The 280,972-nt window shown below is 38.4% G+C and overlaps 8 protein-coding genes, 1 long non-coding RNA gene and 1 pseudogene across 12 annotated transcripts; 8 read left to right on the plus strand and 2 right to left on the minus strand.

Moving 5' to 3' along the window:
* Positions 1-7,751: 7,751 nt before the first annotated feature.
* Positions 7,752-11,543, minus strand: LOC130432113 (uncharacterized). The gene is made up of 4 exons (XR_008908421.1): positions 11,148-11,543; positions 10,685-10,778; positions 10,467-10,553; positions 7,752-7,890 (listed from the first exon to the last, which is right to left on the minus strand). It is a non-coding gene; the product is annotated as an uncharacterized LOC130432113 (long non-coding RNA).
* Positions 11,544-22,563: 11,020 nt separating this feature from the next.
* On the plus strand, positions 22,564-195,286 carry eys (eyes shut homolog). Its single transcript, XM_056760459.1, has 46 exons — positions 22,564-23,326; positions 25,053-25,169; positions 29,803-30,005; positions 45,788-45,903; positions 48,747-48,861; positions 50,960-51,119; positions 53,238-53,342; positions 55,493-55,632; positions 56,047-56,210; positions 56,760-57,013; positions 58,977-59,081; positions 76,499-76,732; positions 76,855-76,977; positions 77,231-77,344; positions 78,098-78,211; positions 78,952-79,065; positions 80,778-80,975; positions 86,452-86,573; positions 93,789-93,910; positions 96,590-96,849; positions 109,181-109,277; positions 110,902-111,009; positions 112,447-112,592; positions 116,609-116,780; positions 117,919-117,997; positions 122,437-122,636; positions 124,701-124,825; positions 125,512-125,636; positions 127,484-127,709; positions 137,224-137,414; positions 137,546-137,637; positions 139,766-139,916; positions 141,760-141,872; positions 145,172-145,398; positions 157,225-157,392; positions 163,599-163,749; positions 176,092-176,200; positions 177,899-178,119; positions 184,891-185,063; positions 189,043-189,225; positions 190,801-190,967; positions 191,128-191,272; positions 192,320-192,494; positions 192,584-192,756; positions 192,856-193,017; positions 193,711-195,286. Exons 1-46 carry the CDS (start codon positions 22,564-22,566, stop codon positions 194,904-194,906), a joined length of 8,718 nt encoding a protein of 2,905 aa, XP_056616437.1. The 3' UTR covers positions 194,907-195,286.
* A 234-nt stretch (positions 195,287-195,520) lies between these two features.
* On the minus strand, positions 195,521-205,402 carry phf3 (PHD finger protein 3). The gene is made up of 16 exons (XM_056760460.1): positions 205,177-205,402; positions 203,795-204,060; positions 203,578-203,700; positions 202,150-203,401; positions 201,386-201,629; positions 200,394-200,439; positions 200,191-200,311; positions 199,934-200,090; positions 199,710-199,826; positions 199,374-199,511; positions 199,121-199,268; positions 198,852-199,038; positions 198,616-198,763; positions 198,443-198,532; positions 197,754-197,949; positions 195,521-197,663 (listed from the first exon to the last, which is right to left on the minus strand). The coding sequence occupies exons 2-16, from the start codon at positions 204,033-204,035 to the stop codon at positions 196,006-196,008; spliced, it is 4,866 nt and encodes a 1,621-aa protein (XP_056616438.1). The 5' UTR covers positions 204,036-204,060; positions 205,177-205,402; the 3' UTR covers positions 195,521-196,005.
* A 1,835-nt stretch (positions 205,403-207,237) lies between these two features.
* On the plus strand, positions 207,238-208,554 carry LOC130431427 (interferon alpha-inducible protein 27-like protein 2A). Its single transcript, XM_056760450.1, has 4 exons — positions 207,238-207,434; positions 207,524-207,562; positions 207,646-207,807; positions 208,051-208,554. The coding sequence occupies exons 1-4, from the start codon at positions 207,425-207,427 to the stop codon at positions 208,158-208,160; spliced, it is 321 nt and encodes a 106-aa protein (XP_056616428.1). The 5' UTR covers positions 207,238-207,424; the 3' UTR covers positions 208,161-208,554.
* Positions 208,555-209,157: 603 nt separating this feature from the next.
* Positions 209,158-215,757, plus strand: LOC130431426 (interferon alpha-inducible protein 27-like protein 2A). Of its 2 annotated transcripts, XM_056760449.1 has the most exons (5): positions 209,158-209,289; positions 210,797-210,832; positions 211,012-211,173; positions 214,114-214,200; positions 214,322-215,489. In XM_056760449.1, the coding sequence occupies exons 1-5, from the start codon at positions 209,280-209,282 to the stop codon at positions 214,417-214,419; spliced, it is 393 nt and encodes a 130-aa protein (XP_056616427.1). In that variant the 5' UTR covers positions 209,158-209,279; the 3' UTR covers positions 214,420-215,489. The 2 variants fall into 2 exon arrangements, with proteins under 2 accessions (XP_056616427.1, XP_056616426.1); XM_056760448.1 differs by lacking the exons at positions 214,114-214,200; positions 214,322-215,489 and adding an exon at positions 215,498-215,757 and having other exon boundaries at positions 209,160-209,289.
* A 2,079-nt stretch (positions 215,758-217,836) lies between these two features.
* Positions 217,837-219,206, plus strand: LOC130431428 (interferon alpha-inducible protein 27-like protein 2A). Its single transcript, XM_056760451.1, has 4 exons — positions 217,837-217,947; positions 218,050-218,079; positions 218,187-218,348; positions 218,829-219,206. Exons 1-4 carry the CDS (start codon positions 217,938-217,940, stop codon positions 218,924-218,926), a joined length of 300 nt encoding a protein of 99 aa, XP_056616429.1. The 5' UTR covers positions 217,837-217,937; the 3' UTR covers positions 218,927-219,206.
* Positions 219,207-240,768: 21,562 nt separating this feature from the next.
* On the plus strand, positions 240,769-244,595 carry LOC130431999 (snRNA-activating protein complex subunit 1-like; annotated as a pseudogene).
* Positions 244,596-255,355: 10,760 nt separating this feature from the next.
* LOC130431918 (interferon alpha-inducible protein 27-like protein 2A) lies at positions 255,356-257,927 on the plus strand. The gene is made up of 5 exons (XM_056761138.1): positions 255,356-255,465; positions 255,549-255,590; positions 255,753-255,853; positions 257,355-257,415; positions 257,626-257,927. Exons 1-5 carry the CDS (start codon positions 255,357-255,359, stop codon positions 257,712-257,714), a joined length of 402 nt encoding a protein of 133 aa, XP_056617116.1. The 5' UTR covers position 255,356; the 3' UTR covers positions 257,715-257,927.
* Positions 257,928-260,432: 2,505 nt separating this feature from the next.
* LOC130431806 (snRNA-activating protein complex subunit 1-like) lies at positions 260,433-264,532 on the plus strand. Of its 2 annotated transcripts, none has more exons than XM_056761005.1 (10): positions 260,433-260,686; positions 260,894-261,053; positions 261,180-261,320; positions 262,687-262,794; positions 262,903-263,052; positions 263,140-263,184; positions 263,285-263,347; positions 263,484-263,619; positions 263,925-263,999; positions 264,082-264,532. In XM_056761005.1, exons 1-10 carry the CDS (start codon positions 260,556-260,558, stop codon positions 264,132-264,134), a joined length of 1,062 nt encoding a protein of 353 aa, XP_056616983.1. In that variant the 5' UTR covers positions 260,433-260,555; the 3' UTR covers positions 264,135-264,532. The 2 variants fall into 2 exon arrangements, with proteins under 2 accessions (XP_056616983.1, XP_056616982.1); XM_056761004.1 differs by having other exon boundaries at positions 262,903-263,055; positions 264,082-264,529.
* Positions 264,533-265,150: 618 nt separating this feature from the next.
* Positions 265,151-277,449, plus strand: LOC130431389 (synaptotagmin-16-like). 2 transcript variants are annotated; one of them, XM_056760378.1, is made up of 7 exons: positions 265,151-265,360; positions 268,909-269,085; positions 272,406-272,618; positions 274,014-274,324; positions 274,612-275,049; positions 275,727-275,910; positions 276,539-277,449. In XM_056760378.1, exons 1-7 carry the CDS (start codon positions 265,348-265,350, stop codon positions 276,850-276,852), a joined length of 1,650 nt encoding a protein of 549 aa, XP_056616356.1. In that variant the 5' UTR covers positions 265,151-265,347; the 3' UTR covers positions 276,853-277,449. The 2 variants fall into 2 exon arrangements, with proteins under 2 accessions (XP_056616356.1, XP_056616357.1); XM_056760379.1 differs by lacking the exons at positions 265,151-265,360; positions 268,909-269,085 and adding an exon at positions 270,731-271,841.
* The last annotated feature ends 3,523 nt before the right edge of the window (positions 277,450-280,972 follow it).

Consider the following 280,972-nt stretch of genomic DNA (forward strand, 5'->3'; position numbering starts at 1 on the left):
ATTATCTTTAGAGCTTTAATGCTATCACTCAACTTAAATTATAAAGCACTTTTTACAATTTTCATTCTTACAAAGCAGCTGTAAATTATTTATATTGACTATAAGCAAAACATTAAAGTTGTACATTTAAAAATAATGTCTCAGCAAACAGAAAACAGACATGCACACAGGTTCATACCCGCATGCAAAACACAGACAACTCCACTTACACAGAACACAAAATACACACTTACCAACACACACGCACACACAGAGTACTGTTCTACACTCTTTGATGCAACAAGTACATCAGTTGTTGGAAGTGTTCCTGGTTCAGGTTGATCTTACTATTGCAGCCTTAACCCTTAGAGGATTTGTATTATGGAAGTGTAATGTTTGCACATTTGAAAAGATGCATCTTTAGTCTAGATTTAAACTCACAATGAGTGTCTGCCTTCCGGACAGTGCAAGGAAGACTGTTTCAAAGTTTAGGCGCTAGATAGGAAAGGACCACCACAAGCACAGCATGAATAATGTCCTGAAAACCCGGTCAAGGTAACACTTCACTGCAGCTTTCCCCTCGAGTTTGCTTTAGAAACCCTAAATGAAGAGAGACCATTGTTGATTACCCATGATAGAGATCCTTGAGTCGTTCTCGGGGTTGTAAAGCAAAATTCACTTTGAAAACAAGCTTGATTCAGCACTGAAGGTGACATAGAATAACAACAATTCAACACATTACTTGCAATTTAATAAAAACAAACAATTGATTCATATTCTGGTGCCTGGTTTGGAAAGAGCTATTATTTAGAACCACCTTTTATTGGATCTTCTGATTTTTTGTTTAGGTCACTTTTCATATTTTGACCGAATGATCACCTTTTCTGATGTAACCTGGTGATGTTACCCACTTTTGCCTCACGGACCTCTTGCACCAACCCATTCAACACCCTCTTACCTTCACTAAACCCTTCTCATCATCAGAACCCTTTTATATGAACATCATTTTCCCTCTGGACACTTCAATCCCTTTTTGAACATTTGTTTGAATAAAGCACTTTTGAATGGCTCTCTTTTTTTAGATTGATTTATACCTGCATTATAACATTGCCCTATCCGCTGTGTCACCCTTGTTACCCACAAAATAAATCCTCATCAAATATTTCACATAATGCGTTTGGTTGCAAATCTGGACAAATATGAAATAATCTGTTGTACCTGCAGTGAGACAAAAACCAGAAGTCGTCATGATCTCTGACACAGCAGGTTTTTGATGGCTCTGTAAAAATGGAACATCATTGCTTTCGGCAAGGTGACGGATCTACTCATCTGCCATAATTCACATTTAATATCTTAATCCCACAGGTCCACAGTGGCGCGTGATGTGTGTCCTTGCTGTGTATCCTCTTCTCTTCACTTACCGGTAAGCACTGGCTATGCTCTGTTTCCCAACATGATGAAACACAAATGAAGCTAACACCACAAGAAAATTATTTAATTTATTCATATAAAATTGGAATATATGTATGAAGTTTACAAACCCCCAAGCAGAATCTGTAGATGTTTCGATTTAAAATAAGGTCATTAAAATATACAAGACAGTCTACTAGATAAGTATTGCCCTAAATAACAGATCTTAAAGCATATCCCACAAGACAAAATTACTAAATTAGACAAATTATACCGCTCAAGAATGTACATATCCATCTGTTTTATATTGTGTAAGCTTCGATGAATGCTTGGAGCATTTTAAACACCTTGTGTATAAGTCTCTGAACTAAATTAGTGGCAAAACCAATGATATCAATATTAACAAGATGCACCATGCACTGCTGTTACATTGAATTCAATTCATTTATACAGTGCTTTTCACAATGTGCATTGTTCCAAAGCATCCTTACAGGAGAAAATAAGAAAAAACAGAAAAACACAGAAAAGATAAAACACAGCACAGTGAATGGTGTATATAGAACAAGCAAGATCATTCATTCTAATAAATTATATCTAAAAAAAGCAGTTGCCCAGTGAGCAAGCCAACACGGCCCAATCATAAATAAATGGAAAAAAAACTTGGGAGAAACCAGTCTCCGTCGGGAGGGCCAGGTGCCCTCTGACGTGTCACAGCTGCACACTGTGACTTTGATTAAAAGTTACTGAGTAAATGTTTATGGAAAACAGGGAGAGTTTATTAATTGTGATTTAGGAAATGTTATTATTGAAACTGTCTAATATTGTCTTATTTTCCTGCCTTCCAGTAAAACGAGCCAATCGTCAATCAAAGACTGACTATTCTCTGGGGCGAGCCTCTCATGATGTGCTTGCCAGCCTGTGCCCCAGCGCAGAAGATGAGTCGATATCTTAAATGGTGATTACAGCAATTAAAGCTTAGGAAACCAAAGTTATGATGCAGTTCATGTCATTGTTTATAATTGATCGGAAATATGCTGTTTAATTGTGATTCAAAAAATATATGCATTCCCCTATTCAAGTGGATAGGACTGTGGACTTGCTATGACGTAAATACCTGCCCAGAGGCTTTGCAAACAAGGCCGCCGAGTGCCACGACTTCTGTAAACGGACTTTGGCAAAACTGGATGTCCACATCACATACAGTTAATGCTCTGAAGAGGAACTCAAACCTGAAGAGAATGCTAGGAAACCAAGAAATTTACAAAACGAGCAGGAGTCCTGTGTCAAAAACAGCAGTTGTCTCTGCACTTCTCTGAACAAAACAAGAACGCAAATGGATCACAAAAGGCGGCAAAAATTCATTGAAGCTTCAAGCATTACTATTAATACAGATATATTTGAATTGTTTTTGAAAATGACCAAAGACAGGTGCAGAGGGTGTGGCATCAGACCTCTATAAGGGAAGTTTAAACATTAAATCCTAAAACCTAAATAATTATTTTTTGTTGATTTTAAGTGTCTTTAGGATAGAAATGGCCAAATAAAGGGAGTGTAGTATCCTCGAGGTGAGAAACGGCTCTGTGATGAATGGTTTTGTGTTTCACATACGATAGATTTTGATTAAGGAAAGCAAACCATCCCCAACACTTTCCAATGCTTCTCTGGAAAGTGCTTTGTGTTTAACTGACTTGTGATTGGTCAACTAAAATGACGACAATATTTTTTACGTGTGTGATTTGCTTCTTCATGGCATCATGCCAGCCAAAGATGCTGCTTACTGCAATGCTGTGAAAGGTCAGACAACACGTGGACAGAATAACGCTGGTGATTAAATGGCTTTATGTTTTTATGTTTATGTGTAGATTTATGTTTTGTGAGAGCATTTTTTGAATATCCAACGTTGATCAAATTTGTGCCATCATGTTTATATATACTTTACCCCATTTATCAAAAAAGTATAGGGCAGTCAAACGATTGATGTGATCAATCGCATCCAGAAAATAAAGTTTGTGTTTACATAATATATATACAAAAAAATAACAAACATTTACATATCATAAAAATTATTGGTAAATATTAAATACATGTTTATACTTACTAAATATGTATACATGTATGTGTATGCATTTATAAATACAAAATTATTATGCACAGTATACAGATATTATGTAAACACAAACTTTTATTCTGGATGCGATTAATCTTGCTTAATCGTTGATAGGCTGACAAAAAATATGATAAGATAATGACAAGAAGGCCGGATAGATGCTATATAATTCTTTAGAAAACAAGAGCTATGAATGAATTAATGAAATGATGGTTCTTTTGCTGTTTGTCATCCTACTGGAAACCAGTTTGCTTTGCGCTTTCACTTTGAAAATGACACTCGATAAAAACCAAGTGTAGCGTTAACAAATCCATCATACACGTTTTCCATTACTGAGCTCATTACTGTTCGAGTGTCATATCTCCCAACAACGTAATTATATCTGTTCGTGGGATATTTCTCTCAGGACCCTGCGGATGAAACTGTGAGAACAACTTCCATTAAGATGATGTTTAGTCAGCAAACATCAGTGTCCTCTAAGTTTAAATCCTCTCAAATATCATCCCCTAAAATAATAAAGCACTCATAACTTTGTTTATTTACTCTCAGACGAAGGAGAATCAAATAATTAAAGGCCCTCGATGGGTCATGGGGAGGCTTTACATACATATTTATTTGTTTATTTTTCATTTTTCAACACCGAAACATTTATTATGGGGATTTTATTGTTTAAATTGGTTGAGGATTATTGTCCCACCCTCGCAGTATACCACATCCTGTAAATGCCCAATAAACCTTCATCATAAACGCAGCGTTGCATTGAAATCGTTCAGTTCGTAGTATATTTCTTGCATTCACTGCCACTCATAACAATCTCAATTTCTGACATCATCAGCTGTGAATGCTTCACGCAAGACAGGGGTTTGAAGAAAATTGACAGCGTATTCTCTGAGGTTCTGTCATCGGCGCTGAAATGATACAGTCAGGCTGTGCTTGATAAATATTTCACGCCTTCTTTACCCCAAGGGTTCCTCTGTGTCTTTCTGTGACAGGTATAGGAGCTCACAAGAGATGCATTGATGAAATACTCTATCTTTCTCGCCACATTTGATCTTTTACTCTTATGCACAATGCATTTTCACACCTGCTAAAAAAGATAGAAAATTTGCTATTGTTTAAAAATGTGCTGATTCGAGGATTCTTTAACATATAAAAGGGAAATATGACACAGCTGAAACAAATATTATCATTTGTTTTTTGATGTAATGCAATGTGTATACACGATGTTATGTTCAAAAACGCTGTATTTTCCACACACCGTGCATGTTTGTATCACCTCTTTCCCCCGCCTCTCTGAAACGTGCAGATTTTTTACAAAGCTCATCTTTCTGAAAAGTGAAGTGTACTATGATTGGCCAATTAACAAGTGCGTAGTGATTGGTTGAATACTGCAAGCCTGTGATGGAAATGTAACGCTTCTTACCATATTTGGAACATCAGGTTCCAAAGCAATTGTACTGACAGGTATGCTAACCTAACTTGCGTATACATATTAGTGCGGTCTTTTCGAATCATGCATGAACTGACGTAGATTTGAGGGGGTGTGGTTACATGAGGTGTTTCAGGCAGATCTGGGTGGGCATTCGGTTTTAGATAGAATCCATCTTTTGTTCCGACACTTAAATTTTTGCAATTTTACGTGTCTAATACATGCATGGGCAACTTATAACACACCAAAGAGACAGAAAAAGTCGTCATCGCGCCATACAACCCCTTTAAATATGTTATTAAACTAGAAACACATTTTCTGATTTTAGATTTGTTTTTGTAGCAACTTTCTTTTAATCTTCTTTTCTGGTGGTTAAAGGAGCAATGTGGAGATTTAGTGGCATCTAGCGGTGACATTGTTAATTGCAAACAATGGCTGCACCTACGGTGGCTGACACAGGACTAAGATGTTGTCACGTTTGAGCTTCTTTGCCAAATGAGATTACGTAAACACGCTCTATTGAGCAGTTTGTCCATTTAGGGCTACTGTATGTAGAATTTCATGTAAGGGGACCCGCGGTGTATAAAAATAGAAATAACTCATTCTAAGGTAATAAAAACCGAACGCCTCATTATGTAAGGTCTTTATACACCTCTGAAGACATAGTTATGTATATTATTTTGCAATTCTGTCCAAACATCCTGTCAAAAAACTACACACTGGACCTTTAAATACAACTTTGACACCCAACTGTGTTTTGGCAAACTGGGATGGTTGTTAGTCCTTTGAATACTTTTTTTCATATAAATGTGCTTTTTAATTTAAATTGTAAAACAAATCAAACATATTATTAGAGGGGTTTTAAGGATGATCAAATCTTTTCCAGTTGATCACGATCTGGCCTCTAAGAATTATCATGTATGGATTGGGTTGGACAGATGGTCATTTCGTTCTCTCAGGAAACACGGATCAAGCCACAATGAAGTAATTCCATTAGCATTAATGTAGTCAAGCCACGGCATGTTGTGTTTAACATTCTGCCACTGATCGCCATGCGAGTTGACAACATAATATTAAACTTAGCATTAGACTAATTATGAGTTATATAAAAGGGTCAGTAGAGTGTGTAATGTCTAATATCATAAATAGTCCCATTCTAGAAAGAAAAGCGTTCACACAAAACATTTTATTGCTAGGATGTAACTGCTAATTTTTTATGGGTTGATTGCACACCATAATGCAATTAGATCAATCATTATTTCCCCTGACGGAAACTTCTGCGTAACTGCGTTCTGCATTCAGATTTATTTGGCCACCATGACCAACGCATTAAGTCTTCCAAGAATATTAAACTGACACTATTCTGCATGTGGGAGGTACAGTGATGAATTCAGTTTGCTTTATCAAGTTTAACCCTAGAGTATAGTACTTCTTCTTGGCATCATATTTTTCATTAAATGTCTTTACGTTTGTCGATATTTGTTTTGCATTATATGCTGCATGTGGGTTGGATATTTAGACAAAAAATTACAAATGTATGAACATTATCGTGTCACAGTGGAATAAAGAGAATGTGTGGCAATTTGAGTCATTTATTAGTTGAGACGCACTCTAAAAAAAATCAGACTTCAACACCAAATTATCTAGGGACCTCAGTTTTTTTTCACTTTAAATTATTGTCAATTATAACTTGTGTCAACAATCTGTTTCCTACATTTACTTTGCTCAAACTGAGGCAAATGAAAAAGTCACTTTAGAGAGTTCTGACATTTCGTTTACTTTGTAAAGCATGTCCCCAATGGCAGTTTGTAGAGTTTGCCATCATGCCGTTTTATTTCTGTCATATAGAATGTGAAGCTGACGTCATGCCCTATGTTGCATGTTGCATTGGCGCCGCCATCTTGGGAGGATAATACTCCACTACTATTAGTGTTTTGAATTGTACCGTTGCTTGTTTTGTTTGATATATGGTGAAAGTGAAAGAACAATAGGCTTTTCCTGAACGACTCTGCTTAATGCTATTGCAGTTTTTAACACAGCAAGACCAACCTACCATAGTTAGAATTTCCTTATCCAACAAGAAAATCAAAAAACTGCATTGAACGCACTATAGCAATTCTTCCAAGATGGAACAACTTTCAACGCAGTGTGATATCGATTAACAAGCTCTATTTGAGCTTTTGTGTGCCACACAATGGTTCAAACAATGTTTACAAATAATGAAATAACATTAGTGCATTTTTACCAGTCATGTACTAATAAAACATAGTAGAGAGAAAACTACACAGACTTGGCTAGTAAACGATGAGTATCACTCTCAGTAGGATTGTAGATCATTCCAACATCAGCTCATTTACATGTTGACATTATTATTATTATTAATTGAATTGATAATGCAACAACCAGAAATTCCCCAGATGCCACCTACCATGAAAAAGCATGGAAAAACAAGAGCTTTCGAGATGCTTTGGGTGCACTTGATTGAACGAATGAATTGAAAGATTGACCGCTTGATTCATTAAAAGCCTGTCTCTCAAAGGGATTGGCATCGCAGCTGCTGGCAAAACAAAACGCAGAGACGATTCTGTTATTTTCTTAATTCTGCGTTCAAAAAAAAAGAAAACAACTCACACAAACAGTTATAGCTTTGTGCTTCCCAGCCTCCCTGATGGACCCAGCATTCTTTTGCCAGAATATGCATCACAGTCTGTTTTTTAAAGTGATAATAAACGGCGCGTTTGAACACAAGCTCGAATATTTGAATATGTTTGGCATTAATTAAAGCTGTAAACAAAAAAAACCCTAATTGCTTTGTGAAATATTTAATCGGTTTCATGCTGAATTGTTGTCTTCGTTTAATGTCCACATGCTGTATTGTAGTGAAACCTGCTTGAGAAAACAAGCATCATCCTTCCTGGCCTGACATTTACTGTAGCGTGCGCCTCCATCCTCGCAAAGCTGGACCCTGATACGACAAAAAAGGTGGTAAGAGGCATTTTAAGGAGCAAATGATGGTGCTAGTTTGAGGAGTCACATGGATAAATGTTTACTTTACAGCGTTATACATTCTCATAAAGACACTTGAAGGTCAATATTTCTCCCTCTAATGAAGATTCCCCATGCCGCTGGGATTAGAAATATGGGTAACGTTCAAAGCAAAAGGGCAACTCGTTAATCTAGACTAAAACTCGAGGAAAACCCAAGTCGAGCGTTGCCAAGTGCCCTAGAAATAAAGTTATATATTTTTTTGCTTGTAAAGCGGACCCCTCCCCCACGTGCTTAGAGAAATGTTTACCCCAGTGCTCCAATAAACAAACAAATGCGTACATGACTGCAAATAACACGATCAAATAGAATGCGTAAACGCAATTTGTTCAAAAGCAAATATTTACATCATAAACCCGGAGATTACGTGTTTTCAAGTCGCAGAGGAATCAACCGAGTTACATTAAATTAATTGCCCAGTCACTGACTGAATAAATTTGACACACTTAACGTGTCGATTTATCTGTTTCTTTCATCCGTGCGTGAATATCAGACATATTTCAAGATGTAAAATTTTTTGAGGTGGCCCCAAATGTGCAGTAGAGCTTGTAATCACACAGAATAACAAATTGATGCCTGTCGGCTGTGATGGTCCATTGGCTGGCTCTAAATGCTCTGTTGCTCTATTGTGTGTGCATGTGGAATCTCATCCGACTGGATTCGAAGGGTGTTTGTGAATTATCTGTGTATTTACGCAATTACAAGAGTAACAGTGGGTTTGTGGGTGACCAACGGTATAAGATCAAATGAAACTACATTACGCAATTTGCAAAAAAGACAGGACATTTGTCTTAATAAACAATAAAGAATGTTCTGTTATGTAGCAATTGGGAAAAACAAGTAGTAATAAAAACAGTAAAATGTGGTCATTTGTAATGGTAAATGCTAATTCAATAAGTGGAGGAAAACCGAGAAGCTGAATGCAATCTGTGAAATGGAGTCTTGCTGTTTATGTTGTTGAATATTCTTGGTTTTAGTGTGCTGAAATCTTCGACCAGACAGCCTGGCTCACAGGGGTCCCAAATGACGGCACAGACTTTCTAACAACAGCTGTGATGGAAGTTTTCAGTGCGGGGATCCCACTAAACAATAATTTAATGGGTGAAGGGACAACATTTAAGGGCAGTCCCCCTCTCCCCAATGTTCAATGAGTATTACTGCAGAGGACCATCAGTAAACCCCTCTCATCACAGGTTTCCAACAGACATGCTCATACATCTTATCATTTGATCTTCACAGGTATGTCAATAACCTGACACGGATAGGTAGGTAGTTGTGCACAAAGAGATGATCTCAGTATTCAAGTCAGAGCAGGACTGTGAAACAGCTCATTGATATTGATTGGTGCTTTACTCACTGAAGCGTGCGCGATTTCTCACGTCTCTCTAGTTTTTAACATTCAGGAATAGGTTGTTGCAGAGTCCATGTTCAATCAAATCCTTCACAATGATTCTGTATGAAGCTTAATTATTTTCAGTCCACTCACATTGAACGTTAATGCAATTATGCAGTTACTGTTGTAATTGGTTGAACCGTCACATGTGTACAGCAACTGCCGTCTGGAGCGTTCGTAGTCAGTGCTAAGGATAGTTTGTTCTTCACAGGTCTGCTTGTTAGCGAGTCCAGAAGAGTTGTTCAGCTCAAGATGCCCCCGTGTGTGGATCAGCTTGACAGGGTAACAACACTGTACCTCTTGACAGTGAGAGTAACAGACTCATTTTAGTTGCCTTGGATTTAGACCTCTTGTCAGCCCAAGAGATAATGTTCAGAGACACATAGATCTTTCTTGATATGTCATTATATACACCGAAAAATGTGTACCTGACTTTTTTGCATTTAAATCTTATGAGTTGTAGTAAATTGTGTTTAAACATACTGTATGTCGCCATATTTGAAGGCAATTTTAAAGGGTTCATATTTAGAATCATGTTAAAAGTGTATTTAGGCTATTTAAAATCGGGTAAATACAAAAAATGATGGCATTAATTATTGTTATTGTGTCAAAAGGTTATCTACTCTTTTTTAAGATAGGCCTATAAGACGCAAATAGAATACACATATACTGTATATCTCAACCTTACAGACTGAATAAAGGTCTACAATAAAGATCCATTCCATTCCATTTTCTACCGCTTATCCGAACTACCTCGGGTCACGGGGAGCCTGCGCCTATCTCAGGAGTCATCGGGCATCAAGGCAGGATACACCCTGGATGGAGTGCCAACCCATCGCAGGGCACACTCACTCATTCACTCACGCACTTACAATAAAGATAATATAGAGAAATTTTTAGGACATGACCTCAGTTAATGCAGTTTCACTGTATGATGTAATCATCATCAGGCTTAAGGTACCATGAAGGTGACCGTTCAGAAGAACTGAGAACAGAGACTGGCACAGATCTGGGCAAATCCTATTACATTCTGGACATGTCAGACCTGATAAACTAAGAATTTTCACAAGAATATTAGAAGTGCTAATAAAATGAAATCTTACTGCAAGCAGAAGGAATAATCAAGGCAAGGCTCTTGCTGTGCATTTTGATTGCCACTATTCAGTCACTATTTAATGCAGAAACAATTTCTGAAAGGAAATAGAATAATACATGTCCTGAGTTTGAATGTCACTGCATGCACTCGAAACAGTGTTGAAAATCATAAGAATGTAAACTTACATAACAAGTCTTTCATAAAATGTATTAAAAAGTAGGCTACCATCAATGAGATTGATTTCGATTTGGTTTTTACGAGTTGCTCCTTTGCTGATTCAAGTTTTTCTGCAAAAATGTGCCAGCTTCTTTCTGTATTTCTGTAAAATAAAAGCCAAAAATAACATATACATTCTTTATTTAATTCAATATTTTTTGGGGCTGTATCTGAAATCGTGTACAACATTGCATTCAGAAATAATTTACTCAGATATACTCAGAACTATTTAATTTGGGAAATACATTTTTCCCAATACATACAGTATATTTATTACGCTAGGAAACCATCACCAGCTGTCCAGTATTCTGGTTTCTACTTTTTTATTCGACTGCTCATGGCTTTAAAAATCCGGGTATTTATCAACTACACAGAATTGGAAATAGGCTACTAACCATTTCGCGTAACGTAACACAAGTAGCTAAATTGACATTTTTGATTGATGTTTATCGTTTTCTAGCAAATCTCACACCTGATTCCTTCGCATCCTTTCCTGTTGCTGTCCAAACAGATAGTCCTTCGCTACACTAAACTTAACTTCAACGACGACAAAGTCACTTTAATCCGTTAAGAAAAATAACAAGTAGGCCTATTGATGTATTGCTCGTTTGTCAGACTTGAGAAAGTCATTCATCCGCTTCCCTGAAAACGGAAGCTGGGTTGTCTCTTTTGTGTGACGTCACGCCAGTTTGTTTTTATACATCTTTGGAGTTGCAGCCAGCATTTGCACTTCACAACAAACAGACATTAAAGCGCGCGTCCTCTCATGCACGCATCCATGGAAAGCTACTAGCAGATGCGTCCTCCGGCGTCCGGTAACCATAGAAACAGATGACATTTCGCTGCCGATGCTGCAAAACATCCTCCCACGCCGCAGCATCTTAATAAACGCTCCAGTTTGTTGTAAAACAATTTGCATAAAACGTCTGCGTAAATGTATTAACCTCTTTATGTCGGCCATTGATCTGCAGCACTTGTCGTTGTGCGAACAGACAGTAATGAACAGATGGTCGCTTCAGTAGTCAGATTAAGCACACAAAGCCGTGACGGGACTGTGACAGTCGAGGAAACATCTTAAACGAGTTTCAGTGCTTTAAATTCACCTGGCGACCCGTGCTATACGCCTCAAGACTGGAAGTTTGTGAGTTATTGGTTTTCTATGACGTGTGTGTGTTTGTTTGTTTGCGAAACGCATCACCCGAATAGAAGGTTGATAGATAAGATGCGGCTCACATTTCCTTAGTTTAAAAGGTTATCTATCATCTTTTTGCATTTTATGGAGTGCAGGGGATTTGCTGATATCATGTATCATATTTAAATACTGCCTGAAAGAGCTGATGTGCTCTGTGTTGGGAAGATATTAACTCGTATTTCTGGCCTGGACGTTTCTAAAACGCATTTCATGTGCAGGATTAAATTCTTTGCTCGGGCTGTGCTATTAGTGCTGTAATTTCTTTAAAGCAAAGAATCGCAAGGACCGGCATCTTAAAGCATATGCTTACGTTGTACATTAGCCTACTGTGAACGCTGTTAATTGGAGTGGAGTGTGAAGGCGCACAATAAATCCGGAACTTTTGAGTGCTTTAAGAAATGATTGACCATATATAGAAGCATTTGGATAATTGGATTGATTCAAAAATCAATAGCGTGATCATATGAATATCCATTATCTGCTACTTCATCATGTTCTCGTCTTTGCCTTTGTAACCTGAAATCTCTGGCCCGGGTACCAATCTGCTGATTCAGTCTCTTGAGGATGTGGGCTGAAGCAATATTTTTCCGCATGCTAATGTGGGATGTGATTTTATGCTGGCAAAATGTGATTATCACAGCTTAGTTGAGCATCAGGTGGTGAAAGAGAGGCTAAATATTGAACTGTTGCTAGCAATAAATTTATTGCAATTTATAATCTGTCAGTCAAGATCCATGTTAGTTTGTTACAAATATTAAGCACAGTTATCCAGTTGGTCTAATTATTTTAATACATTTGTTTTGTTTATGAAAAATCATTTATGTGTTTAAAATCGCCCACATAAAATAACTGCACACTGCAGTGATACACTTTCTCTCAATGTGTCAGAAACACTAGTCATGACACAATCTCTTGTCAAAAGGTTACTACGGAGTTCTTCAGAGGGGCTTAGACTCTGAAGTGCTGCCAGGCTGCTCAAATAGCAGGTTAATCGTGATTTATCTCTTAGACTTTTGTGGCATCGATTCTCTTTGACTTTCCGAGGCTTTTCTTTCTGGTTTGATCATTGGATGTAAATGGGAGCGCTGAGAACTATTCAGAGCAGAGAAACGAGAATTGAATTTAAACAGCGATGTGCTGGCGAGCTCCTGTTGTAAATGTATTTATGTTTTATGGTTAACTGATGAAGGTGTGACAGACCTGGTTCATGCCAGCCAGATTTGCTTCGTGGTTGCATAATTTAAACAAGAGTGAGTTAAAACTATAGAGGTTAGGTTAATATTCTGGTATGGTTTAAGCGATGACCTGAAATGAATGTATAATAAATAATGGCAGGTGATTTATGATTTATGCAGATCAAATCCAGAGCTAACTAGAAAAGGAAATTTGGTCTTTTTATGTGTAAAGCTTTTTAAAACTTTAATGTTGACTTGCCAAATTATTACCTACAAATAATGTTAAAAAGTAAAACGGATTACATTATTTTTATAATTCTATCTAGGCATGTACCTATATTGGAGTGATAATATTTTGAATTCTCCAAGATCTACATGACCTTGATCCAGATGGAAAGATGAACAAAATACGACACTTTTGCAGTGTGCAAATATAAACGTTTTGTTGGAGTACAGTTTGACAAAACAAGGGATGTTGCGCAGATTGGTATAGAAACTTGTTGAACTTGAATTGTTCGTTTTAGCTGAGTAATACATTCAAAGCAAAGCCAAAGTGTGTGGACATCACCGGCGTGAAGCGACACGACACACCGCTTGTTCCGAAGGGATTGTTGCATTGTGCATTGCCACTTCCAGTGTGGACAAAATTTGAAACTGTAATTGGTTCTAATCAGGGATGGATAACTGACCGGGCCAATGGGGCCAGTGCCCAGGGCCCCTTGACTACCATGAGCCTGAGGGAGCATTGGGCTTCAAGAAAAAACAATGAAAACAAATGTTTAATACATATGCCCCATAGCCTTTACAAGGCCCCTGTCTATTCCCTGTAAAAATGAAATTATCAACAAATCATGGCAAAATATGTTTTTATGTTATCGTTATTAACTTGTTAAATTTAACTATTCATTCAATTACAGCACATTTAAATCGTGTTTTCAGAATTTTTAGCGAAGCCCAAGCATTTAACGCAGAATATTCATAATATTCATTATCATATTAACTTTCACATTCTTCAACTGTGAGTGCGCCTCTCAGGGAAAGTACCGAAAAATTGTTGGAGGAGGGCCCTTGCAGGTAACTGGCCCCGGGGCCCTTTGAAGTCATAATCCCTCCCTGGTTCTAATGCGTTCTATTGTGTTTTGACGCGTCACACCGCGTCCAGTGTAGACACGGTCAAAGGTTTTGTGCTAAACATCATGTGGTTGCCTATGAGAGAAACCTCTGTGCTTAATTTTTTTAATATTTTGTATGTATCATTAAAGTAACTTGGGCACAGGTAAAAAGCTGCTTTTAAGAATTAAGAGCTTTAGGAGTGTATTAATGTACAGTAAGTTTTTGGATGTGATCTTAGACCACAAAATTAGATGTAACCTCAAATAAAACATGTTAAAGCAAATTTGGCAACGATCATAGCAATATTAAATAGGTCAAGACATATTTGAATAATAAGTCAATGTATGTCTTGTATAATATCAGCCCATTCACACCAATTGCGTATAAATAACACGCGCTGTGCATTATCGTATAATACGGACGCCAAATTGCGATTTTGCGTGCATAAATACGCCTATTTTTGCGTGCATATGATACGCCAATTAGCGTGTTTGCATATTAAACAGCAAATTGTCTCATTGCCCTGTCCCTAACCCTAACCCAAACCCTTAACCTAATGTTAGCGTCCGTGCATATTATAACCTCTACCCTAACCCTAACCTTAACCTAACAATATTATTTTAATTATTTCAGTGTTTCCTCTTCATGTACGTTTTAAAATGGCCTCTCTTCACCCAGGTACTAGCAAACATTGGTGTATCATATGCACGCAAAATCGCAATTTGGAGTACATATTAGACAATAATCCAACAGCGTGTTATTTATACGGAATTGGTGCGACCAGGTTGATAATATACTCATGTTACCTTATCTCAGATACTGTGTAGAAATTTGGGGAAATATAAAACTAAGTTGCAATATGGATATTGCAAAAGAGAGCATTAGAATTGTTAATAATGCAGGATATTTGAATCATACAAATTTATTATTTTTGAAGTCATATATATTAGGGCTGCAACAACGAATCGATAAAATCGATAAAAATCGATTAGTAAAAAAGTTGTCAACGAATTTCATTATCGATTCGTTGTGTCGCGCGACGCGGAGACGTTTGGTTATTAAAAAAAAACTTTATTTGAGCGCGGAGCGAAGTAAACACACTCGGTCTCTCGCGCACTGATGCTAGCAGAGTTCGGCGCCTCATATACAGGGCGGAGCAAAAAAAAAAAAACGAGCGGAGGAAAGATACATGACGGAGGCAGAGAAATCAGCGCGACCCAAGTCATCATAGGTGCGGGAGCATTTCACACTAAATAAACAGAAAAACTGTGTTAACTACAAAATATGCAAACGCGACATGGCGGGAGCAACGCGGCAATGATCCAGCACCTGAAACTCAAACATGTTTGAGTCTGTGATGAGGAGGAAGGGAGTTCAACAGCAGGTTAAGTCACTACAGAATCATACTTTTGTTCCGTTTCGAAGTGAAGAACGTAATGTCCGTGGTGCTGGTGTTTACTCGTTATCCAGATTGACAAGCATCACAAGTTAGCATTAGCTCGTTAATAACAGTATAATCAGGGGTGGTGTAGTTACTTTGCGCTTTGCATTGTAAGACTAAAAACACGTTTTTATTCACTCGCCTTTTTTGGACCATTCATTTATCAATCTGTTGTCATGTATAGCTACACTGCAAAACTTCCTTAGTAATTTTGTCTAATTTCCAGTCCAAATATCTAAAAAATCTTAAATCAAGATTACTAGACAAGAAAATTAATTGATGCTTAAAAGTTCTGTTGGAAATTATATCTCATTAAGATTATTTTTCGTACCCCATTGGCAGATTATTTTTCTTGCTTTAAGCAAAAAATCACTTAATTTGAGGTGTTTTTTCAGAAAACAAGACATAATTTCTTATGCTTTTTCATGTGTCTAGTACATGTTTCTTGATATAAGATTTTTTTTTTTAATTTGGACTGACATTAGGACAAAACTACTAAGTTAGAAAAGCAATTTTTGCAGTGTATATTCTGTGCTTTCTCCCATATAGGTTATTATTGACAAATATATTTGTGTGTGTTGTACTTTTTAATTTAATTTTAAAGTTCTTTTATAGCTCTTGGTCATCTTAAGCTTTGTTAAAATGTGGTGTATAAATGAAGCTTGCACTTACTACAATGATGGTAGTAATTGAATGAATAAGCTTCAAGTGAATTTGAGAGAGCGAGTGTGTGTGTGTCAGTGTTTGTCAGTGTGTGCGTCTGCAAAAGTGTGTGCGTCTGCGAGTGTGTGCATCTGCGAGTGTAGTGTAGAGAACAAGTTCTTACATTCAAACAAATCCTGTTAAGTTTTCTGATTTGTATTGTTCTTTAGATTTTATAAATTATTTATTGTTCTGGCAGCTCAGGTGGCACTTTTATTTAAAAAAAATCTATATATTTGGCAGATGTAAAGCATACATGTGTATGTTTTTTGTGTTAGTCCATTTTTATTTGATTTTATTATTTTTCTAACAGCTCAGGGATGTTCAAGGAGCAACTGCTTGTGCACTTTCTAAAGATTTTAGTTCTGTTTTTGAATAAAGGGTTGGAAATGAATGCTTTTCTTGGTTTTTGTTTTTATCCGATTCATCGATTAATCGAAAAAATTATTTACAGATTAATCGATTATTAAAATAATCGTTAGTTGCAGCCCTAATATATATTGAAGTTCATGGATTTGGTGAAAATTAAGACATCACAAGTTATGTTTAAAGCGAGACATAATCTACTCCCGGAAAATGTACTATATATTTTTAAGGAAAGGCAGTGTGGGTGTAACTTGAGAGAAGGATTAAACTTTAAATATTTAAAATAAGAACAACTTTAAAAGGTATGTGTATTTCCATTTGTGGTGTAAGGTTGTGGAATGGTTTGGAGCAGGTGTTAAAACAGTGCTCAAACAATGAAAGGATTAAATGGTTGTATAGAATGTATTTATTTGAAATATATATAAGAATATAGAGGTGAATGTGAAATGTTGATGTTATTGTGTGATTAGAATGTAGGCGATGTTGCATAACCATATATTTGTTGTTGTTTTGTTTTGTTGGTTTTATTTTTTGAGAATTTTTGTATAGACTCAGGGTATTGGAACTATGTGGATTTGTAAAATGGGGCATGAAATTAATAAGCTTTTGCCTCATCCTGGTCCGTTTCGGACGTACTTAAATTTTGTTGAAGATTCCTGTGATAGGTTTTATGTATTTTGATTTTGTTAAACGGCAACATAGACTACGTGTTTGTTTGTTATATATAAATTTTGTTTGAAATACATAAATATGTTGATGATGATGAGGATCATGCTGACTCATTCCTCTACTGAACACTATTTTCATTTGATTGACTCATGCTAACTTAATCCACCAAAATTAGTTGAACTGAATTAAGCAGAGGCTATACGCTAAATTTTATTGGCAATTAGTTAACACTTAATGGTTAAATTCACTCTTTGGGCCACATTAGGTGAACCTAATGACATAAGTTTTAAGAGACAAAATTTCTTAATTTGTTTCTGGACCATGGCTTCTCAAAAATGCCTTAATGTTTGTTTAGGTTTTTGGAGTAAACTCATCTTGAGTTTTACAGCGATGGTGGACAGAATTTTGATTGTTCTTTAAAAATGTCTTACAGTGATAGTTTATCATTCATCAGTTGCTTTACATTTACGTTTATTCATTTGGCAGACGCTTTTATCCAAAGTGACTTACATGTAGGAGAACATATAAACATTTTGTCAACTTTAGGCTACCTTCTCGTTTCAATCCTGTGTGACATTTTTTTATTCTGCAGAACACAAAAGAAGATTTTGAAGAATGTTGGTAACCGAACAACCCATTGACTGTTACTGTGTTCATAAAATAGAAGTGAATGGGTACTGCCTTTGATCGGTTACCAACATTCTTCAAAATTTCTGCAGAATAAAGTCATACAGGTTTGAAATGGCAGGACGGTGAGTACATGGACTCAATTTTCATTTTTGGGTCAACTATCACGTTATGTTCCCAAAAGCAACATATCAAAATAAAATATTTTAAATGCTTCTTATGCAAAACCAGTAATCAGTTTTGCTTTTAGCCCGGGTATTACGATGTGCTTCAGGTGATTAAATCACAAGTCAGTCGAGGCACATTTTCGTTTACACCAGGTCTCAGAAATGCATCTCCTGTGACCACTTGTCTTTTTTTATGGATCTTCTATTATTTTCTTTTAACGTGTCCTTTGTATGTAACCTCAACCGCAGACACAAAGAAAGCCCTATTGTAAGCCAGTGGTCTTAACACAGTGTTGAGATTAACCATTTAAGACCTAAATTTAATTACTATTAAATGGCCTTGTAGGTGATAGGGGTCACTGAACACAGTCTAGATGCATCTATTGATTTGATGTCTGTTTTGTGTACGTGCGAAACGCAGAAGAGGCATCGCTGGCCAATCTGCCGGCAAGTACTTGCGTAAGACCATTAGGTACCGTGATTAGACCTCTTGCTAGCCCACCTCTAACAAAACCCCAGCCTCAATCCATCAGGTTTCATACACTTAAGAGCCAAAAATAAGTGTCCTTTTGCATTTAGCCTTTCCGTGTCAAGCAACACTTCACTCTTTTGGCACAAAGTCTCCTTTGGTTCCTCGGAGCAGATGTAATTAGCTTCTGATTGTGCTATGATTAACATCCCAACCTCTTAAGCGACTGGCCCATGCTTCACAGCAACAATATGCTTCCTGTACAGTGAGATCAAATCTGTCCAAACGTATTAAAGATGCGTTTGGACACTTTTTAACCGAAGACCCTCTACTCTAATTAAAGTCACATAGTTTGGCAGGAGATGACTTATTTGCATAATTACGTTACACAGCCGCGGCTCTTAATATCCGATATGCTTTGAAACGTCGATGTCTGAAGGCACAAGTTGCCTGGGTTCTTTCAATGTCTTCTTTGTTCTTTATAGTCTCGGTTTGGTGTGTTTCCAGCACCACTGGCACTTTTTGAGTTTAATCATAAGGTCATGGTTCCGTCTATCAGTGTTTGGGGCATCTTGGCTTTGAACCGATGAATCCAAGCCTCCACTTCTCCCGGTTGCTTCCATCTGCCAGTAGAAAGCGCGATGATGGTGCGGTCTTGCCTCTGGCCGCGCATAGGGAAGACTCTCAGGTCTTGGTGTCTGTCAGCTTTCGAACTACATCTTTTGATCACACGGCTTCGAGATAGAAATGGGTTCTCTGTCCAGGGGACAAGCAGCTTCATGATTGGTATGAAAAGTGTTGGAGGTTGAATGCAGGGGTGCGAGAGGGGTTTGGACGTGCAGAATGCTTGAGCAATGACAGCTAGGGTTTCAATATACATTTATCAAAGTTAATTTTATGTATTTTGACATCTCTGCTCATCAGCAAGCCGGTTTACTTTTGCTATTTGTGAAAAACGTTTTAAACTACTATAAAAGCATTATAACAATTTGCATTTCTGTTTAACTTTAGGCGACAATGTTATGTATGTTACATTTTCATTTATCTCATTTGTACGTTTTAGCTCAACCCGCTTGTTCTTAAAGGTCTAGCAGTGTGTGATTTCTTCTTTTTTTTGGAGGAGGAGGATCTTTACAGAAATGCAATATAATATACATAACTATCCCTTCAGAATTGTATAAAGACCTTACATAATGAAGTGTTATGTTTTTATAACCATAGAATGAACTGTTTCTATCTACACACACCAGGGGGTCCCCTTACCTGGAATTTGCCTTGTTGTTTCTACAGTAGCCCTAAACGGACAAACTGCTATACAGACCATGTTTCGAAAATACGTTAACACTTTTGGGAAAGAGGTGAAAACGAGACGACATCTTGGTCCTGTGTCAGCTGCCGTAGTGCTTTGAAAGTGGGGGTGGAATGAGCCGCTCATGGCAATTCGCAAACCCGACCGCTGGATGCCACTAAATTTCAAACAATGGTTTACGTAATCTTTAGGTTTACGGATGTCCTTTTCATTCTTGCTTTTTTCTAGTAATCATGTGTTTTGTACTATTTACATTGTAAAAATTCATACAAATTCACCACCTCATAATTTTTATTCTCTTGAGATCAGGTTGGTAGTGCAGACAAAATTATAGAAATAAGAATTTATTTCCATCCAAAAGTATTAAATATTTTGCAGACACGGGTACAATAGTAAAACTGAATATTTCCATATAACACAACTGCAAATGCTCAAGGTTTGTGAAGTAGTAAAAATGATAAAGTATTCCATATTGAAGATTCAATTCCAGAAGCACAGTTTTGCCGTCAATCACAGCCCTCTCTCCTCTTATATTTATTCAGCTCATCCAGTGAGAACATGTCGCCATAGAGTCATGGTTATCCGTTATTCTTACTATCATTCACATATGAAGACATGGGAATTTTGAAGGCGTGGAGATATCTGCATTCTTTTATCTACTTTACATGTCTTGTTGGGACCAGGGTGAGAGACAGAGTCGGTCTGACTTAACTACTCTTTGTGGTGATATGGAGAGATCAGGTTGCAGAGAATGTGTATGTGAGACAGAGGGAATATTTTATTTAGCGCTGACACTTGCTGTGTCTACATTAGGGAAACTCTGACTATGCTAACATCACATGTGGTAAGATGTGAGATAAATGTACTATGCAAGCAGAGCACAAGAAGGATAAAAAAACTTCGGCTGACTGGGTGAAATGCTGTATAGTTATGTTTTCCGATGTAGTTTAAAATGATCTTGTATTTTCACATACCTGTATATTTAGTTTTAATTTGATTTATTTTTATATATAGATATGTATTTCATTGCATTTTTCCTAATTTCCAAATTGCATTTGCTGTATATTTAGTTTTTATTTTATTTTATATTGGTTTTCATGTTTCATTGCGTCTTCCAATCAACGAACAGCTTATTTTTAGCAATTTGGTTTAAAGTAATGTGCCTTTTTCATTTGATAATTTATTTGCTTATTTATATGTTGCTGTATGAGGTTTATTTATTTATTTTAGTTTAGTTTTTTTATACATTTATTAGGATTTATTTTTATCAGTGCATTATAAAATTACAGGGAATTCTTGCACATATTTACAGGCAAAAATAATTTGTATATGATAAGTATATAATAAAGTGTAGCAGTGTAACATATAAACAAACAGTATAACGTAAAAATGACATAACATGAGACCAAACGATTGGGAAAAATGGGTCTACAAAGTTATAGAAAAAAAGGCTGTGCCACATCTGACGGGAACCTCAGTTATTGTGACAAGTGGAGCAGGCAGTTTCTGCCCTCTTTGCTACTCGTGGTACGAGATTTGAGGGCAATGTTTCTTCCAGGCAAGCAGCTGAAGATTGAGAGCACACCGGAAAGGAGAGTCAAAAGTGACTGCTCATTAGTTTGACTAGCTTCATGCAGGCAGGTAGAGCAGTGAGCTGGCTGTTTCGCTCCCCGGGGGCGCAGTCGTGCCAGGCTGGGTGAGAAATCCATGGGTTCGTGAAGGAGCCCTGAAACCATGTCTAAAGCTCAATGTACGCCAGGAGGTTTTCTCATTTGTATGCTATGCACAAGTTTATCTTATTTACCCAGTTCCACAGCTAATCCACTCGTATTTATTGCTCTAAATGAGCTCTAACTACAAGTGAATGCAAGAAAATTTGCCTAAAATGTTACTTAGAGATAACTTCTGTTTTACTAATTACTTTTTTAAGGCTGTAATTTAAGAAATGTTGATATTTTGGGTCATCCCTGCTGAGAAGACCAGCGTCTGGTTTGACTGCATGTGGTTGTATCAGGTTTTTAAAGGGATAGTTCACCAAAAATGAGAATTCTTGCATTATTTACTCACCTTCGTGTCATTCCATTCGTGTCTCTAGGACTTTCTTCTACAGAACACAAAAGAAGATCTTTTGAAAAAAATTGGCAATTGAACAGCATTGGAGCCCCTAGACTGTCATTGTTTGGACTCAAAACCGCTGAGCCATTTCTCAAAATATCTAAATTTTGCGTTCCACAGTAAGTCATAGTGGTTTGAAATGACATAAAAGTGAGTAAATGATGCAATGATTTCAATTCTTAGCTGAATTATCCCTTTAATAGCTTTACCACGATGGGATGTATATTCTATTTTTGTTGAACACCATGGCTATAGGCTATATTACAGTACCTTCTTGATCAGCAGCGAATCATGAATATATAAAACATTTGCTAAAATAAATCCTGTGCTTGTATTTTCAGCAGGGATGTTGCATTATAGAAATGTACATACAGTATTTGCTTTCTGCATATTTACCGACATATTTGAACATCTTTGCTTACAGAAATCTACATGCCTACTTGCTTATCGAGATTTGCAATTCAAAGTTCCCGAAAATCTGACGACTGCAGAAAGTGTTAAATGGCTAAATAAAGACACAGCAAAGCGTCGTGAAAGATGAACATGAGGAATCCAGAGCTGCTTATCGCTGCCGTCCTGTTAAGCTGTTTCATGGGTGGCACCGTCTACAGCCAGGCGACCTGCCGCAGGGCCGCGTCTCGTGCCTGGATCACCCTGCCAGAGAACATCAGTGTGAGGTGGACCCTCACTGAGAACACCTGCAGCAGCTCAATCCAGTGCTGGAACGGACGATCCGAGACGGACAGGTTGTGGTGGACAACTGGGTCACACCGCTTTCCTCAGCTGTGCCCACTGGAGCTTCAACTCGGAGATGTGATGTTCGTGTCTCTTGACAGAATGCTAGAACAATACGGTGTTTATTTGATCAATGTGTCCAAAGAGGAGTTTGACAGTTGCTTGGTAGTAAAGCCACGGAAGGACCAGGTAGTGTTTGTCAAAAGTATGATCGGTACTATGGAGCTGGATCCAAAATGGCTGAGGTCAGGTATGAATTACTTCACAGTTGTGGGCAGAGGAAACGGTAATTTGTGCCGGCTCGGCCTGCGTGTTGCGGTTCTGGTAAAACCTCAGTGTTGCCGAAGCTCGCCTCTTCTTCGCCTTTGTTCGGGAAACGGTAAATGCAGAGCCACATTCAAAGATGATGCATATAGCTGTCTGTGCCACGAACGTTTTTCAGGACGTTATTGCGAGAACTTTGATGGATGCTATGAACAGCCGTGCTTAAATGGAGGCACCTGCTTGAGCAGAAGGACTGCCTACACAAATCTCCCTCCTTATGAATGTCTTTGTCCTACTCAATTCACAGGTGAGGAAGTATTGTTTGCTGTCAAGTGAACATTTGTTTGTTGTTCATGATATATAGTTTTAAGATGTAGTTCACACAACAATTTAAATTTTACATTATGTTTTTGTTCTGATTTTGTATTGTTTATGCAAAGTGTTTAATGTAAGCTTCTGTTTCCCATAGAATGTGAATTGTGATATCCTGGCGACCTTCAAAATGCACCATAAAAGTAGTCCATTCATTTCTATGCCGTATGATAGATTGGTGCGAGCTGCGAGAAATATAAACAGCTCTCAAAACCTATTTGTGCTTATGTAATGTTAAAAAAATAGATGCATTGTGCCAGATTTAACATTCGTGTTACATCATTGCTTAAAAAATCAGTAGAACACTGTCCCAAACACAATTGAAAATGTAAAGGATTAAACGGGATTTGTATTGGTTTTAATGGAAACTAGAATGGTGCTTACTGGTATGTGGTGGATTCTATTGGTAAGATGTTGTAAGGCAGGTGGCAACCATTAAATCCTATTGGAATGATGTCCAAAACACACTACAAAAAGGAATTTTGTAATTGTTTTAATTTTAATTTTAATGGAAACCATTTAAATTTAGCCGATGATTTTTTATTTATGGTCGAATTGAACCCGTAGTGTTAAGAGTCCATTATATTTCCATAAAGCATCTTCAGTCATCATGGATGGGAAGAGGTTTAATGGGTGTCCACCCACCTAAAAAGAACAACTCGGTTTCTTCCAAGACACGTATTTATTATTTATCTGTCATAATTGCAGACGCTCCACATTTAGCACAGCGAAATTACTTCATAACCAGCTCTCCCATGGGCCATTTATTTGAATAGCACTTTTTAAGATCATTTTTTCCCCACTCTCACTGCCCATCTCTTTCCCTCCCTAATCATGATAATTATTCTTGAATGTTTTTTGTTGCACCTGAAAGCATTCCTAATTGCTCGATACTTTACCGTTTTCCTCCTCCAACCATTTAATTCTGATTTCAATTTTCTTCTCCCTGACCTGCTTGTCAATAAAATCGTCATCCAAAAGTTGTTTAAACGCTGGTCTCTCGGTGATCACCAAAGAGAGTCCAGAATGGTGTAATGTTGTCATACGAGCTAATGTGGTTTGTTTTTATGTCTGATGAATAATTCATTGTGCTTCTGTTGGAAGCTCTGGAGGCGGTTCCTTGGAGACCGCCGGGTATCGTGTTATCATAACTAGGCCAGAGCGATCCCAGTCAGACTTGGGAGAGGATGGAAGTTGATCACGAATGCAAGAACAAGTAATTCAAGAGTGTCTTAAAAGGCATAGTTCACCCAAAAAATGGAAATACTGTCATCATTTACTCACCCTCTTTTCAATTCAAACCTGTATGACTTACCTTCTTCTGCAGAATACAAAAGAAGATATTTTGAACAATGTTGGTAACTGAAGAATGGTGGTACCCATTGACTCGCATTGGTTTTGTGTCCATACAATAGAATTGAATGGGTTGTTAAGTTATTCATTTATAAATGAATTATGGCCAGGATACTTTATTGACCATTAGCAGAAACTCAATATGTTTACATTATTGCTAGTAATGAAGCATAATGCATTGTGGGATTGCTATCTTTGCAAAGGAGGCATTCGATGCTGACTCAGAACTTTAGCAAAAAAAGTTCCTTAAATGCATTTGTACTATTTGATGTATGAAAACTGATAATATCTAGATTTTCTTACCATAGGCATCAACTGCTCTGAAATCATTGGCCAACAAAACTGCAGCAAAAGATGCAAGAAAGGAACGTGCCAACAAATCTCTTCGACCTTCTACAGATGCGAATGTCTGACAGGATACACAGGTACCTAGATTCAAATGTTTGGAAAGCTTTCATGAATTATGCGCTCCTCAAAAGAATGATATGTCTTTCCATTAATGGATGTTTAATTCTTCTACTGTTTAGCTTCATTTGACTCATTATGTTTTGATAATAAGTCCTGTGATTAATAGCGGGTCACTTTGGGGGCCTTCACAATGGAAGCGCAATTATGCAAACCCACATCTGAGCGAGGCTTTTTCATATCTCTCCTCACATTAAGCTGTCTTTTCTAAGTGCCTGTGAAAAGGCAGATTTGAAAAATGAAACAATTGAAGCCTTTATCCATAAAAGTCTCCGAAAGATTCATGATGCGTAAATGGACAATTATTGAATAAAGCATTTAGCCGGATCTTTATTTGAATGATGTGCTAAGGTTGATAAAACGCACCAATGCTGTCTTTCCTGTAGTAAACAGATATAACAGAAATAAACTATTTGCCCGGCCTGTTTGTAAGACTCGCTTTTGGAAAGTAATGACTCTCATTTGCTTCTGTTAAATCATTGCAGGGCTAATGAGCATCTCACCCACCACGTGAGAAAAAAGTTTCATCGTCCCTTGGGTGTTACTGATAATAACATCATGATAGAGTTTGCAGACTGAAGTCCAGGTGGCCTCTGCTTGTTGATTAATTGGCTTTCTTGTAGCGGCGATTTGTTCCTGCAGATAGCAGCCTCTAATGTCATGCTTACGGCTTTTACGTCGCCGAAGAAAAATTTATATCTGGTCTGACGCAGATTTAGCATTGTCCCGAACTATGATGAATTTCCACTGGAGATTTGCCGCTCGAGGGATGCCGGCTGGGCTGCTCGTGTGGTTTCGTGGAAAACGTCATTTGAGGAAACGGTCCGCCTGGGAACAATCACTAGGTTTTTATGGATTTCCGAGGGTTTCTTTTTGCACGAATCAATTTTTCAGACGTTATTGTAGACCGGTACTCAAGCCCACCTTTGCAGTGGTTTAAAGGTCAGATGGTGTCGTCATTGACACTGAGGTTTAAAAACACACATTTTGCAGGCATATGGGAAGGACGATGATTGTAAGGTTTATAAAATAAAATTTTCGGATTTGCCTTCAGCGCAACCTAACGATTAAACTCACCGCAAGGCTTGAAAAACTGTTGCACCACGATGTGTGTATTTCATCTCTCATTCAATATTCTAGGAGCACCTTGCACAGAACTGAAAGTAACCGGTCTCCAGTTCTGCTCTGTTTTGGCCCCCTGTGGGGCCAGCAGCTGATTCTGACTTTACCCAAACTGTCACCCCATTAATCATAGCGAAGTTAATGTCTGGCACGGGTACCGGCTGCCCTTACAGAACAGCGCCCTATACACATATAATAATGAACCCCACTCGTGGGACTCTTCAAATGAGATTTTCTTTTGATTCGGCTCTCCTGTGTACCTCATTCAGACTGCCAGAGGTGTTTGTATCCGCATGTTACAGATTTAATAGGATCTGCCCAATTGGATGCACTGTTAATTTCGCTATTCTGTTGAAATCAGAATTGTGCTGTTGGCTTTTGATGGTGAATTGGCTTTTGATTTGGACGGTTGATTTTCTAAGACAAATAAAAAATACAGCCGCGGGAAAATAAATGAAGGGACCATTCCAAATTTTCATTTAATCAGAATTTCTAGATCCTTTGTGTCCATTCCAGTCCAGTGTCTGTAAAATTTAAACAAAATCAGACCTCGGGAGAGACAAAGTCATCCAACAGTAATGTGTCGGAATGACAAGACGATGAAAATTGTGATAACAATTTTGATACTTTTTGGGGGACTTGTCCTAAATACTTGTAGACATATAAGTGTTGTATTGCTAAAAAGTGAATATGAACTTGTTTTCTTTGCAGTATATGAGGTCTGCAAAAATACAAAGCATATTTTCTGTTATTTTATCCAGTTTTCATTCAAATACATGCAAATATAAACATTTTCCTTTGAAATTTGGGAGAAATGTTGTTTGTAGTTCCCAAAATGAAACAAGAGCAAATATTTTACCTTAACGCATAAATGAAAATTAAGAAATGCTATCTTAATTTTTTCGGTGGCTGTAAATCACCAAAAATGATTGTGATACTGTATTTTATTTTTATAAACGCCTCCTGTGAGCACAATCAGCGGTAGTTGCTAAAAAGGAAAATGTTAAGCTTCAAGCTGTATTACGTCAAGAGCTTTTCATATTCAATTTCCTGCTGTGGATCCCCAAGAAACATTGCAGATAGACGTACGCCCGCTCCAACGCCCAGTGGCGTGTCCTCAAAAGCAGTCGGGGCCCTGTTGGGAGCGGTGACCTTTGCATCATCTGGTGAACTTAACTCACCAAAATGTGGTTTAAAAACTGAACGACAAAAGGAAAGCAAAACGCAGTGACAAGGAAGATAAATGAGTTCGCTCGTGCTGAGGAACATGAGGGGGGAAAAGAAAAGCAAACAGCTTACCACAAGGGAATAAAATCAAATCATGTTCACCTTGAACTTACAGTGCTGCATAGTCAAGTCTAAATTTAACCTGCGGAATCCGGATTCATGGATGCTGGAGAGGAATGCAGAACCTGGATGTTCTGGTTCAGAACCTTCCTTGAGTCAGTACGATGGGGGTTGTTTGGTTTAAAAGAGTTGAGGATTTAATTTGGTCTCTTGAACCTCGACGTTAACAAAGCGTAGTTAAAGACTGTTGAAGGGTGAATGTGTTTCACGCTTTATGTTCTCATTTTTCATCCGACCAAATGAGAACCAAGGGATGGCACGCTGAGTCTTGTACTGTTGATATGCTGGAGTAATTGTCCAGTGTCATTACAGTCATAAAGTTTGAACGTTTGTTCTCGCTAAGCAGCCAGGATTTTATAGCTATTATGAAGATGATTTGGAAGCTAAACATAAGCTGCTGTCCTAAAATGAGATCATTAATGTATTTCAATACAATTTAAACATTTCATAAAAATCTTACAGTTCATAATCATTCACGATAATGGTTAAAGTGGCCATTCTGTCTTTAAATGGCCTGCTTCAAGACATTATTTTATTGTAAGAACGGGTTGATAATAAGCTGATACTGTATGGTTACATTCATCGGAATTAAAAGCCACAAAGATCCTTATTCACATTTGGAAGTCACTCCTTGGTTTAATTGAATCGCAAAATATCAAACCAAAAAACATTTTAAATGGGGACAAGTGCAGATTCCAACCAAAACAGTTCTCAAAAAAAATTCTGTTTTTTGTAGTTCTGAGAAAATGTTTGTTTGATTGCAGTAGGGATGAAACGATTATTGGTTTAATGGTTTACTGTGATAATAATAACGACCAACGGTTAGTATTACCGTGTCGTATTTTAATAACAGTTATACCACGGGGCTGTTGAATGCTTCAACCTGATTGGTTGACAAAGGTTCTATGGGTTTTCATTAACTTTCAGTAAAATATACACCTATGAAGGTGTTCCAGGTCTGCTGACTGCATTACAGTTCCATATCACTTCCCCAAGTTTAAACTTTCGACTAATTGAACGGCCCATCGTCAATTATTCCTTACTTAAACCGTTCCAGTGTTACGGATTGAAAAACCCTGTCCAGCATCAAACAAAGTTATCAGGGGTATGATGTAGAGGCAACTTGAAACGTCGGTTTTGTTCATTTATGTCAGGAGAGTAAATCAGTAGTCAGGAGTAGACAGGAGCAGATGACAATGCTTCACTTATTTTAAGACTTTAATCCGAAAATGTGCACATTTTGTGGAAATTTTGATTTACTGACACACGTTTACTTCATATTCCCTTTACAGACTCATCATTTATATAATTTTTTAATTAAAATTAAGTGATATGACGAGTTTGAAACTCCGTTCAGCTTGTTTCTTCTGCTATAGGTGCTATTATGAGAGTAAATGTCATGTGCTTTCTCCTGGGTCATAAAGTACACACATTTTTCACAACACGCGCAGACAGATGATTTAGTGAATTGTGTTGCGTTTCTATGGAAATCTGATTTATTCACTTAAGGTTGTTTAAGCTGAACTAGGAAATTTTAACCTCACGGCCCCAATGTGCCATGACTAATATTAATGCTATTGGTAATATTAATGTTATGGTTTTCATTCCCAGAACATGTTAATAAAACCATAACAATATTGATAATCTTGATAATTTTGTTCACTAAACCGTGATCTGAAATTTTCATATTGTTACAACTCTAGTTTGCAGATGCCCCGTGCTCTAATTTTTTTCTGCCTAATGCAATACATTCAGACGTTTTGCAAAGAACATCAAAGCAATCATAAGTAACTGCAGGTTACAATGTTTTCCTCCGAAATATTCCAGTGTAACAGAAAAATAACAAGAAATCCTACATAGGCTTTCTAAAAATCTTTGTAAGCCTTTAATGATGGCAGTTAAGGATATTGTGCCGTAAAAATAAGAACATGTTAATGTGCAGTTAAACCTCTGTAACAGGAAAATCAATTAATTCAGCCGTTTAATATCATTGACATGTGAGGTCAATTGAATTTACATTGTCTAAATCAAAAACAATTTGACGGATGTGTTTTCACTCATTGTAATTTATGGTCATTGACTCATTTGGTATTAATTTATTCTCCATATATGCTCTCATTGCAGGTGCCTACTGTGAGCGAAAGAGTCGTCTCTGCGATTCAAACCCGTGCAGGAATGGTGGCATGTGTGAGGAGACTGTTAATGGATACGTTTGCAAATGCCTCAGGGGGTTCACAGGCCTCAGCTGCGAGACCACCACTGAGGTTGACAGCTACTGCAAGTCTAACGGATGTCAATTGGATGAAGTCTGTGCCGCGGACAAACCTGTGAGGCCATTTTATTTATTTATTTATTCATTCATTATTTTGGCTTCCTTCTTCCTAATGCCAGTTTCTGCTCAGGAGAATGAGATTCGTTTGAAATGCCAACATGCAAATTTGTGTAGCGCTCCTCAAGCGGTTCTGTGTGTGTTTTGTTGGGGGTTACAATAATAATTAATAATTGTTTTGATAGCAGAATGGGTCTGGCATATGTAACAAACTTTTGAGTGAACTTGGGCAGGCTGTTGCATATTCACCAAGTGGCAGTGTTGACAAAGGCTGTCATGATCGCTCAGGGCGCGTCTCAGTCATATATCTTGTTTAGCTGTCAGTACATTGCTTAGTACGTCATTTTTAGGACAACAATTGCACTTAAACATTGGATGCTTCTTAATTCCTATTTGAGACCCTGATTCACAAAACCAGTCATCAGTAGCACACGTATATTTGTAGCCATAGCCAACAATACACTATACAGGTCAAATTATACATTTTTCTTTTATGCCAAAAACGTCAGGATATTAAGGAAATATTTATGTTCTGTGAAGATATTTTTAAATTTCCTACCGTAGGTAAATCAAAACTTTATTTTTGTAAGTGGATGCAGCAAAATCCTGAACAAAAATGGGCGGAAACATGCCTACAAACTTCTCTCGCTGATGCCCGCTCGTGGAATTACCCACTCAAATTTGGTGTCTATATGTAAAGTTTATAATTTCTGTTTTTGGGTTCATCTACTCTCCACAATGTCAAAACAGCGATAAGCCAATACAGAGCATTAAAACAAACCTGTTTCTTCTTAGAAACGGCCTTCTACAGCGCCTCTGTTGAACAACTTTAAAGGTGATTTTCTAAATATTTTGATTTTTTTGCACCCTCAGATTCCAGATTTTCAAACAGTTGTATCTTGGCCAAAAAATCCTAACAATACTAATACATCTCAGAAAATTAACCCTTATGACTGATTTGGTGGACCAGGGTGCGTCCTTGCCTCCTTTCCTTGTGTCTTAGCACCGCCCCTTCAGGATGCAAGAAAAGGATGCCAGAAACAGGGCGTGAAAGTGATGATGATTCTAAGTGCCCTCGTTTTTGGGGGCCCTCCATTAACAAATCAGGGGTGAGATTTAGTTTAGATTAAGAGATTTGAGATTAATTTAGTCAGCTAGAGCGTACCTGCCAGGAAAAGAAGTTAGGGCAGACGAATCCAAGCAAGTTAAATTATGATTTTACACAGCTGGACTTTGCTCATTAGAATGAATTATAATTAAATACATACTTTGTAAAGTTAAATAAATACTTAACAGTATGTAGAGTTCATAGCCCTACTATATTAAAATTAAGTTAAACATATTGAAAATGTTTGTGGTGTATTTCAATTATATGTTATACAAATACTGTCTGACGTGAGTCTACGTTTACGTTTACATAGTGAGGACTTTCATGCTTTTTTGTGTACGATTTGAAGAAATGCCGATATGAAGAGGAAGGAGAATTTATATCTGCTTCATGTTTAATTAATAAAAACTTTCTCCTCACTCCTCTTTTCTTAAATCCTTTGCATGATGCAATCATGTTATTGAGATGTCCTTCAAGATGCCTGAAATTGATCCGCTTCTGGGTTTCAGGCTGGAGGACAGAGGTGAGAGGGAAGAGCAAGAAACAGTTTGAGTAATGAGAAGCACCTATACGTGTCTTTAAAACCTTTACGAAAATGATCCATGGTTTAAAACAAAAATAAATCATGGTTTTGTTACAGTTAAAAACAAAAAGCTCATGGTTTCTGTAGTTGACAAAATAACGTCTTGGTTACGTATGTAACCTCAGTTCCCTGATGGAGGGAACGAGACGTTGTGTCGAGAAAGACAGATGGGGTTCGCCCTTGAGAACCAATCAACTCTGACTACTATAGAAAAGGCCAATGAAATTTGGCGAATGCAATTTGCATGCCGGGCTCCGCCCCCGGAAATCCGGTATAAAAGGAGGCCGGCGTGCAGCATTCACTTACCTTTGTTCTGAAGAGCCTGAGACCTCTCAAACTGCAGCAGAATACGATACGTGTTCGTGGCATAAGGGACACAACGTCTCGTTCCCTCCATCAGGGAACTGAGGTTACATACGTAACCAAGACGTTCCCTTTCTGTCGGTCTCTCGACGTTGTGTCGAGAACGACAGATGGGGTTGCCTATGGAAAACGCCACAACGCTGTATCGCGTCACAATCTCTAGCGAAGCGACGGTAACAAGCCTGGGCGTGTCATCTCGAAGCTTTCGTGAGACTGTAACCTTCCAGTGTGGTGGTCGGGGGGTTCCAGAGCTTTCTTGGAGAAAGATGGGTACAGCCCTGACCGGTAACTTTCACGGACGGGGCCTTAGCTCTCTATAGGCGAGAGGCCGTCCAGATCAGTTTACACCGGGTAAGCGCGACTCTTAATCAGAGAAGCGCTACAGAGGCCACCTCCTACCCGTGGGGAGGAATATGGTGGATATAGGTATGGTCTCGTCCTTGGAGGAGAACGCATGGAACGTGCGGACTGAGTAGTTAACCGCGAGGTGGAGGCCCACCTGGGGAAGCTCATGGGTTACCAGGAGTGGGAACCATTCTCATGAGGATACATCAGACGGAACAGCCCACGGAGGGGGTGTTACAGACGTCCGGTAGCACTAGGTCCGGTTAGAGCTATCTGTGATAGCTCACATGGTATCCCGGCCTAAGGGGGAAGGCTGCTCTGCCCAGCCAGCCCCCAGGGGGTGCTTGTTTGGTGATGGATGGAATGCCTATTCTTAACCAGTGTCTGGGTAAGAAGGGAGGCTGGTGAGGTACCAGTTCCCTTTCTGTCGGTCTCTCGACGTTGTGTCGAGAACGACAGATGGGGTTCGCCCTTGAGAACCAATCAACTCTGACTACTATAGAAAAGGCCAATGAAATTTGGCGAATGCAATTTGCATGCGGGACTCCGCCCCCGGAAATCCGGTATAAAAGGAGGCCGGCGTGCAGCATTCACTTACCTTTTGTTCTTCAGAGCCATCGCTCATGATTACATCTCAGGATTCTCAAATCCTCTTCAAACTTCACTACCGGATCTTCGACGTGTTGCAGCGGATCGTCCCTCCTGCAGCGACCTTCCCCTGGGCGTCTCGGTGGTTCCAGTGGTGTCAGAGCTATTTCCAAAAAGTCCTTTTCAGGACTCGGCACTCTACAGCGCGGCATGTCCCGCTGTTCTCTTGGGTGCGGTACCCTCATCGAGGAGGGGGATGGACACGATCGCTGTGTTAGGTGTCTGGGCGTCCAGCACGCTGAAGCAGCGTTCGTTGACACATCTTGCCCGCACTGCGGGCAGATTGTCATGCAGAAGTTGCGGTCACGGTTGGCTGTCTTCCTCCGGGAACCAGCCAACATTTCGTCTGCTACCAGGGTTGTGGCATCTGTGGCTACGGCCCCGATGTCCTCTCGTGTTAGCAGCGTTAGTGATTCGGGGGCTACTGTGAGCGTCAACCCGCCAGCCAAGCGCTCACGGGCCGTTCACACCCCAGCACGCTCTTCTGACCGTTCCCCAACCGGCGGTGGCATACCGTCCGGATCCTCATCCACGCACTCGGAAACGGGGCGTGGCGAAGATGAGATGTCTATCGCAGCATCGGAGGGAGATCTGCTGGCATCCGACAATGACGAATCCGAGCTTCCCCCTACGGGGGGCCAAGCTCTGGAGGAAGCAGACGTTGAGATGTCGGCCATGCTAACCCGGGCTGCCGCGAGCATTGGGTTGCAGTGTACGGCACTGCCTCTACCCCAACGCTCGCGGTTGGACACATGGTTTCTGGGGTCGGATCGTGGTGTCAAGCCACGCCCACCCCCGGTTCCATTCTTCCCGGAGGTGCATGAGGAGCTGTGTCGGACATGGAGCGCCCCACTCACGGCTCGCTCCTCTCAGTCCAGCTCCGCCTCCCTCACCTCCCTCGATGGTGGGGCGGCCAAGGGCTACGTCGACGTCCCCCAGGTGGAACGGGCGATTGCGGTGCACCTGTGCCCGCAGACGGCCGCCACCTGGAGGACCCGGCCTCGCCTTCCGTCCAAAGCCTGTAAGACTTCGGCATCCCTGGTGGCGAAGGCTTACAGTGCTGCGGGCCAGGCCGCCTCCTCTCTCCACGCCATGGCCATCCTGCAGGTCCACCAGGCTAAGGCGTTGAGAGAGCTCCACGAGGGCAGGGCCGACCCAGGTGTTATGCAGGAACTCCGTGCCGCCACTGACCTCGCTCTACGGGCGACTAAGGTGACGGCGCGGGCCCTGGGTCGGACGATGTCCACTCTGGTGGTCCAGGAGAGACACCTCTGGCTCAACCTTGCGAGAATGAGTGACGCCGAGAAAGTCCGCTTTCTCGACGCACCCATCTCGCAGGGTGGGCTGTTTGGTGACACCGTCGAGAGCTTCGCACAGCAGTTCTCGGCGGTGAAGGAGCAGACGGAGGCTATAAGCCATATCTTACCGCGTCGCGACTCGGCCGCCCCCAGGCCTCCGAGTTCCCGCGCACCACCTGCTCCCCGACAGCCCCGGACCCCTTCGAGCTCTGCACCGGCTCAAGTGCACCCCCGTGCTGCACCCCGGAAAAAGAGCCCGAAGGGAAGACCTCCTCCTCGTCAACAGCCTTCTAGGAAGAAGCGGCCCTGACGAGAAGACACCGGAGGAAGCAACATCTGGCCCGACCCTCACAGTACCATCTCTGACCGGTCGGTATGGGACGATCCCTGCCTCGTCTCCACAGCCAGGCCCTTTTCAGGGCCTGGCGCCCACTTACTCACAAAGAGAGTTGCTTTCCCCGGGCGTTCATTCCAGCCGATCGCACACTCCACCGGACTGTGCTCGGCGAACCGACCTCACACCCTGGCGAGGTGTGAGGCCGTACACATGCGACAACTGTCACCACTCTCAAACCGACAGTGCGTGCCGTTGTCCCGCCAGGCAGGCAAAAAGGCGGAGTCAACCATCCCTCCGGGGAAACCTCCGCGACATGCGATTGGCTCTGCCTGCCAACGAACCACCCTCGGTCGGAATGATGAAGCAGGCCGTCCCCTTGGTCCCCCTGTCACAGTCCATGGGAGCTTGGCAAAAGTTGCCCACACTGTCTCGGTGGCTAATGCGGACGGTCCGTCTCGGCTACTCGATCCAGTTCGCCAGGGCCCCTCCCAAGTTCCGGGGCATCATCTCCCCCTCTCTCAGAGGCAGAGACGCCTCCGTGCTTCGGGCAGAGGTCTCCACCCTCCTGGCAAAACAGGCGATCGAGTCCGTCCCACAAGCCGAGATGTACAGCGGGTTTTACAGCCCGTACTTCATCGTTCCAAAGAAAGACGGAGGGTTGCGTCCCATTCTGGACTTACGTACCCTGAACAGGCACCTTCACAAGCTGCCTTTCAGGATGCTAACCCAGAGGCGCATCCTGACATCTATCAGGTGTCAGGATTGGTTTGTGGCAATCGACCTGAAGGACGCTTACTTTCATGTCTCGATTCTTCCTCGACACCGACCGTTCCTACGGTTCGCTTTCGAGGGTCGGGCATATCAGTACAGAGTCCTCCCCTTCGGTCTGTCCCTGTCTCCACGAGTCTTTACGAAGATCGTGGAAGCCGCCCTTTCTCCTCTCCGGGAGAAGGGCGTGCGAATACTCAACTATCTCGACGACTGGCTTATCTTGGCGCACTCGCGAGATCTGTTGTGTACGCAGAGGGACATGGTGCTCCGGCACCTAGATCGATTGGGCTTTCAGGTCAACCGAGAAAAGAGCAAACTCTCCCCAGTGCAGAGCATCCTCTTTCTCGGTATGGAACTCAACTCTGTCACCATGACGGCGCAGCTGTCCGCAGCACGCGCCCAGTCAATGTTGAACTGCCTGGAACACTTCAGGCAGTCGGCGGTCCCCCTGAAACAATTTCAGAGGCTCCTGGGACACATGGCGTCTTCCGCGGGGGTAATACCCCTCGGATTGATGCACATGCGACCGCTTCAGCATTGGCTACAGAGTCGAGTTCCGAGGACGGCGTGGCACACCGGCAACAGGCGTATGGTGGTAACTCCTGTCTGCCGACGCACTCTAAACCCATGGTCTTCCATGACCTTTCTCCGAGCGGGAGTTCCCCTCGGGCAGATTACGAGGCACGTTGTGGTGACAACAGATGCCTCGCTGCAGGGTTGGGGTGCAGTGTGCAACGGGCACGCAGTAGCGGGGCGCTGGACGGGCCCCCGGCTGCGCTGGCATATCAATTGCCTAGAGTTGTGGGCGGTGCTGCTTGCACTGAGAAGGCTCCGGCCTCTGGTGCAGGGCCAGCACGTACTGGTCCGCCTGGACAGTACGGCAGCCGTAGCGTATATCAATCGCCAGGGTGGCGTACGCTCTCGGCAGCTAACACAACTTGCCCGACGCCTCCTCCTCTGGAGTCAGCAGGTGATCCGCTCCCTGCGGGCCACACACATCCCAGGCGTACTAAACGAGACAGCCGACGCGCTCTCTCGCCAGTACACGCCCTGCGGAGAGTGGCGACTCCACCCCCGCGCAGTTCAGCTCATTTGGGTACAGTTCGGCCAGGCACAGATAGATCTCTTTGCCTCCCGGGACAACACCCATTGTCCGCTTTGGTACGCCCTGACCGAGGCCCCCCTCGGCACGGATGCCCTTGCGCACAGCTGGCCGCGGGACAAGCGGAAGTACGCCTTCCCCCCAGTGAGCCTCCTTGCACACACACTGTGCAAGGTCAGGGAAGAGGAGCAACAAGTGTTAATGGTTGCGCCGTACTGGCCCAACCGCACTTGGTTCTCGGAGCTGATGCTCTTGACAACAGCTCCCCCCTGGCCCATTCCCCTGACAGAGGACCTGCTCTCTCAGGGGATGGGCACGTTATGGCATCCCAGACCAGACCTCTGGAACCTCCATGTCTGGTCTCTGGACGGGACGAGGAGATCCTGAGCAGGTTACACCCCGCTGTGGCTGAAACCATTGCACAGGCCAGAGCGCCATCCACTAGGCGGTTATACGCTTACAAATGGCGCCTCTTCTCATCCTGGTGTCTCTCCCAAGGAGCAGACCCACAGAGATGCTCGATCGGTATCGTGTTGTCCTTCCTACAAGAGAAATTGGAGACTAACATCTCCCCTTCCACGCTGAAAGTGTATGTAGCCGCAATTGCCTCTCATCACGACTCAGTAGATGGAAGGTCTCTAGGACAACACGACCTGATCACCAGGTTCCTAAGGGGCGCGAGAAGGCGGAACCCGCCTCGTCTCCGCTCCGTACCCTCTTGGGACCTTAACGTGGTCCTGGGGGGCCTATCCAGGCCTCCCTTCGAGCCCCTTGAAGCTTCCGATCTTCCTCACCTGACGAGTAAGACGGCCCTTCTGTTGGCGCTCGCCTCCTTCAAGAGGGTAGGGGACCTCCAAGCATTCTCTGTGTCCCCGGATTGCCTTGAATTCGGGCCTGGTAACTCTCACGTTGTCCTGAGACCCAGGCTCGGATACGTGCCCAAAGTTCCCACTACTCCCTTTCGGGACCAAGTGGTGAACTTGCAGGCGCTCCCCATCGGGGAGGAAGACCCAACCCGGTCCGTGTTGTGTCCAGTACGCGCACTGCGCCTCTACTTAGACCGCACACAGAGCTTCCGCAGCTCTGACCAGCTCTTTGTTTGTTTTGGAGGACAGCAGAAGGGGAAGGCTGTCTCCAAGCAGAGATTAGCGCACTGGATCGTAGATGCCGTTACGACGGCATACCGATCACAGAATCTCCCATGCCCACTGTCGGTTACGGCTCACTCCACACGGGGTCTGGCCTCCTCATGGGCATTGGCCAGAGGCGCGTCTCTAGCAGACATTTGTAGAGCTGCGGGTTGGGCTACGCCCACCACCTTCGCAAGGTTTTACAATCTTCGCGTAAACCCGGTGTCAGCCCACGTCCTACGTGGCGACATGTAGGACTGGCATCCGGGAGGGCGTATGCCTGCGAAAGCACCATCCCACCCTCTAGCAGGTTGGGTCAGTGTGCTATATATACCTTTTCTTCTTACCCTATCACATGGCTAAGGAAATCGGTACTTCACCAGCCTCCCTTCTTACCCAGACTCTGGTTAAGAACAGGCATTCCATCCATCACTAAGCAAAGCACCCCCTGCGGATTGGTTGGGCAGAGCAACCTTTCCCTTAGGCCGGGATACCATATGACCTATCACAGATAGTTCTAACCGGCCTGGTGCTGTCAGACGCATCAACACCCCCACCGTGGGTTGTTCCGTCTGCTATACTCTCATGACTATGGTTCCCACACATGGTAACCCATGAACTTCCCCAGGTGGACCTCCACCTCGCGGTTAACTACCCAGTCCGCACATTCCATGCGTTCTCCTCCAAGGACGAGACCATACTTTTATCCACCATATTCCTCCCCACGGGTAGGAGGTGGCCTCTGTAGCGCTTCTCTGATTAAGAGTCGCGCTTACCCGGTGTAAACTGATCCGGACGGCCTCTCGCCTATAGAGAGCTAAGGCCCCGTCCGTGAAAGTTACCGGTCAGGGCTGTACCCATCTTTCTCCAAGAAAGCTCTGGAACCCCCCGACCACCACACTGGAAGGTTACAGTCTCACGAAAGCTTCGAGATGACACGCCCAGGCTTGTTACCGTCGCTTCGCTAGAGATTGTGACGCGATACAGCGTTGTGGCGTTTTCCATAGGCAACCCCATCTGTCGTTCTCGACACAACGTCGAGAGACCGACAGAAAGGGAACGTCTTGGTTACGTATGTAACCTCAGTTCCCTGATGGAGGGAACGAGACGTTGTGTCCCTTATGCCACGAACACGTATCGGATTCTGCTGCAGTTTGAGAGGTCTCAGGCTCTTCAGAACAAAGGTAAGTGAATGCTGCACGCCGGCCTCCTTTTATACCGGATTTCCGGGGGCGGAGTCCCGCATGCAAATTGCATTCGCCAAATTTCATTGGCCTTTTCTATAGTAGTCAGAGTTGATTGGTTCTCAAGGGCGAACCCCATCTGTCGTTCTCGACACAACGTCTCGTTCCCTCCATCAGGGAACTGAGGTTACATACGTAACCAAGACGTTTCTTAGCGATGTGTTCGGGTAAGAAGAAAAGGTAAATAGCACACTGACCCAACCTGTTAGAGGGTGGAAAGGTGCTTTCGCAGGCATACGCCCCCCCGGATGCCAGTCCTACATGTCGCCACGCAGGACGTGGGCTGACACCGGGTTTACGCGAAGGTTGTTAACCCTTGCGAAGGTGTTTGTGCATAGCCCAACCCGCAGCTCTACAGATGTCTGCTAGAGAGGCGCTTCTGCCAGTGTCCAGGAGGTGGCTAAACTCCGTGTGGAGTGAGCCCTCACTGCCAATGGGCATGGGAGATTCTGAGATCGGAATGCCGTCGTAACGGCGTCCACGACCCAGTGCGCCAGCCTCTGTTTGGAGACAGCCTTCCCCTTCTGCTGTCCTCCAACAGACACGGAGCTGGTCAGAGCTTCAGAGCTCTGCGTGCGGTCCAGTACGTACTGGACACAACACTAATCGGGTTGGGTCTTCCTCCCCTATGGGGAGCGCCTGCAAGTTTACCACTTGGCCCCGGAGGGAGTAATGGGAACTTCTTGGGCACGCATCCGGGCCTGGGTCTCAAGATAACGTGAGAGTTTCCAGGGCCGAGTTTAAGGCAATCCAGGGACACGGAGGATGCTCGGTGGTCCCCTACCCTCTTGAAGGAAGTGAGCGCCGTCAGGAGGGCCGTCTTACTCTATGAGGAAGATCGGAACCTCCGAGGGGCTCTTTGGGGGGCCCTGAGGCTCCCCAGGACCACTTAGGGTCCCAAGAGGGTATGGAGCGGAGATGAGGCGGATTCCGCCCTCTCGCTGCTTAGGAACCTGGTGACCAGGTCGTGTTGCCCTAGAAACTTTCCACCGACTGAGTCGTGATGAGTGGCAATAGCGACTACATACACTTTCAGTGTGGAAGGGAGATGTTAGTCTCCAGTCTCGTGAGGAGGGGAACACAATCCTGATCAAGCACCTCAGTGGGTCTTTCTCGTTGAGAAAGACACCAGGACGAGAAGAGGCACCGTCTAGAGGCGTGTAACCGCCTAGTAGATGGGGCCCTAGCCTGGGTGATGGTCTCAGCCGTATAGGGGGAGTAGCCATCTTAGGATCTTCTCGTCCCGTCTAGAGACCAGACATGGGTGTTCCAGAGGTCTGATCTGGGATGCCAGAACGTGTCCTTCCCCTGAGAGAGCAGGTCCTCTGTCAGGGGAATGGTTCAGGGGGAGTCGCTGTCCAGAGCATCGGCTCTGAGGCCAAGTGCGGTTAGACCGGTGTGGTGTAACCAATAACACTTGGTACTCCTGCTCCCTGACCTTGCACAGAGTCTGTACAAGAAGGCTCCTGGGGGGGGGAAGGTGTGCTTCCGCCCATCCCGCGGCCAGCTGTGCGCAAGGATATCCGTGCCGAGGGCAGGGACTATCAAGCGGGCAAATGGTGGTGTTACGGGAGGTGAACAGGTTTTACCTGGGCCTACCCGAACAGCCTCCAAATGAGCTGGACTGCACGGGGGTGGAGTCGCCACTCTCCACGAGGCATAAACTGGCGAGAAAGCACGTCGGCTGTCTAGTTCAGTTTGCCCGGGGTGTGTGGCCTGCAGGGAACGAGTCACCTGTTGACTCCACCGGAGGAGGCGTCGAGCAAGTTGTGTTTAGCTGCTGTGTGCGAACGCCACCCTGACGATCTGTATTCGCTACAGCTATAGTGCTGTCCTCGGAACAGCACGTGCATGTCTCGCACGAGAGGCCGTAGCCTGCTCAGTGCAAGTAGCATAGCCCACAACTCTTGGCAATTGATATGCCAGCGCAGGCGGGGGTTCGTCCAACACCCCACCTGCGTGCCCGTTGCACACTACACCGCACCCCTGCAGGGAGACTTCAGTCGTCACCACGACCTGCCTCATAACCTGCTCAAAGGGACCTGAGTCCGTCGAAAAAGTCATAAAGACTAGGGGTTATGGTGCGTCGGCAGCAGGGCGGCATCACCATGCGCCTGCTGCCGGTGTGCCACGCTCTCCTCGGAACTCGACTCTGAAACCAGTGTTGGAGCGGTGTCATGTGCATCAACTCGAGGGGTATTAACCCGCGAGGACGCCATGTGTCCCAGGAGCCTCTGAATTGTTTCAGGGGGACCGCTGTCTGCCTAAAATGTTCATTTCAGACAGTTCAACACTGGTTGGGCACAACTGCGGACAGGTGTGCCGACATGGTGACAGAGCTGAGTTCCATACCGAGAAAGAGGATGCTCTGCACTGGGGAGAGCTTGCCCCTCTCTTGGTTGACCTGGAGTCCCAATCGACCTAGGTGCCGGAGCACCAGGTCCCTTTGTGTACATAACAGATCTCGCGAGTGTGCCAAGATAGGCCAGTCGCTGAGATAGTTTAGTACCCGCTCGCCTTCCTCCTCTCAGGGAGAAAGGGCGGTCAGGGACAGACCGAAAGGGAGGACTCTGTACTGATATGCCCGCCTCTCGCACGCGAACCGTGGGAACGGCCGGTGTCGAGGAGGATCGAGACATGAAAGTAAGCGTCCTTCAGGTCGATTGCCACGAACCAATCCTGACACCTCATAGATGTCAGGACGCGCCTCTGTGTGAGCACCCTGAATGGCAGCTTGTGAAGGTGCTCTGTTCAGGGTACGCAGCCTTTGGGGGCAACCCGCCGTCTTTCTTGGGAACGATGAAGTGCGGGTGGTGACCCACTGAACATCTTGGTTTTGAGGGACGAACTCGATGCCTGTTTTGCCAGAAGGGTGGTGACCTCTACCCGAAGTACGGAGGCGTCCCTGCCTCTGACAGAGGGAGAGATGATGCCCCGAAACTTGGGTGAGTCTCTGGCGAACTGGATCGAGTAACCAAGACGGACCGCCCTCATTAGCCAGCGAGACAGTGTGGGCAGCTCTCGAGCTCCCAGGGACTGTGACAGGGTGACCAAGGGGACGGTCTGCTTCATCATTCCCACGGGGGGTGGTTCGTCGGCTGGCGGAGCTAACCATGTCGCGGGGAGTCCCCGGAGGGAAGGTTTTTGCTCCACCTGCTTACCTGCCTGGCGGGACAACGGCACGCACTGTCGGTTTGAGAGTGGTGACGGCTGTCGTATGTGTACGACCTCACGCCTCGCCAGGGTGTGAGGTCGGTTCGCCGAGCACAGTCCAGTGGAGTGTGCGATCGGCTGCAAGTAAACCCGGGGAGAACAGAAAACTCAGTGAGTAAGTGGGCGCCAAGCCCTAACAAGGGCCCGGCTTTGGTGACGAGGCAGGAGTCGTCCCGTACCGACCGATCAGAGCCGTGGCTGTGAAGGTTCGGGCCCGATGTTGTTCTCCCTGGGGTCTTCCCGTCAGTGTCCCTTCTCGCGAGGAGGTTGCTGACGGGGTGGAGGTTTCCCCCTCGACCTCTGCTTCCGGGGTGCCGCCTGTGGGGGCACAGGAACCGGAGCCGATGTCGAAAGGGTCCTGGGTTGCAGGGAAGCAGACGTCACGTGAGATCTCGGAGGCCTGTAGGCGGCCGAGTCGCGGCGTGAAAAAAATGTGGTTAATTGCCACTGTCTGCTTCGCCGTCAAAAAACTGCTGAGCGCAGTCCTCGACGGTGTTACCAACAACCCACCCTGCGAGATGAGTGCATCAAGAAAGCGGACTTCCTTGCTGTCACTCTTCTGCACAAGGTATAGCCGGGGGTGTCTCTCCTGGACCACTACCGTGGACATCGTCCGACCCAGGGCCCGTGCCGCCGCCTTAGTCGCCCGTAGAGCGCTGTCAGCGGTGGCACGGAGATCCTGCATTCTACCCGGGTCGGCCTTACCCTCGTGGAGCCCTCTCAACGCCCTGGCCTGGCGGACCTGCAGGATGGCCAAGGCATAGAGAGAGGAGGCAGCCTGGCCCGCAACATCGCAAGCTTTCGACACCAGTGATGCCGAAGTCTTACGTGCTTTGGACGGTAGGAGTGGTCGATCCCCCCCCAGGTGGTAGCCGTCCGCGGCACAGGTGCACCGCAGGCGGACGTTCCACCCGGGGGATCTCGACGCAGTCCTTGGCTGCCTCACCATCGAGGGAAGTAAGGGAGCCGGAGCTGGTTTCACTGGAACGGTCCGTGAGTGGAGCGTTCCAAGTTTTACACAGCTCCTCATGCACCTCCGGGAAAAACATGGCACCCGGGGTGGGCGCGGTTTGCACCGCGCACCGACCTCGGGAACCACGTATCCCCGGGTTAGCACGGATGACATCACTTCTGCTTCCTCCTGAACTCGACCGCTGGGGGTGGAGTTTGGATTCAGCAGAGTCGGATGCCAGTCTCCCTCCGATGCTGCGAGCGACATCTCATCTACGTCACACATCGTTTCCGAGTGTGTGCGTGAGGATCCGGACGGTATGCCACCGCCGGTTGGGGAACGTTCAGAAGAGCGAATCGGGGTGCGATCGGCCCGTGAGCACTTGGCTGGCGGGTTTACGTTCGCAGAGTTCCCCGTATCACTAACGCTGCTAACGTGGGTGGTCATCAGGGCCGTAGCCACAGATGTCACAGCCCGGGTAGCAGACGAAATGGTGGCTGGTTCCCGTAGGAAGACAGCCACCCGTGACCGCAACTTCTGAATGACAATCTGCCCGCAGTGCAGGCAGATGTGTCAACGAACGCTGCTTCAGTGTGCTGGACGCCCAGACACCTAATGCAGCGATCGTGTCCATCCCCCTCCTCGATGAGGGTGCCGCACCCAAGAGAACAGCGGGACATGCCGCGCTGGAGAATGCTCAGTCAGTCCTGAAAAGGACTTTTAGAAAAAATCTCTAACACCTCCGGAACCGCCGAGACGCCCAGGGGAAGGTCGCTGCAGGAAGGGACGATCCGCTGTAACACGTCGTAGCACCAGCGTGTAGTTGTAGAGGATTGAATCCTGAGTTGTACTCATGAGCGATGGCTCTGAAGAACAAAAGGTAAGTGAATGCTGCACGCCGGCCTCCTTTTATACCGGATTTCCGGGGGCGGAGCCCGGCATGCAAATTGCATTCGCCAAATTTCATTGGCCTTTTCTATAGTAGTCAGAGTTGATTGGTTCTCAAGGGCGAACCCCATCTGTCGTTCTCGACACAACGTCGAGAGACCGACAGAAAGGGAACCATGTTTTTCAAAAAGCATATACTTAATCATGGCTACTGCAGTAAAACCATGATTTTTCCAATAATCAATACAACAGAAAACCATGGTTATTAACTTTTTACCACAAAAAAAACAATGCTACTCCAACAATGTAAAATCCAATAAACATTGGTTACACAATATACTGTTTTGCTGTATCATTAACAGTCCTGCAGGTAATCCGAGGATAGGTGTGAATGTAAACATATTACAAACAATGCCTTTTCTGTTTAAAAGAAATAGATATTTGGTTTGTAACCCTTTATCTTAATGTGCATGAAATATTAACAATCATGCGAATCTTAATGTTTAATACAGGATTAATTATTGTTTAATACTAAACTTTCTCGTTTATGAAGTTTCTACTATTTTATTAGATCAGCCTGTATTTGTTTGATGGCTTAGTGCCATTATATATGCACGTTATTGTTTTGCCTTATAAAAGATGCAGGACAAGTGCATACAGTTTTTTTATAATGACGCTTTACCGAGCAGCTTCAACAATGGCGTGTTATAAAGGAATGTTGTTGATAAATACCAGCTCTGTTTTAATGTGTGGCCTTGTAATCATGTCACAGGTAATTGAATCATTAGCGTCCTGATTTTTAGGGTATCGAGGACCTTGCTAGTGCACAAATGAGAGTATATTTCATAGTAATTCATGACGTAGGCAACTAAAGAGGCAGCTACACAGCTCGCTATTCACGAACCATTAATCGCCTTTCCCATTATATGTGTGTAGACGAATTTGTGGGGAAAAAAATGTGGGCCAATGGCAGAATAATTATCTTGTTTGACCTTCATTGAGCGAAATTCGACACATGGTCCCGACCAAAGCGGATTCTCACAAGATTTGTCGTTTGAGAGCACGGACTGTAAAGATAGACTCCAATCTCTCCTTCACACACACACGAACCCACGCTGTCAGACACGTTAAATTGATTTGTTTGACATTGATTTGGTGTGTCTGAGACATCTTCCTAAGAGAGCTCATCTGTATGAAAATGAAATAATCCTTCACGCCCGCTCCAGAACCGCACCAGTGCTAATATCAGTGGGAGTCTCTGTCTTTCTTTCATCTGGGATTGTTCTCGGTTACTATTACTCATCTTTGAATGACTGAGTCTGAAAAAATTATTGATGTCGGGATCAGTTAGTGGAAGTGGGAGTGCAGGATCGGCTAATGACTTGTCTCTTGTTTTGCTCTTTCAGCTCTCATGCTATGGATGCTCTCATGCTGCTTGTTTACCACAGTAGTTCGGCTCCAAAACTTTTCTTCTTGAGGTTGCTAATTTCGATTGTCCGTAAGAAGTTGCTCAAGGTTATCCACGCTTTCACAGTGACGGAATCTGGTGCCAATTCTGGGCACGTTCTGAATGTTTTGGTCCGATAAATGTGAACATCCATGTGATGTTCCCAATCTCATAACTAGATTATGCAATTTTACCTTGGTCATAGTACACAAGTAACTTAATAGGTGTATATTGCTTTAAATGATATATTATAAATCAGATTTCAAGAGAGCACTCACGTTTTTATTTCATTATAATAATTGTGTTATTTTGCAATTTTTTTAAGTATTTTCTTTCTGTGTGTTTCCACAGAATTCCTCATGCGTTTGTGTGGGCCTGGAGTGCAGTGAGCAGCCGGATGTGTGTGGCACGCTTCCTTGTCTCAACGGCGGCACCTGTGTGGCTCTGAATGGCCAGTTTCAGTGCAGGTAAGAATGTAAGAAGTCTGCTGTGAAAAGAGGTTTACAATTCAGGCCAATGGGATAACTGTTTCTGGTCAACACATTTTAATTATCATTTTTATGGCTCAGAGCTATTGGCCGAACATTAGAGGTGTTTAGAAGTTCTGTTTAATGAAAAACTTTTAGAAATGCTAATATTTCATAGTGTCTGTAATCAAATGCATTTTCTGACATGCTCAAAATAACAAATTGCCGTGTGATGAAACTGACATTTTGAAACATTTGGGAATTCAGTAAGAATGAACTGCACCCGCTGATAGTCTCGTTATCTGTGCGAGATTGGCTAATGGAATTATGCAAATCAGCCGACAGCGCAAACACACAAAATAAGTGCTGAACAAATTCAGCATGGTGCAGTTCTTCCTCTGGCAGGTCAGTTCTGAGTTCAAGAATGTGGAGTATGGATGTTTCTATTGCTCCTCTTTTTTGAGTTCCATTTTTGCAGGTTAGTTCTGAGTTCTTAGAAGTGAAGTATGCATGCTTTCAGTATTGACATTTGTAAGGTCTCCATCTTGCAGTTCAGTTTTGAGGTTTGGGTTGTGGAGTGTGCAGGGTTGACTTTTGTGAGTTTCCCGTCTCGCATATCAGTTCTGAATTCTAGCATCTGATAAAGCATTGGCTTTTATGAGTAGTGAGTTATAGGGTGTGGAGTATGCATGCCTCCAGCCTAGACTCTTAAATTCTCAATCTTGCAAATCTCTGATTGCTAAGGTGCTGTACGTCTTTCTGGGATGTGAAATATAATTTGTGGTTTTGTGAGTTTCCTATCTTGCAAATCTCTTCTAATTTCTAGGGTGTGGTGTGTCTTTGTGGGATGTATAGATATAAAGTAAAGTATGCATGATTCTAGTGCTTTTGTGAGTTATCCATAATACAAATCTGAGCTCAAGAGTGTGGACTATGCATCCCTCCAGCATTGACTTTTATCAGTTGTGAGTTATAGGAAGTAGAGTATGCATGCTTCGAACATAGACTCCATCTTGCAAATCACGTCTAAGTTTTAGGGTTTGTGTTTTCATACTTGCATTGTTGACTTGTGAGTTGCCCATCTTACAGTGAAGTTCTGAGATTTAAAGGGGTGGAGTATGCATGCTTTTAGATTGGACTCTTGTCAGTTTCCCCATCTTGCACATCAGTTCTGTGTTCTAGGGTGTGGAGTGTGCATTCTTCTGGCACTAACATTTTGGAGTCCCCCTCTTGCAAATCAGTTCCGAGTTCTAGGGTGTGGAGAATGCATGCTTCCAGTGTTTGATTGTCAATTCTGAGGTCTAGGAAGTGGAGTATGTATACGTCTAGCACTGACTCCTTTTGTAGGTCAGTTCAGGGTAGTAGGATGTGAAGTGTGCTTCCAGCCTTGACTCTTGTGAGTACCCCAATTTATGCTGCGGTCAGATTAAACTTTGAGACTGTGAAATTCATTCAGATATTACTGCGAAAATAGGTTTCTGGAGTATTGAGTATGCATGCTTTTAGTGTTGACCCTTGTCCATTTTCGATCTTGCACGTCAGTTCTGAGTTCTATGGTGTGGAGTATGCATGCTTCCAGCATTGACTTTTGTGAGTTTCCCATCTTACACTTCAGTTCCGAGTTCTAGGAAGTGAAGTATGCATGCCTCCAGCATTGACTCTTCCTGCAATTCCCTTCTGAGTTTTAGGGTGTGGTGTGTGCCTGCTTCAAGTTTTGACTCTTGTATTGTTCTGTCATGCAACAGTGAGTTTCCCATCTCACAGTGTAGTTCTGAGTTCTAGGGTGTGGTGTATGCATGCTTCCAGCATGTGAGTAAGATGAAATCTTAATTAAAAAAACTTACGTGCAGTTAGAAAATAAGAGTATTGTGTTTGTGCTAAAATTATCATTAAAGATGAATTAGTTTCCATAAGCATTGTAGATTGCTACAGTCAGTGCACTAATAGGCTATAGCACTTCACAAAGTAGAATCGCGGTCGGTTGGTGAACAGGTAACATGTGTTGTGTATTTCAGACAATTTCTTAGTATATAATTGTTAAAAACACAGCTTCCGACAGTTTACAGTAAAGCGTTCATTAAATTTCTAGTTGTTAGGTCAACACACACCCTGAGACTGCTTTTGAACTTCTTCCTGCCGATAATGAGAGAATGCGCGCAGTCTCGCCTGCCTTAGCTTTATGATTTCCTGCAGTCAGTCTTAGGAGGGGTTCACAAACTATGGTTTCTGGTTCTGGTGTTCATCTTCCCAGTTTTATTAGCAAATATCTCTTAAATCAATACATTTGATGGCCCCTCTGACTAAATGACAAACGGCAGATAAGATAACGATTGAAAGGGAAAAAATTAATTAAAATTTGAGGGAGAAAAATGACTAGAGCATGATAATAATGTGCGTGTGTGGTATTGTGTGAACGTGTGTGTGTGTGTACTAGGAAGTGCAGAAAAAAGCAACAGCGCTTGGTCTCGTGGGAGCTTGTGTTAATAATTGAGTGTTCTTGCCTTTGTGTGGCAGAATAATATCAATGAAGTCTTATCAGAGCAGAAGGAAGTGAAAGATCTGATGGAGGCGTAAGAAAAAAGAGAATATTATTTATTTCTCAAGCAGATGTGCCAGAGGTTTACCTTTTAACAGTCATTTCTCATTAATTTACTTAACAAAAGATCTTTTAATATTACAGTGATGTCTCAGAGGAACGGTTTTCATTCAAGTGAGGTCTAAATAAAGCTGTGAGGTTGCTGAATTACATCATACCTTTATTGACATTTTCTCTGGGTTCTTACAAGTCTATTTTTGGACTCTTTATACAGTATGTGAGGGCTAATGCTAATGTCTCTTTGTAGATGCCGACCAGGTTTTTCCGGAAAGAACTGTGAGGAGATAATTGACTTCTGCAAGCAGCTCGGTATTAGCTGCCTGAATGAGGGATTGTGTCTTAACTTAGTTGGAGCATATAATGTAAGTAACCTGAATTGATCAATAATAAATGGCTGTTCAGTGAAACATATGAAAAAGAAATGTCAGATAACATACATTCATTATATAAGTGCAGGTTAATTGACAAAACATGTTCCCATAAATTAGAAGAAATGTAGAAGATATTTGCTGTGCTGTTACATGACATGGAGAATGATGGGTGTAAATCTACGTATTCGTGGCTGCTTAAACTGCGTATGAGAGGAAAGTATAGTATTTTGAGTTTATTTAGAAATCGTTCTGTGTTATTATTCAATGAGTAAGTATTGTTTAATGGACAGGGTTCAGGAGCAAAAGTAGAAGATTTGCTGGCGTTAAGTAAGAATCAGGGTATATTCTGTCAGAATGACATTGAAAAGGCCACAGTCAGATTACTCTTACATTTCATAAAAAGGGCATTGCTAGCAGGATTCCTGTTTTAAATGTCTAATAAGATTTGATCCTATAGGTCTGAATGCACTGTAGTTACTTTGGATAAAAAGGGTCTTTCAAACCATTAAATAGAAAATGAGGATTTTACAATAATGTATCTATCCCATGGTGCACTACTTCCTAGTTTTTCATGAAACCTCAAATGACCAGGTTTTAACATTGTGCCAAAACTTATTTTTCATGTCACTCACACCTCCGGCTCATATAATTATGTAATTGACACAGTGGGTTCTCGTGGCATCCGTTCAGCCTTGACGTGACAAGTATGAATATCCTACCAAAAATTGCGCCTCAACCCGAATGGCCAATATTCATTTATTCATTTTTAAGAGATCTTAGCCTCACAGGCACATTATAACAGCGGTGATTTATGCTCGTGTCTCAAGGTTTCAGCCGTCCTCCGCCATTTCAATATCATCTTTCTGTCACTCCAATCCACAGATCTGCTGTTTGAGCGATGTCATGTTTCACACAGTCAATTGATGCACTTGCATCTGTTTTTGTTATGAAGCGCAATATAATGTGCACTTCACATGCATTGATTTCCATCAAGTGCAATTTGTTAAACTATCAGAACGGGTTGTTCATATGTGCTTCATCTGCCACAGCGTTTGCGTACACGTAGTGTGAATGTGTGTGTGGGGGGGTATTATATAATAACAATAAAGGTCTGCTTTATTTATATTCCAGTAAGCTGTCTATTAATGGTATAATGTGTTTTTTAGGACTTAAAGGTAGAGAAGGGAGTTCCTTAGTGGTTAGCAGCTCCACTTACAAAAATGTCGCGTTATATTTAGTACTGCCAATCGCTATTTTATTTTATTTTTTTAAATATACTTACACATTTAATCTCCAAATGAATGAAGAATTAACAGATTTCTTTAACAACATCATTTTATGAATGAAATCTGCAAATTCAGCGTTATATACACCTTTTGTATAACATTCCTCATCGAAAAGCAATGAACAAACAAACAAACACAGCTGATCTTTGCGAACGAAGGAGCACATTTGGACATTTTCATGTAGGGGTGTACTCACCCCTGAGTGTTGCCAGCGGTTTAGACATTAATGTGTTGAGTTATTTTGAGGGGACAGCAAATTTACAATGTGATATAAACTGCACACTCACTACTTTCCATTGTAGCAAAGTTTCATTTATTCAGTGTTGTCCCATGAAAATATATAACAAAATATTTACAAAAATGTGAGGCGCGTACTCTCTTCTGTGAGATACTGTTTGTAAACATTAGTTATTATAAGAGGTGATCTGGAATTGATGGTGAGCATGATGCTCACAGACATAATCTGGTTTACTTTCTAATCAGCGTCAGGCATATTTAAACTTTGACATTGTCCAGAAAACAGACACACCATTGCTATTTCTTCATTTGTAAATTGGTCTAATGTTTGTTTAGTTTGTCATGTCAGAGATGCTGTATGATTGTAATTTTGAGAGCAAATGACTCATAAAGCAAAGGATTTAATTATACATGTTTTTTTGATTAAAGAGAATGAGCAAAACTTTACTTTGTAGCCAACGATATAAAAATCTAAGCTATATGAGATGAAACTTGTGGTGTGGTGCTGCCTTATTGAATTTCTATTAATTAATGTCACTCATGACGTCATCATTTTTTCCACACAGTGTCTCTGTGCACCAGGATGGACGGGGGAGTTTTGTCAGTACTTGGATAACGCGTGCTCAGCCTACCCAAACAGATGCTTGAACGGAGCTACATGCATCAGTATGAGTCAACCAAGCGCTCCCCCACACTATATGTGCACCTGTCTCCCTGGCTACACAGGTTAAAAGAAAACTACATCAACAGTCCTCCATGTGCTGTACTGATTTAAGTTGCTCAAGTTTGCAATAAGTTTGCCTGTGACAGCTTTATAGAGACAAACTAGGATTCAGATTTTTTTTAGCGGAGAAGATGATCATTGTCAGGTTTTCCCTCAGTGCAAATATGATCTTTTACAAAAACAAGAACCTTGTGGGTTAACGGATAGGAGTACAAATATATTTTTACATTTCTATTGAATCTGAAGGTAGCAAATGGGATGTACAATTATAAGAATTTAATTTGGGGAGATGAAGAAATAAAATGGTATAATATTCAAAGGAACTCATATAAAGTGTATAAAGTTTTCTTATTTCATTTTCCAGTATGAATGATTTGGTTTGGCGAATTCAGTTCAAACTCGAGCTCATAAAGTGAAAAGGTGTCAGTTCTTAAATTCTGCCCTTACACGGAGCTGACACACTTTTCATATCTTTGTCATCCATCAGAGTGTGTATTCCAGCGAGACGAGTCCCGTCGGCCTGGGGCATCTTTTTACCGTAACTCATCTTTGCACATTGCCCTCCTAACTGGATTATTCCATAATTTGTTTCATCGTGCCTGCTAAATGAAGGGCAAATGGAGGTTAGAGAACACTTAATCGGAAAATCTAACTGGGAAAATTAGATCTTTCATTAGTTTGGCCACCAATTTATGAGCACAGGAGGAAGTGTTTGCTTAAACAAAACGAAAACATACAAACTAACGAGACAATTGGTTTACTGGATTTCCTCTTTTGTAGTGTGTTAATCTTGTTAACTACATCATGCTTTGATGGCACAGAAAATGCAAACATGGCTTTTGTATGCGCTTTACATACGACACCCGTAAACTAAAAATGTATTTAGCTATGTGATATCTATATTTTGGTTGCTTCTATCGGATCATAGATGCATTTATGTCCTTGTTTACTTGCCAGCAACAAGATGTCTCTCTGGTTATATAATGGATTAGAACTGCAAACGTGTCACAGCTCAATCCTCAATGTTTTATTTAGATGATGCAAACGATATCTTCATCGATTAATGACCCCAGAGAGGTACAAATGACCGGCCTTGTCCCATTTTTCACCGCGATTTTGCCAGAAGGCTAGTGTGAAATGTCAAGTGATTTCATTACGATCGGCTTCAAGTCACATGACACGTTGAGCCTCAGCATGTGTCTTCTCCCACATCATAGAGAATAGGTAGGAGTAGCAGATCTTTCTCAGGATAAGTCTTTAGTGTCTTTTTATACAGCTTACCAATTACCAATCTATGTTATGTTAATTGTATCATGAAACAGAAGTCACACATTTGGACCCACGATTTGGATCTGTCAAGCTGGTTAAGGGACCTTCAGAGATGTTGAATTGTTGATGATCACAAACTGCTAAACATACAAACTATGAATTTTACATGCGATGTCATATGACAAATATTTTCCATGAGGTCCTTTTTTAACGTAACTGTGCACGTTCCACAAACTTGTGTAAGATTGGTACATATTACTCGCGCTTCTTAAAGGGGTCATATGGTGAGAATACGTGTTTTTCTGTTTCTTTGGAGTGTTATAAGTTGCTCATGCATGTTTTAGACAGTTTCGGAACAAAATATGCATTCTATCTAAAAGCAAATGCTCATCCAGACCCACCCAGATCGGTTTTGCAATGGTAGTCAATGGGGACAATTTTGTTCTTCAAAATGTTTTGTATCTCATGTTTCCATCTCATCCTCTTTTTGTGCCTAAAAAGGGCTCTCTTCTTTCCCATTCCTGTTAAATCTTTTGTTATGATTCTCATCAGTCGCACCGTCTGCAGAATGGATGGTCGCGTCATGCATCATTTCGCTTACTGTCTCTCCGCGTTAACTGTCCCAACTGTGCCTCAATAAATGTCTCTTTAAACGGCGTATTGCTAGATTAGTTTCTTTGTGGAATGTAATACACAATTCAGTCTCTCTTCTCTGCGACCTGCACTGTGGGCCGTGAGGGGAGAAAAGCTAAAGTTGCCAAATTTGCTCCGAATCCCAGATGTCAAACGTGAAGTCGATATCTTCAGAGAAGCCTAACCAACGCTCCATTCACACCCCTGTCTTCCTGCAGGAGGCCACTGCGAGGGTGAAATAAATGAGTGTGACTTCAGCCTGTGTCAGCATCAGGGAACGTGCATCGACTTGGTGGGATCCTACAAATGCTCCTGTCCTTCAGGTATGACTTCGTCTTACTCATGAGAACAAGCTTTTGACACGTTCCTTTGATTGTGCCACGATTCCCACCGTGCCAGGACCAGACTCAGTGACTGACAGCTGAGCAAATCACCCCGTCCTCTCACTGCCAGAGCTCATTAGTGCTGCAGAATTGTGTCAATATTGTGTTATGAAATGCTCTTCCCTTTTGAGGCCACTGCATTGATATGGTTCCCTCCCGTAATTGTTAGTTCTGTTCACTCTTTCCCGAAGCTCGATTTGCATTCACTGATGGAACCTGATGGCTCACCCCGGAGACGGGCAACTCACTGGCAGGGTTACAAGCTGCGCTTCTCTGCCAGCTGCTCCCTTCCGCTCGATGAGTAGAGGACCCAGAGTCCCAGACGCCCCCTCCCTAAAGCTGCCCACGCACGCTCGCCGCTCCGTGAGAGAGATACAAAAGGGAGAATCATTCGAATGACTTCCTCATAAAAGATTTGACCGCGCTATTTTTCTCAGTTTTTTTACTTTGAGATGTACAAAAGCTCGGCAAGGTCATTGTTAAAGAGTGTACATCATTTAGCCAAGGGTATTGACTCTGAATACGGGGAAAGGGATTGAAGTGGAGCTATTAAATATTAATTTACCATGAATTTAAAGAAATCTTCAAAACAGTGGCATGCGGTTCACCTCTGCCGAGGTATGCGAGTTATGGGGTTCGGTCGAACGCTGAGATGATGCTCTAGACAGTGTATCTACACTCTTTAAAAAAACAAGGCTGTTTTTGGCTGAATAGTTCTATAAAGAACCTTCAACATCCGGAGAACATTCGTTTCACAAAGAGTTCTTTGTAGTTAAGCAAGTTTGTTTAGATTATAAACAAGTTCAAAAGTAGTGGTTCTTTTAAGAGCTTTTGAATAAATGATACTTTTGGGGATTCTGTGATGAACCGTTTGAAGCACCAAACCCAGGGTTCACCAAACTCACATTACTGTACTTGTTTTTTATTTCCATTGTTTTTTAATTCCATGTTTGTTTGTATAGGGTGATAGTGCCTAGTGAAGGTATAAAGTCAACTTTAACTTTGTGATTTGTATTTTTTTAAATAAAAACAGGTAAACTTATATATTTTACAGGTAAATACTTTGTTCAAAATGGTCTTTTTACCTTTTCCCGGACTCACGACTTTAGTTCACCTTGATAATAATACGTGAGCCCTGTCTGTGAAAACCAGGCTAAAGTTTCAAAATCTTTTCACGAGATACAGCGATGAGCATCAAAGTTTGATTTCAACCATTAATTTCATTATAATTTCAATCTTTGACACGGCATGTTTAGTCAGTATATTAAAGATTTCAAGGTAAAATTTTCACAGAATGTTCATTATGAGGGATGATTTTATAGACAATATCATTTGACTCCAAACCACAATACAAGTAAGCTGCAATTTTATCAACCAAAGATGGAGTTAGAGATTCAAACATTACAGGTTGCAGCATAATTTTAGCCAAAGCTTTACGTCTACATGTGTAAATAGTCCAACAATCAAACAGCATTTAGAGTACCTGTCTTCAATTTAATGTTGAAGGAATTATTACTTGAGCTGTCTTTTTAAAAATGATGAATTTAGATTTTAAGAAAATTTAGGAGCACTCCAGCAGTGAATGTTAGCATGTTAAAGCGCCGGTGTGTTAAAACCCCTCAAAAACAAAGCTTTGTACACCCATGCTTCTCATAAGAGCCCCTCTACTGCTTAAATCCTCATATAAATCCGTTTTCAAGTTATTGCTTTCCATTATGTAAACAAACCTGATTTTCTTTTCTCTGAAATTCCTTCAACAAACTATCCTGACCTCTTTCTAACCTCTACAGTTCTGTGCTTTTTGCTAGGGCTGACTAGCGTTTGGCAAACACGTGGCTTTTGAATTGGCTTAATTGTCTTTCTTGTTGCTGTTTTTCTATTCTACCTCTTTTCTACACAAAAAAAGCAATGTGATTTCAGCACGCTTTGTGTTTATTGATTGACCTTATTGATCGAGGTATAGTGATGCCAGCAAATATATGCAGTTCATTCCCAGAGGCATTAACAATAGCATTTACATCTGGTTTAATCTTTAACATTCTGGTTTTTCACATTATAAACTTTTTCAGATGTTTCTCGCCCTTCAACAGGATTCACCGGTGTTGACTGTGAGATTGACATAGACGCCTGCTCCCAACCCAACATCACTTGTCCTCCTGGGACATTCTGTGTGGATTTTCCTGGTGACCAGCTCTATGTGTGTCACACTTCATGCCCTCGCTACCTTCAGGTGGGTCAGAGGGTGTTAGCTCCTCACACTTTCTTTCAAATGGGTAAATGTGATTGGCTGAGCTTGAGAAGGTATTGCGATCCCTTTTGTTGCAGTTCTCTTTCGTTTTACACGTTATGGCAGAACAGTAGGCTTTTGAAGACGCTTTTTACATGCATTGTCACTCAACTGCATCAAAAAGGGCAAATTGCATCCCCTTTTCCATATGCTGGATCATTTGGGTTTGTTTCACATGTGTTAGTAATCAGCGCTAGGATAAATGGCAATTGAAATTCATTAGCTTTCCGTCCCTATCCTGCATGTTTTATTTAACGCATGGACCAAACAGGTCTGTTTACAAAAGAGCAGAATTACCTTGACACACATATTTAAATGAAGGATTGTTCGGGTGATGTTTGGTTTTCGTTTTGACAGCCATGTGCCAATGGAGGACATTGTGTTCTTAACAACATCACCGGTTACAGTTGTGTCTGCCCACCTGGATGGACCGGGCCGACCTGCTTGGTTAACGTAAATGAGTGTGTCCAGCACAAGTGTCTGAACGGAGGCACCTGCGTCGATGAGGTCGGTGGGTACAGGTGAGTTTGGATGAGAAACACAGTGGTAATATATTTTTTTAATGTCTTGGTTTGAAACGTGCTTTAAAATATTCAGATTTGATCGTATAAAACTTTTGATGCCAACAACATTGGCCCCCATTGACTTCAATTGTGTGGGCACAACACTACCAAGACTTTTCTCAAAAATATATATGTTTTGTGTGTTTCACATAGTCAGATACATGTTTTGAATGACATGGTAAATAATTTGTATTTCTGTGTAAACTATCCTGGGTGAGTAGCCAATGTCAGTAAACAGTATTGGAGACATGAAGACAATTCATCTTAAACAGAAAGCTTCTCCTGGTGTCTAATTAAAATTGAAATTCTGTTCAGCTTCAGCGACTGTCCGCAGTCTCATTCTGGGGTTAAACCACCCATAACTGCTAAAACAAATAGCATGTTTCTGTGATAAAAAGCAAAGCAAATTACATTGTCCTCCCCCATGACTCACCCATTTATTTCGCTACTATGTCCAGCTGCTTTTGTTGCGATTCCATTAAGAGATACTGTTTTATGCATCCCAAGATGCCTTTGCGGTTACGGATACACTGGAGTCCACTGCGAGCTTGACATTGACTTCTGCTTCGGACATCGGTGTTCAGAACATGCCGTCTGTTTGGGCCAACATCACAACTACACCTGTCACTGCATGCTGGGATACGAGGGAACGTTCTGTGAGCTCGAGATGGACGAATGCAGAAGTTCTCCCTGCGCCAACGGTGCAACTTGCATTGACTTGGTGGCAGGTTACCAATGCCTGTGTGCACCGGGATTTATGGGTAAGATGAATGTTATCCTCAATCCGATTAGTGGGACGGGAAACAACTGTGACACAGATTTTTCTTCTTTGTCGTTGAGTAGCACTCCCATGGGAAAGAAAGAAACCTCAGAACTGATCTCTTGAGTATTTTAAACGTTTTCCTAGACAATGACATTAAGCGAAGAGCAAATGGAGATTTTGCTCAAGTGCGTAGGTTTTAAATTAGAGTTTTAGAAGAAATCTAAACACAAATTCACAAAGTGTTCTCAGATTTTTTGGTGTTCAACGTTTTTGTTTAAAATATGAATTTTTGATATGAACTGTGACATTTTTTTTAAGACTTTACTATCACATAGGGGACAGCTCACCCCAAAAAAATATTCTGTCGTCATTTTCTCACCCTCTAATAGTTCCAAATCTGTATACATTTCTTTTGTTCTTATGAACAAAGAGAAACATATTTGGAAGAATGCTTGTAACCAAACGGTTCTTGGCCACCATTGACTACAATAGTGGGAAAAATGACAATGGTAGTCAAAAGTGCCCCAAAACTGTGTTGTTTTGTTATGTTGTGCTTTGGTTTTGTCTTCTTTGTTCATTGCCTGTGTTTTTTCTTTAGTTATTTAGTCCCACACCTGATTCTGTTTAACCTGATTATGTTCCACATTTAAGCCTGTCTGTTCCTTCAGTTCATTGTCTGCTTTTAATTTTATTTCCTTTGGTTGTCATTCTCCTGCTTTGGTTTCTGTTTATTAATCGAAGTACACTTTGAATTATATCTTCTTTGTTGTGTGCTTCATTTGAGCAAAACCCGTTAAACCAACATTAACATTTATGCATATGCTATTTTATCCAAAGCGACTTACATTGCATTATCCTATACATTTATACTTAGGTATATGCAATCCCCAGGGATCGAACCAACAACCTTGCATTGTTAAGGCAATGAGCTACACGAAAGCTGTCTTTCTAAATTTCTAAAGCAATTTTTCTTCTATGGTAGTTAAAAGTGGCCAAGAAATGTGAGTTTTAGCGCAAATTCTGCCAGGAAGACTAATATTACGTCACTCACTACCTGTAGTTCCAGCCTATCATCAGCCAACACTTGCCCTGCGTCCGTAATCGCCTACTTCCAGACTATATAGAAGGCAAAACTAAGTATGATTCGTGAATAGTGTTGATCGGATGGACATTTACAGTATCTATCCCATGATGCCATGGGAGCTGAGCAACGGTCAAATTTCAAAAGTAAATCAAATAAATATAGCGTAATACTTTAAGGCGGACGTCCATTTTTAATGTAAGTGATAGTTAATGAATTTCTCGTTACTAAATTATGTTTTTATCAACGCTCAACTATAGGTTGTTGTTAATACGTCATAAGTCAAAGAGCCTACATGACCATAATATATGGCGGACACATTATGTCTGAAATGTATTCATGCTACTCACACCGATAGGTAGGTACTTATTCAAATTCAGTACGTACTGTCTTAGTATGCGATTTTGGACGCAGCATTGGAGTATATAAGATCCATACTTACTGAACATGTGCCTTTGCAGATACTGATGCCCACATTAACCCTCCTCCTCCCCACCACCACAAGGTCGGTCCCTGTCCATACATCCCGGGGGTAGGCTCCGCCCCTGCCTTCATCTGAGGCCTAAGACAAATTACTTTATCACATTATCTTTTGCTTTCATTAGCTGGTCATCTATTAAACAAATGTCATTACAACGTCAACTTGCCTCCTGAGTCTTTCTGGCAGAACTGTTTGGTTACAAGCTTTATTCCAAATATCTTTCTTCATGTTCATCAGAACAAAGTCATTTATATAGATTGTGTGGAAAATAGAGACTTGATCCTTTACACAGTTCTGTTCATACAGTTGTTGTTCTTTTTGTGTCTGAGAATATCACATCATTTTAATTTGAGTTACCTTGTTATCCCTATATTCTCTTTATGAATGTCTATCATGCAGGCCAAACATGCTCCGAGAATATAAATGAGTGCTGGTCCCGACCCTGCCTTAATGGGGGCACCTGCATTGATCTGGTCAATGACAACATTTGTATCTGTCCAACGGGTAAGTGCAATGTTCCAAAACAACACATACATTCTGAGCCGAATACACTTTCCTGTGTTTTACCACGTATGATGTAAAGAGTTTGAAATATTGAGGACATTACGTTGAGAGAGGGCATTATTTTTATGAAAGAGCCACATGTCCATATTCCCCTGGACCCATTTAGACTCAAAAAGATCTAATCTCCAAATCTCTGGTGGATCTGTAGATCACGTAAGGCTTTATTGGGTCCCGAGAAACATGTTGTGTGTGACTCATGCCCCGTGTTGTCAAGATAATCTATTAGCCTGAGGGGACGAGAATCCATCAGTGTAAATTTTCTAGTGTTTATTGAAACGACCTCGGTTTAATTCTCACAAACATGATGGTGAGGGAAAGCAGACTTCCGTCTTGTTCCGACCAGGTCTCGGAAAAAGCTGCGGTTCTTACAGGAGGCGGTGTAATGTTGGAGGATATGATCAGGTAATAAGCTTAAAAATTTAGTTAGATTTCGACTTTCAAGGTTGAAAAACAGAATGGGAAGCCATTTTAGGATGCACGCTGCCATAAGCAGAGTGAACAGTGCAGCATTACCATTCGTCACAATGACAGTATCTCGACTGGTGCATGTGTCTTTTGTGTTGCTGGTTTTAATCGTGTGTTGATCAAATTGACTTTTTTTTCATAAATGTAATGTCACTAATCACTTTAGAGTCGCATGACATAAAAATGACAACCTGACAATGTTAATCGACTGATTTCACCACAAAAATGACATGTCTTGTCTGCTAGGCCGTTGATGTACAACAGATTGGTTGAACTGAGTGGAGGTCCTGGCAGGAATAGAATCGGCTTTAGTCTCGACATACTCCTAACAAGTAGTGCTTTCCGTCACCCGCATTTCATAAAATGACAGAAAATAAGTAGAGTCTCAATCCCACTGCAAGCTTTTGAATCATAGCCCTCGCAAAATAAAAGCATACAAGCGCCCACCATGCTGTGGATATTTGTGTGATTTAGCGATTGAGTGAGTTTCGAGTACAGTGATTACATGTCGTCATTTGATGGTGAGAATTCATGGGCTGAGAGAACAGAACTTTAGGGATCATGAATGAGCTAGGCCTGTCTAAATTGATATTTTCTAAAATGACACAAAAGGACATAAATGTGTTCGTACTAGCTGCCAGTTCGCATTCATCTGAAGCATTACTTCCACCATTCCCAATATATTAGTGAATATCTGGAGTTGATTTTATTATCATCATTCTCCTTAAATGTACTTTATGTAAATGTTAAATAACCACCTTCTAGTTGAATACTGTCATCTTTTTTAATTCTATATAGTCTGTTTGCAATTTAATTGTATGGGTTTACAGCATTATATATATGGCAGTGTTCATGTTCATATAATTTTTGTCTCGCTGTCCCCTCTGAGTGCACTGTGACATTTTATTACCGGCGTTCTCAGTGAACTGCAATGTCAGGTCTTTGGTTTAATTATTTCACATCTATATTCTCTTGGCATGCAGTTCACCCCATAAGAGAGAGAAAGAGAGCGAGAGAGAACGTGTTCTCATTACCCTCACGGTTCAGAACACCAATAAATACAAATACTTGTTCTTACAATCCTTCAGCAGGCCTGTATGTGTATGGAACCGTGCATGTAATTACATTTTAATGGGGTTTTGTCGTCCAGTGTGGTTTTAAATGCAGAATATTGGCTTGATGGGTGAGCTGCTGGTTTATTCTGTAGCATATCATCTACATCTGTTGCACATTCTGTTGAGAGCTATATTTACAGTATAGACAGATGCTTTTAAATCTAGGTTATGCTACAACTATATAATTTTTAAGGAATTAAATCAGAATGAATTGATGGATGCACAGGTGGACGGACGGCAGACAAACATACAGATATACAGATATTATAGCACAGCATAAAATGCTCAACAGAGATAGATTTTGAAAAGTAAAGAATAAATCATATTTTACCTTGTGCAACTTTGATGATTTGGGGGTTTGAGAATTGCTCGCAGCCCTGGAGTGTCCGAAATCCCATTTGGAAAAGGCAGCACTGTATGTGTGACATTCCTTCATGCTTCATTAACCTCCCGGTGAATTGCACACACAATTGGGTGTTAAATACCGCTTGCGTGGTTTGGCGGAAGTGCTGGCTATCCATTAATGACTCTTTGCCAAACATGTGCCCGAGTTGAAGAGATTGTTTGGTTGATTTATGCGTTCGCACTTTTATGATTTATGCTTGATTTTTGAAACTTTGACAAGGGTTGTCTTTTCTGGATCTTATTTAAATTCACTTTAGATAAATCATGTTTCAGGGGTGGTCTGAATCCACTGGTTATTTCATCCTCAGCACTCGTTCTATCAACCCAGAACTTAGTGTGAACCAGCCCTAGGGCTGAGTCTGAAGAAACTGATTCTAATACAGCACTGGACATCACCCGTTACCCAGGGTGTGGGCATTTTTTGTTTAGTCCCTCTTTCTCTTCATCTCTTTTTCATTAACGATCGAGCACACAAGAATCTAATAGGCCGGCCTTTGTCTGAATTTTAGATATTGACACCCATTGCCAAGGGAGGTTATTAGGAGCGTAATTTGTTTAATTATTTGGCAACATGCATCGGCTGGCCTTGTCTACTGCAGGTATTGATCAAATATTAGTTACCGTGAATGGCCGTGTTTTATTTATAACAAAGGTTATCGACATGCTCGTCTATCAGTGGCATGCCGACATTATATCTGCACCACCAGACAAATGTGATATAGATCAGCACAACAAGCCTTTATGTGCAGATTTAGTCTATTAGCATACAAACCAGCAGGTAGTCTGCCAGAGAAAGAATCGATGGCTTCATAAATCTGAGGCGGGATGTCTTCTGCTCACAAAACATATAAAAAGCCATTAACATCCTCGGGAAATATGCCCTTTTACAGCTCCACTAACAAGCCTTGAGAAATTTGTCAAAGTGGTGCATAAATAGAAAGTAGTTGAGATCTATAATAGTCTCCTGTTTGACGTTGCCGTTGAAAAAAGATGAAATGCGTCTTTGATTTCAGGCTTCTGAGTAAGGGGTCAAGGATGAGCTGGTTAGCATGGCTCCTGTGGAAGATACTGTGTACAGTAAATACATTTAGCACCAGCATCTTTCTCATAGTAGATTAGTTTTTTGAGGGTTCTTACGTGCTTTTCTGTATTGTCGTTCAGCTCAGGATAGTCAGTAATGAAGAGTTTGGGACTGTGTACGTTGCTGTGGTGCGATGAATTTTTGGCTCATTTGATTGGCTCAAAAGGTCTAAGGTTCTTAAAAAGGTTTTTACACATTTGGTAAATAGTAGACTATAGTTTTATCTGGCCCCGAGGTTAACTTTTTCGGTCTGTGTTTTGTTATAATATAAACATTTATATATCAATATTTTTGTACATATTAATTTTATGCAATTACATTAAAACAGGTATTCATTGTTTGTGAAGATCTACCAGAAATTAAGTTTGGGCCACATAATTTTTGTTTATGTTTTTGCATCTGAAACTGTTTAAAACACTACCGTTCATTTAACGTTTCTGGTCACATATTTATTCCCAAACTTTTTTTCTAGATTTTAAAATAATACATTAAAACCATGAAATGATCATTTTGTACTTATGTAACTTTGGGAATTATGTGGAGCTACGATATATTTTAATTTGTAAAGATGTCTGCTTGTTATTTTATTAAGCATCTTCTTGAGGTATCACCTTGGGGTGCATTTAAACAAGGGCTCTTATTGGCTGCTTTTTCTGTATTTTTTTGTCCAGTTCATCATTTCAAGCACATTTTGGTTAATTATAGTTTTGTTTTCTAATGAAAGATTATTTTGTTACAATTATATTTTTGTCTGCAACAGTAATTTCAAAAACATTTGCCTGCGCCTTCAGATTAAAATGTTTCTAATATTATTGAAAACATTTTAGTCAAATGACCCTACAGTATCCACAGTATTGTTTTTTTATATATATGATGTAATTTGTTGTACTTGATGGGATTGTGGTTCATTTCCACACAAAAGATGTTAATTAAGTCTCCATTTCAATTTCATACTGTATATTTTTGACTTTGGTCAACATTTGTAACGCGGTGAAATGAGTCCCATGACCTTGGCGTCGCTAGCGCGAAGCTCTTCCATTGCATTTACAGGAACACGTTTGCGGTCAATGTTGCACTTATTACAATGTGTTCTTGGCAGGAATGTTCATACACATGTCGTTTGTCAGCTAGAATGTTATTAGCAGTCGTTTGCAGAATGCCCTGACCTCCTTTATATTTATAGCAAATGTATCAAACGCATTATATCTCCTGATTGTAAACTGCCAGCATCAAAGTGGCGTTTTCCACAAGAGCCAAAGATTAAAGAGCTAAAACACATTTTGTCATTATTCTGTGCGGCAAATGAAATTCCATCTACAGCTGATGATTTTATAGCGCTCTGTGCCTCCTTATCAATAACCACATCTTCATTAGTCTACCACATTTATTCTTGACATATGTCCAAATGAGAGATTGCAAGTGATGTCCTATGTAAATGAGAACCTCTGTCAAATACACGGCTGTACTTCAAGGACGACTGAAGTGTAGACGTTTACACGTTTCTACATGAGTAGGAGAGCGTCTGTGATAATTATGTTTTAGCTGGAGATATATACATATATACAGCATATACAGAGTTGAAGCTGCTGCTTTAAGTCATTATCATAGCATGATGGATCATTTTAAGATGATACGAGTTAAAAGAAAGCATATGTGTTTTGATCATATAGTCAAGGCTGTTTGTCTCCCATTCGACTGAATTTTGACATCGCATGTATCATAGATTGCAGTGATTCATTGTGTGTGTGGAGCATCTCGCCATCCGTTACAGTTTTGTTGTAAATACATTAAATCAAATGGTTTTCCAAAGAAACCATCCATCCCCATCTGCTAAGGCAGGTCCTCAGACTGCAGAAAATGACGGGGAAGCCACTGGTTCTGAAAATGAAACATTCAGGAGCCAAATGGCTTGTTTTATGCACCAAATTACAGAATCACTCGATGTAGATGGCTGTTGGGAAGCACTGACGCCCGCCATCACATTTAGAGCTGTTGATGAAATTGGAAGATCTGTTGCGGTGGATGAAGATCTACGGGGCAAGCGTCAATCTTTTTTACACTTCATTGTAGCTAATGTGCTAGAGGATTTGTTTATACAGTAGGACATTTAATCCCCCCATACATTCATTTAAATCAATCCTCAAACACATTCTCATAAACACGGCGACATTTTTCATGTTCTTTGGGTGGTGGATTAAGTACAAAGTAAAATGCTGTGAATTGTCATAACGTTTAGGATATACGTTTACACACCACGTGTAGATTATGTGAAATGTTAACTTCAAAAGGGGATTTTTGTGTAGTTCTGCTTTGAAATTATTATTATTTTGTGTAGCAGTAATTCAAATATAAAAATATTATTATTAATGTATATTATTTTTGTTATTATTTGTTATATTTATTCTAAATAAATACTTGTTTTATTTATTAATAATTAATATATTAATATTAACAATAATAATTAAACATATTTGTATTATTATTAACAACAATGTAAATATGACATTTATTATGATATTGTTAATATATATAGTATTTTTGGTATTATACATTATATTTATTTTAAATTAAAAATATTTTATATTTATTAATAAACCCTTTATTATTATTATTTATTATTATGATTATTTAATCATTTTCAAAAAGAACCCAGTTTTAAAGTTAACATACCCTTGATTCCTAATACTGTGTTGTTACTTATTACCTCTCTATACAGTTAAAGCAATATAGGATGCCTTTATTTTTATTAATCAATAAGTTACATAAATCTGCATCTTTTCACTCTTCATATTACAGTAAGTACACAAAATGTGTAACAACACTATTTGCAACCCATCGGGAACTAGTGGTCTGTTCTTACACATCAGAGTAACGTTTTACATTTTACTTTTGACATCTGAGGCTGCCATTTGGAAGAGGGTCTAGATTTCGAATTCATGTTTACAAATGTTTCTTATTTGATACTTTTGTGACTATTTTGCCACAATCCAAAGGCCCACAAGGCATATTGCTGACCTCAATGGGACACACCTGTCATGTAAAACACAGAAGCAAAGTAGTAAAGTATTCCTCAGACTGTTCGGTAATCCCTTGTATCATATCCAGAGCTGTGTTGACAGCGTTGTGGGGTTCCTTAGTAATGACAGGTCTCTAGGTGCAAGTGATAAAGTCCCTTCGATATAACACGCTGTGTCTCCTGCGGCGTCCTAATGGGGTGACATTTCTTCATGGGTAAAGAAGATACACTATGGTTGTTAACCATGAGCGCTCTATGTCTGGCTTGCTAATGGTTGTTGCTATGGACATCTGAGGCAGTGCTCACAACGACGTTTATGGGCTTCCTCTAGAAATGTATTGTTAGTTTTGATATCAGTGTTCTATTTTACTCTCTGCTAAATTGCTAACCATTTTTTTTCATAGTTGAGAGTGTTTGTAGCTATATAGCTTACGTATTAAATAAGCACTTTCTTTGAAAATCGATGAATATAATCTTCTGACATTTTTTTTACAAGCAAATAAGATAAAATTGATATAGATAAACCCCAGTTACTTTTGTGTGCGTTTGTGTGGACCAATCAGAGGACACTTCTATGAACGTAAAGATGATTTGTGCTTTGATCGGGGCTGTGTCTGGATTTGTCACTGGCTCGCTTAATGCAATAAATCAGAGAGGCAATGACTGCCTCTTATTAAACATGATTAAATGATCCAGTGGGTTGAGTCCTCGTGTGCCCTCGGAGCTTTCAGAATCAATAACAACCCTGTAAAGCTTCTTTTGAGTGGAAAACAAAGTCCTACAAATCCTAATTGCCTGTGGGATTAAACTAACCAAGGGGACTGTAGTAATGACTCTGTTCTGCTGTGCACACTTTGGCAGGCATCTCCGTGAGATAAATCAAAAGAGATATAAATCAGGTTCAACCAGAACACAGGTCTATGTGGAGAACAGATACAGGTGACACTTGCTAGGGAACAAGTGTGATGTCCAGGTGTCAGTTGGGATGGAATGAGAGGGAACTGTGTTTCTGTCAAGAAATAATTGGCAAGGTGTCTTTGAATCCAGATCCATTTTGTCTAAGCTCCACTACGGATTTTATATAAAATTATCGGCAAACTTGAGATGTATTACTTGACAAACACAAATTTAAATGATGTCTGTATAGTTATATTTACATTTAATTTGTAAATTTATTCCGTTTTCTTCCTCAGCAAACAAATATACAACTCTAGGAAAAAATCTTAAAAAAGATTCCAGATTTGCCTTTGATCAGCTTTTTCACAGGTATGGTGTCAATTCCAGTCCAGTGTCTGTTACATTTTAACAGAAACAACCCTTTAGAAATAATTTAGTATTACTATTATGATTATTTTATTAAATTTGGCAACAGTTTAAATATAAAATATGTATTATATTAATATGATGTTTTTTATATTTGTATTTATTATACAAAAATAAGTTTTCATTGTATATTTATAAATTTATTAATATATTTATGAATATTTGTAGTAGTTTTATAGTAATAATGAAAAAAAGATACATAAATTCACATCTTTTCACTACTCATATTATAGCAAACAATATGTGTAACAGCACTTTGTTTTATTTGCCACCCTTTTGGAACTATTGATCTTTTTTTTACACATCACAGTAACATTTAACATTTGACATTTGAGAATGCCATGCAACAGCCATGTGAAAGCCTAAAAGAATGCAAAGATGCATGAAGGTTGTGAAACAAATCTGGGTTATTCCATCATAAATTTATTTTTGATCTTATTCTTAAATACTTGTAAAAACATGAGTATTGTTTTGTTAAGACTTAAATATGAACATGTTTTTTTTGTAGTAGTCAAGATCTGCAAACATTGCATTTTATTATGTTTTGACCCGTGTGTAACGTTTTAATTTTATGCAAAATAAAAATATTATTGTTTGGAATTCAGGAAAAACCTTGTTACTAGTTTAAGGAATGAAACCAAAACTATAATTTTACTTACAGTATACATCTATAAATAGTAAATTAAGAAAAACTGAAAATACACTCTAAAAATGTTTGGTTGAATTTGACCCAACATTGGGTTTCAATACAACCCAAACTGGGTTTAACATGGATGAACCCAACCAAGGGTCTCTTATTGTTTTCTGTGGCTTTATAGTACATTCACCACACGGCTACCCTTAAGCTCTATAATAATGTTCCCCCACTTACGGAATCCCAACTGAACCCCGGTGATATCCAATGCATTTTTTTCCTCCAATGAGAAATGGTAGTGCAGTGGTAATAGTCAAAAAAATTAATTACATGTAGGCTAGTGTTATATTCGTATGATATGAAGCAGATCCAGGTATCATAAATGCACGGTTATAATACATTATAATACATTACATTTATGCATTTGGGAGATGCTGAAATCTAAAGCGATGGTGCATTCAAGCACCCTGGGTTCCCTGGCATTCAAACCCCTGACCTTTGTAATCAACGCAATCATAATTTAGGTTACGCCTGTAAGTAATGATTACAGTTAAATATGTTAACCCAAATCCTTACCCTAAACCAAAATGTAATAAAATATGATATTAAAAGCACCCAAACCCTTACCCTAAACCTAAACCTTAATCTAATAAAATATGTTATTTAAAACACGTTAGTAAATAAATCTTCAGCAAGTTTGTTTTTCTGTCAAATAAATAACTTAAATTACGACTTGAGGCTGAAATGGTAGAGCAACAACACGAGTATGACATGTCCACCAATAGATCAGTCAAGACACAGTGGGAGGAGACTGGATCCCCTGTCGACCAATCACAATGCAAGGGGAGGAGACTTAATCTAGATCCAACCTTGCCCCACTGGATTTTGCGTTTTGAACTGAGGTGCCACTGACTTATGATCCAAGTAATTTTTTTGTCCTTGTAAAGGTGAAGTATGTAATTTCTGCATGGCCAGTAGCACCAAATAAAATTAATGACTTTTTATGACACTCCCTCGGTTCTCCATTGGCCTGTTAGATAAATAGTTCCTCCCTAGCCATTGATTTAACCAATACAGCTCTGTTGGTCTGGCAAGAACTGTTTTAACAGAGAGGCATGGTCCATCCAAGCGTGACTTGCTTAGATTTTTGTCTCGGCATATTAAGCTGGTTTAGGAGAGCGTCTTTAAAAACCACTTGAGCATTTGTACAAACCCGTATGAAAGCACCTAATCCATTTAGATCACAATGTCATTTAATTGGATTCCCATTCTTTCATTTATTTAGTTAGTTAGCTATGTTTTTTTTTGTGTTTTTCTTTTTGTTGCCCGATTGAATGTGAATGTGCTGAAAAATCAATAACACTGATTAATCACATTGTTTCCATGGCAGCAGCCACATATGCAAACAGCTCCTTGGGTTTGATAACGTCGTCCTGCTTGTTAAACCAACTAAATTACCCCGAGTCATTTATATCATTAAGTTGAGGGGGGAAATAAATCCTTACAATTTGCCAATAATTTCTTGGCTCAGTCAAGGCTCTACCTGTGAGACACATTGCTGATTAAACCTTGATTGCAGGCGAGGACTGCTATGCATTATTAATCAAGTCAGGATAATTGTCAGATTTTATGACATGGGGAGAGGTAGAAATTGGTTCCATGGTCAGTTTGAGGAATGATGAGAATTTGCCCACACCGATGGCGCTTATGGTCCGGCATTAGTCACGGCCTGCCGCCGCCGTGGCCTGTGACAGAGCTAATGATAGTCATTTTGTAGCGTGGTAATGCAATGGAAAGCATTCACGGTTGTGCAGAATGTCAGAAAACTTGAGGTTCTGCATTTTTCCATCAGCTCATGGTATTTATATGGGTCTGACTTTAAAAAATATTAACAAAAAGCAGCTGAAAAAAATATATATAATTTAAGGGACAGTTCACCCGAAAATAAAAATGCTATCTTCACTAAATCAAGTGGTTGCAAATCTCTATAATTGTCTTTGTTCTGACGAAGACAGAGAAAGATAGTTGGAAGAATGCTTATAACCAAATAGTCATTGGACCCCATTAACTATAGCAGGAAAAATTACTTCTCTTTTTTTTAAGATATTTTGAAGAATATAGGACAGCAACCAGCTCTAGGGCACTTTTAACTTCCAATACTCATTTTTCCTCCTATGGTAGTCAATGATGGCCAACTTGCCAAGAACTGTTTGGTTACAAACATTCTTCCAATTATCTTTCTCTGTGTTCAACATAACAAAGACATGTATAATGCTTTGGAACAACTGAGTGAGTATTTGATGACAGAATTTTCATTTCTGGGTGAACTATCCCTTTAATCCCTTTAAAAGCTGTGTTTGGTTAAAGTCTACTAACATACTAAATTATGTCATCATGTATGATACAGAACACAAAAGGAGCTATTTTGAAGAATGTTGAATTATTTTCCATTCGCTTCTATTGTATGGACACAAAACCAATTTAAGTCAATGGTTGCCACTGCTTTTTTTCGGTTTCCAACATGCATATCTTCTTTTCTGTTCTGCGGAAGAAAGTCATACAGGTTTGAAATGACATGAGGGTGAGTTAAGGATGACAGAATTTCCATTTTTGGGGAACTATCCCTTTAAAGCATCCGTATTAGTGGTTTCAAAGGTATATAAGTGTTTGCTGTTTCTAAATTGCAGAGCCAGTACTTTCTGAAAAAATTCAGTCATCATATTTTAGATGAAGTTGTTACATAAAGTGGACATTTTGAGACATCCGGTTTAGAAACAGTGGCTTTTTTCCAACACCTATTTAAGCTGTCTGGGTAGCTGTTCCAAACATTGGGTGTCTGAAATATGCTGTCTCATAAGATCACTTTGGCCAAAATTAAAGGCAGCATTGCTTGTGTGCTCCTCAGGGATGGCAATGCAATGCACTGTAATGAGCTTAGACATTTTCCTCACCGTTGTTGAGCACCTGAGATTTAAAAAGTGTGATATAAAAACATTTTTTTTACTCCTGAAAATTCATAAGAAATTATTTTAATAGTTCTAAAAACATGCAATTTCATTTCAACCTCAACCGCCTTTTGTTGTTCGCAGACCCTCTTCACCTTTATGCTGCATTTAAGGTAATTTCCTCTTTTATATAGACAGTGAATCAGTTCACTAGATTTTGGAACGATGACGGTTTCTCCAAGGAATAGTCTATGTGGACCAGTGTTGGGTAGGTTATTCTGAAAAAGTAATGAATTACTTATTACAGCACAAATTACTCTCTCCAAAAAGTATCTAATTACTTTCTATATCCTATATCAATCTTATTTAGTTAAGTGATTCAAGCATAGACATGAAACGACTCTTAATTCATTCAAGTAAATAATATTAAACTACATAAAGCATCACAAATGTGAGAAAGTCACATTAATTTATCCATTTTATAGTTAGACTTTGAACTTGAATGAAATTCCACTATTGTGTACATTACACAGTATTTAGTTCAATTACATCCAAAGTAACTATAATTAAAAACAGCAAAATAAGAGTAATCCATTACTTTACTTTTTAAAGGAAAAGTCATTAAATTACAGTAAATAGTTACCCCCAACACTGATGTGGACACCTGAGATTCGTCTTTAGCTTTAAGAATTTGTGAGGTTTGGCACTGATGTTGAACCTTCTTCTGCAAATGGCAAAAAACGATTTCTTCTTTCTTGCACTCGCCCATGTCTCAACGTGAACCCCCATTGTTAAAGCATAGCATCATGTGTCATGCTCTTTCATGCTCTTTATTTTTATTCTTTGAAAATATATCCTATGTGCTGCTCAAGGCTTTGCCCAAACAATGAAAACGCACTATTCCATCTCCCTTGAATGTACAGCTGGCACTGTGCTTTCAGGCAGGTAGTGTTCCTTCGGCAAATCCGCATTTATTCTTCGGGCTGGCAGATGGTGAAAAGCGATCCATCATTCCGGAGAATGGCTTTAAACTGCACTAGAGTCCAGCGATGGGGAGCTTCACACCTCTCCAGCCCACACATGGACTGCTTTGTGACTAGACAGCTGTTGTAATAGTGAGTGTTGAGTTGCGGTGAGAGCTGTTGAGTTGACTTTGCCTCCAGAGGCGATGTGGAACTCGGTATGGACTGATGAAACCGAAGGTTGACATTGTTTATACTGTGATACATCAGAGCTTGTGTGTTGTGTGGTTTATCACTTCACAGCTGTACTGGTGTTCCCTCTGGACGTTTCCTCTTAGCAGTAACTACACATTCGGTTAACCAGAACGGTTCAGCTGAACGGGGCAGAAATTTGACCGCGATGACTGTTGAAACCTGTTGTGTGATGGTGCTAAAGAGGGTCAGAAATTAACAGCAAAAATACTACAGAAATGAGTCAAATATAGGGGCAAATATGGTGTAGCAGGTCAGCGCCAAAAAGTGGGTGTTGCACCATAGCGCTTTGAGTGGCCCAATTCCCTTTTCCCTCTTTCTTTCCATTTGAATTTCTTCTCACTGTACTGTCTGATAAAGTACAAAAAGTACTTTAAAACAAATAGTGTGCTCATCATAATTTTGTCTTGGCCTGTCTAGTTATGGGTTTGATTGATTTCTGAGTTTATGGAGAGTTTTTCCGCTGTGATATCTTGATGAGGTTTACAGAAAGCCCAGACACAACATTACCGAAAAATAACGAGAGCACTAATTGCAAAGCTATGACTTTTACTAATGAATAGCAGCTTTGTTGAAGCTTCTATTGTGTGAAGCTGGAGATGGATTTCTATATAGACGTGTATAGCTTAAATGTGAAACTCCAAATTCACTGCTTGGTTTCATTTTTAACCCTTGTATGGGATTTATGTTTTTGTTACTCAGACAATGTTCACAGGTCTAATGGATCTATCATTTTTTTTAATGATCGCTGCTGTCCTTCTGAAACCTCGTATCTCTATATTTCGTGATTTATTTTGCTATAAATCATTATTATTATTCACCCTTTATGATTGTTACTGGGTTTTGCAAATATCTTAAAATTAAAAAATATAAAAAAGTGCTTGTCAACTTTGACACCACAGTATTTTATCATTTAAAAAGTACAGTGTTTATTCCATTTACTGAAATACAGCGAATTTGGACATACACGGTTTCAGAAGGATAGCAACAATATGATTAATATATTAATATAAATAAATAAATATATATAGAAAAATGGGTTGTTATGTTGATTATTTATACTCTTAATAATATAATTATTTGATTATATTATAATAATGTTATTACTTAAAATATTTATTGTGAGGGTGAATTTATATTAGATTTATATTTTTATCTGACTTCCCTTTCTGCGGCAAATTTCCATAATATTTGCAGTTATGATGCTTAATGTACTATTCTTTAATTTTTGTATTTGATGTTGATTGGATTTTAAATGTCATTGCTGTAGGTGTTCAGATTTATTACAGTTTATTGATCTGATGGAAGTATTTGACATAAATAGTCAGCACACGCAAAGCGCCCTTGAAAATCAATAATGACCCTTTAAAAATAGAAATATGCAATGGTTTGAGCCTCAGTTGGATGGCTATGTGCGTTCAAATAATACATGAGGGTGTATTACCTAAATTCACTGATTAGAACGGCTGTCTGTCTATTTTTCGCTCATGCGATGTACCAGCGTTTGTTTCGCAGTTGGTATATTTAAGCTGTGTCGTTCAGATGTGGGTTTTAAGGGTACCTCATGTGAAACAGAGCAGAATTACAGCGCCCAAGCTTCTACATCGATGATCTTACTTGCATTGATCTGAAAGGGGTTTCTCGTCTATCTGCCCTGAGGGATCCAATGCTAAGTGGTTGTTGTAAACATCAGTGTTTTGATTTAGATATTTCTATCATATTACAGGCAAACTGATCAATACTGTATTTGGACGGGTGTATAGTTTTGAAAAAAAGGTTAGCGTATCTCCTCGAGGAACTGAGTTAATTCAGTGTTGAGTTGAATCTTTACTTCTAAATGTTAAATGAAATGCAAATACTTGAATTGATTGATTCCAGTTGCATAGAATAAATGGGTCAGTTTTAGTATAGATTTTTTGTAGGTTCAGTTAATTCCCGACTTTATATAGCCTCCACCTCCTTTCTGTGGATACACTGTTTTCCAGCAGAGGTTTAAATGCAATAACACCATAGATATGGTACAAGAATGCCAGTTGTTGAAAAAAGGATGGGATCACACCGCTGTGTAGGTTAGGAAGTCTCGCTTTTCGAGAGAAACAATGAGAAACAATCATTTTGTTGGCAAAATCATGAACTTGTCTTTACTACAGTCCTTACTCAGCAGCGTGCATACACATTAACCAGACCAACTGAACAGTTATTTTAATCCCGATTCAAGGTATGGAAGCTAAATTTTGATAATTTTGATATCTGTATAAAATATTCTCTTGGGAAAAGTTCCCTGCAGTTGCAGTTTCATATTGTCTCTATTTCAAAAGACATCTCAACAATGTCTCAGGTTTGTCAAGACACGAAGCCTGAAATAAAAAATCTGAAGAAGTTTTATTTGCTTTTGGCTTGCTCACTTGGGAGCCTCTAAGGCACCATTTGGAACATGTTGTGTACTGTTAAAGCATTAAAGGTCCAATGTGTATTTTTTGGGGATTGGAATTTATTGACAGTTTGAAGTATATATTCATATTAACTATGTATTCAGAGGAGGATAAAGACCTTATATAATTGAACGTTACTTTAGAATGAGCTATTTCTATCTAATAACACCGCAAATCCCCTTGCATGGAAATCGGCATGTAGTTCCAACAGTAGCCTTAAATGCACAAACTGTTCTAGAGAGCGCGTTCTATAAACAAGTTTTTTCCTTTGGCAAAAAAGCAAAAGATGAAGAAATCTGACTGTGCAGTCACCGTAGTGCTTCGATTGGGGGGTGGGGGGAGAGCATACACTGACATACATTGACCCGCACTAGTCACTTTATGCAGCATTGGACTGCTCGCTATCTCATTCAGCATCTGTCTGCTCCTCTTCAACTACCTGCTGACAGGTTAAACAAAGCCTGCTCCCTTTGTCACTTTAAACAGACTAATAAACTCTTTGCACTACCCCTCATCTGCACTGTTGCATATTTCACTGGTTTGCACACTATCTGCCAGTATGTCTTCTTAATTTTTTTTAAACAGCCCGGCTTGTAATAGTTGTATTTCACATTTATATATAATATCTGTAATTATCTGTATTTTTGTATATACATATTTTTATTCTTTGTAGTGTTATTTGTATGCACCATTGGTCTGAGTGTGACGCAATTTCAATCCTCTATATGTATGTACTGTTCATGAGGCAGAATTAACAATAAAGCAGACATTGACTTTGAGTTTTGACTAGATGCAGCTAAATTTCATATACTGGACCTTTACACAATTTCTTTATAAAATGTATTTGATCTGAGCTTTGCTGTAGACATACATTTTATAGCTCTATACTCTTATCACAACAATTTCCTAGTTGTATTCATTTTAAGAGAAACTTTTCAAACAGTGTTGCTACATCAGAATAAAATTTTTAAGATGGTATACAATATACTTTATTCAACATGAACTAATATCTGTTCTGTGGCCCAGTAAGTCATTTCACAGGGTTTCTCACACAAATTGTCCAGGGTGTCTCTGTTACCATTACAGATAGCTTTGGTCCTCATTAATGTTTTATATGTGTACTGCAAAATAACATCACAGAGACATCAGTGTCTTGGTCACAAGCTTTAAAAGAGGGATGCGGCACTTCGGACGTCACATTGATTACACTGAAAGATTCACAGCTCTGAATAGCCCACTCAATGTCACTCCCCCAGTCAAGGGACTGCACATTGTATTAGTATTTGTCTTTGAAAACCCCCGAGGGGATGCGATCGTTCTTTTCTTAACATGGTAGTTGCGCTCACACGTTTGCAGCAGAATGTTACATTGAAGGAGTGGTTTCTTTTAATAGTTTCGTTCACCTGTATGTGACTCTTATGTGAAATGCAAAATAATATATTTTGAGAAATGTCTTGGTGGTTTTGTGTCCATACAGTTGAAGTCAATGGGGAAAAATTTAATTTGCTTACCATCGTTCTTCAAAATATCTTCTTTTGTGTTCTGAAGAGAAAGTAAGTCATACAGGTTTTGAATGACAGGAAGGTGAAAAAATATTGGCAGTTTTATTTTTGGTCACTTTAAGTAACTGCTCTTTCTTATTAATAATATAAACAAAAAAATTCCCTTTACAATTTTAGCCGTGGACTATCCCAGATTAGCAATGTCAATGACATGTCTTCAGATTGGATCTGCGATGACAGACGTGTTCTTGTCTTGTGACCTTTGCATCACTCGAGACGTTACGCTTTTTATCTGCTGCCTCTCCCAGATAAGAAGCATTCTGCTGCTGTCACATCTGTGGGTGAGGTGTGTCGAAACAACAGCTCCCGCTATACCATGAGAGCACAGACTTATTGCACATGTCCACCAGGAGAAATACGGTTCCTATATCACAGGCATTTCGATTTTTGCGTATACCGTTTTACTGGTGAGGTTTGGTGTGAGTTTTATTGGGTTTATTTCATTAGGTTTATTGGTGTGATGTATCCATTTGACTTGGATAAGTCAAGGACTTTGCTTTCGCTTTGTTTCGACTCTGAAATTGTCAGATCTTGAAGTTTTTGTTAACCTATACATATATTGTCATACGTATTGTTGTGTACTTCTTATTTCTATTCGACCATAACAAGTGGAATCTAGATGTAAGTGATGAAGTTAAGCAATATGACACTTCTGACTTTTAAAGTGATAATTCACCCAAAAATGAAAATTCTGTCATCATTTAATAATTCTTAGATTGTTCCAAACCTGTATTAATTTCTTTGTTCTGCTAAACACAAAGAGAAATATTTGGAAGTATGTCAGTAACCAAACAGATCTTTTGACCCCTTTGACTCCCATTGTTAAATATTTCCCCTACCGTGGCAGTAAATGGTTTAATGAGATATGTCGGGTTAGTGACATTCTTTCAAATATCTTCTGTTGTGTTCCTTTTTGGGTGTCTATCTAACTATCCCTTTAACTCGACCAAACAAAGAATTTCAGTATAAGGACAATTCCATGCAAAGGTCAACATTACCATGAAGAAATAAACATTTTACCAGTGGTTTTCACCATAGTGAATGTTGAAATGTCAATTTTTGGCAGATGGTTGGCAGTTGTGCATTTGACATTCTATGGATAAGACCCGAAGTGTGTCTGGTGTGAGCCGGCCCACATAAAGCAAGATTTTCCTCCTGCTGTCAGGGTTCACAGGACATGACTGCTCAACGCCGGCTAAAGGCTGCACCTCCGATCTGTGTGATGCTACGGGCACCTCCGTGTGTGAGGAGCAAGACGGCGGTTTCAAGTGCACGTGTCATCACGGTTACACGGGCCGGTTGTGCGAAACGTCCATCCGCCGTTGTGTGGAAGGACTGTGTCATCACGGATCAAAGTGCGTGGACCTTCCTCAGGGCTTTCTGTGTGAATGTTTGCCCGGTAAGTCCGATTGCTTTGATGCTTTTTCCTGATGATTCCTCTTTTGCACTTTACTTGCCTGGCGGACAATCCTTCCACACTTCCACTAACGCATGCGTTAACCTCAACCCATTTTTATCCAGGGTTAAGAGGGTGCTTCTGTGAGGTAAATATCGACGAGTGTCTGGATAAACCCTGCGGCACGCTCAGTGTCTGCAAAGATGGTATCAACGCCTACGAATGTTTCTGTGCACCTGGGTTCATTGGTAAGTCCATCAAAATCAAGAAGTTTTTCCTTCACCTGTTCGATATCCCCTCCGCGCCACTATGTTTAAAAGGTCCGTGGCCTCAAATCTGCCAAGAATGGTACGACAATAGTTTACCTTATCAAAGGGATTTTACAAAACTGTATTAAACTGTCATCACATCCTCCGTCACCCGTTTTATTCGAAAGGGCATCACGGCCCCCGTATTTACAAGGAAATCCCTAACGAACGAACCTTTTCTCTCCTTTTCAAGGTAATAACTGTGAGATTGAAGTAAATGAGTGTCTTAGTCAACCCTGTCAGAACGGCGCTTTCTGCTCAGATGAGCTCGACACCTTCAGCTGTCTCTGCCCTGCCGGAACCACAGGTACACAATTGTTCCCTGCTGTCAGAGTTTCACACGCTAACTTGGGAGACAAATTGTCTAAGGTGATTAAATGAGTCGTAGATGAGAAGTAATGGAATGATTCGCTAATGATGACTGGATGTCACGAGTTAGGTTAGTAAGTTTGGAAAAGCATGAGACTCATCTGCTTAATGTCATTTAGAATCAGACCGTGACCTGTCAAACTTGTGACAACCTGTTAAACACACAGACAGAAATGAATAGAAAATAAACCAAAATACATAAATAAAATGATCATTAGCTCTATGAAAACAAGTGGATTAATATAAAACTAATATGACACTGTTCACCTTTAAGAGACATGATCATTGCGTTTGTCATTTGTTTAGTTTACCAACAACCCTTAAAAATAGAAGGGCAGTTTTACTTCTCATGCAATCACATTAAATCTCCATTTCAGGAGTAATTTCCACTTGATTCTTTCGTGTTTGTGCAGATTGGAAAGGAAATAGGCTCATTTGTTGGTATGAGTCAACTCATGCTCTGCGTGTATTTTAGGAACCTCCTGCCCAACAGAATGTCAATTCATCTCCTTTCATTTTAGACGGGAGCCGTATTGCTCGAAGGCTTAAAAGGGATTTTAGATTTGTTTGTACTTTTATTCCCAATCCTTGTGCGTTGGAAACTTCATTTTATAATTGGTTGGCATGGGAATTTCAACGACAGCTCTCATTCTTGCTTTACTCTGTCTCGTCTTTCCTCTTGGCTTTTCAGGCAGTTTGTGTGAAATCCACATAGACGAATGCCAGTCGTCACCTTGCAAGAACAATGGCACGTGCTTGGACCTCTCAGATGGCTTTAAATGCATCTGTCCTTCAGGTTTCACTGGTGTGTATGACCTTTTAGACGCTTTTAAGTTTTTAGGAGTATTATTTATTGTAGTATATGCAGTAGTATATGATATTTTATTTAGCATTGACATGACATGGCAGCAATGAAATATATAGAATATATACTATATACACAACTCAGTCCATTTCAAATTTGCCTTTAAAAAGTAGTTTTTTTATAAAAACAAACAAAAAAAATGTTCAGTATTCATGGACTAAAAAGATTTAACATTTATATCAGTTTTTAATATTTAATACTGTTCTAATAAATATATAAAAAAAAAAATGAAATAATAAAAATATTTCATGAAAAAATCGGCATATAAACACAATAATTGAAAGAAGTGTTATAGTGCTCCACAGAGTGAAGCAAAGATGCCAATAAATAGTACATTCATAAAAAAAAATATTGGAAAATATTTTCTCTTAATTCTTTTCAGAGCTATGTACACTACATGCAAATACATAAAGAATAAAGTGCTATGTTTTAATATTACTGAAAAAATTTGTTAATCAAAATCCGTATCATTTTTTTCACATTCCAATAAATCTGTAAGGCTAGGGACATCGTATTATATTGGTAGGCATCTTCTCCTGCGTCTCAAGAATAGAAACTTAGACAAAGACAAAACCATTGTGTTTCGGGACAATGTGTTGATACATGTTGAATCATGTCATCATAGATTGGAAAGCTGTTTTCATCCACCTACATGATATTCAATTTTTATATTGTGTTAGGTCCTGAGTGCCCTGTGGATGTCGATGAGTGCCTCTCATATCCCTGTAAGAATGAAGGCACCTGCATTGACCAGTCGGGTAATTACTACTGCCGATGCGTGGCTCCATTTAAAGGTAATGAAGACTGAGGGACTGGGGTAAAGGGTGAAGAAAAGCAAAGTTAATTAACTTCAGAGAACATTTCTCTCACCTGTCTGAACTCCTGCCGCCAGCCCTGCCACAGCGAGACTGATTCACCGTCCACAACCAATAAAACAAAACTAAAAAACAGCAGAAAATAAATAAAATGCATTTAATGAGAGAATGCCACCCGTTATCAACCCTTTCAGCTTGACTCATGAATATTATTTATGTGATGTAAAGTAATCTTCGCTGAAAGGCAGGTAAGTGGGCGCTTACCGTAAGAGATTACCTCTTTACTGCCTATCCACCGCTTGATTTAAGCTTCTGCTTGGTCTTAAAGTCCTCAGATTATGTCACCTCCTAAAAATAAACATTCAGAACAACAGCTGATGTGTAATGTGAACGGCAATGTTGGGGTTTACCATACATTCATTTATTTCAGGGGGCCCTGTATTCATACACACATAATATTGATCCAGTCCGTAATAATAAATCAGTATCGCACCAAATGTCACAATAGATTTTCTCCAGAGCTCTATCCTATTATACTACATTATTCTGATCAGGAATCCGTTGACATTTATCTGGTGTGTATATACACCTGTTTTACAGATCTGCATTAGGTCCGTTATTAGGTTTGCTTGCTTGCGTTTCGTGTATGTTTGATGCTCATCTGGTCAATTCTGGACCCAGAATGCGGCTCATCTCGAATCGATCAGGCAGCTCAATCATCCCAGCTTATATTCAAACAGAGATCATGCCTCACGCTTCCATTAGACGAGCAAATTAGGTTGTCAGAGATAATGATGATATCGGTTATTCTGTTTTGAAGTCGAGGAGAAAACATGCCTGAGAAAGAAACACACAGGCTTTAACTGAAGTGATGCTGGGAAGACAAGAATATTATCCTTCGTTACACAGCTATACTATATTGAATGATCTGGTGTCTGTGAATGAATGGAGTTTCAATACTGTGGATATTTCTTTGCAAGATTTAAATGAAACCTTTAGAATTTATGACAGATGCTTGCCTGACAATGCCATGTGTGTGTTTATGCTGTCTGAAGCGTGTCATTAATTTACATTGAGTTGTCCTGTCTGTCTCAGTTGTGCCTGGTTTCTTCATGGTTTTCTATGGTTTTCATTTAGACATTTGGCAGACATTTATAGACAATTCTGTAATGCTTTAGATTGAAAACTAACTTTTGTTCAAATTGAGCATCTCTTGATGTATTGTGGCCGTTCCAGTGTCTGTTGAATTTCCAAAAAGCAAACCTCAGGATTGACATGAAGTCATCCAACAGCAATATGAAAGACTGACACCAGCAAGACAACATTATCACATAAAATTTAGCAAAAAATACATGCACAAATTATACTGTTGTATTGCTTGTTAAAGTGAATTTGAACTTGTTTTCTTTCCAGTGGTGTATATGAGGTCTAAAGTAATACAGAGCATCTTTTCTGTTATTTTGACCTGTTTCTTCAGTTTTCATTTTCTGCAGAAAAATGCACATAGAAACAATATTTTTATTTGACATTTGGGAGAAATAATTCATAGAATGAAACAAAATGTATAATTTGATCTAAACACAGACTCTAATAGTTAATTCAGAAAAGTGGCATGAACACTCATTAAAATTGAGAGTTTGTTAAGAATAGAAAGTTGACAGAATGCTATGTCTCTGTGTTTGAAATTGCAGGGATTAACTGTGAGTTTCTGCCCTGTGAGGCTGTTAATCCGTGTGATAACGGGGCTGACTGTGTGGAGGAGGCTGATCCTCTCCTCTTCCCTCTGGGCTTCAGGTGTCGATGCCGACGGGGTTTCACCGGGCCCCGCTGTGAGATCAACATAGATGAGTGCAGCTCCAACCCATGTCTCCACGGCTTCTGTTACGACGGTAACTGCTTATTTCTTATTTCTCAGTCTTGAACCCTAGAATTCAAACCTGTGAGGCCAAACGTTAAAAATAAACTCACTGAAGGATGATATATCAATGTTTCGCTAGTAACTCGCACACTCTTTACTATGCAAGTTTATAGTGACCTTGATTGTCAGATACAGCCGCAGAAAAAATAAGAGACCACTGTAAATTTTCACTTCAAATCAGCATTTCTAGAAGAATCGTGTCCTTACCGTCTGTAAAGACTGTGTAAAGACAGTGAAAGACACTTGAAACTGTGGTCATCACTTTAGGCTATCACAAAAATTTTTTTTTTACTTTTCTTAAATATATCTTCAAATATTGCTGTTGTATTGCTTACAAGGGAACATGAATAGGATTCTTTGCCGTATTTGAGGTCTGAAAAAATAAAGAGCATCTTTTCTGTTATTTTGACCTGTTTCTGTTTTCTTTCATTTTCTGAAAATAAATGCAAAAAGGAACAATATTTTTATTTGAATATTGGGAGAAATATTCTCAGTAGTTCACAGAATGAATCAAAAAAGATAATTTTCCCTAAACACATACTTTTAAATAGTACATTTTAAAATCAGAAAAACTGTATCTGAAATTGTCTCTTAATTTTTTCCGCGGCTGTATGTATTTCATGAGACTCGTGCAATAGATTTCTAAGCTAGAGTAAATAATGCCAGAATTGTAATTTTGGGGTAAATTAACAAAGAACGTAAGACAATTCACTTAAAAAAAAAAATAGAAATTAGTGTTTTAATTATCGATATCGTGTTATCGCAATAGCAAAATTGTCAAATTATCGTAGTCACATAACAGTATGAAACGATAGGTCTTCCAGGCCTAATATAGAGAATGTTAGAAAAATGACAGATTTTACCTTTGGCAAGGTCCATCTGGTGCAGTTATTTTATTTTATAAAAGGGATTTTTAGGTCATTCGACCCATCTCATACTATAACTCATGCCTATAAGCAACAGTTATGATTAGAGGACAAAGAAAAGAGGATGCTTATGGCACGTTTCTAAGTCATCATTTGTCATTTTAAATATTGCAGGAATCACTGTATCGTGGACTTAATACCGAGGTATTATCGTACCTCGTTGAGATGGTACGATTTCCATGTTGTTATGGAAACGGCAGGCTTTTGTCATTGGTTAGCTGTGAAAAAGGTGTAGGTTGTTTACTTTAGAAAAGTTGAATTATTTACCATCTCAAAAGACGTATTGAGGTGCAGATAAAGAAGCTGGTTCTGGGGTTTTCAAAAAGCGCTCAGGACTGTTTTTGGTTTTTAGGATTATAATGTAAAACAGACGCTAGCAGCTTCAATAAAAGAAGTAAAGTGTAAACACGTCCTTACTTTTCTCCTCTGACAGGCCAGGTGTCCATTCAGTATAACCACACTGCAGTTGCTCCGGTGAGCTCTTGACAAGAGTCTCGGTCCAGTTGTGATAAAGCATCCGTTAGGCATAAATGCCCCTATGTAATTTGGGTGTTGTTCTCCCTCAGCAATCCAATAAGCTGTTTTTGTCCTTTTGTGTGCCATCTCTTGCATAAATCATAAAAAATACCATAGATCAAACAGATGTTCTCATTTAAGGATTAAAGATCGCAAAGCACATATTTAATATTTCCTGAAATTCTCAGTTCTTACATGGTGGTGTTTTGTTGTCTTGGTATGTTCTTTTTGGAATTTAATCGACATTAAATAAATAAAATGTATTCATCTCTACACACAAAACTTCTTTGAAATGTCAGGGGTTACATTTATTTTATTATCACCCTTTCAATAATTTAATGATTCATGACCTGTTTATAACTCCTAAGTAATTTATAGCTTTAACGACAAATTTTTACTTGTAAACATAAGGATAGTGGTTTGAGCAGAATCCAACACATCCCCCAAATCTCAAATGACCTAATTAAAGTAAAATCTCTCAGAATTTTATGGTAACTATGACTTTTTATTACTGTGACGGGGGTAAGAGACACGACACAGACATGGCGGTGGTGTAAGCAACCCCAACGGGGATTTTAATGCAAAACTCATAAATAAACATAAACAAAAGGGTGTAATCCAGGGTGCTCTCCGTCGCTCCGTGCTTGGACAATCGGGTCCTCCATGTCCCCCTCGCTGGGGACATCCTCGCTCTCACTCGGGGGTATGTGAGACACAGCATATAGTGCTGTGTGTCCTGGGACCTCGAGTGCTGGGAGAAGGCGGCTTATATGCCCGGCAGCTAATCGGCGTCAGGTGCGCTCAATCAGCGCTAGTGACGCTGATCCCAGAACAGCGCCTCGTCACATTACATTCAAAGAAACAGCAACATAAAAGACTACTTATTTATTTTATATTGATTTATTTTTATTATGTCCTAAAGCTGCACCATACACGAACTAAGCGATTTCTGTGAATCGGCATAAAGACACTCCCAGCCGTATGATGTCTTTTGGAGTCACTCGTGCGAAAATAACAAACTCTTACCATGAGTAATTAGGAGCAAAGAACGTGATGCTTAGCGTTTGGTGTGAACACAGCAATATTTTTCAAATTCATGTCCTAGCTTTTATTGTAGAAATCCATGTGGTGACGCATGTTGAATTTTTATTTTATTAAGTATTAAATAATTAAATCTAAAGTAATTAAACAATGTTTCTTCTCAAAGTTTGTGCGACAGGTGCGGAGTTACAGGGTGAAAGAGGCTCATACAGTAAATATTCACTTGCTTTTGTTATTTACAATTTGTGATAAATTTATATTTATTTAAATGCAAAAATACTTGTTTGTGAGAATGTGTGGTGTATTTGGCTTAGCAATCACTTACGATATTCATTCAGTTTCATGTTACATAACGGAGGTTGTCATTGCTGTGACACTGAAAAAAATATTTTGAGTTTTACAGATTTTTTACAAGGCTGTTCACTTCCCCCAATGCAGGTTGAAAATTCAGAACATGTTGTCCAATATCCATTTTGTCTCTATACTCTCTTGCTAACAGCTTGCTAACATCCCCCTTTATGTTGGAACATTAAAGGGTTGTATTTAATGCAGAATTTAATGCTTTACATCTGAAGTTTTACTGTTTTCTCTCTAAGCCACCCCCACCCCCGAAAAACATGTATATTTGATATGGATATATGGCTGTATATATTTTAACACAACACTTACGTATGAACAAAATACAGCCCACAGAACATTTATAACCCGATAAAAATGTATAAATAAATGTATTTATATATGCAAGATTAAAAACCTAAATCTATAAATTAACCCTTAAGTGCCTCTGGACCAGTGTTTACATGCAAAGTGGTCTATTGATGGTGAGCAAAACCATATTCTAGACTATACTATACTGTACTGTACTATAGTATAATTTACTATACAGTGACGCATTTACCAGATGCTTTTTATCCACACCGATTTGTAGTTCACTAATTGCACTGTCCTCTCCGAGCGACCTCAGGTTAAGTGCTTCCCTCAAAGGCAGCATGGAGATGTAGGACAATTTTGTAGCTAAGCAACTACGTTTCGTTCTGCCAACATCTCCAATCCCAACAAGCTTCGTCAAACAAAGTTAACCTATTTACTTCCGCCCAGACTGCTACAACACCAGCAGCTCCACGCGTGTAATCCCTCAGGGCCAGAGCGGCACAGAGGAGCTCCACGGTTGCGTGTTGGGATGGTGAGAGAGAGAGAGAAGGCACAGAAAGATCTCTCGGGCAGCTGGTGTGAGTAATACGGATGCCACTCCGGACCCCAAGCATTTAATGAGAGTAATCGCGGCTACACACGCAAAAATAGAGTGGCAGTATAGATTATGTGGTAAATCTTAGGGATAATGAAGAATCCTGGGACACAACGCGGCCCTTGTAATAAATTTGCGCCTGTAAGAACCCACAATTACCTCCGTCACAGGCTGATGTTCTGCACAAAAAGACGGGACGTGTTTCTCCTCAACGGCATTAATGATTAAAGGCCTGTGGAACGGGTCATTAGTTTCGACTGAGGCAGATAGAACACAAAGACGGTGGACATGACACATTTGTTGAATTTGTAAAAGAGACTGCTTCACAAACACACTTTTTACATTTAATTGGACACACTGTGTTTTCAGCTGCTGGAATGTAAATGACCGGCGAGCCACGCAGAGAGAGAAAAAGACAATTCTGCTGATAAGCGTTGCGAACGAAGGGTTATGAAGAAAAGAGAGGAATCATTGGGCTTGAGGGAAATCTCTGAAAAGTCTGGAAGTGGAAAATGACGTCCTTACAAAATGACTTTTTGGAGAATATATCGCTGTTTACCTTCTGAAACCTTGTGAATCTATTTTTCGTGATTTTTTTATCACTGTTATTCACCCTTTGTTTGTCACTGGGTTTTGCAAATAACTGACCAATAAAAACTATTAAAACGTGCTTGTCAACTTCGCCAACACAGTATAGTCAAGTATACAGTGTTTTTTTCCAGTTTCCTAAATAAAGCAAATTTGGAGATGCAAGGTTTCAGAAGGACAGCGACAATGTTTATTCAAGTTTTTTCCCCACTTGCATTTTACACCAACATGGTGAGAAATAGAAATTTGTTTAAGCAAGCAATAACATATTATACTGGTTTATTTATCATCTTCTAAGAATGTTTACAGTTTTTTACTAGGGAATGCATTACACTGTATATACACAGTGATATGCTTACTGACTCTTTTAACTCCATTTACTGTATTGTTTTATAACTACATACAATGATTTATGATTTTGTGGTATTGAAAGGGTTAAAACGCCAGCTAGAGGTTGTGATGTTGAACTGCTCTTACAAAGACGTGAGATGTTCGGATCTTCAACCTTCAAATTGTATCACCTAAGGGCATGAATGATGAAGCATTATTTAATGTGGTGTTATAAAATTGTGATGTGGAGATTGTATGATGTTATTTTTGTGTGTGATTTTCTATGAAGAATTGAGACTATTGTGCAACGCTATTTTGACGTGATTTGTAACTCTCATGAATGACTCTCTCTAATGACACATCCGTCTGGAACATGGTTAGTAATTGATGAACTCTTGAAGTGATTATTAATTGACAAACTAGTAGTGATTGGTGTTGTCACTTTTTGATGAGAACTTATTCACACATGTTTGTATGCCTGATGAAGGTTGTGAGACCAAAACGTTGTTATACTACTTTCATTTTCCTCTTTGCCAGCACTGGTAGAGTGCGGGATTTGTTTTCTTTTGTGCTTATAATGATATGCAACAAAGCTCAAGATGAAACGTTAAAAATAAAAAACAGGTTTACAGTATGCTCTGAAAGTAAACAATCAAGATAAATTATTACACTAACCATTTCCTTTGTTTTTAAATTCATAAGTGCAATCTTTCCCAGATTTGTTTATGCATAAATGTGTTCAGTATGTGTGCAAAACCAATGAGTATTTCTTTATTTAAGTAAATGTTGTCTCTCTGCAGCTGTAGATGGATTTTACTGCTTGTGTAACCCTGGATACGCTGGAATGAGATGTGAGCAGGACATCAATGACTGTGCCAGCAACATGTGTGAAAACAACTCAACTTGCCTGGACCTCCATCTGGTAGGAACAAGTAATCATCAACTAACTGTTATTTTCCATGTACATCCCATAATATAAGACCATTTGAGAAAAATACATGTGTGGACACATGTGTAGCAGCCATTAACATCTGTTGTTAAAGGGGTCATATGGTGCGAACACATGTTTTTCTGTGTCTTTGTTGTGTTGCTCATGCATGTTTTAGACATGAATAATTGCTAAAATGAAAGTGTCTGAACAATAGATGTATTTAAAAGAGAAAGATCTATCTAAAAGGAATGCTCACCAAGACCTGCCTGAAACACATCCAATCCACAATCCACGTCAGTTTGTGGTATGATTTGACTAAGACCGCCCAAATGTATATGCAAGTAAGGTGGCCGTACCTGTCCGTACAATCGCTTTGAAACCTGATGTTCCAAATATGGTCAAAGGCGTCACATTTCTGTCGCACGCTTGCAGTATTCGACCAATAAGCACTGGTCAAATGTAAACATGCATCATTACATCATGCGCTGCACATGTCGTCACATGCCGCACACTACACGAGTTCCGAGACCTATTAGGTCAAAGTAATTAAATAAATGAAGTAATAATATCACGTATTAATCCGCAAGTTATAAAAATAGCCTCTTATTTATATTAAAGTGTTTTCGGTACTCAAGGGGGCCCCTTGGTGGTGAAGAGGCCCTACGCAACCTGCGTAGTCCGTGCAGAGGGAGGATCGACTATTACATCTAAATCTAAATCAAACGATAATATTTGTTCAAGCCGTGTCATATGACCCCTTTAATTATTGTTGCTTACTGTTGAAGGCAATTCATAAAATTTAAATCGTTCTGTGTACCAAATGAGATGTGATATACTGTATCTGGCAGGTGTCTACTGTAAATTATTCTGTAATTTACATTGAACCATAGCACAAAACCACCTGTTTTTATTCTCTTTTAAGGGTATTTCACAAAAATGAAATCATGCTCTTCTTTATGTCCTATTTATTTAAATGTATCAGAATACAGAAGATAGTTATGTAGCAAATGCCATTTTATGTTCTCTTAAACGTGCTAGCTTGATTCACCATTATTTGAGTTTCATTGCAACTTTGTTATGTAGTTTAAGCTTTTGTCACCCCACAGTCTCCGATAGCGATGAGTGAGTCAATGTGGAGCAATCAGCAGCTCAGAAGACTGTGTGACAAGCTGTTATTTGGCTCCAATCGCAAATCGTCTTTTCTTCCCTTCAGCAAACCCAAACTAATACATCGAGAGAGAGAGAGAGAGAGAGAGAGAGAGATAGAGAAAGAGAGAGAGAGAGAGAGATAGAGAGACCGGCCCCTCTGCTCTCATTTCACACTTTGCCTCCCCAGCCCTTTTCTGTTCTTATTTATCTCGCACACGTTTTCTTCTCTTCCTCTATTTTTATTCCGGTGCTCTGCGAACAGAACAGGAGGGAAAAATAGTTGATCATTTATTCATGTTGAATAATGCAACCTCGGGTCCCGCTTTCTGAATGAAGGCAGAGAATAAAATTGGGCTATTCATGTCATCCCTCGAAACCCGGAGGTGGGCGGTTTTGTAGGATGCTGTCCTGTGGACAGAGAAGCGGGCGAGTATATTAGCCTCTCGCACGCTGGGTTAATTAATGATTTGAGAAGCTGTTTTGCATCAGGGAATGAGATCATTTCAGAGATGCATATGGAGTGTGACCTTGACAAAAGATGATGCGATAGGCTAACGTCAAGATGATGACGGAAAAATATGAGTTTTGCATTAATTTAACAGATTTTTATTTTTAAGTAATTGCCTGTCGTTTTGCATCATGTTGTTTTGAGACCATAAAATCATTAAAACTGTTGGTAAAGGTTTAGAGATGACAGAAAACACTAGGACAATATACAAGTAGTTAATATGACTTGCTCATTAAATAGTAAATAAAAAATCAGTTAAATACAAAACCAAGTTGATCAAGTAAATAAATTGACTTCCCTGAATAACAAGATTAAGTTTATAGTAATTATTTACAAGTAATATTTTTGCAGGAGATGTCAGTTTGACTTCATTTGACTTCAACATATAGATTAGCATGGAGAGTAACTTCGAACAGAGGTAGCGATGGAGAAGCAAAAAATGATCCATTTCAGCAATAAATTAGTCAACAAATCAAACTTATTTAATTCAGCTCACTACCTCAGTGATCCAAAGTGAAACAATAATACGCCTTTAAACAACATTAGGGAGTGAATTTTGACAGAATATAAATTTTTGTTAAGGAGTTCTGTCTCTTTAAGAAATCAAAGTGAATCCACATCATGCCTTTTCTTACTCCTTGTTGTCATAAGACACAAGACCTATAAGTCACTACAATTCATTATTTAATGGGATAGTTCACTCAAAATAAAAGTTTTGTATGTATAAAAACATGTTTGTGACTCTTTATTCAGTTAGAAATAAGATATTTTGAGAAATGGCATACAATGGAAGTCAAAGGGTTCCAATGATGTCTGGTTACCAACGTTCTTCAAAATATGTTCTTTTGTGTTCTGCATAAGAAATTGATACAAGTTTGGAATGAAATGTGAGTAAATAATGAAATAATTTTCATTTTTGATCAACGTTTAGATAAATATTAGTGAAGATAAATATTTGATCTAGCTTAAAATAATGCAATTTAAAAGAAATATACCATAGAGCAATTGTGACCAGACATGTTTACAACCTGCAATAAAGTTTTGCATCAGTGTGTTAATGGCTTCTATATGCTTAATAGTAGTATCGCCGCCTGGGTGCTTTAAAAGATTGTTCTACTGTCAGATGTATGAAATCAGTGATTGAGAAACGGTTTAGCCAGCGTGTAATTGAGCTCTTAAATGCTACCCTTCCACGTGCTGGTTATATTGCAGGGGACGTGGGATGCTGAGAGAGGGTGGATACAGAAGGTCACATGAGAGCATATTTCTTCCATACAGTCTGTAAATTAGATTGACCTTTCTCTCTCGGTGTGAGAATGCAGATTCTCTCATGCTGATTAGCCAACAGGAGTCACCACCTGCCCAAACACGAGTCTGTGGAAGGACAAACACGACACCCACATATCCAATGCAAATCATCTGAATGTGTGTGTGAAGTTGAATTCAGATGTTTGTGGAGGGGATACTGAGCCGTTTTCCCAGTTGCTTTTTTAACATGTTCGGATGGTGGGATGAGCCTGTAGCTCACTTTATAGCTTTTATCAAATTGTACTCTTATCGAATCGTTTCGTTTTAATGAGATCAATTCATAATATGGGTTGACAGGTTTATATTCCAAAACAAGCAGGCATTTTTTTTATGTGCATTTTTTACTCCCTCTATGATCTTCAGAATTAAAAGGGCCATTTTTCGGTGCTCTGCCTTTAAGATGAATTATGTTAACTCCAATGTTTCTTAAATGTATTTTTCGATTTATCATCGTGGGGTTTTTGACAGTGTTTGACATGTTTACATTGCAGATATTTCTTTTTTTAGGTGCGTTTCATCTTGCGAATTACTGCATACTCTGCAAAAAATGAATTTGTTTTTAGTGTTTTTGTATTGTGTCCAGGACAAATATCTAATATCTAGAAGCGAAATGGATTAAAATATGAAGTCTTGTTTTCTTAAAAAAGGGTATGGAAATTAAGTTGGTATATGCTTAAAACAAGAAGAAATGTCTGCCAACAGGGTAAGAAAAATAAACTTGAATAAATACATTTACTGAATTAAGTTTTTTTTATGTATACACCAGTGGCAGATAATTTTATTTTAATCTCAATTAATTGAAACATTTTTTCAGAGAACAAGACTTAATAAGTTGGTCATTATGCTTCTTAAGTAAATGTATTTTGATTTTAGGATTTTTAGACATCTACTTGAAATCGACACAAGAAGTTTACATAGTTTGTGATTTTTATATTCAAGGTGTGGTGTAAGGTGTTTAGCCATTGCAATAGTCAACAGTATAGACGTGAAATGGCACAAATCTAATATATTTTGTTTAAAATAAACATAATTCAGTTACTGAGCAAGCGCATTAAAATATTTTTTTAGTTTTCAAAACTGTCTCTAATAATAACTCACTATTATTGGAAATGTCAATTTGACATCATTTCACTTAAGTTTTAGGTTAAGAAGAGAGATGCTGATATATAAGCAAAATTTGCATACTGTAGCTTTAAACAAAAGTCCAAACAAAATGTGACCAGATAGAAATGTTCACTTACCAGCAACACTTTTGCATTTTTAAGCATAAACACAATATGTACTCATTCTGTTAAACACCCTCACCGAGCCAACCGTACTCATGACAGTTAAAGATCCCTTTTATGTTATTGGTTGAGATAGCTGTTAAATATTGTGTGTGGATGGCTATACATGAGCATATTTTCTCCAGTTGTTTTCTTCATTGTGTTCGTTCAGAGCTCCAATTTACTGCAGTGTCATGCGGTATAATGAATCTCATATACATGAGAGATGTTTCTAACCAGCTCTTTCTCTCACAATTATCATGTTCGGAGTCTTTCAAAAGAACTTTTCTTTCCTGCGACTCCGTGTGGAGACGGGAGCTCGCTTTTGAAATCCCTCTCCCAGATTGCGGTTTACTTCTTGGCAGCGTTTATGTAGTTATTTATTTACTTGTGTTAAAATGAAAATACTCTGCATAACCCCAGGTTGCTTGAGAGACCTTCGATCCCCGCAGATGATTTAGCAGCCTAAATAAGATTATATTATCCTTTAGCCAGAGGTGAAAACAGGCATTTTCTGGAGGCATCCGATCTATCACACCATGTCTGCGTAGTTTCTCGTGTCTTATGAAAAAAGCCTGCAGTGCTTAAATTACATTAGGCAGAGCTTAACACTGTGTCTGTGTCTGGATGAAGCACAGATTAGCATGCACCCCAGGATCAGCCCTCAGGGCAGCGGTGATGAGGAACTCCAAAACATCCCTTGACTGTGCCAAACCTGCGCTCATTTCAATTGCAAGGGACCAGACGGAATGAACCTTTGCCATGCAAAATAACAGACACCAAACCCCAGCAGTGATTAATTTTCACAATGAAAACTATAGTGACGAAGTGGAGGGGAGAGAAGTTTAGAAACTCACCGTGACTGAGAGGACGGCAGGGCTGTGCGTTGAAGGGTCATTATCAAAAGACCTTGTTGTGAGATCACCTTGGGTGAGGCAATCACAGACGGTCAGCTGAGACGCATCACTGTTATGTGATATCAAATGCTTTCCTGTAGCTCAGCGCTTAGAGCGTGGCGCTAGCAATCCCAAGGTCATGGGTTTCATCCCAGGGATTGCACATACTGAGAAACGTATAGTATGATGCCATGTAGGTCGCTTTGGATAAAAGCGTCTGCCAAATGCATAAATGTAAATGCAAATGTATCTATTTATTAACTGATTTCATTACATAGTGTATTGGTTGTCGCTGGAGCATAAAAAAAATACTTACCGTTTCTCCCAAACATGCTTGTTTTTGATATAAAGTGGAAATAACTTTTATTTTGGTGGAATATTTGTCTTAACTGAATTTGAGATGTGAGTTTTCCCCACGATCTGCACCCCATTGTGATGTCGGAAATTCTGAAGATGTTTTGTGCATGTAGCTCTGTGTGTGTGTGTGCTTTTTCGGTTTTGATGAGAGACTTTAAAACAATAAAAAAAACCTATAAAAAAATAATTAAATTACATGGCTGCCTTAAAATGTTCAGTTGAATAAACTTAACAATATTAGTTAATATAACAATTTTGCACAAAATTGATGTAATGACTAATATTTTCAAGTTGAATTAATGGAAAAATTTAAGGTTGCTGGGTAACTTTATTTTTATGGTGAAACAACAAATTCATTTTTACGATATACGCTTTAGCACAGTAATTGATTGACAGGTGAGTAGGTAGTCCTTCACAGATCCATCAGGATGCATTAACGTTTTTTTATCATTTTTTTATGTGATCATATCGTAGAATATTTCTCTGTTGTTTTGACCTTGTCTTTAGGTGGGTTTAAACGGGGTCAAAGATTCAGCTGCGTTTTAAGAAATACATCCACATCGTAGCTTTAAGCGGTGAGGGAGAACATTTCAGCCATGTAATCTCCGCCAGCACATTAAGGTGCAGAAATGCATTTCATGCACTTCAAGTTGTGTTTGTTTCAGATGCGCACAGGGGGTAATTCCAAATGTTTCTCTTTGAAATGTGTGCTTCATGCAGATTTGTTCAGCAATGAATGCCACAATTAATAGTTTGTATGCCATTAAAGACATGCCTGAATATCTGATGTGCAGTGGTGGGTGGTTGAGGGAGAACATTTGCATAGCAATGGTTCCTCTTCCGTACAGATAACAAGTTCGAAAAGCATGCTAAATACATTTTCAGTTAATACAATAGTGGGAGGGCTGAGATATGTAGCTGCCCACAGATTGCCATTATTACAAATGATAGTATGTTCAGAACACCTTATACTGTATATGCATTTATTCAGAAAATTAGATGGGTAGGTAGATGCTAATATCGATCCCTGCGGGGTGCAAAAAGCAGTCAATACAGTCACACAGGGTTTTTCAAACTTTAAAGGGACAGTACACGCCAAAATAGATTTCCTCGCCATTCTATAGCTTTGTGACTTCTTGGTGTTTAATGATCACACCGCAAAATGGCAAACCAAGGCCTTTCAAAATACAAAAATAGGAAGCACAAAGTAGTTCATATCCAATTCCTGTATCAGAGACCAAAATTGATATTTGCTGGAAATCTCTGCCACCGCTTTTATTTGCATTCTCACATCTGGCAAAAAAGTGTTTTCATGCACCAATTCGAAGCGGCGCTGGAACAAAGGAGATTTGAGAGCTCAGCAGAATGGAAGATTTTCACTGAATAATGAGTAAAATTTCATTCGTTTCTCAACACAAAGAACCACGTGTATGATCATTTTAAGATACTTTTCTCTTGACAGTCCCTGGTCACTACTCATTTTAATTGTTGTATAAAACCACCTTTACATTCTGCAAAACATGTGAGTAAATGATGACAGTTAAGGTCAACTATTCTTCTAACATCATAGCTATTTTGTCATCCGTTATTAAAACCATTTGAGATGTGCAAAAAGACCAGTGGTAAAGTAGGCCGCGTTTATGTAGGTCATGGCAAGGGTTCGATGAAAGAGTCACACTGCTGTCTATTATCTTTTCATTTGCTCCGTTCATTTACATTTCAGAGTTACAACTGTCTCTGTCAGCCAGGCTGGGAGGGGGAGTTCTGTCAACGGGAGAGCGACGAGTGTTCATCAAATCCCTGCAAAAACAACGCCACCTGTACAGACCTGCTCAACGCTTACAGGTGGGCTGCAAAAACACAGCCTAATGCTGGTAGCATGTGCAAAAAAATATGTTATAACACGGCGTTGCAACAACGTGACTATGTATTATACGATTATTAGTGTTTAAAGCAGGAATATTTCACACATTTACTTTCATATTCAAATCTTCTCAGTATTATTTCAGAAGTTAAAGGGAGATTTCAACCCCCAATAAAAAAATCTGTCATTATTCCTCCCCCCTCGAGTTGTTCCAATTTTGTATCAAATTCTTAGTTCTGATGAACACATGAATGATATTTGAAGGTATGCTTGTTACCAAACAGTTGTCGGTCACCATTGACCACCATAGTGGGAATAATTACAATAGAAGTCATAAGTGCCCCACATTCCTTCCTACATTCTTCAAAATATCTTCGTCTGTGTTCGACGTAACAAAGACATTTATACAGATTTGAAACAACTCAATAGCGAGTAAATGATGACATCACTTTCAGTTGTGGGTAAACTGTTCCTTCAAGAGTTTCCATACAGCTTGACAAATGTTTTCTCATTTCGCACAAAACGTTATTTCTGTAAACGAAAATGAGTGCATTTTAGTCGCAGTGAAATGTGCTAAAATTATCGAATGACGTGACAAAGTATTGACATGTTTTAAAGGACGTTTCTGTCAGAAGGCAAACAGAAATGATGACTAAATCCGAGAACTGTGTAAAGATTAACTCGCGTCGCTCTGCGCTCTCACAAATGTTAGAGATAATGAACTGCAGATGGCAGGTAAAACAAATGAATCCATCAATGGAGCGCAGCAGGAGGAGGTGTCTCGCGATTGGTGACTCACTTGAGGAAAAAGCTGCTGCCGCTGTTCCACCTAATGTGCCCTCTCGCTGAGGGCAGCAGAGAGAGAGAGAGAGAGAGAGAGAGTCTGTGGCTTTTAGACAAGGATTGGTAGCACAGCTGTAATCTCACTGCCACCAAGTGGAATGCAGATACTTTCTTGAATTTACTCGCTAGTAAATATAATCCCAGCTCACTGCTCAACACCTCCCAATGTCCTATTTTCTGCTGTCTGGGATTTAATGCTTTTAAGACTATAAGTGCAATTAACCTATAAATCCCCTCAGCTCTCCCACAATCTCCTAACAGTGATTCTGTTTTTACTACGAACGCTAAAATGAATATGAAATGTACTGTTTTGCGCACACAGTTTGCATAGTTTCAAGCCCAAAAATAAAAAATTCTGTCATCAGTTACTCAAACATGTATGACTTTCCTCTGACTTTGTCCTTCTGAAGAACACAAAAGAAGATTTTTTGTAGAGTGTTTGTAAGCGCTACCCATTCTCTTCTATTATATACAAAACCAGTGCAAGTCTATGGGTACTGCTTTTTTTGTTTACCAACATTCTTCAAAATATCGTCTATTGTGTTTTGCTTAGGAAAGAAAGTCAGAAAGGTTTGGAATGACATGAGGGTGAGTAAATGACAGAATATTAATTTTAAGGTGAACTATCCCTTTTATTTACGTTTTTCTTCATATCTACTGCACTCTACTCTCTGAATTGACGTTTACAGATGGAGAATGAGCTTCATTCTAATATTTTTGTATTGCTTCTGACGCACATCATTTACTATTGGCTGTTTTTCATGAAAAAATAAGAAAAACGTCATTCATTTGTCCTGCTAGGGAATCTGAACACAAACTCGCATCAAGCCTTACATTTGTATTTATAACATATAATTGTGAATCATTGCTATTTTTTTTAAACAAAACCTGTAAGAATAGCAAGTGTAACCTTTATAAAACAGTCATTGTGTTTATTGTTTCCCAGATTTGTGTCTCTATTTCTATGTAGGATCTTTAGGAATGCTGTAGCAACACTGTGTTTAATTCTGTCCCATGTTATTTCCCTTGTGTTATTATAAACCTGTTTGACTTACTTTTCTATACATAAGTAGAAAGTGTATACTGCATTTCTTTGTACAATAAATGGTAACTGAGGGTGTCAGTCTTTTACATTCTTTTTTGGAACAATGTGAAACGGTTGCAAACAATTCTACAATGATCCTTTTTGGGTGAACCATCACTTTAAGGCAAAGTTTCTACTGTTGATAAAAGTTTGAATGGTAGCGCACACACTGTAATTCTGATCTAAAAGGAACAAAAAAGAATTTTAGATATGTGCGAGACTCATTAGTGCCAAAGCACCACAGGCAAAGTTAAATTGGCAGCCCCTGGGGGAATTTGCTTTTATGCTACAGTACAAGGTCACTGTGTGCCAGAAATGTCAGTCTATCCATACATGCTTGAATATTTGAACTTATTTGGTCACGCATTTGTGATGTAAGTTCATGTGGTGCCCCACAGAAAACTTGTGAAGAACAAGCGGTGATGTCACAGAGACCCAAATGTACTATTAATGGTAAAGTAAATGTGTTATTGACGCGATAGACCCTTTTGGGAATATTCTCAAGCAGCATGTATGTCTTTGTTTCTTATGGGACTCATTTATCCATATGACTTCAGTGGGTTAATATTTATCTTCTGAATTGAAATTGTACGGTAGGTACATGTAAGAAAACAATTGATATCTATTAAGGAGTGCTAAATATGACGACAAATTGATAACTTGAGTCCCATAAGAGAACACAACATTATTTTTGCTGAGCTATTCTCTTAAAAACCTTGATTCTGTCCCACAGGTGCACATGCCCTCGTGGCTGGGCAGGTGTGGACTGCGGAGAGGATATAAAGGAGTGCACGTCCTCTCCCTGCCTCAACGGGGCACATTGTGTTGAGTCTGACATCCCAGGGGAGTTTGCCTGCACCTGCCCTCCTTTCTTTACCGGCTCCCTCTGCGAACACCCTTACGACCCCTGCGACCTGCAGGACAACCCCTGCCAACACAAAGTGGCCTGCCGTGCACGCTCAGACGGAACCGCTCTTTGTGTTTGCCCAGCCGGTGAGACATAGCAACTCAACTGCATCCTTCCTATTGACACGCCCTCTGTAACTGAGATCTTAGTCTCTATCACAGGGCTTTCAACTCTGTTTTATTTGCACTCCTGTGTCTTGCTATCTAAATTCAGTCTATATACTGTACAGTTCACCCTAAAAATATATCTTCATTTACTCACCTTCGAGTTGTTCCAAATCTCTATAAATGTATTTGTTCCGACGAACACAGAGAAAGATAATTTGGAAGAATGCTTGTAACCAAACAGTTCTTGCAAAAATTCTTGCAAATATCTCTGTGTTCATCAAAATAAATTGGACAAAGATTTGTAAAAACTCGAGGGTGGGTAAATATAGTAAAAACAATTTTTACACTTCAGTGGCTGACAGTAACACTCACAATAATGCCATCATGGGGAAATTTGAGTTTTTAGACCAATAGCATGTTCAAATGAGATGAAGTTCTGCATGTATTTCATAAATCACGACTCAAGCACTTTCTCACGCGTCCTTTATAGCTTTACAGCTGTATAAACCACAATTAAGAGAAGCAGATAAAGCAAAAAAAGAAGTATAATTAAATACCATCGTTTCATAAAACCCTCACCGTATCATAAAGCGCTGTGAAGTTATGTTTTGCCTTATGGTGGTTTTAAAAGATAGATAGCATGATTAAAGGGCTCACAACTTACTTTTTATCTTTTTTTCATTTAAAGTGTTAGCCAAGGTTTTATGCACTAAAAAGTTTATTGAAGGACCATGTTCCACCCATTTGAATTAGATGGGATTTGCACAGCTGTTACGTACAGAAGAGAACAGCATGAGGCTTTAGTCTTTCCTCACATATCAACTGGAATGATGGGTGTTTTCCTCTTATTATGGTTGGCGATTATAGTACAGTACCTGTTTTACTGTGATTGGGTGGACCAAGTTTCTGAACTTATCATATGTCATATATGTTAGTTTAGCTTTTTCCGTCTGTGGAACCCAAAAGAAGATATTTTGAGAAATGTCTCAGTGGTTTTATGTCCATACAATGAAAGTCAATGTTGGCCAGTGTGGTTACCAAACCCTTCTGAAAAAAAACAATAGAAGCTTGAAAGAAACCATAAAGAAAAATTAAATTCTTATGGTTTCCATTAAAATACTATTATGGTCGGCGCTACAGTCTGGTGGCTAGTTGGCCGACATCTAGCGCTAGCACGTTCGCGGCAACCCGAGTTCGATTCTCGTCTTGTACGGTCCTTTGCCGATCCTGATCCCCTGTCTCTTCCCAGCACTTTTCTGTCAACTCTCCACTGTCCTATCATAATACAGGCAAAAAACCCATAATTACATCCTTTAAAAAATACTATTATGAACCTGTAACACATCTCCATAAAAGGGAAGGAAGGAGGCGGAAACCGGCAAACATTTAAACATTTAATAAAGTAATTTAAGAGCCGGCGGCCCCTCACGGACGACCGCCGGCGAACAAAACATGAACATAAATATAAATACAAATACCAACATAACATAAGTTCGGGCCCGGTCCTCTCTCTTCGACGGTCCGGTCGCTCGTTCCTTTTATATGCTCCCATCTCCTACGTGATTCGAGGCCGGTGTGCGCACAGCTGGCGCTAATTCACAATTACTCACCGGACTCGAACCACGGTCTCGCCCCGCCTACTCTACTACAGAACCATTACTGAATTCATTTTTCTGTTGTGTGTTTTGTTCCAATAGTAATAATCTGCCAGATAACATTAAATCATTACAACCATACAATTCCCATTATAACCATGAAATCTGTCAAACTTTTGGGCAGGGTTCTGTTTCTTCATCAGCAGGGGCATCTTCTTTTGTGTTCTGTGGAAGAAAGTAAATCAAACAGATTTGGAATGACATGCAGGAGAGTAATTAACGAAAAATTAACATTTTTAGATGAACTGTCCCTTTAATGTGTGGATGCGTTAATGGTAGTGACATCACTGCAGTAGAGATTGCATAGCTAATAACCTCTAAGAGTTTTACTGCAGCTGTGTTTTACTCCAAACATTTCAGGATTTGAGGAGACAGCGTGTTGACATTTGTCTCCATTTTTATTTCGGAATGCCTATCTTTCCATCACTCCTAAGATTGCCCAGCGTTACACTCGTCTAACCTTTAAATGTGCCAAAATGCTCCACATTTCGGTAGTCACAAGAGGCAGTGACTGGCATGTGAGGGGAAACCTTGGCCCGCTGGATATGAATAGTTTCGGGTTTTGTTCTGCAAGCTCTCCCCTGCAGTTATTTGTCCATTGATGTCTTCAGCATGGGAGGGAATTGAAGATCTCATACTGAAAGTTATCCTGACCGTTTGAATTGTACTGTCTCCCTTGTTAAACTGTGACTTTCACTTCCCGCGATGTTACCTTTATCTTTACTTTCCTATTTCTGCCTTTCTCGACAGACCAGACCATCTCACTCCCGCAGGAGTACATTTCATTAAATTATGGCTGCAGGTTTTCATCAAAGAAAGACAAGGCCTGTCTGATGAATGTATAGAACGGGGTGAAAATGAGGTTTCGACACAATCTCTTTAATCACGACGAAGCCCGTTCATCTTGCGTGTCTGTATACGCACGTTGAATGCTCCTCTGTCATTTCAAACCCTTCTGCTGATATTATTATGGTTGTCGAGATCCAATCACCTACTCATAATACAAATCTGATGTGTTGGAGTCGCCGATTGCTCTTACTGTAATGCTGCACATTTGTATTTGGTTGATTCTAGAGTTTTGAAGAGAATTGAATACATTTCCACAGCGAATCAGATATTATCAGTCATTCGAAGACAGCAGAAGGAGTAAATGCTGTAGAGCTGTATAATGTGTCTTGCTGTGTGGTTTTCAGGGACACGAGAGCTCGAGTTTTAGGGACTGCAGCGATTGATCACAAACACACCGTAGATGTGTGACATCTTTGTAATATTTTATTTTCAAAAGAAGAGTTACAGAAGTGAATGGGAATGTGTTTTCCATTACCCTCAAGTCATGACCTGCGATTTTTTGGTATAGGATGTAATTATACGTGCCAAAAGTACTTAATTAATAGACTATATGATGAGAAGGACTAGATGATGATATTAAATATAATATTGTACAAGACATAAGAGTAGTTGGGGGTAACTGTAACAAATTATTTTAACCCACTGAATAAGTGCCGCTTCAAAATGATACCGCTGATTTAATACGTATTAACATTGCAGGATAGCATTTCCCTTTGTGCGGTGCTAATTCTTTTAGCTGTCAGGAATAATGTGTTTAAAGCACAAGTCACCTCTAGAAGGTACAGTACCTATATTACAGTCTGAAATAATTTAAGTTTGAAAACCAAAAAAAGTCTCAAAATGTAAATAAGAGATAAGCATCAAAGTTTGATTTCAACCATTTGTTTAATTATGATTTCCATTGTTTACACTGCATTACTCACGTAGTATTAAATATATCAGTGTTATATTTTCTCAGAATGTTCTTTACGGGATGTAGAAAACAGAAAATCAGACTTAAGTGACTAATATTTTCATCAGTCAAAAGACTGTTTTATTGGACACGCGTTGCGACGGTCTAGCGGAAGTTACGTTTGATCACATATCGTTTGTTTATGTTGCTGCTGCTGAAAACGTCTATATCTTTATTACACTTAAAAAAAATCAATTGAAGTCATACAATATTAATTTCTTAGCTTCAGTAGTGTTACAATAGCCCTCAGCCCTTCATGGAAAAATATTGTATGGCATCTATAAGACTCAATCATCTGACAAAATAATTGTTAGATGGGATTCAAAGGCTTCAAATATTAGTCACAAGATGATTTTTTATAAGTTTAGTTCGACGATTCCCCGCAGGGTTCCTATATCCTTCTGTCGTGTGAAATTATAAAATGCAAATTCTGACTCATCACTTTGAAAAAAGAGAGAAGCTTACTGTATACGACATGACTTGTAACAGAGAAGATCATTCTCATTTCTCTCTGGATTGCATCTGGTAAATCTCATCTAAATGTGTTTACCTTGTTATACAGCTAACATCTCTCAGCTGCACCTGGTTGTATGACCCGAGAAACACAGTCGGAGTGACGTTGCATCAGATCTCCCGCTGTGGGCATCCTGAATGAATAAAGTGTTTGGATAGAAAAGGCCAGGGACCGGCCAGCGAGGTGTTACTTATTTTTTATTTCGCATTACGCAGTTGTAACGGCATCATGGAGGAAAATGAAAAGAATGTCGTGGATGGATAAAAATAGATTGCTTTGGCAATCCGTGGATTTCTTTTTCTGGGCAGAAAAATAGGAAATTAGCATCTACTGCGGAATACATTACCGAGCTCGAGCGGCGCGTAGGCTCACATGCCACCTCATTTTCTCTCTATTTCTCTCTCTCTTATCTACACACGCTCTGACTCACGGCCGTTCACAGCCCACACATCATATCTGAGTACACGAGTCGCCTGGCAGATACATTGTGTATTATTGCACAAGCCGTGGCTTGAAACGCAGCCAGAATTCCCACAGACGTGACATCTAACCCGAACCCTCTGTATTTTTAACCTTTTTTTCTCAATAGTGCAAATATTACGTGTTATTTCGTATTACTGCTGCTTTTTCAAACTCTTCGTTACTGGAGTTGTTTATTCAAAAATAAAAAAGTTGTCATTTCTTATTTGAATATTTTTTTGTCGAAAATTGTCTCAAAAGATCAATTACGCTGGCATGATATACATAATAATTCAGGTACAGGATAACCTCATGTGAACCAGTACAATAAAACCAGTCTTATGGTCAATTTTTCGAAATTGAGACGTTTACATAGTATGAACGCTGAATAAATAAGCTTTTTTATAGATGTATGAGTTGTTAGAATAAGACAATATCTGGCTGAGATACAACCGTAAAACTCTGAGATTGCAAAAAATCGAAATATTTTAAATAATAAATTGTCTTTGAACTGTGGCAGGCCATCCACTCACAAAAATAAAGTTTTCATATATTTAAGGTAGGAAATTGACTTAATTTCTTCATGGAACATGATCTTTACTTAAATCCTATGATTTTTTGCATAAAAGAAAAATCTTTATTTTTGACCCATGGATTTTTGTCTTTTACTAAAAATCTTCCTGTGCTAGTTAATACTGGCTTTGTGATCCAGTGTCACATATGTAGACTTCCTTAATTTAATTACAAGTCTTCTGTCATGTGATTGCCGTGTGAGCAATAGGCTGAAATTGAATCCTTTATTCATAAAGTTAATCTCGCTCTGCAGGAGCTCACAAATTTTCCTCAAACTCGCTTTCGACTTTAAATATGGCTTGTTTTATTTTTCTTTATACATGTTGCAGCAGCTTTGACATCACTGATGGTTCTCACATGTAACCTATATGAACACAGCACGCCGGTTTGAAGAAGACTGACATTTGAAAGTCACAGCCGAGGGGAAGATTTTCAGTGACTACAGCGACCTAAATTTCAGTCTGTTCTTCACACAGAACTGTTTTATGACTTGAGAAAAGTTGGTTTATGTCACCTTAAGTCATACATGTTTGATATTATATAACACGTTATATGGTCACTCTTTGATTAACATTTAAATCATAGTCTTTTGTTGAATGAAAAATTATTTACATTTGAAGAGATAGTGTCATGAATACTCACCCTAATGTGGTTCCAAACCTATATAAAATTCTTTGTTTGGTTAAACACAAAGAAAGATAATTGGAAAAATGTTAGCGACCGAGAATTTTTTCTACCCTAGTAGAAAAAATGTATTGCGACATGTTAAACACAAAATTAGATATTTGGAAGTATTTAGGAAAACAAAGAGTTCTGAGGCACCTTTGACCATTTAAAGTGTTCATGGCGCCTCGGAAATCTCAGTTGCTAACATTTTTATAAATATGTTTCTTTGTGTTTAACCGAACAAATACATTTATACAGGTTTGGATCAACTTGATGTTGGATCCCTTCCTGGGTGAACTATCCCTGTAATTGTGTTTAATTTCTTGCTTAAGGATCTATTAATAATGATAAAATGTTTAATTTTGGCTCATTTCTTGGACTATTTGGCTCCTCTTTGAAGTCTTATTTGCAGCACACCTCCATTCAACATCATTTTGATGCTTTCTGGAATTGAACTCTGTGGGCTTTTTCTCATCTGCCTTATTTACAGCTTAAACTGCATTACTCTATAAATTGGCTGGTTGGTTAGTTGACACGAGTGTGTAACACGGTAATGAAGCGGGGCCCCAGCTGAGGCCGGGAGATAGGAGCTGACAGAAAACAGCACGCGTCTCTCCATGCAAATGATGCTTTCATGCAACATTTATTGAGATACAGGCGCGGAGCCACGAGATCACACCCTGCCTCTTGTTCAGCTGAGCAGGCACAAACCTTTTGTGTTTACACAGCAGCTTGTTTTTAAATGTTGTACAGCGAGAACAGGGCCGGCAATAACACCTCTCACCTGAGGGCACTGATGAGAGAGAGAGAGAGAGAGAGAGAGAGAGAGAGAGACGGAGAGAGAGGGAGAGAGACGGAGAGAGACGGAGAGAGACAGAGAGAGAGAGAGAGAGAGATAGAGATGCACAATACACTCAAAGCGCTTTTATGAGTGATGATGTGAAATAGGAGTAGGGTCCTTGTGCTTTGATTTCCATCACCTTGTCATTTCTTCAGAGGCTCTCATAACCTCTGTTGACATATGACTAACATTTTCAATCAAATGTTTGGACACACCTAGAACGTACAGTAGTAGGATACAGTACACTGAAAAAAACATTTTTTGCTGCATTTACACAAGTTAATTCAAGTTTTTGAGTCCCAACTTGAATGGGTTGCATAGTCTTGACATAGTATTGTTAAAACTAGGTAGAAGATTTCCAACAAGTGTGTTTTGTTAGTGTTTTACAGTGAAGCAAAACATTTGTTAGTGTTTATCTATGAGATTTAGGAAGGTTGGTTATATTTTTGAGTTTTGTGTTCAGAAAAGTGATGCCTTTGCTTAAGTTGTGGGAGGTTACATTTTTAAACTTTAATTTCTGTTGAGCTCTTATTATCTTTTTTATTCAAAGATACAGGAATAGTTGTATGTCACATTAACTAAAAATATGTGAGTTGACAACTTTATATCAAATTAGGAAACTTTTACATATAAAAAACATGTAAGTTGAAAGAATATACTTTGGGCAACTTGAACATAGAAAAAAGTATGATGAGGAAACATAACTTTAATATCTGCACTACAACCATTGAATGTAACTATTTTTTATGTAGCAAGTCTTTGACTATTTTATGCTCATCTTATTTTTTAGTCAAAGTCGCATTTGTGTTTGAATGGCTTTGTTCAATCTCAACTTTTAATATATTTAATAGATGAGTTGCAGAAAAGATTGCAATAAAAGCAGTCCATGTGTAGTAAAGTAAGTTTGTTTCGGGCACTACATAATTCCCAAAATTTCATTTTTTTATAATAAAAATATTCACAAAATGATTCGATTTTCTGAATTTTGACTACCGTACCTGGACCATGCCTGTTCCCAAAGATACAGTAGGGGCGATCATTTCAACTGGATTTTTTGTTTGTTTTTTTCACACTTGGCTCTCTCCTGTCCCTCCCAATCAGTACTTACATACAGAAGAGCATAAACTTTAGAACTATTACATTAACTTTTCACATGCCCTCAGGGTTGGATTATAGACTGAGCCAGCAGAGCCAGTACTCTGGGGATTTGGATTGTTCTGGAGCACCACAGAACACCCCAAAACTGCCAACAGAAGCTGGGCACCGCACGGGTTCCTTGGAGAATTCAGTATTCAGTACCAATAGGGTCCCTCTGTCCCCAAGTGCATACAACAAAGTTTCTAAGTTTTACTAGTTTTCAATGAGAATTTACAGAGTGGTTCCAATACTCCATATATCCTTACTGAGGTGAGTTAGTACAATTCAAGTATACGGTTTGTTTGTTTTAACACATAGTCGGGTAAAATAAGGATAGAACCGATCATTGGGATATAAATGAACCTATGAAAATGTTTTCTTTATTATTATTTATTTATATCCCAATGGCTGGATTAGTTTTACGTTAAAACATTGCGGGTTTGACATTACTTTGCAGTAAAGTAAGCAAACTCTATTTTAAATAGAGTATAGTATTGATGTATTGATGCAGAACCTTATGTTAAAGTAAACACACTAACCCATATTTCCCTTTGTAGGTACCTTTAGGTCAAACTCTGAAGTTTTGCACATGCAGAACATTTCTGAACTTTTTGTGACTGTCCTTCCTTTTCTTCCCTACATTTCATTTAATTCTTCTCCTTACATAACGCTTTTGTCATCTGCGTACGATTGAGATAACATTCCATTCAAACCAGTAGGTAAACTGCTTTCCTCTGCAGTTAGCCTTATCTCCACTCCTGCACGATTGTATCTCCGCTCCTATATTGCAATGCATTGCGAAAAGTACATCCCACTGTACATGTGCGTGTGGCTGCGGGTACATCCTTTTGTTGTTTTAATCTTTCTATGACAAAGTAATGTCAATGGGAAATGGTCCCGTTATCAAGCTGAGGTGGGTTGGAAAGATGTGAACAGGAAGCTATGACTTCATACTTTGAAGGCGGAGTTGCATTGGCCAGTTGCCATGTTTGAGACTCACAAAAGTGGGTTGTTACTCACAAATTTCTGTAACAAAGAGTCTAATTAATGACATTGAGTAGACATTGAGCGTAGATTTGCTTCAGACTTTCTGTATGGCCACTGAAGTCATCCAAAACGCTCTCATCACATTGACCTAGATAGAACAATGCGGGCTTCTGCTTTTCATGCATACACGAACGCTTTATAAAATGATAGCTTGACACTCAATAAACATTATAATGGCTGAACGCTGGGGGTTTCTAAAGAATCGGCAGCACAGGGAAGAGAATGAGAAAAAATGGGTTATTTTACCTAATAGATTTCTTCCAGACGCTCATTCTGCCGCAGTGAGTCATGCTGAGTGCTGCAAGTTTTCCTCTTTATGTTCCATATATGGCCGCTGTAGATGATACACTGTATGTTTTGTTGGCAAGTTATGTGTTTCATGCCAGTGCTAGAGGTCTGAGAACCCGGCCTCCTGGGGAACGAACTTGAGTAATGGAACCCGTCTCTTCTGTACCGAATTGTAAGAGTTTATACCCTAGTGGAGTTTCAAATCCATTGCTAATGACGGAAATAAACAGTTTCCAATCATATACAATGGGAAATAAACATAGAACGTTATCACTTGTCAACACTTGCCCATTAAGACCAGGAAGCACCAACTTCAGGCCTTTTAAACAATGCAAAAGGTTCAATTGAGTTTTTCGGCAGCCGGTGCATTTATCTCTTAATTAGATTCTGAGTAATAATTTGTGTGTTGCATCACAATTAGCCTTTGTGCTGAAATCTCTCCTGTAGTTCTTTCTTCCCTGTGTATGTTCACCGGTGATTATAAATATTTAGCATTGGCCCTCTTTTTGCTGGTGTCGCTCAGATTGATGACCACGAGCCGGGGCTAATTACCAGGACGCTGTAGCTTTAAGACTGCAATCATAAATCTTGGTTATTTATAAAGATTGTTAATAATAGGAATGGCCGTAGTTCACCTTGATGAATTCATCAAGGTAGTTAATGACCCTTTGGTTTAAAGTTTAAAGAGAGCGCATGTGTGCATGGTAAACTTGCTTTATTTCTGTCATTAAAGACTTTTCAATGGATTTTTTGCAATAGATTCCCAATAGTACATAAATGTAGACATTACATACTGTAAAATAAAAGATGCTGGGTATATTCAACACATGGATTGGTAAAAATGATATAACCCAACGGTTGGATTTGGCCATATTTTACCCAAACATGGGTTAAACAATTTAGCATTTTTATGCATGTTATGTGGGGAATATTTTTATTCTTTTAAACCGTGCAATACCGTGCAATACATACTCACTGTATGTTCAACCAGTTTGTTTCGGAAGGCTATAATGGATCCTTAAACATCAAGATTTCATTAAGATGTGTTCCTATAGATATATTTGAAAGCAGTCTCATATTGACTTTGGAGGATGTTTTGTTTCAGGGATTACCTGCATGTCTTCGTAGGGTGCACAGAGGATGCTGGGAGAGAGTGATGGAACATTTGTTTAAAGCCACAGGTATTTCGCTTTAGGCCGTGACAGTGGAGAACCTCTGGTCTCACTGTGTGTTCCTCCTGCAGATGCAATAATGTTGACATTCCAAATTCTGCCCATGAGAATTCACCAAAGGCTTTGATTGACGGTTCATCTTCTACAAATGCGAGCTGTGTAGTATTCAACCGATATTGTACTGTACAATCATGATCCCTCATGCACTCAATAATCAGTGCGATTGCTAGAATGTATGTTGTACATTGTACGTTTCATAAGTTTGCCAGCCCTGACATGCTTGGGAAAAGTTGTACATTTCATTGTATATTTTGGTAACACAATAATTTCCAAAATGGGTTTAATCCATCATTGGCTCAAGCCCAACTTTTGGGTTAGCCCAAGGTTGTTCCAACTCAGAATGCTGGGGTGTTTCAACCCATGGTTGGTAAAAAATTGACACTTTCCAGGTTAATGTAACCCAAACGTGTCCCTTTTTACCCAACTATGGGCTGAAAACAACACTTTAAGGCATTTTTATCAAGAATTCACAATAATCAATACATGTACATCTACAACATTTATTTATCTTAGTGGTTTTAGATATCAGCATTTATTTAAACATTTTAAAATCAAAAGTCATATTTGTTGACATTTGTTAATGCATAGTGAACCATATCATGAATTAACTATGAACAACTGTATTTGTATGAAAGTGATAGTTCACCCAAAACTGAAAATTGGGTTATCATTTACTCTTGTCATTTCAAACCTGTATAACTTTCTTTCTTCCACAGAACATAAAAGACGATATTTTGAAGAATGTTGTTATCTGGCACCCATTCGCTTGCATTTGTTTTTCTCCATACAATAGAAGTAAACGGGTGGTGCCACTGTTTGGCTATTGACATTCTTCAAAATATCTTTGTATTCTGCAGAAGAAAGCAAGTCATACAGGTTTGAAATATAGGGTGAGTATATGATGACAGAATTTTCATTTTTGGGTGAACTTTCCCTTTAACTAACATTACCAAAGGTTAATACATGTTGTAAAATGTGATCCCAGTTGGTAGTTACAACGTTTATAAATAGCCTAAAACCTATTACCAAAATTTCATTCATCTTTCTTTGTGCACGGATAGGTTTCTAGCCTAAAACACTTGTTTCTCCACATTTAAAGCACATATTCACCATCGAATATCTCTTGAAAAATGTATTACTGGGTGATGTTTTTCCTTGAAGTCTCACTTGACCTCGAAGGAACCTTCTTCTGTTGACGGCAAGGAAACAGGGAATAATTTATGACACGCATTAAATACAGATGGGCCTTACTACTCATTTGCCATCTGATTGTTTCCGTTCTGAGTCATTTCTAAGGTGAGAAACCTCCCCGTGCTTGGGCGGAGACAAGATAGATGTGCTGATTTGTTTCAAAATAAAGTGCGCGTACTGGAACTGTAAATATATTCGGGAGCGACTCAGAATGAAATCAAAGCTCATTACGCTTTTGAAAACATTAGCAGGAAATGCACGAGGCTGGCGCTTTTCTTTTGTCTCTACTGTCGCGTAGCACCTGCTCTCACTGCTAAACGAATTAGACAATAAACTCTTAAAAAGGAAAAAAGGATTTCTTTAAGTGCTGCGCTTCTATACATTTTCCAATGCCTTTTAAAAGAAGCATTTTATCTTTCGGGAAACATTCGCTGAAAAAAAGTCTAGTTTAAAAAGCATTGTTCTGAAGCTTCTCGCCAAGCGGAGGACAGGCTTATATCAGCAGTGCACCAGAGAAAAGCAGAATATTCTCATCTCCCAGGGCCTTTTTTCTCCCGACAAGAGCGCTGAGCTGATTACCCCCCCTTCCCTCATCCACGTAATGAACACGAGCAAAGAGGCTCCTGAACTTCACCTCCTCCATCTCCCACATCTTAACAAGATCCTCTCCACACTTCCACCATGAGCCCTCAGTCTAATCTGCGGAGGCACAGAGGTATTATTAGAGGCACTCGGGCCCTCGGAGGAGACGCCGGGAACGTCGGGCCTAGCAGATGAGATGGGCCACGGGGAGGTGCACGGTTCCATTAAGATGCCATTCACCGAGGGCCTTTGTTATCATTGATCCTAACGCTTTCAGGGAGCGGCGAGACTTACTGATCCATGACCGTCTCATCTGTCTTTCAGGGTTCGAGGGAGCTCGCTGTGAAATTGATAGCGACGAGTGCGTCTCCAGACCTTGTCAGAACCAAGGCCATTGTGTGGATGGGGTCAACAGTTACAGGTCTTTTGTTGCTTTTATTTGTAATTTTAGTTCTCTGTTGTGTTTGTTTTACCTTCGAAAAGGTATGCTGACCTCTGGCCCTGTTACTGTGTGTGTAACAGAAGTAGTTTGCTCAGAAAAGAAACTTTTGGGGGGGGGTGCTTCTTTCATTATTTATTCAACGGCATGTCGTGCCAAGCTTGTGTACTGTTTTTCAAAATTTCCTGAAGTAACAGCATGCAGGTTTGGACTGACATGAGGGTGGTTAAACAGTGACAAATTTGTAATTTGTAGTAGACGAATTTGTAGTAAATGACTACTTGGATACAAAGTGTATTTGCTAGAAAAAACTCCTCCAAATTATATCATAAAAATATGAAATGTTACATGTAAATGCTAAAAAAAAAAATCCTTTAATCTGCATTTCTAGATGTATTGTGGACATTACATTCCATAGTCAATCAAACCTCAGGATCATACATAAGGAATGTGAAAGACTGCCGGCATGACAAGATACATGAAAACTTTGATACGAAAAAATCACAAAAAAATACTTTTTGAACTTTTCCCAAATACATGTACCAATGTTACTTGTGTATAGCTTAAAAGTGAATATGAATTTGTTTTCTTTGCAGTATTTGCGGTCTGAAACAATTCAGAACATCTTTTCTGATATTTTCACATGTTTCTCCAGTTTTAAATTGAAACTATGTTTTTATTTGATATTTGCGAGAAATATTGTTAGTATTTCAGAGAATAAAACAAAAATGATAATTTAAACTAAACACATAATAATAAATACATTCAGAAAATCAGTAAATAAATTTGTAATGATCTCTTAATGTTTTCAGCATAAACACATATCCGAAAATAACACTTCATTATATATAAAATGCAAAATAACAAAAACAATCCAGGTCATGAAAGGTAGTATTATATAGGTATCTTATATTTGTAGCTCTCTTGCTGGAATGGTCTTTTCGGATCATGGCACCGCATTCCAGTTGAATTGAGGTCAAAGCTCTGACTTGACTTCTGTTTATGCTGCTCAGTTGCTCTGCCTGAAGCTGTTCGCTCCCTTAGTTTGCAGTCATTTTCCAGACATTACACTCTGTACATTTATCAGAAATGTCCATTTGGCCTCATTTGTCTGCATGATGTGTTTTTCTTGTAGTGCTTTGGGACACCCAGGTGGTTTAGCAAAAATTAGAGCCACCACCATTTATTTTTGAATATATTTATTTTTAGGAAATGCATTCACTATACACTCATAATTCTATACAGAGTTTCATGCAAACGCAAAATACAAAAACTACAAAAACATTGATAAAGAAACATTGCAATTATTCAGGAAAAGACAGGAAGAAAATGTGCAAAAAATGTCATCATGCATGCAACTGTGGCTGAAACAGATAAATATCCTGAGATCCATAGGAAAATATGGATAAGTCTGATAAGTCATATTGAGGTACATGCAAGAACAATGTATAACACTAAGATATTTATTTTACATATTGAATTAAAGACAATTGTAAGATTTGTATGATTGTATGATCTGTATGATTTATCTGTTGACATTTTAGAACTGCAGGGTTTCACAGTTTAACAACTATAACATGATTCCACTTTTGTCATCTCCATGCAGCTGTTTCTGCATGCCAGGTTTCTCGGGCCGGCACTGTGAGGAAGACATCAATGAGTGCGCCTCCAACCCCTGCCAGAACAGAGGCGTCTGCCAAGACCTAGAGAACAAGCAAGTACCATGGCAACACCAAACTGTTGTTGTTGCGCTTTTTCACTCTGTAGGATACTGCAACCCTCATAAATTGATGATGATGTAGGGGCACGTGTATCCTCTCCCAACTATTTGTTTTTATTAGAAGGCCAAGAAATGAGACAAGTTTGAGAGTAGCCCGTGTGTTATTGTCTAAAGTGCTCCGGTTTACATAAAAGGTCTTTTTTCATCCTTGACATATAAAAGCTGTTGGTCTAAACACAAGTGAGGGAATAGTTCAGCAGGTTAACGTCATACCCGTATATTGGTTTTCCATTGCTGGATCCTCTCCTCGTTGTGCTTTAATGGGAGCCCTAGGGCCACTCTTGGCGTATTCGGGCGGAGGAATCCCAGGGCCAATTTGAGTCCTAAATGGTTTGTCTCCGCTTCGTCCTCCATCATGTACAGACTCCCACGTGACCGCGTGCTCGCAGTGTTTCCGTTTTTCTCTCTTGTTTCCACACAAGCGCTCATTTGACACATTGGGGCTTCACAGGTCTCACAGCAGTACTTTGCTTTGTTTTCAAAGCTTGCTTGTTCTGTTTCTCTGAAGTTTACTGACAGAATAGCAACTTGCTGATATCTGCTTTGATAGTTTTTCAAACCGTTTGTATGTGTTACATCTGGCAAGGTGTTTAAGGAAGGTAAGAACAGCAAACCGGATTTCTGGTCTACTATTATTATGATTGTTGTTAGAATTGATAACATTTACTTGACTTATTTATGTATTTATATAGATGCCTTTATCCAAAGCGGCTTACAGTTGTGGGAGCAAAGTATTCAAATTGAAATGTAAAAAACAACAACCACACAAGTCAAACCCCCAGCAATCATGTCATCTCAAAGTTCAGCATCACAGCATCACAGAAGCACTGAACTGGTCAAGTTTAAGGATGACAGGAAATTTTATACAATATTTGAAGCAAATTACCTTGTCAATCATTTTGTCCAGTGATATTAGTCATGAATAACAAACAAACCTCATATATTTTTGCTGTCTGTCAGACCTTTTCATTTAAGTCAGTCGTGTTTTTTTACTGTCCATTTCCTTTTGATTTTATTTGGGACGCTGAGTCACAAGATTTAAAAATGTAATTTAAATGTAAAATTTTGTAACAACTTAGAGCTTGTAAGTTTAAAATCAATGTAATTTAATATTAAACACAGGTAAAGTATAATAACATGTATTATTATTATATGATTATTTTTAATAATACTTTTATTATTATTAATGTTGATTCACATTATTATAAATATTATTGTGAACACCATTGATGTTAATATTTATATCATAATATAAAAATGACGGTCATGCTACTATCATGATTAGCACTTTGATGAGAATGCATTTGCTACAATCATACAGTAAATGTTCTCTGCTTGACCAATCTACCCTGCTCTGTTTTAAATTTCCAGTTTCCGATGCATCTGTGTTCCTGGATACTTCGGACCGCTTTGCAACCTGGACGTAAATGAGTGTGAATCTTCGCCCTGCCTCCATGAAGGCGTGTGCATCAACAAGCCTGGGGGCTTCGTATGCGTCTGCCCTGCTGGCTTTTCAGGTACAGTACGTCCCCCACGGCCATACCCAAGACACAAAATCAATGAGAGAAACTAGGGCTTATCGCTTCCACGTGGACTCCACGTTCCCCGCGGCTCGAGAGTTTCACTGTGGATGGAACACACAAATAGCTCATCAGCACATTTAGCGGATTACTAATTAATCCCACACTCCCACCTAAAGCAACACACACGCATGGTTTTAACCTTGAGATCCGGAAACAGCTCTTTCACATCAACTTCTGAATTTTAAGCAAGTGTTTCCTCAGCTCCCCACTGCTCTTTTTCTTGCACGGTTTTTCTCTACCCAGAGGGTGATCTCATTCGTATTCGTAGGGATTGGTACATGAAGTCTAAAGTGCTAATTTTTCCATGTTTGGATAAATGTTCAAATGTGTGGTTGATATTATTGACCGGATTAATAATGTGGAGATTATTTTCACTTTAAAGATATAGAATTGGAGTAAAAACTATTTAAAGGTCGGCCAGAGGTGGCATTTTTTTAAACCTTTGCTTTAATGCATAAAAAATAGCTTATGAATTCTATTACTGTAATGTTGTATGAAACTCAAATTGATATGTAATTATAATACAACATTGATAGTATCTACAAACACTAATGAGATCACATTGCTGCTTAGACTCATATTATCTTGTTCAGAAAACTGATATCAATGCTGTTTTTGGGGGGAAATCTCAATCGCCATCAGCCAGCTTGAAGATTAATTTCATTTGTCTCTCCTACCGTATCGTCAATTTATCCTCATCGCGCCGAGGGAACAGAATGAAATCTCGGAGGATCCTCAAACTCCTGGGAAGGCTCAGCCTGACACACGGGTCCTAATTCCCCACAGAAGCCTTCTTTATTATCAGGCCCCTCTCTGTCGTGTAGCAGTCATTACTTTCCTCTCAGCGCTGAGCTCATCTGAGGAAACCGACGCGTCCCTGGAGAGCTCAGGCCAGAGGATATATTCTGGATCGGTTCGGCCAACTGGGGCTCACAGAAAATATTTGCCCTAATAAGATGTGTAACGGCATCCCAACTTCTCAAAGAGGCGGAATCAACGATACAAAAAGCAATATGCGGCCGCCTGCCGCCCCGACGGGTCCTTATGGGTGATCAGTGGCGAAATGATTTTTAAATTGAAATCGTGTGTTGCACAACCATGGCGTATAATGGGCCGTGTTTGGCGAAATTACGTCATTTGGGATTGCGCTGGGATCCGCCGGGTTTCTCTTGAACCCTTTTCATTTGAAGGGGGGGAGAAATAAAAGACATAATGCCTGCTGTTGCTTTTATTATGTGATTATATACAGTAAGTAATTATATACGTAAGAATCTTACATGTATGCAGTTGTTTAAACAGAGCCAGCAACTAGATATATGAAGCTGGGCGACATTTGTGTTATTTGTTTTCGGAGACTTGGAGAGGCATGCACTACGAAAGATTGCACCACTTGTGCACCCACTTCACCTTTTGGAACGGTTCACCCAAAAAATAAAATTCTGTCATCATTTACTCACCCTCAAGTTGTTTCAAAACTGTATAAATGTCTTTGTTATGTATAACACAAAAGAAGAACCTGTTAACTGTCTTAGCCCTTTTTGAACCTACACATGAAAACGCATGTTGGAACTAAAATATCGATAACTCATGAATCCTTTGCAATACAGACTTACCACCGGTCTCGTTTGAAAAAAGAAAAGTAGCTGATTATTGCTTTACAAAAATAATCTAAGCACACTCTTTATAAAAAAGAATCAATTACTCTCCCTACATAAATTATTTTAAAAACACCAAAGAAATCTGTATTATACAGTCTTAGACCAATGATATATAGTTTTTCATGATTCGATTAGAAATCACATGCACAATATTGATGCAAACTTAGGTGTCCCGTATACGGGACGGGTGACAGTTGCATAATGTGGGAAACTAAACAGTTCTGGGGCACCATTGATTTCCACAGTAGATTTTATTTGTTTACAAACATTTCTCCAAATATATTTTTGTGTTTGAAAGAATAACATTTTTTTTACAGGCTTGCAAAAACTTTTCATTAGAAATCAACCAAATCGGGCACACATGCACAGGTGCTGAACTCAAAATGTGGACCGTACAGCTTCACTTCACAATTTCTGCACCTCACTTTGATGTTTTTTGGTTGTTTTTCTGAAAGTTGGTTGAAGAAAGCCCAGTCTATGTATAATTCGCATTTCCCTGTTGCTTGTTTATGTCGTACATGCAAAATTCAAATTCTTCCCACACACAGATCTTTTTCCGCACGTTTGGTGAATTTCACTCTTGTTCCCTCTTCTCCATTGTGTTTATTTTTTTCTCTCCAGCCTTCCTTGCTTCTTATCCTTCCTCAGACATAAAATCTGATAACTCGCTGTGGATTCGAGAAGTTCCTGCAGAGAGGAGTAATAGAGGAGTGGAGGAGAAGATTATATGCTCTTTCTCTCCTCTCACACGAGTAGGCCTACAGTGAGCACCCTTAAGAAAGCCAACATTAGGATTAACCCGACAGCACTATAATCTCTCCCCTCCATGGCTCCTCATATTCTATGAAGTCAAATGGAACGATGCATTATTTGTCAGATCAGACAAGGAAATGCCGATTAAGAGGGTTTGGTATAATCCTGTTAGGAACGCTGACGGCGTAAATCTATTGTCTACGGAGCGAGCAAAGCAGGTGTGGACTTTCCGAAGATCTGCAATCTCGTGCCGTAGCAGCGAAACATGAAGCGGTTGATTGACAGATGTCTTAAAAAAAACGTGTCGGGAACTCTAGTCATGTAGAGACAGAATATCACAGTCTGTGGTTATGTTTTGGGGTTAATGAGATTTTTACAGTTAATTCCTCCCCTAGTCAAAACGCTGACACTTTCTGGTCGTGTTTGTAGATGGCCTGTCGCAGGGAAATAAATTCATTACGGCTTAAACAGCGGGTCAATGTGAAGCGAATTAACAGCGGTGAATGAGCGATTGGAAAAAACACTTTAATTAAAAGACGTACCTTTGTTTATCTTCGTCGCTTTCGAGACGATCCGAATGAGCCCAGCGTGAAAAAACAGCACTAAGTTGAAATGTTGAAAACTACTTTAGTGAGAAATATCACGGGCGAGCGTTTGTTTACTCGCTGTGCGGAGTAATTGAAATAAAGCTTTAATTTACTGTCGGCGTGTGACCTCAGCCGTGGCTCGTGGATTCGCTTTCGCCCGAAGTTAGTGAATTATTTGTGTAGTCAGGCGTGAATTAGGTTTACGTTGCTGTAATATCTGCATATGATTTATAAGGTTTAGGAGATCGGGTTGGCTCTCTATTTAGATGTCTCGGGGCTTTTGGAAAAGCTTCCATTTGTTTGTGTAGTTACGGGGGGAAGAGTAATGGCTGTCTGCTCTTTAGTATCGCAGCTCTTTGGCTCGCGTTTTTATCTTCATCATTTGTCAACCTGTCCCCGGGTGTCTGCTGAGTCTTTCTTGCCTCGGGATTTTACAGGCTCTTCTCTAGTTACTGGATTTACTGGGTTTGCAGGTAAATTATGACCTATTAAGGTGTTTGTTACTGAACCTTTTTGGAGTGGATTTACGTCAACAACTGGGACATAAATCCGGGTTGGGAATAATGTACCTTACACAGTTTTGCTGGTGTTTTGGTTATTTCACCTTGGGTTCCAAACGTCTGTGTATATTTGTGGGTACTTGACACAGAATGTGTCTATTACTTACAATATGACTGTATAAATAGTGCTTTCGGTTTCATTTTTAGTTTTTTGCCCTTTTTTACCTGTGCGTTGCAAAAGCTTGAGACAAATTCATTTGCATGCGTACCAATCTGCGATGCACACCCTCTACAATGAGATAAATTTTGCGTACGTAATTATAAAAGAATAGGCAAAATACATATTTAAATCAATTTAGATTGAGTACAACAGCGTTCCACAAGTACTCCATATCAACCACAGATGCTTGATGTACTTATGTGTATATGCTCTGATTTTGTTCTCCATAAAGGTACGTTGTGTGAAGTGAACATCGACGAGTGCCAATCTAATCCCTGCGGATTCAACGGGAGGTGCATTGACGGTCCTAATGGGTACCAGTGTGTGTGCTCCAGAGGTTTCATGGGCCATCACTGTGAGAGAAATATTGACGAGTGCTCATCCAGCCCCTGTGTTCATGGGAGGTACATTAATCTTGCTGAGCGAGTGCATTTTTTTTCAGATGTGTGATTGTGAGGTTTGCTCACCGCAGCTGTTCTGAGAGAGTGTGTTTTTAAAAGGTAAATATGCCAGCAGTCTGGTTGGATTCGGTAACCACCTTATAATTTGTCATTGCCAGCTGTTTCTTTCACTTCAGTCATTAAACAAAGTTAATCGTGTGATTTTACAAAAAAGTGGTGAAACGTTAAAAAATCACAGTGTTGGTGATACAGATTTTAACATTTCTCTGGATGTTTTTTAAGTTTTTGTTTTTTACATTAAAGACTGCTTACTGTAATGCTAATAATTCAAAAGTGAACGTGAAAGTTTACCCTGAAATGAAAAATTCTGTGATCACTTACTCATCTCTCTTGTCATAACCATCCTGTATGACTTTTTTTCTACCACAGAACACAAAAGAAGATATTTTGAAGAATGTTGTTAATCGGCACCCCTTCACTTGCATTGGTTTGACATCCGTCCATACAATAGTATGTGTGCCGGTGCTGATCTGCTACCAGCGTTATTCAAAGTATCTTCTTTAGTGTTCTGCGGAAGAAAGAAAGTCATACAGGTTTGAAATTAAATAAGGGTGAGTAAATGGCGACAGAATATTCATCTTTGGGTGAACTATCACTTTAAAGGTTCAAATTCAAAAGTGATCCTCCATTGGTTTGCAGCACATAGGTCCAGGGTGCTGATTATGCTCAATTTAAATGTAATATCATAAAATTAAAAGATACATGTGAAAACAGAATCTGTAAACTGTGTAAAATTAAACTACATCTTACACTTTGTTTTTAGGATAGACAATCTATATAGTTGAACTCTTAATTGGTTAAATGAGGAAATGCGCTATAGCCTAGTAAATGTTGCACACATGAATGAACTAGCAACAGATTACTACCAGAAATCATAATGCGAACTCATTGTTTCTTTTCAATGCTTCTGTTGTGTGTATATATAAAGTGTTTGTAAAAAATCACTGCGCAGGTAAATGGGTTTGGTTATGGTTTTGCTGTAGCTTCATTGATGTGTAAAATCATCTTTCATAAATCATAAATAATAAATGCAGAGGTTGGAGGTGTCAGAGCATATAAATGATGGGTTCTTTCATTGCAGTTGTGTGGATGAAGCTGACGCGTACAGCTGTCAATGTGAGGTTGGATGGACTGGAGGCAGATGCGAGATCAACATTAACGTGAGCGTGTTCTCTTTCTGACTTGTTGTAGATAAAACGGCTTAAGTTACAATTGACCTTGTAGATTCACTCTCATAAAGTATGTGTGAAAGAAAAAAGAATTGTGTTATAGAATTATATATGTGTGTCACATTCTTGTGTTATCCATAAATGGATAGTTCACCCAAAAATGAAAATTCTGTCATCATTAACTTTTTCCGAACCTGTATGAATCTGTTTGTTCTGCTGAACATAAAGGAAGATATTTGGAAGAATGTCAGTAACCAAATAGATCATATCCCCCATTTATTCTCTAGTATTTATTTCCCTACTATGGCTGGAAATGGGGGATGAGATCTGTTTGGCTAGTGACATTCTTCCAAATATCTTCCTTTGTGGTAAGCAGAACATAGACATTTATAGAGGATTGGAACAACCTGAGGGTTAGTTAGAATTTTCATCTTTGGTTGAACTATCCCTTTAACTTGAGATGTGTTCAGTTAAGAACAGAATGTGTTATTAGCGGATGGGGTGTTTTACTGATCGCTACAGTTTGATATGCATTAGACTATGTTCTTATGAAATGTTTTTGTATAATGGCTGTTTCACAATTAATCATATTTCAATACATCAGAAAAAAATCTATTTACAATTCACATTGTTGCAAAGCTGTTTTACAGAACAAAAAGTATAGCAATAAGGGCAAAAGTCAATTAAAACCGGAAAATTGTGAAATACATGCATGGTATTCTAAAGATACTAAATGTAAACATAATTTTCTGAAAGGATTTAATCGGCCTGTCATATTCATTCACTATTAAACAAGTGTCTTAAATGGACAGTTCACCAAAAAATTTGAATTCATCATTAACAGAATTTCTTCTTAACAACACAATATAAGATATTTCGAAGAATGTTTGTAACCAAACAACAAGGTCCCCTATTGGCCTCCCTTGTATGGACACAAAACCCTAAGACACGATCTACAATATTTTCTTTTGTGTTCCACAGAATTATGAGTCGTGTACAGGTTTAGACAACAAGTAGGTGATTAAATGGTGACAGGTTTTTTATTTCTGGGCGCAACTCTTTAATATAATGTCTCGCAAAATATTTTTGGGTGACAAATGTAGAGATGCAGACATGACTATTTAGATAATGATTTTTCTTTACTTGGATGCAAGTTAAACAGAAATGGCTTCGGGCCGTGATGTTTGAAGTTTTATCAGTGACAGTAGCTTAAGCTGCCATATTTCATTCTGGAACCAGGAGACTGTCATATATGACTGTTTTGACAGAATACAGAAGCACATCGGGATGTAGTATAGTGTGTACTAGAGCTTTGACACACACTTTTCTGTGGTGGGTCTGATACCTTGTCTACACCGGACACGACAGGCAGAATGCGACATGAAAACCTGCTTGTTCTTAATGGGTTTGTCGCATCGTGCCGCTCCACATCAAGTGTGGACAAAATTTTAAATGATTATGGGTTATAATGGGTTCTAATGCGTTGCTTATGTCTTTTGTCGTGTTGCATCCCGCCGGTCGTGTCCGTTGTAGACACGGTGTGAGCATCTACTTTTGACAGGACATTCTACTTTTTGATGCCCTGTGCTGCCACAGGTGGCTGCTTGTGCCAGCAGCTGTTGACTTGTTTTATTTATGAGTGTTTTGTTATAAGCGGGTTTATTTGCATTATGTTTTCAATAGTTGATTGGTGGCAACAAGGTAAGTGTGAAGATAATTATGAAATGTGTTTCACCACAGTGGACCGAATGAACTGTGGTACTTGGGCAGTCATAGTCGCAACAGGAGGTGTATGTGTTGTAGCGAAGCCAAATCAGGATGGTTTGTTGTAATTTCCTTTTTTGTTGTTGGTGGAATGGAAACGAGAGCATTGCAGAATATATGTTAGATGTTTACAAGACCACCTCTCAAAGTGGTCCATTCTTTAGTGATGCGATTTTTCCGGATGTGTTCAACATACATTATCTAATGTTAATAAATCGAACCTTAATGCTAAAATATTACAGAGTATGAAAATAGGCACATATTAGACACTTGAAATGATAATATAGTCCAGACGCGTTATTGCATTGACGTTAGCATTTCTATAGTCATTTTCTCAGTGAATATACTGTATTTGTTTTGCTATATAAATGTTGTGTATAAATATAGTCATCAATGAGAATGTTTAGACATCATTAAGTTGCTCTTTTTACCTCTCGGACATCATTTATTGTGGGTAATCAGTCCATTCACAGTGGATTCATCACCAAATGTATTTAGCTTCCTGTAGTACGTTCAAATGTCACGCATCAGATTCTGGAGGTGAGTCAACACTGCTGTAGGGCGCAACATTCACAGCCAGTAAAGATCATAGCGTGTTGCATCACCAGCGGAGGAGCACCATGACCACAAAGGTGGTTTGCTCAGGGCGAGGTTCAGGCATTGTTGTCCAGCCATGGTGACCCCTGCAAATTTTGTGTTTTAAGTTGGAGGGATGAACTGTAGAGGTTATAAGGATAGAGCTGGTACAGTAACAGAATTAATCGGTCTGGATCAAATGAAAGGTTGCTGGTTCAGTTTTAGTAGCATGACTCTTAAGCGAGGTGCTTAATGGGATAGTTCACTCAAAAGTGAATATTCTGTCACCATTTACTCCACCTCATGTCATTCCAAACCATGACTTAATTTTGTAGAACACAAAATAAGATATTTTGAAGAATGTTGATGGCACCCATTAACTTCATTTTGGGGTGGTGCCATTGTTTGGTTACCAACATTCTTCAAAATATATTTTTTGTTTTCCACAAAAGTTGAAATCATATACCGGTTTTCAACCATAAGTTCAATTAATGACATCCAGTTGTGGTCGATTTTTTGGTTTCTGCTCTTGCATTTCAATGCCAGTGTTTGATTTTGTTTTTAAGGGAAATGAAGAATGGAACAATAAAAGCATTGTGTTATGGTGTCTGTTAACATTCATAAATGTTCAAACTCCTTCTATTGAAAAGCGTCATCGGCATTTGTTATCACATTCTGCTCAATTTGCGAAGAATTTTTTTTAATAAGTGACACTACAGGAGAATCAAAAGGCAAGTTACGAGAGACTTCAATACAATATCTATATAACACTTTCCGATTTTAAACTTTCAATCAGAAAAGATTAAGAAAATGTGAAAGGTCAGCCATATTGTCAGGTTATGGTTTGCGAAAATGATTTACAGGGAGGTGGAGTGCCATAATCTCTTGAGGAGAGAGGAAAATTGTGAACTAAAAGGTGAAAGAGTGCAATTTAACAACAGCAAATATCCAGCGCAAAGCACAGTAATCATGTTATCACAATATGTATTCCTGTCATAATCCTGTTCTGGCAAAAACTCATAATGGCACCATCATTTGCTTTGAAGAGTATATGTTTTATATGAAAATGTAAAAGCATCCCACGCATAATGTGTGTAATTATGGATTGTTTATTACCAGCGTTCCGGTACAATTTAATATGCTCCAACACATCCACTATAATCCGGCACATTTTGTACCTTGGTGACTGTCTCTTCTAAATAGCCGCCACAGAATCATCTTAACACATGTACAAAAGCCTGATTATAAAATGCTTCTATCCCTAATTGATTTAATACCTAGCACAGGCTTAAATGTGCCCCTGGGATGAAACACTTGGCTGGTTTGGTGGACTAAAGAGGCTTGTTTAGAATAAATCATTAGCTGTGTTTTGCTGTAATGGCTCTATAGAAACAGTTCATTTTGGATTCTTATTTACATTATCACCACCACTTATGAAGTACTATATATCCTTTTTATCCGATCATCTTTAAATCACAGGGATTTTATTAACTATGGACATGTGCTATAAAAACTGTATAAGGGCCCCAGAAAATGGCACTGATTAAAGAATGAACTTGTGCCTCCAGCGTAATTTATGGTAAACATTTGGCTTCCGACGCGCTACAGATTCACTTTGTACTTTTAGTACATGTAAAGAAAAAATTAGGATGCTTCGGATTCAAAGGAACTTTGATCTTAAATATCATCCATTACGTGTGGAATCAATATTTTTAACCTTTCATGTTATAATTTTGTAAAAGCAAAGAGACAGAGATTCATGTGAGATAATTAAATATGTTTTGGCATTCTGTCTTCTTATATTAGTGTCTTAAAGGGATAGTTCACCTCAAAAAAAATTTTATCATTTATTTGCTGTCAAGTCATTCCAAACCGGTATCTGTTTCTTCAGCACACAAAGGAAGATATTTTGATGAAAGTTGGTGACCAAACTACATAAGCCCCCATTGACTTTAATCATATGGACACATGGACCACTAAGACATTTCTAAAAAAATAATCTTCTTTTTTGTAACACTGAAGAAAAAATCATACAGGTTTAAAACAAAATGCAGGTGAATACAGTTTCTTGATCTATTTTGTCTTGTTAGGATTGCGAGACTCATCCGTGTCTTAACGGTGGATCTTGTGTGGACCTTCTGGACAAATACGCCTGCATCTGCCCAGATGGTTTCACTGGGAGGAATTGTGACATCGACCAGAACGTGTGTCTGCAGAAGTCCCTCAACTTTTCCCTCTGTTTCAATGGAGGAACATGCATGGATGGTCCAGGAGCCAACTTCACTTGCAGGTGAAAACAAGACTTCACATATTATGTAAATCTAGATGGAATGTCTGGTCTCTTTCATTATTATGTTAACGATATTATGTCACTGATTTGGTCCCTGTGGACTGTATTCATCCAGTTATATTTTGGTTCATCTGGCAGTCCTCTCCAAAAGGTCTGTAAGGTTGCCAGAGAGGATGATTATGCAGCAGCTGGTCCAACATTATTTTTCAGCTGTATTACTGAAATTGCATTGTGGCGTATTACTCGGTGTGCATAAATGGACCCATATAACATATCTCATTATGTGTTTCTGCTAATACGACTTTCCGCCGCAAAGAATCGGCTTGAATGTCCAGACGCTCGGTTTAGCCAGGCGATAATGCTATCTGCAGTTCTCATCGTGTCCAGTTCTCAACTGCGAACCGCAGTGGAATGAGAAAGCATTGTCTGTCCAAATGAGGGCTCATTGGATTGATTTTCTCGAATGGAAAACAAACGCCTCCATCCCACTTTGTGTTTACTCCCATTTGAAATCGCTCTCAGACTGATGACCTGCAGGCCTGCGATTGTATTAAAGCCGGTCTCATTTGTTAACAGACAAAAGCACATATTTTAAAGACAAAAAAATGGGAGCTCAATCAATTTTATATCAGACTCTGTTTCGCATGATATTTGAAGTTTCAGAGCACATTGAGTTTTGATATTAAAATCCTAAAAGCTTCCTCTGAAAGACAAAAAATGACTCCGATTTAGGTATGAATGTGTTGCCTTGTTGCTTTAGAAACAGTTATGTTGATCTGAAGATCCTATAATGTAATATGTTTACGTTTGATCTACAAAGTGAGTTGTTCTAAAGAAGGATTTGTTGTAGAAACTAGAGAAACTTAAAGGTGCAGTGTGTCATTTTTTTGGAGTATCTATTGACAGAAATGCAATATTACATACACAACTATGTCTTCAGAGGTGAATAAAGACCTCACATAATGAAGCGTTATGTTTTTATTACCTTAGAATGAGCTATTTCTATAAACACACCTCATGTCACCTTGGAATTCGCCATGTTGTTTCTACAGTAGCTCTAAAGGGACATACTGCTCCACAGAACGGTCCATAAATACGTATTATTATATTATATTCTCCTTTGACAAAAAGCTAGTGATATTTTTGTTCTGTGTCAGCCAACGTGGTGCTTCCAAAGGGAGAAGTAGGCCACAGTTTGCAATCTCACCACTAGATTTCATACACTGGACCTTTAAGGTGAAATTGAAAGGACGACTGAAGACTCTTTATTTATAGAAGTAAGCCTGTGGTCACTTCAGGACTCTTCTTGTCAGAGTGTTTCATGTTTGTGTGTTACTGTTTTGGTAACTGTTTTTTTGCCATGTTTCTGCTACGTAAACCCTGACATTTACTTTTGAGGAGCTCTCTCAATGTTAGACACACTTATTGTCTCTCACGTGTGTTTTTATTTGGCCAACAGAAATACAACAAATATTGACAGCCTTATAACATTCATAGCTTATTTGCTTGTATGTGGTCGGAATTTGCTGCTTTGTTTTTAATATATACCTTTGATTCATCCACAGGTAGTAATATTGTAGGAAGTATTGAAAATCTGCATTTATTTTTTGCCTTATTTTTTTAGATAGACTTCTCACAGAGCGTGAGCATACACAACTGCATCTGTTCAGCATCACGAGCATGGGGGAAGTTATCACCATGGCTACAAAACACTGAATCATACACAGTACCCTCACCATATGTCGCCTCAGCCTGATTTTTTGTGTTGTTGAGGTGCATGCAGATAATTGAATCTTTTTCTTAAAAATATTTAGCAATTTTCTGTATTCTAACAAACGCTGTATTAATGAGAATTTTCTCGCCATCTGCGTGGCGCCCAAGTTGTCACAAGCCTGTCTGACCATATGTCCATTATTAATGATATTTTCTCTTAGGGAAATTAGCTTGTCCATGGGCTCAAGGCTGTGGATCAAAAGTAGTTCCATTCTTTTAAACCTTTCGAGGGACATGTTTTTAAAGTCTGATTCCATGGGCGATGTTATAAAGAGGAATGCTTTTATTCAGCTGCTTGCCAGGTTTTGTTGGAGATTTCTGTGAGGTTGAGATGAATGAGTGCTGTTCGGAGCCGTGCTTTCAAGGGTCTATCTGCCAAGACCTCATCAATGCCTACCAATGTCACTGTCAACCAGGTGAGGCTTTATATTATAGGTAAAAAAGAAAATCCTACTGGTTACCTTTCATGATGTTGTTTAGGTTTTTTATGTTCGAAATTGGAATATTGCATAAGTTAGTACGTCATTCGATTTTATGCTTTAGGGGTCATCTGCATATGATCTTATAATGTCCAAGGCTTGGGAAAGTTGAAGAGATGAATAAAATGTTGATTATATGTGCAATTAAAACTACTAAATACAACAACAAAGTGAGCGATTCATAGAGTTCCTTGAAAATTCTAAACACTGGCTCAACATTGCTCTGTTTATTTAACCATATTTTAGCATATTTCATTGAGTGTTTACAAATCCAAATGGGTACTGCACTGTAAGTCAGGTTCTCCTTATATTACGTCTGAAGAACATGAGCAATAGAGGTTGATGAAAGGTCTCCACTTCATGTGTCTTAATTCCGCCATGAGAAACCTCTTACGTTCCTCTTGGGAGTAATTTGCTCTTTGAGGAGAGCGAAACAGACGCAAACCTCATCGAATATTAAAATATATTCAGTTTTCCTTCCGCCTTTACGTATGCGTGTGATTTTGCATTCTAGAACAGGGAAAGCAGGAAGAAGGTAGATGATGGAATGAGGGAGAGCTGTATGAGAGCGGAGGGTACGGGGGTTGGCTCGTTGTGGCACTCAGGGTTTTTGTTCCTGGCAGGTTGGACAGGCCTTCACTGTGAAGATGACATTAATGAGTGCTTGCTGCAGCCATGCAACCAGGGAATGTGCATCCAGAATGAGCCCGGCCACGGCTACACCTGCTTCTGTCGGCCCGGATTTGTGGTGAGTCTTGCTAAGTACCCCCAGCCACCCTCCTCACTCCCTGAGCTCTTCATCTTCCCCTGAGGTGATCTGAGAGGGGAACAATCCTGTTTGTCGTTCTCCTGTCAAGTATTTGCTATACGCTTGTTGCTGTTCCGTATGGCCTTTAAATATCCTTGACATCTTTAGCAATGGAAAACCTTGCGGTTTCTTGGTAACCACGGCACCAGGGGAGAAGCGCAGATGTCACTTATGGTGTCCGTGAATAAAATATCTACTCCATTTATCTTCTTTGTCTATAATATTTTCTGTATAAACAAAAAATATATGTTTTTTCTTTGTGTGTCTTTAATATACTTCAAAACAGAAAAACAAAAAGCTAAGCAGCAGAGCAAAGCAAGAAGAATCAAATAAATTGCTTTATTATTATTTTTATTTTTTGTGTCCAATAAAATGTGATGATGTCAAAAGACATTATATACTGTAGGTAAATGTTCATCAGAACACACTTACATCAACTTAAAGGTGCTGTAAGCAAGTTCTGTTCCCCATTGCCTGACAAAAATCACTGAAATAGGTGTCTTGAGAAATCACATCAGACATTGTGACAGCCGTAGGCTCTGTAAACAGCCAGAGAGAGCCAAGGGAGACAGTCTACCCTTTTATTTATTTATTTTTTGTAGAAAACCTTTTTTTGTGTGTTCATGTTTTCCAACACCGGATTGGCCTACAGCACACGTTTAGGAGAGAGACGTTTACAGCACCCTTAACTTCTTTTGCATCTCCATGCAAATATCTGTCAATCGATTTAAAATACTGTCTTTCATGTACATCACTATAACAGTCATTGGCTGTTTGTAGCAAGGTCCCATCTTTGTGACCTCTCCCATCAGCTTGGCTCCATTGGCTGTGGAAATGTTTGCATGTGGACCAACTGCCACTTAAAAAAACATAATTCAGGTAATGCTATGCCACCCCATGTAGTCTTAAGCAGTTGCTAACAGCGTACATTGATGCCGTTTCAGCTGAAGGCTTTGTTAATAATTGCTCCTTCTGCCGGGCTTAAGCTAATTTACACCCTTATTTAGCAGGATTTGAGTTTTGCACCAGGCTTGAATCCTAATGCCCTGAGCATAGTTGTGTACAGCGTGTTTATTACAGCACATTGCATCAAACTTTCGACTCCTTCACTCTTATCCGGCATACTCTCTCAATTATTTCAAAAACCTCCCCGCCATTTATTATTGTAATGACAGTATTGTTGCATGTGGCATCAAACAGTCTTATAACCCGGCAGGCATTTTTAAAAAAAGACAGAGAGAAAAGATTTATGTTCTCTGAGAAGTCTTTTTTCTTCGTTTCACTCTGGAATTAGTATATTCAGAGACATTATAAGGTGATGAAACTGATCATTCATAATAAAGTGAATGGGATGAGCTGTGGGGGGTGGAAGACCATACTTGTAGTTCAAAGAGCCAATCGCATTTTAGTTGAGGGAAAGTTTCATCATACAGCCAATATCATGAGCCAATAACTTTTATTCAGGTCTTGAACGACGTGGCTGATGATATGATATGATATGATATGATATGATAATATTATATGATATGATATGATATATGGCCTGGTATATGATATATAATATACTATTTATGATATAGAATATGGTATATTATATGGTATGATATGTGATGTGATATATCATGTATGATATGGTATGGTATCGTATGATGTGATATGGTGTGTATGATATGATAGGCTATACAATATATTAAACATAAAATATGACATATGATTATATTTGTATATTGTATTGACTATATTATTGTATTATACTAAAAGGAACTTTGGTATATTTTTTATTTCAGGGCAAGAACTGTGAATATAATTACAATGACTGCATAATCCAATCCTGCCCTAGTGGGTTTTTTTGTGTGGATGGCATCAACAATGTCAGTTGTGTGTCTGTGGATGCTGACACGCCCCCTGCCCCTCCCATCGCTGTTGTGCCATGGAGACCCATACACCACAGCCAGGAGTTACGCCCCAGTTTTGATTCTGTAGAGGACCTGCAAAGTGCAGAGCAGCCAACAGGTTGGTGGAAAACCATCAGAAGGGTATGCTTTTGTATATACTGTATATATATTTTTTAATAGTTTGGGTTTTATAAGTCAGAAACTTCAAATTCTTTGTGGAGCTTGTATAAACTGAGAGCAAGCAATGATATTTTTATTTTTTACATCATGAGACAGACTCAATCCGTACTGGCTTTCATTGTTATTGGCAAATTTATTGGGTAGCCTAAATGAAAGACATCATGAAACAGAGATTCAAATCAATGACCTCGTGTTGTTTGTTTTGATTGATCGACTTCATTATCTGCTCGTATTTGGAATACTAGTGACACTCCTTACGACGCCTGTGATAAATATTATTTATGGAGCACTTATCAATCTTTCAGTCAAATATATAGTTTAGCATTGTGTTCTAGCAAACACACTGCAGATAAACAAATGTTACGGAACCACAACGATAAACGACATCAGATACTTTACCACATATCTCAAAGATGCGACGTCCTTGAGATGTGTTTGTTTTGTAAATATCCCTAAAATAACCTACATTTCACTTTGCTCTATTTCAAAATGAGCCCGGGAACCCCTAAAGGTTGGAAAGATAAACATTCACCATCTGTGGTATGTCTGATAATAAGAGCTTTCTCCACATTTGTTTAACTAATGTCCTCGGCAATAGTTTGAACAAACTCATTTAGTTTTCACTGAAAAATTAGGCTAATTAGGAACTTAAACTGCACTGCAGTTTGTGATGTTTATTGAGTATGACACAAAGCGCCCATTGCTAACAATGAAGACATTGTAGGGAGCTGAAATGTCAACGTGGAACTTGAGAACTAAATTTACACATCGCTTAGGAAATTGAAGCAGCCTACCAATGTTTCCTGACAATAGACTAATAAAATGGATTAAATTTTTCAAATCACTCTGGATAATTTAGCAAATCAAAGTCTACACAAGTTATTTTAGACGTATTAAAGTGTGAATACTCTTATTTCCCCGAAGCATGACTTTTCACTTTCATGTGAATTGATTTCAAATGAAGTGCTCAAAACTTTTTGTATAAATACCGCATTTCACAGTGTTAAAGAGTGCTACAAACTCTGTTCCCTCGGTTGCAGATGCGTTTCTGTTGTACAAAAGCCGTATTGTTGGAACGGTATCTAAGATTGAGGCTATTCAGAGCAAACCAAAAATAATCAATGGGCCGGATAAAAGACAGGTATGAATGTGTTTCTGGCATATGCTGTGGGAATGATTTTGACTTTTAAGCTAGATGGTGCCCCACGGGGCACAAAACAATGGAATTAAACCTCTCTGCAGTATGAAAAATGAAGTAAACAGATCTCTAGAGGGTGCCGGCTGCATATCACTGACTCTATGAATGTTTGCTAGGAAGATATTGTATCCACAAATTTTTTCTGCCACCGTTGAGAGAGTCCCATGAGAAAGTGTCCTCCGCGAGCAGCACGGTTCATTTTCCAAACGTGCACTTTGCAGAAATCAATGAATTTACATTGTGGAAAGCTAATGCTATAAACAGCTTTTAAAACTTCAGAGAGGTATGGTATCTTGAGTAATTACTATGAGACTGTCCAGACAGGATGGATTTGAGGCCAGTTTTTACGAATGATAAAAGTTGAGTATGTGGCTGTAATCCACGCTCAAAAAACGTTCAGGATAAATCGATCATCAGATGAACACATTGACTTTACTGATGGACAGCCGACCGGGGCTTTTTTCACTGACCGGCGAAGTGAACCTGAATTGCGAAAGCTCAATTCTAAAAGACATGATTGCAAATTTGTATTAGGGAGGGCTCAACAATAAGGATGGTTTGCTGGCCCAGGGCCAGTTTTTGTGAGGATGGATTTTCAGGCTGATGGATCTGTCATTTGTGCTTTTGGGAAAATGCTGCTTGGTCACTTAAAACTAATACTTTTTGATCTTGGTTTTATGCCTGCAAACCTAGATATTATGAAATAACTAATTTGTTGTGTTATTTTTGCCAACGTGTTATTTATTATTATTACATGTGATGTTTGTAATTTTTGGCCGTCATGTTTATTATTATATTATTGCAGTGTAAACAAATAATGCAAAACATAAAAATACCTTTATAATTCTTTATTTCCAACACATAAGTTTTGGTCGCAGTTGTTTTATTAATATACTTCCCTTTATCATAAAGTTACTAGCAATTCAGTATCAATTTACAAGAATCAACTAAATAAATAAACAGAACAGATGCTAGTCTAGCTTATACAATTATAAACTACCTGAGCAAAAACTACATAACAGCAGCACCACCAGGCTTTGCATGCTCCAAAATGTAAATAAACAACATGTATCAACTTCTTTTAAAAGACAGTCTTCTTTCAGCATCATGCTTCCCACAATAACGAAGCCTTAAGAGGAACTGCTTTTATCCCCAATGAAGGCTATTGCTTCATTGCAAAACTCTCTGCCTGCGTCCACGCAGCCCTGCGTGGACGTAGCGGGATGGCAGCAATTCATGTCCCCCCACCTGTGGACCAGTCCAGAACAGTTCATGATGTGTAATAGGATTAAATTAAAATGATCCGACAGATAAAGGCAAATATGGAGGAGATGGGGATGGAGGTGGGGTTTTAGTGCAGAATGATTAAGCAGCTGATAGGGAGCAAAGAAAGGCAACATGAATAGGATGCAGTCTAGTGTGTGTTTTATGACTATTGGTTAACGTTGATTGGGTGAACCTATTGTGATCGGCTGATGCAAGCTAGACTCACGTGACCTGCCAGAACTGACGCTACGCTTGATTTTTGTCTACAAATCTAATTTCTGAAATTTAAGCATACACCTTCAGATTAAAATCTTTTTAAGATAATGGGAAACCTTTCACTCAAGTGTTCTGAAACTTTGGATATATTTTTTTTTTAATAATTTATTCAGAACAGGCTATTTAAAAAATGTTTCTAACACATAAGAAAGAATGATTGAGGTGCCAGTGACAATTTTGTTAAGTAAATAGTATTTTTGTTCTAGCCCTTTTTCCTATCAGGTGTAGACCTATGGTGTTCTTTTCTTTGCACCTGCTTTATTTTTCCTATTTCTTCCTTCCTGGTGAGGTTACTTTGACAATTTCCAGATTCAAAACATTTGTCACCTAAACAATCAGAGCAAAATACCGGAAAAAGACCGTAACTAATGGTTAGACACAGTCCTCAATGTTTGCGGCAAAAAATATTGTTTCATTGCTTCACATTCATTCTGCCCACCCTACATGTTATCAACCATCGCTCTCAGAAAAAAAAAAAACTTTAGAAAACAATCCCTTTACACAATGTTTTCATTTCTATTATTATATGAATATAAATCTCATCATTATGTCTATTTAGGCCACTAGAAAAAAACATCTTCTGCCCTATGTGCAGCTATAAATTAGATTAACCCCAAACTTGAATACATATCTTCTCTGTCTTCCTTACACGCTGGGTGTGGAATAGTTTTAGAAAAAATTAAATACTGAACAGTTCAAATCTTTGATATTTTCGGTTTTAAAGGCAGCTGGTAATGGCTGTCGGGTCATGCTGGTTTTCGCGGATCTTTGTGCACGCAACACTTGGACAAATGGTTGATGCAACACTTCGGTAATGCGAAGAAACTGTGATACGATTGGGAGTTCATTTGTAATACCGTCATATTTTGAAGAGAAACAATCTAAAAAGCGGAGCTCCGGGGTGGTCTCTTGCTGTCTTTCTTGGGAAATGTGGTTGTTTTGAACCACATGCGGTGAAGGTCGTTATCAAAGATTATTATCTTTGTTAAATAACTTAAAAAGTTTATTTAGAAAAAAGTAAGGTTATGCAGCATGCAAATTGTAATGAGCTCTAAATTCAGGCCATGTACCCACAGTAATTTGCTAAATTCCCTCAGTGAATCGAGTGCTAAAACAATAATAGATACTAATGGGTCATTCCAACTGTTCTGAGTCTATATACTTTGTTCTGAGTTGTAAACTACAACTGATGAATAACGCAGTACACAGACAGGTCATAAATCAGATGACAATAAAGGAAAATGATCATTAATTTATTTGCATAACTAGCATTGAATTATTCATCATGGTTTCAATCTGCTCAATCTGTATCTCATTAGCATGAGTTGTGAGGTTTATAAATCTGAGAGTTTTATGTAGTGTCTGTCTTATTTTCTATTGGTCTTTTTTGTGCTTATGTTTTGGTTTATTGTGTGCATGAATGTGAGTGATATATAGTCATTTTGCGATATACAATATCTTGTTTAAAATTCATGTGAATATGGGTATAAGAACTATCTTTTAACATTTATGATTGTAAACCATACTAGATCTCAAAATGAAAAATATATATGTAATAATATAATTCTGATTATTTTATTAGCTTTTGCTATTATAGATCAATTGGACAGTGATGTCCATAATACAAATGCATCATGGTGATGATGCATAATGTGCCAATAATAATGTTTTTTAATGGAAATTGCTATAAAGTGTTAAAGTGATAGTTCACCCAAACATGAAAAATCTGTCATCGATTACTCACCTTTTTGTCATTACAAACGTGTATGACTTTCTTCCGCAGAACACAAAAGAAGATATTTCGAAAAAAGTTGTTAACTGGACCCCATTCACTTGCATTGGTTTTGTCTCCATACAATAGAAGTTAATGGGGGGCCGGTGCTGTTAAGTTAACAATTTAATTCAAAATATTTTCATTTGTGTTCTGCCGAAGAAAGAAATTCATAAAGGTATGAAATGACAAGAAATGATAAGGCTACAGAATATAGTTTGAATGAAAAAAAAAACCTTTTCATTCATAGATTTAACAAAAATCTGAGCATATGTTGACATGACCATATGGAAACCACTCTCTCACTCGTTCTTCCCTATACAGTGATCTACATTTATACATCCCATAATAGTGCTCATCAGCACAACTGGCATGGATCCAGCAGAGTCAGCTTTTCACAAACGTTAGCAGTAACTACACTGCAGACTTGTTTCATCCAGCAATAGTTTTATGCTAGAGATTTCCTGTAGTGTGCTTCATAGCACCGCGTCGATAATAGCCGCAGAATGAGCTTTAACTCACAGGTCCCGACTGACCAGTTTAAAACCATTTGAATATTAGAAAACCTGAGACCGCGTCCACATGGAAGGTAGGGGCTGAATTACAGAGTTCAAAAGGGAGTTACCTGGAGTTAACTGATAATGAGCCATGTGTTTGCCTCCCGGCTGCGTGAAAGCCTTATATCAATCCAAACAAGCATCTCAAATTAATGAATGGCTCAGTCTCACAGGGCTAATTTTCCTACATCAGAGCTGGTAAATCTGCCTGAAACACCTGGGGAGGGAGAAGGTAGATACTCTGTAGTTGCCCTGCATTCACCGCATCATTAAAAGTGATTTCATTCTCGCAGGTGCAGGTTTTGCTCCAAAGTATTTGTCCTATTACGTTGTGCAGGATTTTAGCAGAGGCGAGAGGATTTTTTTTTCGTATTTCTGTGAATGCACCACTGTCCCTCAACAGCAGAGGAGAAGACATCTACATTAAAAAGATTTAAAGGGGGCATGAATTTAAATCACACAATATAAAAATTTTAACCGAGCTTTTGTTATGTAAGACAAAATGTTTTCATGTGAACATCATGTAAGTGTCAGAACTGAAAACGCTGTTGTTACTGAGATTACGATCTGTTATTGACACCAGGCCCAGCGAACGGCAGGTTCTGGAATGCACCTATCTATGACGACATTGATAGATTGAACACCGCCTCCACAGAAAAATATCAACGACTACTTCTCTAGCCCCGCCCACTGGTTCGCGCATGACAATTCTGAAGTAACACAGGTGGCGTGGAACCAGATAGATCGAGCATGAAATAAACAAACATGCGTTTAAAGATCGATAAATATTGTGCCACCCCTGGTTGTGGAAGAATACAGTTGCTGCATAACCTTCCTTCGCATTCCGACATTAGTAATGCGGGATTAAAGTTTATTTTCAAAGATGTTCCAGTGCATGTGGAAAAACATGGAGCGTTTGTTTTTTTCAGTTCTTCGAGGATTCCTTCGTGAACAAGGCAGTGATCAAATGCTGACAGGTATGGTCATATATCATTAAACACCATAGATCTATAGGCTATACAAACTATACACAAAGCCGTGCCATCACATTCGGCAAATTAAGTCAGTTAATGTGAGTAAAATCATCCCTTGCGAATGCGTCACATGAAATACTTATGTGGGGAGGTCATTTATAAATCACAGGAGGACTCCAGATAATACTAACGCCGTGCGAAAGCTGTTAATTGACAGCTGACAGAAGGCTCCAACTACACAAACTGCTATCAAAGCAGTGGGCGTTTACTTATAAAGTCTTCATTACAACCGAGTGTTTGCAGAGCTGACCTCAAAACCAGTGTAATTACTTCTTGATTTTGATGTTTTTGAATGTAAAAATCATGGGAACATCATAACTAGACCTCATACAACAGTATGATAAACAAGCACAGTTCATGGGACCTTTAAAATCTAGCAAATATTGATAGAGGTTTCGTCGTAAATCCATTAATCTGGATGCCAGTCACAAAATGTGCGCAATTTTCCAGCCAAGCGTTGGTCGGTCAGAAAAATACCAAAGGCACATTATGGAGTGAGTTTCGTTGCATAACACCCTGAGGCGAGACCTTTCGTAGGAACCATTTGAGATTGAAGGGCATTAACTTCAGCCCAACGCTAATGCCCCGGCGAAATTGCTCAAGTCAGTATCGGTCTTTTAAGTTTGTCCGCATCAGTACCCTAAATGATCTCAAAGAGGGTGGAAGTACTTCTGAAAATGTCTCATAATTGCCGACTGATACGGATGACAGAGAGTGGGGATATCACGGCTTAAAATGAGGCATGTAATAAGCTGGTATAATTTTTCTCATCGAGACAGTCTCACTTTCTCTCATTGCTGTCCAGTGGGGGTTTATACACCGTGTGTTTGTTGGCCTAGTGTGTGATAATGCGGGCGTCACTTGGGTTACTGTGCTTAGACTCATGATACTGGGCTGAAGTACAGTAGCTGACAGAAAGAGGTTTGGAGGAAGCGTGGACACTGTTTTCTAGTCACAGTAAAGGAAGGAACTGGTAAAGGTACTCAGAATTAAGATTGAATAATGTTCTTTAAGAATGTCTGCTATTAAACAATTTTATAAGAGAGTATCTGTATTATACAATCATTAGAAATATAACTTCCACTTGAAAGAGTGTTAAAATACTTTGTGCATTATGTCAAGGAGAAAACTGAGTGACTATGAATGTGTAATTGATTTATAAAAATATGGACTGATTTTTTTCAGCCAAATCTGTTTTAGAGATATACTCTTTGTTTTCCTGTTGAACACAAAATGATATATTTTAAGAAATGTCTTAAGGGGTTTTCTGTCCATCCAAGTCAATGGGATCCAATTTTGTTTTGTTTCCAAAATTCTGCAGAAGAAAGAGTCGTATAGGTTTGGAATGACATAATGGTGAGGATATACCAATTTGGGGGGTTTCCCTTTATTATTGCATGTCCCATTTCCTAATCTTATTTTGTTGCACATAAAGAAAATAAATCAAATAAGGCAATATTTAAACATCTTGCTACAAAAACTAAATAAAATATGTTTTAAAAAGGTAAAACGGTCCTTTTCGCTGCACGTCCCCTTAAAGTTTAAAGACGGAAACCTTTCAAATGTTCAATATATGAAGAGCTCTTTTCCAAAACACATTAAATGCCAAAAAAAAAAGAGTTTGTTATGCCATTTTGATGTGTACTAAACCTATTCACTGCTCCATCAATGTTTCATGCCAAATCGTTATATTTCCTTGTTTAAAATGTTCTGCAAAATGCAGTTTCTTTCCATAACGCTATAAGTGCCGAACCTGTTTTTTAGCCTAATTGCGATATGTTCTCTCGACCAATCAGAATTTGCTCGTTAGTGGTATTTGTATGCGTGTTATTTTTATTTGTTTTATTTGTTGTATGTGGTGGAAAATATTGAAACATGAAATTGAAAATATTTATTTTATTTTACTATTTAGTTTGTTACTATTGTTGCTACTAATATTTTTAAAAATGATGGATTTGTAGCGTTTTGAAAAAAATAAAAATAAACTTTGAATTTATAATCGACAATATTGTTGTTTCATTTAACAATCATTGTTTAATATGTTCAGTGAGCCAACAGACCATTTTAACAGGATAAATGTAATATAATAAACTATATTTACTATAAAAAAATATAGTACTATAATAATATAATATAACAAAATGTATGGGTCTAGGTAAAAAAATGTAATTTTCATGAAAACTATTAAAATGGATTTATAGCGTTTTGAAAAAGAGCTCTTCATATAATGCTTTACATTTAATTAGAGATGAGAGATTATTTTAAATTGTTTTTGAACATCATTGGATTTCTTTGACAGCAGTAACACATTAGAAAAGGCTCTGTCCATGCTGTCACTCATTGGAGCAGAATGTCCCTTGACAATAATTTTTCAGTCCCCCCATTAACTATTAACCAAAGGGTGTCTTTTTAAATGTAAGTCATGCCATGTTTTGGGTCACTCAAGGAGTTTTACCTTTGATCATTTTCCAACGGGAGAAGAAGCTACTGTACTAGGCACAATAATCATTGAAGGGCTTTAAAATGAAAGACATTGATCATACAAGTCCTCTGATTATTCTGAATGTCAAATGAAGCGCAGTTTATGCCAACAACCTGAAAAATCTCTTTCATAAGATTACATTCTTTATTGGTTTAAAACAAGCATGACTGTTCCCATAATTCCACCTAGGGAATAGGAAACACATAAAAATGAGAAATCTTTCTTTTCATCGTGATAACTATTCATAATACACCATAATAATATTTGCATTTTTATAACATGTGTATATAATATATATAAAAAACATTATTATTATTATTATTACAATACTATTATTATAATTACAATTCTATATTTTTAAAGCAAATTTTCTTTTGTAATTTACATAATGTTTCTTAAGGTTTCTAACGTTCAAAATGTGTCAGTCCTGCAGTTTTGGTTTAGACTGCTCAAATTGATTATTAAAGATGTGGTGACAGAGATTACATAAAAGTTTCTCTTTTATCTGAGAATGAATTCGGCCCTTTTTCGATGCAGAGTTTATTCAGAATAAAGGTCGCTCCCTATCCTTATTGACTCATGCTTATAAAGTTTCATATTTTTACAGTGCTGTGCAGAATATTAATAGGATTTCTCACTCTTTTTGAGTGACATGCAACAGTACGTCTGTGATGTTTATCTTCATTCGAGCTTACATTTTCCTGCTCCCAAGATGAGACAATATTTTATTAAATATCATTGAATTGTATTAAAATTTTTGTTCTTGTTTTGATGAAACAAATCTTGATATATCTAAATTTAGTTTACTATATGTAGATTGTGTCTCTGTATTGTTGATTCCACGCTGTTTCTGTCTGTATTTCTGCAGATATTATCTTTGGGAGATATTTGGGGAACTCCTTTCTAGAGTTTGAGGGCATTGAACTCGGAGCTGTGTCTAGCCTCACAGTAAGATTCATAACTGAAGTAAGAGAAGGAACACTGCTGTATTTGGATCAGGACACTATGCCCAGGGGGGACTTTTTCATCAAACTCTACATTTCCAGTGGCACACTTCAGGTAAAACTACACACGATTTCCTGTTTTTTTTAAAGCTAATTCAACCATTATCTGTAAAATAAAACGGTTCACTGAGTTATGTGGAAAGTAATTATATGGAAAGACCTGATATATACCTTTCCTCCCTGCAGTATGATTTTTCGTGTAACCAAAAGGAGAGAGTTCAGAGAATCAATACAACACAGCAGGTTGCTGATGGAAATGAATACGTGGCGATTTTACGGTAAGGTTTTGATTTCCATCTTTAAACAGTTTGAAATTGAGTAGAGGTTTAAAACCAAACGGCCGTCCAGTAATGGAATAAACAGACCTGAATAAATCTCCTTTGCAGAAAATCAATGCAAAACAAACTTTGATAGTTTGTTGTCAGATCTTCTTTTTCTTAAGTGCAGAGTGCTACTGATACGATTTTCTGTCCCACCCAGTTCAGTCCCATAGACCTCTCCGGTAACTAGCTGATCATTCCTTTCAGCTGTGATAAATAAAGGAGACTCACAAAAAGTGCTTAGCTCCCGGTCCCCAGGATTGTATCATTATATATTTGTTAGTCTTGGCTGAAAGCAGAAAGATTGCTGAAAGATATTTTGTGTATAGAGCACCGTCTACACTGTTCCATGAATCCATAAGGTTTGTTTTTTCGCATGATTCAGCAGAGACTGAAATGCACGGTCACACAGTCATTGAAGGATTTGATCACATTCAGAGTCCCCGAGAGAAACCGCAGCCTCTCCACATGCGGACGTTTCCATATTCTGTGCATCTTCCTGCTTTTATAGAGATTTTGAAAAGCTTCCAAGAAGATACTAATCAGTATTTCTGTGCCAGCTATCAAGACTTCAAGTTTGAGAGAGTTGTCAAAACAAAGATGAAAAAGAAGGATTAAAAGACCATCCCTGTGTGTGCCGTGAAACCATATTGTAACATTCAAAACAAACAACCGGAAATTATTTTACTTTTTTTAAGAAATTCTTGGAAAATGACCTCTTTAGTTCCACTCCCTCACTCGCGTCTCATGTGACCAAGTGAAACGGTTTAATGCTCACAGCTCGCAGTTTTATCAAAGGCTTTTAAGACATCCCTAAGTAAGAAGAGCGTTTTCTGTGTGTCCCGCTGTGGAACTGTCTTCTCTAAGACTCAACGGGGACCAGTGGCTCTCTGGCGAGCATCCAGGCAACTCTGTCAGAGCTCGTCTAAATTAACCGCCTCTCCGGCTGCTCCAATGGGAGGACGCTGAGGACCCGGTGGTACGCCCTCCCGGGGAGGCCGAGGATGCAAAGAACTCACAGTCCGCGAAGGCTTAACAAATCAGTCAAGATTGTCTTCTGCGAACCTCAGGAAAAGCAGAAGTATCATCTCAGGGCCGGGGAGGGAGGGAATACTGCCATTATGAGCCGGGCATCTGTAGGCCAATCCTCCAGCTGCACATAGTTAGCCCAGAATCCACACCGAGGTAATTATCTTTCCTCCCCTGTTGTTTGGAAGGGCTGAAAAAGCTTTGGAAAAGTCCCAAGACTTGGGTACGTCTCCGGAACAGACTGTCCGAGAAACATAAAATGAGGAGGAAAAAAGATTTGATGAGCTGCAGGTGAAAGATGCCCTTGAGCTTAACAAATCGTTTGTTTTGCTTGTGGGTGTTCGTGTCTTGATTTGTGCTTAACTCGTGACACAGCTGTCCGAAGAATAGGCTGACGATTTTGATAAGTGTTTAACTGGTAATAAAATTGTTTGTAGAAGTTTCAGCTATTGCAATAGAACTGGTTGTGTTTTCCATCATTTCCTTTACATTAAGGTTTTTATTGATGCTGATTGAGGAAACGTTATATCAGATGCATTTTGTTATATGATGTGCTTACTGTATGTCTGGATAGATTTTGCATTTATTCACACAAAGACCATAAGTTGTTTTTCGTCCTAAAAAAGCCAACCGTGATATTTCAAATGATTTAGCGACTAATGAATTCATAGTGGACCCTTTTTCCTCTGAATGCTTTCCTGTATCTCTCGTATCCATGGAAACAACGCAGTCATTAGGAGTCATTCAGCATAACCTGTTTTTGGTCTGAATATTAAATAAGCGGAAAATAATAACAGATAAAACAAGCATTAGGGGTGCTTGGCTTTTAAAGTAATTGTGTTCTCCTCAAGGCAAAGAAAATGTATCTTATTAGCATAAACCGAATTGCTTTAAAATCCGTCTGCGGTGTTAATACTAAACATCATTAATTACGTGCATTTATGGCCATTAGGTGAATAGATACAGCCAAATAGACTTGGCATGTTGGTTTATAACAGGACAGAGGATGTTTTGTACGTACAGTATGTAGTACACTGAGGATCTATGTTTTTTGCAGACAACATCTGGCTCCATGTGAGGCTGAAGTTACTGTGGTTGGCTTTAGGACTGTTAAGAGCAACCAGAGCAAATACACATCACCTTTGATTTTACAGAAGACCAACCGTCTCTTCATAGGAGGTCTTCCTCTGCGTTATTCACCACATGAGGTAGAGAAGCTTCTGTATGATGGTTTTTAAGGAGACACATCTTAATAAAAAATGAAATACTTTGTAGTAGCAATTGTTAATTATAATGTTTCATTTGGTGGTTGAACCAAAGTTAGATATAAACATTTATTTTTAAGAACAATTGTTTCCTATCATTGCTGGTTTGTCCATATCTACACAAAAAAAGGTTAGACTGGTTAAACCCATGATTTGGTAAAATATGGACAAACCCAACTGTTGATGTAAATAAAAATATCCATATTTGACTCAACTATGTTAGCATTTTTTAACTGTAAAAAGCTATTTACTGTATATACTGTATGTACATAGTTGTGGGAAAAATGAGAGACCATTCCAGCATTTCTATGCATTGTCATCCAACAGCAATGTGAAAGAGTGACAGCTGGACAAGGCACATTATTAAAAACGTACAAATATTACTGATGTATTGCTTATACGTGAATCTGAACTCGTTTTATTTGCAGTATTTAAGGTCTGAAAAAATACAGAGCATTGTTTCTGTTATTTTCACCTGTATCTCCTGTTAAATTTTCTGGAAATAAATGGAAATAGAAACAATTGATGATAGTTTTACCAAAACTCATACCTTTAAATAGTAAATAAAAATAATTTTGAAATGTCTCTTAATTCTTTCCGCGACTGTATAAACACACAAATTGTTGTAGTTTTGACACTTTGCCATTGCTCTTGCTGAGTCAGTCTAGTTCATAAATAAATTCTAAAATATTTTTTTAATTTCTTAGTATTCTCAAATGACTGTAACATCGTCCAATCTTACTACTGTACCTCGACATGATGGTCTCGCATATATTTATTCATTCCTGACCCTATCACACTGTATATGCTGCTACTGCAGCAGCCATCCTCACATATAATGAATATGAAGCACAACCCACTTTAAATAATATATTGATGAAAACATCACATATTTTGAAAACAAACGGAAGCAAAATCATTTGTCACATGTCTTTGGTTCTACGCCACTGAAGCTACTGATAAAGCGACACTATTTTTACACTTTTTATGGTGAAGGAGCCACCAACATTTTTCGTGCTTTCGTATGCTCCTGCAATAAATACACCAATAAAGCATTGCTTTGAATTGACCTGACCGGACAGCCAAGGTATGGCAGCCGCCAGCCCCTACCATACCCAAATGACACCCCTGCACTAACATAAGTTGTATTAAAATGAACAAGGATTTTTTCAAGGTCCACACATTGACAGTCATAAAGCTTTGAGACGCTAGCAGATACACTTTTCATTTCTCCCTCATGCAGCTGGAAGCAGGTCACAGGCACTTGAGAAATGGATAAAAGAAAGAAAGGAGATGTTCAGATGTGTTTGTGTAGAAAACAATTTTGAAGTGCTTTTTTAATTTAGCTGCTCTTTTTGTGGGCAATACAAATTCTCCTTTATAAAGCAATGCTGTATAAGCCACTTATGACCGTCAATTTTATTAGTGCAAAAAAACTTTAGTTTGCATTTGTCAAGTGTGTATAAATGAAACTTTATGCAATGAGTGGTGTCACTGTGCACATGTGACTCTGTAATGATTCCTCAAAAAAAATCCATGTTTCCATGGGATAAATAAACTCATATCATACCGGTTCGGCACGACACCAGGTTGAGTAAATAATGACAGAATTTTCATTTTCGGAAGAACCGTTCCTTTAAATGCAACCTCTTTGTTGTACAGTTCGTTCCTCTCCCCGAAGTGTTTCTTTGTACCTGTATTTCGTTTCACCCTCAGGACTGAGATGATTTTTTCTGTTTTCCTCTGAAGTAACTGCTTAAGACTTTGTTGTTTCCTCCTCCCTCAGGAAGCCGAGCCTTTCCACAACTACACCGGCTGCATTGAAATAATAGAAATTAATAAGCTCGGAAGATTCCGTGCGGCCCGTGCCAATGCTGGGAACAATGTTGACAACTGCAGGTAATTGAACCCGATTTTCTGTCAGGATTAAATACAATTCCAACGTCTCCTGGTTTTATTCCACAAAGCTTTTTTTTGTTATTACTTTATTTACCATGTTTCTCATGGCTCAAGAATGTGGAAGTTGACACATTTCGTCTGTCAGCGGTCTATCAAACACACATGCTATAATTTACAGTGTCGCATTGAGCACACAGGTGTCGTACGGCCGTGCTGTTTGCAAATTGCTAATCAAGACGGAGATGCTTCGGTTATTTAAGTTTGGCTTCACACACTGCGTGTTGTTGTTTGAAAGGACAATGCAATCATTCATGCTGACTTGAGTGTTTTGCATTTTATCAGAGAGAAAGTCAAGACCTGTTTTACAGCAGTAGGAAATCACAGATCATGAGAGAGACAAATATAGAATAAACTATATTTTCCTCTGTTTTATTGTTTATCGGGGGATTTGACTTTTGCTGAATGAATGTATACAGAATAATAGTTTTGATATGAAAATATATGTTAATCATACAGTATTCACATTTATATATATATATATATATTTTTAACATAATAAAATGCATTACTAAATTAAACTTAAACAGTAGTTCACCAAAAAATGTTATTACTCACCCTCTTTTCGTATCAAACCTTCATGACTTTCTTTCTACTCCAGAAAATATTTTGAAGAATGTTGATAACTTGCCCCCATTCACTTGCATTAGTTTTGTGTTCATACACTAGAAAGGAATGGGTGCCAGTGGTGTTCGGTTACCAACTTTTTTCAAAATATCTTCTCTTGTATTCTGCGGAAAAAAGAAAGTCATACAAGTTTGAAATGATAAGTGGGTGAGTCAATGATTGTATTTTTATTTTTGGGTGAACTTTGAATCATTTAAAGAGACAAAACAAAATTATTCTTGAATATTCTTTCTCAGGTGGAGATGTTTCACAGATTGTTCACTCAACAGTGCTGTCTTTATTTTGGCACTGATGTTAAAACAGCAATCAGTATGCAAAGTTCTATTTTTAACCCTCCTGTTTTGAGCATATTTTTTGTGGCGTTTTATTGACCCTAAAAAAGTTTTAATTTATGACAAATTACTCAAATTTAAACTTGTCATTTGATTTTCTTACTCACACTTTACCTACCTTATTTAAAATGAAATATTAGGATAAAACATCACTTTTTGTATTGTATATATATTATTTGTACATTTGATTCCTAAGTTCTCAGAATTGAGTCTTGACTCTTGAGATCGAGTAATTTTTTTTTTAGGGTACAAGACAGAAGTCTAATTCATAGTAATTATTCATTGCTAAAAACTTTTAAGCACATTCTCAAACTATTCTGAAGCATACTTCTAATGTTTGTTGGCTCTGCTATAAGTCAAATGTTCATAATCTAAGTCAGTGGTTCCCAAATGGGGGTACGCGTACTTCCAGGGGTACATTGGGGTACTGCAGGGGTACGTGAGAGAAACTGATATTTAGAAATAAATAATGAAAATAAATCAATAAATTATGATAATAGTATTGTTATATGAAATTAGGACTACACAAATATGGAAAAAAAATTATTCATACATTTAAAACGCATTTCAATTTATAAGAGTTATTTTTTGAGACCTGGACTCGGGATCAGGAGCAGTGTTTGGGAGCGAAATAATGCAAGTTATTAGAGGTTGTGGTTAAATCTTATTTTTATTTTCCTGAACTGAAAAACACTGATTTACCTTTTAACTTTATGCATAATACTTAAGAGATGTACATAGTTGCGTAAAGCTACATACAGAAATGTTTATAAGCAATAAACCTGCTTGGGGGCATCAGATATAATAACTGTCTGACTCTCATTTCACTGTATTTTAATGCAAAATGTCTGGTCAAGGGGCACTTGGCTTAAAAAATCATAAAAAGGGTACGTAAGCAAAAAAAGTTTGAGAACCACTGATCTAAGTGAAACAAAAATATAAAACCTATCATCTTACACAGCCATAGCTCGTAACTGCCTTTTTAGTTGTATTTAGTCCTTTAATAGGACAGAATAAAGCCTGAAAGGAAAGTAGACGCTGTTGTGGTTGAACGTGTTTAAACAGCCACAAAAGACTGCATACGGACATAATGCGTAAACGAGGGAAAACACAAGTCAGGATTTAAACTTTGGCTGAAGACTTAAAAGTTTGGTTTAATGATGAAAAACCTACCAAGCAAGCAGAATGTTTTTTCTCCATTTCAGATTTATAACACACTTATGGTGCCACGGTACACGGCAGTCACATTTGTTCATTTCATTTTCAAAAGGAAACATGCGGTAAGCGGCAAAAAACACCCGCTGCTTCGTTGGCGGTGCTCAAGTGGTGCTCGTGCATCCAAAATCCTGCAACTTCCAGGGGCATGGCTCTTTGCGGCATGCACTGCTGAAGATAATAATATTTTAACGACACCAGCAGCCAAATCGGCTTAAAGCCGGCTACCGCGCGGCAATTCCACCGCGTACTGTGTGAATGGCCCATTACAGTGTTCAGCATGTCTCACAGCTGTCAGAGCAGAAATAGAAAGCGCTTCTCTCTGTATGTTTGTCTGCCCCGGGTCATATGTAATAAGTAAATTGTGTGCACTTATTTCCTCCAGTTGATAGAAAGATCTACCAAAACACAAGACATGGCTGCAGAGTCTGAGTTGCTCCGTCTCACACACAGCATCAGAGGGAGAAAAATTATCCGGTACAGAGACAGTCGGCTATTGATAACGTCGGAATTTTATCTAGCTATACAATGCGGACTACCATAACAATTTAGCCGCTGGGCCCTTTACCAGGTTTTGGTACCCATACATACATGTAGCCTAAACTACATGGTTGAAGGCTTGCTAACAATACAGTTCCAAAAAGTTACTCACATTCTGAAGTAGCATCATATTTAATCAATGATATATACAAGGCTAGATAAAGAACGATGTTATAAGGTAGTTAAAATGGCAGAGGGGGACATCACAGCGTTATGCCGCTAGTAATATGTTTGCCGCCAGAGACAGCACAGCGTTTAATGGGACTTATTTTCCGGCACAATCAGCCGATGCCAGTTTATAAAAAAATTGTCCCAACCTCTAGCAGAAACCATAAGAAAATGTTGATTTAAGAGACCTTACATGATTCAAGCTCTAGTTCCAGACTGGATAGTGACTGAAAATAACTATTCTTTTCATAAAGTTGTTTCATATAAATCATATAAATGTATTTTCTTTTAAGTATATATATTTTCAAGACCCCCAAATATAACTATCCCTAAATTTATTTGCTCACCCTTGTTATTTAGATCACCATGGGGCCCAACAGCAAACCCCACAGCTTATCCATCTCTGCCCATCACAGAGGAAACCACACCTGGATGGCGGATCACCCCTCCCACTCAGCCTTTACCTCTCTGCCAGCAGGTGTTGTGTCTCAACGGCGGATCATGCCGGCCGCTCTCCCTTCCCAGCGGGGCTTCGTCTTTCCTCTGCGACTGCCCTCTTCACTTCACAGGACGTCTTTGTGAGAAAGGTGACGCTACCACTTATTTTTTTCTTTGAGGTGCTTAATAACAAGTCAAATAAATATGCAGAACCCTATAGATGTGAGGGTTTTGAAAACAAGTTATTTTTCTCCACAATAACTTGGGAGATTACCCCCAACTGTGGCAAATAATCCCTGGGCAACCGTTTGGCCTGATAAAAAAATAAAAGATATTCATTTCTAGTGGCAGATGCACAGTAAGAAACCATGCCCTTGTGTTGAACCAGCGATCTTTTTAAATTATGCATGATGTGATTAAAATAAGGTCCATATACACAAGTTGTAATGTCAGTGCCCCTTTTATCTGTTCTCCTACAAGTCTCACTACAAATGAGTGCTTGACCCTGTCACCTGTGTGCTTCAGATTCATTTTACCTCCTCTGCCTCACGCCAGACATGTGGGATATTAAATTCTGGTGAAGGGAAAGTCTTTTACACTGTGAACCCAACTGGTTTTGACTGACACTCAACGTGCTGAGCTGCCATGGCAGAATACCTCACACTTTAACAATTTGCTCAACGCTGAACTGACAACGGCCGTTCCTTTTATCAAAATCAGCACCTTGTCTCTGAAAACCGATTTTTTATGTGCTTCCAAGAGTCCGGTTTTCATTGTAATGTCCTCCTCCGCTGTGTTAATGGCCTTTTTATTGTATTTTACTCCCGCACCCGCTGACTCGCCATATTTCGTCCCGTGTCGATAAGCCGATGCTCAGGTAAAGAGCTAATTTGCTGAGCTACAAGTTCATGTGTCTCAATCGATGTAACGTTCAGATGCTCTGGCAGTTAAATGCTGGGCTTGAAATTAATTAGAAATAATTTATTCTGCTTTTCAGGCATCTATTTATGTGCTTGCTTGGACATTGATTGATGTGTTTGTGAACGGATCAGGTCAGATCTTGGAGGAGAAAAAGAAAAGGACAGTTCTTAACCTTTCAGATGAAGCTGTCTGTATATTCACTTCTTTTAGTACTGATTTGGGCCTGACATATTGAAGGTTTTTGTATTTTTTTAAGTAGCCAATAGGCTTAAGTCAAGTCACAGCTATGAACCATGATTTGCTTGTCAGATGCAGGTGGTGTTCACGTGAGCATTTGATTGGACTAAATCTCTGAAGTGCGAGATGAGTCATCATCGATGTTCTTCTCCTCGGTTATCTATGACTGTATGGAATAAAATGTATTTTATTTAGTCCACTTTAGATTTCAAGTCTTTAATGCAGCTTGAAAACAGGTTTTAAGATATTATCTAATCTGTCCTATTTTAATTTCAGTGGATTTTATATGCGAGCTTTCATTTTAAAATCTATGTGTGTGCAATAGTGGAATTGACATCAAAATTTAAAGTCTAACTTTAAAATCTGTTCTTTAACGTATAATTCTCACATTTGTAATACTTTGGTTAGTAAATAAAAGTACTTTATGTAGTTTAATATTATTTATTTGAATGAATTAAATAAGCTGTTTCATGTCCATCTTTGAATCACTTTACTAATCAAGGTTGATTATATTTTTGAAAAATTTGAAATCGCGCTGACTACCAAAACCAGAGCCGTTGAAAAACAGAGTTGCGACACAGTTTGATCTCTCTGCCGCATGGTCACATGGTTCAAAGAGCACTCAAAAGTTCCAAACAAATCCGTGCTGTCAACCTATTTGAATGGATTTTAGCAGGACAGACAACAGCAACTATATTTGCATACATTTTTCTAAATATATTAGCAAATTGTGTACACTGAATACTTTGCTGACTACATTTATAGCTGCATTTTGTGTGGGAAGTTATATGAATATTAGATTTATAAATAATTGATCTATGAATATAATATATGTCCGACACCAACTTGTTAAAATGTATAAACATGTTATAAACATAAATTATTCTCTAAATGTGATGACACAAAAATTACATATTATCATGGGCAAACGAAAAACAGTGGTGTGCATTTTAGCTGAAAAAAAAAACATGCTTATTTAAGCTTAGATAAACTAAACTTGGCTCTGTACACTGTAGAAGGCTTTGTGAGACATGTTTTTATTGCTCTTATACTTTTTGTTGTCCTAATGTTTGACCCAATTGCTTCCATTTATTTCCCAACTTGAAAGTCGCTTTGGATAAAAGCGTCTGCTAAATAACTAAATATAAATGTAAATGTAGCTGAGACTCACATGAACATTGTACAGCTGGTTTTATGACTAAGTCATTCCTACAAATGCTATTGAACTTAAAATATAGATGTGTATGTAACTTTGGAGATGGTCCCTAAATTCACGACTATCGAATGTCCCGTCAAACCAACTGTTTGGTAAATATGTACTTTCATAAGTTGTCAAAACTAAATAAGACTTTAAAATAGTACAAATTGTCTTGTTTTTTTGCTTCACGTTCTTGCCGTTTTTTCTGCTAACTACGCATAGCCTCGTTTTGAAGCCATATGTAAGACGCATCATCACATTATACGCATGTCATCACCTGCGCGCACTTGGTTATGTCCAAAGATGTCCCAGTAATTAAATAAATTAAGTATTAAGGACATTTTCATTCCTGTAAAGTTTGTAACAGAACACACAGAAAGTTGAATCCGCGTCTTGTTTACAATATGGTGTTTTTGTTTCGTTACTCAAGGAGGCCCCATGATGGTGCTGGTGCAGGGGCCCTACGCAAGTTGCATAGTATGCCTATTGGAAGAATTAGCTTTGCTTCTAGCCAATCAGCCTGCATTGCACAGCACGTATGAGGGCAGGAAGGGGCGTGTTCCTTTTGCGTATTAGTTTAAACTTAAAAAGTTAAACTTTGTGGGAGGAGAGTATTTAAATTAATCACACAACACAATCTACTAAGCTTTGTGCTTGTCATTGAGGCCGCTAAGATCTCCACATTGCTCCTTTAATATTTATCAGTCATAAAAGTGCTTAAAAACATGTGCTATGATACAGTATCTAAAATGCAATGTCATTGGTTGGCAAGACCTTGTCACTATAATTTAGTCCTCTCGCAATTACTCTGCTTGATGATTGGCTAACCTCAGCGGATATGCCAAAACAAAACAGACAAACATCCTGAGGTTGACAGGGTGAGGAAGATGAAACAGGGTGTAATAAGGTCATACATCTCTTCAGTGAGTAGTAAAACAAGAGGACCTCTAGATAAGACGAAATAACCAGCCTAGTAGACATGCATTAAAACCAGTTCAGCTCAAATGCATGTTGTCATTAAAACACACAGTAAAAGGACGTCACAAATACCAAAAAGAGCTGTAATGAAGCTTGTAATGGCTAAATTGGTGTAAAATTAATGAAAGTATTTATTAATAAAACTTTTTACCTTGGTGTGAGCATAAATCAACGGATGATAAATATAAGTATTTTTCAAAACCTTAACACAACTCACGTTAAATCATATTCATAAATTACAAATGTCACATACTGTCACCCGAAATTACAATCTTAATTTAGTCAATTGGATAAAAGCTTGTAAAAATAAAGAAATGTCAAGGAGAATGTCATCACATAGGCTACTCTCATTAGTTAATTAAATTACAGAAAGGGGAAAAATTAAAAACGTTAACTGTGTGTGTGTGTGTGTGTAAAATCAATTTTTCTTGACATTCTGAGACTGTTACAGCTGTCATGTTCTTTGCCTTTTATTTCTGGTAATCCGTGCAGGGAGAGAAAACAAAAGCAGGTAAATTGCTGTGATCTTAGGTTGTGTGAACTCTTTACTGTCAAGGAGTCAACTGATTAGCAAGTTCTTACCTCACACTTTTACGCAGTGTTTATAAGACTTCACAGTTTATTCACACAAGCAAGGAGAAGACAATCAAATCCTTCTGGTTACACAGTGTCTTTTGCTCTTTATGTGTCATTATTTTGGTTTATTTTAGGTCACAATCCGCACACTTGGATCCAAATCTTCCCTCTTACTGGTGCTAATTTCTTAGTAAGATTTCAGTTAATGCAGATACTGTGGATGTGTAAGACCAAAGCTGAACACACAGTTTCACTTTATAGTAAAAAATATAGGGAGGAAAAATACGTCGTCCACGCATAGCCGAGTAAAATTTGAATAGTCAAAAAAGTGTGATGTCAGCACAGTAGCTAATGACAGACTTGTCATCAAGATGAAATGACTTTATTTGCCTCTCAGCGTTTTCTCCCAGCTTGGTCAGATCGTGGCCTCCTTTGGGAGCGGCGGATGCACATGTGCCTTACATCTCAAGAGTAATACTACATACAGCGTCTGGTGTCAGGGCATTAGTATATATACAATATGGCTTCCTCTGTAAACTGCTCAGCTTGCGTTCTGACTTATTTTGGGGGATTGACACAAAAGTCCCTAAGCAGGAGCTGCTCTGCACATATGGTGTATGCTTTATTTCAGACATTTACAGCTGTCTGTCATTTAGTCCATCTGCTTCTGAATTCAGTCAGTTCTGGGTTAGATCTCTTGCAGAGACCCATCTCACCTATCAACAATTTCCCAGATTTTTTATTCATACACGCGTTTTAAAACCGAACAGACTGTACAGTTCTATAAAAAGAAGACGAGCAACAGTGACCCTCTCAATAACTCTCTCAGCACTTCTGCGCTCTTTCGCCCTTTTCGCGGCACCTCCGCCATTTGTTCTCCAAGTGCTAATTTGCAGATAATTAAGTAATCCACTGAAATGTTATTTGTCCCTCTGGGCACTATGTAAAGCAAGGGGGTTGCTATATTCAGGGCTGACTCATTTGTACTTCCCCATGGGAAATATCACATAATCAAGCAGACACTGTATTAAATAATTCCTCCGAGCTCTCTCGGTGCAAGTAAAGTTGTGCGGATTTTACATTTTTCCCATGGCCACATGGCAGACGCTCTTGTTTATCTGTGAGTAAATATGCCCATATCGCCTGGTTCTAAGCAATAAACTAGCCTTGAACAGTAATGGAGGAAAAAGAACATTACTGTATAACGTCACTTAGCCTATGACACCACGGATGGCTACAAATAAGGTTACACAGCAGCATAATACGGTTGTTAGTCTGGTTTTGTACCTGGATCTGGAGATTAAAAAAATTTGGTTTGCATGTTCTGTGTGAAATAAACCACAGTAGATTACTAGTAATCTGTCATGTAATACAGTTTAGTTATATATAGCACTCTATATTTACACTGTAAAAAAACGACTTTAAAACAATTTAAGTTAAATCAAATTAGCTTTATGAGTCAATTAAACTGAATTTAAAAAATTGAGTTGCAGTAATTCACAGAAATAGAGGAATAAGCCATTTTTTTCCGTTCCTGCTCTGTGTTGGGTTCTTGATGTGACCCAAATGCCACTTTTTACACCAGAATTGTATTTTTATATTTCTTAGTTTGATTAATAATTTTTCAAATATTTATCCTTTTTATTTGTAAAACTATGTAATACGATTTTATTAAATTATCATTTCTTGGTATATTTGTTATGTTTTATGTTAAGTTTTTATTTTATTGTTTACTTTTAATTGATTTTCAGTTAATAGTTTTAGTGCCTCAGTTTATTCCTGAGCATCGCTGCAGGAACCTATTTTTAGCAGAAGTTATGACTGCCATGGGCGAGGCGCTTAAGTTGAATAAATATTAATAAATAACCGAAGCAAAAATCAGTTGCTGCCGAGCTAGGTTATTATAGTTTACTGAAATTAAAACGTTTATTGAAATCAAATCAAATATTGATCCAAAAATTATTGGAAAAATGAAATGTTGCCTCAAAAATAAGTTTAAAGCAGTAAAATTATAATAATAAACAAAAACTAAAGTGAAACTTAAAAAATGTATTAATCTTATATAGCTACATTAAAAATAAACAAATACATTTAAAAATGATCAAAGCGTATATCAAAATTGCTAAAACTTTAACTTAAATTTCCAAAAAAATAAAAACTCATTTAAAATATTAATAAAACAAAAACTATAGTAACTCTGCTGCCCAGAATACAGAAGGATGCCAAGCATAAAAACAAGCACACCAACACATGTTATACTGCATATATTCCTGCAAAGCACAATCTGTTGTACAAAACTACAAGCTGCGTGATGGCAGACTTCATTAAAAGAAGCTTAAGTTGCTGGTTAATGAGGACGAACTTGTGCCTTAATTGGACTCATTTAGCAAATAATACTGTGCACAACTTTGATAAAACTTTCTGGTATTTCGGGAGACTAACTATTTTCTGTATCATCTACAGTCTGTTAGTTACCCTCATCCTTAACTATTTCGAGTATAGAAACAGGCTTGATTTTGTCTATTCTTTATGCACCCCTCTAAAGTCAAAGTCTGTTTTTTTGTAACTCCTCTTGCAACCAATTAATTTGTGTGAATAGAGCGATTTGAGAGTCACATGTGACTTGTTAGTAAAAGTAGTTGTCAGTCTCACACGCTGACTGTGTGAATGCAGCCGTGGCATCTGCTGTCTCGGAAAAAAAAGGCATCGGCCGGGCGTTTGCTTTTCTTTTACCCTCGTCTATCCATCATGACTATCTGCGCTATCTCACGGTTCATCACCCTCGTAAAACTCCCCTTTAAACAGCAGCCCTAAGAGTGTGCACTATTTTCTGCTGAGTTAGAGGAATCGAAAAGCCGTTGAAAGACTCCTTCAGTGTGACTGCAGTCCAATCTGTGTCGAGCGCTGGGACCCGCTCGATTTGCTTGGCTGCGTTTTGAGCCTCAGACTCTGTGATGGCAAGCCTTTTGAGTGCTTGAGGGGGTGGAGTCCAAAGGCTGTTTACTTGCTGACAAAGTTTTTCAATGAGAATTATAATAACAAGTCTTGGGATTTGAGAGAGGAGCCTCTCTTCCTTTAGTCTGAGTCAAATTAGAGTCTGCCGCTTGGCACGATGAATATTGTCACTGTTGGTTTTCGGGTGCAGGATGCAGAAGAGTAATATTCTCCAGGGTAACAGGCGGGATTAATCCTGGTGTACCAGTGTGACACATTCTTCTGGTTCTGCTAAACAGCTATACAGACACTGCTGAAAATGGATGACTTCAAGCCGTCCGTTGCATTTGAAAACAAGTGCTTTTGTTGTCTTAGCGTTTTCGTGGTACAATTCTCAGAACTCACACTGATCAATGTATATCTTGAATGCACTGTAAGTCGCTTTGGAAAATATTGTCTGCTATATTTATAATTGCATTCATATAAAAAGTGATGTAGGAAAAATTAATCATAATATGCTCAGGTCATTTTTTTCTATCACTGCCAGTCTTTTAGCCCCATGAGATTAGACTCGAAATCCCATTCTACTAATGTGTGTTTACATTCAATGTGACCTCATTAGTGTTTCTAGACGTTCAGTAAAGTGCGGTTCTAGCATACATGGATGGATGATGAATTGTGCATTATTGTTTTAACAGTAAACTAACCCTTTTACACATGTGCATGAACTAAATTTTCCATGTATATAAAAATATAAACATTGTCGTTTTTGAAACAATGTTGGCCGTTTATCTGGACATCTGTACAAAAGCCATGCCATGTAGATGTAGTTTCTCAAGGTCAGAAGGGTAATCGAAGTCTTATTTTTCCACAAGACATTTGGAAGGATATGTTGTTTCTCACTGGCATTACTTTCATGACTGATGGTAAGCGGTCAAGACTTCCCCTAACCAGCATCTGTAACAAGCAAGAAGACACATTGTTAGACTCGAACACTTTATCATCCTGATCATAATGGATCATTATCTGTAACTCTGCATGTCCGACAGTTACCAGACCAGGGAGCGCATGCAGAGAAATAATGTTGTTTGTTATATGCGATGTGTCTGCAGGCTTGCCCCATATAACACTAATGAAACACTTTGGCTTATCGAGGTCTTTAGGGTTGCTTGTAGAGTATAGACAGCTGTATTTGATTTTAGTTGAAATATGCAGGGAACTATAGCGCTCGGTCTAGTTGCACCATGTATGAGATGTGTTTGGTTAAAGAGGACATAACTAGGAATTTTTAAGGTCCTATTTTGAATTATGGAATGTCCAACAACAATTTTATACATAGGTGTACAAACAGTATTATTTCTTAAAAAATACTTTTACCTGGCTTCTTGACCGTCTCTCAAATGATTCGTTCCATGATTCATCTGTGTAATCCCCTCCTTTCCGCTAGCCTAGTCTGATGAGATTTGTCAGATGGTCTAGTCAGCTGTGATTGGTCTTCCGCGAATCACACGAGCTACGTTGTTTGGGGGTCAAGAGTAAGTTTTTGTGGGCAGTCCTAGCAAAACGTAGGGCGGGACTATATGTAGTGACGTAAATCCCCGGCGGCAGGAGAATCAGACTAGTGACGACTCGTTTGCCTGACTCTCTTTTTTCCAAGCCAATAACTTTGTTATTCATTCACCTTCAGATCTACAACTTGGCAGACTGCTTACTTTTCAAACACGGCAACGTAACACACTGCATGAAATGTACTCTTTAAGTAATGGAAAAAAATCATTTCAGAATAAAAAAAACAGTACTGTACAACTACATGCATCATGTCTCTTGCTGAATCAACCTCACACAGACCGTTATAAGAGCAACACCCCGATGTACGTTCGCCTGTCACAAATCCACTGACAGTGTGCCACTGCATACATTGGCTTCTGTGTTAAAGCTAACGGATCATTACTGCGGTAGAGAGGTCCTGACCATAACAGGCTGCATCCACCTTCTACTTTCCCCCAAAGTCACTGTCGCCTGTCACCCTGTGGGAGATAACGCAGCTCCAGTACAGGTCCTGACAGGATCCTCCTGCCTGTGCTTGTAGGCTACTTATCAGAGTATGGCAGACATTACTGCTCTTGACTCTGTATTCAGCTGGAGGTCTTACCTGACAATACAGTCAACTTTCAAATCTGTAACTCTTAGTCTGTCACAGAACGGGATGAGACAGAACCCAAGAGCAGGCAGGAAACCGGTAAACTAAAGACTTTTATTAAATAAAACAAACACAAAAACCCACAACGGGGAAAAACGGTACAAACTCAAAATAAGGAATCAAACCTGACATTACCTCTGCCCCAAGGGACGAGCCATGGCGTCCTAAGGGAGAAACCTCAGTGGGCTAAAACAGAAAAGTACAAGGACACCCTCAACACAACACAGAACAAGGTAAGGGTAACATGAAGAAGGCAAAGATGGGGTTGGGGTGGTCCAATAAAAATGGGGAGGGGAGGTGGGGGAATGGGAGGCCAAAATCTGGGGACACTAGGCATGGCTGGAACAGGAGGAGGGGACTTGGGAGGACCGGGTGAGACCGCCGGAGACATGAAGGTGCTAGGGTGAGGGGAGTACCCTAACATATAGGGTGAAAAAATACTATGTCCTGGCTGGGCCGGACCGGTTACCTGCTGGACCGGAGCGGGAGCCAGCTGGACCGGACTGGATGTCGGCCTGGGTGCCGGCAGGATCGTTGGCTGGGGTGCCGGCTGGAATTCCAGCTGAGGTGTCGGCTGGATCACCAGCTGAGGTGGCCGCTGGATTAAAAGTTGGATTGGACAGGGCACCGATGGACCGGGCTGTGGCTGGTGCAGGCAGTGGAGGAAGTGACCCCCCTTCGCTTCTTCTTCTTAGCCCGGGGCACTGAGCATGTGGCCTGCTGCAGAGATGCGATTTGGGGCGTAGCAAGCTACACGCCGGAGGAGTCGGACAGGGAGTCACACGACTCCCTTCTCCCATGCCTTCCACAGAGGCTGGGAGGACCAGGACCAGTGGAGGATGAGGCGGATGGATTTGAGAACCTCACCATCCCAGTGGTCAGAACGCAGTCCTCAGGGATGCAATCCAGGTGGAAATAGGAGGAGTCCTGGGGGTCGCTGGAAGAGAGATCCTTTACCAGATCCTGGAAAGACCCCAGGAACACCCTCTCCCATTCCTCCGGCGTAGGAAGACTGACAAGGCCCGCAAGGAAGTATGAGTTCAGCAGGATCTCTGGGAGAAAACCCCACCTAGCCACTGATGCCCGGGCACACTCATCCAGGGTCCGATCGCCCTGAGGAGGAAAAGGGCCGTTGCCCTTCTGTACATCGGTGGTGGTTGACTACCACCAAGTCAGGGACAAGTTGATGCCTGCTGGGTTCATTTGTGGCGGATTAGTTCTGTCATAAAACAAAGGCAAAACCCCACAATGGGGAAAACACGGTATGAACTTAAACCGGAACAGCAAGGTCAATAGGATCATAACAAAATAGACCATAACAAAACCGCACAGGACAGAGAACAAAGGGGCATTAAGTTGGGAACAAATAACGAGTGATAATTACAAAAGGAAGGTGACCGGCAGGTGACGGAGATTAAACACTAAGCGCATGATTACGGGAGACAGGAGGGCCAGGCGGGGCGAGATGACACGAGGACATGCGGCGCAAGGTGACAACAAAAGCCACGTGTCTCCATACATAACACATCAAAACCCAGAAGACGCGGTACTGTCACAACTCTGTCCAGGGAGTTAGAAAACTCATGGCAGGAAGGACAGAGTCGTGACATAGTCTAATATTCGAAAAGATGCATTTTGAGTAACGGAAGGTGACAAAATAATGGTAAATGTGTAGTTGACATCATGAATGAGTGACATTTTATTCTTTAAACAGTGTCTCGATAATTATTTATACTTCTTATTCATGCTATACTTTTATGGCTGTATATTAATTTAGAGGACAGAGTTATCATAGTTTTATTTTCAGTTTAATAATAGTTGTATTCATATTTTAAAATAACTTTTATATTTATTTTTTGTTTATAAGTTAATTTCTGTTACATTTTTATCTGTATTTTTTGTCAGTTTATTTGTTTATTTTTATGTTGCCATACAAAATGAATTTATTTAAATTTAAATTTATTTTCAAGAAATAATATTAATCCCTTAATTTAGATTATTCATGAGGCAGCATTTCTCATTTTCATTCATTGTAAGTTTTTTAAATAATATTTAGGCCAAAGATTTGTTTGTTATCAATAAACAGAAATTATTTAACAGTTTCAGTTTTTAGTAAGGCAAGGAAAGGCAAGGCAAGTTTATTTATATAGCACATTTCATACACAAGGGCAATTAAAAGTGCTTTACATAAAATGATTGACCGAAAGAAATTAGACGTATCTTTAAAATGCAAATGATTTAAGATCGAAAATACTTTAGATTTTAGGAAACAATAAAACAGCAATAAAATTGATTAAAATTGTGAGTGTATATATAAAAAGAATAAGAGCAAAATAAAAATAAATTAGAAATAGAAGTACATTTGATGTAAACCAGCAAAGTGCTCAGGTTGTGAATGCACAATTTAACAAGTTACTGTTGGTGAACGTCTGATGTCTTTTGGAAGCAGATTCCAGCTACAGGTGGCGTAATGGCTAAACGCTGACTCGCCATGTTTTAAGTGAACCCTTATTATCTCTAACTGACTTGATCCTGATGATCTGAGAAGTCAAGTTATTACAGTAATATTTGTATATTAATTATATAACTAACTAACTATATTAGTAGTAATAATGTGTATTTAAATAATCAAACATTTATAGATTAAAATAAAGGAAGCCTTGTGAAGTTAAGTCATAGGAATCAAAATATACTCTTTACTTTATAGATTCATAAATAATTTGAATCTGTCTTAATAATTTTTTATCAATAAAATGTTTATGTTGATTTTAAAAAGCATACACAAGTTCTGGTCAGCTACCAAAATCTATGTGAAAAGCAATATTTTTGATACCACTTTCATTTTGAAGAGCAAAATATTGTTTACTTGAGTTTAGGTTTGATTGTATACACCAGTGCAATAATTGTTGTTTTTGTTCTCTTATTTTGCAGACACATCTGTGTTTTTCCCACAGTTTGATGGAAACTCTTTCTTAGAGCTGCCGTCTCTTACGTCCCTGTCTCAGTCAGACACTCACTTTGCGAGTCAATCCTCTGTTGACAGCAGGACTGTGTATTTGACGATGAAAAGCAAGTCGCCTCATGGAACAATTCTCTACTGTGAGTATATGAAAGCACTGCTCTTAAAGGAACAGTCCACTATTATTAGGGACCTTTATGAAGCTTCTGTTATATAATATTATTAGACAGATCTCTGAAATACTTGTTTCTGATTGGTCAGTCGCAACATTCTAAGGTCTGTTATTCCCATATAATAACTGCTCAAACTGATAACCCTTATGTGTAATTATTTTCTACATTAACAGGCTTTGTTGTCTTTGTTCTTTTCTTGAACTCGAGGAGACAAGACCTTTATTTTAAATGTTTTTCATTGAGTGCAGACGTTTGACTAATAGAATTTACCATGGAAGCCTCTTAGATTTTTTAAAATATCCTGCTGAAGAGTTCCATAGTTTTTCAACCAATTCCAAACATATTTAATATAGACATTTTTTTAATAAATTCTTTGTTTCTATGGCTACTTGCACATGTAACATGTTCAAAGATTGAAGTGAACGTCTGGGCATATACACACAGAGTGTTTGCTAGAAAAAATAACATCAGTTTGATTTGCGAGGTAAATGATTTATCCTGACATCACACTCACAGTTCACACCTGATGTGTCTATTGAAGAGCAATCACCTCCAAGCCATGCCCGATATACTCACATTCTATTAGTGTGTATGAATGAATAATCAGCCTCTGGTTGAAACCCGCAGATTACACACACTAAATATTCCTTGAATTATGGGGCTGTGAATAAAACCGTAAGTCAAAGTGCTAAATTAAAAACGCTGGACCGACTACCTCTTTATCCAATAATGAAGTCGTCTCTCAGGACATGTTAATGACATAGCAAATGTCTGCCTGTGAAATCAATCAGAGCAGATGAGGAGATGTGCTGGAGACCGCATTTAAAGTTATGATGGCTCATCCCATTAGCTAATTGCCAAACGCTGTCGAATGATGCTTTTCAATTAGTATGTTCTAAACAAATATGCTCTCCTGGGTCAAGCAAACTCGAAATAAATTAGTATTTGGTGATTTCACATGTAACTGAATGAATTATATAAAATATATAGTTATATTATATAATATATTGTGTTTCAAAGGAAATGGAAATGGAAACAAACATGATCAAATGCTGTGTTATCAAAGCTGAAAAGCATATTGCCTTTTATTTGCTAGATATTTACAAAACCCAGTGAGAAACATAAAGTGTGATTTATGGACAAAATAAAATACATTACAATGCATTACATTACATTATATAACATAATTTGCACATGTAAAATCCCCAAATACTCATATATTTTGAGTTATATGATGTAATTAATTTAACATGATATTGTTCTTTTGTTTAAAAAAAAACAATCTCTTATTGAACAAGTACTAAGTCATTTAACGAATTGTCCTCCTTACAGTAACTCAATCCACAGGTGTAAGCTTATAATAATGATTAAATATTATTATAATAATGAAGTTGAACAATCGGGTTGGTTGCGATGTAACAGGAAATCTTAGTTCAACTTCATTTCAGCCCACGCTGAATTTAAAAATTAAGTACAGTAACTTGCAATTTTATATTTCAAAGAGAGTTGGCAATTTAGAGCCCAAAGTTATAGACTGCAAAAATAAATAAATACAAATAAATAAATAATAAAATTGTAAGTATAAAGTACTTTGTTGAGAAATCTTTGTTGTGTCTGAGATGAAATCTTTATTTTTTGATCAGTTTAAAAGCACTACATAGTGTTTCTTGTGGTCAGGCTCTAAACTCACGATTGCTTGCTGGCTGTGAGACAGTTCAGGTTATCAGATCTGAATATTGTGCTCTCTTTCACTATTTTTCTTAATTTGTTATTGAGGGTAAATCAGTGAGTGTCAAATTAGCAAAAATTTACCCAGGCCAGGAGATATTCAGAATTGTAATAATTTGTTCCAATTATGCAGATGCAGTCGCTGTGTATATTTCTACAGGCACACATTTTCTTTTGCTCATGCCTCGGCACAGTTGTAAAACATTTGTCACTGTTTGCTTGGAAGGTGTGAACAACTTTTCAGTTTTCGAGATTCAGCCATGGTCACATTTGTATTTAACATTGTTTAAAGTTTTCCCAAGCTTAGTTCAATCGAATATAATGGTCCACATTACACACAACAACAGTCCCCGCAATCCTCTGACATTTAAATAAGCTGATAGAAGATGACTCATGTCTATAGATTGTAGAGACTAAAGCCAGCGGGGCTGGGCGGACTGTCATCTTTGAATAAGATCGCTCTTGATGTCAAGTTTGAAAATTCATTTCACTTCCACCCCGTCAGATTAGCTGTGCATATGCTGCTCACCTGACATGGTCAATCGAATGGTGTTTATCTCATCTCTCTACCTGTCAGAGCGCTCATGAAATCCCCTTTCTAGATTAGCTATGTAAAAAACAAAAACAAATAAAATAACGGGAAGAAAGCATCAGGGTTCACTTTCTCATCCGGCTTGTGTCAGATTCATCAATTCAGGCGGGGTAAACTGACTGATTTCATTAGAATGCTCTCTAAACCTGACTTGAACTTGATTAGTAACTTCTGTATTGTTCTGTTGTTTGTGAACTTTTGATCAATAACATTTTTATTCAAGATCCAGATTGAAATAAAATTCATTTTTTTTATTTATTGAATAGAATTAATATTTTTTTTGATAAATATTTAAAGGGATAATTCACCCAAATGGAACAAAGTACCCATTGACTTTTATTGTATGGACACAAAACCTATGCAAGTCAATGGGTACCGCTGTTATTCAGTTAACAACATTCTTCAAAATAGCTTCTTTTGTGTTCTGCAGGAGAAAAAAGTCATACAGGTTTGAAAAATGACAAGAGAGTGAGGAAATGACGATAGTATTTACTGTGAACTATCACTTAAAGATGTTAAATGCATGTTGACATTTAAAACATACCATATACTGAGAAATTCTGAATGTCTTGTTTAATCTACTTTTTGTGTAAAATGTTTCGCGAATAATTCATTTAGCTTACATTTTTTAAAATAAAGGTTCTTTGTCAGGTTTTATGGTTCCATAAAGAACCTTAAATATCCACAGAACCTTTCTGTTGCACAAAGTGCTGTTCAAAGTAAAGAAATTTTTTACAAACCGTAAAAAGGTAAGAAATTATTGTTTTAAGAAGGAACCAAAAACTGTTCACAATTTTAACAAGAATTTCAATTGTAGTGTGAGACATTCGGACACAGCATGTCTATAAAACTGAAAGAAAATGAAATTACAAAACACCTCGGGTGTTTGACTGATTATGAAATACCCCAAACAACCAAAAAATAAAAGCATTTCCATTATTCTTCTTTGCATGTCCCTAAATGAATCTCCCGAGGCCCCGTGTTTTTATGCATGTTGATTATATAGCACTCAGATCAGGTGTGCTTCAGCTCTCAGTCAGCGTGCAGAAGACTCCGTGTGCCTTTAATCTTGATATGTACTGTTCCTCGAAACCAATACAAGCTCTCCCGGGGTCTGAGCCGCAGCGACAAACAGACAAATTCTAGAGATCAAAGAAAGTTAATCAGAAGACAAGCCAAAGGCATGCATCAGAATGCAGGAGATCGCTCAAAATTACACCTGCATCTCATCCGCCCCAAACAAACCTTCCCCCAAGCGCCGCGTCAGACTCCCGATGGTTTTCGCTCATCAGATGAGTAGAGAGTGAACAAAACAGGTGACAGGTTCTGACAAAAGGGCGTATGCTCGGTTAGACCCATACTGGGTAACAGGACCACTGGGACATAAAGTAATTTGTCATTCCTTAAAGCCCCCATTCCCTTGAAAGAGAGAGAATGGAGAAGAAATGATGGCTGGAGATGATGCAGTGCATCTGCAGTCGCTGGAGTTGTTGCCAAATATGTTACACAGCAACACACAGACTCAACAGGGGACAGGAATGTTGTGTGGCAACTCAAGCTCAAAATGGAAGAAACTATACAGGTGTTGATTTAGTTCGCAGTTAATAAAATATTGTAGACAATTACTAGTGCGTAAAGGGATAGATGTATACTCCGTACAGTCAGGTGCTCGTTTCTTTAGCTTTTAGCCATCAAATCTTTTATGCTCCACAAATATAATAATTACAAATTAAGTCCTCCATGTCAGTGTTTAAAAAGTCAAGCACTGCATTAGCTTTTTTTCACTTGGATTAATGTGAAAAATGTGTAGTGGTATCAAACACCGTACTACTTTGGCCTATAAGAATCGAGTATTCCCGACAGATTTGTGAAAATGATTCTGAATTATTTGCTAAATGAATCAGTCCTGTATGAGAATTTGAGGAAAGTTGAGTCAAATGGCGTGAATACGTGTTTTTCTGTGTCTTTGGTGTGTTAAGTTGCCCACAAATGTATTTGACATGTAAAATTGCAAAAATTAACGTTTGGCAACAAAATATGCATTCTATCTAAAACCAAATGTTTACCCAGACCAGCCTCAAACGCTTGGTGTAACCACACCCCCACAAATTTACGTCAATTCATGGTATGATTTGACAAAGACCGTCCAAATGTATACGCAAGTAAGGTGGGCATACCTGTCAGCACAATTGCTTTGGAACCTGATTCAAATTATGGTAAGAGGCGTCACATTTCTGTCACACGCTTGAAGTATTCCACCAATTACTACGCACTGGTAAACTGGCCAATCATAGCACACCTCCTTTGAAAAAAAACGTTTTACAGAGGCGGGCAAAGAGTAGATACAAACATGCAGGGTATGTGAAAAATACACATTTTTTAACCTTTAATCGTGTATACACTTTGCATTATATCTAAAATAAACAATAACATTTGTTTCAATATTAAATATTCAATATTCTGTCATATGACCCCTTTAAATAGTCCTAATTTAGAATAGAATAGTACAATATTGCTCTGTTTATTGTTGCAAACTGTTTATTAAAATGAAAATACACTCTAGAAATCCCAACTAGGGGTGTCAATATAGTATTGTCAATAACCGTGATATAAACCATTATTATTGATATTGTGTTACTTGTACACATTATCATTTTTGTAATTCAGCAAGCTTACATTTTGCCACAATGCTACAAACTCTCAATCTCTAATTCCTACACTCGAATTTGTGTTTTGTTGGCCCACAAATAACTGAAATCTGAAGTGGAACAATATTTCTTTGTTAAAGAAATTTAAATAGGTATTGTGATAACACTGTTGCATGAATTGTTTTGCCCTCAATTACTGTAAAGTGAAAACATAACATCATGACAGCCTTAATCCCATCGATATTTTCTCTGTATTGTTTTTATTAGTTGTGTTAAGGACTTAAAAAATATATTTTGACATATTTCATTTTTTTGTTAACTTCCTTGGTGGGGCTCAGTCTTAACCTGGCTTTACAGTGTATACAATCAAATACCATATTTTTTTTACATGAACAAGAAGAAATGTGCACAAAACAAAGAAACAAACTTGTCTAGTATTTACAGTATACCAAAATTGTATCGGCGTATTAAAATATATCAAATGATACAAAAAAATTAAAGTCACTGATCAGATCACCTAACATCAAGTGTACAGTTATTTCCAACAATTGAAGATGTTCACTTATATGCTTGAAACAGTTCATGGGATGAGACCACATAACAAGGTGTTAGACAGATGTTGGAGATGCTTGAAGTGCACAGCCTCATTTTTCAGGGCATGTGAAATCCCCCCGCAAAGACAAAATAACACAAAACAAACACCTCCTGCTTTGCTAAACTGAAAAAGCGATACATGCAAGCTGTTCATATACACTGATGTCATTATGATGTATATTTTATTTTGTGTTTTTGACTTATGTTCTCTTGTAATGAGAAATAGAATGTAGTCCAAATAAAAAACATTATATGAAAAGAATAAATCAATAACTGCATATTTTACTATGAATTAAAGCCCCACACCATGTAAGACAGTAAGGATGATTGTCATTTATCTGCCTAATATAGAACCTCGAGAGATCCTTTTAGTTTAAATTTGATGCGTGCTACTGAAATCCATTTCAAAGAAATTTATATTTTATTTCATATTAGTATTTAATGGGCTCATACGTGTCCTTAAATTTCGGTGCCTTTGTCAAAGGCAGAGATTCATTATAACTGAAACAGGTTTTTGGCCACACGTGAAACGTCATCTCTAAATCTTATTATGGTTAGCCCAGACTGAGTCAAATCTTCCTCATCTCTTTATATCGCCTCTACCTTTTCAGCCCGGGAGCAGAATTTGGAAGACCGTTTCCTCCATGTGTTTCTTCAGAATGGAAGAGCGGTTGCCAGATTGGGCTGCAGTGCTGGTCATGTTTTGAGTGCTGTTGCTCATCAAGACATGATGAATGACAGCTTTATGCCGGTTACAGTGAGGTGAGAATCATTTTTCCTTTTAAAATGTTGTTTTACTTCTGCATTTAAACCCTTAGCTTTAAACTTTTGTTATAATGAATTAAAAATCAAGGCATAACTCACAGTGTTCAGTTAAGCAAGACCAGAGTAAAACCAAATCTACACATCAAAATCATTTGCAAAGTACTAATTACATTTGAAGGTCACCTTGGAAGTCAATTCCATTATGTAAATGGGAAAATGGCATATAAGTATTTTTGACATGCAACATACAACGGATATAAATGTTTTAAAAAACCTTTCACTTAAAGGTCTCATGAACTGGCCTTGTTTATTGTTTTATACTGTTGTATGAGGTCTAGTTATGACGTTCGCGTGATTTTTACATTCAAAAACATCATAATCAAGAAGTAATAGACTATTTTCTCGTGATGCGTTCGCACGGCATGATTTTAATTAAATTTACTGACTTATATCCCAGATGTCATGGCAAGGCTTTGTGTGTAGTCTGTATAGCCTATAGTTGTATTGCGTTTAATGATATATGACCGTACCTGTCAGCATTTGAGACCAGTGCTCCCGAACCGGACAAAAGATCCCCCCGATCGCTGATCTCAAATGTTACGAGATTATTTATGATAAATGAACAAACAGGAGACTCCCGGTAACTTATGGATGTCATCCAGCATCCATAATAATATCAAAACACTTTAAGCAGCCTCCATTATTCGCAAGCGGTGTATAAAACCTTGAAAAGTTATATATGAGCCCACCAAAAATCACAAAGATGGCGATTCGCACGGGATTAATATTACAAACAACCTCTGCAATTAATACAAATGACTAGAGGTCCCCAGGTAAAACTAATATTGTGCGAATAGAGCTCAGGACACATCAAGCGATCTCTATCAAAGCTTAGTGACGCATAGTACAAAAATGTTTTACTCACACAAGATTACTGTGCCATTCCTATTGGATCCAGATCGGCTAGTTCTGCGTGTTTTGATAAACATATCTCTGTAGCTCACATGTATGGTATGTGATATGTCATGGGAATGACATTAAAGCTGAGTTTGAATGAGTTCTTTGTCATTTTCATGATGACTAATTAGCTTCTATCTCTGCTATTGCAGCTATGAGATTTCCCTCATAACATAAATAAATAAAGCCAAATAACATTCTCTTGACTTCAGTTTGAGAGGGTAATTTCTCTTTCATGAACCAGTGAGTAATTTTGTTATTAAAATAAAATGAACACCGTGTGTATTGGCAACCCTCATTTTTGACAGATGACCATGCTTGTACTGTACATATTTAGATGGAATTCATAAGACCTTTAAAATGCATCATGTTTTGTTATTGTTATCTCTGTGATGCGATATTGAATTATCCATTTTTTTTTAAATTCAACCGTTTATAAACCTTAAAACAACCTAAAGTGTTTAATTCTTAATTGCTTCCATTTATTCAAATAGATTTTAGCTCACCCCTGGCATAATATTTAGCATGTATGTAATTTTATTACTTCTTGGCTGTAAGGCTGTTTTGCTGAGGCAGCAGAGCTCGGCCGTTAGTGTGCTGTTTTCACTTGTATATTTGATGGGTCTTGTGAACAGCTTTTCTCCCATAGGGGATGCGTTTGGATGCCAAGTGCTTCTAACTTAACAATCCGACAGCCTGTATCAGTTGTCTCTAGATATTCCTTCTGTCTTGTTTGACTCAGTGGTCTCATCTCTAAGGATTTGGAGAAGGTTCCAGTCCTTCTGTCACTTTCCACTGTCTGAGAAAATACTCCGGTTGATGGGATGGAGATATTGTCGGATGTGCCATCTGCACTCCACCGAGTGTCTGCTTTCCTGTGGCGTTCACTGTGTTCCACAAATTAAGTTATCTTTTTGAAGTTAATATATCAATTTCTAATAATATTTTGGATGAAGATGTTCTGAGATACTTTAAAATCTTCTGTGTGATTCAAGTTTGAGTTGACTGAAAGAAATAGTAATTGAAAAACTCACTATTTAGTCCAGAACCTTTTCTGTGTTTGCTGTTGTCACAGCTCTCAGATCTGAAGATATCAAGTTTACACACTGGATATATTACAAGGATGTTTGAGTTTGTTTCATTTATATTATGCATTTGGCACTTGTTCAATAAAAACATCTTAAATGCACTGTAAAAGGAGTGACGGTGTATTTAAACTGTACTTTTTATCATACCTGATATAGTTTGAATAGTCAGAAAGCATAGTATTAAAAGTGTTCAAATCAAGGATACAACTATACATATACTTGTACTGTTTATGCTACTGTATATAAACTGTACTGAAAAATAGCAAAGCATAATGATGATAGAATACATAGAACAAATAATAAGGATATAGCATATTAAAGTGGATGCAACACACGCGGTTTCTGCCAATCTCATATTAATCTTGAGTACCTATAGAGAAGTATTGCATAATTCGTATCTTTGAAGAGTCTTTAGACAGATACAGCAGTATTTCCAAAAACAGGCGACCTCCTGAACGGGTGAATGCACCTCCTGAACTCCTGAATGCATGTACGCACAGATTGCCAACAAAACACAGACATATGACTCAGTTTCACTTACCGCGTGCAGTTCTTGACCGGCACCTTTTAGCGCTGGGTCCGTTGCTTCATCTGTCAGTCCAGCGTTGTATCCACCATTTATTTAACATTCCTCCACGAAATGCAGTGAATAAACAAACACAGCTGAATTGGCAAACGAATGAGCACATTGATGGGTGTGCTCTTTCTCCCACTTTCCACGGTTGACCCGTGGGCGGGTTCCTTCATCTCGCTCTCACGGGTTGACGCGTGGGCTTGCTTTTCTGGGAGAATTGTCCAATAAGGGATAAAGAGTACAGAAATACTACATCATACGTCCAACTCTTTTTGAGAATTCAGCATGAGAACCCATGAGAAGCCAGCACGTTTAATATTGTTAAGAATTAAGAATGAATGAAACACTCTGGCACCCCCCCCTTTAAATAACATCACATCTGACGTCTTCTTCCAACAACTCCAGGTGATGTCAACATAACTCGGAGGTGGAAGCTTTGCAACTGAGCAGGTTATTTAAGTGGCACATGTAAAGTCCTCATGTACTGTACATACAGTATATGAACACCTAGCAATGTGGATGTAGCACCATTAGCAACATATAAGGTTTACCATGTGAATTTTATACCTTCATCTCTAGGTAGATCTGATTTTAATAGATTGTATGCACCCTGTCCCTGACCCTCATTACACTGACATGTGATGAAGGCTCTGAGCTACCTTTTCTGGTTGGAATAAACTTGACATTGTCAATATCAATAATTCTGCCTCTTGATTTAAAGGTCGTCCCACTCTGGGTCTGCAGAAGCCGTGAAGATCTGATGAGATCAGGCCTTGCGTGGTTCAGCATCAAGGTCAGCCAAGTGGCACTTAAGCAGAATTTTAATGCTCCTGGAAAGAGCAAATAACCTTTCATAAGACAAGAGTGTCAGAACAGCTATTTAAAATCTTGGAAATTAATTTTTCATTTATTTATTTTTATTTACCATATATGAATTGGCACTTTTGTGTTAAGAGATTTGCTGTGTATGGTTGCATGCATGTGCATTTCATGTGTACTGTATGGAAAATGAATGGCAAAGGTAAAATCGCCTGCTCCCACGAGATTTGCCCGATCCCAATGCAGTCCTCTAGCCAGGGCCGCTGCCAGGAATTTTGGGCCCCATGACAAAAATCTAATTGGGCCCCCTGTCCCAACTGTCCCATCAAAAGCTTTACATAACTCTAATTAAAGGGTTGCAACTGTCTTGCTTCTTGTAGTTCAATACTAGTACTAGCACAATATTAACTGCTGGTAATTTGTACATGCATGCAAGTCTAGTATGCAGTTCACTATTTGAAGCAAGATTAAAAGCAACCATAAAAAATGTGCTGAAGGCCATCTTTTACAGTCTCAATGTATTTTTATTGTAGAATTTGACTAAATGGAAAATTCTCTTCACAAAATGATTATTTATTATTATTATTATAATTTTTAAAGAAAGATAAAAAAAACGATTACTTTTGATTACTTTTCAATCAAAATAAATCAACATCATCCTCTCAAAACAATTACAACAGCAAATCTTCTTAGCTGCACATATATTAATATGAATATCTTGCTAAACGTTTTCCTGCATAGGTTAAATGGTGATTAAATGTAGGCTAACACTATTCTGTAGCTAGCTAACTTATTTCACTACGGACAGTAAGCCAACAGGTTAATACCACTCAAAGACTATAGGCTACGCACCTTTCTTGGTGAAAAACTGGGTTACAGTTTGACACCCTTTCCCTTGTTTTTCCTCTCTCTCTTTTCTCTCTTTCCCTTTTCAAAAACCAGATTTTGATTTAACGTTACTAGGCAACATTGTGGTCACTGTAGCTCTGGCGCATCTACTGACTGCAACTAAACATAGTCACTGATACCCGCTTTACACCAGCAGGAACCAGGTGCTTGTTCAGAGCCATTGCTAAAGCCAGTTCTTAGTTGGTTTGACTGGTGAGCCCTTTAAGAACCGGTTGATTTTCCACACGCTAGAAAGCCAATATAGAGCCAGGTGTTACGTCACTGAATATGTCTCCTTTTTCACAGCAACGCTAGCGTGAAAGCGGCAAACACAAACATACCGGCACAACGGCATGAACAATGACGAACGTTGCGTTGCTTATGATGTTGGCTTTGTGAACTAACATCGGAATCCAAACATGGCGAATCCAACGTGTTCGAGCAGCTCGCTGTAACTTGTATAGACAGAGATTTCAAGCGATTTGCGCAAAGGCAGGATCAAACCATTTTATGTATATACAGGGGTCCGTCAATATGGATGTTTACATTTTGGTCAATGGGGATTTTTAACTTTTACTGCCCAAAAACAAAGAGATCATTAATTTTATTATTATATAAATATATATACTGAATAATTTTATATTAGTTTTTACCTACTTTTGGGGCCCCTGTCAGTCATGGGCCCTTGGAATTGTCCTAACTTTTCTCCCCTATACTGCGCCCATGCCTCTAGCTTATACTATATCCTAAAGCACCTGTGTTTAGCATGCTTTTAAGCATGGCTGTTTTAATATGTCTTGCAATTACCCAACACTTCACACAATAAAAAAAAAACATTATCCCCACTTCAAACTAGCCATCAAAAACAAACGCTTTCAGGCACTTATGGAGATTATAGCATATTTACTGAAGTCTAGTGTTTTATGATGTAGAGACCATATTTCCTGGTGATTTACTTTATCACAGTGTTTATTTTTTTATGGTGCTGTTGTACTGTTGTGCCCTTTAACATTACTGCTACATGGCACACGACTCTGTGTGACACTGTGCAATTGTGACAAGCAAATGTCCCCTTAGGGATCAATACATTTCTATCTCATCTGATGTTACTCATCTCACATAAATTCAGATCAAGTGACAAGTGGATGGGCCAGCGTACCATCGCCGCATCGCTCCAAGAAAGGAAGCAGAGAAACCTTAAGTCCAAACTTTTTGATCTCTCTTCCCAAACTGCTGAACTAGATCGCAGACATCAAAGAACGCCTCTGAGTTTTAAAGAAGACTCGAGCTCATACCTCGTTCTCTTCTCTCCCATTTCGGGGGAATAATGTGCGGTTGTGAATGTTTGATGTATTCAATTCACTTGAAGAACAATCTTTTATTCATACGTTGATCTTATTAATTCATAGTTTGTGAACGCAGTTTGACTGCGCCTGAGCAGTCCAGTATTTCTCTTTCCGTTTGCATACTAGACCGGCTTTCTTGGGCATTTTATGTCTTGTAAGATGTAGATATGGCCGCTGCAGTAAATATGACAGTTGGCTTTTATCGAACACATGGTTTTCGCAGTCGACATGGTCAGAACACATGTAAGGTTATTTCTTTAATGTAATAAATCCTTATTTATGTACTGCCGGAGTCTTGTCAGTGTTGAGTTGGTGTTAACCTGATTTAATACCAGACAGGTTAAACTAGGTTAAAGACCTGAGGGTGGTGGTGTATTGTTTAGCCTCCAAGTCTGGTGTCGGTATCATGTCTGTATGTATCTGCATATATTGTCATGCCTTCACCGGCTTTGCTCCAAGCGTACTGTGTGTGTGTGTGTGTGTGTGTGTGTGTGTGTGGGGGTGCTGTGTGTGTGGACATACATGTGACTCATTTCGATTCCCATGAAGGCAAAGGTCAACAAGCGTGGGACACTGCATTACAAAGCATCGCTTTCCATCCTTTATTACACGTGAACTTTCTGCTCCCTTGCAGATATTATTATTTAAATGTATGCCATTTATTTCTGGGGAACCACTGCTGTTTTTTCTCAGCAGAGGGGAAGCATTTTTAATGCGACAGCTCTGCGGATCGATGCTTTTGATCTACAGATATTTTTGCCTCGGTTGTATTTAATTCACAGCAGCCGCAGTTTTGGTTATTTGTGTTCTGTCCAACATTTGTTGAATTTGGTGCATATTTTTAAAGCCATATTCCATTTAACGGTCCAGTGTGTGATTTTTTTTTTTTGAAGGATCTATTGACAGAAATTCAGTATGATTTATAAAACTATGTCTTCATAGATGTATAAAGACCTAACATAATAAAGCATTATGTTTTTATTGCCTTACAATGAGCTGTTTCTATCTACATACACCGCGGGTGCCCTGACATGGAATTCATCATGTTGTTCCTACAGTAGCCCAAAACGGACAAACTTCTCTACAAAGTGTTTTTCGTAAATAAGTTATCTCCTTCGCCAAAGAAGTAGAAATGTGATGAAATCTTTGTCCTTAGAGCCTTGAAAGGGAAGGGTGGAGTGAGCCATTGGTTGCAATTCACAACCTTACCTCTAGATGTCACTAAAATCTCCACATTACTCCTTTAAAGACCCCATGAAATGGCTCAATGCAGGTTTTTTATCAATGTACTAATTATTGAAGGTTTATTGGTTTATTAAAAAAAATACATATATTAAAATTAAAAGAAAATTATATTACAAACAAAATTAAATTATATTACTGCAATGGACCTTAGTTGCTACTTTCAAGTCATTTCCAGGTGATATCTCCACCTCATCTCTACGACCATTTGTTTGACCAAAATCTGCAGTGAAAGAACCATTTTGTTGTCAATTGCCCCAAAAGACAAAGACTTTAAGGGATAGTTCACCCAAAAATGAAAATTCTGTCATCATTTGCTCACTATCTTGTCAATTCAAACTCTTATGACTGTTTTCTGCAGAACACAAAAGAAGATATTTCGAAGAATGTTGGTAACCGAACAATGGTGGTTGACAACCATTGACTTGCATTAGTTTTTATTCCATAAAATAGAAGTTAATGGGTACCGCCGGCTTTCAGTCGGGTCACCTATCCCTTTAAAATTGGAATTCACTACTTGAAATCCCCTACAAACTCTAATAAGATTTCTATTGGGTTAAAGAGTATTGGCTGCTTTAAAAAACTAAATAAAACAAAGGTGAGGAATTCAATATGCCCGATTACACATTCAATATGAAGTACATCAACTAAATAAAAAAATCTGTGCTTGTTGTAGGATTTCACGAGGTCATTAATCAGACAAAATAGTCTTATTACTCCAGAAATACCTCATCTGGAGGAGCATATCAAAGCCGTAGGGCGCATATCTAATTTGGGTCTGAAAGATCAGCTGGATACATGACTTAGAACACAGGCTGAACCCGCCAGAAAATGCCATGACACTTCAATGCAAAAATGTCAGTGCAGCTTCTTGAGCGAGTCTGAGGGTCTGCGTCTGTCTTTGTCTCTGGGGAAAGTGATCAAGGGAATCGGCATGATCTGCCAACAGCCCTAACATAGAATTTGACACGTTGATGCGGCTTCATCAGGAGTGCGTGTGGGATCAGAGCTATTCAATCCAACATCATAAATTGCTATGATGACTCAGTGGGTGTGAAATTTTGACATGCAAATGATCAATAAGTGCGACCTGGTGACAGAATTGTAGATCTGTCTGTTATTACTGGACGCAGGGATGTATGTTTATCAATGTACCATGTTTTTGTTTTATGTTTTGTGTGCCAGATTGTTGGCCATCAGATTGTCGCTTGTTATTTTAGCTGCTCCTGTTGGATTCGCAGTGTAGTATGAAGTGAAAATCCTCTCTAATTTCTGGCTTTGTTTTCACATCCAGCAATAAAGAACCAGCTGTGTGTGTGTGTGTGTATGTGTGCATCTGTGTGTGTCTGCCGAGCCGCAGGTTCGTGATGTTTTACTGCCATCTGTTGCCAGCACTTTATACATGTTTTGAAGTTTCAGCCAATCGTGGTTCTGCAAGCCTCTGTATCTCCCAGCATCCAGTCTAGTGAAGTATGGTATGAACTGCAATTATTTTGAGTTCTTAGATTTCAAAAGGGTTGAACACAGAACGTGTGTGTGCTGGTATGTACACGTTTCCAAAATCACCTCCACACACAGTGGAGGCAAAACATTTTAGACTAATAAAAGGCTATGATACAAAAGAAGCATCTAGTTTTATTAAACAGATTATTTGGGAAAGATGTGGTGTAATTTAAGAGATAGTTCACCTAAAAATGAAAATTCTGTCATCACGTCGTTTAAAACCTCTATTATTAAACCTTTATTATTTTATTGCTTCTATGGAACACGAAGATATTTTGAGAAATGTCTGAGTATATTTATACCTACACAGATTTGGAATCACGTGATCTATCCCTTTAAGAGATTATACTTGATGTCTGCTGGCTGATCCATAGACTTATATTGAAGCAGGGCCCTGAACCAAGTTTAGAAATCTAAATATCACAGTGTTCAGTGAATGAAATTTAGCGGCATTTAGAGGTGAGATTGGGAATTGCAACCAATGGCTCACTCCACCCCACCTCCCTCCGTACTACTGTGGCTGACACAGGACAAAGATGTTGTCATGTTTTCGCTTCTTTGTCAAGAGGAGATCATGTATTTATGAAGAACACTCTTAAGGGCTACTGTGGAAACAACATGGCGAATTCCATGTAGGCTAAGGGGACCAGCGGTGTATGTTGATAGAATTAGCTAATTCTAAGCTAATAAAAACATAACGCTTCATTATATGAGGTCTTTATACACCTCTGAAGACATAGTTATGTATATTTTATTGCATTTCTGTCAATAGATCCTCCAACAAATGACACACTGGTCTTTTAAATGGCCCAATAAGCAAGTCTGTAACAACCACTCAACACAACCACCTGACCACATGCCAACACACTGGCTAGTGCAGAAAAGGCAATAAGCACTTATATTATCTTTGAAGAGCCACCTACATTGTGGGGACCAGAGGCCCATACACCAACGTGTGTTGGGCATATTTCTACATGCAATATTCTCTTTTTTGAAATTGAAATTGTCCTTTAATGTAAATGGAAGATAAGAATACAGCTCTTACATGAGTGAATTGTCCTTTCTCTCTCTGTAAATAGCCAGTGTTGTGCTCATTCATGTTCCCTGAGGACCATATCCTTGTGCCCACACAAGCTCATCAAAAGGATGTCACCAAGCGCCCAGTTAGATCACAGTGCTGTCATCACAAACACGCTCAGCCGTACTGCAGACATTACACTGCTGTGCTATATGGTCCCTCAGATCTATTTAATACAAGACTGAAGAGGTTAGTTTGTACCACAGTAGGAAAAAATGACAGTGGTAGTCAAAGGTGCCCTGGAACTCTTTGCTTTCCTACACTCTTCAACATGTTTGTGTTTAACAGAACAAAGAAATTTATAAAGCAATTTTTATGGTACACTCTCAAAAAAGGGTGATTCAAAAGGTTCTTTGATGCCGTAGAAGAATCTTTTAACAGACCTTTAACATATAAAGAACCTTTCTGTTGCACAAATAGTTATTTGTGGCAAAAAAGTTCTTCAGATTATAAAAAGGTAAAAAAGAAATGTTTCTTTAAACCAGTTGTTCTGATGGATCCAGGGTTCCACAGATTTTTTTGACATTAAATGAAATATAGAAATTTATCATGAACACTATCCAATCAAACATCAGAAAAATAAGACCACCAACCAAAGGTATTGATGTTCCATCATTGTATAACAGAATTTGTTTTAGGTTTAATTAAAATTCTAAGTTTAAGATTATACGTTTTTGATTGGGGAGGCCGCAAACTGTGCCGCAAACTGTGCCTTACAATGAAAAAGTTTGAGAACCACTGCAAGTTTTTTTGTGGAACCAAAAATGGTTCTTCTATGGCATCGCTATGAAGAACCTTTTAAGCACCTTTAAATGTATACATATTTGAGACAACTTGAGGGTGACTAAATGAAGGCATAATTTTCATTTTCAGGTGAACTTTTCCTCTAAGTTTCCTCATTCAACAAAATGACATCACCCTTAAGCTCCAACGAACTTCAAACCATCTAGCGACACCAAAGAAACTTGCGTTTACCACTAACGCTCAATTCACTTTCATTAAAAGACGCAATGATCCAGATTAAAGTCCCTATAAATGCAAACAGCTGTCCAATGCACCTAAAGTGATTATCATGGCATGATTAAAATAATTAGTACCTCATAACATCCCAGAGCCTGGACTAATATCAGGATATAAGAGTCGTCGCAGGAGTCCGGACGAACAATCGAATCAGCTCGCGTCCTTATGCTCGCCATTCATTGGCAATACCGGTTCGGCACCGGGCTGTCAGTCATGTTGAATTTTCCACTCGCAGGCCCAATGGTGGCATTAATTTGTCAATCTGTATGCAGAGCGACTCTCTATAACTTCCCCAGTGTGGTAATTAGTGCTACCTGAAGTTGGAGGGCTTTGATTGCCTTTAGGGAGGTGTCCCGCAAGGCCGCTTCACATTAGCATGAGGCCAATCGCCTTGATTGCTCGCATCTGGTCATTAAAGGAGAGGGAATATTTCCCCCTTTGCCCTGGACCCAACACGGCCTGAAATCAAAAGTCGGTGCTGGAATAATCAAGGCTCAAGTTGTGCTTGAAGGAGATGAATGAATGTCAAGGATATCAATGCTTTTTGTTTACGTATTCTTTACTAAATTAACCATGATTAGGCTATAGTAAACATCTTTTTTTTGTTTTTTATTGTAAAGTCATATTTACCTCATATTAATTATAGTCTATCTAATAGTTTAGCCAGGATTTTTGCACTTAAAGGAACAGTTTTACCCCAACATTTTAATTCTGTTGTCATGTAAAATGAATTTACTGACCCTCAAGTTTGTATATATATTTTTTTTTCTGGTGAAAACAGAGGAAGGTATTTGGAAGAATGTAACCAAATGGGTTTGTAACCAAACAGTATTTGGTCATCATAATAAAGCCATGATTATTTTATCAAAAGGGTCCCAGTTACATGTTGTGTTCCACAATGATGGTAATGGATTTACTATAGTGTCATTTTTGTCAATGTACAACATTGTAAAAAAATGTCGCCTTTAATTTTCAAGTACAATCAACTTGGCTTTACAAGTCAACTTACTATTTTAGGTTTTGGCCTGTATTCAGTTGAAATTAAGTTGATACTTACTTAATACTGAAAATAAATAGTTGCAATTGCTTAACTTATTTTAACATGTTAAAGAAATATAAAAAAGCTGAAATGACTTGTAAACCCAAGTTGATTTTACTTAAAAAGTTAAGGCAGTGTAATTCAAATGAGCAGAGATAACCAAGTTTGTAATTAAATTATGCTTATTTCTCCCCCTTAATGAATTTGAAAATGAAAACATACTGTATCCTATTTATGAATGTTCTTTTTAACTGCACATTTTTCTGACACACAAACTTCAGATTCAAATGTGCCTTGAAGCTTTCTCTCCTCTTCTTTCCAGTCTCGGACACAGCCGTGGTATTTGCAGAATTCTCGGCGAGTGAGTCCCCTGATCATGTCAGGATATAGATGAAGCCACGCTTGAAAGCTTCTGAGGGAGATTACTGGAACCTTCAGTGGGTTTTACTGTTGCATTAGGTGTCGGGATTGAAATGTTTTTCAACTCTTGAGCAGGCAGCAGTTGTCGGAAATGATTGAGAAAATGTCTCGCCCGAGTAGCAGAATGGAAAAGGATGTGTACCCCAGAAGATAATATGTATTGCTGTATATTTTTTTTCTCCGTGTAATACTTTTTTTCAGTGCTGGAGCCCGGCACTTAAAGAGCCCAAACTCACCTTACCAATTTGTGTAGTTTTCATGCTTAAATGGATTTATTATGAATGCTGCATGATCTAATGAGATTTTCCTCCTTTCCATGCCCTGTTTCTGTCTTACTTTTGATGTTCTTACTTTCTCTCTTTTAGATATGCATTGCCATCCAGTGCCAACGGGCAGCTCTGTTTGATTGAAATGGTGGTGGCTAATGCAACTGCTAATGGGCAGCAGAGATACATGAATGAGTCTGGGTCAAAGGTAAACCTTCATCTGCACATGACTGTCAGTGAATCTTTGATATATCTATCTACTTGACTTTGAAACCTCCAAACTAAATTTAAACCTGGCTATTGGAAATGAAGTTATATTGTATTTTTCAGCCGGGCAAAACTTACCTGACTGAGAACAAATATATATATTTTTTAAACAGCCGCTCAGTCTTTTTAAGAGCTGGTGAAGATGATATTTGTTCCTGAAATAATAGGTTTTATCGCTCTTGTTAAATGATAAATAAAAGGCTTGTGTTTTTAATCGTAATTGATGAGATCCTTGGAGGAAGCTATACGCCAATAATCAGACTCTTACAAATAGCCCTAAACTGAATATAATGACTTTGCAAAAGTTCATTCATAAGCTGTGTAGACATTTAAAATTACTACAGTTTTTAGTTTGTTGAATCAGCTGTAAGAGAGAAAGTGGCGTAGCAAGTAAGATCCGGTGTTCTGACAAATTGTCCTACCCTGTCCGATTTTCCTACCGCAGGGCAAAACTTCATATAATCTTAACCACATCGACAAAATAAAAGATAGGATGGTTTTACAATGCAAAATACCCTGTCAGATAGTCCTACCAGCTAAAAATAAACACATACAATAAATTTACATACGTAAATATGATGTCAGATTATATTACCAGCATAAAAGAAATATAGGAATAATTTACAGCGCAATACCCTATCAATGAAACTATCAGTATGAAATAAATATTTAGAATGATTTACCAACGAAAATATACTATCAGATTCCCGTAGCAGTATAAAATAAACAGGTATGATTTTATAGCGTAAAAAATGATGTAACATTGATGTGCGGCACGCATGCCTGGTTGGATAATCTGATGGGTAGGACGAGATTTCGGGACACTGGGCCCATATGCAAGAACTTTTTTACCGGACCAATCCCTCCGTTAGATACCGAGTTGCATATTACCGGACATCGGTTGTTTACTCTGTGCGTTATTTAAGTGTTGGTGTGTCAGTCGTACCGGCAGACCCCAATGGGAGTGAACACCTTCATAGGTGTGCATTCACTTGAAAGTTAATGCATACCCCTAGAACGTTCGTCGAAAAATCAGATTGAAGAATTTAACAGCCCGTGGTAAAAAAACAATAATAATTGAGTTTAAATTACTATATTTATTACAATTATTAAACAGATTCCAACTATTTGGGACAATAAAGATCTCTCTACTACCACAAACCTCACCATACACTTTATTATTAAACATCTGCCATTTTTCAAATATGTTCGTAATTTTGTTGAAAATAAATGCCTGTATGATCTGATTCTGATCTTGCATTCATATAGCGTCAGAACTACTTGTTAATCACCTTACTCTCTACGCCACTGAAGCTGCTGGCAAAGTGGCAAAGTTTTTACTCTCTAAATTGTTTTCTGGGGTAGAACCCACTCTCATATGTCCACAGGTAGACCAGATCTGAGATCAGTTATCTAGTCATTTCAACAGTATTGTACGGCCATGAATAAAACTTGGATGCGGACCCCTAATCCCCCATGCTTGTCTTGAGAACTACTGGCTTTTGAGTAAAACCCAATGACACATCTTTGCATTGAAAAAGGCTTTTTATTCTTTACAGAGACATGCGAAAAAGCAGTGATATGTAGTATGATTAACTTCAAATCAATATAAGCATCTTTTGTGCTAACATATGCTTAGGTGGTGTTTGGCTCCATGTTTCTGGGTGGAGTTCCATCTCTGTCAGAGCTCCACCACAGCGGTGCCAATGTCTCCGGCTTCATTGGATGCATCCGTGAACTACAGATTGGCTCCAGGGAGCTGTATGTTGTTGGTGAAGCAATCAGAGGCCAAAATATTCAGAACTGTGACTCGACAGTCTGTCAGCACCAACCCTGCCGCAATGGAGGAACCTGTGTCAGGTACGGTTTTGTTATGTCCTCCAGTTTTGCATTCACTAGTTTCAATACTACTGTATGATCTGTAAATTATTCTGATGTGACACTTGGTGAAAATAAACATTTTAATTAGATATGAGCTTTTTTAATTAAATCAGATCTCCTGGGGGAGGACAGCAGCTCAGAGGGTGACCCTGTCCCCTTATAGCAAGGTCACTGATTTGTGTCTATGTGGAGTTTCATGTTCTCAGTATGTTGGCAGAGGTCTCCATTTCACATAAATGCATTCGGCGAACGCTTTTATCCAAAAGGACTCAAAAGTGCATTCAGGCTTTACCTTTTATCAGGATGTGCTTTGCCTGGGAACTACTACTGCTACTACTGCTTTAGGGTGTTTCTTTGACTATGGCCTATGATGGGATAGGCTTCAGCTCTCCCTGTGACCCTTTATAGCATAGTCAGTGTAGAAGATGGATAGATGGACAAATGTATGGGTTTGACACATTTTTATTTCAAATACTGCTGTTCCAAATGTATTTCATTCAAAAATGTTATTGTCATATCTCATTCTTACCTTGTTTTTACTATTAATAATAGTAAAATCTTTGCGATAACAAGAAGTAAAATTTAAGTTAGAATACATAACAGTAAAACAAATATTTACAATATTTGGCTAATTATTTTAGCTTAATAATTTTTACAATATTGATTTAAGTTTGATAAGAAATAAGTTTTTATATACTACAATTGAAGAGTTCATTTACACAAATCATGTTTTTAATTCTTGTTTTATTCTTGTAATTCATTATAAATTAAACCGCAATTGGATTGGAAGTAATGATAACTCAAAAAATACAGCCAACACAATAAAACACAATAAAAACATGGTTCTATTATAAAAAACAGATTTTCGAAAATTTTGTTTAGAAAAGAGTTGTTTTGAATTCATTACATACAAGTACAGACAAATTTTTGCTTCTTTTATAATTGATGCATTTTTTTATTTTATTATAAAAATAAATTATACAGTATTTCAATATTTTTTTATATATTTAAACTTTCATTTTTTTTATTGCATTGGGTGGTGATGGGTGGTGTTATTCTTGCACACAAAAAAAAGATGAATCAAATTTAATCTTTGAGAGTTTGACTTTAAACTGAAGATTTCACCACTGTACATCTATCAATCACTTTCTTGCACGATCATCTCTTGCGTTTCAATATTTGGCATGTGTACAATTTTCGACAAATTTTCGTGCTTTGACAGAGCTCAGAGTTTGTAAACATTGGCAATGATTTGCAGATGCTGTGGAGATGCTCACTTGAGTTTTAAATAGCAGTAATCAGGAGCTTGATTGCAGGGATAAGAGTTTGTGAATGCGTTTTGTTTTTTTGTTAAACCACAAGCAGCATTTTGTGTTGTTTACTTTTTTGTGTGTTAAAAACATGTTTTGATTAGGGGTGGGAATCTTTAGGCCTCTAAAGCAATTCAAGGCTCAATCCAATTCCAGAACAATTCTTAGTGTGTCTCAATTTTAAGCGAAAGTCAAGGTAGGGGCACAAATCTTCTGCAAGTTAGGGCTTGTTGCCAGATTTGACTGCATAAAAGCCATCCCTAAATATATCTGCTATTTAATTCAAATAAATGGGTTTAATATCTTGGTGTCAGAGGCTCTGTGGCTTCTGGTGAATCTGTTAAATTAAATGCAGCAACAGTAATTCTATTGAATTCTAAATGTTGAACATGTACAAATCTAAAGAATTCTCTGTTCTAGTGCATATCTCACTTCATACATACAGGCATGTACACTCTGGTTAGTCATTAAATTGGGTTCTAAACCCACCTCTGCAATGACCGTTTTACATTTTCTTGTGCTCCAGTCAAGGCTCATGAACTCATTATATGTGAAAATAGAATTTTAGAAAAAATATCACAGGGCTCAACTTGGTACATCAGCCCTGTTTCTGACCTTTATGTGATGAGCCATTGAGAGGGAATGAAAAAGTCCAGGCTCTGCTTTTGTGTTAATTGGATAGTTCAACCAAAAATACAAGTTCTGCCATTTTACTCGCCTTCATTGTTCCAGACTCGTGTGAAAGTGGATCTTTCTCGTTGTTTAAAGTGGCATTAACTCAGTTCTCTCCATATCTCATGTTTATCTTGAGTCCTTACAGAATAGTATCGTACCCTTCAGAGTCTTTATTTCGATCCCATTTATCAACGACAGATACTGTACAGCTAGTCAGGCCACTCTCATGAATTGCATATAAATAACTGGTGCACGCAAACATTGGTGTATCATATGCACGCAAAATCAAACTTTGGCTTAGGTATTACACGATAATGCAACAGCGTGTTATTTATACGCAATTGATCAGACCGGGTTGGATGAGACCGGCATCATGTCCGGCATCTTTTAGCGAACTAGCTGCAGGCCTACAATGACTTACAAAAGTTGTTAGGAAACGGGATTTTCATGTACGAAAAAAACTTTTCCGAAACCTATACGAATGCTGAGGGAGTGTATCGAGCATGAACCTAGTACTTCTGTACATGCGTCCAACTCGCTTTTTTGACAAGTTGACTCTGTCAAGCATGAGGAGACAGCACGTAACATTGTAAATAAGTCAGAATGCATGAAACACCATTGCATGCCCCCTTTAAGGAAAGAACAGTGTATAAGAAAGTAATGTATGTTGACCATGAGGTTGAATAAATGACAGAAATTACATTTTTGGGTAAATTGTTTCTTTAACTGGTCTGTAACCATGACTGTCCTTTATTTAACCCTCTCTTTGTAGCATTTTTAGACTGTTGTTCTCTTTCATCTCATGCCTTTCTTTTCACGTAATGTATTTATTCCATATTTCCAGTCTGAAAGGGACGTTTATTTTCTCCTACATCATGTTTAGTGTACTTAGCATCCGCTTCAAGAACGAAATAACATCCCATTTATACAACAGAAGCATTTTCTTCAAAATAATAAAACTAGCCATACTCATATTACGCTAAAAGCCCTGGATGATGTCTTGATGCTAACACCAGTTAGCTGAGGTGAGCAAATGCAATGTTTTCTTCCAGCAAGCAGCTGACGTTAGCATGCCCGCTATTTCTCAACAGATGGTTCTTAAACATATTCCCTCCTCAGAGCCGTCTCTCCATTTTCAGCTCCAGAAGCGATGTTTTACCTCGCCTCCCCTCATCCGTTTCCTCCCCGGCACATTTAAACTTTCCGAAACGGTATATAGCTGCAAATTTGGACATGATGTGGTTATTGGAGTACCTGGTTTGCCGCGTTAAGGCCCCCGTCCTAGCGTTTCGTTCTGTCAGTGATTCATGGCTATAATGGCTGTAATCCTGTGACTTGCAGACAGATTCGGCCCACCTCCGTCGGGTAACGGCCCGAGCGTGTGGAGGGCCGGAGAGAACAGCTGTACATCAGCCGTTCATTTCGTTCGCGTATAGCGACATCATTCACCTCGCTGTCGAGCCGAGCACTAAACTCTTTTACCGAGTGTGTCACGCCTGCCCAAGTGTATAATTGAGTGCTTGGCCGACTAAACAGGCAATACAGCATGTTTGGAGGACCTGCCTCTCCATTTTGGGGTTTTCTGTGAGCCGTAACCTTGTGTCACGTTTACAGCTGGGATCTTTGAAGTAGAGAGGGCATCTTTAGTGTGCAACGTTAAAATGTTTGTATTGCATCACTTGCATTGCATGATAATCTATTGATGACATGCAAGACATCGTGATGCAAGTACAATTGCAGCAGGCAAAGAATGTTATTAAATGTTTATGTGAGCTCGAGTTGCAGCTTTGTAAGCACAAAATCGCCATAAGAATGGACTCTATAGGGACTCTATTTATATTTATGCTGTTGTGGTTACACAAAGAGCAAACTGGAATCCTTGTGGATCCAGCATGGATGCTGCTTTCAGACAAGCTTCTTGTTTTCTGAAACTTGTCCTGTGCAGGGAAATAGCATTCAGAGAAATGGCTCTCTTTTTGTATTCTTACTTTGGCTGGCTGTGCGCTTATTTAAATAGACATGCCAAACGCTTTCCTTGTTAAATTATTCATACACGTTTGCCTCCAGAAGCTCGCTTTCCTCGCAGCAGAAACGGCCAGTGATGGCAGCTCATTATATCTGCTGGGAGAGGTGTGCGTCAGGAGCGCGTTTGACCCAATTTACTGCAGACTTATGTCACCAGACCTTCAGACCATCACGTGGATTAGTAAGAAAAGTTTTTGTAATCTGTTTTGTGAAGGTCTTTAGTTCGCAGTGGTGACCGCTGATTCACCTCAGACAGACATACAGGCTTTGGTCTCTTTGCTGTCTTACGTTATACTCTAGGTTAATTTTTAAAAAGCATCTTAATGTAAGTGAATGGAGGCTGACCTCATTGAACCATATTAACAGTAATTTTCTGAAGCTAAGCCAGGTATGAACTTTTATTTATTTGCAATTTACATGCAAAATGATTGGATGAATGCAGTTTTTCTAAACAGAGCATATAAAACAGAATTTTCTTTTATATATATATATATACACAAGTATATTAATTCTACATAATTATACTGTATATGCAGAGAATATTTCACCTTTATTTTCAATTAGTTTTTCAGAATTTACTATTTATAGGAAAGTGTTCATGTAAAATTATCCATTTAGTTTCATTCTGGGAACTACTAATAATACTGTAAACTAAAAATGTCAAGTAAAAATATTGTTTCTATTTGCATTTATTATTATTGCTTCAGGATTGTGCATTTTATTTTACAGAAATCCTACAAAGTTTATCTTCTCCCAAAAAACGTGTCCATTTTTGTCACATCCATAACATCCCTTTTTTTAAATAAATATCTTTTTAATAGACTGACATTTTTTGATGTTTGGACTCTATCAACAAGGGTTCAGTAAAATAAAAACAAATTCATTCTCTGAACATTTTTATGTCACGATCATAACGTTGAAATTTCCCCAATATAACTTTTAGGAAACGTTCTCATTATTTTTATAAAAATGTGTTATCTCATTTTTGGAACCAAACTCTTCATATACATCTATTATTGGAGTGAATGGGCCTTTAGAGTAGAAGTACACTACAAGCATATATATGACCTCAAATCTAACAAACACAGTAATTTGCTAGTGCAAAATTCTCAATATGTCATTGCAATGTCAAGTTTTTTTTTCCAGTATGGTAAACACAATTCCTGTGATCATACACCTGTGTGTTGTGTACAGCTCACCATATGCAGCAGCAGACACCTGAGAGCGTCTTCTGATTGTTTCCCGCGTCAATCTGAGCTTGCACGCATGGCGAAGGGCAATCAGTCACAAAAACAGATGTGTTTGCATGTTCTACATCATGCGGGGCAATAATCTCTCGGCTTGCTGCTCTCCCGCTATCCGGAAAAGCAGTGACAAACCGTCTGAGCGCAAACCGAATGAACGTTTGATTATTTTTTTACAGAGTTGGAAGGTAACGGGGTTTTTTTTGTGTATTGATACGCAGTGATTTTATATGAAACTATAAATTCATTCCTGGAGCTCACAGGTTTGATTCCCCAGGATTTGAGCCTGAATGCGCCGTCTGCCCAAATACATAAATGTAAATGTTGATTTGTAAATTCCTTGCACAGACATTTCTCATTCGACACTTTTCCGTATGTTGTGAGAATATCTCAGAGCGTCACATGGGTGTATTTGTGTGTGTTTCAGTCACACGCACGGGTTCTAAATCCCAGCGACACAATGTAAATATTTCATTTTTACCACTTTGCTGGGGCTCCAAACACATTATTAATTTATAGATTTGAAACTTCTCCAACGCTTCCTGTGTTTGATATTGCACCATTGAAAAACATCTTCCAGCAGCTTATGAAGTTCTTGTCTGAATATTGCTTATCATGCTGGCCCACCCTCTGCCCCTCGCTCAGGGATAAAGGCTGGAATTATAAAAGCCCTGTTTGTGAAATTGCACCTCGACAGTCAGGCATTAGCTTTAACGGTTCTAATCATTCGGTTGCGGTGCGGCTAGATCAACATCAGCAGAATGTAACCGGATTTGGGAATGGCCTTCAAGCAGAGGTCTGCTCTTATTTGAATGAGCCTGTGATGTTTGATTTGTCGTACACGGTGAAATCGTGTTGGGATAGCGTGTTATATAATGAGATTACGTCTATTAACACTTATTACTTTTTACTATTATATTACTGTTTATGTAATAAGCAATTGAGTATTTCATGTTACTTGTCTTATATTTAAAGAGTTAAATAAATCAATTGCTAACAAATACGATTAAAACCTTTAAACGGTTTTATTCAAGGGATAATTCACCCAAAAATAATTAACTCATCCTCATGTCCTTCAAATCCTGTATATGATTCTTTCTTCTGTAAAACAAAAAGAAGATATTTTGAGAAATGTCTTGTGGTTTTGTGTCCATACAATCATAGATTGTTGTTTGGCAACCAACATGCTTCAAAATATTTTCTTTTGTGTTCTGCAGTAGAAAGAAAATTATACATGTTTGGAATTACATGAGATAAATAATGAGAGAGTTCTCATTTGGGGGTGAATTATCCCTTTAAAGCTGGTAATCTGTGAAGTTCTGCTTTCTCATTTGTATTCTCTTCTGCTGTTTTGACGTTCTCGCCCCAGCCCCTCATTTTCCTTCCCAATCTTTGCCTTCTATGCAAGCTCCACTGAAGTTAATGATGCTCTACGGGGACATATCATCGGTGACTTAACGATCTCTCTTTTTCTTATTTTGGTTCCCTGTGTGTAGCGACACGGAGAACTGGTTCTGTGTGTGTCCCTCCCTCTACTCCGGCAAGCTGTGCCAGTTCACCGCCTGCGAGCGAAACCCGTGCACGCGCGGCGCCACCTGCGTCCCTCAGACACTGCTCGAGGCGGCATGCCTGTGCCCCTACGGAAGGCAGGGTCTCCTCTGCGATGAGGGTAGGTCTCCCGTCAGAGTTTCGTGACTAGATGCCGATTTGTAACCGTGGAAATGTGATGTAAGAACATACAAGCCGATGTGGCCAGGGGGCTCTCGTTTGATATTATTACATCTGACGTTTGTTTCCCTCGTCTCCTGTTCTCGCACCTCCATCTTTGAGGTTAGACCCACAGGTGATAGATTGAGATGTTTTCCCAGGAGTTTTGTTTAACCGATGCCTGATGCAAGCTGAGGAAATTTCTTCCAATTAAAGCAGCTAACTGCTCTACAAACTCGCTAAACAGAAACCGAGCTTGAAGGCTTGCTTGTGAATGTTTTGAGAAGAACAGCCAGTTCTGCAGATGGCTAGCTTGGTTCTACCACAAGCACTGACCTTTAGAGGTATTTTCAGGTAGATGAGCACACCAAGTACTTTCAGTTAGAAACCGCTATCTGTGAATAATTCTTTACAAAATAACGTAGTTACAGAATGTGCTCACCAGTTTGTGGTGGTGTTTTAAATATCAGAGCTTTGAGGAGGTACCGCGCGTAATGCACGTTTCTTCCTTGCTTTACTTTTGCGGTGTTAAGTCAGCTTATCTGAAATATCTGCTTACACAGATAGCTCTTCATCTTAACTGCGCTTAGAGGGAAAGGAACTGCCTCTATTTTGCTCTAATCTAATTGGGTGGTGTGGTTTAAGGAGGCTTGGCACGGCATGCCAGGCGATGCTTCCAGACGTCCCTACACCAGACAGCAGAGAGCCTGATGCCAAATAGAGTGTTCTAATCTCCCACTGTCACACCGAGTGGGACCGACATTTAAATTTAAAGCCTGATAACAGCAGATAACATCAGTCAGTATTGATTACTGGCCAAGACCTCCTTGCCTCTGGGAAGTCACTCAACTTTGGATTTGCTGGACTTCTTCAAATAAGTCGAGATTTATTTGGATTCTTGTGATTTCTGAGAAACACCGGCTACTTTAAAGGTGCAATATGTAACTTTTGCCTCATCTTTGTTTGAAACATAATCACAGGTTATTCATTGACTACCATAGTAGGATAAATTTTTGTTTCTTTTTTTCAGACACAAAATGAAATGTTTTTTAAAATGTAGGAAAGCAAACAATTCTGGGGTACCATTGGCTATACCATTTAAATTTTTCCTACTATGGTAGTCAATGGTGTCCCAGAAGCGTAAGCATTTTTCCAAATATTTATTGTTGTGTTCAACAGAACATAGAAATTGGAACAACTTGAGGAGGAGTATGACAGGAGTTTAATTTTGGGGCGAACTATCCCTTTAAGAATACAGACAGACAATATATATGGAAAGGTGCAGGGATGACGTATTTTTGTAGGCCAACCCAGAAGTTAGTGAAATTTAAGATTAAGATCTGTGATTGAGAAAGTTTGATGATGTTTATACATTTTGTCTATAAAGATCCTCTTTACAAATGAACACAACATTTGTGACTTTTGAAGCCTAAATACAATAACAAGGAGTAAAAAGCAAACATGAGGCTATAAACAGACAACACTACAGCCGCTCAATATCAACATCACCACCAAGCCTCCCACAACTTTTCTAAACTTTATTAAAATTGTGTTCCCTGTTAAGGTATTACTCTGTGAATGAATCCTCGTCCATGTTTTTAGAGGTTTATGCCCATGTTGCATAATTTTTTTGATTTATATGCATAATGACGTCCCAAAGGAAAGTCGCTTCTAGCAACTTGTTAGCAACTGCCATTTTTAAGGCGCAATAAAGCTTAAAAAACATGAGGGGGTTATAACTGACGTGTTTCATGTCGGATTAAAATGTGAAAATATTTAGATGTTTTGTTAACCACCGAGCTTATTCAGGCGATTTACCAAAAACAAATAAAAAACCCGTAGACTTTAAGGCGATGGAACCGGAAGTGCTAAAATGCGACATCTTAGGTACTCAAGCAGATGGAATTGAGAGTTCAGACTCCCTCTGTTTACATCATCCTAAACTAAAAAAGATTCCTAAAATATCACAAGGTATCTGGAATAATGTTTTTTTTTAAACACGCAAACATTATGTGACTTATTTTCCTGTATGTGTGATTTTACATGAGGAGATTAAAGAATCATCTATGATGCTTATGGGAAGCATTCAGGATCAAATAGATTTGGTGAGGAGCTGCTCGCACGCATGCATATTTTCGTGGGTTTATTTATTTATTTGTTTCTTTTCCCTGTTTGTGTGAGGTAAGAGATGGAAATCAAGAAAGCTAAATATCTCCAGGTCCAGCAATCGCAACTGAAAGAGCACTATTGAATTTCACAAGAACCTCGTAAACAAACAGGTTTGGACTGGAACGAATGGAAATAAATGGATGATGTGTCACCTGTATAAACTGCCAGTGAGTTGGAGGTTGTGTTTGCTTCTTCAGACACCTCAAGCAACAGAAGCAGTATCATACAGACAACCTGACGCAGGAAAAAACACCCTGTGCACTGCGGTGCTTTCACTTGGAATATAAAAGCGCGTATGTGTTTTCGCCCATACGCGGTACAGCTATAAGTCAGTCATCATAGGTTGATTTTGCCAAAAAAAGTGAACACTGTGGTTCTGTGGCATTATTTATACAGGAAACCTGTCTGAAAGCAGTCATAGTTTTTTTATGTAGTTTGATGGCACAAATCAATTTTTATTTGAGATTCTGTATATTTTATAGATGTTTTAATTAGTATTTATGTTATCATTTATGCTTTTAAACATGTAAAATTTGGCTCTTTTGTTTCTGTGCTTTGGCAATAAAACGCCTCTTTATCTATAGCTTGTATATATCTTTGTAAATAAGATTTGACTATTGTGAATAGTCCCAAAGAGTACTCAGAACATCTGATGCTTTTAAAATAGTTTTGTAAAACTCTATCCAGGACGTATTTTTCATTCCAACAAAAACGTATTTCACATAGGATATTATGTCATATTGAAAGTTCAAAATATACATTCAGCCATACAATCGAATCCTTCATTAGGTACTGTCCAAATAAACCGTGACAAGGTAATAAAAGACATCAATAATTCAAGAGGAGAAGCAGAAAGAACTTCAGTGCTGTTCCACAGAAATCCACTGAGAGGCTCTGCAGACTGCACAGTTCATAAAGACAAAATGAGGGGTGGAGAAAAATCTTTGGATAGCACATTTTTAATGGTGGGTGAGAAAATGTGGTGATGGTTGAATGGCATACAGAGTAAGAATTGAAGTTTAGGGATTTTTTTGGTTTCTGCATAGTTTTGTTTAAAGCTTGTGGGTAGGTTTTTGAAAATATCTCATTTTTCATTTGGAGAGTTAAATTGTGATGGCACAAAATGAGAACAGTAACTGTTATCAGCAGCATTTTCCCAACATGAAAAAATGCCATAGGATTCAGAAAATGGATTGTATGATGCAATATCACCATCTTGTGGCCCCATCTCAGACAACTGCTTATAAATTTCCCTCTTATCACATTTACATGATTTGATGTTTTGCACTGCTTTTTATGTGCCTTATACGCATATTCCCAAAAAGAGCGATTTTTATGACTTCCTGCTAAAACTCCAATAATACATGATGAGACTATAAGATTCTATAGTTTATTAATTTTCTTATTAGCACTTATTTTTTGTAATTTAAATATGTAAATTTGTGTATTTTAAGACGCTGTTTAATTTTTTATATTGTGCCAATAAAAATATATGAATCTGAATCTTATGGCCCTATTTTAGACAGCTGCTGATAATTTCACTTTATAGTAAAAGAACATTATTTTGTGTTTTGCACATTTTTGTCTTAGTTAGTGCACTAAACACAGCTTCATTGGATTTAAATACACTGTTTAAGCATAACCATACTGTACCTAGATTTGAACCTGCACCTTTCAGACCTGAACTTTAAGCAATAGCTTACAACAAACTTGTTTTGTATTGTACATCCATTTTCTATTTATTTGTATTTGTTTACCAAATTTCTTTTCAGCTGTCAACATTACTCGGCCCAGGTTTACTGGACTTGATGAATTTGGATACTCGTCCTACATGGCTTATCCTCCTGTTCCCAATATGAGCCAGTTTTATGAATTCCAGCTAAAGCTCACCTTCGCCAATAATGCCTCGGCTTGGAGAAACAACCTCATTCTGTTTGCCGGGCAAAAAGGACAAGGTGAGTCAAAACGGGAATATTTTCTTACGCTCTTCTGGTTGTCGCGCCGTCTCTCTTTGTACTCTTTGACTGCAGTGCATCCTATAGCACTTGGAATAGAATGACTGTCTGGGTTCATAGCGGTACGCCTGTAAACAATTTCCCAGCACCAGCCGTGGGGTGCGAGAGGTCGTGATGGAGAAGGTGAGGCTGGGAAATGATATCGCTCAACAAGGAGATGTTAATGGAGGAGCTCCTGTAAACATCCAGAATCCAAAAGCACAGACAAATTGTCGCCGTACTCAACAGGGAAAGATGATTAATATTATTAGCTGGTATGAGAGAAAAAGCTGTGTCGGATCCTCCTTAAAGTGACAGTTCCCCTCAAAAAATGAAGTGTTTGACATTTACACTTTCTCTTTTCTCCTCTGTTGTTTGATGGAAGTGACTCATAGGGGTTCAAAGGATCTGAAGATGAGTAGGCTTTATGATGACAGAGTTTTCATTTTATTGATGCTTTTAATAGATTATACCGAGGATGTAAACTCGGTGAGGGGTATAAAAAGATCTTTTGAAAAGCAGTTTTAAATAAAAATGCATGTATAATGTTTCATCGCTGTTCTTCTGAATCCACAGATGTCAATTTCACAGTTTTTTTTTAAATGAGAAATGAGAAAAAGCAATGTTCTTTTGATGATTTAATACTGTGATGTCAAAGTTGACAAACTCTTTTTAATACATTTTATTGGTTTGATATTTCCAAAACCCAGTGACAAACATAAAGGGTGACTAATAATATCGATTTATGTCAAATAAGTACATATAACCAGCAATGGAAATACAAGGATTCAGAAAGACATGAGCATTACGATCTTTTACACCTGGAAATGTTTAACTGAGACATAACTAATACGCTAACTTTTACAATGCATTTGTCTATTTTCAGATTTTCTTTGTTAACAATCAAGCCGTAGAAACTGTTCAGTATTGTTCAAATTCAATATTAACAAATCCTCGTCCATAACAAAATCAACAAATCACAAATCATCTGTCTAAAGTTTCCTCGGCTATGACAACAGGCGACAATTTATTTTAAGGTCAGTTTGGGCTCTTGCTAACTGACACGTTACCGCCGCGAACATGTTTAATCAAAAGACAGGCAGCCGAATAAAAGCGTAAGAGGGCATGAATCTTCCTCACTTCATAGAGTGTCTCTCGGGATTACAGTTTAGGGTGATTCATTGAGGGAATGAGAGAAAGGGACAGCGCTGTGAATAATGAAGCGGTTGTCAAGGGAGCTGCGCAGAGCGCTGGGGAACGAAATCAAAAAGAAGGGTTCAGAGAGGAAGAGAATGCCACCGTTCACCTGATTATTGGACGGATAGAGCATTAGATCGGTCAGTTCCAAAAAAAATGGTGTGCTTTATAGATATCAGATTATGATTTCTGTTTTGGGGATTAGGATTAGGGGGTGGCCTTCACAGATGGGGACCAATCAGGTGTCGGCTTCACCAGCATGTGAACCAATCAGAAGCAAGGTGGGTGCTCAATTATAACTGTACGCTAATTGGATTCTGTTTTGTTGTTTTGACAAAGGCGTGAGCGGAGATGACTTTTTCACGCTGGGGGTGAGGAACGGCAGGATTATTCATAAATATAATCTCGGTTCAGGTGTGGCATCCATTATCAGCGAACGCTTGAATCTGAGGAGCATCATTCACACTGTGCACTTCGGAAGAGATCTCAAAAACGGATGGCTGAAGGTGCGTTATTTGCTGGCACTTGACATTGTTATTTAGTTGAAAAAATGATTTGATGTTCATCTGTCATGTTGAAACGAAATGATTAAATTGATGGGACAGAAGTTCAAAGCATCATGATGTTCTTAGCTGATGTCACATTAGGCCGTTCACTTCTGAGCAGGTGGGTGGGCAGAAGAAGAGGACTGGTGCATCTCCCGGACCCCTGACAGGTTTGAACACCTTCAGCGAGCTCTATGTGGGGGGATATAAAGAATACACACCTGAGCTGTTGCCTGCAGGCAGTCGATTCCAGAAGAGCTTTCAAGGTGAAGCGCAAGTCGTGTTTTTATTATTGTCTTTTTTGATGTCTTGATTCATATTGTCAGCTCGTGATGAAATCGATCTTTGTTACTTGCATCTTCTGTCTAGCGAAGTGTGAAGAGAACAGGATGTGTGATTTGCAATTCTGCTTGTGTTCTGGTGAGAACATACTAACCTTGATATGCGTGCAGCCATCCATCATACAACTTTAATAAAACAGCTGTTTTTAGGTTAATATTAGAATTTTAAATGTCTTATGAACGCACTGTTTTTCAGCTGTGAATCAAGAAGGAAAGAGAGGAATACAATGGATTAGTCTGGTTTATGTACTGAAGGCCCATTGACTATAAATCACAATGCATTTTTTTAGTTTTAGCACATTTAAAGTTTACAAATACTTCTTAAAGGTGAAGAAAAATTTTGAATGCTCAAATTTTCAAGTACCATTAAATTTGCTTTTCATGGCATTTCAATTTACTGTTAATTTGATGTATTTGTCATCAGGTCAGTCATTTGTCTACGTAGAAAGTGATGCATTGTATACATTATTTTTACAGTTAGTACAACTATTATACATGTATACGCAGCCCTACGAATTGAACAGATCAACAGTCCAGTTATACAATGTCCACTTACAAATGTTTCGTACATCATATTGCAAAAAATTGCAATAGTACCATATATTCTGTTTTGCTTGTTTTTGTCATAAATACGTCTTTCTAATTATGTTTCTACTATCTGTACATACTTTACATCTATTAAAATATTGCTTTTCAATTTTTAGTAGTTGCAAAGTAGTTGAATTGAATTATTTTAAATGTTGACCAGATGTTGTAACATTTTCTTGTTCTGTTGAACACAATGAAAGATATTTGGAATAATGTTAGCAACTGAGATTTCTGGGCCACCATTTACTACCATAGTAGAAAAAAGTATTGTATTTTTTATCGTTCTCTTAAACACAAAATGAGACATGTTGAGAAAATATGTGTGATGTATCTTTCTGTCTCTCCCTCTCTCTCTCTCTCTCTCTCTCTCTGTTGATTTGAAAGGCTGCATTTTCGATTTGCTCTTTCGGACAAGACGAGATGGGAAGTTTCATGCCCCGGGTGGGGTAGAGGGCAGGCCAGTGTCAGGACGTAATGTTGGTCAGTGTGGTGTTACTCCATGTAGTCTGGTCAAATGTCAGAATGGAGGAAACTGTGTGGATTCTGGATCTTCTGTTCAGTAAGATTGCATATTTACTATTTTTGCCTGAAATTTTTGAGTGAAACACATTTAAAATTATTTCTGTCTTATTTGCTTTTTTCCTCCAGCTGTCAGTGTGCGTTTGGATGGAAGGGTGCTCTTTGCTCTGAGAAAGTGTCGTTCTGTGATGCGGAACACATCCCACCTCCCTCCTGTGCCCGCGGCTCCACCTGCGTGCCGCTTCCTGATGGGTACATGTGCCACTGTCCCCTTGGCTCTGCAGGTCACTTCTGCCAGCAAGGTTAGACCATGATCTGACCTCTTCTTATTGTGTTATCATCAGAGTTGCTTTTAGTAAATCCAACTTGTGTGTTTTAAATTGGACTTTAATTATTTCCAGCTGTGTCTATAAGTGATCCCTTCTTCAGTGGGAATGAGTCGTCCTGGATGTCATTTCCTGTTGTAAACATAAGGCACAAAACTCATCTGCAGCTGCAGTTCCAAACTCTTTCACCAGAGGGCATTCTGTTCTATACAGCACGCTACCTGAGCAGCCGATCTGGTGCGGAAGTATCTGTATCTAAAACACAAAAATAATTTATAAAGGAATATTTGACAAAAAAATAAAATTGTTAATTTTTATTCACCCTCATGTTGTTTAAAACCTGTATATGATTCTGTTTTGTGGAACATAGAAGATAGTTTGAGAAATGTGTCAGTGGTTTTGTGCCCATATAATGGAAGTCAATGGGATCCAATATTTGGTTACCATAGCTCTTCAAAACATTTTCTTTTATGTTCTATAGAAGACAGTCATACATATTTAGAATGAGATGATGATGATGAATAAATTATGCAATAATTTTCATTTTCATGTGAACTTTAAGTGCATCTTTATTACAAATTCAATAAAGTGATTGAATTAATAATCAATAAATTACATTATCCATAATTTTTATGGATTTGTTACTATTCTATAATAGAAATATAATAATATTTTTAAGGATTGATAAATAATACCTAATATTAATAATGACTGTAAAATTTGAACGGTAGTGTATGTATATACAGCCGTGGAAAACATTAAGAGGCCATTCCAAATTTTTAGTTAATAATCATTTCTAGATGTAAAAAACATATTTCACAAACTCAGAAAAACTGAAATGTTCTCTTTTTTTGCAGCTTAATGTGTCTGTTATACATATTCTCTTTCTATTGACTGTGCATTAACATTTATTTTCTATCTTTTCCAAAGGGGATTTCCTTAGCGTGTCCCTATCATCTGGATTTGTGCAGTTACGCTATAATCTTGGAAACGAAACGATTGTATTACAGTCCCAGAAAAGTGTGGACGTGACCGGCATGAGGTGGCACACATTGAAGGCCGGCCGAGACGGAATCCGCAACTTTCTCATTCTTGACAACGAGACAATAACAAGTAACCCCTCAGAAGGCACGACGACTCTGGATGTTGCCTCAAATATATTCATTGGAGGGGTGTCTTCCCTAAGTGCAGTTTCTCTGAGTGCAACGGAGAAGGACCCTGTGGGGTTTACGGGCGGGATTCGAGAGGTCATAGTCAACGGGCGTGACCTTGACCTGACAGAGATGGGGGCACTTGATGGAGCCAATGTTGGCGACTGTGATGGAACAGCATGCGGGTATAAAGTGTGTTTAAATGGCGGCTACTGCCGTCCAGTGGGCACTTCATCATTCACTTGTATTTGCTCAGCATTGTGGACCGGCCCCAGGTGCCAACACTCCATTTATTGCGTCAACAACTCATGCCAACATGGTTCTCTTTGCATTCATAATGTCACGTCCACTTCATATTCCTGCATGTGTTTTTTGGGATGGAATGGAACTTATTGTGAGCAGGAAGTATTATTGAAGACTGTCAAATTTGTTGGAAATTCTTATTTAAAATACAAGGACCCAAAGTACAACTTGAGGAAACTTACATACACAGAGGTGTCATTCAATTTTTCATCATCAGCAGGGGACGGATTGATTCTCTGGATGGGAAAGGCAGAAAGTGAAGATAATGATCATCTAGCTGTTGGGCTCCAGGATGGTAACCTCAAGATTTTAGTCAACCTTGGCGAGAAGTCAAGCCTTCCTCTCGTTTACCGAGACGGCACGTTCTGCTGTAATCGGTGGTATTACCTGTCCATTATTCACAACCGAACAGTCATCCAGGTTCATGTCAACGAGGAGAGAGTCATTTTTGAAGACATTGATCCCTTTGAACAGTATGTAGCGCTTAATCATGGAGGCGCGGTTTATTTGGGAGGTTTTGAATTAAACAGAGATGTGTCATCGGTTACAACCGGTCTTTTTATGGGAGGGTTTGTTGGAAGCATTAAAGATGTGTTCTTGTATCAGGACACTAGACAACAGCAGTTTCTACAAAACAGTGAAGGTTTTAATGTCTATCCTGGAGAAGAGTAGAAACAATCTTGGTTCTTTTGTTAAAGTGTTGTTTACTTTTATGGAATAAAATGTGAAAATAAGTATACACAATCATTAACCATTTTCAAGAAGTAAAATTAGGTATGTGGCCACAAAAACTATCTTGCATGATTGATGATCGTGAGAAAGGGATGAAGAAAACTAAAAGTTAAAATTACACATTTAAAAGATAATAACTCTACCCTTTAACATATTTAACCATGTCCAGCATTTTCATAATTTTGGCCCATGAGCATTTTATCCTTTGCATAAATGATGTCCTGCTTTTTAAAGCCTTTACTGAACACGTTTTTCAATGTCAATGTGCAGAGATGTCAAAACATGCTCCTTTTCATCATATTGTGTACATAATCACTTTTGCAAATGTGTTCTGTATTCTCCCAGAAGGTAATTTTACACAAAAGGCCCGTGTATGACAATTTACTGCTGTGTGTTTACAGTTTTTCAACAAATTCCTTAAAAGAAATGCCTCCTTTTTCCACCCTCCAGTAGTTTTAATTGCTATTTTATTCGTTGTTTTAAACACAAACAAGTACTTTCCTATGTGCATTCTTCAATTATAACGCTTGGCTGTAATAAAAACAATGAGCCTCTTTAGGAAACAAAGATTTTCATTTTCATCTCTTACTATCAATAAAAACATTTTATGAACTGTACATAAACACAGTGTGCCAAATACGCACATTTCTGTTGCTGTGTGACGAGCCAAAATGTACAAAGTAATGTGTCACTTGGAACATAGAAAACCGACAATTTAGAAAAACGAAACGGAAGGAAAAATTGTGAAACAAACAAAGCTGTTATCATGATTCACAGGATGTTTCCCATGTTACACACAACAGTAGTTTCTGAGTTCTTGTAAATTATTATAATCAGCTGCTTTTGAGGACCGTTAGTACATCTTTGAAAAGATGCAGGAAAGATTACATTTAAAACCAACAAATATCTTTGTATATTTAAAAAAACTAAAATCTTGTACTATCCTCTTTTCATATGTATAAAATTCATTTAGCAACTTTATAAATAGCTCTCTACTGTTCAACAGAATTTTAAGGAAATGAAACATCAGTACGAAAGATCACGACCGCCTGTCTCTCGAATCTCTCCTGTGTTTATCATAATCGGAGTCCCGTCTCTGTTTATCTCTGTCCCTGTGATGGCTGCTGTGATGCTTCTCTCTCGATCTCTCGTGCCTATCGTCTTTCGAGTGGCGATCTTTGTGACTGTGGCTTCTTTCCCTGTGCTTTTCTCGATCCCTGTCGTGTTGCCTGCTTTTGTGATGGTGTCTATCATGGTAGTCTCTGTCATCCTTTCTATAGGTCTCCTCTGAGTGTCTACACGGCTTGTCTCCGTCATACTTCTCCGATGCCTTCTCATCTATGCTTACAGACGAAGAGGGCGGCAAGCTGGACTCGGGCAAACTCTGGGTCTCGTAGGTCGGAGGAGGTACAGCAGGCGTCTGAGGAGGGATGGTTTGAAGCCAAGGTGGAGCAATCGTGCGACTTTGAAGATCGCTTTGATGAAATATTTGAATTGCAGGGTGACCGGTTGGGAACGTGAAAGGTGGAGGAGCCTGTGGCTGAACAGGTATGAAAGGGGCAGGGTTGGATGGAGGAGGGTAATTGTGCAATGGTGTAGGGTGGTACTGGTGTTCTGGTGCACCAGTGTGGTATGATGGAAAAACCGGGGATGGTGGAGGGGCTTTGCTTAGTGGATTGTAAACCGTGGGGTTGAAAGTAGGAGTCCTGGATGGCTTTAGGCTTTCGTTCTTCCCCGCGGTTGAGACGGTGGTGATGGCTTGGATGTCCTCGACAGCTTTGCACTCTTGAGAAGGTTCAGCCGGTGGATGTTGAGATGTTTCTGAAGTACTTACTGGCGGTTGTAAATCAGAAGTGTCTTTATCAGTTGAAGCTTTCTTTAAAATACAAGAAGGAGGTGTCTTTAAAGTCGTAGTCGGACTCGATAAGGTATCATTTTTGGGGACAGAGCCTGAGCTGTCGGTAACAGAATCGTGAGATGCATTTGAAGTAGTGCTTTCAGGTTTAGTTTGTGCAGCCATGCTACATGACGAATCAGCCGTCTGTGTTACCTCCTCTTTGGGTTTGGCTGCTGCAAGAGAGGAGAGGAAACTCTCGGTCGATACATCCGCAGGTTTGTCGCTCAAAGATAAAGTTGTACTCTGAGGGTTTACTTCTTTCTCTTTACCTTCGTTCTCCTGAACTGAGCGGGACGTTGCCTGCTCAGTTTTAACAGATTTTGAGTCTTTTTTCTTGATAACAAAACGGTCAAGTCTAGAAACACTGCTTGGGGTTTTAGGAATGTTTCCTGTATGATTTCCACTGTCGACATTTGAAGTCTTCGAGGGTGTTGCGCTGCAGTCGCCTTTCTCGTTGTTGCTCACAGTGGATGCATTTCCAGGCACCTTTAGCACACCAGGAAGAAATCGCAAAGAAACGTTCTCATCTGCCTCTATATCCAGGATCGGTTCATTGACAATGGACTTTATCAAGTCTGCCGTGTCTTTTTTATGCGTGGTCCCCAAAATGCCGCTGATTATGCTAGTGTCCACGTCCTGCATCACAGGATCCTTCTGCTTGAAGTCAACCTGAGTTTTGCTTTCTGCCAAGAAACTTGGAGCTTCGCTTACATCGTTTGACAGGATTACACTAAAGTCCCTTTTAGGTCTCTGGCGAATGATCAGTCCGAGAAGAACATTTGGACGATTGCTTTCCAGTCCTGCAATGCAAGTATATGGAGCATCAACGTCAATATTATAGATATAAGATGTGAAATTTAAACCTGGAGAGAACCCGTTGAAAGTCTTACCTGGGCCGTCAAATGGAACGATTTGGTGGGGTATTTTTTCTGTGGAGCCAAGGGGAATGAGATACATGTCTTTAACCTGTTTGCGGTTGTTGGCAACAACACCGTATCTCCTACGGCTGCTGAAATAGGCGTAAAGCAACGCATATGAGATCTCGTCTTCCTCTGTGTCGGGGGTGAACCGAATAACACAAATTTCCTGAAATGACAAATAAAATTGTATCTTTATCAGAAGTTACAGCTTTTTCTGAATTTTCAGTTTTTCTGAATTTACTGTTTATAGGTATGTGTTAAGGTGAAATGGTCATTATTGTTTCATTCTACGAACTACAAACATTATTTCTCCCAAATTATAAATTTAAATTATTGTTTTTATCTGCAATTATTTGCATACTGGAGAAACAAGTTAAAATAACAGAAAAGCTATTCTGTATTGTTCAGACCTCAAATAAGGCAAAGAAAACAAGTTCATCTTCAATTTTAACCAGTACAAGTTATTTTTTTATGTGATCACCTGGATTTTTATCACAGTTTCTTGTCATCTTGTCTTTACATTGTTGGATTACTTTGTCACGTGTCTGATTTTGTCAAAATATACACTGGAATGGCCACAACACATCTAGAAGTGCTGATTACATAAAAAAATTGAATAGTTTCTCTTATATGAGAAATAAGAGAATAACCCTTCCCACCTTTGTCCCAGAGGCCCGAATTTTTTCAACATAGTCCCAGACTATTTGAGGGGAAATTCGTCCACCTACTTGAATGTTCTCAGGCAAATCCTGCAAACACAATTACAGATATTTATAGTACATACATTCGGGTACCAGACACATTTGGAATGCATTTATAAAATACCATTTACCTGTGACAGGTGCTCCAGTATCCCAGAGACCGGATAAGCTTTTGTTAGAAACCTGGCTACAGCATGCATGTCAACAAAACCGCTCCACATATTCTCCAAGTTGCTGAGAAACGTAGCTGTATCTTCTTTGGTACTTAGACTATCTGACCTGTGGGACAATTTTGTTGTAGATTGTTTTTTCTGTTCTGGATTTAGAACTGAATCATTCAATTTAGGGCTCATGTTAGGTATCTCACCTGGTTTCAGGAAATAAATTGAGAAGGCCTTCTTCCATGGCTCTTAAAGAGAGATCATCTAACAGTGCTGATGAAGATGTTGTGGATTGCTGACATTCGTCTGCAGCATTAGACTGTCTCCTCACCACTGTTGTAGCCACTTTCACCACCTTTGAACTGGCTTCCTCTGAAGGTGGAGGCATACGGCCTTGACAGAAACATTAGCATTGTTATTTTCCACAGAATAACTCAAGAAACGCTGTATTTGAACTAAAGTCAAGGATTTTTACCTGTGCAGATTTTGCAGTTGAGATCAAAAAGATGAGACTTGTGCAAGTTGGTTGTATCGATAGATTTCTTAGGACTGTCTGCTTTCTTCGCTACTGTCTCGGGGGAGTTTTCCTCTGGCACTTCTGTTGCGTTCGGCACCGGCTCGGGCTGTGAACATAGGAGGATGAAAAGAATATGAGAGCCAACTGACTTGTGCCAGGTTGGACAATAACACTAAAATGTATAGAAAGCAGCAAAGTCCAAAAATCTCACCTCAGCCTCTACGGGCTCTATGGCCTCTGGTGCCTTGGCAGGTTCCTGATTCTCTATTTCAATTTCCCCTTTGTGGGTGATTTTAGTGATGGGGCGTCTCTCTGCTTCTCGCTGCTCTTTCTCGATCATTTCAATCGTCTGTCGATAAACATCACTTGGGTTAATATTGGCTGCATTGTTGTAAAAAACAGCCATGCATCTGATGTTACCTTACAAAACAAAATGTTTTTGCCATTACTGGGTATATCTTTCTAAATTTTTCAATACACTTCTCAAACTAATTCTGAACTGACTGTACTACATCGAGACATACTGCATTAAAACGGTTTTACTAACATGTCGATTCTCTCTTTGTCTCCAAGCAGCAAGTTCCTTAGAGGCCAGCTCTTCTGCAGTCATACGCACCAAATCCGCAGGGGACACTTCCCCTTTTAGCACACGCTTGAATAACACCTGCAAAATAGCAGTTATTTACATTAATCCAGCATTATGTTCTTAAAATATTTTAGGCTTCACAAAGAAAATGCTTTATTGTTATCAGTAGATGCTAAAATACTTACATTATTTTTGGCATCTTTCAGGTTGAATGTCAAACTTCTGTATTTATTTTTGTATTTACTGTCAACGCCCTGAAACAGAGCGAAAAGCTCTTTCTCGGTCCTTCGGGCCAGTTCGGCGGGCTTGTCCGAAGAAATCTTCATTTCTGACTCCTTCAGTCTACAAACATTAACATGGAGAGCACGGACAGACATATATTTCAAGAACCTGAAAAAATCTATTCAATCACTTTAAATCACCTTGAGAAAAAAACACGAACCGTTTTAGAAGAATCTCCTCCAGAGAGTCCCGTACGCTTCGTCTGATATGTCCGGTGGATGGCTTCTTGGAGCTTACAGGGGACCCTTTGACTTTCTTCGCTTCGTGCTTCACATTACCTCCTGCAAAAGGTCAACTCAAGAACCTCAGGGACCAAATACTATTTCTTTTTTACACTTAAGAACAAAACAGAAATATCCATACCACTTTTTTGGGCTAAATCATCAGATGGCCGTCTGTCTCCTACATCCTGAATTAAAAAAAAAAAAGAAATATTTTTTTTGTTTCTATGATAGTACAGTACAATAAGGTGCAATACAGTGTGCCACATGATACAAAGTGAATCTGGTGTGCCGTATCAGTGGCTAAAGGGTTGTTGTCGAGTGTGGACATTTCTCACCATCGACACACACTGGGTGAAAACCATTTGACCACTTCACACTAGGGGTGTAACGATATATTGTTGCACAGTATATTACTATACAAAGAAATAACAATATGTATGTATCGTCCTGCGTTAACAATGTTTTTATTTGTGCTTTTACTGCTTTAAAATGTTGTGACATTTTCTGTGATTGACCTATTCAATTACTACACAAAACGTACAAAATCTTACAGAAAAGATTCATCCTTTAAATTCTGTTTCAAAATATTGTAATTCGCATTGAACTGTGAACCCTGTTTCACATATTGTAAAAAAATAATCTTACAACCCTGCTTCACACCAATGTGGAAAAACACAGAACGGCAGATATACAGACCCATTTAATGACAGCTGGTGACTAGTGCCATACAAACCAAAAGCTGAATCAAAAAGACAGAAGTATAAAATACAATTTTATATAATTTTACTATTATATAATTTACATATATATCTTTAATTATATTAACTATACAGATAAACAATATAGGCACCCTTTCCTAACTTGGGATCCATATGGGACAGATGTAATTTTTTGGACCAGGGAGGAAATTCTGATCTCATGACCATTTCGTCAGTACACCAGTTTCCATACGTAACAGTAAATGTTAACAACACTGCCAAAATGATATTAGATTTACATATTCTATAAGTGAAGTATGAACTTAATTGAGTTAAGTCCTCATAACTTGATTTATGTCATCAATGCATGAAAAAATACAGACAATGCTTGTAACCATTCTTTTCATGCACTAGTATTGAAGATATTGCTTACTTTTCGGAATGGTCGAATTCCACCAGCAGTGACCATCTGCGGAGGTCTCTGTTTTTGTTTAATTAATATCTTTTCATCTGACTGCTCTGTGGTCTGAGCTCCCGTCTTCCCATCCTCTTCAGCGCAGCATTTTAGACACACATACTCCTGATCTTCCTTTTCCATCTGCTGAACTTTAGTCGGATCCAGACCAACACAATCCCAATGAAACCAGTCATTGCAGCGGCCGCAGCCTACCATGAACCTATTCCAACAGCATAAAGAACTTTGAGCATGGAGAACTACAGTAGCTTTAAAAGATATTTGGTAATCCAATGAAGCTTAAAAATACAAGAATATTATTGCTTTAGATAACCCCTGATATTTTATCATGTTGGATTTATTTTATAAATAGCAAGGGAACAAACTTGTTCTTTAAAAAAATCTTAACCAAACACTCAATGTAAAGTTATAAGTTATATTATTTAATTTATGAAACAATACTAAAAACTGTACTAAAGTACTAAAGGCCATTTGGCAAAACACTGGTCCAGACCCAGTTCCTGTATTTTTTTTTCCACATATGTAATTAAGTATTATAAATGGTAATTTAACTCTTAATTTCACTTCTGAATGTTGGTCACTTCTTTGTTTACGTTCTGAAAAATGTGACACTTTCTGGTTCTTAAACTTTGGTTACTCTACAAAAATAACAAATAAGAAATTGTTCTGCACGCTCTGTTTGAATAAAAAGGCATTTTATATCATAAAAATGGCCAACATACCCGTTATTGTGAGGTTTTTTGCATAATTCACACTGCTTGCTGGGATCCCACACAGCGTCACTATCAGGGGGAGGTTCGGCCTCGGCCTCCTTCTTCACAACAGGAGCGTTATCAGGAATGAACAGCTGTGGTTCTTCTATCGAGATACTCCTGGATATTCTACTCTTGTGCCTTTGCTGGATTTTCTCTGGCTTTTTGATCTTTATCTTTTCTTGCTCCTCGTCTGGTTGGCTGTTTGACACCGGTGGGTTTGTTTTGTTTACCGGAGTGGGGGGATTCTGTGGTCGTTTTGGATGTTGAGGAGATTTATTCAGAACAGGCTTAACACTAGGGCCAGAATCAGACGACGGTTTTCTGCTGACAGTCGGAGATGTCGGGAGAGTTGGGCTTACATTTGGATGCAGAGGATGTTCATCTTGAGTTTTTTGTAGTTTTGACGGTTTAGGAGCATTAGGCCCTCCTGGGCGTTTCAAGACTACTTTAGCCGGCTTCCCTTTGTGACTTTGAAGATTTTCTGGGCGGCCCACATGCGTTTCTTTGTCTTTGGGTTGTGGGGATTTCTTCTGTAAGAGGCTTGGTCTGCCAGGATGAGACTGCTTATTTTTTACTCCAGACAGGGTCGGTTTGTGTTTCAGGACTTTTTCGACTGCAGGCGGAACTGCGGTACCATTTTTGTTCTGAGATTTGTGCGCGCTCGGTTTATGAGATTTGATTTGGTCATTCGTTTTGGTTTCCGCTGATGCTGCGTTTTCCACGTTAGGCTTTAAAATAGTGCTGTTTGCTTCTTGTACCTCATTGGGGTTCACATATGGTCCAAAATCCATAGGCGTGTCGTCGCTACTGGGCAGGCCGACGCTCGCTTCAGACACTACATCTGGTGTGAAATTATCTATATTTTCTGTGTTTGAATTCTGATTTTGTTCCCGATTGAGTGCGACACCCTCATCGATCACGGAATCATCCTGTAAGCCCAGGGACTGAAGAGCGCTTGCGTTGAAGGATCCAAATGTTTGAGATGGTCCTGGAAGTAGTTCGATTTTATAGCCCCCCACCGTGACAGTTAATCGGCGTAACACAACAACCGGATTCATCGATGAGTCAACCTCATTGACTTTAAATCGACGACTTAGCAGTGCTTCCCTTTTGTCGTCCAGGCTTTCATCCCTCTCTGGTGTCGACTCTTGGTCATGGTTTTTCTGTGCTGCTCTTCGCAGAGGTCTGCCCGGTGCACCTCTAACTCTACCTCGGCTTGCTGAAAGACAATTGTGATTAATGAAAATTGTGGGGGTAAAAATGTGGATAATCTCGGTATTTAATTGTTCATTTCTTTCCAATGTGAGCTCAAAAAAATAAGTTAATACAAATAAAATACAGTTGCGGCAAAGCAATCCAAATGAATTCACCCACATCTATTCATGTTATATGCACCTGTTTGTTTTCTCTGTATTTGACTCGCATTCCTCCTCCTGCCCTGTGGAAAGCCGGGCTGACTGTGCTCCCCATCAGATGGACTCTGTATAACACCTGCTGTTTTCATGTCTTGATTTGTATCTGCAATACATAAAGTCATAGGGAATTTTATTTAGCTCCTATGTTGATTTTACACACAACCAACTATTTATAGATGAAAAAACTGTTTATATACCTGTTGCGCTTTCAAGCTTAAAATTAACATCTTCATTTTCCAATAGATGAAACTGAGTGCTAGCAGATCCGAACATGGGATCTTTGTCACTGAGCATGTTTTTTAGCGTATTGTCGGATTGATTCCGACCCGGTTCGAAATCCTCACTTGCTTCACATTCCAGATTCTGTCCGAGCAACAAGGAATCGTCCAGCTGGTCACTTGGAATCAGATGGTTGAATGAGCCACCAACTATATCCATGAATGCCTAAACTGTGCTGTTTGATCTGAAAGAAAGTCAAAGGGCAAAAGATTTAAATATACTCTTAGCACTCTCCAAGACAGAAGATTTTAAAGAATATTAGTAGAAGTCCTCATATGTTACTGAAAAGACTTTGGCGTCAAACACCTATTTTTGGGTTGTGGGTTAAACATTTACTTGACGGCTTCAAACCATGTCTTGTAACTAGTAAGTGCCATACAAAATGTTTTTGTAAGAACTTATGAAATAATTGTCTTCCATTTCAAGATTATAAAGCTAATTTTACAGTTAGCAAACAACACTGTTTTATTAAAGTACTTATCCAATGATCACTGTTTGATTTGAATACAAGGGTATTTTAACACCTTCTCAGATATGTATAACATATGTATATACCTGTGTAACACAGAATAATTGAACTGCTTATTTAAAGGTATGAACCTAATTCAATAACAAAATAACTACAGTAAATGTAGTATTTTACAACAAATAGAGCCAACAGCCTTTCATTTTAAATTAAACTTTATTTATTAGATGTGCCTTAACCAGAACAAAATGCATGCATGCATGCCTGCATTACATAATAAAAGCTCTTCATATTTAAGATTTGAGGAGAACGTAGAATATCCATGCACTGTTGTATTAAAATCTGATCCTCGTGACCGAATGTCTACTGTTTTTATTTTGATTTCAGACCAGCTCACGTGCACAAACACCTAGCGCGTGCTTGCTAGAACAGCTCAAAGTCAGACAGTGTAAACAAACTAGAAACAGCTCCGGGCACAGCCCCAGAGAGCTTTAACGACATTTTGCACAAAATGCAATGCTAAACCGTGCAAAGCATGCCGTTAAATTCTCCTCAGAACGAACCCAAACACGGCCGCGCGCACGGGGGCCTTTATCAGCTTGTGTGTCTCTTTCGCCCCCATTGTAGCAAATTAAACTCACTTTTATAGAAAAAACTGTAGTGTGGATTGCCAACACGTGGTTGCGTGAAGTTTAAATGTAAATTTGACTAGGTTTCTACTCAAACTCGTCTCGAGTTAAGAGTCGCGTCGCGTGCACCTCAGTAAGGCCTCTAGCCTAACGACAGAAGCGCGTGCACGCCCACTTTACACGAGACGTGATATAAAACACTCACCGTCCGTGTCACTGTGGTCGAAAAGCCAGCGCATAGTGAGAGAAGGACTTGTATTATCGATTGCAATAGTGGGACGCCATACGGGATGCCGTTGCCGTTAATGTCGTTGCGTTTTCCGCTTCGGATCTGCGGTGGGACACGCAAGTAGTACTTCCTGTTGACCCTCTGAGCAAGCAAGCAAGCCAGCAAACAACCAACCCATCAAGCGATGGACATGCCACCAGGGGGCAGTGTGCTCCATGTATTTTAACAAAATGTAAAATATATATATATATATATTTATAAAAAAACATACTTACGAATACAAATAGATGTTTTAAATAAATCTTTGTAATAATATTTCGTTTATTATAATTAAACATAAAAATCAAAATAATACTCACAATACTTAAAGGAATACGTGAAACTAAAAGATAAACAAACATAAACATTTTCAAACCGCGAAAACACGTAGTTTGAATTTATCACTGCTATCTATCAGGGGCATGTTCATACTCAAACCGACACGTTTCCTGGTAACGGTTTGCAACGGTGTGCAACAGGGTTTGAGATACGTTTTCTAAGGGTGGGCGATCGATCCTAACATAAAAACATCGATACTAGTGTATTTTACTACATAATTTTTTCATTTACTTATTATTTACTAATAATTGTATATTTCTTTCCCCAATTTCCCATACACCTAGTTTTGCACGTTGCTCCTCCCTGCCCTGCTGTGTTTTGTAGTCCGCTATCACGTGACTCAGCTGCGCCAAGCGCAAGCACGCAGCTGCAGCCAGCGAAAAGAATCAAAACACTGCAAACTGCGATGTATGACAGTGGGCCTTTAGGGGTAAAAAGCCAAAGATTAAAAGTACTTTATTATTTAACTCACTTTATTTCATAAAACAATTGTGTGCACTTTGTTTATAAATTCCCTTAAAAATGTAATGAAAGGGAAATGTAATTTGCTATATTGTTGTGTCTAAACAAAAACGGAAAAGCAGTTTTAAATGATTTGTTCTTCAGTAATAACTAACGTTTTCTCTTGTTTGGTGGGTGTGAAAAGAACATCAACCCAAATCAGCTGCAACATGTATATTACCCACGCGGTATTAAAGAGACAATTAAAGATATTAGAAGATATGTATTTTGCAGTACTCAACACGTATTTATAACGATTTCCTCAGCTCCGAAAAATATACAAAAAGAACAAGAAGAATGGCCTTCTCAGCTGCCATAGTACGTCTCTTGCGTCATCACAACAGGGTGTTCAATCGCACCACCGTTTAACTTTTGCAAGGTTTTGTCGGGGCTGAACCCAGCGGTGTTATGTTGTTCTTAGCTTTGATATGGTTCCTACGCAGTGTTCACTGTGACTGCTCCCTACTCCCTGAGCACGGGATATCAGTTGAGGTGGACTACGCTGACAAAAAAACGCTTACTGTCATCAAAGAAAGGCAACGGCAGGGTTGCACAGATTATATTTTTAAAACTTAACTTTAAAATAAAGTTACAGAAACGTACTATCTACTCAATATAATCTTAACTTTTTTAAGCTTGTATTTATTATTTGACTGATGCAGCTTTGATTATTTGAAACTCTACTTTTGCAATATAAACATATATTTTAATTTGGTCAACTATGTGAAGATGTGTTCCCATGGATGCGTTGGTCTCATCTCGCTTTTTTCACTATTTGGTGCAGCCATAAACATCCCTGAGGTTTATAACATAACATAACAAACTTAATTTTTTAAGAATTGCTGCTGCTTACCACTTTTACATAGTTTTTTTTAATATTGGCCATATGGATGGATATAAACGCATATGAAAACAACTTTTTAATTGTACAATAAAATATAAATAAATACATTCAGCATGTCGACTGCAGCCTATATAATAAAAATGCTACACAAAGTAAAATAGCATATTTATGCGAAGCCATCCACAGTATTTAATACAATTAACAATATAAAAAATAAACTTTCACAATGTACAAAGGCATACGTAAACTTGTTTTACGCGAGCCCCTTCCACTTCCGGCAAGTGATGCATGTTCCCTTATTCCCTACGCCGATCGCAGTTCCCTTCGAACAGAACATGCGCGCTTCGGATTGGAATCTCACTTAAAATGGCGGAACACCCTGTGAAGTCCACTTCGCAGTCCACTTACGACTAAATTGAACGCACCCAAACATATGTCGTTGCTCTACAAACGAGAAGACTTTAAGATTGACTAGTTTAACTAGTCGAACAATTCAAAATCATGTCGAAAGGTAACAGCTCCAGTCTCTGTCAGGCACGTCAGTACAACAAATATCTCGTGTTTTGTTACTTTTAATATCGTTCTTATTTTCATTTTCAGAAATCTACAATATCATTAGACTAACGGCAGTGGGGGCTGGTAAGTGTTTCTAATTTTATGAAAACACCTAAAACAAAAAAATGTTGACGCTCGCTCAGTTCAATTGTGTATTTGTGTTTCAGTCGGCTCGGCTGTGTTGATTCCATTCGCGATCGGCGCAGCTGGATTCACAGTCGCCGGTATCACTGCAGGTTCTGTGGCGGCCGGTATGATGTCATCTGCGGCCATAGCTAATGGGGGCGGTGTTGCAACAGGAAGTTTAATCGCCATCCTCCAGTCAGCAGGTATAACTATTTATAAAAACAGTGTTTATTTATCCATTTAAGCAATTAATACAGCAACTTTTGAATCAATACGGCTTGATTTGTACATGTAGACGATTCAATCCTGTAAATATTAACAGATTACGTTAAATTGAATGATTTGTGAAATCAGTTTTATGCTCAATTTAGGTGTGTAGATTAAAGTGTTAATTCTGACTCATGACTCATATGACTATGACTATGATCATATGTTCTCCATGATAGGTGCTGCTGGGCTGTCTGCATCTGCTACAGCAGGTTTGGCATCGGTGGGCGGGGCTACAGGTGCTGTTTTGGGTGGAGCTGTGACGTTGTTGAGGAGGATGAGAAAATGAAATTATGAGGGACATACTGGAGTTCCAGAGGTGCTTCTCAATTCCTGTTTGTGCATATTGTTTCTTTTCCTTGCATCATTGCCTTGCCTCTCAGCTCCAATCCATTCACGATGCAATGCAAGAATAGGCTACACCTGCGTGTATCCTCGATCATTACTGTTTGGGAAACTTCTTCACTCCTCACTGTGCTATTGGAGCATTGAGGAGTCCTTTGAGATGACTGAGCTCAATCGGTTTTCAGGTCTAAGGAGCAAGGAAATTAGGTCAATTCAGATTTAAACAAATAACATTATTCTGCTTGTCAGCTTTCTTGGCATTCAGCATCAGCTTGTGTTGTGTGAGTGGACATGCATTTGAAATGTGTCTGTAGTGTAATAAAAACAATTACAAAGTATATCATTTTTTATATTTGTATGGTTTTGTTTGAGTTGTACTAAGTTATGTTAACTGATATGTTACCTGACAAAAAAGTGAATAATCATACTAATATTATTCACAATATTTTTTGACCCACCATTTTTTACACAGAACTCTTTCAGTTCTGCTGAGAAACAACTCTAAACAATCGCTACAATATTGAGGGACAGTGATAAACTTGTAAAAATTGTAGTTTTACTACAATCACCTTACAACAAAAAAAGTTTTAAAGGAGTTTGTTGTCTACCCTAAACGGATTTAGGATTTGTAGGGGTTGAGAACATGATTTCCAGGAAACGGTTTCAGTTTTGTTTTAAGATGGGTAAAGCAACTCCAAACCGATTCATTCGAGCGATTCATTTTAATGAACCGGTTCAAAAACCACTTCGGTTCCCGTTCGGCCCCAATGACATAATTCAAAGTCAAAAATGCAGTACCAGGCATAATTATTCTATTGTTGAGTCCGTGTTGGACACTCTCGAGACACATATTCACAGACTAAGTTGTTCAGGGCCCATTGATTCAAGACTATTAAGACTCGGTTCACTGAAATGAACCAGCTTAAATAACCAGGCGTCATCATCATTCTCCGCGTTACGCCCAGGAATTGACACTCGTTTGGTCGCACCAGCATAGACTATTGGAAATAGTTCTGTACTAGCAGTCGAAACTTAAACATCGTTTTCTTAGTCCGTTGAAGGCATGGCACCTGGTAAGTATAGTGAAAACTCTTCTGTTTTAGGGTAACGTGCAAATAACGAATATGATGGGAGAGTGGTTCTCAAACTGTGGTTCTTGAAGAGATGTAGGTGGTATTGACACGACATTACTCTATATATTATTTTACATTTCGTGTTTTAAATACAATTTCAAAAGTTTAATACATGATTGATAAATACGGAATAGATCTCAGCCTATGAGCAGTTTTAAAATAGTTGTATGAATTATTATTTATTTATCAATGGTCGATGTAAACACATAGCGGTAGCAGACAGGCACTTGTGAGTCCCTTTCTCTTTTCCGGACGAGCTGCGTACAAATAACGTTTCATTTGTATCTCTGCACTTGAACCACTTTTTAAAGATGTTGTTATTACGGTAAACTGTAAAATTAAACTCGTTGCGATATAGTTTTGACAAAAGTCTCTACAGTTAAGTTTAATGGCTGGAACACACTACAATACTTTTCAACCCGGAAACATTGTTGGGTGTAACTAGTTAGTAAGTAATTAGTTACTGTAATTTAATTACTTTTCCCTTGAAAAAGTAAAGTAAGGGATTACTCATATGTTTTCTGTAATTTAAATACAGTTACTTTTGATGTACTTAAACTAAATACTTTGTTAAATATATACTAGTGCCATAGCGTAATTGACTTCAAAATTCAAAGTCTAACTTTAAAATCTGTGCTTTAATGTATAATTCTCACATTAGTAAAACTTTGGACAGTTAATAATATTATTTGAATGAATTCAATAAGCCGTTTCATATATATTCTTGAATCACTTAACTAATCAAGGTTGATGTAGGATATAGAAAGTAATTAGTAATGAGTAACTAAATACTTTTTGGACAGAGTAATTTGGACAGTAATCTAATTACACTATTGAATATGTAATGAGTAACTAGTAATTAATTACTTTTTCAGAGTAACTTACCCAACACTGCCCGGAAAGATACACTTGCAGACTTTTTGAAAGTTTCAGATAGAAACACACTAACTGAACAAATCTGCAGACCAGTCCATTCTGAAAATGTGAGCAAAAGTATTGTAATGAAATTAAATTTCTTTAATTTCTTGATGTTTAAGTTTATCTTCTGTGCTAAATATTCTTTCCACATTGTTTGTCTTTAATATAATTTGTAGTCTTTTTGAAAGTCCCTACAAAGTTATTAAATCCCCCATAAATCTACAGAAAAGTGTTTTACAGAAAAGTGTTTTGTGTCCACTATTACAACTGACCAACAAAAAAAGTTTGAAAACCGCTGGTAAACACAAAAATGTTTGTATTATTTATACATTGGAGGACGAGGTGTGAAGATAAAGGTTAACAGCTCTACTATTAATTTGAGTGTTTATTCGTGTGACTTTCTATGGTGGTCATTAGGTGGTACTTGGAACAACTTATTTTATAATAGGTAGTACTTGATCTGAAAAGTTTGAGAAACCACTGTGATAGAATATGTATATTGTCTAATTGTTGCACTTTTTTTATTAAGGACGGTTTACCATTATTGGAATCGCAGTTGGTGCAGGTAAAGTTGTTTTGTTTATTTGCTTATTTCTCAAATAAAAACATACATTGTACACACACTAATATATATATATATATATATATATATATATATATATATATATATATATATATATATATATATATATACTGTATATATAGTATATTTTGTGATATATTATTGCTGTTTATGTGCATTAGTTGGTGCAGTTGTGTTGGCCCCAGTGGCCCTTACTGCAGCTGGTTTCACTTCTGCTGGTATAGCTGCTGGTTCACTGGCAGCCAGTATGATGTCTTCTGCGGCCATCGCTAATGGAGGCGCCGTTGCTACTGGAAGTTTGGTGGCAATCCTCCAGTCTGCAGGTTGTCTCTTGCTCTTCACTTGTTTCACTGTATATGGAACAGACAGATCATACACTCTAAAAAATGCTGGGTTATTTCTGTAAACACATTTTTGGGTTAATTGTGCTGGGTCATAATTTTGGGTTGTTTGAGGTACTGTAAACACACAGTTGGGTTGCTCATGCTGGGTCAAATGGACTGTAGGGGTTATTTCACCACTGAACAGCTGGGTTGGGTTATTTTGACCCAAACGGTTTGTTCATTTTACCACTTCATCGAACCTTCTGGATCCTTCACGCGTCTCCTTGTCAGACGGCAACACACATCACAGCAAGCTGATTTTAAAAGGTAAATAAATATGATAATATGATTATTTTTAATAACTTGTGGTAAGAGCACACTGATTTTACTGTTTAATGCAGTATTTGATCTGTCGCTGTGCGGAGGAAGTGTTTTATTCTGTGATTGATTAACGTTAAGTAATTTAGCAGCTTAGCATGCAATTTTTTTTACAAAAAAAGGCCTTAACAATCGCTTTATCGTTATGTTATATATATGTGTGTAAGTGTGCATATTTTTACTTTAAAAGGTTTTTATCCTTCACGTTAAATCCTAATGGAAATGTATGAACTAGCCTTAGGTCAGAAATACATGGTATAGTTCGGTTACTGTTTGTCTACTGTATGGCTTTGTAATGTTTAGTCAGAATTAGATAATTTCATACAAAACTTAATCTAAGGGGATATTTTTTCAAGTGTCTGTGACGTGCTGGATCCAACCAACTAGCAATAATTTAAAATTTAGCATTTTCCCGCTTTTTTCCCTCAGGTAACGTTACTGTTAGCTGCATTAGCTAAAAGCTTAGCCTCTTAATCTCACTGATTATTACAATTAATGACAAGAATAATGTTTGGAAAATTAAACAGAAATTTCCTTCTGACACACGACAGCAAACGATAGAAATAACTGTCTTTTATACCATTTTCCAGCTGGTAAAAATACTATTGTTCTAATAGTTTTGGCCATCACTGTGTGATATATGTATATCCTCAGAAGTAAATGATATACAGTATGAATGTAGTGAATGAAGTAAAATACTAAAAGTGAAGTTTGAAGGTTTCTTCTAAAATTAGCATTTTTATAAGGCCTCTGTATTTGTTCATTAAATGCATTTTAACTTAAATGTTAGTTATGTTTTAAGACTAACTGTCATATATTTAACAGGTGGGGACTTTAATGGTGGAATACTCGCAAAATGCAGAGAACAGTGATGTATTCTGCACATTTTGTGCCTTTGGGACGAGGCAGCAACGACATCCCAGACTTTCACCATTGTTTCAGGACATGCCATTGAAAAACTGACTTGTTGCTAAGTTGATCTGTTTCAAGTCCTTTTCTGTGCTTGATGTTAACTAAGCAGTCTCTTCCTACTTAGAAATTTCTCCAGCATGCAGTTTATCGTATTGATGGACATGAGTCTTCATGTGGGAAGTTTTTGAGGACAAAAGTTTTTTTCTGGGCACTTGTAACATGCTTTAAGTTGTCACATGTATTGTCTGTTGTTTGGAGTCTTTGTTTGGCTTAGTTTTAATGGCACACTGTTTGGACTGATTCTCATGTGCCAATAATATTATTTTGAGTGTTCTAATGCTGCAATGTTGACATATAGAATAGGAATCTACAGTGCATAATTCACCCAGTTTTGTGTTTTTAAAGAAACTGATCTACAAAAACTTTTTTTATGTGTCTGTAGGTGTTGGATGAAATGTATGACAATTGCACCCATTCAATAAATGTAAAGAAATAAATTTAATAAAAATGCATATTTACAATTGCATTTGTTTTGTGTAATTGTATTACAGAAAAAAATATAATAATTTTACATTCCCTTGAGATTATTTATTTTTATTGGTAAATATAAAAGTAGCAAGGCAATGGGAAAACATATAACCCAATGTTTAGGTTACACTCTAAAAAATGCTGGGTTATTTGTTTAACCCAACAGCTGGGTTGAGCCTGTTGGGTCATTTTGTTGGGTTATTTTCTTAGTGTTGGGTCATTTTTTGAGTAACCCAAACGCTGGGTTACCAGTCTGGTCCAATTGAGTGACAGTGAGAGAGTAAACCCCTCCCACTCCTCTACGCATCAGACAAACTTTACCTTCGCGGGCATTTTGATCCACTTCATCTCGGAAAGTTGTTATTCGGAGAAGAAAAGGTATGTTTTACGAGTTTTTAATGTATAAAACTATTACTGTAAAAAAAAATGCAAAAGTATGCAAAATTCGGCTGTTCACATTAGGTTTGAAAGTAACGTTACAATCTAGCTTCGTTAGCTTTGGATAGCTAGTCTGTAACGTTATGCCCACGTTGTTCTAATTTACAGCTTTTTAATCATTTAAACTTCCTTTTTGGTGAACATTTCCTCTGAAATGTGTGACTTGTGTGAGGAATTTAGTTCAGTAACTTACGCAACTTGATATTAGTTTAAGGTCGACACGAGAGCGACGTGTAAAAAGCAAACATCCAGCTCATTTTTTTTTATAAATACCGCTAATGTTCGGTGACAGAACTTAGATTTAAGAGTCTTTTAGACGAGAATGTTGTTGTTAAGAACTCAAATACGTGATTTATATATAAACATAACGCCTCTTTGAGATTTTGTTAAGACGCTGTCGGAGGTGTGAGCTTCAGGCTGTCAGCGGTCGTGTCTCCGTGGAGAGCAGCTCTATCTCGGCCATTGCCTCGGGAGTAGCCGCTCTTATAACGTTAGTGGTTAACAATGCGATATAGTTAATTTTGGGTATATGAGACGAACAATTGTTGCTCTTTTTAGACTTAAACTTATTCCCGAGTGTGTCGAATTAGTGAAGGGTTGTTTTAACGTTTATAATATTATTTTTTAAGACTGTATTTCACTTTCTGTACTATGTCCCACTCTTCTTCTTTCCCCCACTGACAGGTTGCAGAATAACAGCTAATATTAATGGATCATTCTATTCAAGAGAATGTCAACTGGAACGTGGATGTTTTCATAACAGGCTTAAAGGTAAACATTATTTAGGTAAAATGTTAATGTACTTCTTTATATGTTTATTATAATCCATTGTGCTCTGGGTAGGCCAGTTTCCTTACATTCTTCTCTTGTCTCTTTTCTTGTCTCTTTATAGATGAACAAATTGATAAAGAAACCCTCCTGCTGGACATCCACTTCCAAAAGTGCACACCACACTGTTGTCTACAACTCCTAGGAAAAGAATCCTCTTAAGTAAGACTGCTCCGTGGATATGTCAGGTTAAGCAGTGCTGAAACCGAAAGAACTAACACTATTTAAAATGTTTTGTGAGTTTATATGAAGAGGAAAGTTAAGGTGTCCCTTTTTCACATCCATAACGCTTGTTTATTTCTTTTTTTATAGAAAACTTGTGCATAGACTTATATTTTAACATATAAATGCGGTTCTATTAACAAGGGTTTAGTAAAATACTTTTTATAGCGTTTTGAAGTGTTAAGTTGTCTAACTATTTATATTTACTTGTGCCACTTTAATAACCTTGTTAAATGTATATGTTAAAATCTAAACTAATGTAATTTATTGAAATTAATGTTCTTTAAATATGTATAAACATACATTTCATCAAAGTGTTTTATATGCCATTTTATTGTTCATTGAGCATAACATATTGCATGTTTTTATGAATTCCTTTTGTCTTGCATTTTGATCCTTAATAAAACTATTGATTCTTACTGATGCCTCGAGTATTTCTCTGTGATTTTGTTATTATTATTTTTAAACATTTCGGGTTTGTTTTAAACCATCAATGTAATTTTTAAGCAAAAGTTGATTTAAATAAAACAACCCAGCATGTTGGGTCAAAGATTTAACCCAACTGGCTGGGTTAAAATAACCCAACGCTGGGTTTGTCCATATTTGACCCAATGTTGGGTTACCAAAATAACCCAAATTGGGTTATTTTAACCCAGCCTTTTTTTAGAGTGTATGTTAACCCAGAAACACAGTTAACCCGACCCACTAGTTGGGTCAAACAAACAACCCAGCATTTTGGGTCAAATGGTTCAACCCAGCACTTGGGTCAAAATAACCCAGCGCGTGTTCTGTCCCATAGTTACCCAGCAGCTGGGTTAAGGTTGGGTTATTTTCTAACCCAGCAATTCTTAGTGTGTATGCTTGTTTTTCGATATTATCTATGTTTCACAGTGCAGTTTTTCAGAAAATATATGGGCATTGGAGTGAAGTTTATAAATCTGTTGCGTAGCTGACTGTTTGCTTTACACTACTTGTACTTGTGACTGCTTTTGTATAATGCTCTTCTCTTGATGACAAGGTGCAGTAGGGCTGACTGCCGGTGCAACAGCAGCCGTGGCGTCTGTGGGTGGAGCAGTTGGTGCTGCGTTAGGTGGAGCTGCGGATTCCAACAGATCCTCTGGTCCCCAAGATCCATCTGATTCTGATGATGATGGAAATGACTTGGAATTGGAGAATGAGCTGAGGAATCCGGAGTCCAAAGAGCTTATGCCATGTTAAAGCCATTTGAAAGATATGGAGCCAAAACTATAAAAAATAAATAACTTGTTTTGTTTGATATATGGAAAGTGAAAGAACCATTGTCCTTACCTGAACGACTTGCGTGATGCTATTGCAGTTATTAACACAACAAGATCGAACTACCATAATTATATCTCCTAATCAAACGAAGAAGAAAAAAACACTGCATTGAACGCACAAGCAGGGATCCTCCCAAGATCGGTTCCGGATCCAGACCTTTGCTTCGTTCCATCTGGACCCCGAGACACGTTGTTTAAGTTGTTTAGGCTAAATTGAGCGTCTTCACAACGGAAAGTCACATCACATGCGCTCCCAGGAACATTTATATAGTTGATATTGTGCCGCTATATCCTCTAAAATGAACAAAATGCAGCAAAATTTAAGCATGTGTATCTGTTTACTGTTTGCTTTATGTCTCCAACCTTTCAACCAGTGATATTTATTAACCATAATGTTTTTATCTACATTAAGAATTAAAACATTTGTGACCCTCTAAAAACCCAGGCTAAAGTCTCGTAATCTAATGGATTATTAGATAACAACCATCAAAGATTAAATTCAAGCATTCATTTCACAAAATTATGGCATTTTCAGCCAATATTGAAGATTTCGTAATATTTTCATAGAATATTCTGTAGGGTGATTTTATGAAGGACTTTTGCTGGCTTTTCACAAGCAGGGTCCCATGTTCTATTTGGAGAAATGATGTAAGATATAATTATTATGAATGGCATGGAAAGGCTAATTTAGAAAATAACTTTGTTTTCTGTTTATGTGAGCATTATAATTGTAACATTATATTTTCTTTTTGCATGTTGTCAGTAGTTTATTTTTTTACAAATATAAATGATCAGACTTCTATAAAGAAGGCATTCCCCTAGTCACAGGGCCTACATACCATGGACATAAAAATATAAAATCAATGGCCTGATAAAAGATCCTATCTTTTATTATACAGTATATCCAACTTGGCTAAATTGATAAAATATTTATTTATTTTCAAAAAACCTATTGACCGGACCTCCGTTTGTAAGAAAATATAAAGATCTATTGTTCCTGTAGTTGCATGAATTTGCTCAACTTAATGTTAATTGTAACTGTTTGTAAGCAGTGACACAAAACTCAGCCAACGTTAACTCTTTCCCCGCCAGGCTTTAAAAAATGTTGTCCTACTAACCTACTAACTTAACCTTTTAGCGTGCTAGCTTATTTTAGCCAAACTCAAATTTCATGGAAGTTGACAATGTGGGCATTTTTTCTATCAGTTCCTTCGTGTCAAGTAAGACTCAACCACATACAAAATGTACTTACCCAACTGTAGTATTTGTAATACTCCGTCACTTTTCGAATAAGGACTACAGTTGGCTTTGTAATCACTTGACCACACAAGGCACTTTGCAAATATAATTGGTAATTTAACTAATTTATATAAATACAAAAGAATTTAAAAAAAAGATTTCCTGCTTTTAACAATTTGTGTTGCGTGACGTGTAATGTACGTCAGTGTACAGCTATTCACAACATTTTTTAAACTAATTGAGCGCTCAAATGAATCATTGCAGTATTATATAAGGTGTAAGCACAATTGCTTTTGCATACTTCATAAGAATTTTACAGAGGGTCAAGATGGACTCAAAATGCACATGTAATGCCACTAGAGGATGTCACTAGAGGACGCCCTTTCAACAGATTCAATATTTATAGAATAACACGTAGCTAAAGTCAAAGTGAAAATTATACATGCAACCCCAGAGAACTGTTGACATGTACACATGAACCTGAATGCATTTTAGGACATGTTCTATGTCACTTGTTTTTATCGATTTTTGACGTCCTACCGCGACTATTTTCGGCCAAGGACACAATGTGCGTCGGACCAATGTTTGCTGGGATGATCCAGTGAAAGTCAATGAAACGAAAGGTCTAGCTAGTGTGACCACGACAACGTCAGCTGAGCCCAGAATCGATGAAATTATCTTAGTGTACTACTTGACATTGTGGTGAAATGTTTTGACATCATGTTAGTTTAAATAAACATACGCACAGCATACTCCTTTACAAAAACATGCCTTATACGTTTGTCTTTGGGGTATGGCTATATTTATTTTGAGTTTCAGTTTCGTTTCTCAATAAAGGTCCACCCATAGCTTATAAGGCTCAGCTCAGCTCTTATACAAGCACCAGTTTAAGAGAATCCTGCTTCGGTACTTTTGACAGATATGGATCCTTGTAAGTGGACCTACTTTCTAACGTAACTGTATAGAATCTTAAATGTGCGATTTTAGCTATTTACAATGTACTATTCTTTCCCCTCATCTATTCATCTTTTAGTTACAATGATCGCGACAGGTGTAGGAGCAGGTAAAATTTCTAAAAACAACTATTTTGGTCACTTTAAAAGTAAAGAATATGTACTAATGTTTTCCATCTAAATCAGTAAGTAAATAAGTTTTCCAATCCAACCAAAGCCGCAGCAGTTGTTGCAGCTCCTGCAGTTATAGCGGCTGCTGGCTTTACTGCTGGAGGAATTGCTGCAGGTTCTATTGCCTCCTCCATGATGTCAGCTGCAGCTGTGGCTAACGGAGGAGGGGTCGTAGCTGGATCTGTGGTAGCAGTTCTTCAATCCGCAGGTGAGTCAAAAATCGGCTTGGAATACTTTAACATTAAATTACAATCTTGAAATAAATAAATTTGTGCATACTCAACTCAACTTTATTTATATAGCTTTTTACAATTTTCATTGCTACGAAGCAGCTGTATATGACACATATTGACTATAAGCAAATCAACTAAAGTTATTTACCTGTAAAAACAAGAAAAAGGAGAAAATACAAAAGACAGTCATATCCACACTCAAACGCTCCACACACACAATAAGCAAACATACTTAGTTACACACATCGATATACACACACACAGACAGACAGACAGATGGAAACACAGACACACACAGACAGACACGCACGCGTGCACAGTGAAAGCACAGAGAGAGAAACACAGGTCAAATATTAAACAGCAATATTAATTATGTATAATTTTAAATATCTATACCATTTTCACAGAACTGTCAAATCATTTCAACTCATGTCTTTTATTCAATTGACTTTTAGGCGCAGCAGGACTTTCTGTCGCAGGTCAAGCCGCAGTGGGTGCTGTGGGGGCCGCCTTGGGTGCTGCTGCAAGTATGGCTAGCAACGGCACTGCCTAAGTTACTTTGAATCCCCCCAAAAAAGTAAATAAGTACTTTCATAATCTCACTTACTGTCTCTTGTCTTGTGATTAAACATTCCTTGGTGTGAACTATGAGATCATGTAGCCTATATTGTTTGTTAGTAACCAATAATCTCACTTTTGCAATATAAATGTTGATGCTCAGTTTGCAAATTGATACAGTAATTATTTGTCAATGTTTTAAACTTTCAACTGCACTTCATGTGTTTATTACTTTGTATTAAAATACATCTTGTTGCTTCTTTTCTTGACGTTAACACCGGCCTCCTAAATGATTTGCTTAAACAAACAAATATAAAAGAGAAGATCTACATTTATATGGTCTAAACACAAGTTATTAGCATTCAGACACATTGAATACTGCAAATTATAAGCACTGTTCATGTACTTTTGTTGCAGTTAGTGTCCACACATCAACATACAAAGCATGAGTTTGAAAAAAGGCATTTGCTTACCCTTCCAACAGGTATTGCTCCGAATAATAATCTTGGTTGCCACAATCCACTCATTAGCACTGCACTTTATCCCCCACTAGCACGCACAACTTTAGCACTGTCTTACTGTAATACAACAATACATATCCGTCACTGTACACTACGCACATTTGGTGTACATTTGATGCTATTTATTTATTTATTTGTAAATTATGTGTCATTATCTTTTGTACACTACGCACATTGTGCAAATTTGCTGTTGTGTGTTGTTTTTATGTATATTACGTCTCGTTTGTTGTATTCTTGTCACGGCTTGCAAGGAGTTTGACAGGAAGAACCCAATTGCAGGCAGACACTGGGATGAAGGGGTTTTAAACAGATATTTATTATAACATAGAAAACTAATACAAGGCAAAACAAAACCCACGAGGAAACGAGGCAGGATAAACTATAAACGACAACAAGGACGCGGACTTACTAGACTAGGAAAACAAACATAAGAACGACAACTAACTACACTAACTTGACAAGGTACAAAGCAAACAAGATACATGGTTCAGTGAACAATGAACAATGAACGAGGATGTTTAAAGGGGAACAAACACAGGATAATTAACAATGGGCAGTTGTGGGTAATGAAACACCAATGGGAAGGCTATCAAGACAAAAGGGGTGGAAACACCGAAGAGACTCAGAGAGAGAGTGAGAGGATCTCTAAAGCCCAACCTCTCTCTCCACAAAGAACCTTAGACTACATTTACATTTAGCAGACGCTTTTATCCTAACAACTTACAAAGAGTTTAGGAGCAATAAGCGATAGTTCATACAGGAGCCATAATATATTAGGTGCCAATACAAAGTTACTGGTTTCAACAAAAGCTAGACCACTACCTGTTAAGAGAAAGGGTTAGTGTAGTTTTTTCATTTGTTTGTCAAGTATTCACAGAAGAGATGGGTTTTAAGTAGTTTTTTAAATGTTGTGAGAGATGTGGTTGAACGGACAGAGTTAGGAAGAATGTTCCACCAGGAAGGAGTTGTGAATGAGAAAGAGCGGGAGAGCGATTTACTGCCCTTATGGGAAGGCAATACGAGAAGTTCATTTGCGGGAAGTTCAATTGCTGAACGCAGGGATCTTGATGGGGTGTAGGAGTGCAGGAGAGTGTGGAAGTAAGCCGGTGCAGATCAAGTGATAGTGTCAAGGTTGTGTGTGAGCAGAACCCAGATTCAGGCAGATTAAGGTAACAGAGACTTTTATTAAATAAACATAACAAAACCCACGATGGGGCAAAACAGAGACACGTACAACAAAACAGAAAACTTTCCACGAGGGGAACAAAACAGCTAGTAAATAATAAATCCAAACACGAAATGGTACTCCACAGGAAAAAAGGTAATCCACACGAAAATGGCAATGCGAGTAAAGCGCACGTACAGATGCCATAAAAATACACACAATAAACAGACACAGGACTAGGAAAACACAGGGTTTAAGAAGGGAAACAATAACGAGGGATAATGACACAGGGAGAGCGACGGGCAGGTGACAGGACTAAACATTAAAGGGAGACAGGTGATTGAGATAAAACACTAATGTAAGACTAGCGGAGAAACAAGGGGGCGGGGCTACACGGAACACCGGAGGACACGCGGCGAATTATCAAAACATACCGCCACGTGTCTACGTTGTTCACGGATGATGTCAGACAGCCCGGGGCAGCGGGAGTGGCACAAGCCGGTCTGGAGGACAGAGGACAAAGGTTAGACTATGTCATGACTCCCCCCCAAGACCAAGAATAAACAAGACAAGATGGCGGAACCATGACAATTCTGGTGTAAAAATTGCAAGGAAATGTTTACTGTGTAAACGTGTACAAAAAAATGTCAACAAACAAATATAAAAGGGAGGATATAAACTTTATTTGGTCTAAACACAAGTTATAAGCATTCAGACACATTAAATACTGCAAATTATAAGAACTGTTCATGTTCTTTTATTTCAGTTAGTGTCCACTATGAAATAATGCACAACATAATAAGGAAGTGTGTGGGACACAGAACAACTGAGACAACATTAACATACAAAGCATGAGTTTGAAAATCGGGATTTGCTAACCCCTCCAACAGGTATTCCTCTGTATAATAATATTACTTGTAAGATCAAACATTTATAGCCTCAAGCAGTTTAGCATTATTATTATTTTGAAACAATTGTCTTACTTTCTGATAAGCGACTTCTTTGAAAACATCATCGAGCTGTATTTCAAAATCACCAGACTGGCCCTTTGATCTTCCCCTGGTGGCTGGTTGTAGTAGGCTACAGACCCTATACCCTTCCCTCTCCAAGTAAACAAATTCGATAGGAGCCAAAATATAAAATCGTATAACACTTAAATGTTCATTGTTAAAAAGCAGCTGTACATGAGACATATTTTTTTAAGCAAAATACTTAAAGTTATACCTGTATAAAATAGGGGATTTATTTGCACTATTTCCACTTTTACACTGCATTGTACAATCAGGTTTAGTACGACTCGGCTCGGTACAGCTCATTTCCCTTCGGCTGTCTTTGCTTTTCCACAGCAGTTTAGTACCACATATGGGGATTACAAACTTATTGTCATTGTTGCGCCACCTCTAGTGTCGTAGGATTTAATTGTCTGTTTGATATATGGAGAAATGGAAAGAGAAAGAACCAGGAGCTTTTCCTCAATGACTCTGTGTTTGCAGTTTTTAACACAAGAAGATTGACAAGTTATATTTCCTATTCAAACAAGAAAAACAAAACACGATGGTTTTGCATAAAGGCTACTGCACGCACTACCTTTCCTCAATTGACATGCACTTCTTGCGACCTCTTTGCTCCACAGCTTTATCGTGCATGTCTGACTTCACTTGGCCTACAGAAGGACGAGTTCAAGAGCATCCTGCTTCAGTCGGATTCACTTTGGACTGATGGATCCTTGTAAGGCCTAAATTTACATTTAGTCATTTAGCAGACGCTTTTATCCAAAGCGATTTATAAAGAGTTAGGGAGCAAAAAGCGATATGTCATACAGGAGCCATAATACATTTGGTGCCAATACAAAGTTACTGGTTTCAACAAAAGCTAGACCACTACCTGTTGAGACAAAGTTTTTTATTTTATTTTATATGTCTGTCAGGTATTCACAGAAGAGTTGGGTTTTACATAGTTTTTTAATGTGACAGTAAATAAATGCTTTCATAATCACACTTACTGCCTCTTGTCTTGTGATTATACATTCCTTGGTGTGACCTACGAGATCATGTAGCCTATTTTGTTTGTTAGTAACCAATAATCCCTGCAATCTCATTTTTGCAATGTAAAAAAATATGTTGATGCTCAGTTTACAAACTGATACAGTAATTATTTGTCAATGTTTTAAAATTTCAACTGCACTTCATGTGTTTATTACTTTGTATTAAAATACATCTCGTTACTTCTTTTTCTTGACCTTAACACCGGTCTCTTCAATGATTTATTTAAACAAACAAATACAAAAGGGAATATCTACATTTTATTTGGTCTAAACATAAGTTATAAGTTATAAGCATTCAGACACATTAAATACTGCGAATTATAAACACTTTTCATGTTCTTTTATTGCAGTCAGTGTCCATTATGAAATAATGCACAACTTAAATAAGGGAGTGTTTGGGAAACAGAACGACCAAGACAACATTAACACACAAAGCATGAGTTTGAAAAATGGCATTTGCTAACCCGTCCAACAGGTATTCCTCCATATAATAATATTGGTTGTAGGATCAAACATTTATAGCCTCAAGCAGTTTAGCTGAATTATTATTTTGAAACAATTGACTTACTTCTTGATAAGCGACTTCTTTGACAACATTAATAAGCTGTATTCCAAAATCCGCTGCTCACTATGCCTTTAAATGTCTTTTCAATGGCAAGTCCTTAGTAATCCTCTGCAAAATATTTACTTATTCTTATATATATTCTTATATATATTTACTTATCTACTTTTTCAGATGACACTGCCACACCGGCTGCTAAATATTTGTCTTAGGTTGGGCTCTATGAAAAGGGGTCTTATGACACGACTAAAACGTATATAATCATTTGTTTAAGATGTAATGTAATATGTATACACATTCTAAGGTTAAAAAGTGGTATTTTCCACATACCGTGCATGTTAGTCAACTCAACCCACGTTAGTCCGTAGCAAAGTCTTTTACAATGACAATATACTTACAGGCTGTGAATCTGAAGCGCCTGTCATGCGAAGTTGTAATGATTGGAATGGCCCCACTTTTTAACCAAAGCTTTCGTGCATTGCCAGTCTTGATATCTAATGCGCCAAACAAACTTGAATATTCAGAGTGTTGTTAATAAAATGTAGACATTCATTTTTAGTTGTCTCATCTTTTGGATGTGCAAACAAAGAGGCTTTCTTTTCGCAACAAAACACAAAGCGTGTCCACGACATGGCTGCGGCAGTGACGATACAATGAGATTTACAAGTACGCCCACCTAACTTGCTTTTAATTTGGGTGTTCTTATTCAAGTCATACCACGAAATGATGTACATTCGATGAGGTGTGGTTACACAAGGTGTTTCAGGCAGGACTGGTTGAGCAATCGCTGTTAGATGGAATGCATCTTTTGTTTCAACACTATAATTTTTGCTATTTTACGTGCCTAATACATACATACAAGGTTTGAAAGATGTCCTCTTTACTGAAGAGCTTGGTGGATATACAGATGTGGTTTCTGCAACAAGTTAAACCAAGAACAAACTTAAATCACATGAATATACAACGTTTTCACCTTGAACAGCTCTTAAACACTGAACAGTAAAATAATTACCATATAACAGTACTAATTCAATACATATATATGAGGTAATTATCTTCTAAATGTCCGCAAGGGGGCCCTACCAGCATCCAAAGTTGTTTAGCGGCAGCCTTCCGGACAAAACATGGATTCCCGCGTCAACGAGCATTGTAACATAACACATATGTCCAACAATAATGCGGATAGGTAATACCAACAGTTTAAATATAAACATCTTGCAGAAAACATCACTGAAGCATTTAGGAATGTACAGAATCGAGCATGTTATATCAACAGAGCTAGCCTTATCGGTTAAGATGAACAGCACAAGAACGATAGCGCACTTTCTACATAGTAACGAGAGATATGAACAGCCATTACTTACTTCACCTTTACGCACACTGTATCCCAATGAAGTCTCCAGCTCAGTTGTATCTGAGTGGATTAGAGTACAGCCGTCGAACTTTGCGTCTCCTCACGTGCGCTGTCTAAACCAATGTCTATTTCCGCATCACCTGATGACGTTGCTGAAGCGATGCAGGCTCTGATAGGTCCGTATCATCCGGGGCATTGAAGACAGCCGGGCCTTTTGTACACCATATGAGCCCTTTTATATTGAATTGGTTTCAGCTAGATCTTATCTACAAACGACACTGCTCCACTCATCACTCCCAAGGCACCCAGCTGCACACATCAGATAATCGCTTATCGGTCTCTGCCACGCTCCCTCTCTCTGAACAGCTTCGATACTAACAGTGCCACCCACACTATTTGCTCCACTCTAACCTCCTGTTTAGACAGCTTATGCCCTCTAACTTCTAGGCCATCTCATGCATCCCCTTTTGCCCCCTTGTCATCTGATGTTCTGTCATTTCAGCATGCCTAGCCGACATTTTGCTCTGGTGCTACTGTTGCTTCAATCTGCGGAGCAGTCAATATGGGACATGGGAAGTCACGCTCGGGACAAATCAGGCAGGCTCAATATACGGGACGTCCTGGCTAATACAGGATGGTTGGCAACCCTATGTACAGTTGTGCTCAAAAGTATACATACCGCTTGCAGAATCTGGAAAAAGCTGACAAATGTGGAAAAATATGAGGATTTTTGAAAATTAAGGTTTATTTTGAGTTTAGTCCTTCCCTGAGCAAGATATTTCACTAAAGAAATGTTAACATAGAGTTCACACTAAATAATAATAACAGAGTATCTTAAAGATCTAGACCTAAGACCAAAATGGAGGTGAGACAGTTCCTGGGGCTGGCGGGATACCACAGACGGTTTGTGCCTTACTATTTGCACCTCACCAGCCCCCTGACTAATCTCACTAAAAAGGAAGCGCCAGATCCGGTCCAGTGGACGGCGCATTGCCAGCAGGCTTTTACCCAAGTGAAGGCTTCTCTGTGTGGCATTTTTTGTTGCATACTGATGTGTCGGACAGGGGGCTGGGTGCCTTACTGGCCCAGGAGGTGGGGGGAGAAGCGGTTGGTGCTTTACATTAGTCGCAAGTTCTCGAAGAGGGAGACTAAGTACAGCACCATAGAAAAGGACTGTTTGGCCATCAGATGGGCCGTCCTCACCCTTAGATCTACTGGGCTGGTAATTCACCCTCTGTTCTGACCAAGCTCCTCTGCAGTGGCTCCATCGCATGAAGGATACCAATGCCCGGATCACCCGTTGGTATCTAGCTTTGCAGCCTTCGAAGTTCCAAGTGGTCCACACGCCGGGTGAACAGATCACATTTTAAGTTTAATTTTTTCTCTCATGTTCTCTATACATGTTAATTTCATATTAAGAAATCATGACTAAAACGTGGAACCACATGATTAAATCATGATAAAAAAAATAGCTTTTTTGAGTGCAAGTTTGAGCTCAAAATCTTAACAATCATGTGAAATGAAAATTATTTGTTCATGTAAAGTGTAAAGCCTCCAAAAAATGTTATTGGAGTATGGTTCACCATGTGCCTTGGCTTAAAGCCTCTTCATTATGGAGTCTTTCATAAATGAGAAGTCAGACATGCTCTTCCAGTTTTCTATTTGAAGCAGGCTACGCACTGAGAAAGAATAGGCTTGTCAGCTGACGTTAACAGCTGACAAGCTGACGTTAACTACAGAAAACAGACGAAGCATCGACATCAGAATTCAAATTATTTGACATATTCTGAGTAAGCTAACATTATGATTGCAGTGTTTACATGAGTTGCTTTGAGAATATACCTTTCATGTTCCCGTTTTACATGTTACACTTCATAGTTTGAATATTATCATACGTCATTATCTCCCTAAGCGACGCCGTTCGACATTCCCTCAAAAATTCATTTATCAACAAACAGTTTGTCCTCGCCATGGTACCACATACAGTTTTGGGTGTTTTTCTTTGACCACGTTTAGAGGGGCAACAATAATCTGATATTAACACTATAAAGACAATACTCTGATTTAGAATGGACCATGTAAACAGAGCTTTTTGAATAACTTAATCCGACTGAACTCATAACCATATTAAACACAAATCGAATTAATACGGGTGGAGTACTCCTATTTAAATCGCATTATCGAAGTGCGGTGTAGACATATACACACCTTAATCGCACTATTACTGGCGTGTAGAGACTTTCCCTGCACTTTGCAACAGATTACACACACACAGCAGGGGACAGTCGTTCCGTGTTACAGAAAACAACATGGCTTAAAGCAAGAAAGCACATTTTTGGTCTGAATGGGAGATAAGAAGGTTGCCAACAATTCTATAAAAAAAACACCAAAAACTGTATGTGGTACCATTGTGAAGATGAGCTGTTTGTTGACACTGTACATGAAATAATGGAGTAAACGTCGAACGGCGTCGCATAGGGACATAATGACGTATGCAATTAATCAAACAATATGTAGTGTAACATGTAAAACGAGAACATGAAAAGTTTATTCTTTAAGCAACTAATGTAAACACAATAACCATAATATTAGCTTACGCGTCCATGTGCCAAATAAAAAAAAATGAGTTTGTCATGTCATTTTGTTGTGTAGTAAACCTATTCACTGCTCCATCAATGTTTCATGCCAAATCGTTATATTTCGTTGTTTAAAATGTTCTGCAAGATGCAGTTTCTTTCCAAAACGTCATAAGTACCGAAACGGTTTTTTGCCTCATTGTGATATTTCCTCTCCACCAATCAGAATTTGCTTGTTAGTGTGTTATTTTTAAATAATTTGTTGTATGTGGTAGGAAATATTGAAACATGAAATTGAAAATATTTATTTTATCTGACTATTTAGTTTGTTACTATTTATTTTATTTGGCTGTTATTTATTTCATGCATTTGCATGTCCTGATGTCATATGTTGCATGTTCTCTTGTTTGTTTGTTTTTAAAAAGAAATAAACCAACATTTTTGGGGGAAAAAAGGATGGATTTGTAGCGTTTTGAAAAATAAACTTTGAATTTATAATCAGCCCTGCGATGGGTTGGCACTCCATCCAGGGTGTATCCTGCCTTGATGCCCGAAGACTCCTGAGGCGCAGGCTCCCCGTGACCCGAGGTAGTTCGGATAAAGCGGTAGAAAATGGATGGATGGATGGAATTTATAATCAAAAATATTGTTCTATATACATCGACAAAATGTATGGGTCTAGGTAAAAAAATGTCATTTTCATGAAAACTATTAAAATGGATTTATAGCGTTTTGAAAAAGAGCTCTTCATATCTTACATGCTGTGAAACATGTTTTCAATTAAGGTGTCAGGGATGGGCAGTATTTCAAATATCTGTATTAAAAATATGTATTTGAAATACAAAGCAGCCTACTATTTTGTATGTTAACCCTCAACATGCACAGGGCCAATGGGCGGGTTAACACTTAATTGCCTAGTTTCACAGACAAGGCTTAAAACTTGTCCCAGACTAAAAGGACGTTTTGAGCTGTCTTAACTGAAAGATATTGCTGTGACATGTCTTAATATATGTCATTGCCATGGAATTGTCTCAAGATGCATGCCAGTATTGTTTATATCTAAGGCATTTTAATAAAAGCTACTTACATATCCTAATGTAACTAGGCCTAGTCCTAACCCTTGTCTATAGAACCAGGCTAATATTTGTTTTGTTGAAAGGAATTCATTTGGATGTCACCCTCATGGTGATTAGTGTTTCCTTAAATTGTGATCTTGACTCTTAGTATATTCATGTTTGTTTTCATGGTGTGCTTTGACTGTGTGCTTTTAAAGTACATTTGTTTTTGTATTTTAAATATACATTTGAAATATTGTCCATACTTGTTGATAAGACGATTAGTTACTTAAATATAACATTTGTCTTCATTAAATGAGGACAAATTAGACTATGGGGAAAATAGGTTGATTTAAAAGTTATCTGCTAATATCATATTTTATGGAATATTATTAAATTATGTACAGCTGACCCCCTTTTTTGTTTTGTTTTATGATAGAAAGAAGGCAGAGCTTGTAGTTGCCTCCACAAAGTAAACCTTGTCTGTGTCTCTGTTTATGTCTGTCTGTCAGCCATTCTATCCTCATTCTCTTTATGTTTTGTGGTATCAGATCTAAGGGCTGCGTTATTCTGTATGACTGGACCAGGAAATAGTGCATCAGGAAACACCATTCTGGGAAACAATGAGTTAGGGGAAAGTTCGTCTCCATTTGCTGTTATTTCAACTTCTCAGAGAGGAAACACAGTGATCGGTGAAAGAGAAATTACAGTCATTGACACTGCAGGAATTTCCGATACATTACTGAGTGAAGAGACACTGAAGACAGAAATGATGAACAGTATCAGAATGTCATTTCCTGCTGCTCATGCGTTCCTCCTGGTGATCAAACTGGGTGTGACATTTACAAATAAGGAAAAAACTGCGAAATGTATTCAGAAGGACTTTGGCTAATTACACCCGCACATGCAGGTTATAAATACCCGTGAATGCGGACGCATCATCAGGTCATCAGGTTCTGTATGAAAGGACGTCTGGGCACGCCTATAGTCTGGCATTAAGGGGCAGCATCTCGTTCCTGCTTTTTCAGGGAACAGGGTTACATCCAGGTAACCCGAGACGTTTCCTTTCAAAACTACACTCGAAGGTGCTTTTCAAACGCTATGGGAACGAGAATACCAACGCTGCGCACTGGAATTGTCTGGAACCCCCAAGGTTGTGTAGCGTGTGTGCACGATCCGAGAAGAGGCCTCAGATATGACTCTGGGATGTAGACTCCAGGACACGAGAGCCTAGAGTGGATCTGACAAATGTGTGCGGAGAGGACCAGCCCGGTGCATCACACACTTGCTGCAAGGGCACACCTAGGCCAGAGGAATAGAATCCCTCACACAATGTGATATTGTTTGCTTGGTGGCAGCCACCCCTTTGTTGCAGCCCCCGTAGCATATAAAAAGTTGCTCGATTTACGCCACTGGCCAGTGGACGTAAGTCTGAAGAGCACGTACTGGACACAGTAGGTGTTATCGTTCCTGCTCCGACGTCGTGAACGGCGGAGGGCAGAAGCCCTCAGGAACAACCGGATGAACGGTGGAGAACGGAACTTTCAGCAGATTACTTGGATGAGGATGAAGAATAGCTTTGACCATCCCAGGGGCAAAATGTAAACAAGACAGCGAGGTCAAGAGTGCCTGCAAATCTCCGCCTCTCTTAAAAGAGGTGATTGCCATTAGAAAAAACATTTTAAAGGTCAGAAGCCTGACAGGCGCTAACTCCATAGGTTCGAAGGGGGCGCTAACTAGACCCTTGAGCACTGTAGCTAAGTCCCATGGAGGGACTGTCTGTCTAGGAGGCATCAGCTGCCTTGCTCCACGAATAAAGCGGGCAACTAAAGGGTGTTCTTCCACAGAAAGCCCATCAATCAGGGCATGTCAGACTGAAGTGGCGGCCACATAAACCCTGAGAGTACCGGGGCTTGTCCCTGAGGACAGTGTCTCTTGCAGAAACTACAACAATGAAACGATCTGGCAGTGAATTGGGTCTGAATGGTGTCCAATGAACCATCTGACAAAAACGCTCCTTCTAAGGGCGTAGCTCCTTGTAGTGGAGGGAGCCCTAGCACTTAGAATAGTCTCTACTACGTTATGCGGAAGCCCAGCACTTCTTAGCTAGTGCCCTTCAGGGGCCAGACATGCAGGTTTCAGAGCTCGAGATGAGGATGAAACACTGTCCCCTGTGCCTGACACACAAGATCTCTCCTGAATGGAATCGCATACGGTGAGTCCTCTAGGAGGGGATTCCAAGTCTGAAAACCAGATCCTGGTTGGCCAGCGGGGAGCTATCAATTAGAGGCGAGACCCCTGTTGATGGACCTTCACCTGGACTACGGGAAGCAGTGCTGTCGGAGGAGATGCATAAAGACGTAGTCTGGGCCAGGTATGGGCCATCGTGTCCAGACCCAGGGGAGCTGGATGAATCAGAGAGAAGTAGAGGGGACATTGTGCTCTATCCTGCGTAGCAAAGAGGTCCATCTCTGCTTCGAAAAATCTACTTCGGGGTGGAGTTTCCATTATTCCCCGTTTGTCACAGCTTGTCTGGACAGCGAGTCTGCAACCACATTCACATGCCCCGGGATGTGAATCACTCTGAGGGACAGGAATTTTCCCTCTGCCCAGGCGCAGACGTTTTATTCATTATTTTTAATAATTGTGTTACTTTCATAGGCTGTTTTTCAATATCCATATCTACACAGTATGGGTTTTTATTAAGCATTCGTTTTGTGCAAATCACATAATAAAAGACAAAAAAAAATTCATCAGTTGTCATTAAACAACCAATAAATGATGTGAACTGAGCAACATTTGTAGTCGGACATCCATTTTTAAAACTTAACTTTTTTGGTTCAGTGTCCTCCATCAATCAGTGCATAAATCAATTCAATTAATTAACTGTGAAGGTGTGGTATAAATACTTTTTCAACACATACAGAACATGACTCACAAAATCTGTTTGTCAAACAGTCATTCCTGCATATCTATTATGACTTTCATATGACAGATTTAAAAGGAAACTGATCACAGATGTCTGTCATACAGCCCAGAATGGGATTAACAACAGCATTTTTGGCCCCCTTGAGAAATCAGCAAAATTATGTTTATTCGAAAATGTAAAAATTCTGAAAGTTTTCTGTGACGGCTTGGTGTGCGTGCGTGTGTGTGTGTCTGTGTGTGTGTGTAAGAAAAGGTAGGAAAGAAAAGTATCGGGTGGGAGCGTTTTAGCGACAAGGATGAATCAAGTGCTGGGTATGTACACTCTAAAAAATTCTGGGTTATTTCTGTAAACACATTTTTGGGTTATTTGTGCTGGGTCATAATTTTGGGTTGTTTGAGGTACTGTAAACACACAGTTGGGTTGCTCATGCTGGGTCAAATGGACTGTAGGGGTTATTTCACCACTGAACAGCTGGGTTGGGTTATTTTGACCCAACCGGTTTGTTCATTTTTCCACTTCATCGAACCTTCTGGATCCTTCGTCTCATTGTCAGACGGAAACGCACATCACAGCAAGCTGATTTTATAAGGTAAATTAATATGATAATATGATTATTTGTAATAACTTGTGGTAAGTGCACACTGATTTTACTGTTTAATGCAGTACTTGATCTGTCGCTGTGCGGAGGAAGTGTTTTATTCTGTGATTGATTAACGTTAAGTAATTTAGCAGTTTAGCATGCTAATTGTTATACAAAAAAGTCCTTAACAATCGCTTTATCGTTATGTTATATATATGTGTGTACGTGTGCATATTTTTACTTTAAAAGGTTTTTTATCCTTCACGTTAAATCCTCATGGAAATGTATGAACTAGCCTTAGGTCAGAAATACATGGTATAGTTCGGTTACTGTTTGCCTACTGTATGGCTTTGTAATGTTTAGTCAGAATTAGATAATTTCATACAAAACTTAATCTAAGGGGATATTTTATAAGTGTCTGTGACGTGCCGGATCCAACCAACTAGCATTAATTTAAAATTTAGCATTTTCACGCTTTTTTTCCCTCAGGTAACGTTACCGTTAGCTGCATTAGCTAAAAGCTATGCCTCTTAATCTCACTAATTAAAACAACAAATGACAAGAATAATGTTTGGAAAATTAAACAGAAATTTCCTTCTGACACACGACAGCAAACGATAGAAATAACTGACTTTTATACCATTTTCCAGCTGGTAAAAATACTAGTGTTCTAATAGTTTTGCCCATCACTGTGTGATATATGTATATCCTCAGAAGTAAATGATATACTGTATGAATGTAGTGAATGAAGTAAATTACTAAAAGTGAAGTTTGAAGTTTTCTTCTAAAATTAGCATTTTTATAAGGCCTCTGTGTTTGTTCATTAAATGCATTTTAACTTAAATGTTAGTTATCTTTTAAGACTAACTGTCATATATTTAACAGGTGGGGACTTTCATGGTGGAATACTTGCAAAATGCAGAGACCAGTGATGTAATCTGCACATTTTGTGCCTTTGGGACGAGGCAGCAACGACATACCAGACCTTCACCATTGTTTCGGGACACGCCATTGAAACTGACTTGTTGCTCAGTTGATCTGTTTCAAGTCCTTTTCTGTGCTTGATGTTAACTAAGCAGACTGGTGTGCTAAATCGAAATATTAGATTGAAGCATTTACAGACAAAGACATTGCTAGAAAATTTACTAAGTAATTAAAGTGACGATCGGATCCGGGTCGGGTGCGGATAACTATATCAGAGAAAATTATACGTGAGGGCGGGTGGATAATTTATTTGAAGCAGCGGATGCGGGTGACATTTTAGCTTATTTGCGCATATATGTGTAACCCTAACCTGGCATCAAAAGAGAAATAATAATTTACTTAACCTGGTGTTTGTAACGTGATTTGGCTTAAAAAAATATTCACATACTATGAATTGTCAGAGTCTCTATCTCGTAACACACAACTTCGTTTCATGGCTGGCCGTAATATGGAGTAATTTAGCTGTATTTGATTAGCCCTTTACGATATGTAAACAGGCTATTTGCAATTGAGGTAATCTTTTGAGTATCACGACCAGATAAATAGTTTAAGAATTTCAAAGTTAGCTTAATATTTAAACACTGGTGGTGGCTGTAGCTGACGTCAGCCTACATTAAGTAAACAGGCAAATAGTGTGGCAATGTATTGGCACTGCACTGTTTATGTGTATATAACTAGCACAAATGTAATGTTAAACACAGTGTTTAGGCTAAATCGGGAACCAATCTCTCTTATCTGATTAACCCGTCTAGCGCCAACATTCATGTTTACTCATACAGCGACTTCACTTTCAAAATGATTTCCGCAAACAAAATCCCGATGCCTAGTCTTAAAACTAACCTTATATGCGAAATTTCATTATTCTTCGGTTACTCGGTTACGGTTACCGGACGCTTTTTCAGCAAGTGGTGAAATGAGATGTCAATCATCATTAAACTGCCCAATAAAAACACCTTTCTGGCTCCGCCTCTGATGAGATGGACCCACCTACAGAGCTAAAATATCTCGCTCACAGAACATCAGACATAAACCACAAAATGGGTCTCTGTAAGTAGGCTATACTAAAAGCTGATTTTTTGTTATCGTGCACTGACAAGCGGTTTATACCTCCTGTCTCTCTCTTTCTTAGTAACATACGCAATCGGTGCAACAGCGATGGCTGCGGGAGGAGGTAAAAAGTGGAAAAACATATTCAGAAATTTTAAAGACGACATAAGATTTGAACGTTAAAAAGTGTTAAATCTTATGCAACAGAATAAATATTATTTATTGCCATATATATATATATATATATATATATATATATATATATATATATATATATATATATATATATATATATATATATATATATATATTTATCTAAACCAGCAAGTTTATTCTTTCCTTGTTTTGTAGCCATAGCAGTTGTTGCGGCTCCCGTTATAGGCCTGGCTGGTTTCATTAGTGCAATGTCAGCTGCACCTGCGGCTAACGAAAGGGCCATCGCACCTGTATCTATGGTAGCATTCCTTCAATCCACAGGTTAGTTTATTGTCATGAAGATGGACCCTTGAAGTATTGAATCTTAAAGCCATTATGTGGATTTAGTGGTAAAACTTCAGTTATTTCCCATTATCAATAGGCCTAAAATTTATTTAGGAAATTTTAAACGTACATTTTTAATGTACGGACTGATCTAACGAGTTAAACAAAATTCTTCATTTAAAGATTCTATCTTTGTTGGGTTTTTAGGTCCTACTGGTATCCGTCTCGCAGATCAGACTGTGATCGGTACTGTCGGGAGTGGCGCGGGAGGCGCTCTGGCAGCTGCGATCCTGGTTTGATGTGCGTGCAGGAGCCGTGTTGATGTCCTAAATAATCTATCTTAATCTTAATTTAGATGATATATAAAAGCAGTTTTAAATTTAGTATTTGTAATAGATCAGTTTGACATACAAGTAATTTAATGCCAAACATAAAGAAATGACATTGATTGTAACTGCAACGTGTAATTGAAGCGGTTCAAATTATTCAAATAAAATACTTCCTATCATACAGTATCGTCTCTTGTGGATTTTTAAGAATGGCACTTAACAGACTATGTTACATGAGAAGACAGGATGTTTAGCATTGTAAAAAGTCAGAATGCATGAAACACCGTTGAACATCCCCTTTAACCATATTCTTGCTGTATCCACAAGTTTCCTATACGCCCCATGGCGCTTTGCTCAAATGATGGGTGAAACTTCCGGTTCAATGTAACTCGTTTTTACCATATTTCAAGATATTTGTTCATAGCAGAATATGAACTTAAACAAAGACAGGACTTATAAATATCAGTATACTGTCCACTGCTTCGTTTCGTTTCCTATGAGATACCTGCCTGGAGAGTTATTGAACATCCGATATTTAGGGTTAAGTTCAAGAATGTTGCTGCACCCCTTTTGTGCTGGCCATTGCTATCTTGTAACCATTCAATAATGTGACTGTTTTACATCCTGTTCTGGCACAATATTATATGTCATTGGGTGCAGCAGCAGGTGGAATCCCTGTCACATGTGATAAGAAAGTGCACTGATCCTTGATGTCTGTAAAATCAAAGTTTACTGTTTACTGTTTGCCTCTTGTTTGGGATCAAATGTACCTTATGTATAATTATGTTAATACTCCTTCAATAACTGTAAATTCTTACACACTCACATTGTAAAAATTGTAGTATTAGAATGTAGAAATTGTGAAATACTTTTTATTCATTATTTTTAATAATTGTGTTACTTTCATTGTTTTCAATATACATATCCTACCTACACAGTATGGGTTTTTATGAAGCATTCGTTTTGTGAAAATCACATAATAAAAGACATAAAAAACTTTCATCAGTTGTTCATTAAACAACAAACAAATAATGTGAACTGAGTAACATTAGTAGTCGGACATCCATTTTTAAAACTGCTGTAGATAGCTTTTTTGTTTCAGTGTCCTCTATCAATCAGTGCATGAATCAATTCAATTAATTAACTGGGAAGGTGTGGTATAAATACATTTTCAACATATAAAGAACATGAGTCACAAAATATCTTGTCAAACAGTCCTTCCTGCATATCTATTATGACTTTCATATGACAGATTTACAAAGAAACTGAATACAGATGTCTGTCATACACCTAAAATGTTTAATGTAAGGACTGATCAAACGAGGTAAACAAAATTCTTAATTTAAAGATTCGATCTTTGTTGGGTGTTTTAGGTGCGGTGGCAGCTGCTTACCTGAATTGATGTCCATGCAGGAGCCGTGTTGATGTGCTAAAAAATCTATCATGACCTTAATTTTGATGATATATAAATTCAGTTTTAAATTTAGTTTTTTTAATAGATCAATTTGACTTACTAGTAATTTAAAGGCAAACATAAAAAAATTACATTGATTGTAACTGCAACGTGTAATTTAATCGGTTCAAATTATTCAAATAAAAAACTTCCTATCATACAGTATCGAGAATGCCACTTAACAGTGCACACTGTAATGTAAAGCCATTATTTTCATGACATTTTAAGCACATTTCCCGACACATCACATTCTCAAAATTTATTTACATATGCGTTTGTAATCAATGTATCATATGCAAAGATCTGGACCTTCACACAGAAATGGCGAATGGACTTTAAAGTTATATTCTTCACTGAAACATGGCTCTGCAACGATGTCCCAAACAGCGTGGTGCATATGGATGGACGCTCTTCAGGGCTGACAGAGTAGCAGCAGCCACTGGTAAAAACAAGGTTGGTGGAGTATACATTTATGTAAACAAATCATGGTGCACAGACTCTGGCATTGTTGATACCCACTGCTCTGCTGATCTGGAGTTCCTGATTATTAGGTGAAGGCCATTCTATCTACCACGTGAGTTTACTTGCATTGTTGCTGATGCAGTTGATGTTCCCTCCGGACACTAATGCTAAAGTGGCTATGAAAGAACTTGCTATTAGCAAATTGCAAACACTGCACCCGGATGGATCCTTTGTTGTTGCTGGGGACTTCAGTCACTGCACTTTAAGATCTGCTCTCCCTAAATTTCACCAAAATGTGTCATGCACTCTTAAGGGGACACACAACATTGGACCACGTTTATACTAATGTGACTGATGTCTACAAAGTCACACCACTCGCCCATCTGGGTCAGTCTGACCACCTCTCTTTGTTCCAGCTCTCCAAGTATACCCCGGGCATCAAATGTGTGAAATCTACAATAATGACGGTTTAAAATCTGGCTGGAAGGTGCTGACTCCACTCTTCAACATCAATTCCAGCACACAGACTGGAATGAGTTTGCTACCCAGGCCACCACAAACTCTCAGATTAACATTGACACTTAGACCAACTCTGTCTTGGAGCACATCAACAGATGTGTGGGCAGGGTGACCACACACAAAAAAATAAAAAAAATCCCCAATCAGAAGCCCTGGATGAACAGAGAGGTTCTCCTACTGCTCAAAGCAAGAGATGCAGCCTTCAGGTCTGGAGACCGGGAGGCTTACAGCTCAGCCAGAACATCAACCTAGTGAACTGCCTCACACACTCTCCACATCAGATGTTTACTCTACTCTGCGTAAGGTGAATGCACAGAAGGCAACTGGTCCTGACGGAATACCTGGTCGTGTGCTTAAAGCGTGTGCGGAGCAGCTGGCTGAGGTCTTCACGGACATATTCAATCTAGCCCTGCCCCAAACAACTGTCCCCACTATCTTCAAAACCTCCACCATCGTACCAGTACCAAAACACTCCACTGCCTCGGTGCCTAACGACGATACTGAGCCCTCTCCTGTACTCCCTATTCACACATGACTGCATTCCTGTTTATGACTCAAAGACACCATAATCAAATTTGCAGATGACACCACAGTGGTAGGTCTGATCAAAGACGATGATGAGTCAGCCTACAGGGTTGAGATGCAGCACCTGGCTGTGTGGTGTGCCACCAACAATCTAGAACTAAACACCCAGAAGACAAAGAAGATCATTGTGGAATACAGGCGGAGAAGGACTCATGCACACACACCCGTCTTCATCAATGGAGCTGTAGTGGAGCGTGTGTCGAGTTTCAAGTTCCTTGGCATCCACATCTCTGATGACCTCACCTGGTCCCATAACACCTCCACCCTGGTCAAAAAGGCACAGCAGCGCCTTTACATCTTACGGACCCTTAAGAAAGTTCACCTGAATCCCAGGATCCTTGTGGAATTCTTCCGCTGTACCATTGAGAGCATACTCACAAACTGCCTTTCCGTATGGTACAGTAACTGCTCCACATCTGACCGAAAAGCACTCCAGCGGGTGGTGAAAACTGCTCAACGGATCACCGGCACCCAGTTAACTTCCATTGAGAACATCCATCACAAGCGCTGTCTGGTTAGGGCAAGAAACATCATCAAGGACACCTCTCACCATAACCATGGACTTTCCACCCTCCTTCCATCCGGCAGGAGTTACAGGAGCCTACGCTCTAGAACTAGCAGGCTAAGGAAGAGCTTCTTCCCCGAGGCCGTGAACCTTCTGAACGCCACTCCACCAATCTAACCGGCACCTGCTTTATTACTGCACTGGTCAAAGTACTTTCCATACATGTATTTGCACTACTCATATTTTGCACAGACTGCACACTGTTCTAACTAGAGCACTGTAAACTGTTGTTACTGTACAAAGCACAGTAAACTATTCTATAAAAATATAATTGCACTACTGTTTGCATAGAATACATTTTAACAATACTTTGCACACTCATACAAATGTATTCATTACCACTATTCTCACGTTGCTGCTGTTCATAATGTGTATTTATAATCCTACATTGCTCTGTTCATCATGTATATACAATCTCTACATTGCATTCCTATTTATATTTTGTATATTCTCTGCTCAATACTGTATATAGCAACTCCACTGTACACTCTGTACATCTTAGCTTCACTTACTCTGCACTTTCATGTTTATATAACACTATGCTCTTGCACTTCTGGTTAGATGCTAACTGCATTTCATTAGCTCTGTACTTCTACAAAGAATGAAAATTAATTAATTTTTAAACAAGACTATATAATTTTAAACATTTTGCTCTTACCCAAAAGTAATCACATGAGAACTCCGCAAGCCACGTTAAGGCCTAGTTGTTGCCTAATGTCAGTATCAGAACAGGGCCAAGATAAGCCTTCTAATAAATCTTTAAAATAAATTTTTCCCATAAAAATTCATTTAAAGCAATAGTTCGTCCAAAAAACTATTCCGCCTAAAGAATATCATTTATTCAGCTGGAGACAAAAGGATGTTGTATTTTTACCAAATCAACATAAAACTTTTTTTGTGTTTCTCAGAAGAAATGGTCACATGTCTGGAATGACATGGTAGGAAGTAAGTGATAAAACATGTTTTAATTTTGGGTTAACAGAGCCAGTGTCCTGAAATGTCAAGCAACCAGTCAAACTTTCCAGAATGCTAATTTCTTTGCGCTGTAAAATCATCTTACATTTTAATTTTATACTGCTACAACAATCTGTAAACTCATTCTGTGTGTTCATTTTAAACTAGCAGGACAATCTGACAGGGTATTTTGAACTGTAAAAATCATCCTACATGTTTATTTTGTCAATGTGATGTGGATAAAATACATTTTCTGACAATAAAAAATCTGACAAGGTAGGTATAGGACAAGCGTATTTACCGGCTGCTTAGGGCCTCACCGCCACTAGGGGGCCCCAAGAGCACATGAAGTTACAGCTTTTTCGGTACAGTCACGACATGCATTTTCTCACAATTTTCTCTGTGGTCAATATCAAATAAGTGAGGTGGCCAATCAAATTAATAAAGGGGGAAGCTACTGTCTACATAGCCGAGCAGTGACCATCAAATCAAAGAAGATGGCGCTACTGTCACATCACACAGCAAAGACGCTTCAGTTTCAAAGTTGAAAGAGTGCTTTGCAACACAATATAAGTGAAAATAATATATTCAATATTTGACAACTGTTTTTAGTGTTTAACGATAGAAATGTTGAACACCCGACAGTATTCACTGATGCAAACGACAAAATGCTGATTTTGATGAAAAATACATAATTTACGTGATTTATGTAATTTCGAATTATCTGTTAATTCAGCTTTTAAGTGGGATAATGTGAAGAATAATTGTGTGTGCATAATTTACATTAATTTAAATTAATGTAATAGTTAAAAAAACGTTAAAAAGATTAAATCATCATAAAGCACTGTGTGGTTTTAAAAATCAGTTTATATGTTGTTTTTTAAATAAAATAAAGATACATATATTTAAATTTAGCAAATAGTTAAATCCATTGAACAATAAATAACACAAGCTTATATGGTATTTGCTCAAATTTTAAATGGACAGTTCAGATAAAATTGTAATGAAATTATCAAATGTTTTTGACAATCCCAATACCCTTGTAATGAAAGGTTTATGTGTTGTTATTGCATTCCCAAACACAGCCACAACTAATATAATTGGGTGTGTAAAGTTTGAAGTGTGCATGCAAATAATCAAACATTGAATATAGTCGATGGAACAGGGGCCCCAAATGCAATTCTGCTTATAGCCCTGTAGGCTTGGGTCGGCCCTGTGGGTAAACTATATATTTAAACCATTCTCTAGGGAATGTCCATTGCTGTTGTTTTTTAAATATTATGTGTTCTTCTAGGCACAGAGAAAAACTCATATACACTTTCATAAACAAAGCCACATCCTCTTTCAAAATATTTAATTATGTTATCAATTATAACATTCGCTTTGTAAACAAGAGATTTTAAGTGTTATAGCGTTTTTATTGTTTGAGAAAACAGTTCGTATAGTAAGTGTGCATTCATAAGATGCAATTAAAAAAGTTGTAAAAATGTGTTGTGTGGCACATTTTTGGCACACTGGAGGATGTAAAAAAAGCACTCAAACTGCCGAAACTCTAGGTGGCGGTAATGAGGTTTAAACCGGTTAAAGTAACCCTATGTCTAAGCGAAGGAGAGAAAGAAACACACTACACACATGAGCACAAATGAGAATATTTTAGTATTTATAACTTTTAAACGTACTAGCACTGTAATATGTATGTTATATTGATTAAGTGAAAGAATGGATAATTTCAGGGGACCGTTTAAGACCGACTGCGAGGAGCGGCTTGGTCGTTTTCAAGCGACCGAGTCAGTTCGCTTCGAGCGCTTTTCAGCGATATGGAAGGACATTAACTTCAACAGCATATTTTAGTAAGTTTGTAAAGCGGTTTCAAATTGCTGATTTGTTGAACCTTAATGATATATAAATTAGAGTTGTTTGTGTTTCTTAAATGATGTGCAAGCGGTCTGATGCAACTTGTTTTTCTCTAATGTGCTTGCTTATAAATAAAAGTTAAAATTTAAAGCACAAGGGTTTATAGATATCTTTCTCTTTGAAGTGGTAAACCAGACCCTAAGGAGAGAAGACACTTCGCTCGTTTGGCTCTGTCTGTTGTGTCTCCATACTTCCACCCACCCTACACTTTCCAGATCAGAGTGGGCGGTCTTTATCTGCTCTACGGTCTCTTCCATACACAGCTCTGCACTCCCAAAGAAAAGGTGTACATGATGTGTCTTTCTCTTACAGCCTGCTGTCTATTTTTTGTTTTGTTTTTTACTATGTACAATTAATGAAATGCAAAATGTTAGAGCCGTTTTTAAACCTGTTTTCTACGTGTTGTGTAGATCCGGATTGCTCTGAAGGACTGGAAGGATGTCTTGCAATTTCAGCAGGATGCAGAGAACGCTCAACATCATGACGTGGTTTATATCTTTAAAAAGCTGATGTCAGATAAAGCTTTTCTTTTCACAGCCATGCGACAATGGTAGGTTAATATGACTGATCTTCATGGATCTAAAATCCTGTAGCTAAGGTGGGTTAGAGCATGGCATTCACGGGTTCGATCCCAGGGATTGCACATACTCAAAAAAAAATGTTCAGGCTAGTATAAACCAATGTAAGTCACTTTGTATAAAGCGTCTGGCAAATGTGTAAATGTAAAGTGCATGCAAGCCTCAGTTATGCAATTAAGGCAATGCGATTTGATCTAGCCAATCTAGGCTGGACAGGTTGAAGTTAATAGTGGTAGATGACTTGAGTGATCGTGCTGCAGTTCACAATAGTCTAAAGATGCATGCATAACAAAAACACACGGACTGTGTAGCATTGGGTTAATAGTTAACCGCCTATATCAACATGAAAAAATACATTATTTACATTCTTAATACATTGTTATAAACATCTTGAGGTTGCCTATCTAAAATTTGCAACGATGTACTCTTGGTACAAGTACAAGTACACAAAAAACAAACTCCATACAGTAATGCGAGTACATGTAATTTGTTATTTTCCACCTCTGAACAATACCTACAAAATGATAAAGTTCAGTGCCAAGCGAGATGTTGTCTTTAACAGAATTCACTTTTCAATGACTACAGAAATCGTAAAACATTACGACTTAGCTAAGCGCAAAACTACTTTCAATTTCAACAAAGTCCTACCGCTGGTAATAAGAATTCAGCTACACACATTCTAAGTTAACGAACGCTCAAATAACACCTTCCATGACTTAAACATTGGCTGTGAAACCTGTTCTGTGTAATACACTGATATTGGTGTGTGTGTGTGTGTGTGTGTGTGTGTGCATATACCTCTTAAACAATTCTATGAAACGTCATTGAAGTCCGGCTTTGCAAATGTCTCCTGGTCAATCTGCTTCTTTTAATATCCAACTCGGGTCCAATATAAAAAATGCACAACTAACGCTTCTGTTATTAGTGTTAATTAATATAATCGGTCTGATGCAATTCTGTCATTCCCTTTGCCATAGTAGGAAAGAAATTCATGATCTCTAACAAAGATTGACGTGTGCACATGCACTAATAGATACTTTGATCGCTTCGCATGTTTTTAAACTGATAAAGTGAAGTTGACGTCATTTTAACTGTTTATTGCTTAAAGCCAAAGTTTATGAATACACTTGAGAGGGGCACCGACCAATCACAAAGCCTGAGAAGCAGAAGCCAATCACAAAAGCCCTGGTCACATGGGGAGCGTTTTGGAAAGAGGGACTTTATATAGACCAGAAAAGATCCAGTCGTTTTGTTAAAAGAGGGACAGCGATGAACAATAGACTTGAAATATAAAGCGTTTTTTTTAAATTAGAAACATAAACATCCATTGTTAAACACCCCAAAAAAAACATAATAAAAGCCTCTAAAACAGCCTTTAATGTGTTCACAGCTCTTATGTCGGACGAAGAGGGAAGATGGAAAGGGGACGAAAATCTGTGAAGAGTTTGTTGATCCGCCAACACGAATCCAGGAACTCGTCACTACAGATGTGCTAGAGGTGACCAAAATTCTCCACCAAAATAAGACGTTTGCTTGTGGTGCATTGCATTGTGTTGATTGACATGTATTTTGGTATGTTCATTTCTTTTCCTTTTTTTTTTCTACAGGAACTTGCAAACGTGCATGAGCATTATGAGACTCTGAAGAAAGCTGTTTTCACAGATTCTGATTCGAACGTCAACCTTATCGAACAGAACCTGGTCTGCAAACTAAATAATGCTGTCCTGACTTATTCCAACTGGCAGGAGAATCGTACCGTAGTGTGTTTATAACTTTGTTTTTAAGTGTACATCTTTGTTTTACATATCTTGTGTGTCTTTATTTAATTTTGCCGGTTTTTTTTAGAAAGCTGAGCAGTTGGATACTGGAGAGGGGCCTTCAAATCAAGATGTAAGACCTTTGCAAAGTTGTCACTACTTCGGTTTTATGCTATTGCAGTGTTCTTATTTTCCAGCTGGTTTGCAGTTCTTTAACTTTTTACCTGTCTTTAGAGCTCCCGCAGAGCCCAGCTGTTAGCTTCAATCAAATCTAGATCCTATGGGCAAGTTATGGAGGTAAATGTGCACATAATCACAAGAGATTGTTTGAATTATTTGTTAAAACGGTCACAGTTGCAGCACAGTAAGCAAAACAAACAAAAGTAACAAACACATCTGGTTGGATTCTAACATTTCCATCATTTTCTTCTAGGCCTCCAAGGGCCGACGTCACAGACAGTCACAGCTGGTCCTATCAGCTGATGGAGATCACACACCTAACACCTCTTCAAGAAGAAGAGACCCCCGTCTCTTAAAAATCGCACGCAATTACGCTTCGAGATTCAAGGTGCCTCCAGTCCACTCAAAATATTTGAAAGATTTACATTTTACACAGTCCAAAACCAGCTCATTATAGCATTTGACAGAGTGGAAATACAGCATTGTCGTCAGATGTGAAAATATATGGTTACTCTTCGTTCTTGATGTCATGCACATATTGAAAAAACTGACAGGAGTTTTGTATGTAAAGTAAAATTTGAATTATTTACTATAGACTTGCACATTGTTAATTAAAATAAGATTTAAAAGTAAATATGTTAAGTGATTGGTGCTCGTGCATTCAAAGGCACTCATGATCGCCACTTTTCCCAGGAACTGAGAGAGAGAAACTGACAAAAGCGACCCGGTTGTGGAATTTGAGTAAAGTAAAAGAAGATAAGGTGACAGGTAAGAAAATGGGCCGGATTAAGTCAAATTAACCAATTAGAGCTCAGGATTGATCTGAATCTGCCTTGTTTTTATTCCTCAGAGAAAAAGAAGCAATTCAAATGGACCCCAAAACCAGAAAGTGATGTCACGTAGAAGTTCAGTGAAAAAACAAGGCTGGAGGATGAAATGAATGTACATTTTATTAAGGTTGCTGTTTTAACATTTTAATGAATATTTGGTATCCAAATACCTTTCGTTTGCAAGAAAGGCACAGATTTTACTTCTGTTTTAGTATTTTAGATGATAATGTGGTTTCTTGTATGGAGCATGATAAAAAAGATTGAAAATGAATTGAACAGCATCCAGGGCATGAGAAATAAAAAAAAATCCAGTGTTAATGTTAAGCCCACCCTGTTATACTTTTGTCTTCTTTACATTTTCATGTTAATACACCTACACACCGGATGAGAGAAAGAGAGTCGTGTGATTTTTTTCATGCCTTTCGTTCAGGTCTTTGTAACCTGATGGTTTTATTGATGCCCTCATTCGACTGCCTGTTTTTATCAATATCTTTATCATCTCCGTCTCAGAGTCTTTCTGTTGTTGATGTAAATCATAGGGTCATATGATAATTAGCACAGCTTTGCCAAATGTAAATTATAGTGGCAAGTTAGGGTCAAACACAGGATGAATAGTTTGCTAGAAAAGTGCCTATGATTAAAGGGTTTTGACCTTTTAAAAATGCACAATTAACAAAAAATATATTACTACAGCAGGTAGTCATGACCAGCCAGTAGAACATTTACATGAACATATACATTTAGGCATTTGACAGATGCTTTTGACCAAAGCGTCTTACATTGCATTATCCTATACATTTTACATAGGTATTTGCAATCCCCTGGACTCGAACCCACAACCTTGTTAACGCAATACTCTTACCACATGAGCTACAGGAAAGCTGTAGCTATATGTGTATATTTATATAAGTGGTTTTTTTTAACATTGGCCTAAGTAATATCAGTATGGAGTTCATATCTGTCTATCTATAACCGGTCCTTAAATGTTGGTGAGCATTAAGAGCTCTATAGCTCAATCTGGTTCATAGGGCCGTGTGCGCGCTGGAGAAAGGACCCGAACGCGCAGCGCGTCCTCGTTCACAAACATTAGCGTGCTCATATGTCTGCTGGCAGGCTCAGGTAATTCCGGACACGAACATAACTCTAAACGAGTTGTGATTATGAAAATGTGAATATAGGTTTTGTTTTAAACAAATTAAAGATACAAATATTAAATATTTGTAAATAGTAAACACAAGCTTTTATGGTCTTTGCTCAAACGGACAGTTCAGCTAAAATTGAAAGTAATGAAATTATCAAATGTTTTTATTTTGACGATCACAATACCTCTTGTAATGAAAGGTTTATGTGTTTTTATTTCATTCCCAAATCCCAAACACAGCTACAACTAATATAATTGGGTCTGTTAGGTTTAAAGTGTGCAAGCAAATAATCAAACATTGAATATAGTCGATCGAATTGGGGGGACAGGGGCACCCAAATAAAATTCTGCTTATGGCCCTGTAAAGGCTTGGATCGGTCCTGTGGGTAAACTATAACTTTAAAATATTCTCTTAGGAATGTCCCTCGCTGTTGTATTTAAATATTATTTGTAGTTCTAGACACAGAGAAAAAACTCATGTAGTGTCTTAAACAAAGCCACATCCTCTTTCTAACTATTTATTTGTTATGCAATGTAACAAATATAACATTCGCTTTATAAACAAGAGAAATTTAAGTGTTATTGCGTTTTATATTGTATGAAAATATAGTTTGTATAGTACGTGTGTGAGGACCTGCCTGAACTGTTTAACATCCGTCAAGAGTAAAGTTCAAGAATGTTGCTGCACCTTTATTGTTCTGGCGACAGCTATCTTCCTCACAGGTGGAATTTCTTCCGATGTCAACTTAAACTGTGACTAATAGCCCAGAGGAGGTGATTCACATAACTCAAAATAATATAAGTTATATAAGTCGCCTAAATAAATACCTCCGCAAATCACCTGCAGTAGCAATTACAAACTGAGATGGCGACAAAGAGGCAAATCCTGCGGACTGACGCTTTAATCTAGAAATGTTATACATGTGTTTATTTTTAGTAGAAGCTATTTAACATATTACAATATGGTTGTTAAGACAACAAATCAATTTTACAATGAATGCTGGGGGAGTGATACATCCAACTCGTTTTTATGACACGTTGACTATAGCATGAGTAGACAACATGTTCAACATTGTGAAAAGTCAGAATGCATGAAACACCGTTGCACAACCCTTTTAACCATATTCTTGCTGTTTGTATCCACAAGTTTTCTATGCCCCATGACGCTATGCGCAATTGATGGGTGAAACTTCCAGTTCAATGTTAACAAACTCTTTTTTTTTACCATATTTCAAGATATTTGTTTACAGCAGAATATGAATTTACACACAGACAGTACTTATAAATATCAATATACTGTCCTTTGATTTTCGACGGCGTTTTAGTGCCACGTAAAAAAAATCCAATAGATAATAAGTCGAGATCTTGCGAGAATAAAGTCGAAATGTTACGAGAATAAAGTCGAAATGTAACGAGAATAAAGTATAAAAGTTAAGAGAATAAAATCGAAATGTTACGAGATTAAAGTCGAAATGTTACGAGAATAAACTCCTCGTAATACGCGTTCTATTTACGTGAATGTTGTAGTTTTTAAGAGTTTAAGTTATGTTTTTAGCACGTCATCTGAACCAGTGAATGTGTTCTTAGTTCATTTTTGATTTTTTCTTCTGAATAATGTAGTTTCCTACATAACCGCTGCAGAGTCCGTTTACTAATTATAACTCCGTGATGATGCGCCAAAATACAAAGAATTTCCTTAAGGCTAAATCATAATCTTATGTGGGATTTAACCAAATCCTCCACATTCATTGTATCTATCAGTTCTATGATTTTCTCAAAATATTTCGATTTAATTCTCCGTATTACTCAACTCAACTCAACTCAACTTTATTTATATAGCGCTTTTTACAATTTTTCATTGTTACAAAGCAGCTGTACATGAGACACATTTAATACAAGTATGAATTCTAAAGCAGCCCCCCCGGCCAGGCAGATAGTGCAAAACAATATGCAAACGAGTTTATTAAATATACTACGAGTTTATTCTCGTAACATTTCGATTTTATTCTCTAAACATTTCGACTTTATTCTCGTAACATTTCGACTTTATTCTCGTAACATTTCGACTTCATTCTCGAAACATTTCGATTTTATTCTCGAAACATTTCGACTTTCTTCTCGTTACATTTCGATTTTATTCTCGTAACATTTCGACTTTCTTCTCTGTACATTTCGACTTTATTCTCGAAACATTTCGATTTTATTCTCGAAACATTTCGACTTTCTTCTCTGTACATTTCGACTTTATTCTCGAAACATTTCGATTTTATTCTCGAAACATTTCGACTTTCTTCTCGTTACATTTCGATTTTATTCTCGTAACATTTCGACTTTATTCTTGAAACATTTCGACTTTCTTCTCGTTACATTTCGATTTTATTCTCGAAATCTTGGATTACATTTTTAACGTGGCACTAAAACGCCGTCGTATGTATGGAGGACCAGTATGGAGGACCAGGAGAGTCATGTGTAAAGTAATAAAGCATTTCATTGTTCAATACCGAATTTTTCAATAAAAATAGGCATTAATCCATTTCTTTTAATTTTATTTTTTAATTCAAATATAAATAGGCGAAATGATAAAGTAATTTATTATATATTGTTTTAATGGGCAATAAAAAGCGTGATTGTAAAAATAATTAATAAATGACATATTAATCCATCAATGAATACTTCAAATTAAAAAATCAACATAAAACTCCAAATAAATTCATCATTTTTAAAGCGCATTAATGAAATCCTTTATAAATAGTGGAATTTCAAATCAATTTAAAAATGCGATTTAAAAAGGGAATAAATAATTGGATTTACAAATTAAACTAGAAATAAAAGTTTTAATCCGTCATTTAAAACACTATTTCTTTTACCATTTGCATTGTAAACTTTTAAAAGATAGTTCTTCAGCCCCAGCTGCATGTAAACATCCATTTTGCACAGATATAATATCAGGTGCCTATCACGTTAATCTGTTTTCCAGTTGGTGCAAACTAGCTAACGGAGCCCCCATGTGATTGGCATGTGCGATATGGGGAGATGGGAAGAATATTAAAAAATAATTATTTAGTATTTAATACAAATAAAGCTAAAAAAATAGAATATCATGGAAAAGGTCAATATTTTTTGTCACTCATTTCAGAAAGTTAACCCATATATTATAAAACAGGGGAAGGTAACAGATTTTCGCGCGTCGTGAAATATGGTGACCTGCTGTAGGACTACAAGGTTACTCCGTACATTATAGACATATCATTTTATAATATTATGTTCTTATGTACATTTTATAGCCTATAATGCATGTATGTATGTATACCACAAAGCTCATTTATGTTCATGTTTCTTAAATGGTCAACGTTTAGAATTGTCGTGATTGCTGTTCTATTATATGGGTAAAAGTGAATGCGCACTCACACACACATATAAATATATATATATATGTGTGTGTGTATTCACTTTATATATATATATATACATACATACATACACACACACACCTACATGTTGGCTATAAAACAATTACCATGGCAATCACAATAATTCCAAACGCAATCAGTACAGGAATTAAATGATCCTGCTTTGTACAGTTCAATATGCGTCTTCAGCCACTCACGTCACGTCAGCACTCTTAACAGACCTTCCGAAAAGTCCGCTCACAGTAACGTGCACGAGAACACAGCGCGTTATTGCCCAAGATTAAAAAGCTGCGCACGAGCACAACGCGCATCCTCGCCCGATTTTGCGCTCTTTGCGTAGAGAATTGTCGACAGTGACAACAGCGCCTACTGCGGTCAAAAAATATCACGGGTAAACAGACAATTTGTAACACCGGCACTGCATCTACTATATGCATATAATACACACCATGGTGTGTGTTTGCGTTTTCATAAAAAGTAGATATTGGCGGATTAAAACACAGCTGACATCAGTTACATGCTTTAATGGTAAAACTGTTACATTTCGTGTGAATCTATAAGCATTTTGGCCATAAGCACCGTAACTTATGTCACGTTAACTCCGCCTAAGCATCGCATCATAAATAGACTCGGCGCCAAAATGACCGCAGCACTGCTGCTTCCACGTGCAGTATGAATGTTCTAACCTGTTCTAACAATTAGTTTCATTTTCTATGATTTGTGTTAGAGAATAAGAAGGCGGTGATAACGCGCTGGGTACATGTGTAGTGAACAACAGGCTATATTATCCTCTCTTCTCCATTGCTCATCTGACACACCTCTGAACATGACGTAAAATGAACTAGCCAATCAGAGAGCCTGTAACATGTCTCTCTCCATAGCTAATTTGCATTGTGTTACCTCGTTTTACCAAAGAGAGGCTAAAAGGAAAAGCTAAATGACTAAGCTAATCGAATAGCAAATCGGAAAAGGAAATGCAGAGGGGAAATGGAAATGCAAATGGTAAAAGAAATAGTCTTTTAAATGACGGATTAAAATTTTTATTTCTAGTTTAATTTGTAAATCCAATTATGTATTCCTCTTTTTAAATCGCATTTTTAAATAGATTTTGAAATTTCACTATTTATAAAGGAATTCATTAATGCGCTTTAAAATATGTATTTATTTCGTGTTTTATGTTGATTTTTAAAAGTCCCTTTTTAATTTGAAGTATTTATTGAGGGATTAATATTTCATTTATTAATTATTTTTACAATCACGCGTTTTATTGCCCATTAAAACAATATATAATAAATTACTTTATCATTTCCACTATTTATATTTGAATTAAAAAATGAATTAAAAAATAAATGGATTAATGCCTATTTTTATTGAAGAATTAGTTATTAAACAATGAAATGCTTTATTACTTTACACAAGACTCTCCTGGTCCTCCATACTCCTGGTCCTCCATACGTATATGCATCGTTTCGTTTCCTAGAAAAAATACCTGCCCGGAGAGCTATTAAACATCCGCTAGGGTTAAGTTCAAGAATGATGCTGCACCCCTTTTGTGCTGGCGACTGCTATCTTCCTCACATAATTTATTGTGATGTAAACTAAAGCTGTGACTAATAGCGCAGAGGAGGGGATGCAAATAATTCAAAATTAATACAAGTCATTAGATAATGTATAAGTAAAGCACACACAGCCCTTCAATAATGTGACTGTTATACATCCTGTTTTCAATATTCTATGTCATTGGGTGCAGCAGCAGTTGGAATCCCTGTCACATGTTTTCAGAAACTGCACTGATCCTTGATGTCTGTAAAATCAAAGTTTACTGTTTACTGATTGCCTCTTGTTGGTTTGTGATCAAATGTACATTGTGTATAATTATGATAATTATAATTCAATAACTGTTAATTCTTTCAAACTCACATTAATAAAAAAATAGTAGGCCTATTACAGTTTATAAATTGTGAAATACTTTTTATTCATTATTTTTAATAATTGGGTTACTTTCATAGGCTGTTTTTCAATATCCGTACACAGAATGGGTTTTTATGGAGCATTAGTTTTGTGGAAATCACATAATAAAAGATAAAAAACTTGTTCATTAAACAACAAACAAGGATGAGGAAGGGGTGGCTCGTGTTGTTTAAAAAAGGCGAGGCGAGCCGAGCACGCAAAACTTTGAAGTCAATGACATCACAGAGTTTGCATTCTCCCTCAGGTCCCCGGCATGGTCAGCACCCGAGCATTCAAAGCAGAACTCATGTTTATCGAAATCGGAGAGGAATCTCTCACAGGGAGGGACACATCTCCTCAGCCATGGTCTCATAATTCCTACTTTGGTTTATTTTTACACTGGGCTACGTAACTACAAAGTGCTTGGTCACTAGTGAAATAATTTTCTTATGAAAAACTTGTAAACAACACAGAGGAGAGTTCTCCCTCACAACACATACGCACACACAAAGCGGTCCTTGAAGACAAAAGAACCTGATGACGTGTCCGCATTCACTCATATTTTTAGCATGAAGGTGCGGGTGTAATTAGCCACATCATGACAGCCAAAATCATTGTTGGCGTGTTTGACACACGTGCTTCAAAACCGGTCGAACTAAGAATGTTCTCCCATAACGTTTGACACGCTGCATCGAGTGTAGCTTTTGATGGGGAACAGTTGAGGAGTGTCTGGCTGCAGACCAGATGCACTCTCAGACCAGATGCACTGTCAGCGGCGCATGCGCACTCCGACACATGCAGTCTCAGCCTCGCATGCGCACTCAAACAAACGCACTGTCAGACACGTGTGTGAATTAAATGCACCTACAGGCCAATTATAAGTATATTTAATTAAATTAAATATTCAATTTATTTATTTATTTATTCTCATACAAGATTAAGTCGAAGTAAAAGTGTTATTATGAATTATTTGACAAATATAATCGAAAACGTTCTTTAACATTATCAGACGAATGTTGTAAGTATATTGATTTCATTCATACAGTATTAGATAGATGTAAAGTATCGTTTCAATATATAAGATAAAGTTTTCGAAACCTAACTTAATCCTTATAATCAATGGTAGATATATCGCATCTATGATACTTGGTTAACGATACATGTTATTCATACAGTAATTTATTGAAGAACTAACGTTATCTAAATTAATTTTGTAGCGTTGCTTGAAAACTCACAGGAAAGTTTGTAGGTGACCTGCACTAAATAGTTATTTTTTTATGTGTTTCTCAAAATTATTTAATATGACGTTGAAATCTATCAAATATAGTGATGTAACGATTCACTCAGCTCACGATGCGATTTATTCAAGATTTATTTTTACAAAATGAACAACTTCCCTAGTATTATTTCTAAAATGCTTCACGTTTCTTTCTATAATAAATTATGTTTTATTTCAAACAACAAAACTAACCTGCAATTTTAAAACAAATGAATATTAGAACAATTATTTTTATATAAAGAAAGGTTTTATTTAGTCATGTATTTTCATTATTAGTGTAGATGCTCATTAATGTATTTCAGCTATAATTATAATAAATACCTGGCCTTGAACCGAACCAACAGTATTCACGGTACTCTTAAAAAGCAGTAACCTTAAAAAAAAATTTTAAGCTTTTTTTTTCAAAGAGAGGCTAAAAGGAAAAGCTAAATGACTAAGCTAATCGAATAGCAAATCGGAAAAGGAAATGCAGAGGGGAAATGGAAATGCAAATGGTAAAAGAAATAGTCTTTTAAATGACGGATTAAAACTTTTATTTCTAGTTTAATTTGTAAATCCAATTATGTATTCCTCTTTTTAAATCGCATTTTTAAATAGATTTTGAAATTCCACTATTTACAAAGGAATTCATTAATGCGCTTTAAAATATGTATTTATTTCGTGTTTTATGTTGATTTTTAAAAGTCCCTTTTTAATTTGAAGTATTTATTGAGGGATTAATATTTCATTTATTAATTATTTTTACAATCACGCGTTTTATTGCCCATTAAAACAATATATAATAAATTACTTTATCATTTCCACTATTTATATTTGAATTAAAAAATGAATTAAAAAATAAATGGATTAATGCCTATTTTTATTGAAGAATTAGTTATTAAACAATGAAATGCTTTATTACTTTACACAAGACTCTCCTGGTCCTCCATACTCCTGGTCCTCCATACGTATATGCATCGTTTCGTTTCCTAGAAAAAATACCTGCCCGGAGAGCTATTAAACATCCGCTAGGGTTAAGTTCAAGAATGATGCTGCACCCCTTTTGTGCTGGCGACTGCTATCTTCCTCACATAATTTATTGTGATGTAAACTAAAGCTGTGACTAATAGCGCAGAGGAGGGGATGCAAATAATTCAAAATTAATACAAGTCATTAGATAATGTATAAGTAAAGCACACACAGCCCTTCAATAATGTGACTGTTATACATCCTGTTTTCAATATTCTATGTCATTGGGTGCAGCAGCAGTTGGAATCCCTGTCACATGTTTTCAGAAACTGCACTGATCCTTGATGTCTGTAAAATCAAAGTTTACTGTTTACTGATTGCCTCTTGTTGGTTTGTGATCAAATGTACATTGTGTATAATTATGATAATTATAATTCAATAACTGTTAATTCTTTCAAACTCACATTAATAAAAAAATAGTAGGCCTATTACAGTTTATAAATTGTGAAATACTTTTTATTCATTATTTTTAATAATTGGGTTACTTTCATAGGCTGTTTTTCAATATCCGTACACAGAATGGGTTTTTATGGAGCATTAGTTTTGTGGAAATCACATAATAAAAGATAAAAAACTTGTTCATTAAACAACAAACAAGGATGAGGAAGGGGTGGCTCGTGTTGTTTAAAAAAGGCGAGGCGAGCCGAGCACGCAAAACTTTGAAGTCAATGACATCACAGAGTTTGCATTCTCCCTCAGGTCCCCGGCATGGTCAGCACCCGAGCATTCAAAGCAGAACTCATGTTTATCGAAATCGGAGAGGAATCTCTCACAGGGAGGGACACATCTCCTCAGCCATGGTCTCATAATTCCTACTTTGGTTTATTTTTACACTGGGCTACGTAACTACAAAGTGCTTGGTCACTAGTGAAATAATTTTCTTATGAAAAACTTGTAAACAACACAGAGGGAGAGTTCTCCCTCACAACACATACGCACACACAAAGCGGTCCTTGAAGACAAAAGAACCTGATGACGTGTCCGCATTCACTCATATTTTTAGCATGAAGGTGCGGGTGTAATTAGCCACATCATGACAGCCAAAATCATTGTTGGCGTGTTTGACACACGTGCTTCAAAACCGGTCGAACTAAGAATGTTCTCCCATAACGTTTGACACGCTGCATCGAGTGTAGCTTTTGATGGGGAACAGTTGAGGAGTGTCTGGCTGCAGACCAGATGCACTCTCAGACCAGATGCACTGTCAGCAGCGCATGCGCACTCCGACACATGCAGTCTCAGCCTCGCATGCGCACTCAAACAAACGCACTGTCAGACACGTGTGTGAATTAAATGCACCTACAGGCCAATTATAAGTATATTTAATTAAATTAAATATTCAATTTATTTATTTATTTATTCTCATACAAGATTAAGTCGAAGTAAAAGTGTTATTATGAATTATTTGACAAATATAATCGAAAACGTTCTTTAACATTATCAGACGAATGTTGTAAGTATATTGATTTCATTCATACAGTATTAGATAGATGTAAAGTATCGTTTCAATATATAAGATAAAGTTTTCGAAACCTAACTTAATCCTTATAATCAATGGTAGATATATCGCATCTATGATACTTGGTTAACGATACATGTTATTCATACAGTAATTTATTGAAGAACTAACGTTATCTAAATTAATTTTGTAGCGTTGCTTGAAAACTCACAGGAAAGTTTGTAGGTGACCTGCACTAAATAGTTATTATTTTATGTGTTTCTCAAAATTATTTAATATGACGTTGAAATCTATCAAATATAGTGATGTAACGATTCACTCAGCTCACGATGCGATTTATTCAAGATTTATTTTTACAAAATGAACAACTTCCCTAGTATTATTTCTAAAATGCTTCACGTTTCTTTCTATAATAAATTATGTTTTATTTCAAACAACAAAACTAACCTGCAATTTTAAAACAAATGAATATTAGAACAATTATTTTTATATAAAGAAAGGTTTTATTTAGTCATGTATTTTCATTATTAGTGTAGATGCTCATTAATGTATTTCAGCTATAATTATAATAAATACCTGGCCTTGAACCGAACCAACAGTATTCACGGTACTCTTAAAAAGCAGTAACCTTAAAAAAAATTTAATAGAATCTTACAGTTCACTTCGTGAAATACGTTAGAGCGTGCATGTGACAGTGCATTTGTCTGACAGTGCATCTCGTCTGCAGCCAGATGCTATTGGAACAGTTTCGTTTCATGAGAAGGACCCGCCTGCAGAGCTTAAAGCTCTCCCTCAGAGAAAAGCAGACCACTTGGAAGCGGATACCTCATCCCAGCCAACGAGACAGGACGAAAATGGGACTCTGTAAGTAGGCTATACTAACTTGCTGATTTTTTGTTATCCTGCACTGACAAGCGGTTTATACCTCCTGTCTCTCTCTTTCTTAGTAACATACGCAATCGGTGCAACAGCGATGGCTGCGGGAGGAGGTAAAAAGTGGAAAAACGTATTCAGAAATTTTAAAGACGACAGAAGATTTGAACGTTAAAAAGTGTTAAATTTTATGCAAAAGAATAACTATTATTATTATTATTTATTTGCATAGATCTATTTATCTAAACCAGCAAGTTTATTATTGCCTTGTTTTGTAGCCACAACAGTTATTGCGGCTCCTTTGATTCTTGGCGCAGTGGGTTTCACTGGTGCAGGAATTGCTGCCAGTTCTTTTGCCTCCTCCATGATGTCAGCTGCAGCTGTGGCCAGGGGCGTTTCCAGCATTGAAGGACATCCGGGGCTTAGCCCAGAACATTTAATGCAAATACAGGGATCACTCGAAGAGGTTTTTTTTTTTTATTACAGTCAGTAACACTTTACTTTCAGTCAAAATACATCTTTAACATTATCTTCAAGGCAGGCTAACATCCTCTCAGTGCTCAACTGAGCACAACCTTTTTTTTGGATATGAAGAGCATAACCATTGCTCAACTGAGCATGATAACATTATACATCTTTAACATTATGCTCAATATGATTAGTATTATTAGTAATTAAATATAGATGAATCATCATTAAAGCTTCAATTTTCTCTGTTCCCGTTGTTCTGTGATGAACATTAATGACAGGCATCATCAGTGCTCCTGTCACTTTAAGAACAGCCGCGCATCTCACGCGATGTCCCGCGCATCTCATTTCCTCACAACTCTTTAAGTTCATTTAAGACGTTATTTAACTAATTATGACTCCTGATATGAGAATACTCAAAATCCTCTATGTTATTGTTTGTTCAAGAGCAAAAGAGAACTCGAGCAGGTGAGCAACTGTGAGCAGGAAACTGACGCGAGTCTGTCTGTGCGTGGAGTGTGTGTGTGTGTGTGTGTCCCTTGATTAGCTGACATAAGACGCACACACACACACACACACAGGACATTGGCATACAGCGCGTTCTCTTGTGTCTTGTCACGCTTGGAAGTATTTACATGAATAAGCGTGATGATCATGTAACGCTAAGCAAAATGGATATAAAAACGGACGCTGCGTTATTTGCGTTAAATATTTTTAATGCGTTAAGCTGAAAAAATGAACCGCCCGCGTTAACGCGTTAATTTGCCCAGCCCTAATTAATTTATTAAATCGATTATTGGACATTTCAGATCGATTCTGAATCGTTGCAAATGAGAATCTAGATTCTTCTGTGAATCGATTTTTTGGCACACACCCCTACTAACTTCTATCAGATGCTAGTAACATACAAGTGATGCTAGTACCCTAATAGCTAGTTAAACAAATAGACATACAGTGAAAGAAGACATCCAGATGATGATCTTTAGATTTAAAGGATTAAAAAAAAATGAATTCTTACCCACTGACTTCTTTCCAAAAAATCCCCAAAGTCTCGTTTGCTTCATTTTTCCTGCCCGCTGTCTGTCGTTATTAACAACACTCTCTCAGACACTTGACTTTGCTGCTAGCTCCTCCCCTACCTGCTGCATATTCAACAGGAAGAAACGACAGCAAATAAATGTAGCCTATACTCTAGGCTAGATTATTTTTAAGGTCTATTTTTACAGGCTGTATGCACTATGCAGTACGTGCAAAGCCAAAGCGCAAATAGGACAACTTATGATTTCGCGGGTTTACATAGGCTCAAAAAAAAAAAAAAAAGGGATTTTTTTTTTTTTCTCGTTCGGGAATCGGGGCTACACTCAAAACATCCGGGGCTGAAGCCCCGGCAAAATCGGCTGGCTCCGCCCCTGGCTGTGGCTAACGGAGGAGGGGTCGTAGCTGGATCTGTGGTAGCGGTTCTTCAATCTGCAGGTGAGTTTATAGTCATGAAGATGGACCATGGAAGTATTGAATCTTAAAGCCATTATGTGAATTTAGTGGTAAAAACATCAGTTATTTCCCATTATCAATAGGCCTTAAAAAACGTAGGAAGTTTTAAATGTACATTTTTAATGCGATGACTGATCTAACGAATTAAACAAAATTCTTCATTTAAAGATTCTATCTTTGTTGGGTTTTTAGGTGCTGCTGGTATCCCCCTCGCAGCTCAGACTGTGATCGGGGCTGTCGGGAGTGGCGCGGGAGGCGTTCTGGCTGCGATCCTGATTTGATGTGCATGCAGGAGCCGTGTCGATGTGCTAAATAATCTATCTTAATCTTAATTTAGATGATCTTAGTATTTGTAATAGATCAGTTTGACTTACTAGTAATTTAATGCCAAACATAAAAATAATTACATTGATTGTTACTGCAATTTTTAATTGAATCAGTTCAAATTATTCAAATAAAATACTTCCTATCATACAGTATCGTCTCTTGTGGATTTATTAAGAATGCCACTTAACAGTGCACACTGTAATGTAAAGCCATTGTTTTAATGACATTGTAAGCACATTTCCCAAAACATCGCATTCTCCAAATTTACATGTGCATTTATAATTTAGATTTATTTACATCTATAATAAAGAATCTCTGGAAAAAAATCAATTATAAGGATAATAGATGACACAGATACAAAAGCATTATAAAGAATGAAAATTAATTAATTTTTGAACATGACTATGTTATTTTAAACATTTTTGCTCTTACTCATAAGCAATCGGCGTTCAATTAATCACATGAAAACTCCGCAGTCCACTTTTAGGCCTAGTTGAATAATGTCAGTATCAGAAAAGGGCGATAGATAAGCCTTCTAATAAATCTTAAAAATATGTTCTTACTAAAAATTCATATATAGTACGGTTCATCCAAAAAAACATTCGGTTTGAAAAGGAGACAAAAGGATGTTGTAATTTTTACCAAATTGAAGAAGAAACAGAAGAAATCTGAAAGAAGTCATTCTAAAGTCACACATGTTTGGAATGACATGTTAGTAAGTAATTGATAAAACATTTTTTAGTTTTGGGTAAACAGAGCCGGTGTCCTGAAATTTCATCCAAACTGTCCTATAATGCGCACATCACAATTACGACATTTTGTTAATTTTATACTGCTACGACAATCTGATAGATTATTTTCGTTGTTAAAACATTCTGCATATTTATTCATTACTGGTAGGACAATTTGATAGGGTGTTTTGCACTCTAGATTAATCCAACATTTTTTTTCTTTTATGTTGTATAATAATCTGATAGGGTATATACACTGTAAACTCATTCTATGTGTTCATTTTAAACTAGCAGGATAATTTGACGCGTTATTTTGCACTGTAAAATCATCCTAGATGTTTATTTTGTCGATGTGATGTGGATAAAATACATTTTCTGACAAGAAAAAATCTGACAAGGTAGTACAAGCGAATTTTCGGGCTGCTTAGGGCCTCACCGCCACTAGGGGGCCCCAAGAGCACATGAATTTACATCTTTTTTCGGTATAGTCACGACATGCATTTTCTCACAATTTTCTCTGTGGTCAATTTCAAAATAAGTCAGGTGGCCAATCAAATTAATAAAGGGGGAAGTTACTGGTTACAGAGCCGAGCAGTGACCATCAAATCAAAGAGCATGGCGCTACTGTCACATCTTTTCCTGTTCAGCAAAGACGCTTCAGTTTACATTTAGTCATTTGGCAGACGCTCTTATCCAAAGCGACTTACAGTGCACTTATTACAGGGACAATCCCCCTGGAGCAACATGGAGTAAAGTGTCTTGCTCAAGGACACACTGGTGGTGGCTGCTGGGATCGAACCAGCAACCTTTTTGATTACCAGTTCAGTGGTTTAACCCACTAGACCACCATCTCCATGGTTTAAAAGTTGAAAGAGTGCTTTGCAACACAAGATAACTATAAAATAAAACATTTAATATTTGACAACTGTTTTTAGTGTTTAACGAAAGAAATGTAGAACACCCGACAGTATTCACTGATGCAAACGACAAAATGCTGATTTTGATGAAAAATACATAATTTACGTGATTTATGTAATTTCTAATTATCTGTTAATTCAGCGTTTTACTTGGGATAAGGTTAAGAATAATTGTGTGTGCATATTATACATTAATTTAAATGAATGTAATTGTTATCTAAATAAAAAAACTTAAAAAAAAGATTAAATCATCATCAAGGACCGTGTGGCTTTAAAGGGTTATAGGTTGTGGTTTAAATAAAATAAAGAGAGATATATTTAAATTTTGCAAATAGTTAAATCCATTGAACATTAAATAACACACGCTTATATGGTCTTTGCTCAAATTTTAAATGGACAGTTCAGATAAAATTGTAAGTAATGAAATTATCAAATGTTTTTGACAATCACAATACACTTGTAATGAAAGGTTTATGTGTTGTTATGGCATTCCCAAACACAGCCACAACTAATAGAATTGGGTGCGTAAAGTTTGAAGTGTGCATGCAAATAATCAAACATTGAATATAGTCGATCGTTTTGGGGGAACAGGGGCACCCAAATAAAATTCTGCTTATAGCCCTGTAGGCTTGGGTCGGCCCTGTTGGTAAACTATATATTTAAACCATTCTCTATGGAATGTCCATTGCTGTGTTATTTAAATATTATTTGTTCATCTAGGCACAGAGAAAAACTCATATACACTTTCTTAAACAAAGCCACATCCTCTTTCAAAATATTTAATTGTTATGTTATCAAATATAACATTCGCTTTATAAACAAGAGATTTGAAGTGTTATAGCATTTTTATTATTTGAGAATACAGTTCGTATAGTACGTGTGTATTCATAAGATGCAATTAAAAAAGTTGTAAAAATGTGTTGTGAGAGAAATTGGCACACTGGAGGATGTAAAAAAAAGCACTCAAACTGCCGAAACTCTAGGTGGCGGTAATGAGGTTTAAACCGGTTAAAGTAACCCTATGTCTAAGCGAAGGAGAGAAAGAAACACACTACACACATGAGCACAAATGAGAATATTTTAGTTATTTATAACTTTTAAACGTACTAGCACTGTAATATGTATGTTATATTGATTAAGTGAAAGAATGGATAATTTCAGGGGACCGTTAAAGACCGACTGCGAGGAGCTGCTTGGTCGTTTTCAAGCGACCGAGTCAGTTCGCTTCGAGCGCTTTTCAGCGATATGGAAGGACATTAACTTCAACAGCATATTTTAGTAAGTTTGTAAAGCGGTTTCAAATTGCTGATTTGTTGAACCTTAATGATATATAAATCACTCGCATAGATGCTACTCAGAGTTGTTTGTGTATCTTAAATGATATGCAAGCGGTCTGATGCAACTTGTTTTTCTCTAATGTACTTGCTTAAAAATAAAAGTTAAAATTTAAAGCACAAGGGTTTATAGATATCTTTCTCTTTGAAGTGGTAAACCAGACCCTAAGGAGAGAAGACACTTCGCTCGTTTGGCTCTGTCTGTTGTGTCTCCATACTTCCACCCACCCTACACTTTCCAGATCAGAGTGGGCGGTCTTTATCTGCTCTACGGTCTCTTCCATACACAGCTCTGCACTCCCAAAGAAAAGGTGTACATGATGTGTACTTTCTCTTACAGCCTGCTGTCTATATTTTGTTTTGTTTTTTACTATGTACAATTAATGTACTGCAAAATGTTAGAGCCGTTTTTAACCTGTTTTCTACGTGTTGTGTAGATCCGGATTGCTCTGAAGGACTGGAAGGATGTCTTGCAATTTCAGCAGGATGCAGAGAACGCTCAACATCATGACGTGGTTTATATCTTTAAAAAGCTGATGTCCGATAAAGCTTTTCTTTTCACAGCCATGCCGACAATGGTAGGTTAATATGACTGATCTTCATGGATCTAAAATCCTGTAGCTCAGTGGTTAGAGCATGGCATTCACGGGTTCGATCCCAGGGATTGCAAATACTCCAAAAAAATGTTCAGGCTAGTATAAACCAATGTAAGTCACTTTGTATAAAAGCGTCTGGCAAATGTGTAAATGTAAAGTGCATGCAAGCCTCAGTTATGCAATTAAGGCAATGCGATTTGATGTAGCCAATCTAGGCTGGACAGGTTGAAGTTAATAGTGGTAGATGACTTGACTGATCGTTGCGCAGTTCACAATAGTGTAAAAGATGCATGCATAACAAAAACACACCGGACTGTGTAGCATTGGGTTATTAGTTAACCGCCTAATATCAACATGAAAAAATACATTATTTACATTCTTAATACATTGTTATAAACATCTTGAGGTTGCCTATCTAAAATTTGCAACGATGTACTCTTGGTACAAGTACAAAAAAAAAAAACTCCATACAGTAACGCGAGTACATGTTATTTGTTATTTTCCACCTCTGAACAATACCTACAAAATGATAAAGCTCAAAGTTCAGTGCCAAGCGAGATGTTGTCTTTAACAGAATTCACTTTTCAATGACTACAGAAATCGTAAACCATTACGACTGAGCTAAGCGAAAAAACTACTTTCAATTTCAACAAAGTCCTACAGCTGGTAATAAGAATTCAGCTACACACATTCTAAGTTAACGAACGCTCAAATAACACCTTCCATGACTTAAACATTGGCTATGAAACCTGTTCTGTGTAATACACTGATATTGTGTGTGTGTGTGTGTGTGCATATACCTCTTAAACAATTCTATGAAACGTCATTGAAGTCCGTCTTGCAAATGTCTCCTGGTCAATCTGCTTCTTTTAATATCCAACTCAAGTCCAATATAAAAATGCAAAACTAACGCTTCTGTTATTAGTGTTAATTAATATAACCGGTCTGATGCAATTCTGTCATTCCCTTTGCCATAGTAGGAAAGAAATTCATGATCTCTCTGATCGCTTCGCATGTTTTTAACTGATAAAGTGAAGTTGACGTCATTTTAACTGTTTATTGCTTAAAGCCAAAGTTTATGAATACACTTGAGAGGGGCACCGACCAATCACAAAGCCTGAGAAGCAGAAGTCAATCACAAAAGCCCTGGTCAGCTGGGGAGCGTTTTGGAAAGAGGGACTTTATATAGACCAGAAAAGATCCAGTCGTTTAGTTACAAGAGGGACAGCGATGAACAATAGACTGGAAATATAAAGCGTTTTTTTTTTATTAGAAACATAAACATCCATTGTTAAACACCCAAAAAACACAATAAAAGCCTCTAAAACAGCCTTTAATGTGTTCACAGCTCTTATGTCGGACGAAGAGGGAAGATGGAAAGGGGGGGAAAATCTGTGAAGAGTTTGTTGATCCACCAACACGAATCCAGGAACTCGTCACTACAGATGTGCTAGAGGTGACCAAAATTCTCCACCAAAATAAGACGTTTGCCTTGTGGTGCATTGCATTGTGTTGATTGACATGTATTTTGGTATGTTCATTTCTTTTCCTTTTTTTTCTACAGGAACTTGCAAACGTGCATGAGCATTATGAGACTCTGAAGAAAGCTGTTTTCACAGATTCTGATTCGAACGTCAACCTTATCGAACAGAACCTGGTCTGCAAACTAAATAATGCTGTCCTGACTTATTCCAACTGGCAGGAGAATCGTACCGTAGTGTGTTTATAACTTTGTTTTTAAGTGTACATCTTTGTTTTACATATCTTGTGTGTCTTTATTTAATTTTGCTTGTTTTTTTAGAAAGCTGAGCAGTTGGATACTGGAGAGGGGCCTTCAAATCAAGATGTAAGACCTTTGCAAAGTTGTCACTACTTCGGTTTATGCTATTGCAATGTTCTTATTTAACAGCTGGTTTGCAGTTCTTTAACTTTTTTCCTGTCTTTAGAGCACCCGCAGAGCCCAGCTGTTAGCTTCAATCAAATCTAGATCCTATGGGCAAGTTATGGAGGTAAATGTGCACATAATCACAAGAGATTGTTTGAATTATTTGTTAAAACGGTCACAGTTGCAGCACAGTAAGCAAAACAAACAAAAGTAACAAACACATCTGGTTGGATTCTAACATTTCCATCATTTTCTTCTAGGCCTCCAAGGGCCGACGTCACAGACAGTCACAGCTGGTCCTATCAGCTGATGGAGATCACACACCTAACACCTCTTCAAAGAAGAAGAGACCCCCGTCTCTTAAAAATCGCACGCAATTACGTTTCGAGATTCAAGGTGCCTCCAGTCCACTCAAAATATTTGAAAGATTTACATTTTACACAGTCCAAAACCAGCTCATTATAGCATTTGACAGAGTGGAAATACAGCATTGTCGTCAGATGTGAAAATATATGGTTACTCTTCGTTCTTGATGTCATGCATATTGAAAAAACCGACAGGAGTTTTGTATGTAAAGTAAAATTTTGAATTATTTACTATAGACTTGCACATTGTTAATTAAAATAAGATTTAAAAGTAAATATGTTAAGTGATTGGTGCTCGTGCATCTAAAGGCACTCACAATTGCCACTTTTCCCCAGGAACTGAGAGAGAGAAACTGACAAAAGCGACTCGGTTGTGGAATTTGAGTAAAGTGAAAGAAGATAAGGTGACAGGTAAGCAAATGGGCGGGATTAAGTCAAATTAACCAATTAGAGCTCATGATTGATCTGAATCTGCCTTGTTTTTATTCCTCAGAGAAAAAGAAGCAATTCAAATGGACCCCAAAACCAGAAAGTGATGTCACGTAGAAGTTCAGTGAAAAAACAAGGCTGGAGGATGAAATGAATGTACATTTTATTAAGGTTGCTGTTTTAACATTTTAATGAATATTTGGTATCCAAATACCTTTCGTGTGCAAGAAAGGCACAGATTTTACTTCTGTTTTACTAGTGTTTTAGATGATAATGTGGTTTATTGTATGGAGCATGATAAAAAAGATTGAAAATTGAATTGAACAGCATCCAGGGCATGAGAAATAAAAAAAAATCCAGTGTTAATGTTAAGCCCACCCTGTTATACTTTTGTCTTCTTTACATTTTCATGTTAATACACGTACACACCGGATGAGAGAAAGAGAGTCGTGTGATTTTTTTCATGCCTTTCGTTCAGGTCTTTGTAACCTGACGGTTTTATTGATGCCCTCATTCGACTGCCTGTTTTTATCAATATCTTTATCATCTCCGTCTCAGAGTCTTTCTGTTGTTGATGTAAATCATAGGGTCATATGATAATTAGCACAGCTTTGCCAAATGTAAATTATAGTGGCAAGTTAGGGTCAAACACAGGATGAATAGTTTGCTAGAAAAGTGCCTATGATTAAAGGGTTTTGACCCTTTAAAAATGCACAATTAACAAAAAATATATTACTACAGCAGGTAGTCATGACCAGCCAGTAGAACATTTACAGGAACATATACATTTAGGCATTTGACAGACGCTTTTGACCAAAGCGTCTTACATTGCATTATCCTATACATTTTACATAGGTATTTGCAATCCCCTGGGCTCGAACCCACAACCTTGTTAACGCAATACTCTTACCACTGAGCTACAGGAAAGCTGTAGCTATATGTGTATATTTATATAATTGTTTTTTTTTTAACATTGGCGTAAGTAATATCAGTATGGAGTTCATATCTGTCTATCTATAACCGGTCTTAAATGTTGGTGAGCATTAAGAGCTCTATAGCTCAATCTGGTTCATAGGGCCGTGTGCGCGCTGGAGAAAGGACCCGAACGCGCAGCGCGTCCTCGTTCACAAACATTAGCGTGCTCATATGTCTGCTCGTCAGAGGGTCCCGGTGGGCTTTTCCGCTGTTTCCAGTCGTTTTGCAAGGCCTTATACCTTCAGTCGGACCACTTTCATTCTACGGCGCTTTAGACGTATGATGATATGATATGATATGATGGACATTAATCGTTAGGGTGTGATTGACGCGAAGGGTTCAGTGCGACGCGACCATGGCAGCTGATAGTAAGTATTGTATGATATTTCAATGAGACAGAAAATCGTAACCCATACCGATCGGAAATGCTTGTGTTCATGTCTGATCAGATATCGTTATGTACAGTATAAGATTCTAAATGTAAGAAATGCAAGTTGGTTGGTTTTGCGGCAGGATGGAGAGATGCAACACCAGCATCATCTTTAACATCGTCGTTCTTGTAATTTTTTCACGGTTCATTTCTTCTCCACCACAGGATTATGGGAGATGACGGTTCAGACAGGACAATTATAAACTTGACGGAAAGAAAATGTATAGTGTGTTAAGCGATGCGTGTTGTGCTGTTGGCCATGCGCATCCACGATTTATGCGTCTTCTCGTTTCATCACCTGCTGGTTTCCATTGTGTTCCCAAGAATTATAACAAACACATGTAAGAATGGATGTTTAAGTAAATTCGCTTTTAATGATAAGTGATTTAGAATAAATATCTATTTACAAATTTCACCATCATTGTAGTTGTATATGGATAGGCCTATGTCAAAATAGCTTTGTTTTTGTGCTCCTTGAATACTGTTTCCTTTCCTTTGTTTGGATTTGCTTGCTTTTAAACTTTTTAGGATATCTTTACGGCATATATTCAGTATTTAGTTCGTTATTTAAAAAGATATTATTTTGTTAATTCATTTATATTATGAATATTATTTTGATTATTCACTTTTAATTCACATTACAGAGCAGAAGGTATGTGTTGGTTTGTGTGTGTGCGAGTTCTGTCCTGCCTTACTTAAATTGCTTTATGTATAGTGTCGACCACTTGTTTCTTATTGCATGAACTATCCACCTGTGAAAAAAGAGGGTGATTTGTGATCTCATGTAGTATGTGTGTGTCTCAGAAAAGCAGTAACTGTGCATATATTCCAGAGTAAATAAACAAGATTTACAGTTATTTGGATGGTGTTTTTTATTTGCTATAAAAGTGACATATACCTGTCTGTTATATAGATTATGAAGGAAAAGTTAAATAATCTTTGAAGAGTTTTGTCAGAAGTTTATGCTTAATATCATTAAGTCTATTCATGCCTGTTTCTTGATATTTAATTTTATTTTAGTTTTCGTGAAGACCAGGTTGTTACTGAGCTGTCCCGTCTTTGTGGGAGGAGAGAGGCATATTTTCTATTTATTATAAAAACAATTTTTGATGGCACATTGACAAGAATTTTATATAATAAGACTTTATCAGTTTGTTTCTGGGAGCAGGAAGGGAGTTAGAGCCCAACAGGAAGTTTCTTTAGAAATTAGGAGCCCAGACATCCTGAAAGTAATTAACTAATGACAGAGAATGTTAAATACAAAGATAGAGAGAGAGAGAGAGAGAGAGAGAATGTGTAAAACTGTTGCGTTAAACTGAGAGATTTGCTAACTAAAATGCAAACTCGGAAATTTCATTGTAAAAAGGTATTATAACTACAAATTTATTAATTCAATGTTTTGATTGTTGTTACATCTTATTATAGACAACCTTGAAATTGACATTGTACATTAATAACGCATCTAATTTGATCAAAACTTTAAGTTGAATTAAAACTGGGAAATTGTATAGTCAAGTGGTCCTTGCACGTTACATAGAAGTCTTCAGTTCATGTAAATAACCAGTAGATGGAGACGTAAAACGTCTGATCACAAACTTAAAAACTTATGGAGATGTACACTTGTATTTTTAAGAATATACAGTGATGGGAATGGCCGAGATTCAGTAGGGTGGCATTAGTTGGGGATATATTGTGTTTGTAAACCATAGATGCAGCAAATCAAACCATGTGTATTTCAGAATTTTGCATACTTTTTGAAGGCAGTTTTTGGGGGAAAAGATGGAAATCCTCTATTCTTATTTTGAACTGGAATTAAATGAATGAATTGTACAACATGGTACTAATGGTACTACTTTATTACAAATAAAGGTGCTTAAAAGGTTCTTCACAGCGATGGCATAGAAGAACCCTTTTTGGTTCCACAAAGAACATTCAGTCAAAGACCAAGGTACTTTAAAGAACCATCTATTTCTTCCTTTTTTATCATTTAAAAATCTCTTTTCGCCACAATGAACCTTTTGTGAAACAGAAAGGATCTTCAGATGTTCTTCAGATGAAGAACCTTTTGAAGCATCTTTTTTAAGAGTGTAAAGAACAGCAAATCCATGGCAACGTGAACTTGCGTGTTTATATTTTCAAAGCCATAATCAAATCAGTCCTTACAGAATGCTTGAGCTGTTTCCAAGGAAACCATCTGGCTCACGCAGCACAGAGGTCCATGTGAACGCGTGTGTATGTTTCTCAGCTCACAGGGTCATCGTGTTCTCACATATACATGCAGAAAAGTGCCAAAATCAGGGTCAGCTGGTTTTGAATAGGGAATTCATGCACAAATGCATGTCACCTCCCCGCAAATCTCTTTCCAGTATGCTTGTTGTAATGACCATATTTCTCACGTTTGTCCAATATATTGTGTGAGAGCTGCCTATTTTCTCTGCATCGTCAAGTGTGTCTGTCTGGAAGGTTACACAGAGAATCAGTTGCTGTGTGTGCAGTAGACTTGGTTGCAACCTTGGTTAGCTTCTTTTATTTTAGCACGCACATGTAAACACTCGAATTCAGAGGAGTCTGCCCTGTTAGGCTAGAGAACTACTCTTATGCACATTAATGGTTCATTTTACACCCGAAGTGTTCACTTCAAAGCATCTTTGAAGCATTATGTGCATATTACAGCAGACACAATCTGTGCTCTCAAGAGAAGCCATGTGCTTATAAGACTTTTCAAGACAAAACCCGTGCAGGGAACCGGTAATGTTTCAAGAATTATGTGAAGTGTAAATTAAGCCTTGACATGCAAAGTTGTGAAAACTAATTTGTTGCTGTTTGGCTGATACCTTGTATCCTCAAAGCTACAAATGTTTACAAAGCTACACTGTATTTTTATAATTTAACACTGTAATGTCACATTTGAAAAGCCCTGCTTAAAGCCCACAGACAAATCTGAAAATGGCTATTTGAGGTTTCCGTGAGACAGCGATGATTGGATGAACTAAAGACATACTTTTAAAGGTGCTGTGTGTAATTCTTTTGGAGGATCTATTGACACAAATGCAAAATAATATACATACCTATGTCTTCAGAGGTGTATAAAGACCTTTCAAAACGAAGCATCCTTTTTATTTCCTTAGAATGAGGTATTTCCATCTACTCCCAATGCAGGCCCCCTTGCTTGACATTCATGTTGTTTCTACAGTAGCCCTAAACGAACAAACTGCTCTACAGAGCTTGTTTCGTAAATACGTTATCTCCTTCGGCAAAGAAACAAAAACATGAAGATGTTTGTCCACTTTCAGTTGCTGTAGTGCTTCAAAAGGGAGGGGTGGAGTGCGCCTTTGGTTGCAATTTGCAACCTCATCACTAGATGCCAAAACAACGTGACAAACGAAAAACTCCAGAAAATTAAAACACTATTAATAAATTAGCATACTAAAGTTGTGTGTTTTGTGTGGTCTGAACAGTGTGTATCTGTGTGTTTTCCCTCGCCAGTCACTCCTGAGGCGGTTGGCTTTCTGTCAGCAGTGGGCATCTTTGTCGTTTTGCTGGCCATACTCTTTCTCTTCATCAATAAGAAACTCTGTTTCGCCCGTGTGGGAGGATTGCCCTGCCTCGAGCAGTACAGTCGCCGTAAGCGAAGAGATCGGGCTGGGATACACCAGGGACTGGGTGAGTGTAATATTGGAACAGCTTTAATATGTTGTGTAAATGGAGATGAAGTAAGTAAGTGCTCATCTCTATGTGTTCTGTGGGTTGTACCTTTCTCTATTCATTTTTGGCAAACACATGTGATACACACTGACTCACATGAGTCAACACTGCACCTTTCGGTGACACACAGCGTGTGTACAACACACAGACGGACACACACAGTACAAATTACACAGTGTATGTTGGAGGAAGTGTTCTGCTGTGGTATTTCAAAAGCGGCTCCCTTAGCAAACATTCAGTAGGTCTGTCCGTCAGTCCTACATGAGGTCCTGACTGTGCTACAAACCCGGTCTGCATTCAAATGGTGTTGAACGGGCTTGACTGAAGTATTTTCCTGCAGGAGCTTCAATTGGAATAGTTATGTTTTTTACATGCCGTGCTGGCAACTTACTGAATTAGTTTAAAACCTGACAGAATGGCAGATGTTCCTAAGTCAGGTATCCCAGCATTCTCTGCGTGGTTCGCTCAGGTTTCAGACGCCATCTCCAATAGCTTCCGCAGCATCGGTCAGAATGGAGGTGTTGACTCTGAGGTATCCCACTCCCCTGATGCTGGGGTCTCTGTGGAAGGTTATTGTTCAGAGGTGGACTCCGATGGCGATTCAGGGAAGAACGTGAGCGATGTTAATGGGGATATAGCGGATGTTTCCAGGATGGATTCACAGGAGAAGCTAGAGGCACTTAAAGATCAGCTGGCACTGCATGGTTTGGGCAGCACGTTTGATTCCAGCCACTCATGTGAACGTCTCACACCCATCAGAGAGGAACTAGATGAGGTGGAGAGCAGGAGGAGTTTTGCTTCACAATGTTCTAATTCTGGTAAGATTGAGGTCAGAATTCATTTCAGTTGTCAATCTCCCAGGGGAAAAGGGGTTGCAGTATTAGAGATTGAACAGGAGATTTAATGGAGTTGAGTTTCAATAAGTATTAAAATTGATAAGGAGGAATGAAAAGAAAAACAAATTAGGCAGTTGTTTAAATTATACATTAAGAGTACAGAGGTGTGATATGAGATTCTTGTTAATTTGATGTGAAATGTTTGAGTTCATATTGAAATCTTAAATAATTTTGACATTTGATTGTAGGTGTGGCAAATCGTGGCTCAGATTGTGACATTGTTGAGATGTCTTTTGAAACTCTTAATGAAAACATTTGAGAGATTTCTAGCTTTTTTGACTGAGAAGACTTCCATATCCATTTGATGTCCTTTAAATGTAATTGATTTGAGAAAGATAATAAGAAGAGCAACTGGTCTCTGGGATCTGGTTTTAAATTTTTTATTTTCATTGTGTGTGTGTGCGTGCACATTTACATGCATGTGCTGTTATATTTATTAAAGTAGGTAAACTGAAAACACCCACCCTTCTAAAACAAACAACAGAATGACTAAATTTACACACGAACACACTGAACACACACAGGTCAAACACACCCCTCTCTGATATTGAGGATGTGAAGCTGACGTCACACCCTATTTTGCATGTGCTGTGGTGCCACCATCTTGGGAGAATAGGACTCCACTGCCATTATTGTTTTGATATGTACTGTTTCTTGTTTTGATTGATATATGGAGAAATCAAAAGTGAAAGAACCATGTGCTTTTCCTGAATGACACTGCGTTATGCTATTGCAGTTTTTAACACAGCAAGACCGACCTACCATAGTTATATTTCCTAATCAAACAAGAAAAACAAAACACTGCATTGAACGCACCAGCAGCCATCCTCCAAAGATGGCCCAACATTTAACACGGCACGATGTCGATCAACAAGCTCTATTGAGCTTTAGATGGTGAAATGTTTTCAAATTCTGAAAGTAAATTTATATCTTTGTACATTTTAATACATTTGAAAAATGTTGTACATTTCTAAAAGGCTTGAATGGAAAAATAATTCAGGCTTTAAAAATGATGGCAGCGTATTTGTCGTTTATCAGTCAATAGGTATGCATCCAGTAAATTGTTGCCATGGTTATGTCGTACAACCTGAGAAAGATGAAGAAAGAAGGACGGTCTTTGTGTTCAGTAAAGAAGTGATTATCTTTGTCCTACTGCTCACAAAGGTTTCACCTTCCACAGTGAAAACAGGCAAGGCCAACACATTTTAACATTAAATTGTCATTATTGAGTTCATTAAGAATTATTATTGATTATAGATACAAAAATGATTCATAAAACTGTCGCCTAAAATGTAGAATGCGAAAACCCCCCGAAAAACAACACTTCAGTCTGAGGAGCAAATAACCATGGCAACCTCCTATGCTGCTTCCCGAATAGCCACTTGGGCTGAACTGATATGTGTGAGTGAATGATGTATTGAACATTAAGCAAAATGAATGGAAGCGCAGCTATAACGGGCATGGAAAACATTTAAAGTCTAATCTGCTACTTTACTATGATTAAGTACACACACACTCCGTTACCTTTCAAAAGTACCACAGTGTCTGATTCATCTTCGTACAACCTTCCATCTCTCTCGCTGCTTCCGAAATCGCCCACTTCCATACTCTATAGTCTGAGTCATGAATAGTATGTCCGAAACCTCAGTATGCAAAAAACAGTAGGCGAGAAATAGCAGGATGGTCTATTACTTCCGCCAAGATTCGTGAGTGTGGATCGGATGGACACTTCTCTATCCCATGATGCCACAGGAGCAAATTTCAAAAGTAAATTAAATAAATATAGTTGAAAACTTCAAGGCGGACGTTTGTTTTAATGTAAGTGCCAATAATTGAATTCCTCGTGACTAAATTATGTTTTTATCAACACTCACTTATAGGTTGTTGTTAATACAACACATGTCCATAAAACATGGCGGACGCAGTATGTCCAAAATATATTCATACTACTCCCATATAGCACTGACTGTTTTTCCTGCACTGTTGAAGTTGGCAAAAATAGCACAGGTTTTGTGATCTGTGTATCTTGCTGAGTTTTCTTAACATTTCTAGTTTATCCCCTCTTGTCATTTCAAACATGTATGACTTTCTTTCTTCTGTAGAGGATAAATGAAGATGTTTCAAAGAATGTTGGTAACCGAACAACGGCGGCACCCATTTACTTCTACTGTATGGACACAAAACTAATGCAAGTGAATGGGTACCGCCGTTGCTCGGTTACCAACGTTCTTTAAATGAAGTGCTTTTGTGTTCTGCGAAATAAAAAAATTCATACAGGTTTGAAATTTCAAGTGGGTGAGTAAATGAGGGCAGAATTTTCATTTTTGATGGACTATCACTTTAACTTTGTCATCTATTGTTCTGCGATTCACGTGTGTGCAGTGAATAGTTACGGTGATGACGGTGAGATTTCCAGTTCGTCGGAGAGTGAGGATGAACTAGCAAAGCAGTTTGAAATCTCTGTCTCTCGCTCACAAAGTTTCCGCTCTGGAGTCATGGAACTCAACACCCAGGATGCACCGGGTAAACAGCACAAATTTAAACCCCTGCAGTCTGACCAGGAGGAAGGAAGCACAGAGCCGTCTGACTGCGAAGGTACACACACACACACATACTGTATATACATGCAGAGTGTTCCTGCACTCAAATAATTATAAATGAACATGCATACTTCTGAATGCATGATATAGATGAAGTCCATCTCACTAAATATTTAACCATCCTTTGAAAACATCCATGACTTGAGGTCAGAGTTGTGGTTTTGAGAGTAAAACATCCTAAAGTGCGATTTACATTTAGGTCATTTTCTCAGTCTCATGGTTTCAAATCTGCTCAGTTCTGCGGAACTCATGAGATGTTAGTCAAAGTTTGACCAAAGTGCATTAACAATAAAATAGAAACATTACTTAGTAATTGACTGTGGTCTTTTATAAAAGGCCGTAATACAAGATCTAGAGTAAGACTAAATTCAGATCCAAATCAGGGCAATATTCAAGTGGTTCTAAGAGGTCATAAAGGAACAGTTCACCCAAAAATGAAAATTCTGTTGTCATTTACTCACCCTCAGATTATTCCAAATCTGCATACATGTATATTTAGAAGACTGCTTGTAACCAAACGGTCCTTGCTTTATACATTTATTTGTTCTACTCTGTTTTGTTCACAAAATAAATGTAAACAGATTTGGAACAATTCGGGGGTGTTTGAATGATGACAGATTTTTTAGTTTTGGATGAACTAGTGAAAAGGTGTCCCTTTAAAATTAAAGAGACTTTCATGAAATGTAACAAAAAATGTATTAAAGTATAACTCACTAAATAATTGAACTGTGATGTATCATCTGCATTTCTGAATGTATAATGCAGACGTTTCTAATTGCTGCTGCCAGTCACATCACTTCTAAACCCCCTAATGCTCAGTAAACATCTCTGATTTACTGTACCGTGTGACGTGTGCCGAGCCATTTCAACTATAACATTCAGATTTGATTGCACGTGTCCATTGAATTCTTCCCGTATTAAGCTACATTTCCCGGAATGTGACTCGCAGCGTCAGTTGCCGTGGAAAAGCGTCTTTCCGGTTGCCATGGAAAGAGAGCGACCGGACCTGTCTGCGGTTAATTGGCTGCCGCTCTGGAGTAGAACAGTTTGTTCCCTGAATGAGATTTCATTCAGTGAAATGCACAGAGTCACGAACTGTAGAACAAGCACTCAAAGCATTAAATGACTATAATTATCATCTGTCGAATTTCAGCCCTGTGGAGTCTGAACGGTCAAAGAGCCCTGTTCTACAATTATGACATATGCCAGAGTGTCAATAAAATCGTTTAACGTTTTCTGCGTGTGTTTGCCATGGGTGTGTGTTACGGAGAGTCTGTGGCTGTACCTGTATGGCAGAGTTGTCAATTCATAAATGAAACTTTGAATGTTTTTTCCAGGATGATTTTTGAAACTCTTCTAGCTCTGAAAACATTTTTCTCCCTTTGTTTAGAAACGGAGAGAATCAGTGTTCAAGGGTTTCAAGATCCTCTCTCATCCAGACGGCGTGTTATGTCGGAGCCTAGAGACCCCCTATCGCAGAGCCCTTTACCCGAGCGGCGAACCCCAACAGACCCACTCTCTTTAATGGCTGAGCAGATTTCTGTTGGCTCCCAGGACACAGCGGATGGTCTTGAGGCCTTACCAAGAGATGAAGGCAGTCGGGTGGGCAGCATGGGGCGGCAAACACCACATAAGAGCCTGGCGATGGAGAATTATGGTTTTGACAATACTGAGGCTACAGATTCTGCATGTAGCCCTGAGGTGTGTGATGTGTGGGTCAGCACTTAAAAATGCTGACGTTTCTATTTTCGTTGACCTGTGCTTGCAAGGCACCCAAATGTCCAATTCCAGCAGTAATTGATTCACATGGATAAAGAGCATCCGTAATGTAACCAACAATGATTTAATTGCAATATTTGCAGTCTATTATTTGATTGTACATATTAAATGCATTTCAGCATCTACACCTTCATATTTGTTTATACGTATGTTTATAATAAATGAGAGTAAACAGACTTATTCTTCCTTTCCAACATGCTCTCCGACAGCATGAGCAATCTCCATCCCACCCTCTGAGCTCTTCCCCTCACCACATCTCCAAATGCGGTGACCTCATCATTGCCCTCGACTACAGGGCTGACACCCACAGGCTCCTGGTCTCCGTGGTAACAGCCCAAGGCATTCCAGACAAGACACGGAGTGGCATGGATTCCTGGCAGGTGCGCGTGGTTATGTTACCAGGGAAACGTCAGCGGCACAAGACGGCCGTACAGAAAGGGTCCACGCCAAGGTTCGAGGAGACTTTCCGGTTTTCGCATCTAGAACCAGGGGATTTAGGTACTTCAATGCTCAGGTTCCGTCTGTATGCACTGGGGAAGATGAACAGAGATAGGATGATGGGAGAGGCCTTGTACCGTCTGAGCAGACTGAGACATACAGATCAGCTTGAGATCACATTGGTGTTGGAACCTCGCAGTAATCTCAAGGTGTGTATGTTGTTTGTTAAGTTTTGACTCCAAATCAAAGAAAAGTCATGAAAATGTATTCCGTCTTAAAGCATCAGTAAGGCCTGTCACAATGTCAGATTTTCATTACACTATTATTGTGGCCACATTTGATACCTAACAAACTCTCATATGTACTGTTTATATGTATATATATATATATATATAAAATATATTATAAATATAATTTAAATGTAGATGGATCCATTGGACGCACACGCCTGGCCCGAATTATTTTAGATTTAATTTATATTAAAATTAATTGATATTAATATTTTATTGTATATTAATTGTATTGAATTAACTACTCAACTGTGATTCTTTGCGGAGGTCTAACGGAAGTTAAGTTTGGGCCAAATAACGTTTGTTAATTGTAATATATAAATGTAAAATAAAAGTAAATTGCAATTTCATCTTGAATTTTGTAGGAATGTTGTCACCAGTTCAGATAATGAATAATGAATATCGTTTTACTCACACACGTACATATACAGTAAATAGTAAATTCTGGAAAAAAATGGTTTTGTTATTTTTCCATATTATACACTGCAGTAAAAAAATCAAAACAAGACTACATTGAAAATATATTGTTTATAGTGTGTTGTTGTGCAAAATGAGGCAATAAATTAAACTATTTCTATCCCTTCTCTCTTCTGCAGACAGTAGACTCAGAGATGTCTTTCATTACACCGAGCGAAAGTGCTTCCTCAACTCAGTCCGTCTCCCACGGTGGAAATCCTGAGATGCTGTTGGGTTTATCATATAACGCCACCACAGGACGGCTGTCTGTAGAGATCATTAAAGGCAGCCACTTCCGCAACTTTGCGGTCAACAGACCTCCAGGTAAACACATTCACACAAGTACATAACATCGGGTTCAAAAGCACTCTTGGAGCCATCATTAAGGCACCAGAAATGACTCTTGAGCAAATAACCCTTTTGTAAAGATCTCTGATATTGATATACAGCAAATGTTCCGCGATAAATATCTTCTACACAAAAACGCACATTGACACACGCGGGCACGCTAAATAAAAAGACACTTTGAGTGTGTCATTCTCGCACATTACAGGGCCGTTGAGAGTCAGGTATCGGCCCATTGTGTAGTCCCCAGGAGTGTTAATCTGTCACAGAGTCACGTGTCACAGCGATGCTGTCAGTGAATGAGTTTACAGGGCAATTAATCTATCGAAGAACACCAGATTCTCTTTCGCATTCGGCTCACGTCATCCTGATGAGTCACCCCTGGAGAAAAACAAACACACACACACACACACACAGATATCAATAGAAATGAGCTGTGTGAAGTGATTTACTTTGTAAAGGATGTAAGGAAATGTTTTTTGTGTTTTGCTGGTCTACATTTTTATGTATGATGGAAGATTTTATCCAAAGCGATTAACAGATGAGCATATGCTTACGATCAGTTCCCTTCTTTACAAATTCTTCATTCTCTCTCTCTCTCTCTTAGACACATTTGGTAAGCTCACTATGATGAACTCTATGGGACAAGAGATATCCCGCTGTAAGACATCCATCCGTCGCAGTCAGCCAAATCCCGTCTTCAAGGAGACGTTCGTCTTCCAAGTGGCGCTCTTCCAGCTCTCTGACGTCACGTTAATGGTGTCCATGTACAATCGAAAGAACATGAAACGCAAGGAGATGATTGGCTGGGTGGCTCTGGGCCAGAACAGTAGTGGAGAGGAAGAACTTCTTCACTGGCAGGACATGAAGGAAAGCGGAAACCAGCAGGTCTGCCGCTGGCACACCCTACTTGAGGCTTAGAGAAGAGAGAGAACTTGAAGATTCCATTTGATGGAAATATAATTTACTGTGTTGGACCGGGAGGATATTCCTATGGGAAGGAGATAGACCATATAAAATGAGGCCAAGTATACTCTTGAGATCAACGAAAAAACATTTTTAACAGAGACTGGTTACAAAGATGAGGCATGCCATATTGTGAGCACGTAAAAACACAAAGAACACACGCCTTTCCTTAGGAAAACTTGATACAGGCCCTTATCTGGTATCTAGGAAATGACCTCACAATGTAATATACAAACAACTTACTCCGGCCCCTTGCAGCAACCAATCAAAACACATTAGCATCAGTAATTGTCGCTTAGCAATTTCAAGAATGGAGGTCAGATTTGAAATAATTAAATGCCTTTCCTAAGATGTTTTAAAACCTCAAGATAAGACCCACGCCAAGTGTGATATAGAGGTTTTGAGAGACCTAACATTTTATGATCTGAGAGCTGTTTGCTGAACTTGTGCACTTTCATTTATTTTATTTTGGTGATTGCAATAAAACGTTATTACCTGTTCAAAACATGCTGCAATTTACAGCCAGGGAGTTAAATAAATGGCTTTACTCTCCGGTTCACTTTTCTTCTGTAATGACATATTTTTAATGCTGGAAAGTAAAGAGCCCACATGTGGTCATCATTCATGTTTAAACAAGCTTAGGGTATATAATTAATGACAATTTATTGCCCAAAATGTCACCAACCTTAACCTACATTCATTGTCTGTACACCACACAGATACTTATGTATGTCCAAGAAACCGCAAGTCTAAATTATTTTCCTGTCCACTTGTGACCAAACTGTTTTGTATTGCATGTCTGTAATGACGTTATGCATTTAAAGTGCCTGTCAAACCCATAGGGAGTTTTTATTTATAGCTAGTGATATTACAAATTAGCATGGAGAGCTCTGGAACATTTGAGATGCATGATGATCTGTGTGTTCTCGAATCAATAGTGCCTGTTCTGCATGCTTTCAAGTACAGTGGTTTTGAAGAATTTTTTTTATATTTTTGTCAGTCATTAAAGATATATCTAAAATGCAACCGTTACTGACCATGCTGTATTGTTGTTATTTTTGGAATGGTAATGTATTGGTGTAACAGTGATTCAAACCTGTGAAAATAGACGATGCTGTAGATGACATTCTGCCAAAGAAAAATACAATTGACTTTAACCCACCACCATATGATCGCTCATCTGGTGATCGGGCTGCTTGGATCAGACTGACAGGGTGTCTGAAGCTGTCTACCAGAAGAGTGTGTGTGTTTTATTTTTCCCACCCTCTACTGTGTACTTAAGGGAGTGGAAGAATCGCTAATGCTCCAGGGGGATAATTAGACTCAGAGATGTGAGGGATACTACAGTTTAAGAGCTTTTAATGTGTCAATTTTTTTCAGTTGGTATTGTGAGTGAAAAGACTTTTAATTAATTAAGACATTTACAGACGTCAACACAGTGGCAACCCTTGCTGAAAAGAATTTACAAATCGTAACGGTTTCCATTACAATACAACTGAACCACAAACCAGAAGCTATTTACCGATATAATAATATTATTTGATGTAGTGTATTTTAGCCCGTATTCCCGTAAGATTTAATGGTGTTCATGTACCATCCACGATTAGAACCAAACACATTACCAGTCCAGACCCAAAGAGACCATTATAGCATTAAAACCAGTACAATTCCCATTAAATCCATAAGAAGTTTTTGCAATGTTTCATCAGAGAAACGCCCTTCAGAATATGTAGATCTTAGTTAATCCTTGGTAAAAAAATTAAGATGAAATAAAGTGAGTGAACCATATGTTGAGAAGAAAGAGGAAACGCAGCAGCAGAGGATGCGAGAAGAATGGAGTTTGATGCTGTAGCGTCATCATTGCCTAGTGACTCTCCTAGCAACAGGAAACATCTGTTTCAGCGTCGGCCAATCAGATGGCTTCAAAGTCTGTTATTGCTCGCCGCACAGAAAGGGGATATTATATTTTAAGAGCAGAGAGTGAGGCGAATACTACAGGGATTATATCAAAAGCGAGTCTTCGACATCTGGGGGCGAAGCGTCAAAGCTCTTGCTGTGCTGAAAGCGGCGACGTTCTTCACAATATGAGACGTGCGCGCCTCTGATCTGATGAACACGCGTGCGGGGACTGTTAATGTGGCTCGGGGTGTCTTTATAAACAAGGTAGTATTGTTTTACCTCTTTTATTGATTCTCTATTGTGTGTTCAGCCTACAACCTATTCTATTTATATTGCATGCGTCTCAACCGTTGCAAAATATAGAATTTGATTGCATACAACATTCTCAAAACGTCTAGGCTACTTTGCATTTTTTTGTCAAATGCGCGTTCAACCATTTGTTAATGCAGCAGTATGATGGCTTTGATTTGTACATCATTCTGACTAATTGCGTAGATGGGTGTCATTAATTTGTTTATTTAGCACATGTGTGTTGTTTCCCTCGCTCAAATTAAACTGAGTAGATAAATACTGTGTTGGCTGATATCTCCCTCACAAGCGCATAAACTCACGCTCAGCCCACACTTATTACCCGCCCACGGTTATAGCGCACGGCACTGTTGTGTTGACAAAGAATCGACGTTTCTTTTAACCTGTTGATTGGCGCATAAATCTCTCGCGCGTTTATTCCCATTGTTCTTATACAATGAGCTGCAATTTTCACTGAATTCACCAAGTTCTTGCTTGTTATTGTGTGTTTCTTCAGCAACAACTACAATATAACATATAGATAATAGACTAAAATGGGTTGGGTAGACAGGCTATCACGGTAAATCTAGTTGTCACGTGCATATTATTCTATATTATTTAGCCTACTATTGTTATCATTTCTGTTTTTCAGAACGATTGGTTGATATTTTGGCTCAGCCATTTTTGCTGTTTGGATAATAACAATATTCTCAATGCTCTCTCTTTCTCTCTCTGATTAGTAACCATTAGGCAATGTGTGTGAGCCAGAGGAAAAATCCCCAGGTGAATAGAGGATTTGTCACAGAGGTGTGTGGGTGTGTCTGCGTGAAGCAGTCCTCAGGTAATTGCAGGCTGAAAGATACAGACTTTGTTACATAACACAATGACTCTTGTTTAACCTAATCCGTTTTGTCCATGACCATCTTTGTGGACACAGTTACTGTTGTATAGGGAATCCTCTTTCCTGTGATCCAACAGTCATTTTAAATGAACAAATAAAAGAGGTATTAGAAGTTGCATTGAGCAATAACGTCATTGACAAGACCACCTTTCTTTTTCTTATATGTCCAGCATGCACGGGTTCCACTTTTTTTACACAATACCCAAAATTCACAATGTTTTTAAAGAACACTGGGGACTTCCTCAGACTTTTGACTTAGACGATAATTACAAAACATTGCTTGCTAGTATCATTTAATGTCCAGTATACTATACTGTTATTCCATATGATTTAGGTATATTGAATATTGCATTATTTTCTTGACTTAAAAATGAATAAGAACCCTCCATTAGATGTTCTTGCTAGTTTGATGAGATTTGTCTTAACACAATTTTAGATTTGATAATGACTTTTTCTCACAGCAATGTGGTACAGCTGTGGGCACTCGAATGGCCTTTAATTATGCAAATCTTCATCATGGATATATTGAGAAATTATAGGTCCTTAATGAAATCAATAATCCAATTTTTAAGCATATAATTCTATACAAATCCTACATTGATTATCTTTTTATATCGTTTCAAGGTGATTTGGGATCTTTAAACTCCTTTCATCAGTACTTGAATTCTGTAACGGACCATCTAAAGTTCACATTGACATTCAGTGAGGATACTTTGGACTTTTTGGAAGTCCATGTTGTTACAGATCTTTTTAAGAAAAAAACAGATAGTTTTAACTTCTTAGATTCTCATAGTTGTCATCTACCATCCATTAAAAGAGGTCTTTATATGTTTTTAGAAGTCCTTAAAGGACTTTATCATCTGTGTTACCACCTGGTATGTGGAAATTGCACCCAATGCCAATATATTAGGAGATTGAAAGGATTTGCAATTCCAAGAACTGGAATTTATTGTTATTTATGCTAGTCGTTGTCCATGTGGATTGTTA

This window comes from Triplophysa dalaica, chromosome 11, assembly GCF_015846415.1.
Source record: "Triplophysa dalaica isolate WHDGS20190420 chromosome 11, ASM1584641v1, whole genome shotgun sequence".
Classification (NCBI taxonomy): Eukaryota; Metazoa; Chordata; class Actinopteri; order Cypriniformes; family Nemacheilidae; genus Triplophysa; species Triplophysa dalaica.

Excerpts from the sequence above, each read along its gene's own strand:
- eys (XM_056760459.1), top strand. The coding sequence starts at position 22,564 with ATGAGGAATCCAGAGCTGCTTATCGCTGCCGTCCTGTTAAGCTGTTTC. Across the intron at positions 77,345-78,097 it reads CTGCCCTGCCGGAACCACAG|GCAGTTTGTGTGAAATCCAC; the intron begins GTACACAATTGT and ends TTGGCTTTTCAG. Across the intron at positions 157,393-163,598 it reads TCATGGAACAATTCTCTACT|CCCGGGAGCAGAATTTGGAA; the intron begins GTGAGTATATGA and ends CTACCTTTTCAG.
- phf3 (XM_056760460.1), bottom strand. The coding sequence starts at position 204,035 with ATGGATATAGTTGGTGGCTCATTCAACCATCTGATTCCAAGTGACCAG. Across the intron at positions 203,402-203,577 it reads AATACAGAGAAAACAAACAG|CAAGCCGAGGTAGAGTTAGA; the intron begins GTGCATATAACA and ends ATTGTCTTTCAG. Across the intron at positions 197,664-197,753 it reads CGTTCCATTTGACGGCCCAG|GACTGGAAAGCAATCGTCCA; the intron begins GTAAGACTTTCA and ends CTTGCATTGCAG.
- LOC130431427 (XM_056760450.1), top strand. Across the intron at positions 207,563-207,645 it reads ACTAACGGCAGTGGGGGCTG|TCGGCTCGGCTGTGTTGATT; the intron begins GTAAGTGTTTCT and ends TTTGTGTTTCAG. Across the intron at positions 207,808-208,050 it reads CGCCATCCTCCAGTCAGCAG|GTGCTGCTGGGCTGTCTGCA; the intron begins GTATAACTATTT and ends TCTCCATGATAG.
- LOC130431426 (XM_056760448.1), top strand. Across the intron at positions 210,833-211,011 it reads TGGAATCGCAGTTGGTGCAG|TTGGTGCAGTTGTGTTGGCC; the intron begins GTAAAGTTGTTT and ends TATGTGCATTAG. Across the intron at positions 211,174-215,497 it reads GGCAATCCTCCAGTCTGCAG|GTGCAGTAGGGCTGACTGCC; the intron begins GTTGTCTCTTGC and ends CTTGATGACAAG.
- LOC130431428 (XM_056760451.1), top strand. Across the intron at positions 218,080-218,186 it reads CGCGACAGGTGTAGGAGCAG|CCGCAGCAGTTGTTGCAGCT; the intron begins GTAAAATTTCTA and ends ATCCAACCAAAG. Across the intron at positions 218,349-218,828 it reads AGCAGTTCTTCAATCCGCAG|GCGCAGCAGGACTTTCTGTC; the intron begins GTGAGTCAAAAA and ends ATTGACTTTTAG.
- LOC130431918 (XM_056761138.1), top strand. The coding sequence starts at position 255,357 with ATGAGAAGGACCCGCCTGCAGAGCTTAAAGCTCTCCCTCAGAGAAAAG. Across the intron at positions 255,591-255,752 it reads AGCGATGGCTGCGGGAGGAG|CCACAACAGTTATTGCGGCT; the intron begins GTAAAAAGTGGA and ends CTTGTTTTGTAG. Across the intron at positions 255,854-257,354 it reads CCTCCATGATGTCAGCTGCA|GCTGTGGCTAACGGAGGAGG; the intron begins GCTGTGGCCAGG and ends GCTCCGCCCCTG.
- LOC130431806 (XM_056761004.1), top strand. The coding sequence starts at position 260,556 with ATGGATAATTTCAGGGGACCGTTAAAGACCGACTGCGAGGAGCTGCTT. Across the intron at positions 263,056-263,139 it reads GGCAGGAGAATCGTACCGTA|AAAGCTGAGCAGTTGGATAC; the intron begins GTGTGTTTATAA and ends TTGTTTTTTTAG. Across the intron at positions 264,000-264,081 it reads GAAAGAAGATAAGGTGACAG|AGAAAAAGAAGCAATTCAAA; the intron begins GTAAGCAAATGG and ends TTTATTCCTCAG.
- LOC130431389 (XM_056760378.1), top strand. Across the intron at positions 274,325-274,611 it reads ATTCTGCATGTAGCCCTGAG|CATGAGCAATCTCCATCCCA; the intron begins GTGTGTGATGTG and ends GCTCTCCGACAG. Across the intron at positions 275,911-276,538 it reads TGCGGTCAACAGACCTCCAG|ACACATTTGGTAAGCTCACT; the intron begins GTAAACACATTC and ends TCTCTCTCTTAG.